Source organism: Buteo buteo, chromosome Z, assembly GCF_964188355.1.
Source record: "Buteo buteo chromosome Z, bButBut1.hap1.1, whole genome shotgun sequence".
NCBI classification, from domain to species: domain Eukaryota; kingdom Metazoa; phylum Chordata; class Aves; order Accipitriformes; family Accipitridae; genus Buteo; species Buteo buteo.
In genome coordinates this window covers 51,442,895-51,731,252 of record NC_134204.1, presented here as the reverse complement: position 1 = coordinate 51,731,252, position 288,358 = coordinate 51,442,895, and the positions used below count along the sequence as shown (strand labels likewise).

The 288,358-nt window shown below is 42.8% G+C and overlaps 3 protein-coding genes across 6 annotated transcripts; 2 read left to right on the top strand and 1 right to left on the bottom strand.

The window, feature by feature from the left end:
• The first annotated feature begins 12,094 nt into the window (after window positions 1-12,094).
• Window positions 12,095-22,949, top strand: LOC142026623 (chondroitin sulfate synthase 3-like). 4 transcript variants are annotated; one of them, XM_075019804.1, is made up of 5 exons: window positions 12,095-13,028; window positions 16,827-16,928; window positions 21,152-21,226; window positions 22,158-22,249; window positions 22,373-22,949. In XM_075019804.1, the coding sequence occupies exons 1-5, from the start codon at window positions 12,314-12,316 to the stop codon at window positions 22,937-22,939; spliced, it is 1,551 nt and encodes a 516-aa protein (XP_074875905.1). In that variant the 5' UTR covers window positions 12,095-12,313; the 3' UTR covers window positions 22,940-22,949. The 4 variants fall into 4 exon arrangements, with proteins under 4 accessions (XP_074875905.1, XP_074875908.1, XP_074875906.1 ...); XM_075019807.1 differs by having other exon boundaries at window positions 21,152-21,470; window positions 22,373-22,640; XM_075019805.1 differs by lacking the exon at window positions 16,827-16,928.
• A 1,682-nt stretch (window positions 22,950-24,631) lies between these two features.
• LOC142026622 (maestro heat-like repeat-containing protein family member 2B) lies at window positions 24,632-92,861 on the bottom strand. Its single transcript, XM_075019803.1, has 33 exons — window positions 92,015-92,861; window positions 89,906-90,189; window positions 41,458-41,623; window positions 40,964-41,062; window positions 40,269-40,420; window positions 39,797-39,940; window positions 39,183-39,275; window positions 38,619-38,688; window positions 38,394-38,507; window positions 37,857-37,930; window positions 37,416-37,532; window positions 36,296-36,403; window positions 35,943-36,102; window positions 35,521-35,561; window positions 35,108-35,249; window positions 34,367-34,419; window positions 33,821-33,928; window positions 33,453-33,572; window positions 33,130-33,252; window positions 32,118-32,279; window positions 31,768-31,890; window positions 31,380-31,447; window positions 30,903-31,038; window positions 30,702-30,797; window positions 29,791-30,244; window positions 28,740-28,846; window positions 28,142-28,294; window positions 26,887-27,032; window positions 26,478-26,640; window positions 25,990-26,183; window positions 25,238-25,375; window positions 24,928-25,039; window positions 24,632-24,753 (listed from the first exon to the last, which is right to left on the bottom strand). Exons 1-33 carry the CDS (start codon window positions 92,727-92,729, stop codon window positions 24,715-24,717), a joined length of 4,974 nt encoding a protein of 1,657 aa, XP_074875904.1. The 5' UTR covers window positions 92,730-92,861; the 3' UTR covers window positions 24,632-24,714.
• Window positions 92,862-113,578: 20,717 nt separating this feature from the next.
• Window positions 113,579-287,027, top strand: CHSY3 (chondroitin sulfate synthase 3). The gene is made up of 3 exons (XM_075019831.1): window positions 113,579-114,436; window positions 116,262-116,545; window positions 283,012-287,027. The coding sequence occupies exons 1-3, from the start codon at window positions 113,722-113,724 to the stop codon at window positions 284,575-284,577; spliced, it is 2,565 nt and encodes an 854-aa protein (XP_074875932.1). The 5' UTR covers window positions 113,579-113,721; the 3' UTR covers window positions 284,578-287,027.
• The last annotated feature ends 1,331 nt before the right edge of the window (window positions 287,028-288,358 follow it).

The following is a 288,358-nucleotide window of genomic DNA, read 5'->3' as shown; positions in this document are numbered from 1 at the left end:
GCCTGCGGTTGCATCGGCACGGAGGAGCCGGGCGCTCGCCTGCAGTCGGCAGGCTTGGCTGCTGAGAAGCTCTGGGTGCAGGAGCCTGCTGGGAGGTGGTGTTGGAGGGCCCCTGCCTCTGTGCGCTGTCAGTCCCCGCAGGCCTGCTTCTGCCAGCCGAGGGCCGGTTGGTGGTGGGCCGCGGGCGCAGGTTGTAGTGCCGCTGCAGGGCCTGGCCGCGGGCCCTCTCCATCGCCATTGTCCTGCGCAGGCAGGCGGGCAAGCCGACCACATACTCCTCGTAGTCATCGTCCCCCCGCACGGAGTGCAGCAGCTGGTCCAGAGGCTGCCTGCAGAGCGGGCACTCAGCTACCCTCCTGGCCCACCGCAGGATGCAGGTGAAGCAGAAGGAGTGGAGGCAGAAGGCCACGTAAGCTGGCTTCTTCATGTCTCCCAGGCAGATGGGGCACCGGGAGACTGCCGGTTCCTCCGCCGGCGCTGCCTGGGGCGGCTGGCTCGTGCCATGCTGCTCTCCGCCATGGAGCCGCTCCCTCTCACCGGCGCTGCAGCAGCTGGTGTCGCGCTAGAAGAGAGAGAGAGGGCAGGGTCACTGTCTGGCCCGGGGAAGGGGTGGAAGAAGTGCCCAGGTCCCTCAAGAAGGAAACCCTCCCAGCTCCCCAGGGTGAGGCGTCCCCCACCAGCTCACCTCTGCAAGTGTAGCTCCTGGGTGCCCCGGCTGCCTGGAGCTGGCAGGGCTGGGGAAAATCCTTCGACGGCTCTGGGCTCGGGCACTGAGAGCTGCAAGGAGCCTTTGATGAGCCCCAGCCTTTCCTCAGGGCCCACAGCTCCATCCTGAGGCTCTCAGCCCTAAAGGTGGAGTTCGTTGCCTGGCAACCTCCACCCAGCAGTCCCTGGGGAGTCAGTGGACCCAGGACAGCCAATCGCATTTGAGGAGGCGGGGTCAAGGCATGTGATCGATAGGTGACCCACCAGTCAAGGTTCGAGGCCTGCAGGAAAGGTGGCAAGAGTGGGACTAGCTGGGCCCCCTGCCGGGGGTGTGTGGGTGGGTGTTGGTTGGAGGCGGGGCATGCCAGCTCCACCAATCACAGCTGGCAAGAGCAAAGCTCAGATGACTGATGAGCCGCCTGACCCATCACTGGATGGGAGGAATCTCATGCAGCCAATCGGAGGAAACATCCCCTCAGGGGAGGGCGGGCAGCACACCGCAGCAGGCGGCCAATCACAGAGAGCATCACCTCAGGTGCACCTGGGCAGCCTGACCCCTGGGGCCAGTCAGAGGCAGCCCTGAGGGAATGGCGGGCCCCAAACCAGGGCACAGTGACAGCTGAGGGGACCAATCCAAGGCAGCACCGCCTCCAGGGAGGAGACTGACAGCCCTCCCCCCCTGTGCTGACCCATGTGAGAAGAAGGTGGGCTCCGCCGGCGACCAGGCCAGTGCTGGGGCCAGGAGTTTCCTTTAGGCACCTGCAATGCCGAGGGCGCCGGCAGTCCTGGGAGCTGAGCGTGCCAGGTGCAGGGCAAGCGTCTGAGCTGGGCGTTCTCCAGCGGCAGGCATTGGTACGAGGGGGGCTCGGAGGGAACCCGTCTTGCCCTACCGCTGCAGGGGGTCGGGTCCGGGCAGGCGTGAGCCCTGGCCCCCTGCACGTCGGGCTTTGCAGTGCCCTCAAATGGCCTGAGCCTCCTCCCAGCCCCACAGAGCTGCTCAGACCTGCTGCTAACTCCTGTTTCCCCGCCGCTGACTTGCTGCTCGCAGGGATCGTGCGCGTTGCTTCAGCTGCATGTCCTGAAAGAAAGCAGAGGACCGAGAAGCCAGAGAGACGGGGAGAGAGGTCGCTGCAGAGTGGAGTCCCTGGAGATAAATGTCTTTGGGGGAGGCTTCTCACGTCAGGCCAGGCCAGGCAAACAGATGAAACTGTGGAATGGGAAGGCTCCTGTACGCAATAGCTCAAAGGGGCTGAGCTCTGCCTGCTAGCTTGTTTTATTAGCTGGGACAACATCAACAGCAACCGCGGCAGCTGCTGAAGACAGGCTATTTAGAGAGCATACTCTCCTCTGAGCAAATACAAGGCTAACTCTTGACACCCTGGTTCCCCCAGCAGCCCCCTCCTGCCCCACTGGTGGGAGAGGAGCAAGCTGTGGGCCAGGTGAGGGGCTGGTGGGAAGCTTGTGACGCTGGTTAGGAGGTGAGGACCAGCTCCCACAGGGGCACAGTGCCCCCAGGAGCCCCAGGCCAGCACGGCCCTACTCCTATGGCCGTGGTCCCCCAGGGCATGGCCAGGCTGCACTGTCCCACTGTGCCAGATGGCTGAACACCTGCCTGCCCACGGGAAGCGGTGAATGAATTCCTTGTTTTGCTTTGCTTGTGCACCTGGCTTTTGTTTTACCTCTTAAACTGTCTTTATCTCAACCCATGAGTTGTCTGTATTTTTAAAATACAGGAACTGTTTCCTTGTAGAAGTTTGCTGAACTGATTTAGTGACTGATATTTCATGCACATACTTTTACTCACACAATCATCATATATTGTAAATCAAAAAAGTTTTTTTTCATATTGCTTTGAAATTTTTTTGCTTCTTGAATGCAATGTAAAATGATGAAACACACAATCTAACTTTTCCCTTAGAAAATTCCCTATGCATTTAGAATATTTGCTTGGTTGGTTGGTTTGTTGTTTTTTCCCCTCAAAATTCTAGATTGTCTGGACAAGACACTTTATATAAATTGGTTGATATTTTTGCTGAAGCTACAATTATTTTGGAAAAACACCTGCTATCAAGAGCTATCTGCTCTTTGCACCACTTATTCCAGCTACATATGGCAGGAAATCAGCAGGTAAAAGATAATGTTTTCAAAACTGTAATGGAATTTTCAGCAAGTAATTCAGAAAGCAAGCAGACAAGCAGCTTCTTCTAAAGGCTTTTCTAATAAAAGGTATAAAATAAAATGGTGTAATGGTAACTTGATCTTGAAGATATTGCGTGATGGTTTGAATGATAATGAAATGCTGCCAGAAACCATCAGACTGCAACCACAGTATTGTTTCACAAGGTGGCACAATTACTCTTCATATTGTGCATCTGTCTTTTTCCTCAACCACCAAGGAAGTGGTTAACATCTAATCAGCCTCCCAGTGTAGCTGTAAAAGAGCCTACCTGTATTCAAACACAGCAAGCGTAAGCAAGGTCTGAGGCATAAGCAAGTCTTCAGGCCCAGTCCAAGGCTTGTTGAAATCAATGGGCAGCTTTGCAGTATCTTTGATGGGAATTTAATAGTTTATCCACAGTGTGTTTAAACTCTCCTGCCCGGCTTTCTAACCCTGTGCATGATTAGCTACAGCAGACAACATACTAAACTTCTCAGGAAAAATAAGCTCATAATGCTTAGTTCTCGTCTGGCTTGTTAGAAATCTTAGTATGATTACTAATAAACTCAGCTAGAAAGAAGAACTAAAAGCTGAATTGACACATCCATAATCCTACCAAATTCAATAAGACTGCTTCCAAGTAAATTCAAAACACTTATGTACTGGAGAATTGGGTTCTAATTAGAATTCTTGATATTTTGCTCTTTTAATTTCAATACAGTTTTTTATATTCTTAATTCAAACTTTGGAAATTCATCTCTAGGATCAGGAAGGAAAAGTAACATAATATAGAAATCAAATCTATTTTTTTCTAGATTTATGTAACAATTGCAAAACAATGTTATTGCAATATTTAATGAAAAGAGTCTTTTAAGCATCATTATTTGTCCTTCATCTGGATATTTCAAGTTGCAGACTAGAAGGACATTTCATTAGGTGACTTCAATGCCAAGTCTGAGGAAAAATAGTATTTGAGTAAAATTCCTAGCAAATTTGGAAAACAAGTTCAGTTTGTAATCAACTTGTTCATATCCTTGTCCTGGTTTCAGCTGGGATAGAGTTAACTGTCTTCCTAGTAGCTGGTGCAGTGCTATGTTTGGAGTTCAGTATGTGAAGATAACACTGATGTTTTCAGCTGTTGCTCAGTAGTGTTTAGACTATAGTCAAGGATTTGTCAGCTTCTCATGCCCAGCCAGGGCACCTGACCCAAACTGGCCAACGGTGTATTCCATACCATGGGACATCCCATCTAGTTTAGGAACTGGGAAGGGGGGGGCAGGGATTCGCCGCTCGGGGACTGGCTGGGTGTCGGTCGGCGGGTGGTGAGCAATTGCCCTGCGCATCATTTGTACATTCCAATCCTTTTATTACTACTGTTGTCATTTTATTAGTGTTATCATTATCATTATTAGTTCCTTCTTTTCTGTTCTATTAAACTGTTCTTATCTCAACCCAGGAGTTTTACTTCTTTTCCCGATTTTCTCCCCCATCCCACTGGATGGGGGGGGAGTGAGTGAGCGGCTGCGTGGTGCTTAGTTGCTGGCTGGGGTTAAACCACGACATCCTCTTCAACAATTCTTAGAAAAGGACTGCATAAAAGAAAATGCAGTAGGACACTCACCAAACCAACGTGTCTAGGATCAGAGAGAGCACTTTAAAAGACTTCTGGGCTCACAGTTCTCTCCTTTTAATTTTTCCTTTTAAGATGTCACATCGTTCAGCAACACTAAATGTTGGAGGATGGTGTGTGTCTGTGTTTATCGTCACTTCTGTTTTGGCTGATTTATAGTAGAAGATAACTATTCAGTTCTTCCCCTGGGAGCAACACCTGCTCGCCTCTGTGGCCATCGTGCTGTTTCCCCTCTGGAGTTTTCTTCTAAGTGTTTGTTGTTTGGGATTTTTTTTTGTTTTTAATTTAGTTTAAATTTTTATTTCCTCTGCCAGGTTTTTCTTTTCAAATGGCTTGAACAACCTTCAGAGTTTTTTGGCATCCGCTTCTCCAGCAGTGCCCTCTGCCTTCGCAAAACACCACAACAAAGTATATGCCACGCACCTTCCTCATGTGTGTTGCTTCAGCCTGCAGATTAACCAGTAAGATGTTTGTGTAAAGAGAATAATGGCTATTGCTATTAGAAATTAATCTTGTATTTTACCTTCTTCTGTTTCCCCCCTCAAAAAAGACTTCTTGTGGCCAGGCTGATCAAACCATGGTGTTACATTTGATACTACAACAATTAGTAAAAGTTTTTACAGCAAGAACTTTTTCTGCCTTATGAACATATTTTAAAATTTTAGAAGATAGGACTACATAGGTTCCTTTTCTACTCTAGATACTGTAGGGGAGTTGAGTTAAGCACGAAAGGTTTTTACTTTCAGTCTTAATCTTTCTCCGTACAGTTAGTTCTCAGAGTACATCGAGAACCAAAAGTTTCTGCTGAGGTCTTTAAAAGAGAGATTTTCTGTTGTGCTCCTTGGAGCTACCTCTTTACCAGGATCGATGTACATGGCTTTCTGGCCATCCTAAGCGCATGTGGAGATGCAGCACATTGCTGACTTTCTTTCAAAGGGCAGAAATTACTCCACCTAATCCTTATATCTGCCACTAGAATAGTAGGCAATAACGTATGACAAAAAGTGTTGATACAGGAAACAACACTGCATTCTCTAGTATCAGTAATGTGCAAGAACCTGTAAGAAACAGACTCCTTCTGCCAACAATTCCCCTGGGATGCAAAGGTTCTCAATTCCCCTGAAACGTTCTCTGGATTCCCCTGCTTGGGATTCTTTAAGGTACATTACCCCAAGCCACTGAGGTAAGGCCAAAGCACACTTCTTGGGACGACAGTTGCAGAACACGCTCCAAATTTGGAAACTTCCAGGTTTTGCAGGATTTTGGAAGATCCTTTCTGTCTACAGCCTCTACCAGTGCATGCATACTGTGGCTCTGTAGAGTGCTTCCCTGCTTCCAGATGAGAGTATCTCTGTTGGCACAAGAGCTGCCCATGCAGCCTGCTGTCTCATCCTGTGGCTTCAAAGGAGAAGGTGCTGTGCCTACGGACTGGAAGGGTGCCACAGTGCTCTCCAGCCACGTGCCTGATCTGGTGTCAGGATCAAAGCCTGTGTGGTGTGTCACGAAACATACCTGCATTACGGGTTAGGAGGCATGAGAGTACGATGGACCCGCGATGCTGGGAATGATGCACCTTTCCTAACTTAGCCGAGTATTTCCTATGGAGGTCAGCCCCTGCGGGGAGAAATTATATGCAATCTCCCAAAGCCATTAAAACCACTTGAGACTATGCCTTCCAGACAAGTTCACAGCTATTGCAGCACCTGAAGAGGAAGAGAGTAAATGCTGCTGTCCACTACATAGGACCATTTAATGTATCCCACAGAAGTGGAAGCTGTGTAGGGATGTCTCCTATTCATAAGAAAGAGTGGTTTACTCTCGTTTATTTGTATTCTACGATGAGAGTTAAAACTACTACAAAATAGAGAAAAAATAAACAGTTTGAAAGAGGAGCAAAATGAAATAGGTTAAATAAGATTTACATATAAACTGCCAATGTAAACGTAAGTATCATAATAACTCTTCATAAATAAATGTCGCAAACATTAAATCTGAAAGGATTGTCATAAATATGGATTTCACAGCCTAGCCTATCACATGTATTATTTCAATTTGGCTTTAATCCAAAAATAAATTACACAAGTATGGAGTTGCACGTTTATCTTTCATTAAATTGCAGATCAAGTACATTTGTTTCACAAGTAAAAGATGGGTCTGGTAATAGCTGATGTTGCAAACTCATCTTGAATCTAAAATTCAAGTTACCGCTGGATTTTCAGAACTACATACAATTCTCAAATATATAAAGGTTTTGCTTTCAGTAATGCCTGTTGCACTTCACTGATCTCAGTCTGGAGCAGGACTGAGTACATGGAGCTTCAGAAATGGCTCTGCGGACAGTAGTGAAGGAGCAGGATACTGCGGTTGAATTGCTCTGCGAGGAAATGGTGGTAAGACCATAAGTGTGTGGATGTGACCGAATATACACAAGGAGCTGATCTCTCTTGAAAGAAAGGGCTATATTTATCCAAGATCTGGCTGGGTCCAGTGCCCAGTAAAATCAACAGAAAAGGCTTTAATCATATTCAGTTGGGTGGCTGTGAGGGTTAACAGATTGGACCTATAATTACTTTCCAAAATCAAAGGTATGTAGAAAGGCAAATGGCTATAGAGTCAGATGGTGCAATAACGCCGGCACCGTGTAACAATACCGAGTTCAGCATAAACAGCCTGGTGTTTTAGAACATAAGACCAAAAATAAAGACAATAAAACTATTTCTTAGTTAATGCACCATTAATGCATATGATTACCCAGATGTATCTGTGAATAAATATATGCTTGTAAAAATGTTAAAGGATAGTTGGCAGTTAAAACTACTGCTCTGTAAGTGATGCGTATATGCCTCCACAATAACACTGAATGCCCAAGGGGAATTTTAAGCTTAATATTTCTCAAAGTTTCCTTTACAAGACAACTGAAATTTCTTTGTCTTTTGCAAATGGCCGTGCTAGCTCTGACGTGAGCCACTTTTGTGGGGTGGGCACATTATGGTATATCACTTAGAGCCAAATGCTATAAATTTTTTGTAACCTTTCACACCTAAAAGGGAGCTTTTCACTGCTTCCTGGTGATATGTTAAAGAACAAAAGTGAAAAAGCAGTGAAAAAAGTTTTGTTTTGGCTTCAAAGACTGAGACCCTACTGCAAAATTTTCAGACCTGTCTGACTAGTGATACGACTAGCTCCAGTCCTTTCCATAACTACTATTTCAGTCTTGAGTTCCTCCTTTCTTGCATCAAGCAGATCCATTTGTCACCATTTTTTAAAGGCTTTTTTTGTTTTGCTTTGAAAATGGCATTAATCACCATTGCTCTTTCTTTGCTTCCTAACAGAGCTTGAGTTGATTGTAGTGGCTGCTACAACATATATTGAAGCCATCCGTCAGGCCGCTTTTTGAATTCACACGGTAGGTTACCTAGATCCTCTTAAAAAGAACACAAAATAGATCCCTGAAATTGTTTTCCATCTCTGAAATTCTCTAAACCTTAGTACCTCAAAATCTAGACAAAAACCCTAATTATACATTACAGTTGATTTTGGTCTGCCTTGGGGGAACCATACATCGTATGACTTCCATACCAACACACATACAAACAAAAGTCATATGGAAAGCTGAGACACTCACCAAACCGACAATCCCAAGCAAACAGTCTCTTAACTGGAATGGCACTAAGCTGCTTTATCAACAAATACCCTAACAGCTACTTGATCTTTGGTATGTATATATTTAATCTTACTGTTCCATAAAGCTCTCTTTAGAGCAAAACTTAGCACAGTTAAGGGTCAGGAGTTCTATCTGAAGTAACAGCTCTAATACAACTGGAGAAATTAATTTCTCCTCACAATTGCACTTCAGTTTTCTTTTACAGCTGACATATTGCATGTTTTAGGAACGGGTTACTAATGCAGAAAAGAAATCCTGCTCTTCTAGCAGACCTATTTGTTTATGTAGGATATCTAGGGTTAAGCAAAATAAAGCTGGAACAAAATTCAGTTCACTGAGCTCCTTTTTGACAGTGGAATTAAATGGGATGCTTTCTCTTCCCTGTTTAGCTCTAATCTGCTCCTGGGCTATGTCTGTTTCAGCTGATCAACCTACATTAAAAAAAAGGTTAAAGCATTGTTTCTTGAGACGCCTGATACAAGACACGGGACCAGCAGCATGAAAGACTGTGCCCAAAGATGGTTTCACAACTTACCCTCAGCCTCACTTAAACTGCAGCTAGCTTTAGCCAGTGCTTTTCACCTACAGCTGCTGCGAAGAGATTGTGAACGGTGTTATGGCTGTCTTTTTGTAGATGCCCTTCACACAATCTATAAACTGCAGCTCAAATCTCAGCATCATATTCAGACATCTCAGGAAGCTAGTTGAGTGAAAACATCCAGGAATGCACTTGAGATTTACCTTCCTTTATTTTCTGCCCAGTGTTGAATTTGAAACCTGCTCATAATTCCTGACAATCTATCACTAGTGGCTTTGGACTTGCACCGGAGAAGAAAAAGTAGTAAGGCTACTACTAAGGCATAGGAGAAAAAGTTTGGGAGGAAACAGCTCTGTTCCTCTCTGACACTGCAGATGTGTTGGCCACCCCTTCATTCTGGGGCTTTGTACCTGTTGAAGACAAAATGACTGGGTTTTGTGTGGCCAGAATGACTTTCGAAAAAGTAAAGTGAGAGTGAGTAGTTTGAACTCTAGCTTCTGCTAGTATCATTGTGTAAGAAAGATTGGCCACTTCTTCTAGAGCTAAAAAAGTATTATTTTAGTATTATTTAGGATTACTAAGGTCAAGGGTACCCCTATGTTTCTGCCGTTCCTTCATCAAAAGGCATGTGTGTAAAGTTTGATTAGAGGCTGTAAGACCAGGGGAATGAAATGGGAGATTGCATTTCCCACCTTCTTTACAAGAGAAAAACCGAAAATGTTAAGACAGGCCCCCGAGGTTATATTTAGAAACACATGACACAGTGGACAGAAGGCAGATTTTCTAATTTCTGAACAAATTTTGTTGCAAAATTATCTTTCAAGTTTTTGAACTTACCACCTGGCCCTGGCCTCGCCCATTCCCTCCAAACACATTGAGTGTGACATTGCTGTAATTTTCTTATCAAATGCCACGTAGACATGAATTCAGGATACCCAGCTTAACAAGTCATTGTATCAAGTACCTTCTGGGTTTCACGCCTTTCCTGAACACAGGTACGGAACTGTCATTATTAACCACTGGGTGCCACTGTTGCTCCTAGAAAAGCAGTCCAGTCTGCGTCTTGGTCTGTCCATAAGAGCCCACAAGCCTTCAACAGATTTCCCCACGGCGTATTGAAACATTGGTACAGCATTGAATAAAAATACAAATGCAGGTGCATACTTGCAATATTTCTGTATTCTGTATTGCAATATTTCAACCATCCTTATACTCAATTCCTTTATAAACTATCTTGATAACACACAAGACATGAAGGTCCATTTTCATCTCGGGAATGTGTAAAAGGCTTGCTGGTCACCTCTCTCATGGGTCTGCCTGCTTTTATTGGGACAAAAATAAGCGCTGTCAGACCTGAGAAGTCGGCACAGCCGACACTGACTGGAGTCATTTCAGCGTACACATAAGCAATGGAAGTAGCTTAGTGTCATACATTGTACCTCTGCAACCCCATAGCAGTAAGCTGTGTGAAAATTTAGGACACAGTGATGATGGGGTTGTGTAGGTGTGAAGGAGCCCTTGCTACTGGAGGTCGTTCTGCGCATGACTCACTGGGACTGAGCAACCCCCAGCTCTTTGCAGGGAGTGGGGGGGGAAGGAGTGGGGGACAGTATTTTTAAGTGGAAGACTCATATGGAAAGCTGAGGCACTCGTAATACTGATAATTCCTAATGCCACAGTAAGGGCTTTCTGAAGGACAGCCTTCCCGCTTAGCTTGTTGCCTGTTAGTAGCTTGGTGAAGACAGACCCCAGGATGTGCCACCTTGCTGCTCGCAGAACATCTTGGGTGGTATTTATGTGCCCGGACACATTGCTCGGGCTGTTGTTTTCAGTGGTGACAGCTGGAGTGAATATGTATGTGTGCCTTGCTGCTTGGCATTATAAATGCTCCAGCCTGTGTGCGTGTAGAGAGGAAATTAATGATGGGCTGCTTTGGAAAGGATGCTCAGCCCTGGGGAAGCTAGAGGGGTATGTGTTTCCTGAGCCTGATGCTCGCACATCTGAAAAACACAAAGAGCACACAGCCTGCTCACTGCATGTGGTGGAGGCACAAGGAAAAACTGAAAATTACTTCAGTTAAGTGACCTCTTCACAGCTAGAAGCTACGCCGAAAGGGCTTTTTTTTTTTTGCTTCGCTAGGTGGGCGCAGTAACTTCTGTCTTTTGGGAAAAAGGCTTGAAAATTTTCTCTCGCTATTCCCTTACTTTTGCTAGCATCACACAATACCAGCTTCCATACTCCTCCTCTCGCCTTGACATATGCGCCTGGCAATTGATAAAAGTCGCGTGAAGTGACAGACAATACCATAGACTTAGCTACAAAAATGGGTGGGTTTGCTGACAAACCACTGAACACATGCTACTGGATCTTCAGTAACTTGGATGCATTTCAGTGAAATGACAAATGGATGTGAGGAACAATTGATGGCTTTTGCTGGAGATGAGCATCTTGCACAATTAACTTAGGGATGCCTATCAATCTGGAGGGTATGAGGGAGATCTTAAACTTCAGAATTGAAGCTGTCCCTGCAGGCACAGCGGCCTGTATGATTAATTCCTGTTGTCGGCCACCCTGGGCTGTGGACGGTGCAGTCACCTTCAGGTCGGCAGGACGAGGAGGCGACGCCCCAGCACCTAACCTAGCAGCTCCTGACAGTAACAATATACCCAGGCTGGCTGCGGGCATACACGCCACAGGAAAAAGAGGCGGTCAGGAGGGGCCGCGCTTCTCGGCCGGCAAGCTGTTAACCGTTCGGGGCCGAGGAGCAGTGGGTAGCGCCGGGGCAGAGCAGACGGCTTCCCTCCTCCTGAAACTACATCCCTTTCCGTGCCCAGCCTTTGGATGAGAGACGAGCGCAGGACGGTGCTACCCGGCGTCCGGTGGCCGCCCTCGGGCGAAGCGAAGCTGCCTGCGGCCGCCGATCAGCCCCCGGCCTCTCCCGACGCGGCGGCGGCGGCGGGAGCGGGGCGCACCGGGGCGCGCCCGGGGGCACCCCCGCCCCACTGCCCGGCTGGCCCCGGCCCCGGCCCCGGTCCCGGCCCCGGCCCCGGCCCCGGCCCCGGCCCCGGTCCCGATCCCGGCGGCCCCGGCGGGCGGAACGGGGCGCCGGGGGGCGGCGGGGCCGCGGCGCGGGGGATCCGCGAGCGGCACCTAAAAAAATCGTTTCCTTCCGGAGCGGCGGCGGCGGCCGGCACTTCCCCGGCGCGGCGCGGGGACTGGCGGCGGCGCCCTCCGGGGTGAGGCGCTCGGAAGCCGCGGAGGAAGCCGGCTGAGCGGCGAGCGCGGCGCGGGGGCCGCCGCCGCCGCCGCCGCCGCCGCCGCCGTGTGGAGGAGGCTGAGCGGTGGGAGGGGCGGGGAGGGACCAGCCGCCGCCGTGACAAGGTGCCAGCGGAGCGGCGGGGCCGCCGCTAGTGCTCCGCCGTCCTCGTCGCCGCCCTCCCGCCCGGAGAAGTTTGACTCGGGAGCAGCGCAGCCGCCCGGGCCGTCGCGGCGAGGCAGGCAGCCGCGCGCCGGGAGTCGCCGCGCCCGGGGCCGCCGCGGGACGGGGGTCGCCTCCTGCGGGAGGCGGCGGGGGGACACCGGCGGCGGCGGCGCTGCGGGAGCCGCCCCGCCCGCGCCATGGCAGCGCGGTCCCGGAGACCCTGGCTGAGCGTGGTGCTGGGGCTGGTGCTGGGCTTCACCGCCGCCTCCTGGCTCATCGCCCCCAAAGTGGCCGAGCTGAGCGACAAGAAGAGGCGCGGCGCCAGCCTCTGCTCCTACTACGGCCGCCCGGCGGGGCCGGGGGCGGCCGCGGGCGCGGCGGCGCCGGGCGGGCAGCAGGCGCCGCCGGAGGCAGCGGCGGTGCTGGGCGGCACGAGTTTCAGGAGCAGCCCCTGGGAGCTGCCGCCGGCGGCGGAGGAGGGCACGGTCTCCAGCCCCGCCGCCGGCGGGGAAGGGGAGCCGGAGGAGGAGGAGGAAGGCGCCGGGAAGCGGCGCGGCCGGCCCGGCGGCAGCCACAACGGGAGCGGGGACTGGGGGGCAGCCCCGGGCTGCGCCAGGCCCCGCAACTTCCTCTACGTGGGGGTGATGACGGCCCAGAAGTACCTGGGCAGCCGGGCGGTGGCGGCGCAGCGGACGTGGGCGCCCTCGGTGCCGGGCCGCGTGGAGTTCTTCTCCAGCCAGGGCTCCGCCGCGCCCCGCGGGCTGCCCCCGCTGCCCGTCGTCGCCCTGCCCGGCGTGGACGACTCCTACCCGCCGCAGAAGAAGTCCTTCATGATGATCAAGTACATGCACGACCACTACCTGGACAAGTACGAGTGGTTCATGCGGGCGGACGACGACGTCTACATTAAAGGTGACCGGGGCGCGCCCCGCCGCCGCCGGCGGCAGGGAGGGAGGGAGGGGAGCGCTGGCCTCGGGGGCCCGGCGGGGTCCCACGGGGGGTAGGGAGAGTCGGCTCCCGCCCGGGGGCGCGGGGAGCGCAAGGGGTGCCTCGACCCACCCCGCGCGCCGGTGGCGGTTTGCTTCCAGCCCCCACGTGCGGGGGGGGCGTGGGGTGCCGTCCCGGCGCTGGTGGGAACCCCGAGGTGCCCCCGCGGGGCGGGGCCGGGCCGGGCCGGGCCGCCCGCGGAGAGTCCGGGGCGCGTCGGAGGGCCGAGGCGGCGGGTTGGACGGCGGCGGGCACGGTGAGCGGTCCCTGCGTGGGCGTGGGATCCCGGTGCGGCGGCCCGCCGGGCGAGGCTCTGCCGTGGGCCGGCGGGGAGGGTCCTGCGGCCGGGCGTGGGCAGGGGAGCGGCGGGGTGGTGCCATGCGTTTCTAAATATAACCTCGGGGGCCTGTCTTAACATTTTCGGTTTTTCTCTTGTAAAGAAGGTGGGAAATGCAATCTCCCATTTCATTCCCCTGGTCTTACAGCCTCTAATCAAACTTTACACACATGCCTTTTGATGAAGGAACGGCAGAAACATAGGGGTACCCTTGACCTTAGTAATCCTAAATAATACTAAAATAATACTTTTTTAGCTCTAGAAGAAGTGGCCAATCTTTCTTACACAATGATACTAGCAGAAGCTAGAGTTCAAACTACTCACTCTCACTTTACTTTTTCGAAAGTCATTCTGGCCACACAAAACCCAGTCATTTTGTCTTCAACAGGTACAAAGCCCCAGAATGAAGGGGTGGCCAACACATCTGCAGTGTCAGAGAGGAACAGAGCTGTTTCCTCCCAAACTTTTTCTCCTATGCCTTAGTAGTAGCCTTACTACTTTTTCTTCTCCGGTGCAAGTCCAAAGCCACCAGTGATAGATTGTCAGGAATTATGAGCAGGTTTCAAATTCAACACTGGGCAGAAAATAAAGGAAGGTAAATCTCAAGTGCATTCCTGGATGTTTTCACTCAACTAGCTTCCTGAGATGTCTGAATATGATGCTGAGATTTGAGCTGCAGTTTATAGATTGTGTGAAGGGCATCTACAAAAAGACAGCCATAACACCGTTCACAATCTCTTCGCAGCAGCTGTAGGTGAAAAGCACTGGCTAAAGCTAGCTGCAGTTTAAGTGAGGCTGAGGGTAAGTTGTGAAACCATCTTTGGGCACAGTCTTTCATGCTGCTGGTCCCGTGTCTTGTATCAGGCGTCTCAAGAAACAATGCTTTAACCTTTTTTTTAATGTAGGTTGATCAGCTGAAACAGACATAGCCCAGGAGCAGATTAGAGCTAAACAGGGAAGAGAAAGCATCCCATTTAATTCCACTGTCAAAAAGGAGCTCAGTGAACTGAATTTTGTTCCAGCTTTATTTTGCTTAACCCTAGATATCCTACATAAACAAATAGGTCTGCTAGAAGAGCAGGATTTCTTTTCTGCATTAGTAACCCGTTCCTAAAACATGCAATATGTCAGCTGTAAAAGAAAACTGAAGTGCAATTGTGAGGAGAAATTAATTTCTCCAGTTGTATTAGAGCTGTTACTTCAGATAGAACTCCTGACCCTTAACTGTGCTAAGTTTTGCTCTAAAGAGAGCTTTATGGAACAGTAAGATTAAATATATACATACCAAAGATCAAGTAGCTGTTAGGGTATTTGTTGATAAAGCAGCTTAGTGCCATTCCAGTTAAGAGACTGTTTGCTTGGGATTGTCGGTTTGGTGAGTGTCTCAGCTTTCCATATGACTTTTGTTTGTATGTGTGTTGGTATGGAAGTCATACGATGTATGGTTCCCCCAAGGCAGACCAAAATCAACTGTAATGTATAATTAGGGTTTTTGTCTAGATTTTGAGGTACTAAGGTTTAGAGAATTTCAGAGATGGAAAACAATTTCAGGGATCTATTTTGTGTTCTTTTTAAGAGGATCTAGGTAACCTACCGTGTGAATTCAAAAAGCGGCCTGACGGATGGCTTCAATATATGTTGTAGCAGCCACTACAATCAACTCAAGCTCTGTTAGGAAGCAAAGAAAGAGCAATGGTGATTAATGCCATTTTCAAAGCAAAACAAAAAAAGCCTTTAAAAAATGGTGACAAATGGATCTGCTTGATGCAAGAAAGGAGGAACTCAAGACTGAAATAGTAGTTATGGAAAGGACTGGAGCTAGTCGTATCACTAGTCAGACAGGTCTGAAAATTTTGCAGTAGGGTCTCAGTCTTTGAAGCCAAAACAAAACTTTTTTCACTGCTTTTTCACTTTTGTTCTTTAACATATCACCAGGAAGCAGTGAAAAGCTCCCTTTTAGGTGTGAAAGGTTACAAAAAATTTATAGCATTTGGCTCTAAGTGATATACCATAATGTGCCCACCCCACAAAAGTGGCTCACGTCAGAGCTAGCATGGCCATTTGCAAAAGACAAAGAAATTTCAGTTGTCTTGTAAAGGAAACTTTGAGAAATATTAAGCTTAAAATTCCCCTTGGGCATTCAGTGTTATTGTGGAGGCATATACGCATCACTTACAGAGCAGTAGTTTTAACTGCCAACTATCCTTTAACATTTTTACAAGCATATATTTATTCACAGATACATCTGGGTAATCATATGCATTAATGGTACATTAACTAAGAAATAGTTTTATTGTCTTTATTTTTGGTCTTATGTTCTAAAACACCAGGCTGTTTATGCTGAACTCGGTATTGTTACACGGTGCCGGCGTTATTGCACCATCTGACTCTATAGCCATTTGCCTTTCTACATACCTTTGATTTTGGAAAGTAATTATAGGTCCAATCTGTTAACCCTCACAGCCACCCAACTGAATATGATTAAAGCCTTTTCTGTTGATTTTACTGGGCACTGGACCCAGCCAGATCTTGGATAAATATAGCCCTTTCTTTCAAGAGAGATCAGCTCCTTGTGTATATTCGGTCACATCCACACACTTATGGTCTTACCACCATTTCCTCGCAGAGCAATTCAACCGCAGTATCCTGCTCCTTCACTACTGTCCGCAGAGCCATTTCTGAAGCTCCATGTACTCAGTCCTGCTCCAGACTGAGATCAGTGAAGTGCAACAGGCATTACTGAAAGCAAAACCTTTATATATTTGAGAATTGTATGTAGTTCTGAAAATCCAGCGGTAACTTGAATTTTAGATTCAAGATGAGTTTGCAACATCAGCTATTACCAGACCCATCTTTTACTTGTGAAACAAATGTACTTGATCTGCAATTTAATGAAAGATAAACGTGCAACTCCATACTTGTGTAATTTATTTTTGGATTAAAGCCAAATTGAAATAATACATGTGATAGGCTAGGCTGTGAAATCCATATTTATGACAATCCTTTCAGATTTAATGTTTGCGACATTTATTTATGAAGAGTTATTATGATACTTACATTTACATTGGCAGTTTATATGTAAATCTTATTTAACCTATTTCATTTTGCTCCTCTTTCAAACTGTTTATTTTTTCTCTATTTTGTAGTAGTTTTAACTCTCATCGTAGAATACAAATAAACGAGAGTAAACCACTCTTTCTTATGAATAGGAGACATCCCTACACAGCTTCCACTTCTGTGGGATACATTAAATGGTCCTATGTAGTGGACAGCAGCATTTACTCTCTTCCTCTTCAGGTGCTGCAATAGCTGTGAACTTGTCTGGAAGGCATAGTCTCAAGTGGTTTTAATGGCTTTGGGAGATTGCATATAATTTCTCCCCGCAGGGGCTGACCTCCATAGGAAATACTCGGCTAAGTTAGGAAAGGTGCATCATTCCCAGCATCGCGGGTCCATCGTACTCTCATGCCTCCTAACCCGTAATGCAGGTATGTTTCGTGACACACCACACAGGCTTTGATCCTGACACCAGATCAGGCACGTGGCTGGAGAGCACTGTGGCACCCTTCCAGTCCGTAGGCACAGCACCTTCTCCTTTGAAGCCACAGGATGAGACAGCAGGCTGCATGGGCAGCTCTTGTGCCAACAGAGATACTCTCATCTGGAAGCAGGGAAGCACTCTACAGAGCCACAGTATGCATGCACTGGTAGAGGCTGTAGACAGAAAGGATCTTCCAAAATCCTGCAAAACCTGGAAGTTTCCAAATTTGGAGCGTGTTCTGCAACTGTCGTCCCAAGAAGTGTGCTTTGGCCTTACCTCAGTGGCTTGGGGTAATGTACCTTAAAGAATCCCAAGCAGGGGAATCCAGAGAACGTTTCAGGGGAATTGAGAACCTTTGCATCCCAGGGGAATTGTTGGCAGAAGGAGTCTGTTTCTTACAGGTTCTTGCACATTACTGATACTAGAGAATGCAGTGTTGTTTCCTGTATCAACACTTTTTGTCATACGTTATTGCCTACTATTCTAGTGGCAGATATAAGGATTAGGTGGAGTAATTTCTGCCCTTTGAAAGAAAGTCAGCAATGTGCTGCATCTCCACATGCGCTTAGGATGGCCAGAAAGCCATGTACATCGATCCTGGTAAAGAGGTAGCTCCAAGGAGCACAACAGAAAATCTCTCTTTTAAAGACCTCAGCAGAAACTTTTGGTTCTCGATGTACTCTGAGAACTAACTGTACGGAGAAAGATTAAGACTGAAAGTAAAAACCTTTCGTGCTTAACTCAACTCCCCTACAGTATCTAGAGTAGAAAAGGAACCTATGTAGTCCTATCTTCTAAAATTTTAAAATATGTTCATAAGGCAGAAAAAGTTCTTGCTGTAAAAACTTTTACTAATTGTTGTAGTATCAAATGTAACACCATGGTTTGATCAGCCTGGCCACAAGAAGTCTTTTTTGAGGGGGGAAACAGAAGAAGGTAAAATACAAGATTAATTTCTAATAGCAATAGCCATTATTCTCTTTACACAAACATCTTACTGGTTAATCTGCAGGCTGAAGCAACACACATGAGGAAGGTGCGTGGCATATACTTTGTTGTGGTGTTTTGCGAAGGCAGAGGGCACTGCTGGAGAAGCGGATGCCAAAAAACTCTGAAGGTTGTTCAAGCCATTTGAAAAGAAAAACCTGGCAGAGGAAATAAAAATTTAAACTAAATTAAAAACAAAAAAAAATCCCAAACAACAAACACTTAGAAGAAAACTCCAGAGGGGAAACAGCACGATGGCCACAGAGGCGAGCAGGTGTTGCTCCCAGGGGAAGAACTGAATAGTTATCTTCTACTATAAATCAGCCAAAACAGAAGTGACGATAAACACAGACACACACCATCCTCCAACATTTAGTGTTGCTGAACGATGTGACATCTTAAAAGGAAAAATTAAAAGGAGAGAACTGTGAGCCCAGAAGTCTTTTAAAGTGCTCTCTCTGATCCTAGACACGTTGGTTTGGTGAGTGTCCTACTGCATTTTCTTTTATGCAGTCCTTTTCTAAGAATTGTTGAAGAGGATGTCGTGGTTTAACCCCAGCCAGCAACTAAGCACCACGCAGCCGCTCACTCACTCCCCCCCCATCCAGTGGGATGGGGGAGAAAATCGGGAAAAGAAGTAAAACTCCTGGGTTGAGATAAGAACAGTTTAATAGAACAGAAAAGAAGGAACTAATAATGATAATGATAACACTAATAAAATGACAACAGTAGTAATAAAAGGATTGGAATGTACAAATGATGCGCAGGGCAATTGCTCACCACCCGCCGACCGACACCCAGCCAGTCCCCGAGCGGCGAATCCCTGCCCCCCCCTTCCCAGTTCCTAAACTAGATGGGATGTCCCATGGTATGGAATACACCGTTGGCCAGTTTGGGTCAGGTGCCCTGGCTGGGCATGAGAAGCTGACAAATCCTTGACTATAGTCTAAACACTACTGAGCAACAGCTGAAAACATCAGTGTTATCTTCACATACTGAACTCCAAACATAGCACTGCACCAGCTACTAGGAAGACAGTTAACTCTATCCCAGCTGAAACCAGGACAAGGATATGAACAAGTTGATTACAAACTGAACTTGTTTTCCAAATTTGCTAGGAATTTTACTCAAATACTATTTTTCCTCAGACTTGGCATTGAAGTCACCTAATGAAATGTCCTTCTAGTCTGCAACTTGAAATATCCAGATGAAGGACAAATAATGATGCTTAAAAGACTCTTTTCATTAAATATTGCAATAACATTGTTTTGCAATTGTTACATAAATCTAGAAAAAAATAGATTTGATTTCTATATTATGTTACTTTTCCTTCCTGATCCTAGAGATGAATTTCCAAAGTTTGAATTAAGAATATAAAAAACTGTATTGAAATTAAAAGAGCAAAATATCAAGAATTCTAATTAGAACCCAATTCTCCAGTACATAAGTGTTTTGAATTTACTTGGAAGCAGTCTTATTGAATTTGGTAGGATTATGGATGTGTCAATTCAGCTTTTAGTTCTTCTTTCTAGCTGAGTTTATTAGTAATCATACTAAGATTTCTAACAAGCCAGACGAGAACTAAGCATTATGAGCTTATTTTTCCTGAGAAGTTTAGTATGTTGTCTGCTGTAGCTAATCATGCACAGGGTTAGAAAGCCGGGCAGGAGAGTTTAAACACACTGTGGATAAACTATTAAATTCCCATCAAAGATACTGCAAAGCTGCCCATTGATTTCAACAAGCCTTGGACTGGGCCTGAAGACTTGCTTATGCCTCAGACCTTGCTTACGCTTGCTGTGTTTGAATACAGGTAGGCTCTTTTACAGCTACACTGGGAGGCTGATTAGATGTTAACCACTTCCTTGGTGGTTGAGGAAAAAGACAGATGCACAATATGAAGAGTAATTGTGCCACCTTGTGAAACAATACTGTGGTTGCAGTCTGATGGTTTCTGGCAGCATTTCATTATCATTCAAACCATCACACAATATCTTCAAGATCAAGTTACCATTACACCATTTTATTTTATACCTTTTATTAGAAAAGCCTTTAGAAGAAGCTGCTTGTCTGCTTGCTTTCTGAATTACTTGCTGAAAATTCCATTACAGTTTTGAAAACATTATCTTTTACCTGCTGATTTCCTGCCATTATGTAGCTGGAATAAGTGGTGCAAAGAGCAGATAGCTCTTGATAGCAGGTGTTTTTCCAAAATAATTGTAGCTTCAGCAAAAATATCAACCAATTTATATAAAGTGTCTTGTCCAGACAATCTAGAATTTTGAGGGGAAAAAACAACAAACCAACCAACCAAGCAAATATTCTAAATGCATAGGGAATTTTCTAAGGGAAAAGTTAGATTGTGTGTTTCATCATTTTACATTGCATTCAAGAAGCAAAAAAATTTCAAAGCAATATGAAAAAAAACTTTTTTGATTTACAATATATGATGATTGTGTGAGTAAAAGTATGTGCATGAAATATCAGTCACTAAATCAGTTCAGCAAACTTCTACAAGGAAACAGTTCCTGTATTTTAAAAATACAGACAACTCATGGGTTGAGATAAAGACAGTTTAAGAGGTAAAACAAAAGCCAGGTGCACAAGCAAAGCAAAACAAGGAATTCATTCACCGCTTCCCGTGGGCAGGCAGGTGTTCAGCCATCTGGCACAGTGGGACAGTGCAGCCTGGCCATGCCCTGGGGGACCACGGCCATAGGAGTAGGGCCGTGCTGGCCTGGGGCTCCTGGGGGCACTGTGCCCCTGTGGGAGCTGGTCCTCACCTCCTGACCAGTGTCACAAGCTTCCCACCAGCCCCTCACCTGGCCCACAGCTTGCTCCTCTCCCACCAGTGGGGCAGGAGGGGGCTGCTGGGGGAACCAGGGTGTCAAGAGTTAGCCTTGTATTTGCTCAGAGGAGAGTATGCTCTCTAAATAGCCTGTCTTCAGCAGCTGCCGCGGTTGCTGTTGATGTTGTCCCAGCTAATAAAACAAGCTAGCAGGCAGAGCTCAGCCCCTTTGAGCTATTGCGTACAGGAGCCTTCCCATTCCACAGTTTCATCTGTTTGCCTGGCCTGGCCTGACGTGAGAAGCCTCCCCCAAAGACATTTATCTCCAGGGACTCCACTCTGCAGCGACCTCTCTCCCCGTCTCTCTGGCTTCTCGGTCCTCTGCTTTCTTTCAGGACATGCAGCTGAAGCAACGCGCACGATCCCTGCGAGCAGCAAGTCAGCGGCGGGGAAACAGGAGTTAGCAGCAGGTCTGAGCAGCTCTGTGGGGCTGGGAGGAGGCTCAGGCCATTTGAGGGCACTGCAAAGCCCGACGTGCAGGGGGCCAGGGCTCACGCCTGCCCGGACCCGACCCCCTGCAGCGGTAGGGCAAGACGGGTTCCCTCCGAGCCCCCCTCGTACCAATGCCTGCCGCTGGAGAACGCCCAGCTCAGACGCTTGCCCTGCACCTGGCACGCTCAGCTCCCAGGACTGCCGGCGCCCTCGGCATTGCAGGTGCCTAAAGGAAACTCCTGGCCCCAGCACTGGCCTGGTCGCCGGCGGAGCCCACCTTCTTCTCACATGGGTCAGCACAGGGGGGGAGGGCTGTCAGTCTCCTCCCTGGAGGCGGTGCTGCCTTGGATTGGTCCCCTCAGCTGTCACTGTGCCCTGGTTTGGGGCCCGCCATTCCCTCAGGGCTGCCTCTGACTGGCCCCAGGGGTCAGGCTGCCCAGGTGCACCTGAGGTGATGCTCTCTGTGATTGGCCGCCTGCTGCGGTGTGCTGCCCGCCCTCCCCTGAGGGGATGTTTCCTCCGATTGGCTGCATGAGATTCCTCCCATCCAGTGATGGGTCAGGCGGCTCATCAGTCATCTGAGCTTTGCTCTTGCCAGCTGTGATTGGTGGAGCTGGCATGCCCCGCCTCCAACCAACACCCACCCACACACCCCCGGCAGGGGGCCCAGCTAGTCCCACTCTTGCCACCTTTCCTGCAGGCCTCGAACCTTGACTGGTGGGTCACCTATCGATCACATGCCTTGACCCCGCCTCCTCAAATGCGATTGGCTGTCCTGGGTCCACTGACTCCCCAGGGACTGCTGGGTGGAGGTTGCCAGGCAACGAACTCCACCTTTAGGGCTGAGAGCCTCAGGATGGAGCTGTGGGCCCTGAGGAAAGGCTGGGGCTCATCAAAGGCTCCTTGCAGCTCTCAGTGCCCGAGCCCAGAGCCGTCGAAGGATTTTCCCCAGCCCTGCCAGCTCCAGGCAGCCGGGGCACCCAGGAGCTACACTTGCAGAGGTGAGCTGGTGGGGGACGCCTCACCCTGGGGAGCTGGGAGGGTTTCCTTCTTGAGGGACCTGGGCACTTCTTCCACCCCTTCCCCGGGCCAGACAGTGACCCTGCCCTCTCTCTCTCTTCTAGCGCGACACCAGCTGCTGCAGCGCCGGTGAGAGGGAGCGGCTCCATGGCGGAGAGCAGCATGGCACGAGCCAGCCGCCCCAGGCAGCGCCGGCGGAGGAACCGGCAGTCTCCCGGTGCCCCATCTGCCTGGGAGACATGAAGAAGCCAGCTTACGTGGCCTTCTGCCTCCACTCCTTCTGCTTCACCTGCATCCTGCGGTGGGCCAGGAGGGTAGCTGAGTGCCCGCTCTGCAGGCAGCCTCTGGACCAGCTGCTGCACTCCGTGCGGGGGGACGATGACTACGAGGAGTATGTGGTCGGCTTGCCCGCCTGCCTGCAGAGGACAATGGCGATGGAGAGGGCCCGCGGCCAGGCCCTGCAGCGGCACTACAACCTGCGCCCGCGGCCCACCACCAACCGGCCCTCGGCTGGCAGAAGCAGGCCTGCGGGGACTGACAGCGCACAGAGGCAGGGGCCCTCCAACACCACCTCCCAGCAGGCTCCTGCACCCAGAGCTTCTCAGCAGCCAAGCCTGCCGACTGCAGGCGAGCGCCCGGCTCCTCCGTGCCGATGCAACCGCAGGCTGTAGCGGCAGCTCCTCAGCATCCGCCTCTTCTTGCTTACAATAAACACCATGATGTTCTCCAGGACGCGTGTGTTTTTCGTGACCAAAGAGCAGCCCACTGCAGGGAATGCTTTCCAACGCTGTCTGGGCAGTGCGGGAAAGCCAAAGGGGAGGAGGGTTTCTCGGGGTGCGCCGCGATGTCATTTCACCCAAGTGCTGCAGCAGGCGACGCGTCCCTCGCGCTCTCCCAGCCTCCCACTCCCAAGCAGCAGGGCAGGGCTGCCCAAGAATCCTTAGCAGGGTCCCCGGGGAATCCGCTTTTGAGGGCTCAGGGGTCAGGACTGCTGGTCAGTCTTGAAGAGCCACCGTTCAAAAGCACAGGAGCAGGCCATCCCATCGTGTCGCAAGGCAAGCAAGCGGGGCCGAAGACCAGCTTGGCTTGGCAGGGAACTCTTCTTGGAACTCCCGAGGAAAGGCTGGGGGTCATCAAAGGCGGGTTTGGGCCCTAAAACCGAGGATTTCGGCCCAAAACATGAGGCTCTGGGCACTACAAAGGATAGGCGTGATGCTACAGATGACGCTGGGGACCCTGCGAAGGAGGGGAACCTCTTGGTTCCTCTGCCCTTTGCCCCAGGGTGCCATGTATGGGGCAGGACTCTGGACTCGGGGAGAGGGAAACTTCCTCTGGCTCATGGGCAAGGCTGTGCCAGCCCAGAGCATGCAGGAGGTTGCCACCTCTGAAGACCGGGACAAAGGAAGACTGGCCAGCTTGGCCCTTGCCGGTGCCCCCGCCACAGCAGGACCCCCCCGCAGCCTGCTGTTCAACCCAGAAAGGGGCTCCATTCCCGCTTACATCCTCACCTTTACCAAGGAGCACCTTTAGGAAGGACTGTGCAAGGCGGAAGCACGTGCTTCGTTTGAGCAAACTTTGCAGAGCGTTCCATTTGGATCACGTGTGTGGTGGGACCCCCAGGACAGGGGGCTGAGGCTCACGTGGGCTCACAGCTGGGCCAGCGTGCACAGCAGCCCAAGGGACAAAACCACATCTCTGCTGGTGGCCTCCCTGTGTGGAGCTGCCCCTGCCCCCTGCAGATGTGCAGAGGCTTGCTGGGGGTGAGGAACAGCACCAGTGGGGCCTGGGTTAACGGGCAGGGGTCCGATGGGCCAGCCAGATGCTACTCTCCGTCCCTCTGCTCGGCCCCTGTGCCATTGCTGACCCTTTAAGGTCCCCCCACCATTCCCCACTCGTCCCCCAGTGCCCCCCTTCCGCCCCCTGCCCACACACCTGTAACCTCCTGTGACCCCCTCGGTTCCCCCCAGTGCCCCCTACTCCCCCCAGTGTGTCACTGGGCAGTGCCGTGGGGGGTCCCAGCGTGATGGGACACTGGGAGGGTGAAGCCTGCTCTGGCGATACGTTCGGGGCTCTCCTGGGCTGTTCCCTGCACCAGCGTGGGCTGGTGCTGGAGGTGGTCATGCCACTGTGGGAGGGGTGGCGAGGGGATCCCCATGGGCAGTGGGAGGGCACGGCAAGGCCCCAGGACCCCACGGGGAGACCCCTGCTCTGGGGTCTGTCCCGGCATGACTCCATTGTCCCCAGCCCGGGAAGATCTGAGAGGGGCCCCACAGCTGGCAGCCCCCAGCCTCAGTGTCACCCACACGTTGTCTCACCAACCGCCGGGGTGCTATTAGGGAAAGAACAGATACACTCCCCTACTTTCGGTGTCTTTTGATGAACTTTAATTAACTCCGTGGTGCTGGCTGGGGCCAGGTATTGCGGAGGGATTCCTCTAGTGCCTGCCTCACTCAGAGGTCCCTGTCGTCCTGCGGTCCCGAGAGATCTGGAACAACAACACAGGCAGTACCGTGGGGACCTGGTCCCGGCCAGGTGCTCCCCTGGCCACCCTGCTCCAGGGACCCGTTCACCAGCGATCTTCCCACAAAAAAAGACATCCCAAGCAGCAGGATCTCAGTAAAAGCCCTCTGACCCCTTCCTTCCCCATCTGCTGCCTTACCTCAGCAAAGCAAGCTGTAGCTGTCACCCGCAGTTTAACTGAGCAGGAATCCAGCCACGGCAAGAGGTTCTTCACCAGACAGGGCGAGACGAGCCCAGCGTGGAGCAGGACGCTGCGCAGGGGTCACAAGCGAGGGACACACAGTTACCCAGGAAGGCCACAGGCCGGGCCTCCAAAATTCACTTGCGCCGATGCAGACACTATTCTTCAGCTCCCAACGGCTTCCCGGGCACGCCGGGAGGGTCCCAGCGGCCATTTCCCTGGGCACAGCCCTGCAGGAGTTGGCCAGATGCATCCCTGGGGCTCTTACCTGCTCAGGAGACGCACCCCCTCAGGGTGAGCCAGGGGGTCTTCCAGGCGAGCCCACACTCCCTGATTCACGAGCAGCCGCGTCCATTTCTGCGCCATGCATTTGCCCAGCACCAACTCTATAGCTGAAAGGAAAATCCTGGCAAAAGAAACAAAATGCAAAATAAACAAACCCAATCAAACAAAACAAGTCCAAATAGCACCACCACCAGAAACCCCAAGAACTCTCAAATTGCAGCAGGTTAGGGGAATACTGATCTGCAGCAGAGCTAATTACCCCTGGAATGATGCTTCACAGCCTTCCAGACTGCAGCTAACGACACTGGCATTTTCTTCATGCCCCAGACCCACCGAAGCAGAAGAAAACCCACGCCTCTAGACTGACTCCACGCTAGGTGTCAACCAAGGCCAACACCTCATACCTCTTCCCACCAGCCTTTGGCCAAGAATGACGCCAGCGCCCGCAAGAGTCACTGCTCCAGCGGGGGTCCGTTGAGGGAGTGCAATGCTATTGTGCACGCAAGGGTATGCAGGAGGCAAGAGGTCGGCCGTCCGCAGTATGAGCTGCGTAAGACCTTCCTGCCTGGGAGCTGGAGTTTCTCCATGAAGGAAGAGAATTAAAACCAACCATGACGACCGCTTTCCACATCTAGGAAGTGGGGCAGGCGAAGCCCTCCCTCAGCCCCACAAAGGCACATGCCTTGGCACGGGGAACTGAAGCGAGCCCCTCCATCTGCCCCTTCGGCTCCTTACCTGCACGGCTTCTCCACATGCATTTGGCACTCGAGGAACAGTTGTCTCCAGCTGCTCATGAGCAAAAGCTGCCTCTCCGCACCCAGCATTTCACTGGCCCACCTGAGGAGGCTGGGAAGGAGGTGGGGAAGCAGTTCCCTGAGCTCCTCCGTGCTCCTCAGGGCAAGCACCACCTCGGAGATGGCACGGGTGATCTGCAGAGAAACATGACCAAGAACCACCTGTTCAGGGAAGGCCTTTTCCCACCAGCCTGGTTCCCCCGCCTGCCCGGGGTGGGGGGTCACTGTCCGCAGTTGTCACTCCTGCGACAGCCTTGTGGCTCAGGAGTACCAAACTGGCCTGGCTCCCCACACTCCTTGAGGCCGGCCCAGCACAGCGCCCTGTGAATCTCCGTGGGCACCTGCAAAGGGCACCTGACTCCCTTGCGCCCAAGTGTGAGTGAGCAAGCAGATGGCAAGCTGCAGAAATGCATCTGCCGTTGAACGTACCGTCAGAGTCTCCCGAGCAGTCTGACAGTTGTGCCGCTCACAAGTGGAGGAGTCCGTCCCCAGGCAGTTGTTTCCTGCTCTGTTTAGTTTCTCCACTAAGCACCTCAGGATCCGAATCCCAAGGATGCTTCTCCCCAGGCTCCTCCACAGCTCCACCGTGTCACTGCAAGGGAAGAGATGTTCACCCCTGAGCCTGTATCCTTGCGGTCCTGCGGTGCCCTCAAACCTCCTCATCTGCAATGGGGCTTACAAAGCCCCACTCACAGCAGAGACACAAGCACGCAGTCTTGTAACACTCCAGACTGCTCGGGCAGAAAAAAAAGACCTGCTTCTCAGCCGGACCCTGCCAGGGCAAGGAAGCTGCAGGGTCCCTGTTTGACTACAGTGCGGAGGTGGGTAGTGCCCGTACCTGTCCATGAGCAGACTCTTCTGGAGGAGACTGCTGATTACAGGCTCCTGGTGAACGTGGGTGAGGAGAAACACTGCACGGAGCAGGAAGGGCCTGTGGGTGCTGTGCTGCATGTAGCTGTAAAGGGTGTTCAGGATTTTTGGCACCTGAATGGAAGAAGAGGAGAAAGAAGGGCTCCTTTACCCCCTCCTGTGGGGCCCAGACACAGTCATTCGGCACATGAGCGATGCCTGCTCCCTTGACACAGAGTCCAGATCCCCCTCAAAACCTCATGCCTTCCACCCTGCCTGACCCTGGCTCACATCTGGAGCCCAGTGTGCTCTTGGCAATCGTGCACCTGCATGCACACACGCACACGCATGCACACGCTCACACGCACAGCCTCGGTCGCTGCACGTGCCTGGGCCCAACCCTATGAGCAGCTGCATGCCCTGTGTGCACACAGAGGACACGGACCCATTTCATGCTCAACGCTTGGCTAGCTCTCTCCATGTGTCCGTAGCTATGCAAGACCATGACCAAACACGCTCTTTGAGATCCCGCAGATGCCTTGCAGGGCCCCTGCAAGGGCACGTGTCTCCTTCCAGAGGAACCCCGTTCTCCAGGGACGCTTTTCCTTGCCTCTGCCCTCCTGAGACTGAGTTAGTCTGCACTGCTTGAGCCACTGGTGGCCCTAGAGCCCAAGTGGAGCGCAGCAGAGCGTGAGCGGAGGAGAACAGGAGCCTTGAAAGGGCAGGCACAGCACGAGGCCAGAGGCTCCCAGGCTACAGATGGGCAGCAACTAGTGGCTAAAGGGCAGGCACCTCACAGGCTGGGTAACACCACAATCGGGGAAAGCAATGAGAGCAATGAACAACTATGCAACCTGTGGAAAACCTAGCATGCCCAGCAAAGCTCAGAGTAGATGGAATTGGGGACCAGTGAAGAAAGAGAAGGGTGAGGTGGGTCCCAGGGCAGGGAGGACTGACAGTGACCCCAGAGGAAGGGGAGGAATGGCAAGGCTGGTGCCTCCCAGTGCCTCACTCATGGGAAGGACCCGGACCAATGGCAGACTTTGGACAAGAAGTGCCCATAGCCTTGTCACCAGCTGGAGCAGGCACCAGCAGCGGGTGCTAATGCACGACCCGGACCATCAGTAGCCCCTTGGCTCGGCACACAGGCGGCGTTTCTTGAGCCCACGCCAACTGCACAGGGTGTAGTGCAACAGCCAACAGGAGAAAAGACAAAGTCTAATGGAAAAAAAGCTCTCCTTTACCTCCTGGACTATCTCCTTTCTGCATTCCACCAGGAAGATGAACACCCACTTTCTCACTGCTCTTGCACGTCGGGGCTTGACATGCAGCAAGCTGTCCAGGATGGCGGTCAGAAAGTCCACAGCCTGTGCTGCAGGGATGCATCTGCAAACAGCCTGGAGAGAAGTCAGGAACAGGAGAGCCCGCATCACAGCTCTGCCCCAGCGATTCCGAAAGGAAAGGAAAGACAACTCGACGGGACTGTTAGTTCAGCAGTCATGGAGGGGCCGGTCTCTTGACCCTCCTGCTGTGCCTACAGTGCTCTTTACATCTGGTGCAGCTAACCGATTTGGAAGTGTCTACCCCCTTGTTGTTTGCTTATACACCAAATTGGTATTCTGACAAGAGCACTCACGCACACACACGTGTGTGCAAACGCACACATCATGGTGTCTGCTCCAGGGTGCCTAAAGGACGGTCTTGCCTCAAAGCCTCCTGCTACTTGCTAACAACAGCTGTCCTGGACAGCCCGCTCTGGAGACAGAGACTCTGGAGGGGAGCAGCGAGACGTGCAGGAGCCCAGGAGCTGGGCCCCCACCCCACTCTTTTGGGGCCACTTACCTTCGTTATTTGGGTACAGGTCTCCGCGAAAGTCTCGGCGTCCGGGCTGTTCAGCTCCTCACAAAGGCACCGGATCTCATCTGCCTGCGGCACCTTCATGCTCTTGGCTGGAACAAACAGCAGGAGAGAAGAGGAGTCACGTCTACAGAAAGCCAACCTCTGGCCCCAGATACCAGTAAAGGAGAATCCCTGTGGTGGCAGGGAAGGCCGCAGGGAAGGCCACAGGGAAAGCCAGGGCCCTCCTGAACTTGGGGCAGCGGGATTTCCTGAGCCCGATAAATGGCTGACAAATCCCGGGCTGCAAAGAGCCCTCTTCCTCCTTGAACATTTGCTGGGGCTTCAGGGTTTCAGCAGCCTCTGCTCCTAGCAGCTGCGTCCCCTATTCCCACACACAGGCCACCATCGTCTCTGGGAGGCAGGAAACCTCCCTGTGACTTCCTCAGCACAGGCAGACCCTGCTGCCTGAAGAGGAAAGGGTGCAAACACAACCCTTTGCAGCACGCTCTGGGCCTGCAGCTCAGATCCCTCCTCCCTGCCCAGTTTGCTCTGGGCAGCAAATTGCTTTCCTCTCTTGTGCTCCACAGGAGATTTCTTCCCTGCCAGGGATGACTTTGGAGACTGCCTGGGTAGCTGCCTGTCTCTCCAGGCTGAAGGCAGGGAGCAAGGGGGAAGGCACCCTCTGAAACGTCGGGGACCTCATCCGAGCGAGTTTTCTGACCACCCTCTGTCTCTCCTGGACCGTGGAGAGGGACAGACGTGGAGGGGGACAGTCCCCAGCATTGGTGACGATGTCCTGCCCTCAGACAGCAGTGAGGGATGGCCCTGACCACCCAACCTCACGCACACCCTGGGGAGGTGGGACTCAGCAACACTCTCTCAGGGATCCTTCCTGAGATGGGCAGGGAGGCAGAGGGCTAACAGGGTGGGGGCACAAAACCAGCCAAGCATGTTGCCTCCCCCTTCCCTCCACGGGACCCCGGTGGCACCAGGCCAGGAAGGGAGGGAGGGAGGATCGGGCTGAGCAAGGCTGGGAAGCGCCTGCTCTCCTCACCTTGTATTTGGAGAAGGTAGCCAAGGCAGACCCATGCCCTCTGGCGGCACGTGGCCAGGCAGTTGCTGGTCAGAGACCCCAGCAGTCCCACCAGGGAGCCGAACTGCTTGGAGGGACATCCTCTCTGCAGGGGACAGCAGCAGGAAAAAGGTTGCAGGCAGCCCCAGCGCCTGCTCGCCTCTACTGCCCAGCCTGCTCCCTGGGCAGCAACCAGGCAGAAGGGCAGGCAGAAGGGCTGCCCCGTAATCCCAGGGGCCCCGAAAGCCAGCACCCAGCCGGGCAGGGCTCCTTTCCAGGGCCACGAATGGTGGGAATGGGACATCAGGGCATGCAGAGGGTCCCTACTCACCATGAGCTCACATCGCTCCTTGCAAGCGCCCAGCACGTGGGTGCAAACCCGCAGGGCTCTCTCCCGCTCCCATTCTTTGGCTGAGGTGAGCCAGCCCTTCAGGACCTGGGGCAGGGGGCATCTCTCTCGCAACAGGAATCTTTCTCTCCCCGAGATCCCTCTCCCTCTCCCTTCTTCTCTGGCCCCTTCCTGGCGCATCCCCCGCCCCACCAAGCACTGGCCCTGCAGCCTTCACCGCCTTGCGCTCTGCAGCCGCCTCTGCCCTGCATCAGGTCTTGCTTCCCTGCTGGCATTTCCCTGCTCCGGCCTTCCCCCCAGGGCTGCTCTCGCCCAGCTCAGGGCTGGCTCTTGGCTTTCCCTCCACCAGGGCCCACTTCGCTGCCTGTCCTGAGGCTGCAGTGGCCGGGCGCTCCTGACTCCCAGCCCCGGCCAGATGCACAGCCCCAGAGCAAGGAGCCAAAGCCCCATTTGTCTGGAGGAAAGGTATCCACCTCCTATCACCCACTAAGGTCTCGATTCTCTGCCCTGGCAACGCTTTCCCTGTTGCCCCGTGGCTACTCACGTGGACCACGTTGCGAAAGCAGGCAGAGGTCTCCTCGGCCTCCAGAAGGGTTTCTATGAGGTGGCCCAGATCTTCCATGGCTCTCCTGTGCAGAAGCTAAAAGCAGCAAAGGAGAGCTGAGGCTATGCATCATGGGGGCTGCCAGGGCATGCTGAGGTGGGATCCTGACCCAGAGGTGGGCAGGCACTGGCCGGTGGGTACCTCCATGTTCACAGCTGCCCTCACACTCTTCCTTCCCCTTTTCATCCACTCCTCAGAAGGATGGGACAAAACACTCTGGCAGCACACTGCCAGCAGGTTGCGATTTTCCTTCCTGCTCAGAGGCGGCCTCAGCTTGCTGGCCAGAGGAAAAAGGGAGACAAAACAGAAAGGGGATTTACTAGCCCTCTCCAGGGTGGTTTAAACCACAACTGAGTCCCTCCTAATCGAGGGCCCCAAATCCAACACCCCCAGCCCATGCCAGCGAGCACCGCCTTCAGCTCCAGCAATGCCTACCTCCTCCCAGGCAGCAGGCAACCCCCCCCACCAGGTTAAGGAACCCCTGGGGCTCCCTTCTTCTGGGAGACACCTGCAATGGGGAACACCCTCCCACTCCACAGCCCCAGCAGCTCCTGGCCCCGTGCTCAAGCTGGGCTGGGGCACACTGGGAGCGCCCAGAGCCTGGGGAACAGACCTCACCTCAACTCCTCCAGGGCCTGAAACACTCCATACACCAGGGAGTCCCAGGGCTCCCTCTTCATCCAGTCCTGCAAGTCCCAGAGACAAGTGCAGAGTTGGCAGCGGGCAGGGACACGGGACAGCCCTCCCGCCGCCCCGGGGACAGGCTCTGCTGCCAGGCCTGGGCAGACGCTGCCCCATCTCCCCCATGGAACCCCAAAGGCACTGCAGGAGGGACCCTGCTCCTCAGCCACAGCCACCCAGTACCAGCACCCAAGGGCCCCACCAGCTCCGGACACAGCTCTAGGAGCTCGCGTGAAGCCGAGAGACCACCGTGCCTCTGGGGAAACCAGGCTGATGCTGCAGCCCAAAACTCCCCCGTGTGACGGCTCCAGCTACGGACACTCACCAGCAGGGTCCGCGTCGCCTCCTGCTTTGAGGGGAGCTCAAAGCTGCCGCAGTCGCCCACAGCCTGGATGGCACAACTGACCTCGGCGATGCTCTGCACCAGGGCGAGCTTGAGCTGCAAGTCCTGAGGCCAAAGAGAGCAAAGCACCCCTTGAACTCTTTGAAGGGCTGCGAGGTGGAAGAGGAGCATGGGCAGGGGGAACCCACGGAGGGCTGGCATCTGGACGTTGAGGACAAACCCCTCCTTGGGAGGTCTTTAGGAAGAGACCGCCCATCTCGGTACACCCCGGCCCCGAGGGGCTGGAGCTAGGGCACCCAGGCATCCCCACCTTACGCGCCCTGTGCTCCTACCCTCTCTTTATCTCTGGAGAGCCTCAGGATATTGCCCATGATTTCTTTATCCACGCAGGTGAGCAGCTGCTCCTTGGGGGCATGCAGTGCAATGCCGCTGTAGGTGCGCATGAGAGCAGCACGAATGGTCTGGGTTCTCTCCATCTTCTGCCGCTGCCGTACCTGTGTCGACAGAGATGCCCTGAGACGTCAGCCCCGGGACTCCTGCGGGCTCCTGCGGCGGGCTCCTGTGGCAGGCCCTGCCCCGCACCCTCGCCAGCTCCTTGTTTCCCCCAGCACCTCCCAGCAGCTCCCCAAGCTGTGAGTGCTGGGGCTGGGAGTTGTTCCCACCCTGCAGCTTGAGTTGTCTCTCTCGGAGAGGGAGGAGGTGCAGCCAGCATCGCACACACTGCTGGCTGTTATACTACTGACTCGAGAGGTCGGGGAGCTGTCTGGAACCTTTCTGCAGACAGGTACCCGACACAGCCTGTCACGGTCCTGCTCAGAGCCGTGCAGCCTGTGTGGGTCAGTGGCGCAGATGAGCCCGGTCTGCTCACCTACCCAGGCCAGGCCGCGCTGCTCTCTCTGCAGGGCCCCACCCTGCCCAGAAAGGCTTCCCCACGGCCCCCAGGTGGGGAGCAGAGCCAACGAGACCTCACCAGGCTCCTGCTCCCAGCCCTCAGCTTTGAGGAAGGGGCAGAGTGTCACACTGTGCCCACCCCCTTGTCACCAGCTCCTGCTGAAGTTAAGTCAGGGCAACGTGGCTGCAAGCAAGCAAGCAAGCAAGCAAGCAAGCGCGCGCTGCAGCTGCCCCAGCTGGGTGGCTCTGATCCACCAGGTGCCAAACCCCATCCTCTCCAAAGACACCTCAGGGGCCCCAAGGCCAGGATGTCCCCTCTGAAACACAGGTCTCGGGTAGCTCTTCCAAGACGGTTAATCTAAAGGCAGCTGCCACAGGGTGGCTGCTGCAGGTGTAGAAGTGGAAAGAAGCCCAAAAAAGGAAAGCCAACCAGCAAGCCCCTCGTTCCTTTACCTTCCAGTCCGTGGAACCCTGGTAGGACCAGTCTCTGGTGAGAGCGGCAGAGAACATAGTCACCGTGTCCAAGGCCAGGTAGAAGTGGCTCTCGGCAGCGTGGGACACAACAGAAATCATTCCCTGCAACCACGGAGAAATGGGGAGTCAGTTCCAGTCCAGGCATTCAGCTGTGGCCAGCGACAGTGGCCAGGCAGGACGTTGCAGCAAGCAGGAAACAGCAGCAACGGGGAAAGCAAGGAGGTCTGGAGCTGGGCCAGGAGCAGCCCTCCCTCTCCCCCAGGAAAATCCAGGGGATGCTCAGGACAGGAGCATCACCTCACCTTGGCCTCAGACAGCTCCACAGGGTTTGTCTCCTGGAGGAACCTCAGCACCTGCCCTTGGACGTGTCTGAGGTCCTGACAAGCTGCCAGCACCGTCCCAAGAGCCTTGTACAGGAAAAGCTGAAAGAGAAGAAGCCGAGCCCGAGATGCAGTCATGGCCCGACCTGTCAGGAGAGGGCTGGCCCTAGATGGACCCCACCACCTCCGGGAGCAGGCAGAACCGGCCACGATGCCAGGCTGTGGCCAGCCGCTGGGGCAGCCCAGGGGAAACGTCTTCTGGGGACGAGGGAAAGGAAAGCAGTGAAATCTGCCTGTGTGGGCAGAGCACCAGCACCAGCTCCAGCTCCAGTGCCGGGCAGGACACACACCTTCTCCCAGGAGCCGGCAGCAGAGCTGCCCAGCCACTGGCTCAGCTCCTGGCTCAGGCCTACAGTCCAGGCCTTGTCGTCCACGGGCTCCAGCGACGCTCGCAGAAACTGGTGTGAACGGGAAAGGAAGCGAGTGTTCCCCTGACTTTGGCCAGGGCCCTTTCCACGCCCACGTGTCCCAGGATGCTGCGGGGGAGAGCTGCCAGGAATGGCAGTCTCTTCCCCCACCCCACCCAACCCTCTTTTCACCAGCTTCCCTCTCCTCCTAACGCCTCATGTGAGACCCCCCAGCAGGCCAGACTTAGAGGAGGAGGCAGTGCTAAGGCGCGTGCCACAGCGTTAGAGGGCATTGGCCATCAGCTGTGGCACGTGTGCAGGCAGCAGTTCCTCTTGAGTGGGCAGGCACCTACTGCCGGGGGAGGCGCAGGGTGCTCAGCAGGTGCCCCCACCTCCTGGTGCCTACACAGGCAGCCCCGAGCTTCCTCCCACAACTTTGCTCCCTCTTCTCCCCCCTCGATTTGTGACACCCCCGCAAGGATGCTGTACCTTAAGCACACGGCGCTCCCACTCTGCAGAGGCCAGGGAGCTCTCAGTTCTGCCTAGGAAGCAAGAGGAAGCAAGAGCTCTCGCAGCTATTTAAGCTCACACCAAAGGCGAGTCCGGCGCTCTCCTCTGCAGTCTGACCTCCCAAAAGTCCCAGGCCATCAGGCTAGAGAGGGCCTACGCGAAAGCCCTTGCGAGGCCAAAGACACAGGAGGGATCCCAGGGGCGGTCGTCAGAGGCATTGACTCAGTCTGGGGAAGGACGCACTGGCCACAGCAGGTCCCCACTGAGTGACTGCAGCTCCCAGAACAACTCCAACCACCCAGTCCCAACACACGTTTTCTCCCGAACCACCCATTGCCTTTTGCCCATTTCCAGCCCTTCTCCCAGGCTACTGCCGAGGACAGCTGCTGCAAACCTCGCCTGGCCTGGGGACTTGGTCCTCCAAAGCCGAGGGCTGCACGCCCTCCAGGAGCACCAGTCCCGTCCCTCTCCCAGACACCATCCTTGGGTGATGCCAAGACCTGCCCTCCAAGGGGACATCAACGGCCCCGTCCATCCCCTGGGCCGAACTGATGCCAGGGGACAGCTGCCCCCAGCCTCAGCACCGGCTCCCTGGAAGGGGAAAGGCAGTAGAGCAAGTGCTGGGGAACTGGGGACAATTCCCTTCCATCGCGCTGGGCAGCTGCGTTTTCCTGCCCCCCTCCCTCCCCTCCAGCCTCTCCCTCCCCACCTGCACTTTACCTTCCAGGTACTGCAGCAGGAGGGGGATCTCGGTCGCCCACGCCGCCTCCAAGCCTCTGTGGATCCTGCCGCGGAGGGCCTGAAGCAGCTGCAAGGCAGCAACTGCGTGTTCGCGGCTCGGGTAAGGAGCTGCCGCCACCACCTAGAGGAGGGCAGGAGAGAAGGGTCGCTCCTGCCACCAGAGCCACAGCTTCTCCCAGGAGGGAGCTCGGTGCCGCTTGGCTGGCAGCAGGCAGCCGATGGCTTCACCCAGGGTGCTGCCAGCCCTGAGAATGGAGCGGGATCCCTGATGGGCTCGGGCATGCTGCCTCCTCATTGGGGGCTCCCGGCACTGGCCTCAACAGCATCTCTACCCCGGGATCTCCCACCACCCCTGGCCAGAAAAGCTCTTTCCCCAGGGCCCCGCTACTCACCAGCAGTCGAGCCAGCAGGGCCTGGGGAGCCGGCAGCCGGGCTGTGGGGAGGCAGAAAGGCTGGGTGAGCCGACGAGCCTCACGCCCCCGATAGCCCCACACAGGGCGGAGGGCTGAGAGCAGCTGCGCTGCAATAGCACTGGCTAGGGGGCTCCCCAGGGCTGCCCAGCAGGAGATGAAGGCAGCTCCAGCATGGCCAGGAGCAAGCCCTGGCTCACCAGGAGAGCGCTGCGAGCAGGAGAGCCAGGCCTCTGCGCCGGGCAAGGGGCCACACAGGGCAGAGCCCCTTGTGCCCAGCAGCAGAGCCTGTCTCTGCCCTTTGCTTTTCCTGGGCTCCCGCTCAGGGCTGGTGGGGCGCAGGGAGACGCGGGCTGGCCTGACCCCTGGCCAAACCCAGCAGCAGCACTCGCTGGGGCTCCTACCTTGCTCCTGGGAGTCCATGGCATCCGGCTCCTCCTCCTCCTCCTCGCACCCCGCTCTCTCCCGTCTCTCAACCAGGGCTCGGAGACAGCGGGAGAGCGGGATCAGCATGCCGCTGTACTGGGCTGGCACCACGTACTGCAGCAGCCTCGGCCACAGGAGCTGCAGAGAAGAACCGGGCAATTCGCCACACTGGCATTTTTGTTCAGCACGAAGACAAAAAGGACGGTCTACGTTTCCCTGAGCCTGGTGCACTTCAGCGCAGGAGGGGACAGGTTCAGGGCATGGGGGAGCACACGGAAAAATGTCCTGAAGGCAAGAAGTGGCCACAGCAGCAGGACAGAGGGCAACTTACTTTGGTCATCCCTCTCAGAGTGATGTCCAGTGAGCCCACGATGTCCATGCACAGGGCTCGAATTGCTCCATCCTCCGGGTTTTCCCAGGCAAAAAGGCCTCCTGCCACCTGTAAGACAGAGTTGGCAAACCCCCAGTTACCCTCAGCTCCCAACTGATGAGGCTCAGGCACGCCTCACCAGTGCTCCTCTTGCTCCTGTGCCTGCCTCCCTCCTGAAGGCCAGACGGACCCAGCTCAAGGACCGGGTCCCAGACCCTGGGAAGGACTGGGAAGTCTGGGAGCAGACAGTGCTGCTGCTTGTCTACTCGGTCCCCTGGGGCCCAAATGCTGCTGTCGTGCCACCAAAGCAGAGGTGAGGAAAGTGCCCTTCAGCAAGGCTGTGCTCAGTGCCAGCCCTGGAGGCAGCACACCCAGCCCGACGGATGTGGAGGAGCACCCAGAAGCCCTTTCCTTTGCCCTGCTCCCAAAGCAGAGCCTCCCCGAGCCTCAGAGCGACACACATGGATCTCCCAGCTAGAGGGAAGGTGCGGCCAGAGGGAACGTCCTTGGCGAGTCAGCGGGAGGCTCGGCCATCCCCAGTTTTCACCTCCTGGGCACCCAGCTGAATGCTGGGAAATGCTCACCACAGGGACTGCCAAACGGCCCGTCCCCTTGCCAGAAGGGATGTGGGGCCCCAGACTGTTACTGGATGGGCAGGGTGTGCTTTGGGGGGCCAGAGCACGAGAACACCACAGAAGGCTCCTCTAGCCAGGCCCACCTGTCTGCACTGGCTGTGTTTTGCTCACCGTCCATCAGCATTTAAGGATGGAAGATGTCCTGTCCCTACAAGACCCTCCCTTTGCAAGGCGGCTTTGCCAAAGGCGCCTGTGGGCACAGCTCGGCACCACAGTGCCGGCTGGCATGCCGAGGTGTAAACCCACATCATTCACTGACATGTCCACCAACACCGGCACAGACACCCACAAGGAACGGCCATTCAGAAGCGGCTCTGATGGCAGTGCCAGTGCCGATGGCTCTGCAGCATGGAGCTCTCCAAGGCCAAGGGCGCCGGCAGGAGCTCTCAGCACGGTCCAGGCGCTGGTCAAAAAAACCAGCCCTGGGTGTCCTGCTCTGCCCTTACCAGTCTGCCCGAGGTCCGGCTGAACTCACTGAAGATGTGCCCCACATCCCATGGCCAGCAGCTCTGGGATCCAGAGCTGAGCAGCTCCCTGATGAACTCCAGAACTGCCCTCCGCACCTGCCAGGGGAGAGTGTGGTTATGACCCTCCTGTTCAAAACCCAAAGGGTTTGTGCCTTTGTGGCTCGCAGAGAGGTGGCAAGGCCACGGCAGAAGCTTTCGCTCCTGGCGTCAGGGCTGGGCTTCAGCACCAGGCTGGACGGGCATTTGCCCCGCAGAGCGCAGAGACCTCCCCGCTCCGCTCTGCCAGGTCTCCCCAGGGACGAGCCATCAGCCGCCACCTGGGCCACGCGCCAGCACTTCCCCAGGCCCCCTGGCTCTGTCCCAAGGGAAAGGGTTTCTCTGCCTCCCCTGGCGGCACCCTCCCTTCCCAAACCAGTTCACCTGGGCACTGGGGTCACTGCACAAGGAGCGCATGGCCTCCACCAGCTGGGGCAGCTTCTCTCTCACCGCAGGTGCTGGAAGAGATACGGAGAGGTGTGCATTGAGGCAGAGCCCCAGTGGCAGAAGGGATCCCCTGAAGCTTCCAATGGGACAGAAGAGCGGGGCCCGATTGGCTTCATGGGAAGCAGTGGTGTAGCCAGAGCAACCCCACTTCCAGAGGCACGGCTATTTTACAGGGACCGAAGGCTATGGCAACACAGAGAACAAGAGAAACAGCACGGGTACGAGCAGCTCCTGTGCAAAGCAGCCCACCTGCCCGCCCACCAGCCTGCCTGTGTTACAGAGCTTGGAGCGTCTTCCCTGGTGTGCCGGCATTTCTAACTGCCGGGGGAGAGCCCTGTTGCGGGACGTCAGCTCGGCTGGGGGACCCGCTCTTCGCAGCTCCCTTTGGGTGCAGGTGCACCACTTTCGGCCCGTTCCTGCTGTCAGCCCAGCAGCCCCAACCCCTGCCTTGCGTCCCTGGTCTGTGGCACTGACCGTCAGCATGGACCAGCACTCCCAGCAGGCCCAGGGCTGCCACGCGACCGGCCTCACTCCCACCGCTCAGCTGGGAGTGCAGAAACATGCCTGTCTCCTCGGGGCGCATTCGTGCTGTGGGGAAGAAATCGCATTCTGCATCAGCAGGCAGCTGTCCCCAACAGCCAAGGACAGGGAGAGAGCTGCCACGGCACGGCGGGCCATCGCCCAGTCTCCTCTCCTTACCCTGCAGCATGATGCAGCGGGACAGCACTGCCTTCTGGGCCGGGCCAGGCTCCTCGGTCACATCAGAGAGCTGTGGGAACAAGGACCATTTTAGAGAAAGTGGCATCAGTGCTGAGAGGGACTGAAAAGAAACGGTGCTCTCCGTTCTCCTCTCCCTGGGCACTCTGGGCATGGGACCCGCAGCCGAAACCCAGCCCACCCCACGGTGGCCCCGGGCACACGCAGAGGTTTGCGGCAGCCCAGGCTGCCCGGGAGCTGAGGCTGAGCAGCGCTGAAAGGCTGCCCTCAGGGTGCTGGCGCTCCAGAGTCCTCCTGCAACTTGGCTGAGAGGGAAATGGCTGTGGGAACCTGGCTGCCCCTCAGGCCCGTTCCAAACAGCCACGATCAGGCCTCCTGCAGCCTTAAGATGGCACCCGGATTGAAGTCCTGGCGTGCTCCGGGCCTGCAGGAAGGTCCCAGTGGAGGAACGCCCTGCTCTGCCCTGCCAGCCGGCAGGTCTCTGCCCTCCGTGGCAATCACGGGTGCAGGCCCCAGGCTTGTGGCAGGGCGCAGGGCTCCCCTTACCTGGCGGTGCACAGCGGTGCTGATGGCAAGAGCCATGCCCTGCGGGATTGGGGTCTGAACTCCCTCCAGCATCTCCAGGACATAGCTGAGGCTCTACAAGAGAACGGGGGGGGAAGAGGAGGCTAAAGTCACCTAAAGGCGCTTGGGAAGGGAGAAACCCAGCACATCTGGGATAAGGGGAGCCCCAAACATCAGCTCCCAGGGAAAAGCCCGATGAGCAGAGCAGCATCAAGAGGGTCTCTTTCCTCAGAACGGAGCCCGGGCTTGACAACTCAGTTTCCCACTCATCAGACCTCGCCAGTCGCCGCATGGGACTGGACATGGCCCTGGGCATTCGGGCAAAGCTCCTCCTGCACACAGAGCCCCAGGGAGCTGGCAATGCCTCCCTTCCTGAGCAGATGAGCCCCAGGGACTCTTGCCTCCCTCCCGCCCCGCCCCGGGTTTCTCCTTTCTTGCCCAAAGAGCCCAGGAAACCTCAGGCCTCCTCTGCTCTTCCTGTTCCTTCTCTAAGGGCTTCCCAGCTCCTCCTGGCACCCCACAGCTCCCCAGTGCCTCTCTTAGCATTCGCACAGACCCACCCCAGCAGCCACGCCGGGCCCTGTGCAACATCTCACCTTGGTGAGCCGGGAGGTGTCTCGGACCTCCTGGTATTGCTGCAGGAGCCAGAGGAGCTGCTCCCAGGTGTGCTCTCGGTGCTGCTCCTCATGCAGAAGGACCCCCAGCATGGCAGCCACTGCCCCGAGGACAGCCTGCTTGTCCTGAAGAGGGAAGGGAGAGGCTCCGCTTGGAGGGCTGAAGGTCTGCCTAGTGCTCAGCATCCCCTGGACACCGGTCTGCCCTTCCCACTGGGAGGGGTTTCCCTTTCCCTTCTGCCCTGCAGAAGAAGGGCTCGCTCCAGAGGAGAGAGAGCACTTCCCCACCCTGCTACCCCAGCCCTCCCTGCAGAAAGGCCCCAAGGCTCGGCTGCTTCCTGTTGGGAAGCCCCCTTCCCCTCGGCCCTCTGCTCGCACCCCACTGGGCACAGATGGACCCAGCGCCACGGACATCCCTGCTGCAGCCCCAGGTGTGGAAAGCAGCACTTCTCACCTCTTCCTCCTTGCAGTCCAGCCAATTTGCCACCACATAGCGGAAGACCGGGTAAATGGCTTCACAGAACTGTGCTACCCCCTTGCGAGGGAAGGGGCATTGCTCCCAGCTGCAGAAGTATGTACTGACTCCTTTCGACCACTGCTCCAGGACTGCACCAGGACAAAGGAAAAGGGAGCATGTGAGAGTCTGCAGCGGGGACGGTACCTTGCATTCACACCCAAGCCTGCTTTAAGGACAGTCCCAGGCTCGGCAGGGCTCAGCCCAGGACTAGGCTCCGGATCTCTGTGCTCTTGAGGTGCCTGGATTCAAACACCCCACCGTTTCTCTCCTCCTCACACCCATCGCACCTTCCCTTCCCTTCCCTTCCCTTCCCTTCCCTTCCCTTCCCTTCCCTTCCCTTCCCTTCCCTTCCCTTCCCTTCCCTTCCCTTCCCTTCCCTTCCCGAGCAGGGAGTTTAATCCCAGAGGGAAGCGGGGGAACAGAAACCATGGGAAGGGAGCCAGGAGTTTCTCCGTGCAGCACTGCCGTGTCCCGCCCACAGAAACCTCCTGGCCTTCCCCCGCGCCTCCTACACACTCGCTGCAGTTTGGGATTGCTGCGGGCTCACACCCACCACGTCCCCTCTGAGATCACATGGAGGCATCGAAGGCCGCCCCTGCCCCTAGGACCCCAGCCAAGGAGCTGACACTCACCACTGCAGACGGCATGCAGGACCTCGCCGCTCCCCACCTGGGTCAGCACGGCACGCAGGGCGAGCAGCGTCATTCCCACAAAGGGGATGCACCGCAGGGCTGCAGAGGAGGCAGGGACAGAGGGACCGAGAGGGTCGGTGAGAGACATGGGAGACTGGGGTCCATCCCTGCCAGGGCTGGGGCTGCTGGGCCACGCAGGACGTGCCGGAGGGCGTGGGACGGGCTGCCTTCCCCAGGGGGGACACAGGGAAGCCCTTTGGGGAAATGGGGAGGACGGTGCGGGGCCAAGACCCCGCAGGTTTGTCTCCAGCACCTTCCTGCCCTTTGGGAACTGGGATCGGGCTGATAAGGCAGAGCTGCCAACTGGCCCTGGCACGGAACAAGGAGGCACGGCAACTCTGTAGCCCCCCAGTTCAACACAGGGCATTTAGGGAGGGGGAGGATCCCTTCTCCTTGTTATCACAGATCTCTACCCAAGGCCCAGGGTGCCATACCATATCTGCGGGCCATTTTGCCCAAGGTGAGGAGCACAATCTCATCAGGGACCTTCCTCATGGCCTTCAGGTGGCTCTGGAGCTCAGACATGACAAAGTGGAAGTGGGAGCGGGCCAGAGCTACCAAGACGTCACTAGCAGCCATCTTCACGTCACCTGTCACACCCTGCAAAAGCGTCACAGGTTAAACACTCCGGAGAAAAAGGCTGGGGCACTAGGGCAGGCTGAATGACCCCATCTCCTCTGCAAGACCCCTCGGGACAGCTGTGCTCGGGGCCGAGCGGTTGCTGCCTCTTGTACCCTGGGATAGGCGAGATGAGGGAGGCTTTTCCCCAGAGCAGCCCTGTGCTGCTGCCCCCTCACCCTCTCCATGCAGATGCCAGGAACAAACTGCCGCAGACTCAAGACCCCCCTGGGACCTCTCCGTGGGGCTGGTGGGTTGCCACGGCTCTTCCTCAAAGCAGGACAAACAGTGTTGAGCTTGAACCCAGCTGTCGCTCAGTTAGAGACAGCCCCGAGTCTGCTTCTCTACACACTTCTCTGCCTCCCTGTGGAGTGATTGCTAGAAGTGACTTACCAGTATGTTCCTTGCACCCCCTTGAGGGAAGGCAAAACCTCCAGGGTGGAATGCAGTGGACACGCAAGGAATTGGTTCCCTAATAATTCTCTGTGCAACGTAACCTGCAACCTTAGATGTTAGCAACACCAAGGGAGTTTGGTGTGCTGACCCTGAGAGAAGTAACACGGAGGGTGGAGTGGGGCGGAGACGCCGCGGCCAGTCTCTGTGCTATTATCACAGGGATAGGGAACTGGAACGATAGGAACGGTAGGTCCCTGCATTGAATCCATGGAAGCAAGGAGGTAAAATCATGGGGGTTCTGTCGACCTACCGCCCTACTTCTGATTTATCTCCTAAGTGCCCTGTCCTGGAGTACTGACATGCAAAATCACATCCTCCGGGTGAACTTTGCTCATTATAATACCAAAACACACCTCCATCCCAAAAGCTACCCGCCTCCAAAGTGCAACCACCCCTCACTGAGCCTGCGCTCTGAATTTTTTTCTAGCATGTCCTTTTAAAAGCAAAGCGAGAGAACTTAATACCAATCAAAGTAAAGGCATGCATGACTAGAGTCACTCGAGCTCCACCTAAATAGGAAAACAGTACAAAAAGGCCCAAAGAGAGGGGGACTGTTAGGGAAGATACCGTCGTGGACAAGTTGGGAGGACATCACTGCCTTCTGGGGTCAGTCGACAGGCTGAACCTCTCTTCCCCCCAGAGGGACACCTCTTGGGTGAGATTCGAACACTCGGCTGTACCGAGTGCTTTCCTGGGAAACTTAGAATTCTTTAGAGCTCTTTCTCTTCCATAATTTAACGCGCTTGTAGTCGACTGTATTATTATTGGCACGTGCCTTGCAGACAGTGTATTTATCATCGGCAATCCAAAAGAACCTGTACTCCTGTTACTTTAATAAACTATTCATTTATTCAATTATACTATTCATTAAAATCTAGCCATCATAGCTCGTTGAATGCAACCAAGCTCCTTAAGTCTGGCTGTGATAGTTCATTGAACGCAACTAAATTGAAAGTACAGTGCGCTATTTGTGCATCCGTAATCGTGATAGTTCAACACATTGAACGCGACCGGACTTAAAGTGCTGAATTGGGCATCACCCAGAATCTAAGCCTAGCCGCCCCCAGCCCCTCTGACATCTAAGGACAAGCTGGAACGCAAGGGGGTTTATTTTCTGCCTAAAGTCTTTACCCTTGAACACAACACTCCCCTCTCCAAATTCCCTGTCATGATGAGTCCCCAGAGCCTCTCCCTTAGGACCTCTACTGGGTCTGAACAACCGAGGAGCACCCCTGCACCACTCTATATTTCCCCCAAAACCAGGGGCAGAGGCAGGCTGCTTGGGTGGCCTTGAAAGAGAACAAGCTCACCTGGGCTGCTCGCATGTCACTCAACGCCTCTGCTATCAGGCGGTTCACAACACCACTCGTCAAACAGCCGTCGCCTCCCCACAAGACGCTCTCCAGCTCCCGGTATGTCTCCACTCGGTCACCCTGGGGACGGACCACAAAGGGGAGTGATGGGACTTGCTTTGCCCTTGTTCCCAGGGAGCCACGACAGAGACCTGCTGCCCCCCAAATCATCTGCATGACACAGGCATGAGGGATGAGTTGCAGGCATCGGTCAGGACAGCCACGGGGAACAGCAGGATCTTCTGTGGCGCCTCTGACACTGGCAGAGAGTCAGACAGGGAGATCGACTCCACCGGGGCAAAAGGCCACGTGGGAGCCTGGGCGGTCACTCCTGAAAACGGGGGATGGCGGAGGTCAGGGGGAAAGTGCCGGACAAGGAAGGGTGTGACTGTTCACTCAACTCCTGTGATTTTGGCTAACCCAGCTCCTGCTAAGGCCTGGTGTATGCTGGGAGCAGCATCATTAGGTCAAAGCGAGAGCACCGCGTAGGCAGGACGGGTGGCCCGAGAGAGCTAAAGGGCCATGATGCAGCCATTAGCAGCTGCGGATGGCTGCCTCCGGCAGCCATTACCTTTTGTCTGGCAGTCTCCTCAGAATCCACTAACGTAAGGAAATGGTATAGACCCAGCCTCCAAGCTGGAGGGTATAAAACATCAGCTTACTCAAAAAGCTTTTGAAGCAGATCCAACAGCAGCGGAACTGCTGAGGCTTTCATGCTTCCCGGTGCGACACAGGGGACGCCCACACCGTGATGGAGGAGGAAGGGTGAGCGCTCTCTCTGTTGGCTCATAGGTTCATAGCAAAAAAAATCTTTTTTTTGCTCATAGGTGCACGATATTAAGAGTTACAGATTCTAAGTTATGAAACCTTATGACTTGACTGGTGAAGGAGTGAATTCACGTGATAGACGAGTCTGGGAAAAGGGAATTGAGCCCCTGTCATGTTTTATTATTGTATTTCTTACTGAGCTCATGAAATAAAGTTGAAATCACAGCGTATGTTGTCCTGTACATTTGAGAGATCCAAATGGACCGTGACAAAGGGGAAGGCATGGGAACGAGACATGCCCCGAGGAGGGGAAGTCGTGAGCACCCTGCGCCTTGGGGCCCAGTGTTGCTCCTCGCACGGGCAGGAGCCCCAGCACTGGGAGCTCCCGGGGAAACGAGTGGGGAACAATGGCATTAGTCCAGCTTGAGCAGCAGGATCAGCGCCTGGGGACAAAGTGCCTGCAGGAGGGCAGAGGTGCTGTCAGGTGAGACGCCCCTCTGCCACGGCACCCGGGGAAGCCAGGGGCACGGAGGGGAGCCCTCAACCCCCACCTCACCTCATGGTCTTGCAGTCGCTTTAGCAGAGAAGTCCCGACGGCCACAAGGGTAGTGACGGCCGCAGGGACAGTCCCCATCCCCCTGCCTCTGTCCTCAGAACGCGCAGGTCTGGACTGGGAACGCACGCATGGGCAGAGAGCTGCAAGAAAAGAAAGAAATGGCTTTGCTGACTGCAGGGCTTCGCACCAGGGAGGGGTGAGGATCTTCCCAGACTGCCCCAGCACTATCAGCCTGTGCTGGGCTGTACTGGCAAGAGGGAAGTCAGTGGGACGAGGGGAGGGAGTCTTCCCCTCACTGCGGCAGTGGGAAGACCACCCTGGGGGACTGGGCCCATCCTGGGCTCCTCAGTGACAGAACGGCAGCAATGCGCTGCAGCGAGTCCAGCACAGGGGCCCTGAGCTGGCCAGGGGATGGACATGGGCTCCGCAAGGAGAGGCCGGCAGGGCTGGGGCTGGGCAGCCCTGACAAGAGCCGGCCAGCCCAAGTCACCTCTGAGCGGTCCCCAGCTGCCTCACGGAGGGCAGGGAGAGGATGGAGCCAGGACCCTCCGGGACGTGCCTGGCAGCAGGATGAGAGGTGATGGGACGCAGCCCCCAGCACCCGGCCGGGACAGACACTGCCTCCAGCACGTATCAGACCCCAGCCTCCCACCAGCCCCTCACCTATGAGTGCTCTCATCCTCCGCATGGGCAGCAGGATCCCCCGGATCGACATACTGCTCCTCCAGGCAAAAGCCATGAGAAACTGGGGCAGCACCAGCCCCAGGAGGAAGATGTAGAGCCCAACCATTGTGACCTCACAGAGGGCTCCGGTGACATGGGGACATGTGGTGGGGACGCAGCAGCACCCTGGGGACCCCCCCAGGCCCAGAAATGCAGGATTTTCCATCACTTGAATTTGCTCATGGTCCTCAAACGGTTTTAGCAAAGACTTTCTCCAGACAGCCCTTCCCAGCTCTGTCCCTGGGAAGACTGGGACTTCTTTCCTCTCTCAGAAGAGAAGACTTTTCCTTCGGCAGGGGACTGATACTGGTGGGGTGTTCCCAGGCCCTTGTGCCTGAAGGCAGGAGTCTGGAGAAGAACAAGCAGCAGTGGATGGGGATCAAGTCAGGTGAAAGGCAGAACATTAAAGCCATTAAGTTTACTAAGAGTAGAGAAATGAGTCTTATGACCATCAAGAAGAAGGAGAAATGTTTTTAGAGCACGCTACTGTTAGTGTCTTTAGTGAATGTAGAACTAAGGCAAATTATGTGGTGGGTTGAGCTCAGGTGGGAGCTAAGCCCTGCTCCCCAAGCTGGGCAGGCAAATCAGAATGAGGAACTGCTGTCAGTTTTCTTTCCTCCCTCTGGCTTTGCTGAGGGGAGTGAAGAGCCTGTGTTTTTTCTAGAGCCATAGGATGCTTTGGGTTGGAAGGGACCTTAAACAAGGTTAGAAGGCTGTGGCATAGGCAGGCAAGAGGGGAGAGCCGTCCCTGGGCGGGCTCAAACCACCAAGCTTTCGGTTAACAGCCGAACGCGCTAACCGATTGCGCCACAGAGACTCCCGAAGTGAGCTCCCTGGGGCTTCCCAACGGCAGGCAGGTGTTTGGCCATTGCCAGGGAAGCAGAGCTTCCTCACGCGTAATGGTGACTTGGGAAGAGAAACACCACAACCCTCAATGCCCACCCTTCACCCTTGTCTCCCTGAACGAGGGACCTCCTCTCCCATGGCATTCCTGCGAGCAGTCCTGTCCCATTCCCTGCCCGCTGCAGACCACCCACCTGCAATTAGCAAAGGTGGGCACCAAATTAACTCCTCCTGGAGTCTTGCACAAGTGCTTAGACCTCAAGAAGCACAAAGGGGCCTCAGGGAGGCAGGGGCCCTCCAACACCACCTCCCAGCAGGCTCCTGCACCCAGAGCTTCTCGGCAGCCAAGCGCGCCGACTGCAGGCGAGCGCCCGGCTCCTCCGCACCGACGCAACCGCAGGCTGTAGCGGCAGCCCCTCAGCATCCGCCTCTTCTGCTTACAATAAACACCATGATGTTCTCCAGGACGCGTGTGTTTTTCGTGACCAAAGAGCAGCCCACTGTTTGGCGGGAAAGCCAAAGGGGAGGAGGGTTTCTCGGGGTGTGCCGCAATGTCATTTCACCCAAGTGCTGCAGCAGGCGACGCGTCCCTCGCGCTCTCCCAGCCTCCCACTCCCAAGCAGCAGGGCAGGGCTGCCCAAGAATCCTTAGCAGGGTCCCCGGGGAATCCGCTTTTGAGGGCTCAGGGGTCAGGACTGCTGGTCAGTCTTGAAGAGCCACCGTTCAAAAGCACAGGAGCAGGCCATCCCATCGTGTTGCAAGGCAAGCAAGCGGGGCCGAAGACCAGCTTGGCTTGGCAGGGAACTCTTCTTGGAACTCCTGAGGAAACAGAGGTTGGAGGATCACTAGAGGCAAGGCCAGGCTTCGCAGGAAGATTACAGAGCTGACCTTCGCATACGCAGGGAGAAAACATGAAAGGCCAAAGCTCAACTAGAGTTGCAACTGGCTATTGTTGTGCCAGACGGCAAGAAAGGACTTTATTAAGCATGTTAATAGCAAGAGGAGGTCCAAGGATTTCATCCCCCTGCGCTGCTTGGAGCAGGGAGGAGGTAGAGAATTCAGGGGGAAAGTTAAGCCTGGGAAGAAGGGAGGTGTGGCAAAGGTGTTTTTAAGATTTAGGCTTTATTTCTCATTATCCTACTCTGATTTAATTAATAATTAATAATTGATTAATAAATGATTTTTTTTTCCCCCAAGTCAAGGCTGTTTTGCCCGCAGTGGTAACTGGCAAGTGATCCCTCCCTGTCCTTATGCTGATGCACAAGCCTTTCGTTGTATTTTCTCGCCCCTGTCCAGCTGAGGAGGGGAGTGGTAGAGCAGCTTTGGTGGGCACCTGGTGTCCAGCCAGGGCCAACCCACCACGGACCCACACTTGAGGAAGACGGTCCCCTGGCAAACAGGGATGCAGAAAAAGCAGAGCCATTCAATGCTTTCTTTTCCTCAGTCTTTAATACTAATAGTAGACCTTGGGCTGTCCAGTCCTCCGATTTGGGAGGACCGCAACTGCAGGAACAGTGACTTTCATTTGCGGACACGGAAATTGTAAGGGGCCGGCGGCATCAGCTGAATGTTCCTAAGTCCACGAGGACTTGCTGGGACGCAGCAGGAGCTAGTGGACGTTATGGCAGGACCCTTCTCAATCATCCACCACAGGTCTTGGGAGCCTGGGGAGGTCCCCGCTGACTGGAAGCTACTCGACATTATTCCAGTTTACAAGAAGGGCACAAGGAAATAGGATAGAAATAGGAAGAGAAGTAGAAATACAAATAGAATAGAACAGAGCAGAAGAGAAGACTAGTTCATTTGGCAGGGACCTCCAACGATCATCCAGTCCAAATGCCTCTTCCACTTTAGGGCTGACCAAAAGTTAAAACTTACGATGAAGGGCATTGTCCAAACGCCTCTTTTTAAGGCAATGGCAGGCACTGGTGTCCTTTCCCACCTGAAGTTTCCCAGGAGTCCATCATTTTCCATCTTCTGTTCCATGCCCCTTTTCCCCCATCCAGCCAGACTTATCCCCTTCCCTCTCTTTGGACCTTCCTAGAGACATCCTCGGATGAGCCTCACATGTTTCCACAACCCCCTGAACAACATCACCCTGCAAAGTTTGGGCATCCTGCAAGGACTCCCCCAGTGCTAGAGGCAGTGACGCTCTTTAGCCTGCAAGGCCCCCTCGCAGTGTTTCTGCGGTTGACCCATCTCAGCTCTGCCGAAAAGGACATGGGAGGCCTGGTGGACCAGTCAGCACTGTGCCCTTGTGGCAAAGGTAGCCAGTGGTGTGCTGGGCTGCAGGGGGAGGAGTCTTTCCAGAGAGCCTTGCAAGCCCACCTCAAACTGAGTCTAAAGGCAACCAGAAGGGCTTCCCTAAATCGGTAAGTGGCAAAGAAGACTAGAGAAGATGGGGGCCCACTGCTCAATGAGGCAGGAGACCTGGTGACACAGCACATGGAAAAGTCTGAGGTACTAAATGCCGTCTTTGTCTCGGTGTTTAAAAGCAGACCATCTGTGAGAAATCCCACCAAACCCCTTCATCACCATCATCAAGCTCTAGACAGTCCAAACACTCCCTAAGATACAGGGCTACCCCACCCTCCCTCCTTCCTTGCCCATTCATTCTGAAGATTTTATAGCCATCCATTGCAGCACTCCCATTGTGTGAGTCATCCCAGCACGCTTCTGTAATTGCAGTTCTGTCATAATTTTCTAGCTGCACAATGGCTTCCAGCTCGTCCTCTTTGTTGCCTATGCTGTGTGCATTGGTGCAGAGGCACTTCAGTTTAAGCTATTGATCCTGCCACCTTTTTTGGGGGAAGCAGCCCTAAGTCTTACTTGACTGTTCTCAGGTGCTTCCATAGTTTCTAACACATCAACAACCCTTGCTTCTTTGCTACCGCATGGATCTCCATCCCCTACCCATCCTGAGTTGGCTAAGGAGCATTCACTGCTGCTCTGGTCAGCTTGGCTTTTTACCCTGTTGCCTGCAACTTCATAAGTGTCACCACTATGGACCCCATCCCCCAGGCTTCTCAATTTAAAGCTTACTTCACTACATTTGCTAGCCTGTTGACAAAGATTCCTTCGCCTTTTCTAGTCAGGTGGATCCCATCTCTCCCTAGCAGGTTCTAGTCATCAAAGAGTGTCCCACGATCATGAAAGCTAAAAGCCTTGCCATAGCACCAGCCACGTAGCCAAGTGTTGACTTGCATGAGGCCTCTGGTCCTGCCTGCACCCTTTCCTCTACTTGGTAAAAGACAGGAAGAGATAACTTGAGCACCAATCCCTTTCAATTGCACCGCCAGAACTTTGTAGTCTTGTTTGATTCTGCCCAGTCTGGGCTTGCTGTGTCATTCGTGACTACATGAAAGAATAACAGGGCATAACAGTCCCTGCTTCCAGACGTTGTGGCATCCTCTCAGTGACATGCCAGGCCATAGCACTGTAAGAGACTGAATTGTTATCTCGAGCCCTTTGCCTCAAAGATCGTTAGGCGCGAGGGACTGGAATGTCATCTCAAGGAAGTGTGAACTGTTTATCTCAAGCCCTTTTCCTCTGAGATGGCCTGTTTAAGCTGGACACTCCTCTGTCCATAAGGACTATTATCAGGCCACTGAGGCATCCAGGGGAGGAAACGGGCTGGAGCTGATAAAATACTGGTTTCTGGTGTCGATCACACGAAAGTCGTGCGATAGATGAAACCTGCAGCGCGTGACATCATCGAAATACGCCCTATAAAAACCGCAGAGACAAGCCGTGGGGGCTTTTCACCACCAAAGAACTTAAAATTGAGGACCAATGGGACGCTGCTGGATCCATGGTGGTGACTATCCTTGCAATCCTATCCTGACTGCTTGCTTGATTTCTGCCTTTTCCTCCATTCTATCCTATCGCCACTATTTTCCACTTTGGATGCTTTTGGTAACAAAAGCTTTTTTGGGTATACGGCATTTGACCTCGTTTGTGTCTTAATCTCGCTGTTGGGATCATATCAAAACCTTCCCCGGCATTGGATCGGGACGAGCACCTGGAAAGCAGCAAACTTTACATGATTCCTTCAGGCCAACAAATGGGTGCCTCAGTGCCCCTTAGCAGAGAGTCTCCCACTACAAGCACTCTCTGTTTCTTCTTGTGGTTTCTAATGTGTGCTGCAGCTACGGTTTCTCCCCGCAGAGCTTGCTCACAGGTGTTTTCACCTGTTAAGACATCCTATCTGTCCCCGGTTGTTACACAGGAGAGTGGAAATGGAAGCGGAGTCCTGCTCATGAGGGTCACCAGGGTCCACAGTGCCTCACTCTGAGTAGCATCAACCATAAGAGACTGGTTTTGAAACCCCTCATCTCTCTCTCCTTCTGCAGCCCCTCTAATACCACAGTCTTCTCCCTGTCTCCTGTCAGTCAGCCACCTGGTGTTACAGACCCTCGGCTTGCTTGCATCTTTCACAGGGACTCGCTTGGGCCTCAGGAGGAAGGCCTGGACACGCACTGCAACCTGAGGGCTGCACCACAAACTCCTTCCCTAGCACTTCTGCCTGGGTGGAAGCACCACACATCTCAGGGCTTCTCCCTGTAAAAAGCCCAGCTTTTGTTCTGAGACGAGCGCCCACCATTCTACTGAGGGGGGGCAGAAGTCGCTGCCCGATACCAGCAAGACAAGGCGGCCCAACCGCCGCGCCGCCCGGCCCGCACGCCCGTTTACCCGCCCAGGCCGCTAGCGCGCACTAGCGCCGCCTTTTATACTGCGGGGCGTGGCCGCGGTTGCTCGGTCCCGCCCACGTCTCCTTTGCCTCCTTTGCTGACGAGCGCTGGCGGCTCCTGGCTCCGCCCTCCGGGCGCTTCGCTGCCTGAGGAAACGGCCCTGCCCGCCGCCATCGGCCGCTGCGCTGCGGAGCGAGCCGGCGGCGGAGCCGATCGCCTCGGCCAGCATAGCCTTAGTTAATTACATTACCTGGGATTACTTTGAATTTGCCATAGAAATCAACAAATAAATCCCTAAAAGATGAGGAGAAAGAGGAAGGTGAAAGCCATGCTTCTACGTGCGTCTGTTTTGGGATTCGTGTCCCCAGTTTGCCTGTCTGTCTGTCGCACCCGTCTCCAAAGGCGCTGAAGGGGTATTAATTAGCTCCTTGGCTCAGCTGAAATACCCATCTGTTTTATACTTCCCACAACGCAAACAGGGCACTTGACGGTATTAAGGAGGAGGAAAGTGAAAACTCTTCTGTTAGAAGTAACAATTTTCACTGTTTGGAGAATCGTCTGTCTTCCTTAGGAAGCCTCCTTCTCAAAGGAGATTCCTCACAAAAACTCTCACCACTTCTACCTCTGATGACTGCAAAAAAAGCTGAAGCATTACCTTTGCTGTTGGTGAAGATCTTCAAAATGCCCAACATGGGAACCAAAAAAACCCTACAATTCTCAGAATAGGGAATGGCACTGTCTCCACATAATTATTAAAAACAGTGATGGCAATTACGCAAATCGATACTCAGATTAAACAGTGATGCACCTACCGAGGAGGATTTGAGTACCATAAAAGTACTGCGACTATGCTGAGATTGTGTAAATCGGACACTACACACAGCTTTGCTGATTCCCATAGTCCAAGCAATAACTGCCAAGTTCAGCTGAATAGTTCAGTTGCAATCCTCTAACTACTTGAGACACTCTTTTCAGGGCAATTTTAACTCAAGGGATATCCAAATTTGTTAGGATTTTTGCCTCCATAAAAAAAAAAAAAAAAAGTATGTCTGAACACACTTTTCCACACATGACAGAAAATGCCAGCAAGTTACTGACTTGCACAGCATTTGACATGAATATTCATCTTCCATAATTCTGCTAAAAATACTGTTTAAAAAAATGAGACACCCAGAAGAACTGAGTGTGAGAATAGTTTGTGGAAAAATGGAAAGAATTCTGCAGTTCTCATCCCAAGAAATAACATATTCAAAAAGTATAGACATGCAAGAGATTCTACAAATGTGACATCAGATAGCATCCTTCCAATTTAATATAACAGTATTTGCCTTGCCAAAAATATAGGTGAGTCAGACTGGTGCTAACAGAAGAACATAATCAGTGTAATGCATTGTTGTCATCTTAGCTTTCTGAAATAACAAGGTGACACAAAGAAAAGTTAGAGGAAACGCCACAGGAAAAAAGTAATTCATCTTCTCTGCAGCAAAGAAGCTGGGATTTTCTTTGTATTTTTTTGCCCACTAACTTGAACGAAATTCCGTAAAAGAAAGACAAACAGTATGAGTGTCTTGACTTCAATGCAGCTAAAAGAGAGACCTAGGACAAGATTCATAGTGGTGATGAGGCATCAACTGACACAGACAAGTAGATAACATTAGGCATACCCTTAGATACCAAAGTTCTCTTAGAAATCAACTCAGTTAAAAAATGTATTCCTGTCCACAAAGTCTAAAACCAAAACTGAAATCCAATATTATAGTATCTGCTTTCAGATCTGGATGTATATTACAAAGAAGTATTTTGTTTATTTTATAGTAGAAGTGCTTGGGAACCCTAATGCAAGATCATTTATTTGCGGTAAGAGCCACCACATATATGAAAAAGGAAAAAAGAAAAAAAAAAAGATGGCTAAATATCTGGTCATAAAAAGCAGTATTTCGTCTATTTAATTTTCCTGCTAAAACTGCTTGGTTTAAGGTTATTTTATGCTTCAGATTTCACAGTCTCTTTTCTTGCTTCCTTCATTTCAAAATGATGGGAAGAATGCGCTAATCACTGAATGGTTGCCTCAGGTTTTGGACATTCCAATTTTCAAACAGACTACACATGAAGTGCCACAAAAATACTCGGATTGTTTTCTCAAGATTGCTCATGCTTACTTTAATCACGCTTCTACCAGGAGATAAGAGACACTGAACTTCACAAGTTCCCATAATTTTTTTTTAATTAAATGTATTTAATTTGAACACCCAGAATAGGCATCTGACAACAGAGAACAATCAAAAGGTAGAGCTGAGCATAAGGCATCATCAGTTACTGCAACTGTCAAAGAATCTAGGCTTCTGTTGTCTTGATTAGTAACACTATGTTAGTAGTAAGTCAACACATTACTTCTACATTTTGATCTAATTAAAAAAAAAATCAATAATCAATGTGGAAATAAACACCTCAAAATCAAAGACTCACACACTCTCATCCTGCTGGGGGACTTGAACCACCCTGACATCTCCTGTAAAAGCAGCATGGCAAGCTGCAGACAATCCAGGAGACTCCTGGAATGCATTGAAGATAACTTGTTAAGCCCAGTAATAGACAGCCCTATCGGAGGGGTGCAATACTGGACCTGTTGGTCACCCAACACAAGTAAGCTAACCAGTGACGTCAAGATTGGAGGCAGCCTGAGCTGCAGCGATCACACACTGGTGGAGTTAGTAGTCCTGAGGGGTATGGGTCAGGCGAAGAGTAGTCTGGACTCTGAATTTTAAGAGAGCAACCTTCCATCTGTTCAAGGAGTTAGTCAATAGGACCCCCTGGGAAACTGCCCTCAGGAACAAGGGAGCAGAACAGAGCTGGCAGATATTGAAGGATGCTTTCTACAGAGTACAAGAGCTCTTGATCCCCAGGTGTAAGAAATCGGGAAAGGAAGGCAAGAGACAGGCACAGATGAGTGGAGACCTGCTGGTCAAACTAAAGGGTAAGAAAGAAATGCACAGGCAGTGGAAGCAGGGACAGGTATCCTGGGAAGAGTACAGGGATGCTGCCCGGTTGTGTAGGGATGGGGCCAGGAAGGCCAAGGAGCAGCTGGAGCTGAACCTGACAAAGGATGCAAAGAATAATAATAATAAGGGCTTCTACAGGTATGTCAGCCAGAAAAGGAAGGTCAAAGAAAGCATACCCCCATGAGGAACACAACTGGTAAACTGGTAACAACGGATGAGGAGAAGGCTGAGGTACACAACAACTTTTTTGCCTCAGTCTCACTGGCAACCTCTCTTCCCACATCTCTCAGTGGATGGACTGCAAGATGGGGACTGGGGAGCAAAGTCCCTCCCACTGTAAGAGAAGATCAGGTTCATGACCACCTGAGGAACCTGAACATACATAAGTCTATGGGACCTGATGAGATGCATCCCAGAGTCCTAAGGGAACTGCCCGGTGTAGTTGGCGAGCCACTCTCAAGCATATTTGAAAAGTCATGGCAATCAGGTGAAGTCCATGCTGACTGGAAAATGGGAAATGTTGCACCCATTTTTAAAAAGGGTAAAAAAGAGGACCTTGGGAACTACTGATTTGTCCACCTTGCCTCTGTGCCTGGGAAGATCACAGAACAGTTCTTCTTAGAAGCTATGCTGAAGCACATGGAGGACAGGGAGGTGATTTGAGACAGCCAACATGGCTTCTTCACCAAGGGCAAGTCCTGCCTGACCAGCCTAGTGGCTTCTATGATGGAGTGACCGTATCAGTGGACAAAGGGAAGAGCTACAGATGTCATCTATCTGGATTTCTGTAAGGCCTTTGACATGGTCCCCCACAACATCCTTCTCTCTAAATTGGAGAGATACAGATTTGATGGGTGTACTGTTCGGTGGATGAGGAATTGGTTGGTTGCATCCAGAGGGTAGTGGTCAATGGCTCAATGTCCAGATGAACATCCATGATGAGTGGTGTCCCTCAGGGGTCTGTATTGGGACCAGTACTGTTTCATATCTTCATCAATGACACAGACAGTGGGATCAAGCGCACCCTCAGCAAGTTTGCAGATGACACCAAGCTGAGTGGTGCTGTTGACGTGCCTGAGGGGACAGGATCCATCCAGAAGGACCTGGACAAGCTCGAGAAGTGGGTCCATGTGAACCTCAAGAGGTTCAACAAGGCCAAGTGCAAGGTCCTGCACCTGGGTTGAGGCAAACCCTGGTTTCAATACAGGCTGGGAGATGAAGGGATTGAGACCAGCCCTGTGGAGAAGGACTTGGGGGTACTGATGGATGAAAAGCTGGATGTGAGCCAGCAATGTGCACTTGCAGTCCAGAAAACCAACCGTATCCTGGGCTGCATCAAAAGGAGTGTGGTCGCCAGGTCAAGGGAGGTGATTCTCCCACTCTACTCTGCTCTTGTGAGACCCTACCTGGAGTTTGCATTCTGCTCTGGAGTCCTCAGCACAGGAAAGACATGGACCTGTTGGATCGGGTCCAGATGAGGGCCACAAAGATGATCGGGGGACAGAACACCTCTCCTATGAAGAAAGGCCGAGAGAGTTGGGGTTTTTCAGCCTGGGTAAGAGAAAGTTCCAGGGAGACCTTGTTGTGGCCTTTTAGTACTTAAAGGGGGCCTCTGAGAAAGTTGGGGACAGACTTTTTATCAGGGCCTTTTGCAATAGGACCAGGGGTAATGGTTTTAAACTAGAAGAGGGTAGATTTAGACTAGCTATAGGGAAGATATTTTTTTACAACAAGGGTGGTGAAACACTGGAACAGCTTGCCCAGAGAGGTGGTAGATGCCCCATCCCTGGAAACATTCAAGGTCAGGTTGGACGGGGCTTTGAGCAACATGATCTAGTTGAAGATGTCCGTGCTCGTTGCAGGGGGTTTGGACTAGATGACCTTTAAAGGTCCCTTCCAACCCAAAGTATTCTATGATTCTATGATAAAGTAGTTTGCTTTTGTGCAAGCAGCCTTAAAAAAAAATGAAATTCTTAACTGTAGCCAAAACAATCCTTTAAAAAGGTGCTCGCTGTGAGACCATGAGGGAAAAAGAATACGTAAAGTAATAAAACAGACATACTACATTCTCACGAGAACATGAAAGTATTCCCAGGATGATGACCACTTACTGGGTTAGTAAACAAAAAATTAGGGGACGGTAATCCTTAAATATGCATGCTTAGACACAGAGATGAATGTCTTAATTATTGTACTGCTAAAACACACAGCTTTAAAATGTATTGATTCCAGTTCAGCATAAAGATTTTTTTTTTAAAAAGGATAAATTATATATTCTGGACTACTTAAAACGATAAAGGCACAGCTGGAAAGATACACAAGCCTTTTCACTCTTAGGCAGTAGTGTTAGCCTGTAAAATTTTCTTAACTCATTTTACTAATGCAGTCCAAAGGCAACCAAAGCAAGTCATTCAGCTGTACTGAAGATGACACCTACTTAAATGAAAGAGCCACACTTAAACTACCATCCAGTAACACAGAAATTTTTAACTTCCCAAATGTACCTTATGGCTGGCTAACTGTTCTGGCTTGTTTTAACGCTGCAACGCATGTTAGATCAGCCAGGTGGAAGAGTCATTGTACAGTCCTCCATAGAAGAGTGTTAATAACAACAATATTCTCCTTTAGCACTGCATTTTTTTAAAGGTTGCTGAGAGTATCTCTTAAAAGGAGGATAAAAAGAAAACTCTAACCTTGCCAACTATCTTTAATTTATCTCACGTGCAAGGAAATGGAAAAATGTATTTTCATCTTGTTGAACTCTTCTGAATAATGCTTCTTTTATAACCTCACTCAAAATGTTTATCATTTTATAGTTCCAGGTTGGACACAGACAGAACTCCGAAATGAAATAAAATAAATTTGTACGTGTGTGAAGATACTGTTTTTGAAGGGATGGTTCCAGCCATTTGAGAATGCTCTACTGTCATAACCAGTATTTATTTTCCTCTAACTTTTAAAGCATTATCTGAAGTGCAACTCAGTAGAACTGAATGCAAACAGAAATGACAAGCAGATTGTAGTCAGATATCTCCGAGATGTAGAGACCTGCAGCACTTCATTTTACACCGCCAGCAAGGACTGCCTGATATACTTCCACAGAAGTAATTTTACATTTATCAACCTGTCAAAGCTATAAAGTTTTTGAAAGTTCAAAGCCAAGAAATACATAATGTGCAGATTCATCACACAGCAAATGAAATGAACAGCAATTAACAGGACACATTTAGATAATACTACACAAATTCTCTATTTTATTCAAAGATGCAGCTGACTATAAAATAACTCATGGTCCACAAAACAGGGCTGATAGGTCTAAATTTCTCCCAATTCAAACATCATGAAAGGCTAGATATAGTGAATAGATGGGAAGTAGGAACACTTTCCTACACAAATGCACTCTTAAATTACCTAGTCAGAAGGCATCAAGCACAAAGCATAATCAGCCAGTACCTACTCATACTCATCCAAAATTTTGGCTGTGTTTACACTGGATCACAATGAGCACTCCTCAGATGACTTTTCTCTACCTATCTCAACATTTTCCTCTGGATAATCAAGTCAGAGGCAACCTGAGCTGCTCAAGCCCACCCAAAGAAGTCACTTCATATTCATCAGTGTGCTCTGTTAAGCTGGCTAGCTAATACTAATCGGAGCAAAGTCTATTTTGTACAAGCTCATGCATGGCCATCTAAAATATCAAACGACACAAAAGACATGGGGCCACATGCCACTTGCCAACTGCACTAGCTACACAAGGAGCTGGGTGATGCCAGCACAGACACATCTCCACATGCTGCACTCGTAACTGTTTTTTTCAAGGTTTCTTATCCTGTGTACTATCTTCTACTCTGGAATTCACTATGCATTCCAACATAGTTCTGTCCAGTTAAGAGATATTACTGCTGTAAAAATTACATTTCGAGTACTTTGTTTTCTCATAAAGTCTTCTTCCAGTGCCGTACCATTTTCTAAAATAATACCCCTTTGGGCCACAGTATCAGTATACAGTACTACATCAACAGTAAGTTTTGAAATAGTGCAGTATCAAACTTCATTATGGCAAATAGTCTCACTAAAATGCCCCATGCCACATTTTGCCTCTCCTTCTATTCCTTTATTCCTTTTATTAAAGTTTCAGTAAAAATAATTCAATAACTTTCAAAATAAATTTTGTGAGAAAGTTTATGTCACAGCATGGTGGGGGAGGTGGAAGAAATGCACTTGCTTATTTAAGTAAAAAACTATGAAACTGTCAAGTATGCTGTCAAATCAGGATGGACCTCTGACCTCAGACATGTGCTGAAACAGAGTACAAGGCTACCTTACCCATTACTTGCTGTCTTGTGTGTAAAATGTAAACCACAGTATGTAGTTATGTTATTAAAGCCTGTTTTTGTAGGCTACAAAACACATTCATAAGGATTAGGAATATGCATTTGAAAGAAGAATTCATTATTCATCATACTACTCCATTTGTAGGATTGTCGTCATTTGTGATGGTATGTATATTAAAGACAAAAGAAATCATGATCTGCCACCTTATTGAGGTCACTACATGCTACTGTACAGCAACGAAAGCTCCACCTGTTTATGATTTTGGAAAAATCCTTTAAAGCGAAAATTTACATTATCCACTGAAAGCACATCTACATGCACGTCTATAATTAGAAATTCTATTTTAACACAAGCAAGACACATTTAAATTGCATCCTGGTGCTTCAAGTTTTAAGTGCTTGAAAAGACACCTTAATGCTTTTAAATAGATGAGTTTTGTTTGATTTGTATATATGCTTTTAATTCACTGCCAAATGGAAAATCATTTTAGAAAGAAAACTAACTGAGTAGCTTCCAGAATCAAGTTTCACAGAACAATTCCAGCAGGATGTCCAATTAAGTACACTCAGTTGTTTCCTTTCACTGTACTGACAGTAATTTAAAAACATACCATGGTAACTGAATCTAGTGTAGAGCTTAAAAAAAACCACCACAGAACAAAACAAAACAAAACACAAGCCTTGTTACACAGATCTGTCCCAAGAGTTGGTAGGCATTTAACATTGCCACCAAGGAGCAAAAAACCATTGTGGAAGTCATCTCTAGACTTTCATCAGCAGGTGATAGAACTATCTAGCCCTGAGAAGGATCATGGTGGTAAGATTTATCACAAATTTAATTATGAATTTCTATTACACTATACTACAGTTTTTTCATGACTCTTCAAGTCACATCACCCTATTACTCTTCTAGACCCATAAAGTGACATAATTGGCTTGCTTAATGGTAAATGGCAGGTTTTTAAACAGGACACTTGAAGATGTATCTCTCCTAAAAAGATTCCAGTTTTCATTATATAATACACAAATGCAAACATAAGCTACACTGAGTTTTGAAACATTTTTACGTTCCTTTTATGTTTTCACATCAGACAACTTTTATTATCAGTCGTATTACTTGACCACCTTGCATTAAATGTTTTTTTTTAATGTAGTTTATGCTGAAGGATTATTTTAATTGATCTATATAGAAGGAAAGGCAATCCATAACAACAAGGGAGAGAAATCTTTTAACTTTTTTACTGTCCTCAGAAGTGTACCTCAGATTCACAGCAGGGTCTCCATTTTATTCTTCTGTCTCACCGCACTCTACAGAGAGGTTACTACTACAGTTACAGTAGTTTGTACAGCTACTGTATTGTCTGCTTTATTTCAAGAGATTACGTATATCCCTGTCATATAGCAGATCTAACAAAAATGGAATCTTCAGTGACTAGACTGCCTTTAGTCAACAGGGGGGTTGTAACAGACTACTACATCCTTTTTGAAACAATTTAAAATATTATTTTATTTGAACATATTTTGCATTTCTGATCCGAAAGTGATCAGAATGGATAGGACAACTTTCAGTAACTTCCAGTTTGCAAGAAGCTTAAAAAAACGTTAAGTAAGTTCCTTCAGTAGAGTCAGCTCTTAAAATGTTTGAGCGTTAAACTTTTCTAAGTTTGAAATATATAGCAGCACTAAGTACAAGAATCACGTCTGCTTCTGTGTGTGTTTACACTTAGGCAAGATTACTTATTGCAAGTTTCATACAGACAGTAATTTGTAATCCATAATACATATACATATCTTTATTTCATTTAAAAAATATAGTCCAGTATTGCCATCCTTTTTTGTTCTGAGGGCATTCAGTTCTGTTCTGCCTTTGCCAGACCAATATTTCTACAAAGGCGTAAGACAAAGATGGTGTGTTCACGCGGCACAGAACCTGGCCAGACCACTGAATGAGGCCCGTCCCAGGGAGCTTTAGGACTTTGGCACCAGCTGATGATGGCCAACATCTCACCACATGGTGGCCTAACGGGTCGGCATCTTTGCTCATACAAGTCCCAGACAGCTAACCAGTCAGCAACGGACAACAGAGGATGATGTGAAGGTTTATAAAACACTACAGCATTTACAAAAGAGAATGTATTACTCAAAGCATTCAGTAACTTTGAAAAATTTCCTATAGTGAAGAAGTTGGATTACCCATCTCTACTTAAAAAAGCAACAGATGGAATTTATGGTATCCACCTGGGGCATATATTGATATCTATAACAGATAAGCAGCTTCAAACAATTTAAGAAGGATTCAGCTCTGAAAAAGATAAACCTGATTTGATGTGCTCCTTTAAGAGGCTTCAAGCATAAGCTTTTGTGGTAATCCAATTCCAACTAATTAATATTTTCTAGCAACATACTAAATACACACAACTCATATTTTCACCAAAACCACTGTTTTCTGTATTTCAAACCCTTCTTAGTCTTTGCTTCCTCAGACTAATTTGTAAAACACATAAATAAATTTAAGTAACACTGAAATTTCCATAAAGAGGCAATCTGACTCATCTACAGAGTCAGCTTTCTTGCATGCTCACCCCTCACAAGGCTTGCGTCTGAAATCAAGCTGTAACAGATTTCGGCTCATACAATATATTATTGCTGTAAATTATGCCTGAAAATTGGCTTCCTGGTTGTTTAGGGGTTTTTTCCCCTCTCCTTCAGAGAGGAAAAACAACTACCTTTGGAGAACCAGAAAAGACAAGTGAGGCTTTTTTGCATATATCATAAAACAAAGCATGCACGGTACTTAGTATTTGGAGATTTTGCTCCTGGAATAAGAAAAATATTTTTCTATTGAACTGTCCATTTCACACATTTTTGTTTGTTCATATTTGCACTAGATACAATTATAAATATGTAGGCATCTTTCTTGAGTCTTTCACTTACATAAGCGACTTTATTATTTCTCTAAGTAGTAAGGTGCAAAGCTTTAATAAAGGTACATGCCGTAGGCGCTTCCCTTATTACAGGAGCCAAGGAAGTATTCATACAGAAATCATGCACTTGGGATCATGTCAACAAAATTTAACAATGTTGCTGGGGGAGAGGTGGGAAGGTGGGGGTGGGGCACAGACACCACCCAAACCCCTACTGAGATCAACTTTAAAAGTGGATTATAATTCTCTTATCAGCTAATATAATTTGCAATTTTGTTTTATACTTAATAGAACTATGAGGTTATCCTTCCTATAAAAGAAGAGGAAAGGAAGAAAGGAAGGATAACTATTTCTATTGTAAAATTGCAAGTTTGGTTTTTTCCTTGTTTTAAATGCAGCCAAGTCTTCTGGCCAACTTTCTTCAACTAACCTCAACTCTGGTGCAGTCAGCAGGAAAGAAAAGCTCACACGTCTTTAAAAAAAAGAGACAAGAGACATTATTCTAATTTGCAATCATCAGTACTACAAGACCACAAATCTTAACTGTCATTACTGAAAGACTTTCATTCTGATGACAACAGTGCATTTTCATATTTTAATACATTAGGGTTTTCTGCATTTATTGACAATTGTTTTTGCTAACTGTACATTATTATACAACATGTTCTGTCTTAATAATCTCATAAATTAAATAAGCCTCTTCTTCACACTATGAGGAAAAAAAGGCTAAAAAAAGGGCAGAAAAGTGACCACAAGTCTCTATGGCTTAAGGCCAATCTGACACAGAAAAGTCCTTGTTCAGCTTCTTAAAGACAGAATATTGCTGCAATTTGAGATTATCAAAAGGTGCAAGTCAAAGAGTTTATACAACTACCACTACCTTCTCCTTAGCAAAAATTAGCACAATTTGAGATACAAATACGAATCAAGGATTCTCAGTGGGGTGTGTGAGCATGGGAAAGGTACTATAATCCTGCTTTCATAAACCAAGTTTATGAAAATTAAAATGAAATGGCCAATCAATACAACCAAAATATGTATTCCATTTAAAACTGTAACGGAAAGTTAAGACATTTTCATATATTTTTTACAAGGCTCCACTCTGATTAACAACGGTATTTAAGCTACTGACATATCATTCTGCCTTTCTCGAACTTAAGTCACATTTATTTTTTCTCTCTACTTTTGGCATATGAATGCCAAAAGCTGAACTTTTCTAAATGCCTTGGGAAATTCTAGTGCCATAACTTTATTGTTATAAGGTGCTAGAAATTATGAAAACAACCCATTTTTTCCCACTATTTTCTCTTAAAGTAAATTCCTGTCTTGGTCCATAGTTACTTGTTGTAAGGGTAGATGTACTTAAGGAGATGTCCCTATTACTGCACAGACATTTGTATAGCATGCTGTAATTGTACAGCAAAGTCATCCAAACTTGCAAAAGATAAAATTGCTGTGATGACGCTTCACTTAATTTATAAATTCGACAGATCTCCCTAGCACTGGACAGCATCGTAGATTAATTACTGGCAAGGGTCAGCATCTTACTGTCCTTTTGCTACAGATCAAATTAGTTCCTACACACAATCTGTTATCCAGTCAACATAATCCCACAAATTCTAAAATAGGAGATTGACATGACATCAAATTAAAAAAACAGTATTCTTGATCATTTAATGGCGAAGAAATGAACACATCGTAGAGCTGACAATGTTCTGCTGAGATGTACAGACTTAACACTACTACTGCCAGTAATATTTAAAAGAAGAGAGAAAAAGAAGGTGTTATATTCATTATTAAAGAATTAAAATTACTAAATAGGATTAGTATCAAATTGTTCAAATTGCATATATAAAATATTTAATTTGCCTTTCCTAAAGGTCTGGTCACAGTAAATAAAACAGACAGATATATATTATTAGGCCAGCAAGTAATCAAGCAGATCACATGTCTTTCCTTTGTCAAAGAACAAAAAGAGCTAGTATCCAGAGACTGTAAACACAAACATCAGTGACCTACAATACTCAGTTCCTACTTTTTACTGGTTAAATAGTAAATACCAAGCCTGCATTTGCAACCCATAGAACAGACCTTTTCCATCTATTTAGTATTTTCTATTAAGAAAAAAAAAAGTACATCTTTTTGCCCACTTTTTCTGCATATAGCTTAACCCAGAGTATTTCAAGTCAAACAGGATTACAATCCAAGCCTCTGCCAGTTTTTTCTTACTATTTTGTTGTTCTCCCCATTCATCTACCTCGGGCACATGGAGCAAGCCTTCTTTCACATACAGCCAAAACTACTTTTTACCAGATTAATTTACTCCCTACAGCCATATCATTACTGCGATACAAGCTGATAAACATAACACATTTTTTTTCCATTTTCAACATTTTGCCTCTGTAGACCAAATAGGCCTGCACAGCCTTCAACAAGCCTCGATCCATTGACTAACCAGAGCAGAATTTTACTGCGATTTTGTGGTCAAGGAAACTAACGGACAGTGCACTGCATCAGTTGCCTTCTGCATACAGACCTGAATTACCATGTTGAAATCAACTGGCAAAACAAATCCATCTTCCTTTAGATATTTGTCAGAGACTGGAAATTGCCATTACAACATCAAAATCATATTTAGCAGAGATTTCAAAAGAAATTTGCTTCCTAGAAATGCAGAGAAACCACATTTCAATGTTCTTTAAACTATAAATTATCATCAGGCTTCCATGTGAACTACATAATCTGCTGTAGCTTGAGTGCTCATGAAGCAGAAGCCCAGCATATTAGTAACACAAAAACATATTCTAAAAATACTTGCAATTAATTAGGCAGTTCAAAACTGCAACCATTTAAGTTTTGTCAAGTACTGACAAAAAAGTCACTTTTGAGAGAGGCTTGAAAAAGAAAAGAATTCTTAGAAACTAAGAGTTATCATGACCTGTTCCCATTCTGTTTCTGTACTTCCACACCTGTTTCTAGGCTGAAGTTTAATTTCACACTGATATTAACAAACAGCATTTTAATACTGAGGAAAAAGCAGTATTAAGATAGGGTTTTATTAAAAAATTAGGTTAGCATTTTCCTAACACACACAGTTCCAAAGAAAAAGAAACCATCTCATTGTACTGATGCACTGAGGCTCTGTATAGGTATTTGGATTAGCTTCTGCTCCAATTTTGCAGATGTATAATGAAGTTGTTATTCTTCTATGTTAGAAGCTGCAAATATAAAAACAAGCCTGCAATTTTCAATGCATCTCATAATCACTCTTCATTAGAGGGTGACTACTTTAGATATTACACAAGCAGAAGTGGCTGAAAGACCACTATGTTCTGCCTCTGAGGAACCTCAAGAGTGTGCTGTGTTACAGACTTGGACCCCAAGTGAGCTTTGCTGAGGTTTCACTATCGTTCAACATGCTGTTTCTTCTTGTTGTGGTTCAACCCCAGCCAGCAACTAAGCACCATGCAACTGCTCGCTCACTTCCCCCCAACCCAGTGGGATGGGGGAGAGAATCAGAAGGAAAAAGGTAAAACGCATGGGTTGAGATAAGAACAGTTTGATAGAACAGAAAGGAAGGAACTAATAATGATAATAAGAACAGTAATAAAATGACAATACTAATAAAAGGATTGGAATATACAAGACAAGTGATGCACAATGCAATTGCTTACCACTCACCAACCAATGCCCAGTTAGTCCCCGAGCAGTGATCCCCCCAGGCCAACTCCCCCCCATATATACTGGGCATGACATCACATGGTATGGAATACCCTGTTGGCCAGCTGGGGTCAGCTGCCCTGGCTGTGTCCCCTCCCAACTCCTTGTGCCCCTCCAGCCTTCTTGCTTGGCTGGGCATGACAGCTCAAAAATCCTTGACTTAGAATAAACACTGAAAACATCAGTGTGTTATCAACATTCTTCTCCTACTAAATCCAAAACACAACACTATACCAGCTACTAGAAAGAAAATTAACTCTATGGCGGCCAAAACCAGGACACTTCCCCATTCTTCAGAGCATCCTCTCTTCACAGACGTGTTGATTTGCAGAGGTCTAGGGGATCACCCACTGCAACCTCTGGCTTGAAGTGCAGCTTCCAAACCTTCCTCCACGGAGACTACACAACCTCCTGGGTAACCTGTCCCACTGCTGCCCTGCCCTCCTCATGGAACAGTTCCTAATGTGCAACATGAACCTCACAAGCACAACCTGTGACAACTGGCACCTTCTTATACTGTCTAGATCTATTGAGAAGAGCTCAGCTCTATCATCTTTGTAACTGCCCTAGTATTTTTAAAAGGCCACTATTACATCTCCCTTAGAATTGAGCATGATCCTTCCAGCAGGGAATAGAGGGTAACATCTTCCCTGTCTACTGACCGTGCTCTTCCTAACGCAGACCAACATGTAGCTTGCTTTATTTGCAATGCGAGCATACTTTTGGCTCAACTTGGCACCCACTGGAAACTTCAAGTCCTTTTCAGCACGTCTGGTCCCCAGCCAGTCCCCTCCCAGACTGTACAGGGCATGGAGCTATTTCACCCCATCTGCAGAACATTTGCAGTATTTCTTGTTTAACTCACAAGGCTTCTGAAGGCCAACTCCTCGGGTGTCTCAAGGCCCCTCCGTACTGCACTTCACCTCTTCTGTCGGTGTCACTCCCCCAGTTTAATGTTTTCTGCAGACTTGCTGAGGATACAGTCTTCCTGTCCGTCTCAGCGACCAGGCTCTTAATAGAGATACTGAACAGTACTGAACAGTACTGCACCCAGAACTCGACCCTGAGGGTGCACCACTTTTCACCAGACACTAACTGGACACTGAACCATCACGTACACCCACTAGCTCCAGCAGTTTGGGCCTTTTTCGGCCTAGCTAGTGCTCTGTTCATCCAGCTTATACTTCTTCAGCTTACAAATAAAAATAACACAGGAGCATCAAAGCCTTCTAAAGTGAAAGTATACTCAGTCCACCACTCTACCCCTATCTGCAAAGCCTCTCATTTCATCACAGAGGCAAGAAGGCTGGTCAAGCATTGCTTGCCTTAATAACATTAACTCTTCTTGATTACCTCCTTTCCCTTTATCTGTTTTTCTTGCTATTTGCCTGTTGTAGGGAAAGTACTGCAGTCATCCCTGAGTATTTGAGCTGAGTAGCGTGCAACATCGGCTCATCCCAACGCAACTGGAGAACTCCTTCCTGCCGTGCACACCTTGCTAAATTCAGTCGTCTCCCTTTTTTAATACCTTTTATATTTAGCACATCTACACCTAGTACATAACTAGAGAGACTACTCAAAGCCACAAAAAAAAATACTTAAGACTAAAGGAAAGGAAAAAGAACTCCTCCAGGGAAGACATTTCAGGCTTACTTTCAAAAAAGGTAATGATTTGCACATAAGACACAGAGTATAAAAATTAAAGATTATTACTGGAATGGTGGTGGCATCTTTCTGAGTGTGTGCTCATTACAATGGCATTTTCATTAGCAAATACCTGAGCATTTAAATGAGGTATGAGCAATTAAAAAATAAATAAGAAAACCAAAATATCGACAAAATTAAATTTGCAAAAGGGACAGATTAATAGAACTACAGAAACATTTTTATTAAAAATGCCTTTTTTTTCACAATTCAAAATGGAAAAGCAGGTTTTGCAGTCTGTATTAGGATTGCCTGAAACTATTTCACCACTGGGAGAAATCATACAATACACAGATTGTTCTTGCTATTGTTTTTGTCATATGGTTTTACTGTATTTCCTGCAGTAAGTAAGAATCATCTCACTTGAAACCAAATATTTAAAGTGTTTTTTTCTGACATATCCTGCTCTTGTGCCATACTAATGGACAGAAGTAAAACTCACTTTGTGTATGCAAATTAATGCAACAAAGATACAATGTTTATAGCCAAGAGCTTAGAAAACATTATTAATAACATGCTTTGAAACCAATTTAAACATTAACTGCCTTTTGGGAAGAAAGAGGGCTTCTGCCCAACTTTGATCTCTTTTTTTTTTTTTCCCTGACGTAGAGAAAGCAAATTATTTGCACTTGTAATTACTTTCTGAACACACAGAATATTGACATAAAGGACACTTTCAGTCTGGAGATTCAGTATTGGAGATTTTCCCAATTTTTTTTAGCATTTTTGAAATTGTAATATAGTATTTCCATCTTCTCCAGTAATAATGTAAACAAACTAAAAATGTATCAAAAGTGCATGTATTTAAGTATTCCTTCACTTAAAAAATACTCATTAAAAAGCAGGTTTCTTTGCACAGCTGTAATGTAACTAATAAGAAGAAGCGGAGTTCATACAACACAAGGGCTTGCAAACAGGGGAACAACATAAGCATCTACATGGACAGCATGTTTAGAAACAGGAACGTAACAAGCTATCAAGAGGGGGAGAAGCTGAGAGTAGATAGAATGATATACAACAAGTTTCTTAAATACGTTTTTACTTTTAATCAGTCTTTTTTATTCAACTGTATTTGATTGTGTAAGTCAAAATAGTAAGACAATAGTTTTGTTTACCAACCTTTTTGGAGAACACCGTCATAACGTCAACTCTTTCAGAGAAGGCAGAGGAAAAAAGGCACCTAGTACTTACTGATTATGAACTGAGTGCACCAGAAACAAACTGATATAATTACAATAGCTAAACCGCTGCCAGTGAATTAATCTGATCATTTATGGAAGTCTGCTAGAAACCAGGAGATACCATCACTGAAGATGTATCATCACAGAAAAAGTCTATCCATCTCTGCTAAGTGTTCGACAGCATTTACTACCAGTTCATCCCCTACATACTAGCCAAAAGACTAGGTTTATTAACTGACAAGATGAATACTTAAGACCATGTGTTTTCTCTCCAGCAAAGCTAAAAAAGTGAATCAATGCATCTTTTGATTACTGTACTAGCTAAGTATTGCTTTTAGTCAACCAATCGCTATATTTATTTTAATCATAAAGTTTATCCTTCATTTCTGACCCAGTTAAAAGATCAACATCCAGCAAAATAAAATCATGATAGAATCCTCAGAATACTTAGTAAAAAGTGAAACCTGATAAATCTTACCTGGTATTCATTCTTGCATAAATTGTTATAATAATAAATTCTAAGAAGTGGAACATTTAGAAATCTTAGGAAGCTGTTGGATAACTATCAAAGCCATTAAGCATAGTGAGAGAACATTTAGAATTTAAGAACCAAAAACACCAGCAGAGGGGAAAAGTTACAAGACTTTATCCCAAAGACCAATGGAAGTTATAAAAAAAAAAAGTATGAAGCAGGAGCAATGTTGTCATTCCACTGTACTACGCCTCATAAAGGCTATGGCTATGAGCTAGAGCAGTTAACACACACTGTTTGTCTTTGAACAAAGTATATTGGTTTAGCTTTTAATAAAAGGTTTAACAATTCCTCTTTCTAAAAGTAGCAGATAACCACATAGTAAAGTTTAATCTATCACCAAAGCTGCTGAAATCAAGACACTACTCATACGGTAACAAACTCTTCAATATAGTCTGTCATCCATACAGATTATTTTTTAATATATCTCACTAACTAAGAGACAAAGTGTTGGACTATGGCTTTTCATGAAGAACAATCTGAAATCTCATGACATTTACTTGCTCAAGACAAAATCTGTGGAAAGGAATTTTGGAACAAAAGGTTGGATGAAGACATGACAGAATGGGTATTCACACATGCAGTCACAGAAGTACTTTTCCATAAATAGTAAATACACACACACAGAGATATATATATTCCTCCTGCACCTGCACAAAATAGAATAGCTGCCATTCCTTGGTAAAGAAATCCTGCATCTTGTAAATGACATTGGCTTACTTGTCAGAGGATCTCAAAGTATGATGCTGACATGGTTACAATTAGTATGGACTTTAAATAAAAGGTGCAAATAAAACCTTGAATGAAACAGTCTTAATGATGTAATCACGAAGCAGAAAAGTGCTCAGAGTATTAAATGTGCAATCACAATTTACGATTGACCAAATAATTGAGGGGGGTTCCCTTCTGTGCTTCTTGGGCAGATTCACACAAAAAAAGTCCAGGGAAGGGAAACATGCATGTTCTGCAATTCAAGAAAAGAAAAGCCTCATTCTTTTGAACTTTGTGGGACAAAAAGGTGCAATGAATGTCTGTAAAAGTATTCCTTCAAAAGTCAACCAGGGACAGAAAGGCCATGTTGTATCATATACTGCCTAGATAATTTAAAATATTCAGAGATTAAAATTTACAATTAAAAAAAAAATCCAAATTCTTACAGAGCTGGCAATTCACATGGCAAACTGCACCATCTCAAACCTGCCTTTTCTTTATGGGACAAATCTTGGGAGTGGCAACTGTCAGAGAATAAAGAAAAATGCTTTCAGAAAAGTGCATATTTTATGATCCTCCCCATTCCCTTCATGCAGGGACACATTATTTTCCTCCTATGTTATGGCAAGTGAAGGACCACCCAGAATGTGAGGACCCTTCCATGCATATGGAGGGTCTTGGAGGACACTGGTAAGTGGGCTGAAGGCAAGGAAGACTACCTGAACTGTATCTCCCGCCTCCCATATACCAGTTCCTGGCGGGTTGCAGCCAGAAAGGCAAAACACGTTCCTGCCCCTCTCTGGCTGCCAAAACGAAGGCTCACGCTTTTTCTTTTGCATTCTGCAGCCAGCTGATGAGGGCAGTATTTCACCATCACCTCTCTGTCTCCCACCAGTTCCTCACCCTAACAAATGCACTGTTGGAGAATTTTCTCACAGGGCTTCCTCACAAAGAGCTTTTTTTGACAGCTGACATCGGTAATGGAAGTGTTGTGGACTATGGCAAAAGAGAAAAATCAGAGCATTCAGAATTCATTCGCCTCCCCTTGGCTTATAGGCTTTATTTTATGTGATGGTCATTTGCTTTCATGTTGGATTCCTAACTTCAGTATAACTCTCTTGAAATGTGTTGGGAGGGAAAACAGACAAATTAACACCATCTGGCTAGCAAACATTTGAAAGAAATCACACTTTGTTACCCATATGCAAAGAAGAATTGCTAAAATTGATCAAGATAAATCACTACACAATTTAAACACTATTTAAAGCTATTATCTTTACACAAGCTACTAAAAACCCTGCAAGTCTGTAAACTGTGCTGAGGCAGGGATCAACTGTGTTGTTAGTAATCTGTTTCTACACAATAGCTGTTCTGAAGTTAGTTTGCTTTTCTACTTCGGTACCACACAGGACACAGCCTGCAAAAACTGACAACTTGCCAAGACAACAGAATGTTACCTTTAGCTCACTGTTGCAGAAGTTGCTCTACACTGCAGCATATTCAAATCTGAGCTGCTTTTCAGTAAGCTTAGTGAAGATAACTGTTGAGAGAAGTGAAGTAAAAGTATACATTTGCAACTGAAAATCTGTATAAAAGGATAGCATGCAGCATAAGACATACACTGCGTTAAAAATAAGATACAGTGTCCCAAAAAGATCACCAAGTAGAATCAAAAATTCTCTGAAGTTTGATAATGAGACTGCCAATGAGGCAAAACAGTAAAATTGACAGAATAAACAGGAACACATTTTCCAGTCCTTTTATTTTTTCTGTTGTAATTTTCCACAGGAAGATAATACATTGGCTGAAAACAAAAAAGTATTTCATGCAAAATGGGAAGCATCCAATGAGTAGAGAGCAAAAAAAGCCCATGAATTTGAAAATCCTGGGTTCAAACCCCATATTGCTCCCCATAGCCTGGGAAGCCTGTTTGAAATGGCAGGAACCAGAGCCTCTGGACAGAGAGATGCTCTTGACTTGGATTGTGCATTTGGACTGTAGAAAAAGAGGTTTGCTTTTATCCAATGCCTGAAAAGCAACAGCTGAAGGAAAACATGAGCCTACCAGGTATTAAATGAGGGCTACACAGCAGAAATTCTATCCAGAAATGGTTGCCGTAAGTTGATCAGGAGTCACTAAAGCTGCAATTTTATACTTGTTTTTTCCCCCTGCTGCCCATTTAGACTGGACCCACACCATGAATTTTTACAGAAGAAAAAATTCAGTTCCTAGCCAGAGGCAGACCGAGTAGAACAGACACCCTCAGTCGTGTCTGACCTACCTGGTGCAGCAACCAGGTGCTACAACTGGGTGTTTCAATCCAGCACGCAACAAGTAAACAAGATACACGTGCATTCTGGAAGTGAAGAAGATGAACGACATCATCAGCCTGCTGCACAGACTCTGATGTGACTTCTTCTTGTTAATAGTGAAAAGCTGGGGATTTATAGTCCAAGAAATTACACACCAAGAATGCCTGAGTGACAACAGTAATACATTAAACTGGAAAAAAAGAAAAAGAACAACAAAAACCAAAACAGCAATAGTGGCAAACCCCTATAAAACATACCTTTACACATTTAAACTTACTCCCACACTTGACTTTCATTCACGGATCATTGCTTTTTTGTACAGCTTTATTCATTTTGTATTGATTTGGGTGCCTACCACCTCTGCTGTAAAAATTAAAAAAGAATCTAAACTAACCTGGAGAGCTATAAAGAAATTTCCAGTTGTTAAAGCTACTCAGGGAGAGGATTTTTTGTTATTAAAACTACAGTCAACTAAACTCTTCATTCAAGTTTCATTTATGTTAGGTATAAACCCTTAATAAACTGGCTCTTTTAAAGAATAAGCGACAGCACATTAGCTGCTTCAGCCACACATATATCATGTCTTAACTAGTGAAACTTTAATTTTGCTCAGAACATCCCATCACCATCACCATTACCATTATGTTTTAACCTGACTGCCTTTTGACATTATTAGCATTTAGTAGTTCTTCCAATTTATCCTTTCTTCAAGAGCCCCACATGGATCTCCTTTGCTGAAAACAACCCATGCACAGTCACAGGAAGCCTCCCTGTTTCCAACTCTAACTGCATTTGCTTACAAGTCCTCAACTTCAAGGCCCTGCCCCAAAGCTATACATGTCATCCTAGACTAGACATAATTATTTTTATCCCTTCCTAGACAACCATACTTTTTCCTTACTCTCTGCTTTCCTCTTTCACACTCTGTCCCATCATTCTCCCCCTACACGGGAGAAAATGGTGACGCTGTTGCATGAACTTCTCCTTTTTGTCTCTCACGAGCTCGTAGAAAACTTTTCAAGTGAGCATCTGCTCAGGTATCCTCATTCTGCCTACTAACAACATCTCACAATCTTGCCTTCCATCTTCTCACCTTCTGTCTTTGGGGCTGATCATGCAGACGTACAACCTGCGCATGTGATGCTCCCACACCCCCCAGCTTCTCATTGCTGCAGGGCTTCGCTAGCACCGAGTCACCCCCTGGGTCAGCACCTTGTCTTGTGAGCTCTTTGGAAACAACAGCATTCCTTGCATCTTAGCTACGATGCAATTTTTCAACAGCATAGATAATTAACCTCTACTAGTGGTAAATACACATGCAAAGACAGTTTTTGGTCTGAAGACTAATTCCTGTACGAGCTTCTAAATCACCCAAATGACAGTGCCCATCAGTTTAATGACTATTTCAAAACCTATCGATTTGGTGAAATCGATTATTATTTAATTACAGATTGCATAGGATTTAGCAGAAAAGTTTACATATTCTTTTTCTCAAGTTGAGTTTATTTGTGTATGTATACATACACATATATTAACTTACACTATCTTTATTCAAAGGCAATTAATTGGGTTTGTTCATCCCTCCAGAGTGTATATCCTCTCAAAGCTTTAAAATAAAGGTTTTAATGTTGGGGGTTTTTTTCTGTAATTACATTTCAGGAACATTTCACAATACTGTTACAGAAACTCTGTGGCCAACCCAGTGGCATGCACTAGCAGTTCACAAACCAAACAACCTGTTCAGCTTTGCGTACCATCGATTACTTAAACTGAGCACTCTTGAGTGCTTAAGTGAGCTCACTGAGACACACGTAATATAAGAAAACTCACCTGCATGAAGGTCGTAAACCATTTGAACATGAAAGATTTTGTAATTACTTGTATTGGATAGAAGTCCAAGGAGTTCAGCTCTTCTACAGGGCAAGAATTCATCTAGCCTAAAAAAAGAACATTAGTGAGCTGTCCAAAAACACGTGGCAATACTGTAACATTTTGCAAAGAGATTTATGTAGGCTGACCATAAAACAGCAGAAGTTAGACAAAGGTTGTCGAGCAGATTAAGATAGGATCTCTTTGGGTCATTAGTTGCCAGGACCACAAGTTGTTATCTTTTATAGAGATGGCGTCTCAACAAGGACTACCCCAAGAGCTCCACTCTTCACTACAGTATGGAGGTATTCACTGAGTGTGGATTCAGGAAAGTGAGAACTGCAGCAGGTATTGCCAAGATAATTTCTTTCAAACACCTAAGACCTTCCATAAGCCTCCCACCCAAATGATGTTGAGAACTAACCACATTTAACTGATTAAATCTGAAGGATTTAGAACACAGAACATGACTGCAGGCATTCAAGAAGAAACTCTAAGAAAACACACATTACCGTGTTGGAAGCATTTTTATTGCTGGGTGATTTCATCACCTAGAGAACATTAAGGTATTAATGTATATGAAATTGTTAAACATTAAAAATGCTTTCTAAAAGCTATTCCCTCCCCCAGTTTAGGAAAAACCTTGAAGACCTATGCCCCATGATGATCACATTCTTCAGTTTTTGGAAATTTGTGACAAAGAATGCTATGTATCATGAATATTTAATAGCTGAAGAACTTTTAATAATGACTGAACAGAAAGGGTGTGTATAAACAATGCGGCCTCATGAGTTCAGCAGCAGCTTGTATGACTTTGTGCAATAGAACAACTATACGGAAGATAAACTAATAATAAAAATATACTCAAGACATAGAGGTGTACAGAAAGCCCGAAGAAAACTGCATTTATCTTAAAATACGTCTGGTGTCAAAGCAACACTCCAGGCAACGGCACTCAGCGGCTCGGCACTGCAGGGTAACACAGAAGGAAGAAGAGCGAGCACTATCTTCGATGCCTTCACCACTGTGTGAGAAACACAAATGTGGTGACTCACACTCTTCCACTGCAGGATGGACTGCACCACAGATCAACACAACAGTAACCTATTCCCCACCCAACCTCAGAGAATTACATCCCAGTTGTCACCTTCCCACAACAGAAAAACTAAATACCCTATAAAAAAATTTTAACACTTTCTCTGGAAACATAAGACTATAGAAGCCATATTCTTAGGAAAATGTGCATATTGATTAAAAAAAAGCTTTTGCAACTGAAGATTTGATGAAGAGAAAGTAGTTGAGAAATGTCTATGCACATATTTATTTAAGCAAGCAGAGGAAAGTAGAGCTACTTTTCTGGGACTTCAGAAAAAAAAGTTCAAAAATTACTAGAAAAAATGTACTTCCTCCTCAACAACCTCCAAAAGTTATTAAAGTTTCACGCACTGAGAACTACATCTCCCCTTTCTAGGTATGTTCAAACCACTGAATGCAACTTCAACAGCCCACATCATTCCTTTAGTACCTTTGCCTTGCACATCTATTTCATTAACAAGAATTTCTTCTTTTTATAGACACATTGTAGCTTTTATCGAAACAGTTTCATTCCCACAGTAACACAGTGCAATTCTTTATGGTTCTATAGGCTTTCATGTCCCTTCAAAAGCAGAGACAAGAGCCAAAGAACAAATTTTACTGCAAACGAGACAAGGTGGCAAAAGAATGTGAAGGGCAAAGCCACAGAAAGGGACAGAGGATGGAGGGAGTGTGAGCCCTGAGCAAGGAGACAATTTTATGGCAGAAAATAAGTCACTATATTCAGTATGTGACATACATTTAATTGAACTCTAAATTGAAAAAACTTCCCACAAAGTAGGCTAAAGAGATCAGATGTAGGAATGAACACTGTTCTCTCCCTGTATACTGACAGCAAGTGGAGTAAGATAGGAGAGGAGATAAACTTTCCCTGGGTGAGGACTCACTCCACTTAACCAAACACTTTGGTGAAGTTTCCTGCTACCAGACAGTTTGGTGTTAGCCAAAAGCAAAACACAAAAAAGCTGCTACAGCCTATGACAAACTCAAGGGCTGCATCTCTTCTACAAGCCACAGTTTTCCTGTGACAGCTATAAAAAAGGATGTAAAAAGACAAGGATTTTGATCAGAGCAAAGAGAGAAGGTGGACTGATTCCACCTCAGCTCACACCACTTGTCGTGGACAGTAGCTTTAACACCTGCATATACTATGGCAACCTACAGCTTCCTCAAGAGTTTTATGGCTCTTCTCATCATTTGAATGCCAAAAGGACACCAAAACCAGATCTTTTCATACCTAAGGATGTAGCCACATGTAACACAGGTCACTGCGGGGACATTCCAGAGGCAGTTTTAGGTCTACAACTTGCATTCATTAATTTACTTAGGAAAAGTTGAGTTCTGCAAAAGTTGGCATCTCTCTTCCAAGAAAGCTCCCAGAGCTGGCAGGAGCAGACTGCTTTGTCCGCTGTGAAGACTGAGCTGTTTGTTTCATATTAGTTGCAGGACTGATGCCAACCTCAAGACACAGGCATGATCTAAACTGCCTAAGGAGTATAGGTACACATGAGATTTAACACACAGGTATTTACTACGTATTACTGAAGTTGAAAAGCTCTGAAGAAGCATTAATGCTGGAAATAATCCTTGCATTTATGCAAGCCTTGTTTCTATGGGAACATATTTTCCAACCTATCCAAAAATGTCTTTTAAAAGTCTGTATTTTATTGCAGATATTTCAAGGAAATTGCCCCAAGCTGTCACATTAAAAAGCACTGGCATGCTCTCATAGCATTTTATATATATATATATATATATATATATATATATACACACACACACACACATACATACGTGTGTGTGTGTGTGCACACATACACATATACACTTCTTCAAGCTTTAGTTCCTTAAACAATTAATTGGAGTCTTCCACTTCAATTCATGAATTAAAGCATTCACAAACAGTACACACAGGATTATTTTTTTTCAAATTAGGTATGAAGTCATAGCATGAAAAGATCTGCACTACACAGTCAACATTCTTCAACCAGAAACATCAACTCTACCAGCAGACTCAAGTATTCATTCAGTATTTGTCCTGGCTACGAAGGCTGTAGAGCAAAACTGGGAACTACTACATGTTTGTCTTCCACAGGTATTTAGCACTGAAATCAAGTAACTGACTTGAAAAAGAAAGTCCAGTGTTCAGGGACAGTCCTTTGAGCTCCTTCAGTGGTTTCTGATAATTTACATGTTTATTTGCAGTAATTTCACAATGAACAACATCAAAAAAAGAAAACGGCAAATCAGAGGATAAGTGAAAAGACCAAAAGGCAACTTTCCTCTAAGTTGCACTGAATTGCTTCCTTTAGTTGGAATGAAAGCCCTCAACAATTAACATCATGTGTGATTAAGCTCTTTGTGAGATGAAATCTTTCTTATTCGCTAATCATTTGCCTGCTAGGAGGTACAAGTAGACTTGGAACAACAGCTAGCATTCTCCGCATGGGATGTGATCATGCAATACAGCACATTCCCTCTCCTACTACCCACAGCATCTGCCCTTGCTGTGAGGGTCACTAAGCTAACCAGGAACATTTCATTTACACAGGAAAAAGCAATTTTTATCTGATACTGCAACATCATGTTTAGGACAGTACAGTTTTCCAACAGCAACAGGATTAAACATGCGACTACTATACTAGTAAATCTAAGCACAAGTGAAATATTCTGCCAGTCAGAAGCTCAATAAGTGAAGATGGCCGAAGACAACACTGACCTAGTAGTACTAACCAACTGCAAAATGGTGATGAATTTACAGTGTGATGAAGCCTTAAAAATGGTAAATGTAATCCTGAGCTGCACTGTAGAAGTCACAGATGAGTTCCCATACATAATGCCATAGGCAATCCTGACCACACATTTAATTAAAAGAAGGAAAAAAAAAAAAAAAAGAAAAGAAACTGAGGCAAATTAAAGGAAGGGTGATTAAGAGAAAAAGAGGAACAGAAAGCATGGATTCTTGTAGCTCATTAAATAAAAGCTCTGTAGCATTTATCAATATTGATGGGTAAGTACAAAGGATGAACCAAGAGCTTTCTAAAGTAAATAACAACTTATAGAAGAACAAATGGCTGCATATTTGCCTCAAACAAGTTAAAAGCATAAGTAAAGAAGCTACTTATTACAGCAATTGCATTTTTATAACAGTATTCCAGTGGCACAGCACAGGTAAAATGGACACCCCATTATTTTAGATGGAGCTCAGTAAGTTTATATAAAGGAATGATGCAAGTATGGAAAGTATCTTAAGTACCTTCTTAGAGTGTGTGAATGAATGCAAGTATCAGCCTGTTAAATACAAAAGTGTTGCTGTTTTGTTATCTGTACTGATGAACAGAAGCCAAAAACTCTGCTGGACATCTCTCATTACTATGTATTTATTCCCAGTGAACAAAGAATAATAGTTATACTATAAAACACATAAAAATTTTCTTGAAAATGTTTAAAAAATAACAGAGTAGCACTGTATGATTCTATCCTTGTACTAGTCATTAAAGCTTCTCTTCCCTTATAACTGAAATACTTAATCCAGCAACTATTTTTGTTACCTACCTACATGATCATAATGGATGTGATAAGGACGAAAAGTTACTTCACTTGTACAAGGTAGTATCTAGTCTGCAGAGGAAGACTTATTTTGACCAAGCTGATTAATATAATTATGCTAAACAGAAACAACTAAATAAAAATCAACAAGAAAAGCACAAATCCCTTCCTCCCCCAACCCAGGCATTGCATTTTAGTTTCTTTCAAGTTTGAAAGAACACAGAGTGTACCTACATTGAAGGTAACATGGATATTAAAACTCATAAAACCATTAGCTAGTTTGTTTTCAATGGCCACTCCACAGATTTATGGCAGAATCTCCAAATAAATCTTTTCAAAGGCCATTTCCAAGGAAAACAGTAGTTCTCCAAATGACATTTAGCAATGGAAAACTAACAATGAAGATATTTACTAAAATTTTAGTATTAAACTAAACATTCTATTAACAACAGCAAAGTTCTTTTAAACTGAGATGAGCGGGAAGCTCCTGCTTCTAGCGTTATGTGCAGCTAAAATGATAAAGCCACTGCTGTTCAAAACATTTTTCCAGTGATGAGTTAGGAAGCTCAGGCCGGGCTGGGATTGTTGATAAGCATACTGAAGAAAGAATACCAGCCCTTACTCATTCAAGGCTCTCTGTCCTGTAAAGACCATACATCTCTTACACCTCTCGCCCATGACAGAGTTGTCACCTTCAAGCATACATGTCAACAGCACAGCGTGGATAGGAATTTAAGAACAGAGTAGGTTTATTCTTGGATTTAGTACAATAAAAACTAAGGCTAACAAGTTTGGAAGAGGGAAGTGAGCGCCAGCTTACCATGGCCAGGGTGGAGGAATGCCAAATGCATAGTTTCGTTACAGAATTCTTTATTGAAAGTACAAACAAGAATCAATTTTTTCAAAGATGTAGAAGACATGCTCTGCAACCCTAAGCAAACTTCAAGCATCAAATGCCACTAAAGAAATATATATACACTCACATGACCCTCTTGGATGCACTAATACTACATTTCCCAAAATTACTATAGCCAAATATTAAGAAAAAATACTTTTTACTGTTTGACTATATTTTCTGTTACAGTCAACTACCCTCAGTTAGGTGCAATTACTTCCCTCTACCACGTGAAGAAAAATATCTTCAATCACAAAAATTTAGAGTAGAAGAAAAGAAGAATCCAAAATACCAGCACTTGCTTTCGTTGGTTCTAGCAGGACAGATTTATACCTAACAAATTATTTTAATACAACAGTTAAAAATATCAGTAGCACGTAACAAAACTGTTTCATTTGCCGAGTTAAGCACTTTTTATGAAAGCTTTGTCATGAGCTACACCTGTTCTAGTTAAATTCCCTGACTCTTGGAACTGATACTCATGCACTTCAGAAAATTTTGCCCCAAATTGGTAAAAAGTGACAGAAAAAGTCACTGTTTTATCATGACCAACAATAGGAAGCCATGCAATTCTGGCAGGATAAGAGCTGGTCCATAAGGTAGTAGTACCCTTTGGTGATGAAAACTTATTATGATAACAGGTGTGCTACAGTCTGTAGCTGGAAAGAAAAAGCTTTCAATGAAAACAGAAAGCTGAAAAGGTTAGTCAAATTCAAGCTGGAAACGAAAATACATGTACATACAGAACAGAAGGATACAGATATAACTAAGAAGAGAAATGAAAAACTGAAAATGAAAAGCTGAAAGCCAAATTCTTAAGCTTTACAGTAGAGAGACTGCAATAAATACCTAGAAGCACAGCTTAAAAGCTCCAAAGGACCTTCACTTATGCCCCTGGTTATCAACTAGACACAAGATTATTATGACCTTGGTTATCAACTAGACACAAGATTTAAATATATGCACATGTACATACAAATGCATGTTTCTGTGCATATGGATTTACAGTCTACGCCTCATGAAGTCGTTAAGGCCACATACACTTCCACTGCATTGCAGCCACGTATACAACTTAAGAAATGCTGCATTTCTTTAGTGCATCTGCTTCCATGCCATAAGGAGCTCGTTCACACATGCCACACTCAGAAAGGGCCCCATGAACAAACACCTCCCTGATACCAGGAAATACAGAGTCAAAAGGAGCATTGTCCCTGGTGATCAAATTATCATCCTTCAAATGTTAATTTGCCCTTGAATGGTTGTAAAAAAAAAAAAAAAAAGAAAAAGAAACAAAAATCAAAATCAAAAAAGGTTGAGGGACTCAAATGCACTTTAAAGCAATCTTGAAAAGATAAAACACTTCAAAGTATCAAGTGCACAAAAAACAAGGTAAAAAATGACAATCCTATTTGAAAATTATTAAAAGGAATACTTCCAAGTTGCTAAATCAAATATTTTATCGCAAACCAAAAACTAAAAAAAAAAACAACCTAAAACAAACAAACAAACAATCTGCCCAGTCAGTACCTTGGGTTTAATCTTCAGTATTCTAACTGCCTGGTTAAACCAGCACATTCCAGAAGAGAGTTATTTTAGTTTGGGTTTGGTTTTTTTTTTCCATTTCTGAATGTTCACAAAGGTTAGTTTACTAAAGGTAAAACTTCAGCCAATGTGGAAAATGACTGTGGAAAACGTGTCTCAAAAGCACTAAATACAAAGTAAATGAAAAGATAACCTTCCCTTTCCTAGGTTCATTTCAAGACTAACTCATACATAAAACAGCATTCAAGAAGACTATCAGTTACCAGGCTGCTTAACCTCCTCCAGAATTTCCTAAAATTATACCTCTAGTTCAAGAAGTTCTTTGTTTCCTAAAGTATACGCATGCTTTAAAACAATTCTTAAAAACAGGCCAAAAATCCTTTCGTAGTGTGATACCCAGGAAGCCAAAATTACTGCACCTGGGGTGGAAGTACACATTTACTTACTGCCCCATTCCAAATATGTACCAAAGAGTAACCAACCTGTGCGCTCATCTTGAGCTAAAATCATTAGCCAGCACTAGACAGATGGAATAAACTACTCATAGTGTAGCAGTTCCTGCTACGCTTTAAATAATATATGTATCCTTTGAATAGTTCATGGTAAATGATGAGATCGACTAACTAAATAAAAGTGAATTTTAGAGAATGTGTTACCAACAGCAAATACTGACAATGACTTAATACACACCTTCTCACATAAGAACTGAAAATAGGTGGAAATCAGTTTGGTAATGAGAACCACAGAATAAATAAAGTCCGAAGACCCAAACCGATCCAGCTACACTTTATACCTGTTTGTCTACTTGCAGAAAACTCCCAAGAAACATACAGAACTGGAACAGTAGCTTGAAAGCTTATTCTTCTAAAAAAAGAAACATATCCTATTTTTGATACCTAATGAAATACCACAGTAAATATAAGTACATTTAATTAGCACTTATTTCAAATAATTCCTGTAACTCTCCTTGTTTACAACTTCCAGCTTCTCTCTTTGTGAGCATTTTCTACTTCAGCAGAAGTGCATCTTTTGATCTCATCAAAAGATGTGAGGTTGGAAAGTGAAAGTCAGGAAAAAGTTATGTCTAGGAGATTTTCTAAGTCAGGATAAGAGGAGGTACAAAGACCAGCCCAGAAGAAGTAACAAACCCCATCAACTCAGAGGGTTGGGAGGGAGTAGGAGGAAGCAACCTGTGAACTCTCAGTGTCTTTGAGAAGACTATATACACTTTGAGCAACGGTATACTATTTGATTTACCTGGTAACGTGCAACAAACTCTTCATCTTCAAAAAGGCTCAAGCAGGACTGTTTAACAAAACTGTCAAAGTATGACCAATAACCATAACCAAATCTGTATGCATGAAAGGGAAATTTGCTTCAGAACACCTAGGAAAGGCAAAATTTTGAAAATAAAAATAATTCTGGGAATATCTATAGAAACTAATGCTTCTCATGGTTTGGTTTACTTGATTTTAAGGCAAAGGTAAAATAGAAAACTATTTCAAGGCAAAAAATAAAAACATCAGGGTTTCATTGTGCTTTGTTTCATGGATTCACTTAAAGCACTGTTGACCCTAAAGCAGTTAAGTACTTCATCTGCAAGTCTCTTTAAAAATCAAGCTTATTCCTTGTATAATGTGACAGGCACTGTCAAGAGTGATGATGTGATGGGTTTAAATGAGATTACTCTTACAATAGTTGTGCCACAATTGCGTCATCTCATGTCAAACTATTTTTAAACACACTGGAACAGCTAGCCTTCTGCACTAGACTTCTACATCTATGGAAATACCACCTCCAATACACCAATTGCACAAAAGTCTTGAGAAAACATTTCCAATAAAATGAGAGCAAACGTGAGAAAAAAGTTGACCATGTTTAGGTTTAATTTTCCGTATATATTGAGAGATGGCTCCGGATACCCATATGCAGAACTAAAGACATATTTTTAATCATTTAAGAACCTTTCCTAATGTTTTTCTTTTGCTTGTCTGTGGGATGCTTTGGTAGTTCAAATAAGAGCTTATTCTTAAACAGGAAAACCTTTGAAATACTTGCTTTAAGAATGCACAAACATTCAAAATGGACAGGAAAGCTGTTAGCTAGCCCAAATAGTCCTGCACGTAAATAGCTGCTGGCATCACAGAAGAAAACAGACTAAAAGGAAGGTGTATCCATGATTTCTTCACATCGTGGACATGAAAACACACCCCCAGAGTCCTCCAGCACCTTGGCAATTCAGCACCAGGAGTCTGAATTACACAGCTGTCATACTCCGAAAAGGCACGAGCAGTATTTCCTCTTGGGGCACAGCAGGAAAGACAGAACACCCAATCTGCAAACAAGCCAGGAACCTAAGAGAAGCTAACTCTCAACAAGGCTGAGAAACAGACCCCTTAGCTCTTGGCTCCACAGCTAAGATGCTGTCGTACAGTGGACCACAGCCGTGGGCTTGCGTGTGCTGGCACACACCTCCACAGTAGCTGTGGGAATACCATCTGAATCCTTCTCCATAAAGACCCCCGAAAAAGGTATCTCCAACTCTTGCAGTCCTGCCGAGCCACGTGGGGAAATGCTTAAGACCCTTAATAACATGCAAGTACCAGGGACGACTGTTTTTTCACTGTGAACTTCCTCACCTCACAGCCAAGCTGATTTTGCAGGATCAAGAAGGGCCAAGATGACAGGGAGTCCCCAGGGTGAACGCAAGGGAGGCAGCACCCCCAGGCAGTCTCCCCAAATTCCCCAGGTAAAAGAGCAAATGAACGACAGGAGGTTACTTAAAAAGCCAGAGAAAGAGCAGGGAGTCTCCACAGCACAACAGGCGCAGGCAGCTCAGATGAGGACCAGACAGAGCCACACAGGGCAAGAGTAATGACCCAATTTTAGCACCACGGTTATAGCAACAGGATATGCATTTAATGATTTGCATTTTATTCAGTATCATGTACACACAGAAACACTATACTACAACGGCATGGAAATATAAGTCACTTTTCTAACCAGGTGAGAATCACATTAAAGTAAAAAAGTTTGACAACTACCTTTAACATTACTGTAATCAGAGAGCTATTAATAACAAATGGTTAAGAGAGCACATATGCAATCCTGTATCAGTAATTGGCCATTTATGCAAATAGTTCTGAGCCTCTGTGATCATCTCATTCCTCTCCACATACCCTCAGAGACCCCTGCTACAGTCTTAATTATGCACTCTTCCATGCATTTCTATTCTAGGACACTGACAGCTCTCTCTGTGCTTTTTAAAAATGATGCTACATGTATGTAACTACCCAACGAAGCTGCCCAAAACCAATAGCTTAAGTGGGGGTGGGTACTGCTGCTTCAAGATCGATCATTCCAGAATCCAAATGAGCAAAATACCATCTTATCATCATCAAAGGCAAATACACCTCTCATGCTTCTGTTTGGTGTAGTGTTCAACCCAAAGCTGAGTTGTGACCCACCAACACCTTCACCAAAGAGAGAGCCAAAGCCTTGAATGAAAAATTAAAATATATCTGGAAGGAAAACTGACATTAGAAAGGAGAAGATAAGGTATTTTTTTAGAGGAAGCCAGAAGATGGCTTACAAAAGGTTCCAGCACCTCAGGAGACAGTCACAATACCAGTGCACTGCAAAGGGAAGCTTTTTGAGCATGCAGTTTGATCCAAATAGGCAATTTCGCAGGATATTTACTGTAACATTTACTGTTACTACTGGGAATCAACAACAAATAGGATATTAGAGATCTGCATTATTAAAAAAATGTTATAGTAATGAGACTGTATACTATGGTCATCATAGAACTTTGTAAAAGGAAAAAAACAATAGGAAAACAATCATTAATGTGGACTGCTTGTATGTACAAAGTACAGTATTTTCTTTCGAAATCAATGTACACATTACCAAAAGATCAAAAGTATATGGGGTGGTTTGTATTAAGGTAGTTTTTTGTATGAACGTAGTTTTTAAGTTTAAAATTAATGTAGAGGGCATTGGAGTTGATACTTAATGGTTCCCTTTTAACTTGAGATATTCTATGATATTTTCTCCCACAGAAGGGGAAAAAAAAGGCTACAAAAATAAAAGCTTTACAAACTCAACATTAGAATATATGTTCCAAATACACTGACAAATGATCTAGAAATCTTTTTATGCTGCATTTGTCATTTTTCATCTTCTGAAGAAAAACATTCTCTGATTGTCAGTATTTATACCCTGACAATGTTTGATTTCTGCTTGAATTGTTACAGCCACTTAATTCATGCAGTGCATTTTATTTTGTTCTTTTGTTGAACTACACTATTTGATCTGTTATAAACTTAGGTTACAAATTACAAAATGGTCTCCTGAAATCAGAAACATTAAAAAAAAAAAGGGGGGGGGGGCAGGGAGGATAAAGCAATCAGCCTCTTTTTCCAAATGGTCCTCTATAGTCAAGTCCCTCCTAAACAGCAAAGAGAGGAATAACACAGCATCGCAGTTTTTTAACTACATTTTTGTTTTCAAAGAATAAAACCTGTATGAGTCACTAAAATCAAGCTAATCTTTTCATTCATTTAAAGAAAAACATTTCAAGGCTTCAAAATTAGTGGAAGAGAGAGTGCTAGCTTGAAATATGGATTCTGAAAGCACAAAAGCAAAACGCCCTTTTTAACCTCTACTGTTACTGATTTGGGGAAGCAGAAGGTGCTAACACCTAACAAACCAAAAGGCCTTTTACAGCAATATTTTAGACAAATTTGCCAGGTTTATTACAGCTTGATCATTACAGCATCATCAAACCTGCAGGATAAATTAAGATATAGTTGAAAAACATATCAGAACAAGGATGGATCTTCTGTAGAAAATGACCCATCCAAAATACAACACTTCCAGCAGATAATTCCTCATGTAGCAAAGAAATGTACTAGATTTAGGCTGCAGTTCAACCATTGCTTCCAGCCAACCTGAATGTAAGGTGCTGCCAAGAAGGGCAGTTTGACACTTTCCTGCCCCTTCATTCCTGGCTGAACGTGACCACTTCTTTCTTCTGATGCTCATGCTCAGCAAAGCTTTGCCTTAAGTACTGATTCAGCTGAAGAAAACATTTTTGGTCAGGTTCAGGTTTCAAGTGGATCCTGCCACATCTCCAGCTCACCACAGGGCTGCACGAGTCCTGCAAAACAGGACAGCAACCAAAAAGAGTAACCACTCTTCAAGTATTTATGTCGGCTTAGGGCAACTGTCAAATTGCAGCCTGTGGGCATGTTTTTGTCTCCTCCACTCTGCACAAGTGCCCTGAAAACCCTGTTATTAGATTCACTCTCTCAGCAATCTGATGACTAACTCTTTATTTAAAGTGGAGGCGCTCCATCAGGAGAGAAGGAGACTCATCACCTCAGACATAAGTCATTTGCTAAGTGGGAGACCCAGCCTCTAGCCCTGGCTTCAAATCTCGCAGAACAAGAATTAAACTCTAGCAAGCTCCAAAAATAAGAGTGGCTCATCGCAGCCTTGTGCACCTCTTCTTTTCTTATTCATTCTGACAAAAAAAAAAAAAAAAAAAAATACTGCCAAAAAAAAGTCAACGTTGCAAACCTCTCCTTGCCAGCAAGCATATTATGTACGTAAGCTCTCATAGTTTACTAGGTAACTCTACATGGCAGCAGAATAAAACCTGACAGGCAGCCAGTCCTAGCTACACCAGTTGAGCCACCCAGCTGTCATGGTTTAACCCCGGCCAGCACCACCAAAGCCTATCTATCACTCCCCCTCCTCAGCTGGACAAGGGAGAGAAAATACAACAAAAGGCTCATGGGTCGAGATAAGGTCAGGGAGAAATCATTCACCAATTACCATCACGGGCAAAACAGACTCAACTTGGGGAAAATTAGCGCAATTTATTGCCAATCAAACCAGAGCAGAGTAATGAGAAATAAAACCAAATCTTAAAACACCTTCCCCCTACCCCTCCTTCTTCCCAGGCACAACTTCACTCCCGAATTCTCTACCTAACTCCCTGCAGTGGCACAGGGGGACAGGGAATGGGGGTTACAGTCAGTTCATCACACGTTATCTCCGCCACTTCATCCTCCTCAGGGGCAGGACTCATCACACTCTTCCCGTGCTCCAGCATGGGGTCCCTCCCACTGGAGACAGCTCTCCACGAACTTCTCCAACGTGGGTCCTTCCCACGGGCTGCAGTTCTTCACAAACTGCTCCAGCATGGGTCCCTTCCACGGGTTGCAGTCCTTCAGGTACAGACTGCTCCAGCGTGGGTCCCCCGTGGGGTCACAAGTGCTGCCAGAAAACCTGCTCCAGCGTGGGCTTCTCTCTCCACGGGTCCACATGTCCTGCCAGGAGCCTGCTCCAGCGCGGGGTTCCCGCAGGGTCACAGCCTCCTTTGGGCACCCACCTGCTCCGGCGTGGGGTCCTCCACAGGCTGCAGGTGGAGATCTGCTCCACCGTGGACCTCCCTGGGCTGCAGGGGGACAGCCTGCCTCACCATGGTCTTCCCCACGGGCTGCAGGGGAATCTCTGCTCCGGCGCCTGGAGCAGCTCCTCCCCCTCCTTCTGCCCTGACCTTGGTGTCTGCAGGGCTGTTTGTCTTACATGTTCTCACTCATCTCTCTCCTGACTGCTGCTGAGGTTACACAGGGGTTTTTTCCCCCTTCTTAAATCTGTTCTCCCAGAGGCACTACCACCGGCGCTGATGGGCTCGGCCCTGGCCAGTGGCAGGTCCGACTTGGAGCTGGCTGGCCTTGGCTCTGTCAGACATAGCGGAAGCTTCTAGCAGCTTCTCATAGAAGCCACCCTTGTAGTCCCCCACCTACCAAAACCTTGCCACACAAACCCAATACACTAGCAAAGATCAAGCATTTCAGGTTTTCTCTTGAAGTCTTTGACTTCTTTCATCCTCACCAAAAAGAGACCTTCCCATCCAGTTCTTAGAAAATAAATCTAGTAAAAAAATGATGCAACAGTGATTCAACTCTTCTACAGCTTTTCTGCTTCTATGAATTTTAACGGAATTGTTTCCAGTTTATATTAGTCTTCAGCAACACATACAAAATACAAATTATGCATCTTCCCAAAAGCTACAAAGTTCAAAAAAATCCTGCAGCTCAGCAGCACTCAGTTTAAAATTTATATACAACAAGAGCACTTCATGACAAAAGTGCAACTGGCTATGCAGAAAGTCCTGGCCCCAATCTTACATTTTGCACAAGTGTATCTGAGGGAATAATTCCCCTTCTAGCACACAAAGAGTGTTGCTGATCTAAGGCAGGAATGAAAAAGCATAGAGCAACACTTTCAGTGCCCTGGTGACAAAGGTGACTTTTTTCCCAACTAATTTACCAACCCGCAACACGCCAATCTGTTCAGGTGCAGTATCAGACTGCTTGAAACAACCAGCTACACAACACAAACTATGCCAAAGCACAAATGCAACTCCACTCTCTCCAGACACCCTATTTCGCTTCTTCCCTTCCACACAGATTTAACAGTGGGATAGCACCCTAAGCAGCTTTGTCTTAATCATCTGCATCTTCTGGAGCATCTCCTGTACCAGCAACAGGGTCAAAGATTCTTCTAACTAATGGAAAATACTGGTCAGAAATGAGCAGCTGCTATTGCAGTGCCTAACAGAGTTTTTTCTTTTTCCATTCTTTACTATACAGACCTAGGGCATTCAAGAGCAACTCACAGTCAAGAATGGTGTCACTCTATTCCAGATCCCATAAACACACATGATTTTTCCAAGAAGTTTATGTTTTCAGGCCCCAATCCTACCGTGAAAAGCTGTGCTTCTGGGCAGTCACATAACTCAGTCTCCAAAACTGAGGAAAGTAAACATATTTTTTTGCTCTATCCCACTTACGCTCAGTGCCTGGAGCCAAAATCTCCCGACATTCAACATCAAAATAAATTATAACCATAGTGATAATGTTATCTGTTATCAGTTTTCTTTCCTTCCCCAGATTTCTTCCCAAGAAGACAAACTAGAAAAACAAAACCAAAACCCCTTCCAAGATACGACTGTCAAGACAGAATCATAATTCTGCTATCTGATACAGATCAGCAGGCATCACATGCCCATAAGGATTTGCAAACAACCTTGTACAGACACAGCCCAAACACAACAGAGTGTAAGATTAAGCTGCCAACATAGTGTGCAGTTTGGAAGTCTGATTAAGAACCACTAGTCCTACATCGATATCCATCTGCACAGTAAGTGCCTTCCCTGCTCTACCAGTGCAATGGCTGTATTATTTTACATTGGCATTTACAACATTCATTGAAATAGTCTCTAAAAGCACCCTTCCATTCTGAAATAAAGGATAAGATTTCCACATCTAAGATTTCTACCTAATTAGTATCAACTAGTCAATATTTATTTTCGTTCACCTGTTTACACGCACTGTAGCCTACCAAACCCATTTTTAAAATGGCCACCTTTCCCTGGGCCACTCAGAAAAACACAAATCCACAAAATTAATTATTTTTCCTGTCTTTTTGCCGTTAATAGCACATCACCTCTTTCAGTGACCCATTTAAATGATTTTTCCTGCTTAACAAGGGAGTGCCACAAGGGCAAGCATATATTAATATTAAAGAACTGCTCAAAATAACGGAAATCACATTCATCATATTAACTATCACCCTTCGCCCGTTCTGGCAGTTGCCTGCTTAGTCTATTTTTATCTACAAAGATAGTCTTGCCACTAACCACAGTATTTCCAGAGAAATAGGCCTGAATTTTAGTTACGGCACTGCAAATGAACTTTTGGGGTATTGCAACACATCTTTGTTACTTTAAAAAATGCTACTCCTGAATTAAGTCATTTGCTCCTAAAATGACTTCAGCATAGGAAGATTTGTTACATTGCATGTGTCCTTAATAGATTTTAACAGTGTTTTACACTAAGAAAAACACTGTCAAAAGCATATGGTAGCCAAAGGCAGTGTAACAAATTTCATTTCTGTACAAGAACAAAAAAAAACACAATTCCCATTTCTGCTTTTGCCAGTAACGAATTCCATTAAAATACATCTGAGTAATTAAGAAAATACAGGCAATTCTTCTTCAAATACCACAACATATTTTAAGAAACTGCAATGCAGAACAAACAGATATGTCACACACTTATCCAAAAATAAGTTCTTAAAAAGACCCAACCTGAACAGCATACGTCCAATACAGCAGCATCCTGTCACGGATTATATGTAGAAAGCCTCAAGGTAATGCTTTAGCAACTTACAGCATAGCAATACTTACAACATGGCTGCAGTAATTGTCACCAATGAAAATTGAAAGACACAAGTGGAAATAAACATGCTTGCAGCAACATGCCATGAACGTTTTCCTCTCTTTTTTCATTACGGTCTGCGGTTTACATTCTGATGCATGCGTTAAAACATAATCATGGTGGAAAGAGATTGCAGATACAGCTACTTAAGTTGCAAGATGTAAAACTCTGTAAACAAACAGCACATTGCAATTTACACCGTCACTTACCTCATATGACCAAACACACTGAGTTCCTCCAAACCTTCGGACACACCTGCCCACCTCCACGTCCTCATGAGTGGTGTACATTTCTCGAAGGCATTCACCTATATGTGGCACCATCCTCCTGAGAACCTCCCGGCTGAAGATCATTCCTGGCCCACCCATGCAGAAATTCTCTCCAGGCTCCAGCCCAAGTTTTCCGAGTTCTTCAATATTACCCAGACCAGTCTGTCCCAAATACAGAGGCTTACTGCTGTTCAGTGAGCGAAGAAACTCCTCCAATTTTTCACCTGAAAAAGAGAAAAGATTACCGTTATTTCTCTGCCTAGTCTGCCAGCCATCTCTTTTTCTGTACCTCGAGCTTTTTTAAAAATATAACACGCACCTGAGACTGTCACAGGAAATCACTTCCAAAGCAGTGTCCTACACCCAACTGAAAATATCCTTGGACAAGTTTACTTTTCACAGACAACTGTTTTTATTATTATTAATTAACATTACAATGACATTTTCATGCAGCCAAAAGCCAGAATATGACCAAAACTTAATTTTACCAGTAAACCTTGTTCTGTTCAACCAATACTGATGGAAAGCACTCCCTTGCTAGTGTAAGACTCTCTCTAAAGTAGGACAATTTACCAATACAGTTCCAAGCTGGGGAGGGAGAGGAGGAGAAGGGAAATCCCATGTATTATTCTAATAGGATTAATTTTTTAAAAGACCGGAGCAAATCTAAACTAACCAAGATAAATACGTTTGATTACAAAGTAATTGTTGGAACAAGGTAAAACTCCGGCTCCTTCCAAAGTATTTCCAGTGCTACAACGTCTACACACTTTTCCTTCAAACCCCGTACCTATTTCTTTTAAGAAATTGTGATTTCATATTGACTTGAAATGAAAAGTTTCTGGATAGCTTTAACTCGGAAGCTTAGAACCCGTTGAAGACCGGTTCATTACCACTCCAAAATGAGCCCAAAGAAAACAACTTTCACGCCCGCAGCCAAATATATAAACCTATATGCATGCGTACGTGCGCGAGTATTTCACAGATGAGTGACAGGTGACAAGCAGCCCATTAAACGACTCCAACAAAATCGAGTGACAAATAGGGCAGCACACAGTTACCTCCAGTTAACTCTCAACAGTGCGTTCAACTGCGTAAGCACCCAGGACCGCAACCGGGGCCTACGCTTACAACTTCAGCCTCTCTTTCTTTCCCACGAGCAGGACACTGCACGAGTAAGTCACAGCAGCAACAAGCGCAGAGCAAAAGGAAGCGGGTTGCAGAACAGCATCTTCTAACGGTGCTGCAAAACTCGCTCGGAAACAGGGCTAGTACTCTGCAGAGAGACACGCTGCGACGGACAACAGCGGCTTTACAAGGAGCCTTCAGAGGCGGCGTGCGCTCAGCCCAAGTGCCAGTGAGCCAGCGGAGAACTTTTACTGGTGCTGAAAGCACCATTCCCGAGGAGGACCGAATCGAAGCCGCCGCCGCCGCCGCCGCCGCCGCCGCCGCCGCCGCGGGGGCTGCCCGGCCGGAGCGGGACGCGGCCGGCGCCGCTCCCCCCCGTCAACCCCCCGCCGCCTGCCCACGGGCGGCGGGTCGAGGCGGGACCGCCACCCTTAGGCTGCCCGGCCGAGCCCAGCGGGACGCGGGGCCGGCACCACCCCGCCGCTCCCCTGCCCACGCCCGGCCGCAGGACCCTCCCCGCCGGCCCACGGCAGAGCCTCGCCCGGCGGGCCGCCGCACCGGGATCCCACGCCCACGCAGGGACCGCTCACCGTGCCCGCCGCCGTCCAACCCGCCGCCTCGGCCCTCCGACGCGCCCCGGACTCTCCGCGGGCGGCCCGGCCCGGCCCGGCCCCGCCCCGCGGGGGCACCTCGGGGTTCCCACCAGCGCCGGGACGGCACCCCACGCCCCCCCCGCACGTGGGGGCTGGAAGCAAACCGCCACCGGCGCGCGGGGTGGGTCGAGGCACCCCTTGCGCTCCCCGCGCCCCCGGGCGGGAGCCGACTCTCCCTACCCCCCGTGGGACCCCGCCGGGCCCCCGAGGCCAGCGCTCCCCTCCCTCCCTCCCTGCCGCCGGCGGCGGCGGGGCGCGCCCCGGTCACCTTTAATGTAGACGTCGTCGTCCGCCCGCATGAACCACTCGTACTTGTCCAGGTAGTGGTCGTGCATGTACTTGATCATCATGAAGGACTTCTTCTGCGGCGGGTAGGAGTCGTCCACGCCGGGCAGGGCGACGACGGGCAGCGGGGGCAGCCCGCGGGGCGCGGCGGAGCCCTGGCTGGAGAAGAACTCCACGCGGCCCGGCACCGAGGGCGCCCACGTCCGCTGCGCCGCCACCGCCCGGCTGCCCAGGTACTTCTGGGCCGTCATCACCCCCACGTAGAGGAAGTTGCGGGGCCTGGCGCAGCCCGGGGCTGCCCCCCAGTCCCCGCTCCCGTTGTGGCTGCCGCCGGGCCGGCCGCGCCGCTTCCCGGCGCCTTCCTCCTCCTCCTCCGGCTCCCCTTCCCCGCCGGCGGCGGGGCTGGAGACCGTGCCCTCCTCCGCCGCCGGCGGCAGCTCCCAGGGGCTGCTCCTGAAACTCGTGCCGCCCAGCACCGCCGCTGCCTCCGGCGGCGCCTGCTGCCCGCCCGGCGCCGCCGCGCCCGCGGCCGCCCCCGGCCCCGCCGGGCGGCCGTAGTAGGAGCAGAGGCTGGCGCCGCGCCTCTTCTTGTCGCTCAGCTCGGCCACTTTGGGGGCGATGAGCCAGGAGGCGGCGGTGAAGCCCAGCACCAGCCCCAGCACCACGCTCAGCCAGGGTCTCCGGGACCGCGCTGCCATGGCGCGGGCGGGGCGGCTCCCGCAGCGCCGCCGCCGCCGGTGTCCCCCCGCCGCCTCCCGCAGGAGGCGACCCCCGTCCCGCGGCGGCCCCGGGCGCGGCGACTCCCGGCGCGCGGCTGCCTGCCTCGCCGCGACGGCCCGGGCGGCTGCGCTGCTCCCGAGTCAAACTTCTCCGGGCGGGAGGGCGGCGACGAGGACGGCGGAGCACTAGCGGCGGCCCCGCCGCTCCGCTGGCACCTTGTCACGGCGGCGGCTGGTCCCTCCCCGCCCCTCCCACCGCTCAGCCTCCTCCACACGGCGGCGGCGGCGGCGGCGGCGGCGGCGGCCCCCGCGCCGCGCTCGCCGCTCAGCCGGCTTCCTCCGCGGCTTCCGAGCGCCTCACCCCGGAGGGCGCCGCCGCCAGTCCCCGCGCCGCGCCGGGGAAGTGCCGGCCGCCGCCGCCGCTCCGGAAGGAAACGATTTTTTTAGGTGCCGCTCGCGGATCCCCCGCGCCGCGGCCCCGCCGCCCCCCGGCGCCCCGTTCCGCCCGCCGGGGCCGCCGGGATCGGGACCGGGGCCGGGGCCGGGGCCGGGGCCGGGGCCGGGGCCAGCCGGGCAGTGGGGCGGGGGTGCCCCCGGGCGCGCCCCGGTGCGCCCCGCTCCCGCCGCCGCCGCCGCGTCGGGAGAGGCCGGGGGCTGATCGGCGGCCGCAGGCAGCTTCGCTTCGCCCGAGGGCGGCCACCGGACGCCGGGTAGCACCGTCCTGCGCTCGTCTCTCATCCAAAGGCTGGGCACGGAAAGGGATGTAGTTTCAGGAGGAGGGAAGCCGTCTGCTCTGCCCCGGCGCTACCCACTGCTCCTCGGCCCCGAACGGTTAACAGCTTGCCGGCCGAGAAGCGCGGCCCCTCCTGACCGCCTCTTTTTCCTGTGGCGTGTATGCCCGCAGCCAGCCTGGGTATATTGTTACTGTCAGGAGCTGCTAGGTTAGGTGCTGGGGCGTCGCCTCCTCGTCCTGCCGACCTGAAGGTGACTGCACCGTCCACAGCCCAGGGTGGCCGACAACAGGAATTAATCATACAGGCCGCTGTGCCTGCAGGGACAGCTTCAATTCTGAAGTTTAAGATCTCCCTCATACCCTCCAGATTGATAGGCATCCCTAAGTTAATTGTGCAAGATGCTCATCTCCAGCAAAAGCCATCAATTGTTCCTCACATCCATTTGTCATTTCACTGAAATGCATCCAAGTTACTGAAGATCCAGTAGCATGTGTTCAGTGGTTTGTCAGCAAACCCACCCATTTTTGTAGCTAAGTCTATGGTATTGTCTGTCACTTCACGCGACTTTTATCAATTGCCAGGCGCATATGTCAAGGCGAGAGGAGGAGTATGGAAGCTGGTATTGTGTGATGCTAGCAAAAGTAAGGGAATAGCGAGAGAAAATTTTCAAGCCTTTTTCCCAAAAGACAGAAGTTACTGCGCCCACCTAGCGAAGCAAAAAAAAAAAAGCCCTTTCGGCGTAGCTTCTAGCTGTGAAGAGGTCACTTAACTGAAGTAGTTTTCAGTTTTTCCTTGTGCCTCCACCACATGCAGTGAGCAGGCTGTGTGCTCTTTGTGTTTTTCAGATGTGCGAGCATCAGGCTCAGGAAACACATACCCCTCTAGCTTCCCCAGGGCTGAGCATCCTTTCCAAAGCAGCCCATCGTTAATTTCCTCTCTACACGCACACAGGCTGGAGCATTTATAATGCCAAGCAGCAAGGCACACATACATATTCACTCCAGCTGTCACCACTGAAAACAACAGCCCGAGCAATGTGTCCGGGCACATAAATACCACCCAAGATGTTCTGCGAGCAGCAAGGTGGCACATCCTGGGGTCTGTCTTCACCAAGCTACTAACAGGCAACAAGCTAAGCGGGAAGGCTGTCCTTCAGAAAGCCCTTACTGTGGCATTAGGAATTATCAGTATTACGAGTGCCTCAGCTTTCCATATGAGTCTTCCACTTAAAAATACTGTCCCCCACTCCTTCCCCCCCCACTCCCTGCAAAGAGCTGGGGGTTGCTCAGTCCCAGTGAGTCATGCGCAGAACGACCTCCAGTAGCAAGGGCTCCTTCACACCTACACAACCCCATCATCACTGTGTCCTAAATTTTCACACAGCTTACTGCTATGGGGTTGCAGAGGTACAATGTATGACACTAAGCTACTTCCATTGCTTATGCGTACGCTGAAATGACTCCAGTCAGTGTCGGCTGTGCCGACTTCTCAGGTCTGACAGCGCTTATTTTTGTCCCAATAAAAGCAGGCAGACCCATGAGAGAGGTGACCAGCAAGCCTTTTACACATCCCCGAGATGAAAATGGACCTTCATGTCTTGTGTGTTATCAAGATAGTTTATAAAGGAATTGAGTATAAGGATGGTTGAAATATTGCAATACAGAATACAGAAATATTGCAAGTATGCACCTGCATTTGTATTTTTATTCAATGCTGTACCAATGTTTCAATACGCCGTGGGGAAATCTGTTGAAGGCTTGTGGGCTCTTATGGACAGACCAAGACGCAGACTGGACTGCTTTTCTAGGAGCAACAGTGGCACCCAGTGGTTAATAATGACAGTTCCGTACCTGTGTTCAGGAAAGGCGTGAAACCCAGAAGGTACTTGATACAATGACTTGTTAAGCTGGGTATCCTGAATTCATGTCTACGTGGCATTTGATAAGAAAATTACAGCAATGTCACACTGAATGTGTTTGGAGGGAATGGGCGAGGCCAGGGCCAGGTGGTAAGTTCAAAAACTTGAAAGATAATTTTGCAACAAAATTTGTTCAGAAATTAGAAAATCTGCCTTCTGTCCACTGTGTCATGTGTTTCTAAATATAACCTCGGGGGCCTGTCTTAACATTTTCGGTTTTTCTCTTGTAAAGAAGGTGGGAAATGCAATCTCCCATTTCATTCCCCTGGTCTTACAGCCTCTAATCAAACTTTACACACATGCCTTTTGATGAAGGAACGGCAGAAACATAGGGGTACCCTTGACCTTAGTAATCCTAAATAATACTAAAATAATACTTTTTTAGCTCTAGAAGAAGTGGCCAATCTTTCTTACACAATGATACTAGCAGAAGCTAGAGTTCAAACTACTCACTCTCACTTTACTTTTTCGAAAGTCATTCTGGCCACACAAAACCCAGTCATTTTGTCTTCAACAGGTACAAAGCCCCAGAATGAAGGGGTGGCCAACACATCTGCAGTGTCAGAGAGGAACAGAGCTGTTTCCTCCCAAACTTTTTCTCCTATGCCTTAGTAGTAGCCTTACTACTTTTTCTTCTCCGGTGCAAGTCCAAAGCCACCAGTGATAGATTGTCAGGAATTATGAGCAGGTTTCAAATTCAACACTGGGCAGAAAATAAAGGAAGGTAAATCTCAAGTGCATTCCTGGATGTTTTCACTCAACTAGCTTCCTGAGATGTCTGAATATGATGCTGAGATTTGAGCTGCAGTTTATAGATTGTGTGAAGGGCATCTACAAAAAGACAGCCATAACACCGTTCACAATCTCTTCGCAGCAGCTGTAGGTGAAAAGCACTGGCTAAAGCTAGCTGCAGTTTAAGTGAGGCTGAGGGTAAGTTGTGAAACCATCTTTGGGCACAGTCTTTCATGCTGCTGGTCCCGTGTCTTGTATCAGGCGTCTCAAGAAACAATGCTTTAACCTTTTTTTTAATGTAGGTTGATCAGCTGAAACAGACATAGCCCAGGAGCAGATTAGAGCTAAACAGGGAAGAGAAAGCATCCCATTTAATTCCACTGTCAAAAAGGAGCTCAGTGAACTGAATTTTGTTCCAGCTTTATTTTGCTTAACCCTAGATATCCTACATAAACAAATAGGTCTGCTAGAAGAGCAGGATTTCTTTTCTGCATTAGTAACCCGTTCCTAAAACATGCAATATGTCAGCTGTAAAAGAAAACTGAAGTGCAATTGTGAGGAGAAATTAATTTCTCCAGTTGTATTAGAGCTGTTACTTCAGATAGAACTCCTGACCCTTAACTGTGCTAAGTTTTGCTCTAAAGAGAGCTTTATGGAACAGTAAGATTAAATATATACATACCAAAGATCAAGTAGCTGTTAGGGTATTTGTTGATAAAGCAGCTTAGTGCCATTCCAGTTAAGAGACTGTTTGCTTGGGATTGTCGGTTTGGTGAGTGTCTCAGCTTTCCATATGACTTTTGTTTGTATGTGTGTTGGTATGGAAGTCATACGATGTATGGTTCCCCCAAGGCAGACCAAAATCAACTGTAATGTATAATTAGGGTTTTTGTCTAGATTTTGAGGTACTAAGGTTTAGAGAATTTCAGAGATGGAAAACAATTTCAGGGATCTATTTTGTGTTCTTTTTAAGAGGATCTAGGTAACCTACCGTGTGAATTCAAAAAGCGGCCTGACGGATGGCTTCAATATATGTTGTAGCAGCCACTACAATCAACTCAAGCTCTGTTAGGAAGCAAAGAAAGAGCAATGGTGATTAATGCCATTTTCAAAGCAAAACAAAAAAAGCCTTTAAAAAATGGTGACAAATGGATCTGCTTGATGCAAGAAAGGAGGAACTCAAGACTGAAATAGTAGTTATGGAAAGGACTGGAGCTAGTCGTATCACTAGTCAGACAGGTCTGAAAATTTTGCAGTAGGGTCTCAGTCTTTGAAGCCAAAACAAAACTTTTTTCACTGCTTTTTCACTTTTGTTCTTTAACATATCACCAGGAAGCAGTGAAAAGCTCCCTTTTAGGTGTGAAAGGTTACAAAAAATTTATAGCATTTGGCTCTAAGTGATATACCATAATGTGCCCACCCCACAAAAGTGGCTCACGTCAGAGCTAGCATGGCCATTTGCAAAAGACAAAGAAATTTCAGTTGTCTTGTAAAGGAAACTTTGAGAAATATTAAGCTTAAAATTCCCCTTGGGCATTCAGTGTTATTGTGGAGGCATATACGCATCACTTACAGAGCAGTAGTTTTAACTGCCAACTATCCTTTAACATTTTTACAAGCATATATTTATTCACAGATACATCTGGGTAATCATATGCATTAATGGTACATTAACTAAGAAATAGTTTTATTGTCTTTATTTTTGGTCTTATGTTCTAAAACACCAGGCTGTTTATGCTGAACTCGGTATTGTTACACGGTGCCGGCGTTATTGCACCATCTGACTCTATAGCCATTTGCCTTTCTACATACCTTTGATTTTGGAAAGTAATTATAGGTCCAATCTGTTAACCCTCACAGCCACCCAACTGAATATGATTAAAGCCTTTTCTGTTGATTTTACTGGGCACTGGACCCAGCCAGATCTTGGATAAATATAGCCCTTTCTTTCAAGAGAGATCAGCTCCTTGTGTATATTCGGTCACATCCACACACTTATGGTCTTACCACCATTTCCTCGCAGAGCAATTCAACCGCAGTATCCTGCTCCTTCACTACTGTCCGCAGAGCCATTTCTGAAGCTCCATGTACTCAGTCCTGCTCCAGACTGAGATCAGTGAAGTGCAACAGGCATTACTGAAAGCAAAACCTTTATATATTTGAGAATTGTATGTAGTTCTGAAAATCCAGCGGTAACTTGAATTTTAGATTCAAGATGAGTTTGCAACATCAGCTATTACCAGACCCATCTTTTACTTGTGAAACAAATGTACTTGATCTGCAATTTAATGAAAGATAAACGTGCAACTCCATACTTGTGTAATTTATTTTTGGATTAAAGCCAAATTGAAATAATACATGTGATAGGCTAGGCTGTGAAATCCATATTTATGACAATCCTTTCAGATTTAATGTTTGCGACATTTATTTATGAAGAGTTATTATGATACTTACATTTACATTGGCAGTTTATATGTAAATCTTATTTAACCTATTTCATTTTGCTCCTCTTTCAAACTGTTTATTTTTTCTCTATTTTGTAGTAGTTTTAACTCTCATCGTAGAATACAAATAAACGAGAGTAAACCACTCTTTCTTATGAATAGGAGACATCCCTACACAGCTTCCACTTCTGTGGGATACATTAAATGGTCCTATGTAGTGGACAGCAGCATTTACTCTCTTCCTCTTCAGGTGCTGCAATAGCTGTGAACTTGTCTGGAAGGCATAGTCTCAAGTGGTTTTAATGGCTTTGGGAGATTGCATATAATTTCTCCCCGCAGGGGCTGACCTCCATAGGAAATACTCGGCTAAGTTAGGAAAGGTGCATCATTCCCAGCATCGCGGGTCCATCGTACTCTCATGCCTCCTAACCCGTAATGCAGGTATGTTTCGTGACACACCACACAGGCTTTGATCCTGACACCAGATCAGGCACGTGGCTGGAGAGCACTGTGGCACCCTTCCAGTCCGTAGGCACAGCACCTTCTCCTTTGAAGCCACAGGATGAGACAGCAGGCTGCATGGGCAGCTCTTGTGCCAACAGAGATACTCTCATCTGGAAGCAGGGAAGCACTCTACAGAGCCACAGTATGCATGCACTGGTAGAGGCTGTAGACAGAAAGGATCTTCCAAAATCCTGCAAAACCTGGAAGTTTCCAAATTTGGAGCGTGTTCTGCAACTGTCGTCCCAAGAAGTGTGCTTTGGCCTTACCTCAGTGGCTTGGGGTAATGTACCTTAAAGAATCCCAAGCAGGGGAATCCAGAGAACGTTTCAGGGGAATTGAGAACCTTTGCATCCCAGGGGAATTGTTGGCAGAAGGAGTCTGTTTCTTACAGGTTCTTGCACATTACTGATACTAGAGAATGCAGTGTTGTTTCCTGTATCAACACTTTTTGTCATACGTTATTGCCTACTATTCTAGTGGCAGATATAAGGATTAGGTGGAGTAATTTCTGCCCTTTGAAAGAAAGTCAGCAATGTGCTGCATCTCCACATGCGCTTAGGATGGCCAGAAAGCCATGTACATCGATCCTGGTAAAGAGGTAGCTCCAAGGAGCACAACAGAAAATCTCTCTTTTAAAGACCTCAGCAGAAACTTTTGGTTCTCGATGTACTCTGAGAACTAACTGTACGGAGAAAGATTAAGACTGAAAGTAAAAACCCTTCGTGCTTAACTCAACTCCCCTACAGTATCTAGAGTAGAAAAGGAACCTATGTAGTCCTATCTTCTAAAATTTTAAAATATGTTCATAAGGCAGAAAAAGTTCTTGCTGTAAAAACTTTTACTAATTGTTGTAGTATCAAATGTAACACCATGGTTTGATCAGCCTGGCCACAAGAAGTCTTTTTTGAGGGGGGAAACAAAAGAAGGTAAAATACAAGATTAATTTCTAATAGCAATAGCCATTATTCTCTTTACACAAACATCTTACTGGTTAATCTGCAGGCTGAAGCAACACACATGAGGAAGGTGCGTGGCATATACTTTGTTGTGGTGTTTTGCGAAGGCAGAGGGCACTGCTGGAGAAGCGGATGCCAAAAAACTCTGAAGGTTGTTCAAGCCATTTGAAAAGAAAAACCTGGCAGAGGAAATAAAAATTTAAACTAAATTAAAAACAAAAAAAAATCCCAAACAACAAACACTTAGAAGAAAACTCCAGAGGGGAAACAGCACGATGGCCACAGAGGCGAGCAGGTGTTGCTCCCAGGGGAAGAACTGAATAGTTATCTTCTACTATAAATCAGCCAAAACAGAAGTGACGATAAACACAGACACACACCATCCTCCAACATTTAGTGTTGCTGAACGATGTGACATCTTAAAAGGAAAAATTAAAAGGAGAGAACTGTGAGCCCAGAAGTCTTTTAAAGTGCTCTCTCTGATCCTAGACACGTTGGTTTGGTGAGTGTCCTACTGCGTTTTCTTTTATGCAGTCCTTTTCTAAGAATTGTTGAAGAGGATGTCGTGGTTTAACCCCAGCCAGCAACTAAGCACCACGCAGCCGCTCACTCACTCCCCCGCCATCCAGTGGGATGGGGGAGAAAATCGGGAAAAGAAGTAAAACTCCTGGGTTGAGATAAGAACAGTTTAATAGAACAGAAAAGAAGAAACTAATAATGATAATGATAACACTAATAAAATGACAACAGTAGTAATAAAAGGATTGGAATGTACAAATGATGCGCAGGGCAATTGCTCACCACCCGCCGACCGACACCCAGCCAGTCCCCGAGCGGCGAATCCCTGCCTGTAGTGCCCAGAGCCTCATGTTTTGGGCCGAAATCCTCGGTTTTAGGGTCCAAACCCGCCTTTGATGACCCCCAGCCTTTCCTCGGGAGTTCCAAGAAGAGTTCCCTGCCAAGCCAAGCTGGTCTTCGGCCCTGCTTGCTTGCCTTGCGACACGATGGGATGGCCTGCTCCTGTGCTTTTGAACGGTGGCTCTTCAAGACTGACCAGCAGTCCTGACCCCTGAGCCCTCAAAAGCGGATTCCCCGGGGACCCTGCTAAGGATTCTTGGGCAGCCCTGCCCTGCTGCTTGGGAGTGGGAGGCTGGGAGAGCGCGAGGGACGCGTCGCCTGCTGCAGCACTTGGGTGAAATGACATCGCGGCGCACCCCGAGAAACCCTCCTCCCCTTTGGCTTTCCCGCACTGCCCAGACAGCGTTGGAAAGCATTCCCTGCAGTGGGCTGCTCTTTGGTCACGAAAAACACACGCGTCCTGGAGAACATCATGGTGTTTATTGTAAGCAAGAAGAGGCGGATGCTGAGGGGCTGCCGCTACAGCCTGCGGTTGCATCGGCACGGAGGAGCCGGGCGCTCGCCTGCAGTCGGCAGGCTTGGCTGCTGAGAAGCTCTGGGTGCAGGAGCCTGCTGGGAGGTGGTGTTGGAGGGCCCCTGCCTCTGTGCGCTGTCAGTCCCCGCAGGCCTGCTTCTGCCAGCCGAGGGCCGGTTGGTGGTGGGCCGCGGGCGCAGGTTGTAGTGCCGCTGCAGGGCCTGGCCGCGGGCCCTCTCCATCGCCATTGTCCTGCGCAGGCAGGCGGGCAAGCCGACCACATACTCCTCGTAGTCATCGTCCCCCCGCACGGAGTGCAGCAGCTGGTCCAGAGGCTGCCTGCAGAGCGGGCACTCAGCTACCCTCCTGGCCCACCGCAGGATGCAGGTGAAGCAGAAGGAGTGGAGGCAGAAGGCCACGTAAGCTGGCTTCTTCATGTCTCCCAGGCAGATGGGGCACCGGGAGACTGCCGGTTCCTCCGCCGGCGCTGCCTGGGGCGGCTGGCTCGTGCCATGCTGCTCTCCGCCATGGAGCCGCTCCCTCTCACCGGCGCTGCAGCAGCTGGTGTCGCGCTAGAAGAGAGAGAGAGGGCAGGGTCACTGTCTGGCCCGGGGAAGGGGTGGAAGAAGTGCCCAGGTCCCTCAAGAAGGAAACCCTCCCAGCTCCCCAGGGTGAGGCGTCCCCCACCAGCTCACCTCTGCAAGTGTAGCTCCTGGGTGCCCCGGCTGCCTGGAGCTGGCAGGGCTGGGGAAAATCCTTCGACGGCTCTGGGCTCGGGCACTGAGAGCTGCAAGGAGCCTTTGATGAGCCCCAGCCTTTCCTCAGGGCCCACAGCTCCATCCTGAGGCTCTCAGCCCTAAAGGTGGAGTTCGTTGCCTGGCAACCTCCACCCAGCAGTCCCTGGGGAGTCAGTGGACCCAGGACAGCCAATCGCATTTGAGGAGGCGGGGTCAAGGCATGTGATCGATAGGTGACCCACCAGTCAAGGTTCGAGGCCTGCAGGAAAGGTGGCAAGAGTGGGACTAGCTGGGCCCCCTGCCGGGGCTGTGTGGGTGGGTGTTGGTTGGAGGCGGGGCATGCCAGCTCCACCAATCACAGCTGGCAAGAGCAAAGCTCAGATGACTGATGAGCCGCCTGACCCATCACTGGATGGGAGGAATCTCATGCAGCCAATCGGAGGAAACATCCCCTCAGGGGAGGGCGGGCAGCACACCGCAGCAGGCGGCCAATCACAGAGAGCATCACCTCAGGTGCACCTGGGCAGCCTGACCCCTGGGGCCAGTCAGAGGCAGCCCTGAGGGAATGGCGGGCCCCAAACCAGGGCACAGTGACAGCTGAGGGGACCAATCCAAGGCAGCACCGCCTCCAGGGAGGAGACTGACAGCCCTCCCCCCCTGTGCTGACCCATGTGAGAAGAAGGTGGGCTCCGCCGGCGACCAGGCCAGTGCTGGGGCCAGGAGTTTCCTTTAGGCACCTGCAATGCCGAGGGCGCCGGCAGTCCTGGGAGCTGAGCGTGCCAGGTGCAGGGCAAGCGTCTGAGCTGGGCGTTCTCCAGCGGCAGGCATTGGTACGAGGGGGGCTCGGAGGGAACCCGTCTTGCCCTACCGCTGCAGGGGGTCGGGTCCGGGCAGGCGTGAGCCCTGGCCCCCTGCACGTCGGGCTTTGCAGTGCCCTCAAATGGCCTGAGCCTCCTCCCAGCCCCACAGAGCTGCTCAGACCTGCTGCTAACTCCTGTTTCCCCGCCGCTGACTTGCTGCTCGCAGGGATCGTGCGCGTTGCTTCAGCTGCATGTCCTGAAAGAAAGCAGAGGACCGAGAAGCCAGAGAGACGGGGAGAGAGGTCGCTGCAGAGTGGAGTCCCTGGAGATAAATGTCTTTGGGGGAGGCTTCTCACGTCAGGCCAGGCCAGGCAAACAGATGAAACTGTGGAATGGGAAGGCTCCTGTACGCAATAGCTCAAAGGGGCTGAGCTCTGCCTGCTAGCTTGTTTTATTAGCTGGGACAACATCAACAGCAACCGCGGCAGCTGCTGAAGACAGGCTATTTAGAGAGCATACTCTCCTCTGAGCAAATACAAGGCTAACTCTTGACACCCTGGTTCCCCCAGCAGCCCCCTCCTGCCCCACTGGTGGGAGAGGAGCAAGCTGTGGGCCAGGTGAGGGGCTGGTGGGAAGCCTGTGACACTGGTCAGGAGGTGAGGACCAGCTCCCACAGGGGCACAGTGCCCCCAGGAGCCCCAGGCCAGCACGGCCCTACTCCTATGGCCGTGGTCCCCCAGGGCATGGCCAGGCTGCACTGTCCCACTGTGCCAGATGGCTGAACACCTGCCTGCCCACGGGAAGCGGTGAATGAATTCCTTGTTTTGCTTTGCTTGTGCACCTGGCTTTTGTTTTACCTCTTAAACTGTCTTTATCTCAACCCATGAGTTGTCTGTATTTTTAAAATACAGGAACTGTTTCCTTGTAGAAGTTTGCTGAACTGATTTAGTGACTGATATTTCATGCACATACTTTTACTCACACAATCATCATATATTGTAAATCAAAAAAGTTTTTTTTCATATTGCTTTGAAATTTTTTTGCTTCTTGAATGCAATGTAAAATGATGAAACACACAATCTAACTTTTCCCTTAGAAAATTCCCTATGCATTTAGAATATTTGCTTGGTTGGTTGGTTTGTTGTTTTTTCCCCTCAAAATTCTAGATTGTCTGGACAAGACACTTTATATAAATTGGTTGATATTTTTGCTGAAGCTACAATTATTTTGGAAAAACACCTGCTATCAAGAGCTATCTGCTCTTTGCACCACTTATTCCAGCTACATATGGCAGGAAATCAGCAGGTAAAAGATAATGTTTTCAAAACTGTAATGGAATTTTCAGCAAGTAATTCAGAAAGCAAGCAGACAAGCAGCTTCTTCTAAAGGCTTTTCTAATAAAAGGTATAAAATAAAATGGTGTAATGGTAACTTGATCTTGAAGATATTGCGTGATGGTTTGAATGATAATGAAATGCTGCCAGAAACCATCAGACTGCAACCACAGTATTGTTTCACAAGGTGGCACAATTACTCTTCATATTGTGCATCTGTCTTTTTCCTCAACCACCAAGGAAGTGGTTAACATCTAATCAGCCTCCCAGTGTAGCTGTAAAAGAGCCTACCTGTATTCAAACACAGCAAGCGTAAGCAAGGTCTGAGGCATAAGCAAGTCTTCAGGCCCAGTCCAAGGCTTGTTGAAATCAATGGGCAGCTTTGCAGTATCTTTGATGGGAATTTAATAGTTTATCCACAGTGTGTTTAAACTCTCCTGCCCGGCTTTCTAACCCTGTGCATGATTAGCTACAGCAGACAACATACTAAACTTCTCAGGAAAAATAAGCTCATAATGCTTAGTTCTCGTCTGGCTTGTTAGAAATCTTAGTATGATTACTAATAAACTCAGCTAGAAAGAAGAACTAAAAGCTGAATTGACACATCCATAATCCTACCAAATTCAATAAGACTGCTTCCAAGTAAATTCAAAACACTTATGTACTGGAGAATTGGGTTCTAATTAGAATTCTTGATATTTTGCTCTTTTAATTTCAATACAGTTTTTTATATTCTTAATTCAAACTTTGGAAATTCATCTCTAGGATCAGGAAGGAAAAGTAACATAATATAGAAATCAAATCTATTTTTTTCTAGATTTATGTAACAATTGCAAAACAATGTTATTGCAATATTTAATGAAAAGAGTCTTTTAAGCATCATTATTTGTCCTTCATCTGGATATTTCAAGTTGCAGACTAGAAGGACATTTCATTAGGTGACTTCAATGCCAAGTCTGAGGAAAAATAGTATTTGAGTAAAATTCCTAGCAAATTTGGAAAACAAGTTCAGTTTGTAATCAACTTGTTCATATCCTTGTCCTGGTTTCAGCTGGGATAGAGTTAACTGTCTTCCTAGTAGCTGGTGCAGTGCTATGTTTGGAGTTCAGTATGTGAAGATAACACTGATGTTTTCAGCTGTTGCTCAGTAGTGTTTAGACTATAGTCAAGGATTTGTCAGCTTCTCATGCCCAGCCAGGGCACCTGACCCAAACTGGCCAACGGTGTATTCCATACCATGGGACATCCCATCTAGTTTAGGAACTGGGAAGGGGGGGGCAGGGATTCGCCGCTCGGGGACTGGCTGGGTGTCGGTCGGCGGGTGGTGAGCAATTGCCCTGCGCATCATTTGTACATTCCAATCCTTTTATTACTACTGTTGTCATTTTATTAGTGTTATCATTATCATTATTAGTTCCTTCTTTTCTGTTCTATTAAACTGTTCTTATCTCAACCCAGGAGTTTTACTTCTTTTCCCGATTTTCTCCCCCATCCCACTGGATGGGGGGGGAGTGAGTGAGCGGCTGCGTGGTGCTTAGTTGCTGGCTGGGGTTAAACCACGACATCCTCTTCAACAATTCTTAGAAAAGGACTGCATAAAAGAAAACGCAGTAGGACACTCACCAAACCAACGTGTCTAGGATCAGAGAGAGCACTTTAAAAGACTTCTGGGCTCACAGTTCTCTCCTTTTAATTTTTCCTTTTAAGATGTCACATCGTTCAGCAACACTAAATGTTGGAGGATGGTGTGTGTCTGTGTTTATCGTCACTTCTGTTTTGGCTGATTTATAGTAGAAGATAACTATTCAGTTCTTCCCCTGGGAGCAACACCTGCTCGCCTCTGTGGCCATCGTGCTGTTTCCCCTCTGGAGTTTTCTTCTAAGTGTTTGTTGTTTGGGATTTTTTTTTGTTTTTAATTTAGTTTAAATTTTTATTTCCTCTGCCAGGTTTTTCTTTTCAAATGGCTTGAACAACCTTCAGAGTTTTTTGGCATCCGCTTCTCCAGCAGTGCCCTCTGCCTTCGCAAAACACCACAACAAAGTATATGCCACGCACCTTCCTCATGTGTGTTGCTTCAGCCTGCAGATTAACCAGTAAGATGTTTGTGTAAAGAGAATAATGGCTATTGCTATTAGAAATTAATCTTGTATTTTACCTTCTTCTGTTTCCCCCCTCAAAAAAGACTTCTTGTGGCCAGGCTGATCAAACCATGGTGTTACATTTGATACTACAACAATTAGTAAAAGTTTTTACAGCAAGAACTTTTTCTGCCTTATGAACATATTTTAAAATTTTAGAAGATAGGACTACATAGGTTCCTTTTCTACTCTAGATACTGTAGGGGAGTTGAGTTAAGCACGAAAGGTTTTTACTTTCAGTCTTAATCTTTCTCCGTACAGTTAGTTCTCAGAGTACATCGAGAACCAAAAGTTTCTGCTGAGGTCTTTAAAAGAGAGATTTTCTGTTGTGCTCCTTGGAGCTACCTCTTTACCAGGATCGATGTACATGGCTTTCTGGCCATCCTAAGCGCATGTGGAGATGCAGCACATTGCTGACTTTCTTTCAAAGGGCAGAAATTACTCCACCTAATCCTTATATCTGCCACTAGAATAGTAGGCAATAACGTATGACAAAAAGTGTTGATACAGGAAACAACACTGCATTCTCTAGTATCAGTAATGTGCAAGAACCTGTAAGAAACAGACTCCTTCTGCCAACAATTCCCCTGGGATGCAAAGGTTCTCAATTCCCCTGAAACGTTCTCTGGATTCCCCTGCTTGGGATTCTTTAAGGTACATTACCCCAAGCCACTGAGGTAAGGCCAAAGCACACTTCTTGGGACGACAGTTGCAGAACACGCTCCAAATTTGGAAACTTCCAGGTTTTGCAGGATTTTGGAAGATCCTTTCTGTCTACAGCCTCTACCAGTGCATGCATACTGTGGCTCTGTAGAGTGCTTCCCTGCTTCCAGATGAGAGTATCTCTGTTGGCACAAGAGCTGCCCATGCAGCCTGCTGTCTCATCCTGTGGCTTCAAAGGAGAAGGTGCTGTGCCTACGGACTGGAAGGGTGCCACAGTGCTCTCCAGCCACGTGCCTGATCTGGTGTCAGGATCAAAGCCTGTGTGGTGTGTCACGAAACATACCTGCATTACGGGTTAGGAGGCATGAGAGTACGATGGACCCGCGATGCTGGGAATGATGCACCTTTCCTAACTTAGCCGAGTATTTCCTATGGAGGTCAGCCCCTGCGGGGAGAAATTATATGCAATCTCCCAAAGCCATTAAAACCACTTGAGACTATGCCTTCCAGACAAGTTCACAGCTATTGCAGCACCTGAAGAGGAAGAGAGTAAATGCTGCTGTCCACTACATAGGACCATTTAATGTATCCCACAGAAGTGGAAGCTGTGTAGGGATGTCTCCTATTCATAAGAAAGAGTGGTTTACTCTCGTTTATTTGTATTCTACGATGAGAGTTAAAACTACTACAAAATAGAGAAAAAATAAACAGTTTGAAAGAGGAGCAAAATGAAATAGGTTAAATAAGATTTACATATAAACTGCCAATGTAAATGTAAGTATCATAATAACTCTTCATAAATAAATGTCGCAAACATTAAATCTGAAAGGATTGTCATAAATATGGATTTCACAGCCTAGCCTATCACATGTATTATTTCAATTTGGCTTTAATCCAAAAATAAATTACACAAGTATGGAGTTGCACGTTTATCTTTCATTAAATTGCAGATCAAGTACATTTGTTTCACAAGTAAAAGATGGGTCTGGTAATAGCTGATGTTGCAAACTCATCTTGAATCTAAAATTCAAGTTACCGCTGGATTTTCAGAACTACATACAATTCTCAAATATATAAAGGTTTTGCTTTCAGTAATGCCTGTTGCACTTCACTGATCTCAGTCTGGAGCAGGACTGAGTACATGGAGCTTCAGAAATGGCTCTGCGGACAGTAGTGAAGGAGCAGGATACTGCGGTTGAATTGCTCTGCGAGGAAATGGTGGTAAGACCATAAGTGTGTGGATGTGACCGAATATACACAAGGAGCTGATCTCTCTTGAAAGAAAGGGCTATATTTATCCAAGATCTGGCTGGGTCCAGTGCCCAGTAAAATCAACAGAAAAGGCTTTAATCATATTCAGTTGGGTGGCTGTGAGGGTTAACAGATTGGACCTATAATTACTTTCCAAAATCAAAGGTATGTAGAAAGGCAAATGGCTATAGAGTCAGATGGTGCAATAACGCCGGCACCGTGTAACAATACCGAGTTCAGCATAAACAGCCTGGTGTTTTAGAACATAAGACCAAAAATAAAGACAATAAAACTATTTCTTAGTTAATGTACCATTAATGCATATGATTACCCAGATGTATCTGTGAATAAATATATGCTTGTAAAAATGTTAAAGGATAGTTGGCAGTTAAAACTACTGCTCTGTAAGTGATGCGTATATGCCTCCACAATAACACTGAATGCCCAAGGGGAATTTTAAGCTTAATATTTCTCAAAGTTTCCTTTACAAGACAACTGAAATTTCTTTGTCTTTTGCAAATGGCCATGCTAGCTCTGACGTGAGCCACTTTTGTGGGGTGGGCACATTATGGTATATCACTTAGAGCCAAATGCTATAAATTTTTTGTAACCTTTCACACCTAAAAGGGAGCTTTTCACTGCTTCCTGGTGATATGTTAAAGAACAAAAGTGAAAAAGCAGTGAAAAAAGTTTTGTTTTGGCTTCAAAGACTGAGACCCTACTGCAAAATTTTCAGACCTGTCTGACTAGTGATACGACTAGCTCCAGTCCTTTCCATAACTACTATTTCAGTCTTGAGTTCCTCCTTTCTTGCATCAAGCAGATCCATTTGTCACCATTTTTTAAAGGCTTTTTTTGTTTTGCTTTGAAAATGGCATTAATCACCATTGCTCTTTCTTTGCTTCCTAACAGAGCTTGAGTTGATTGTAGTGGCTGCTACAACATATATTGAAGCCATCCGTCAGGCCGCTTTTTGAATTCACACGGTAGGTTACCTAGATCCTCTTAAAAAGAACACAAAATAGATCCCTGAAATTGTTTTCCATCTCTGAAATTCTCTAAACCTTAGTACCTCAAAATCTAGACAAAAACCCTAATTATACATTACAGTTGATTTTGGTCTGCCTTGGGGGAACCATACATCGTATGACTTCCATACCAACACACATACAAACAAAAGTCATATGGAAAGCTGAGACACTCACCAAACCGACAATCCCAAGCAAACAGTCTCTTAACTGGAATGGCACTAAGCTGCTTTATCAACAAATACCCTAACAGCTACTTGATCTTTGGTATGTATATATTTAATCTTACTGTTCCATAAAGCTCTCTTTAGAGCAAAACTTAGCACAGTTAAGGGTCAGGAGTTCTATCTGAAGTAACAGCTCTAATACAACTGGAGAAATTAATTTCTCCTCACAATTGCACTTCAGTTTTCTTTTACAGCTGACATATTGCATGTTTTAGGAACGGGTTACTAATGCAGAAAAGAAATCCTGCTCTTCTAGCAGACCTATTTGTTTATGTAGGATATCTAGGGTTAAGCAAAATAAAGCTGGAACAAAATTCAGTTCACTGAGCTCCTTTTTGACAGTGGAATTAAATGGGATGCTTTCTCTTCCCTGTTTAGCTCTAATCTGCTCCTGGGCTATGTCTGTTTCAGCTGATCAACCTACATTAAAAAAAAGGTTAAAGCATTGTTTCTTGAGACGCCTGATACAAGACACGGGACCAGCAGCATGAAAGACTGTGCCCAAAGATGGTTTCACAACTTACCCTCAGCCTCACTTAAACTGCAGCTAGCTTTAGCCAGTGCTTTTCACCTACAGCTGCTGCGAAGAGATTGTGAACGGTGTTATGGCTGTCTTTTTGTAGATGCCCTTCACACAATCTATAAACTGCAGCTCAAATCTCAGCATCATATTCAGACATCTCAGGAAGCTAGTTGAGTGAAAACATCCAGGAATGCACTTGAGATTTACCTTCCTTTATTTTCTGCCCAGTGTTGAATTTGAAACCTGCTCATAATTCCTGACAATCTATCACTGGTGGCTTTGGACTTGCACCGGAGAAGAAAAAGTAGTAAGGCTACTACTAAGGCATAGGAGAAAAAGTTTGGGAGGAAACAGCTCTGTTCCTCTCTGACACTGCAGATGTGTTGGCCACCCCTTCATTCTGGGGCTTTGTACCTGTTGAAGACAAAATGACTGGGTTTTGTGTGGCCAGAATGACTTTCGAAAAAGTAAAGTGAGAGTGAGTAGTTTGAACTCTAGCTTCTGCTAGTATCATTGTGTAAGAAAGATTGGCCACTTCTTCTAGAGCTAAAAAAGTATTATTTTAGTATTATTTAGGATTACTAAGGTCAAGGGTACCCCTATGTTTCTGCCGTTCCTTCATCAAAAGGCATGTGTGTAAAGTTTGATTAGAGGCTGTAAGACCAGGGGAATGAAATGGGAGATTGCATTTCCCACCTTCTTTACAAGAGAAAAACCGAAAATGTTAAGACAGGCCCCCGAGGTTATATTTAGAAACACATGACACAGTGGACAGAAGGCAGATTTTCTAATTTCTGAACAAATTTTGTTGCAAAATTATCTTTCAAGTTTTTGAACTTACCACCTGGCCCTGGCCTCGCCCATTCCCTCCAAACACATTCAGTGTGACATTGCTGTAATTTTCTTATCAAATGCCACGTAGACATGAATTCAGGATACCCAGCTTAACAAGTCATTGTATCAAGTACCTTCTGGGTTTCACGCCTTTCCTGAACACAGGTACGGAACTGTCATTATTAACCACTGGGTGCCACTGTTGCTCCTAGAAAAGCAGTCCAGTCTGCGTCTTGGTCTGTCCATAAGAGCCCACAAGCCTTCAACAGATTTCCCCACGGCGTATTGAAACATTGGTACAGCATTGAATAAAAATACAAATGCAGGTGCATACTTGCAATATTTCTGTATTCTGTATTGCAATATTTCAACCATCCTTATACTCAATTCCTTTATAAACTATCTTGATAACACACAAGACATGAAGGTCCATTTTCATCTCGGGGATGTGTAAAAGGCTTGCTGGTCACCTCTCTCATGGGTCTGCCTGCTTTTATTGGGACAAAAATAAGCGCTGTCAGACCTGAGAAGTCGGCACAGCCGACACTGACTGGAGTCATTTCAGCGTACGCATAAGCAATGGAAGTAGCTTAGTGTCATACATTGTACCTCTGCAACCCCATAGCAGTAAGCTGTGTGAAAATTTAGGACACAGTGATGATGGGGTTGTGTAGGTGTGAAGGAGCCCTTGCTACTGGAGGTCGTTCTGCGCATGACTCACTGGGACTGAGCAACCCCCAGCTCTTTGCAGGGAGTGGGGGGGGAAGGAGTGGGGGACAGTATTTTTAAGTGGAAGACTCATATGGAAAGCTGAGGCACTCGTAATACTGATAATTCCTAATGCCACAGTAAGGGCTTTCTGAAGGACAGCCTTCCCGCTTAGCTTGTTGCCTGTTAGTAGCTTGGTGAAGACAGACCCCAGGATGTGCCACCTTGCTGCTCGCAGAACATCTTGGGTGGTATTTATGTGCCCGGACACATTGCTCGGGCTGTTGTTTTCAGTGGTGACAGCTGGAGTGAATATGTATGTGTGCCTTGCTGCTTGGCATTATAAATGCTCCAGCCTGTGTGCGTGTAGAGAGGAAATTAACGATGGGCTGCTTTGGAAAGGATGCTCAGCCCTGGGGAAGCTAGAGGGGTATGTGTTTCCTGAGCCTGATGCTCGCACATCTGAAAAACACAAAGAGCACACAGCCTGCTCACTGCATGTGGTGGAGGCACAAGGAAAAACTGAAAACTACTTCAGTTAAGTGACCTCTTCACAGCTAGAAGCTACGCCGAAAGGGCTTTTTTTTTTTTGCTTCGCTAGGTGGGCGCAGTAACTTCTGTCTTTTGGGAAAAAGGCTTGAAAATTTTCTCTCGCTATTCCCTTACTTTTGCTAGCATCACACAATACCAGCTTCCATACTCCTCCTCTCGCCTTGACATATGCGCCTGGCAATTGATAAAAGTCGCGTGAAGTGACAGACAATACCATAGACTTAGCTACAAAAATGGGTGGGTTTGCTGACAAACCACTGAACACATGCTACTGGATCTTCAGTAACTTGGATGCATTTCAGTGAAATGACAAATGGATGTGAGGAACAATTGATGGCTTTTGCTGGAGATGAGCATCTTGCACAATTAACTTAGGGATGCCTATCAATCTGGAGGGTATGAGGGAGATCTTAAACTTCAGAATTGAAGCTGTCCCTGCAGGCACAGCGGCCTGTATGATTAATTCCTGTTGTCGGCCACCCTGGGCTGTGGACGGTGCAGTCACCTTCAGGTCGGCAGGACGAGGAGGCGACGCCCCAGCACCTAACCTAGCAGCTCCTGACAGTAACAATATACCCAGGCTGGCTGCGGGCATACACGCCACAGGAAAAAGAGGCGGTCAGGAGGGGCCGCGCTTCTCGGCCGGCAAGCTGTTAACCGTTCGGGGCCGAGGAGCAGTGGGTAGCGCCGGGGCAGAGCAGACGGCTTCCCTCCTCCTGAAACTACATCCCTTTCCGTGCCCAGCCTTTGGATGAGAGACCAGCGCAGGACGGTGCTACCCGGCGTCCGGTGGCCGCCCTCGGGCGAAGCGAAGCTGCCTGCGGCCGCCGATCAGCCCCCGGCCTCTCCCGACGCGGCGGCGGCGGCGGGAGCGGGGCGCACCGGGGCGCGCCCGGGGGCACCCCCGCCCCACTGCCCGGCTGGCCCCGGCCCCGGCCCCGGCCCCGGCCCCGGCCCCGGCCCCGGTCCCGATCCCGGCGGCCCCGGCGGGCGGAACGGGGCGCCGGGGGGCGGCGGGGCCGCGGCGCGGGGGATCCGCGAGCGGCACCTAAAAAAATCGTTTCCTTCCGGAGCGGCGGCGGCGGCCGGCACTTCCCCGGCGCGGCGCGGGGACTGGCGGCGGCGCCCTCCGGGGTGAGGCGCTCGGAAGCCGCGGAGGAAGCCGGCTGAGCGGCGAGCGCGGCGCGGGGGCCGCCGCCGCCGCCGCCGCCGCCGCCGCCGTGTGGAGGAGGCTGAGCGGTGGGAGGGGCGGGGAGGGACCAGCCGCCGCGGTGACAAGGTGCCAGCGGAGCGGCGGGGCCGCCGCTAGTGCTCCGCCGTCCTCGTCGCCGCCCTCCCGCCCGGAGAAGTTTGACTCGGGAGCAGCGCAGCCGCCCGGGCCGTCGCGGCGAGGCAGGCAGCCGCGCGCCGGGAGTCGCCGCGCCCGGGGCCGCCGCGGGACGGGGGTCGCCTCCTGCGGGAGGCGGCGGGGGGACACCGGCGGCGGCGGCGCTGCGGGAGCCGCCCCGCCCGCGCCATGGCAGCGCGGTCCCGGAGACCCTGGCTGAGCGTGGTGCTGGGGCTGGTGCTGGGCTTCACCGCCGCCTCCTGGCTCATCGCCCCCAAAGTGGCCGAGCTGAGCGACAAGAAGAGGCGCGGCGCCAGCCTCTGCTCCTACTACGGCCGCCCGGCGGGGCCGGGGGCGGCCGCGGGCGCGGCGGCGCCGGGCGGGCAGCAGGCGCCGCCGGAGGCAGCGGCGGTGCTGGGCGGCACGAGTTTCAGGAGCAGCCCCTGGGAGCTGCCGCCGGCGGCGGAGGAGGGCACGGTCTCCAGCCCCGCCGCCGGCGGGGAAGGGGAGCCGGAGGAGGAGGAGGAAGGCGCCGGGAAGCGGCGCGGCCGGCCCGGCGGCAGCCACAACGGGAGCGGGGACTGGGGGGCAGCCCCGGGCTGCGCCAGGCCCCGCAACTTCCTCTACGTGGGGGTGATGACGGCCCAGAAGTACCTGGGCAGCCGGGCGGTGGCGGCGCAGCGGACGTGGGCGCCCTCGGTGCCGGGCCGCGTGGAGTTCTTCTCCAGCCAGGGCTCCGCCGCGCCCCGCGGGCTGCCCCCGCTGCCCGTCGTCGCCCTGCCCGGCGTGGACGACTCCTACCCGCCGCAGAAGAAGTCCTTCATGATGATCAAGTACATGCACGACCACTACCTGGACAAGTACGAGTGGTTCATGCGGGCGGACGACGACGTCTACATTAAAGGTGACCGGGGCGCGCCCCGCCGCCGCCGGCGGCAGGGAGGGAGGGAGGGGAGCGCTGGCCTCGGGGGCCCGGCGGGGTCCCACGGGGGGTAGGGAGAGTCGGCTCCCGCCCGGGGGCGCGGGGAGCGCAAGGGGTGCCTCGACCCACCCCGCGCGCCGGTGGCGGTTTGCTTCCAGCCCCCACGTGCGGGGGGGGCGTGGGGTGCCGTCCCGGCGCTGGTGGGAACCCCGAGGTGCCCCCGCGGGGCGGGGCCGGGCCGGGCCGGGCCGCCCGCGGAGAGTCCGGGGCGCGTCGGAGGGCCGAGGCGGCGGGTTGGACGGCGGCGGGCACGGTGAGCGGTCCCTGCGTGGGCGTGGGATCCCGGTGCGGCGGCCCGCCGGGCGAGGCTCTGCCGTGGGCCGGCGGGGAGGGTCCTGCGGCCGGGCGTGGGCAGGGGAGCGGCGGGGTGGTGCCGGCCCCGCGTCCCGCTGGGCTCGGCCGGGCAGCCTAAGGGTGGCGGTCCCGCCTCGACCCGCCGCCCGTGGGCAGGCGGCGGGGGGTTGACGGGGGGGAGCGGCGCCGGCCGCGTCCCGCTCCGGCCGGGCAGCCCCCGCGGCGGCGGCGGCGGCGGCGGCGGCGGCGGCGGCGGCTTCGATTCGGTCCTCCTCGGGAATGGTGCTTTCAGCACCAGTAAAAGTTCTCCGCTGGCTCACTGGCACTTGGGCTGAGCGCACGCCGCCTCTGAAGGCTCCTTGTAAAGCCGCTGTTGTCCGTCGCAGCGTGTCTCTCTGCAGAGTACTAGCCCTGTTTCCGAGCGAGTTTTGCAGCACCGTTAGAAGATGCTGTTCTGCAACCCGCTTCCTTTTGCTCTGCGCTTGTTGCTGCTGTGACTTACTCGTGCAGTGTCCTGCTCGTGGGAAAGAAAGAGAGGCTGAAGTTGTAAGCGTAGGCCCCGGTTGCGGTCCTGGGTGCTTACGCAGTTGAACGCACTGTTGAGAGTTAACTGGAGGTAACTGTGTGCTGCCCTATTTGTCACTCGATTTTGTTGGAGTCGTTTAATGGGCTGCTTGTCACCTGTCACTCATCTGTGAAATACTCGCGCACGTACGCATGCATATAGGTTTATATATTTGGCTGCGGGCGTGAAAGTTGTTTTCTTTGGGCTCATTTTGGAGTGGTAATGAACCGGTCTTCAACGGGTTCTAAGCTTCCGAGTTAAAGCTATCCAGAAACTTTTCATTTCAAGTCAATATGAAATCACAATTTCTTAAAAGAAATAGGTACGGGGTTTGAAGGAAAAGTGTGTAGACGTTGTAGCACTGGAAATACTTTGGAAGGAGCCGGAGTTTTACCTTGTTCCAACAATTACTTTGTAATCAAACGTATTTATCTTGGTTAGTTTAGATTTGCTCCGGTCTTTTAAAAAATTAATCCTATTAGAATAATACATGGGATTTCCCTTCTCCTCCTCTCCCTCCCCAGCTTGGAACTGTATTGGTAAATTGTCCTACTTTAGAGAGAGTCTTACACTAGCAAGGGAGTGCTTTCCATCAGTATTGGTTGAACAGAACAAGGTTTACTGGTAAAATTAAGTTTTGGTCATATTCTGGCTTTTGGCTGCATGAAAATGTCATTGTAATGTTAATTAATAATAATAAAAACAGTTGTCTGTGAAAAGTAAACTTGTCCAAGGATATTTTCAGTTGGGTGTAGGACACTGCTTTGGAAGTGATTTCCTGTGACAGTCTCAGGTGCGTGTTATATTTTTAAAAAAGCTCGAGGTACAGAAAAAGAGATGGCTGGCAGACTAGGCAGAGAAATAACGGTAATCTTTTCTCTTTTTCAGGTGAAAAATTGGAGGAGTTTCTTCGCTCACTGAACAGCAGTAAGCCTCTGTATTTGGGACAGACTGGTCTGGGTAATATTGAAGAACTCGGAAAACTTGGGCTGGAGCCTGGAGAGAATTTCTGCATGGGTGGGCCAGGAATGATCTTCAGCCGGGAGGTTCTCAGGAGGATGGTGCCACATATAGGTGAATGCCTTCGAGAAATGTACACCACTCATGAGGACGTGGAGGTGGGCAGGTGTGTCCGAAGGTTTGGAGGAACTCAGTGTGTTTGGTCATATGAGGTAAGTGACGGTGTAAATTGCAATGTGCTGTTTGTTTACAGAGTTTTACATCTTGCAACTTAAGTAGCTGTATCTGCAATCTCTTTCCACCATGATTATGTTTTAACGCATGCATCAGAATGTAAACCGCAGACCGTAATGAAAAAAGAGAGGAAAACGTTCATGGCATGTTGCTGCAAGCATGTTTATTTCCACTTGTGTCTTTCAATTTTCATTGGTGACAATTACTGCAGCCATGTTGTAAGTATTGCTATGCTGTAAGTTGCTAAAGCATTACCTTGAGGCTTTCTACATATAATCCGTGACAGGATGCTGCTGTATTGGACGTATGCTGTTCAGGTTGGGTCTTTTTAAGAACTTATTTTTGGATAAGTGTGTGACATATCTGTTTGTTCTGCATTGCAGTTTCTTAAAATATGTTGTGGTATTTGAAGAAGAATTGCCTGTATTTTCTTAATTACTCAGATGTATTTTAATGGAATTCGTTACTGGCAAAAGCAGAAATGGGAATTGTGTTTTTTTTTGTTCTTGTACAGAAATGAAATTTGTTACACTGCCTTTGGCTACCATATGCTTTTGACAGTGTTTTTCTTAGTGTAAAACACTGTTAAAATCTATTAAGGACACATGCAATGTAACAAATCTTCCTATGCTGAAGTCATTTTAGGAGCAAATGACTTAATTCAGGAGTAGCATTTTTTAAAGTAACAAAGATGTGTTGCAATACCCCAAAAGTTCATTTGCAGTGCCGTAACTAAAATTCAGGCCTATTTCTCTGGAAATACTGTGGTTAGTGGCAAGACTATCTTTGTAGATAAAAATAGACTAAGCAGGCAACTGCCAGAACGGGCGAAGGGTGATAGTTAATATGATGAATGTGATTTCCGTTATTTTGAGCAGTTCTTTAATATTAATATATGCTTGCCCTTGTGGCACTCCCTTGTTAAGCAGGAAAAATCATTTAAATGGGTCACTGAAAGAGGTGATGTGCTATTAACGGCAAAAAGACAGGAAAAATAATTAATTTTGTGGATTTGTGTTTTTCTGAGTGGCCCAGGGAAAGGTGGCCATTTTAAAAATGGGTTTGGTAGGCTACAGTGCGTGTAAACAGGTGAACGAAAATAAATATTGACTAGTTGATACTAATTAGGTAGAAATCTTAGATGTGGAAATCTTATCCTTTATTTCAGAATGGAAGGGTGCTTTTAGAGACTATTTCAACGAATGTTGTAAATGCCAATGTAAAATAATACAGCCATTGCACTGGTAGAGCAGGGAAGGCACTTACTGTGCAGATGGATATCGATGTAGGACTAGTGGTTCTTAATCAGACTTCCAAACTGCACACTATGTTGGCAGCTTAATCTTACACTCTGTTGTGTTTGGGCTGTGTCTGTACAAGGTTGTTTGCAAATCCTTATGGGCATGTGATGCCTGCTGATCTGTATCAGATAGCAGAATTATGATTCTGTCTTGACAGTCGTATCTTGGAAGGGGTTTTGGTTTTGTTTTTCTAGTTTGTCTTCTTGGGAAGAAATCTGGGGAAGGAAAGAAAACTGATAACAGATAACATTATCACTATGGTTATAATTTATTTTGATGTTGAATGTCGGGAGATTTTGGCTCCAGGCACTGAGCGTAAGTGGGATAGAGCAAAAAAATATGTTTACTTTCCTCAGTTTTGGAGACTGAGTTATGTGACTGCCCAGAAGCACAGCTTTTCACGGTAGGATTGGGGCCTGAAAACATAAACTTCTTGGAAAAATCATGTGTGTTTATGGGATCTGGAATAGAGTGACACCATTCTTGACTGTGAGTTGCTCTTGAATGCCCTAGGTCTGTATAGTAAAGAATGGAAAAAGAAAAAACTCTGTTAGGCACTGCAATAGCAGCTGCTCATTTCTGACCAGTATTTTCCATTAGTTAGAAGAATCTTTGACCCTGTTGCTGGTACAGGAGATGCTCCAGAAGATGCAGATGATTAAGACAAAGCTGCTTAGGGTGCTATCCCACTGTTAAATCTGTGTGGAAGGGAAGAAGCGAAATAGGGTGTCTGGAGAGAGTGGAGTTGCATTTGTGCTTTGGCATAGTTTGTGTTGTGTAGCTGGTTGTTTCAAGCAGTCTGATACTGCACCTGAACAGATTGGCGTGTTGCGGGTTGGTAAATTAGTTGGTGACAAAGGTGACTTTTTTCCCAGGGCACTGAAAGTGTTGCTCTATGCTTTTTCATTCCTGCCTTAGATCAGCAACACTCTTTGTGTGCTAGAAGGGGAATTATTCCCTCAGATACACTTGTGCAAAATGTAAGATTGGGGCCAGGACTTTCTGCATAGCCAGTTGCACTTTTGTCATGAAGTGCTCTTGTTGTATATAAATTTTAAACTGAGTGCTGCTGAGCTGCAGGATTTTTTTGAACTTTGTAGCTTTTGGGAAGATGCATAATTTGTATTTTGTATGTGTTGCTGAAGACTAATATAAACTGGAAACAATTCCGTTAAAATTCATAGAAGCAGAAAAGCTGTAGAAGAGTTGAATCACTGTTGCATCATTTTTTTACTAGATTTATTTTCTAAGAACTGGATGGGAAGGTCTCTTTTTGGTGAGGATGAAAGAAGTCAAAGACTTCAAGAGAAAACCTGAAATGCTTGATCTTTGCTAGTGTATTGGGTTTGTGTGGCAAGGTTTTGGTAGGTGGGGGACTACAAGGGTGGCTTCTATGAGAAGCTGCTAGAAGCTTCCGCTATGTCTGACAGAGCCAAGGCCAGCCAGCTCCAAGTCGGACCTGCCACTGGCCAGGGCCGAGCCCATCAGCGCCGGTGGTAGTGCCTCTGGGAGAACAGATTTAAGAAGGGGGAAAAAACCCCTGTGTAACCTCAGCAGCAGTCAGGAGAGAGATGAGTGAGAACATGTAAGACAAACAGCCCTGCAGACACCAAGGTCAGGGCAGAAGGAGGGGGAGGAGCTGCTCCAGGCGCCGGAGCAGAGATTCCCCTGCAGCCCGTGGGGAAGACCATGGTGAGGCAGGCTGTCCCCCTGCAGCCCAGGGAGGTCCACGGTGGAGCAGATCTCCACCTGCAGCCTGTGGAGGACCCCACGCCGGAGCAGGTGGGTGCCCAAAGGAGGCTGTGACCCTGCGGGAACCCCGCGCTGGAGCAGGCTCCTGGCAGGACATGTGGACCCGTGGAGAGAGAAGCCCACGCTGGAGCAGGTTTTCTGGCAGCACTTGTGACCCCACGGGGGACCCACGCTGGAGCAGTCTGTACCTGAAGGACTGCAACCCGTGGAAGGGACCCATGCTGGAGCAGTTTGTGAAGAACTGCAGCCCGTGGGAAGGACCCACGTTGGAGAAGTTCGTGGAGAGCTGTCTCCAGTGGGAGGGACCCCATGCTGGAGCACGGGAAGAGTGTGATGAGTCCTGCCCCTGAGGAGGATGAAGTGGCGGAGATAACGTGTGATGAACTGACTGTAACCCCCATTCCCTGTCCCCCTGTGCCACTGCAGGGAGTTAGGTAGAGAATTCGGGAGTGAAGTTGTGCCTGGGAAGAAGGAGGGGTAGGGGGAAGGTGTTTTAAGATTTGGTTTTATTTCTCATTACTCTGCTCTGGTTTGATTGGCAATAAATTGCGCTAATTTTCCCCAAGTTGAGTCTGTTTTGCCCGTGATGGTAATTGGTGAATGATTTCTCCCTGACCTTATCTCGACCCATGAGCCTTTTGTTGTATTTTCTCTCCCTTGTCCAGCTGAGGAGGGGGAGTGATAGATAGGCTTTGGTGGTGCTGGCCGGGGTTAAACCATGACAGCTGGGTGGCTCAACTGGTGTAGCTAGGACTGGCTGCCTGTCAGGTTTTATTCTGCTGCCATGTAGAGTTACCTAGTAAACTATGAGAGCTTACATACATAATATGCTTGCTGGCAAGGAGAGGTTTGCAACGTTGACTTTTTTTTGGCAGTATTTTTTTTTTTTTTTTTTTTTGTCAGAATGAATAAGAAAAGAAGAGGTGCACAAGGCTGCGATGAGCCACTCTTATTTTTGGAGCTTGCTAGAGTTTAATTCTTGTTCTGCGAGATTTGAAGCCAGGGCTAGAGGCTGGGTCTCCCACTTAGCAAATGACTTATGTCTGAGGTGATGAGTCTCCTTCTCTCCTGATGGAGCGCCTCCACTTTAAATAAAGAGTTAGTCATCAGATTGCTGAGAGAGTGAATCTAATAACAGGGTTTTCAGGGCACTTGTGCAGAGTGGAGGAGACAAAAACATGCCCACAGGCTGCAATTTGACAGTTGCCCTAAGCCGACATAAATACTTGAAGAGTGGTTACTCTTTTTGGTTGCTGTCCTGTTTTGCAGGACTCGTGCAGCCCTGTGGTGAGCTGGAGATGTGGCAGGATCCACTTGAAACCTGAACCTGACCAAAAATGTTTTCTTCAGCTGAATCAGTACTTAAGGCAAAGCTTTGCTGAGCATGAGCATCAGAAGAAAGAAGTGGTCACGTTCAGCCAGGAATGAAGGGGCAGGAAAGTGTCAAACTGCCCTTCTTGGCAGCACCTTACATTCAGGTTGGCTGGAAGCAATGGTTGAACTGCAGCCTAAATCTAGTACATTTCTTTGCTACATGAGGAATTATCTGCTGGAAGTGTTGTATTTTGGATGGGTCATTTTCTACAGAAGATCCATCCTTGTTCTGATATGTTTTTCAACTATATCTTAATTTATCCTGCAGGTTTGATGATGCTGTAATGATCAAGCTGTAATAAACCTGGCAAATTTGTCTAAAATATTGCTGTAAAAGGCCTTTTGGTTTGTTAGGTGTTAGCACCTTCTGCTTCCCCAAATCAGTAACAGTAGAGGTTAAAAAGGGCGTTTTGCTTTTGTGCTTTCAGAATCCATATTTCAAGCTAGCACTCTCTCTTCCACTAATTTTGAAGCCTTGAAATGTTTTTCTTTAAATGAATGAAAAGATTAGCTTGATTTTAGTGACTCATACAGGTTTTATTCTTTGAAAACAAAAATGTAGTTAAAAAACTGCGATGCTGTGTTATTCCTCTCTTTGCTGTTTAGGAGGGACTTGACTATAGAGGACCATTTGGAAAAAGAGGCTGATTGCTTTATCCTCCCTGCCCCCCCCCCCTTTTTTTTTTTAATGTTTCTGATTTCAGGAGACCATTTTGTAATTTGTAACCTAAGTTTATAACAGATCAAATAGTGTAGTTCAACAAAAGAACAAAATAAAATGCACTGCATGAATTAAGTGGCTGTAACAATTCAAGCAGAAATCAAACATTGTCAGGGTATAAATACTGACAATCAGAGAATGTTTTTCTTCAGAAGATGAAAAATGACAAATGCAGCATAAAAAGATTTCTAGATCATTTGTCAGTGTATTTGGAACATATATTCTAATGTTGAGTTTGTAAAGCTTTTATTTTTGTAGCCTTTTTTTTCCCCTTCTGTGGGAGAAAATATCATAGAATATCTCAAGTTAAAAGGGAACCATTAAGTATCAACTCCAATGCCCTCTACATTAATTTTAAACTTAAAAACTACGTTCATACAAAAAACTACCTTAATACAAACCACCCCATATACTTTTGATCTTTTGGTAATGTGTACATTGATTTCGAAAGAAAATACTGTACTTTGTACATACAAGCAGTCCACATTAATGATTGTTTTCCTATTGTTTTTTTCCTTTTACAAAGTTCTATGATGACCATAGTATACAGTCTCATTACTATAACATTTTTTTAATAATGCAGATCTCTAATATCCTATTTGTTGTTGATTCCCAGTAGTAACAGTAAATGTTACAGTAAATATCCTGCGAAATTGCCTATTTGGATCAAACTGCATGCTCAAAAAGCTTCCCTTTGCAGTGCACTGGTATTGTGACTGTCTCCTGAGGTGCTGGAACCTTTTGTAAGCCATCTTCTGGCTTCCTCTAAAAAAATACCTTATCTTCTCCTTTCTAATGTCAGTTTTCCTTCCAGATATATTTTAATTTTTCATTCAAGGCTTTGGCTCTCTCTTTGGTGAAGGTGTTGGTGGGTCACAACTCAGCTTTGGGTTGAACACTACACCAAACAGAAGCATGAGAGGTGTATTTGCCTTTGATGATGATAAGATGGTATTTTGCTCATTTGGATTCTGGAATGATCGATCTTGAAGCAGCAGTACCCACCCCCACTTAAGCTATTGGTTTTGGGCAGCTTCGTTGGGTAGTTACATACATGTAGCATCATTTTTAAAAAGCACAGAGAGAGCTGTCAGTGTCCTAGAATAGAAATGCATGGAAGAGTGCATAATTAAGACTGTAGCAGGGGTCTCTGAGGGTATGTGGAGAGGAATGAGATGATCACAGAGGCTCAGAACTATTTGCATAAATGGCCAATTACTGATACAGGATTGCATATGTGCTCTCTTAACCATTTGTTATTAATAGCTCTCTGATTACAGTAATGTTAAAGGTAGTTGTCAAACTTTTTTACTTTAATGTGATTCTCACCTGGTTAGAAAAGTGACTTATATTTCCATGCCGTTGTAGTATAGTGTTTCTGTGTGTACATGATACTGAATAAAATGCAAATCATTAAATGCATATCCTGTTGCTATAACCGTGGTGCTAAAATTGGGTCATTACTCTTGCCCTGTGTGGCTCTGTCTGGTCCTCATCTGAGCTGCCTGCGCCTGTTGTGCTGTGGAGACTCCCTGCTCTTTCTCTGGCTTTTTAAGTAACCTCCTGTCGTTCATTTGCTCTTTTACCTGGGGAATTTGGGGAGACTGCCTGGGGGTGCTGCCTCCCTTGCGTTCACCCTGGGGACTCCCTGTCATCTTGGCCCTTCTTGATCCTGCAAAATCAGCTTGGCTGTGAGGTGAGGAAGTTCACAGTGAAAAAACAGTCGTCCCTGGTACTTGCATGTTATTAAGGGTCTTAAGCATTTCCCCACGTGGCTCGGCAGGACTGCAAGAGTTGGAGATACCTTTTTCGGGGGTCTTTATGGAGAAGGATTCAGATGGTATTCCCACAGCTACTGTGGAGGTGTGTGCCAGCACACGCAAGCCCACGGCTGTGGTCCACTGTACGACAGCATCTTAGCTGTGGAGCCAAGAGCTAAGGGGTCTGTTTCTCAGCCTTGTTGAGAGTTAGCTTCTCTTAGGTTCCTGGCTTGTTTGCAGATTGGGTGTTCTGTCTTTCCTGCTGTGCCCCAAGAGGAAATACTGCTCGTGCCTTTTCGGAGTATGACAGCTGTGTAATTCAGACTCCTGGTGCTGAATTGCCAAGGTGCTGGAGGACTCTGGGGGTGTGTTTTCATGTCCACGATGTGAAGAAATCATGGATACACCTTCCTTTTAGTCTGTTTTCTTCTGTGATGCCAGCAGCTATTTACGTGCAGGACTATTTGGGCTAGCTAACAGCTTTCCTGTCCATTTTGAATGTTTGTGCATTCTTAAAGCAAGTATTTCAAAGGTTTTCCTGTTTAAGAATAAGCTCTTATTTGAACTACCAAAGCATCCCACAGACAAGCAAAAGAAAAACATTAGGAAAGGTTCTTAAATGATTAAAAATATGTCTTTAGTTCTGCATATGGGTATCCGGAGCCATCTCTCAATATATACGGAAAATTAAACCTAAACATGGTCAACTTTTTTCTCACGTTTGCTCTCATTTTATTGGAAATGTTTTCTCAAGACTTTTGTGCAATTGGTGTATTGGAGGTGGTATTTCCATAGATGTAGAAGTCTAGTGCAGAAGGCTAGCTGTTCCAGTGTGTTTAAAAATAGTTTGACATGAGATGACGCAATTGTGGCACAACTATTGTAAGAGTAATCTCATTTAAACCCATCACATCATCACTCTTGACAGTGCCTGTCACATTATACAAGGAATAAGCTTGATTTTTAAAGAGACTTGCAGATGAAGTACTTAACTGCTTTAGGGTCAACAGTGCTTTAAGTGAATCCATGAAACAAAGCACAATGAAACCCTGATGTTTTTATTTTTTGCCTTGAAATAGTTTTCTATTTTACCTTTGCCTTAAAATCAAGTAAACCAAACCATGAGAAGCATTAGTTTCTATAGATATTCCCAGAATTATTTTTATTTTCAAAATTTTGCCTTTCCTAGGTGTTCTGAAGCAAATTTCCCTTTCATGCATACAGATTTGGTTATGGTTATTGGTCATACTTTGACAGTTTTGTTAAACAGTCCTGCTTGAGCCTTTTTGAAGATGAAGAGTTTGTTGCACGTTACCAGGTAAATCAAATAGTATACCGTTGCTCAAAGTGTATATAGTCTTCTCAAAGACACTGAGAGTTCACAGGTTGCTTCCTCCTACTCCCTCCCAACCCTCTGAGTTGATGGGGTTTGTTACTTCTTCTGGGCTGGTCTTTGTACCTCCTCTTATCCTGACTTAGAAAATCTCCTAGACATAACTTTTTCCTGACTTTCACTTTCCAACCTCACATCTTTTGATGAGATCAAAAGATGCACTTCTGCTGAAGTAGAAAATGCTCACAAAGAGAGAAGCTGGAAGTTGTAAACAAGGAGAGTTACAGGAATTATTTGAAATAAGTGCTAATTAAATGTACTTATATTTACTGTGGTATTTCATTAGGTATCAAAAATAGGATATGTTTCTTTTTTTAGAAGAATAAGCTTTCAAGCTACTGTTCCAGTTCTGTATGTTTCTTGGGAGTTTTCTGCAAGTAGACAAACAGGTATAAAGTGTAGCTGGATCGGTTTGGGTCTTCGGACTTTATTTATTCTGTGGTTCTCATTACCAAACTGATTTCCACCTATTTTCAGTTCTTATGTGAGAAGGTGTGTATTAAGTCATTGTCAGTATTTGCTGTTGGTAACACATTCTCTAAAATTCACTTTTATTTAGTTAGTCGATCTCATCATTTACCATGAACTATTCAAAGGATACATATATTATTTAAAGCGTAGCAGGAACTGCTACACTATGAGTAGTTTATTCCATCTGTCTAGTGCTGGCTAATGATTTTAGCTCAAGATGAGCGCACAGGTTGGTTACTCTTTGGTACATATTTGGAATGGGGCAGTAAGTAAATGTGTACTTCCACCCCAGGTGCAGTAATTTTGGCTTCCTGGGTATCACACTACGAAAGGATTTTTGGCCTGTTTTTAAGAATTGTTTTAAAGCATGCGTATACTTTAGGAAACAAAGAACTTCTTGAACTAGAGGTATAATTTTAGGAAATTCTGGAGGAGGTTAAGCAGCCTGGTAACTGATAGTCTTCTTGAATGCTGTTTTATGTATGAGTTAGTCTTGAAATGAACCTAGGAAAGGGAAGGTTATCTTTTCATTTACTTTGTATTTAGTGCTTTTGAGACACGTTTTCCACAGTCATTTTCCACATTGGCTGAAGTTTTACCTTTAGTAAACTAACCTTTGTGAACATTCAGAAATGGAAAAAAAAAACCAAACCCAAACTAAAATAACTCTCTTCTGGAATGTGCTGGTTTAACCAGGCAGTTAGAATACTGAAGATTAAACCCAAGGTACTGACTGGGCAGATTGTTTGTTTGTTTGTTTTAGGTTGTTTTTTTTTTTAGTTTTTGGTTTGCGATAAAATATTTGATTTAGCAACTTGGAAGTATTCCTTTTAATAATTTTCAAATAGGATTGTCATTTTTTACCTTGTTTTTTGTGCACTTGATACTTTGAAGTGTTTTATCTTTTCAAGATTGCTTTAAAGTGCATTTGAGTCCCTCAACCTTTTTTGATTTTGATTTTTGTTTCTTTTTCTTTTTTTTTTTTTTTTTACAACCATTCAAGGGCAAATTAACATCTGAAGGATGATAATTTGATCACCAGGGACAATGCTCCTTTTGACTCTGTATTTCCTGGTATCAGGGAGGTGTTTGTTCATGGGGCCCTTTCTGAGTGTGGCATGTGTGAACGAGCTCCTTATGGCATGGAAGCAGATGCACTAAAGAAATGCAGCATTTCTTAAGTTGTATACGTGGCTGCAATGCAGTGGAAGTGTATGTGGCCTTAACGACTTCATGAGGCGTAGACTGTAAATCCATATGCACAGAAACATGCATTTGTATGTACATGTGCATATATTTAAATCTTGTGTCTAGTTGATAACCAAGGTCATAATAATCTTGTGTCTAGTTGATAACCAGGGGCATAAGTGAAGGTCCTTTGGAGCTTTTAAGCTGTGCTTCTAGGTATTTATTGCAGTCTCTCTACTGTAAAGCTTAAGAATTTGGCTTTCAGCTTTTCATTTTCAGTTTTTCATTTCTCTTCTTAGTTATATCTGTATCCTTCTGTTCTGTATGTACATGTATTTTCGTTTCCAGCTTGAATTTGACTAACCTTTTCAGCTTTCTGTTTTCATTGAAAGCTTTTTCTTTCCAGCTACAGACTGTAGCACACCTGTTATCATAATAAGTTTTCATCACCAAAGGGTACTACTACCTTATGGACCAGCTCTTATCCTGCCAGAATTGCATGGCTTCCTATTGTTGGTCATGATAAAACAGTGACTTTTTCTGTCACTTTTTACCAATTTGGGGCAAAATTTTCTGAAGTGCATGAGTATCAGTTCCAAGAGTCAGGGAATTTAACTAGAACAGGTGTAGCTCATGACAAAGCTTTCATAAAAAGTGCTTAACTCGGCAAATGAAACAGTTTTGTTACGTGCTACTGATATTTTTAACTGTTGTATTAAAATAATTTGTTAGGTATAAATCTGTCCTGCTAGAACCAACGAAAGCAAGTGCTGGTATTTTGGATTCTTCTTTTCTTCTACTCTAAATTTTTGTGATTGAAGATATTTTTCTTCACGTGGTAGAGGGAAGTAATTGCACCTAACTGAGGGTAGTTGACTGTAACAGAAAATATAGTCAAACAGTAAAAAGTATTTTTTCTTAATATTTGGCTATAGTAATTTTGGGAAATGTAGTATTAGTGCATCCAAGAGGGTCATGTGAGTGTATATATATTTCTTTAGTGGCATTTGATGCTTGAAGTTTGCTTAGGGTTGCAGAGCATGTCTTCTACATCTTTGAAAAAATTGATTCTTGTTTGTACTTTCAATAAAGAATTCTGTAACGAAACTATGCATTTGGCATTCCTCCACCCTGGCCATGGTAAGCTGGCGCTCACTTCCCTCTTCCAAACTTGTTAGCCTTAGTTTTTATTGTACTAAATCCAAGAATAAACCTACTCTGTTCTTAAATTCCTATCCACGCTGTGCTGTTGACATGTATGCTTGAAGGTGACAACTCTGTCATGGGCGAGAGGTGTAAGAGATGTATGGTCTTTACAGGACAGAGAGCCTTGAATGAGTAAGGGCTGGTATTCTTTCTTCAGTATGCTTATCAACAATCCCAGCCCGGCCTGAGCTTCCTAACTCATCACTGGAAAAATGTTTTGAACAGCAGTGGCTTTATCATTTTAGCTGCATATAACGCTAGAAGCAGGAGCTTCCCGCTCATCTCAGTTTAAAAGAACTTTGCTGTTGTTAATAGAATGTTTAGTTTAATACTAAAATTTTAGTAAATATCTTCATTGTTAGTTTTCCATTGCTAAATGTCATTTGGAGAACTACTGTTTTCCTTGGAAATGGCCTTTGAAAAGATTTATTTGGAGATTCTGCCATAAATCTGTGGAGTGGCCATTGAAAACAAACTAGCTAATGGTTTTATGAGTTTTAATATCCATGTTACCTTCAATGTAGGTACACTCTGTGTTCTTTCAAACTTGAAAGAAACTAAAATGCAATGCCTGGGTTGGGGGAGGAAGGGATTTGTGCTTTTCTTGTTGATTTTTATTTAGTTGTTTCTGTTTAGCATAATTATATTAATCAGCTTGGTCAAAATAAGTCTTCCTCTGCAGACTAGATACTACCTTGTACAAGTGAAGTAACTTTTCGTCCTTATCACATCCATTATGATCATGTAGGTAGGTAACAAAAATAGTTGCTGGATTAAGTATTTCAGTTATAAGGGAAGAGAAGCTTTAATGACTAGTACAAGGATAGAATCATACAGTGCTACTCTGTTATTTTTTAAACATTTTCAAGAAAATTTTTATGTGTTTTATAGTATAACTATTATTCTTTGTTCACTGGGAATAAATACATAGTAATGAGAGATGTCCAGCAGAGTTTTTGGCTTCTGTTCATCAGTACAGATAACAAAACAGCAACACTTTTGTATTTAACAGGCTGATACTTGCATTCATTCACACACTCTAAGAAGGTACTTAAGATACTTTCCATACTTGCATCATTCCTTTATATAAACTTACTGAGCTCCATCTAAAATAATGGGGTGTCCATTTTACCTGTGCTGTGCCACTGGAATACTGTTATAAAAATGCAATTGCTGTAATAAGTAGCTTCTTTACTTATGCTTTTAACTTGTTTGAGGCAAATATGCAGCCATTTGTTCTTCTATAAGTTGTTATTTACTTTAGAAAGCTCTTGGTTCATCCTTTGTACTTACCCATCAATATTGATAAATGCTACAGAGCTTTTATTTAATGAGCTACAAGAATCCATGCTTTCTGTTCCTCTTTTTCTCTTAATCTCCCTTCCTTTAGTTTGCCTCAGTTTCTTTTCTTTTTTTTTTTTTTTTCCTTCTTTTAATTAAATGTGTGGTCAGGATTGCCTATGGCATTATGTATGGGAACTCATCTGTGACTTCTACAGTGCAGCTCAGGATTACATTTACCATTTTTAAGGCTTCATCACACTGTAAATTCATCACCATTTTGCAGTTGGTTAGTACTACTAGGTCAGTGTTGTCTTCGGCCATCTTCACTTATTGAGCTTCTGACTGGCAGAATATTTCACTTGTGTTTAGATTTACTAGTATAGTAGTCGCATGTTTAATCCTGTTGCTGTTGGAAAACTGTACTGTCCTAAACATGATGTTGCAGTATCAGATAAAAATTGCTTTTTCCTGTGTAAATGAAATGTTCCTGGTTAGCTTAGTGACCCTCACAGCAAGGGCAGATGCTGTGGGTAGTAGGAGAGGGAATGTGCTGTATTGCATGATCACATCCCATGCGGAGAATGCTAGCTGTTGTTCCAAGTCTACTTGTACCTCCTAGCAGGCAAATGATTAGCGAATAAGAAAGATTTCATCTCACAAAGAGCTTAATCACACATGATGTTAATTGTTGAGGGCTTTCATTCCAACTAAAGGAAGCAATTCAGTGCAACTTAGAGGAAAGTTGCCTTTTGGTCTTTTCACTTATCCTCTGATTTGCCGTTTTCTTTTTTTGATGTTGTTCATTGTGAAATTACTGCAAATAAACATGTAAATTATCAGAAACCACTGAAGGAGCTCAAAGGACTGTCCCTGAACACTGGACTTTCTTTTTCAAGTCAGTTACTTGATTTCAGTGCTAAATACCTGTGGAAGACAAACATGTAGTAGTTCCCAGTTTTGCTCTACAGCCTTCGTAGCCAGGACAAATACTGAATGAATACTTGAGTCTGCTGGTAGAGTTGATGTTTCTGGTTGAAGAATGTTGACTGTGTAGTGCAGATCTTTTCATGCTATGACTTCATACCTAATTTGAAAAAAAATAATCCTGTGTGTACTGTTTGTGAATGCTTTAATTCATGAATTGAAGTGGAAGACTCCAATTAATTGTTTAAGGAACTAAAGCTTGAAGAAGTGTATATGTGTATGTGTGCACACACACACACGTATGTATGTGTGTGTGTGTGTGTATATATATATATATATAAAATGCTATGAGAGCATGCCAGTGCTTTTTAATGTGACAGCTTGGGGCAATTTCCTTGAAATATCTGCAATAAAATACAGACTTTTAAAAGACATTTTTGGATAGGTTGGAAAATATGTTCCCATAGAAACAAGGCTTGCATAAATGCAAGGATTATTTCCAGCATTAATGCTTCTTCAGAGCTTTTCAACTTCAGTAATACGTAGTAAATACCTGTGTGTTAAATCTCATGTGTACCTATACTCCTTAGGCAGTTTAGATCATGCCTGTGTCTTGAGGTTGGCATCAGTCCTGCAACTAATATGAAACAAACAGCTCAGTCTTCACAGCGGACAAAGCAGTCTGCTCCTGCCAGCTCTGGGAGCTTTCTTGGAAGAGAGATGCCAACTTTTGCAGAACTCAACTTTTCCTAAGTAAATTAATGAATGCAAGTTGTAGACCTAAAACTGCCTCTGGAATGTCCCCGCAGTGACCTGTGTTACATGTGGCTACATCCTTAGGTATGAAAAGATCTGGTTTTGGTGTCCTTTTGGCATTCAAATGATGAGAAGAGCCATAAAACTCTTGAGGAAGCTGTAGGTTGCCATAGTATATGCAGGTGTTAAAGCTACTGTCCACGACAAGTGGTGTGAGCTGAGGTGGAATCAGTCCACCTTCTCTCTTTGCTCTGATCAAAATCCTTGTCTTTTTACATCCTTTTTTATAGCTGTCACAGGAAAACTGTGGCTTGTAGAAGAGATGCAGCCCTTGAGTTTGTCATAGGCTGTAGCAGCTTTTTTGTGTTTTGCTTTTGGCTAACACCAAACTGTCTGGTAGCAGGAAACTTCACCAAAGTGTTTGGTTAAGTGGAGTGAGTCCTCACCCAGGGAAAGTTTATCTCCTCTCCTATCTTACTCCACTTGCTGTCAGTATACAGGGAGAGAACAGTGTTCATTCCTACATCTGATCTCTTTAGCCTACTTTGTGGGAAGTTTTTTCAATTTAGAGTTCAATTAAATGTATGTCACATACTGAATATAGTGACTTATTTTCTGCCATAAAATTGTCTCCTTGCTCAGGGCTCACACTCCCTCCATCCTCTGTCCCTTTCTGTGGCTTTGCCCTTCACATTCTTTTGCCACCTTGTCTCGTTTGCAGTAAAATTTGTTCTTTGGCTCTTGTCTCTGCTTTTGAAGGGACATGAAAGCCTATAGAACCATAAAGAATTGCACTGTGTTACTGTGGGAATGAAACTGTTTCGATAAAAGCTACAATGTGTCTATAAAAAGAAGAAATTCTTGTTAATGAAATAGATGTGCAAGGCAAAGGTACTAAAGGAATGATGTGGGCTGTTGAAGTTGCATTCAGTGGTTTGAACATACCTAGAAAGGGGAGATGTAGTTCTCAGTGCGTGAAACTTTAATAACTTTTGGAGGTTGTTGAGGAGGAAGTACATTTTTTCTAGTAATTTTTGAACTTTTTTTTCTGAAGTCCCAGAAAAGTAGCTCTACTTTCCTCTGCTTGCTTAAATAAATATGTGCATAGACATTTCTCAACTACTTTCTCTTCATCAAATCTTCAGTTGCAAAAGCTTTTTTTTAATCAATATGCACATTTTCCTAAGAATATGGCTTCTATAGTCTTATGTTTCCAGAGAAAGTGTTAAAATTTTTTTATAGGGTATTTAGTTTTTCTGTTGTGGGAAGGTGACAACTGGGATGTAATTCTCTGAGGTTGGGTGGGGAATAGGTTACTGTTGTGTTGATCTGTGGTGCAGTCCATCCTGCAGTGGAAGAGTGTGAGTCACCACATTTGTGTTTCTCACACAGTGGTGAAGGCATCGAAGATAGTGCTCGCTCTTCTTCCTTCTGTGTTACCCTGCAGTGCCGAGCCGCTGAGTGCCGTTGCCTGGAGTGTTGCTTTGACACCAGACGTATTTTAAGATAAATGCAGTTTTCTTCGGGCTTTCTGTACACCTCTATGTCTTGAGTATATTTTTATTATTAGTTTATCTTCCGTATAGTTGTTCTATTGCACAAAGTCATACAAACTGCTGCTGAACTCATGAGGCCGCATTGTTTATACACACCCTTTCTGTTCAGTCATTATTAAAAGTTCTTCAGCTATTAAATATTCATGATACATAGCATTCTTTGTCACAAATTTCCAAAAACTGAAGAATGTGATCATCATGGGGCATAGGTCTTCAAGGTTTTTCCTAAACTGGGGGAGGGAATAGCTTTTAGAAAGCATTTTTAATGTTTAACAATTTCATATACATTAATACCTTAATGTTCTCTAGGTGATGAAATCACCCAGCAATAAAAATGCTTCCAACACGGTAATGTGTGTTTTCTTAGAGTTTCTTCTTGAATGCCTGCAGTCATGTTCTGTGTTCTAAATCCTTCAGATTTAATCAGTTAAATGTGGTTAGTTCTCAACATCATTTGGGTGGGAGGCTTATGGAAGGTCTTAGGTGTTTGAAAGAAATTATCTTGGCAATACCTGCTGCAGTTCTCACTTTCCTGAATCCACACTCAGTGAATACCTCCATACTGTAGTGAAGAGTGGAGCTCTTGGGGTAGTCCTCGTTGAGACGCCATCTCTATAAAAGATAACAACTTGTGGTCCTGGCAACTAATGACCCAAAGAGATCCTATCTTAATCTGCTCGACAACCTTTGTCTAACTTCTGCTGTTTTATGGTCAGCCTACATAAATCTCTTTGCAAAATGTTACAGTATTGCCACGTGTTTTTGGACAGCTCACTAATGTTCTTTTTTTAGGCTAGATGAATTCTTGCCCTGTAGAAGAGCTGAACTCCTTGGACTTCTATCCAATACAAGTAATTACAAAATCTTTCATGTTCAAATGGTTTACGACCTTCATGCAGGTGAGTTTTCTTATATTACGTGTGTCTCAGTGAGCTCACTTAAGCACTCAAGAGTGCTCAGTTTAAGTAATCGATGGTACGCAAAGCTGAACAGGTTGTTTGGTTTGTGAACTGCTAGTGCATGCCACTGGGTTGGCCACAGAGTTTCTGTAACAGTATTGTGAAATGTTCCTGAAATGTAATTACAGAAAAAAACCCCCAACATTAAAACCTTTATTTTAAAGCTTTGAGAGGATATACACTCTGGAGGGATGAACAAACCCAATTAATTGCCTTTGAATAAAGATAGTGTAAGTTAATATATGTGTATGTATACATACACAAATAAACTCAACTTGAGAAAAAGAATATGTAAACTTTTCTGCTAAATCCTATGCAATCTGTAATTAAATAATAATCGATTTCACCAAATCGATAGGTTTTGAAATAGTCATTAAACTGATGGGCACTGTCATTTGGGTGATTTAGAAGCTCGTACAGGAATTAGTCTTCAGACCAAAAACTGTCTTTGCATGTGTATTTACCACTAGTAGAGGTTAATTATCTATGCTGTTGAAAAATTGCATCGTAGCTAAGATGCAAGGAATGCTGTTGTTTCCAAAGAGCTCACAAGACAAGGTGCTGACCCAGGGGGTGACTCGGTGCTAGCGAAGCCCTGCAGCAATGAGAAGCTGGGGGGTGTGGGAGCATCACATGCGCAGGTTGTACGTCTGCATGATCAGCCCCAAAGACAGAAGGTGAGAAGATGGAAGGCAAGATTGTGAGATGTTGTTAGTAGGCAGAATGAGGATACCTGAGCAGATGCTCACTTGAAAAGTTTTCTACGAGCTCGTGAGAGACAAAAAGGAGAAGTTCATGCAACAGCGTCACCATTTTCTCCCGTGTAGGGGGAGAATGATGGGACAGAGTGTGAAAGAGGAAAGCAGAGAGTAAGGAAAAAGTATGGTTGTCTAGGAAGGGATAAAAATAATTATGTCTAGTCTAGGATGACATGTATAGCTTTGGGGCAGGGCCTTGAAGTTGAGGACTTGTAAGCAAATGCAGTTAGAGTTGGAAACAGGGAGGCTTCCTGTGACTGTGCATGGGTTGTTTTCAGCAAAGGAGATCCATGTGGGGCTCTTGAAGAAAGGATAAATTGGAAGAACTACTAAATGCTAATAATGTCAAAAGGCAGTCAGGTTAAAACATAATGGTAATGGTGATGGTGATGGGATGTTCTGAGCAAAATTAAAGTTTCACTAGTTAAGACATGATATATGTGTGGCTGAAGCAGCTAATGTGCTGTCGCTTATTCTTTAAAAGAGCCAGTTTATTAAGGGTTTATACCTAACATAAATGAAACTTGAATGAAGAGTTTAGTTGACTGTAGTTTTAATAACAAAAAATCCTCTCCCTGAGTAGCTTTAACAACTGGAAATTTCTTTATAGCTCTCCAGGTTAGTTTAGATTCTTTTTTAATTTTTACAGCAGAGGTGGTAGGCACCCAAATCAATACAAAATGAATAAAGCTGTACAAAAAAGCAATGATCCGTGAATGAAAGTCAAGTGTGGGAGTAAGTTTAAATGTGTAAAGGTATGTTTTATAGGGGTTTGCCACTATTGCTGTTTTGGTTTTTGTTGTTCTTTTTCTTTTTTTCCAGTTTAATGTATTACTGTTGTCACTCAGGCATTCTTGGTGTGTAATTTCTTGGACTATAAATCCCCAGCTTTTCACTATTAACAAGAAGAAGTCACATCAGAGTCTGTGCAGCAGGCTGATGATGTCGTTCATCTTCTTCACTTCCAGAATGCACGTGTATCTTGTTTACTTGTTGCGTGCTGGATTGAAACACCCAGTTGTAGCACCTGGTTGCTGCACCAGGTAGGTCAGACACGACTGAGGGTGTCTGTTCTACTCGGTCTGCCTCTGGCTAGGAACTGAATTTTTTCTTCTGTAAAAATTCATGGTGTGGGTCCAGTCTAAATGGGCAGCAGGGGGAAAAAACAAGTATAAAATTGCAGCTTTAGTGACTCCTGATCAACTTACGGCAACCATTTCTGGATAGAATTTCTGCTGTGTAGCCCTCATTTAATACCTGGTAGGCTCATGTTTTCCTTCAGCTGTTGCTTTTCAGGCATTGGATAAAAGCAAACCTCTTTTTCTACAGTCCAAATGCACAATCCAAGTCAAGAGCATCTCTCTGTCCAGAGGCTCTGGTTCCTGCCATTTCAAACAGGCTTCCCAGGCTATGGGGAGCAATATGGGGTTTGAACCCAGGATTTTCAAATTCATGGGGTTTTTTTGCTCTCTACTCATTGGATGCTTCCCATTTTGCATGAAATACTTTTTTGTCTTCAGCCAATGTATTATCTTCCTGTGGAAAATTACAACAGAAAAAATAAAAGGACTGGAAAATGTGTTCCTGTTTATTCTGTCAATTTTACTGTTTTGCCTCATTGGCAGTCTCATTATCAAACTTCAGAGAATTTTTGATTCTACTTGGTGATCTTTTTGGGACACTGTATCTTATTTTTAACGCAGTGTATGTCTTATGCTGCATGCTATCCTTTTATACAGATTTTCAGTTGCAAATGTATACTTTTACTTCACTTCTCTCAACAGTTATCTTCACTAAGCTTACTGAAAAGCAGCTCAGATTTGAATATGCTGCAGTGTAGAGCAACTTCTGCAACAGTGAGCTAAAGGTAACATTCTGTTGTCTTGGCAAGTTGTCAGTTTTTGCAGGCTGTGTCCTGTGTGGTACCGAAGTAGAAAAGCAAACTAACTTCAGAACAGCTATTGTGTAGAAACAGATTACTAACAACACAGTTGATCCCTGCCTCAGCACAGTTTACAGACTTGCAGGGTTTTTAGTAGCTTGTGTAAAGATAATAGCTTTAAATAGTGTTTAAATTGTGTAGTGATTTATCTTGATCAATTTTAGCAATTCTTCTTTGCATATGGGTAACAAAGTGTGATTTCTTTCAAATGTTTGCTAGCCAGATGGTGTTAATTTGTCTGTTTTCCCTCCCAACACATTTCAAGAGAGTTATACTGAAGTTAGGAATCCAACATGAAAGCAAATGACCATCACATAAAATAAAGCCTATAAGCCAAGGGGAGGCGAATGAATTCTGAATGCTCTGATTTTTCTCTTTTGCCATAGTCCACAACACTTCCATTACCGATGTCAGCTGTCAAAAAAAGCTCTTTGTGAGGAAGCCCTGTGAGAAAATTCTCCAACAGTGCATTTGTTAGGGTGAGGAACTGGTGGGAGACAGAGAGGTGATGGTGAAATACTGCCCTCATCAGCTGGCTGCAGAATGCAAAAGAAAAAGCGTGAGCCTTCGTTTTGGCAGCCAGAGAGGGGCAGGAACGTGTTTTGCCTTTCTGGCTGCAACCCGCCAGGAACTGGTATATGGGAGGCGGGAGATACAGTTCAGGTAGTCTTCCTTGCCTTCAGCCCACTTACCAGTGTCCTCCAAGACCCTCCATATGCATGGAAGGGTCCTCACATTCTGGGTGGTCCTTCACTTGCCATAACATAGGAGGAAAATAATGTGTCCCTGCGTGAAGGGAATGGGGAGGATCATAAAATATGCACTTTTCTGAAAGCATTTTTCTTTATTCTCTGACAGTTGCCACTCCCAAGATTTGTCCCATAAAGAAAAGGCAGGTTTGAGATGGTGCAGTTTGCCATGTGAATTGCCAGCTCTGTAAGAATTAGGATTTTTTTTTTTAATTGTAAATTTTAATCTCTGAATATTTTAAATTATCTAGGCAGTATATGATACAACATGGCCTTTCTGTCCCTGGTTGACTTTTGAAGGAATACTTTTACAGACATTCATTGCACCTTTTTGTCCCACAAAGTTCAAAAGAATGAGGCTTTTCTTTTCTTGAATTGCAGAACATGCATGTTTCCCTTCCCTGGACTTTTTTTGTGTGAATCTGCCCAAGAAGCACAGAAGGGAACCCCCCTCAATTATTTGGTCAATCGTAAATTGTGATTGCACATTTAATACTCTGAGCACTTTTCTGCTTCGTGATTACATCATTAAGACTGTTTCATTCAAGGTTTTATTTGCACCTTTTATTTAAAGTCCATACTAATTGTAACCATGTCAGCATCATACTTTGAGATCCTCTGACAAGTAAGCCAATGTCATTTACAAGATGCAGGATTTCTTTACCAAGGAATGGCAGCTATTCTATTTTGTGCAGGTGCAGGAGGAATATATATATCTCTGTGTGTGTGTATTTACTATTTATGGAAAAGTACTTCTGTGACTGCATGTGTGAATACCCATTCTGTCATGTCTTCATCCAACCTTTTGTTCCAAAATTCCTTTCCACAGATTTTGTCTTGAGCAAGTAAATGTCATGAGATTTCAGATTGTTCTTCATGAAAAGCCATAGTCCAACACTTTGTCTCTTAGTGAGATATATTAAAAAATAATCTGTATGGATGACAGACTATATTGAAGAGTTTGTTACCGTATGAGTAGTGTCTTGATTTCAGCAGCTTTGGTGATAGATTAAACTTTACTATGTGGTTATCTGCTACTTTTAGAAAGAGGAATTGTTAAACCTTTTATTAAAAGCTAAACCAATATACTTTGTTCAAAGACAAACAGTGTGTGTTAACTGCTCTAGCTCATAGCCATAGCCTTTATGAGGCGTAGTACAGTGGAATGACAACATTGCTCCTGCTTCATACTTTTTTTTTTTATAACTTCCATTGGTCTTTGGGATAAAGTCTTGTAACTTTTCCCCTCTGCTGGTGTTTTTGGTTCTTAAATTCTAAATGTTCTCTCACTATGCTTAATGGCTTTGATAGTTATCCAACAGCTTCCTAAGATTTCTAAATGTTCCACTTCTTAGAATTTATTATTATAACAATTTATGCAAGAATGAATACCAGGTAAGATTTATCAGGTTTCACTTTTTACTAAGTATTCTGAGGATTCTATCATGATTTTATTTTGCTGGATGTTGATCTTTTAACTGGGTCAGAAATGAAGGATAAACTTTATGATTAAAATAAATATAGCGATTGGTTGACTAAAAGCAATACTTAGCTAGTACAGTAATCAAAAGATGCATTGATTCACTTTTTTAGCTTTGCTGGAGAGAAAACACATGGTCTTAAGTATTCATCTTGTCAGTTAATAAACCTAGTCTTTTGGCTAGTATGTAGGGGATGAACTGGTAGTAAATGCTGTCGAACACTTAGCAGAGATGGATAGACTTTTTCTGTGATGATACATCTTCAGTGATGGTATCTCCTGGTTTCTAGCAGACTTCCATAAATGATCAGATTAATTCACTGGCAGCGGTTTAGCTATTGTAATTATATCAGTTTGTTTCTGGTGCACTCAGTTCATAATCAGTAAGTACTAGGTGCCTTTTTTCCTCTGCCTTCTCTGAAAGAGTTGACGTTATGACGGTGTTCTCCAAAAAGGTTGGTAAACAAAACTATTGTCTTACTATTTTGACTTACACAATCAAATACAGTTGAATAAAAAAGACTGATTAAAAGTAAAAACGTATTTAAGAAACTTGTTGTATATCATTCTATCTACTCTCAGCTTCTCCCCCTCTTGATAGCTTGTTACGTTCCTGTTTCTAAACATGCTGTCCATGTAGATGCTTATGTTGTTCCCCTGTTTGCAAGCCCTTGTGTTGTATGAACTCCGCTTCTTCTTATTAGTTACATTACAGCTGTGCAAAGAAACCTGCTTTTTAATGAGTATTTTTTAAGTGAAGGAATACTTAAATACATGCACTTTTGATACATTTTTAGTTTGTTTACATTATTACTGGAGAAGATGGAAATACTATATTACAATTTCAAAAATGCTAAAAAAAATTGGGAAAATCTCCAATACTGAATCTCCAGACTGAAAGTGTCCTTTATGTCAATATTCTGTGTGTTCAGAAAGAAATTACAAGTGCAAATAATTTGCTTTCTCTACGTCAGGGAAAAAAAAAAAAAGAGATCAAAGTTGGGCAGAAGCCCTCTTTCTTCCCAAAAGGCAGTTAATGTTTAAATTGGTTTCAAAGCATGTTATTAATAATGTTTTCTAAGCTCTTGGCTATAAACATTGTATCTTTGTTGCATTAATTTGCATACACAAAGTGAGTTTTACTTCTGTCCATTAGTATGGCACAAGAGCAGGATATGTCAGAAAAAAACACTTTAAATATTTGGTTTCAAGTGAGATGATTCTTACTTACTGCAGGAAATACAGTAAAACCATATGACAAAAACAATAGCAAGAACAATCTGTGTATTGTATGATTTCTCCCAGTGGTGAAATAGTTTCAGGCAATCCTAATACAGACTGCAAAACCTGCTTTTCCATTTTGAATTGTGAAAAAAAAGGCATTTTTAATAAAAATGTTTCTGTAGTTCTATTAATCTGTCCCTTTTGCAAATTTAATTTTGTCGATATTTTGGTTTTCTTATTTATTTTTTAATTGCTCATACCTCATTTAAATGCTCAGGTATTTGCTAATGAAAATGCCATTGTAATGAGCACACACTCAGAAAGATGCCACCACCATTCCAGTAATAATCTTTAATTTTTATACTCTGTGTCTTATGTGCAAATCATTACCTTTTTTGAAAGTAAGCCTGAAATGTCTTCCCTGGAGGAGTTCTTTTTCCTTTCCTTTAGTCTTAAGTATTTTTTTTTGTGGCTTTGAGTAGTCTCTCTAGTTATGTACTAGGTGTAGATGTGCTAAATATAAAAGGTATTAAAAAAGGGAGACGACTGAATTTAGCAAGGTGTGCACGGCAGGAAGGAGTTCTCCAGTTGCGTTGGGATGAGCCGATGTTGCACGCTACTCAGCTCAAATACTCAGGGATGACTGCAGTACTTTCCCTACAACAGGCAAATAGCAAGAAAAACAGATAAAGGGAAAGGAGGTAATCAAGAAGAGTTAATGTTATTAAGGCAAGCAATGCTTGACCAGCCTTCTTGCCTCTGTGATGAAATGAGAGGCTTTGCAGATAGGGGTAGAGTGGTGGACTGAGTATACTTTCACTTTAGAAGGCTTTGATGCTCCTGTGTTATTTTTATTTGTAAGCTGAAGAAGTATAAGCTGGATGAACAGAGCACTAGCTAGGCCGAAAAAGGCCCAAACTGCTGGAGCTAGTGGGTGTACGTGATGGTTCAGTGTCCAGTTAGTGTCTGGTGAAAAGTGGTGCACCCTCAGGGTCGAGTTCTGGGTGCAGTACTGTTCAGTACTGTTCAGTATCTCTATTAAGAGCCTGGTCGCTGAGACGGACAGGAAGACTGTATCCTCAGCAAGTCTGCAGAAAACATTAAACTGGGGGAGTGACACCGACAGAAGAGGTGAAGTGCAGTACGGAGGGGCCTTGAGACACCCGAGGAGTTGGCCTTCAGAAGCCTTGTGAGTTAAACAAGAAATACTGCAAATGTTCTGCAGATGGGGTGAAATAGCTCCATGCCCTGTACAGTCTGGGAGGGGACTGGCTGGGGACCAGACGTGCTGAAAAGGACTTGAAGTTTCCAGTGGGTGCCAAGTTGAGCCAAAAGTATGCTCGCATTGCAAATAAAGCAAGCTACATGTTGGTCTGCGTTAGGAAGAGCACGGTCAGTAGACAGGGAAGATGTTACCCTCTATTCCCTGCTGGAAGGATCATGCTCAATTCTAAGGGAGATGTAATAGTGGCCTTTTAAAAATACTAGGGCAGTTACAAAGATGATAGAGCTGAGCTCTTCTCAATAGATCTAGACAGTATAAGAAGGTGCCAGTTGTCACAGGTTGTGCTTGTGAGGTTCATGTTGCACATTAGGAACTGTTCCATGAGGAGGGCAGGGCAGCAGTGGGACAGGTTACCCAGGAGGTTGTGTAGTCTCCGTGGAGGAAGGTTTGGAAGCTGCACTTCAAGCCAGAGGTTGCAGTGGGTGATCCCCTAGACCTCTGCAAATCAACACGTCTGTGAAGAGAGGATGCTCTGAAGAATGGGGAAGTGTCCTGGTTTTGGCCGCCATAGAGTTAATTTTCTTTCTAGTAGCTGGTATAGTGTTGTGTTTTGGATTTAGTAGGAGAAGAATGTTGATAACACACTGATGTTTTCAGTGTTTATTCTAAGTCAAGGATTTTTGAGCTGTCATGCCCAGCCAAGCAAGAAGGCTGGAGGGGCACAAGGAGTTGGGAGGGGACACAGCCAGGGCAGCTGACCCCAGCTGGCCAACAGGGTATTCCATACCATGTGATGTCATGCCCAGTATATATGGGGGGGAGTTGGCCTGGGGGGATCACTGCTCGGGGACTAACTGGGCATTGGTTGGTGAGTGGTAAGCAATTGCATTGTGCATCACTTGTCTTGTATATTCCAATCCTTTTATTAGTATTGTCATTTTATTACTGTTCTTATTATCATTATTAGTTCCTTCCTTTCTGTTCTATCAAACTGTTCTTATCTCAACCCATGCGTTTTACCTTTTTCCTTCTGATTCTCTCCCCCATCCCACTGGGTTGGGGGGAAGTGAGCGAGCAGTTGCATGGTGCTTAGTTGCTGGCTGGGGTTGAACCACAACAAGAAGAAACAGCATGTTGAACGATAGTGAAACCTCAGCAAAGCTCACTTGGGGTCCAAGTCTGTAACACAGCACACTCTTGAGGTTCCTCAGAGGCAGAACATAGTGGTCTTTCAGCCACTTCTGCTTGTGTAATATCTAAAGTAGTCACCCTCTAATGAAGAGTGATTATGAGATGCATTGAAAATTGCAGGCTTGTTTTTATATTTGCAGCTTCTAACATAGAAGAATAACAACTTCATTATACATCTGCAAAATTGGAGCAGAAGCTAATCCAAATACCTATACAGAGCCTCAGTGCATCAGTACAATGAGATGGTTTCTTTTTCTTTGGAACTGTGTGTGTTAGGAAAATGCTAACCTAATTTTTTAATAAAACCCTATCTTAATACTGCTTTTTCCTCAGTATTAAAATGCTGTTTGTTAATATCAGTGTGAAATTAAACTTCAGCCTAGAAACAGGTGTGGAAGTACAGAAACAGAATGGGAACAGGTCATGATAACTCTTAGTTTCTAAGAATTCTTTTCTTTTTCAAGCCTCTCTCAAAAGTGACTTTTTTGTCAGTACTTGACAAAACTTAAATGGTTGCAGTTTTGAACTGCCTAATTAATTGCAAGTATTTTTAGAATATGTTTTTGTGTTACTAATATGCTGGGCTTCTGCTTCATGAGCACTCAAGCTACAGCAGATTATGTAGTTCACATGGAAGCCTGATGATAATTTATAGTTTAAAGAACATTGAAATGTGGTTTCTCTGCATTTCTAGGAAGCAAATTTCTTTTGAAATCTCTGCTAAATATGATTTTGATGTTGTAATGGCAATTTCCAGTCTCTGACAAATATCTAAAGGAAGATGGATTTGTTTTGCCAGTTGATTTCAACATGGTAATTCAGGTCTGTATGCAGAAGGCAACTGATGCAGTGCACTGTCCGTTAGTTTCCTTGACCACAAAATCGCAGTAAAATTCTGCTCTGGTTAGTCAATGGATCGAGGCTTGTTGAAGGCTGTGCAGGCCTATTTGGTCTACAGAGGCAAAATGTTGAAAATGGAAAAAAAATGTGTTATGTTTATCAGCTTGTATCGCAGTAATGATATGGCTGTAGGGAGTAAATTAATCTGGTAAAAAGTAGTTTTGGCTGTATGTGAAAGAAGGCTTGCTCCATGTGCCCGAGGTAGATGAATGGGGAGAACAACAAAATAGTAAGAAAAAACTGGCAGAGGCTTGGATTGTAATCCTGTTTGACTTGAAATACTCTGGGTTAAGCTATATGCAGAAAAAGTGGGCAAAAAGATGTACTTTTTTTTTTCTTAATAGAAAATACTAAATAGATGGAAAAGGTCTGTTCTATGGGTTGCAAATGCAGGCTTGGTATTTACTATTTAACCAGTAAAAAGTAGGAACTGAGTATTGTAGGTCACTGATGTTTGTGTTTACAGTCTCTGGATACTAGCTCTTTTTATTCTTTGACAAAGGAAAGACATGTGATCTGCTTGATTACTTGCTGGCCTAATAATATATATCTGTCTGTTTTATTTACTGTGACCAGACCTTTAGGAAAGGCAAATTAAATATTTTATATATGCAATTTGAACAATTTGATACTAATCCTATTTAGTAATTTTAATTCTTTAATAATGAATATAACACCTTCTTTTTCTCTCTTCTTTTAAATATTACTGGCAGTAGTAGTGTTAAGTCTGTACATCTCAGCAGAACATTGTCAGCTCTACGATGTGTTCATTTCTTCGCCATTAAATGATCAAGAATACTGTTTTTTTAATTTGATGTCATGTCAATCTCCTATTTTAGAATTTGTGGGATTATGTTGACTGGATAACAGATTGTGTGTAGGAACTAATTTGATCTGTAGCAAAAGGACAGTAAGATGCTGACCCTTGCCAGTAATTAATCTACGATGCTGTCCAGTGCTAGGGAGATCTGTCGAATTTATAAATTAAGTGAAGCGTCATCACAGCAATTTTATCTTTTGCAAGTTTGGATGACTTTGCTGTACAATTACAGCATGCTATACAAATGTCTGTGCAGTAATAGGGACATCTCCTTAAGTACATCTACCCTTACAACAAGTAACTATGGACCAAGACAGGAATTTACTTTAAGAGAAAATAGTGGGAAAAAATGGGTTGTTTTCATAATTTCTAGCACCTTATAACATTAAAGTTATGGCACTAGAATTTCCCAAGGCATTTAGAAAAGTTCAGCTTTTGGCATTCATATGCCAAAAGTAGAGAGAAAAAATAAATGTGACTTAAGTTCGAGAAAGGCAGAATGATATGTCAGTAGCTTAAATACCGTTGTTAATCAGAGTGGAGCCTTGTAAAAAATATATGAAAATGTCTTAACTTTCCGTTACAGTTTTAAATGGAATACATATTTTGGTTGTATTGATTGGCCATTTCATTTTAATTTTCATAAACTTGGTTTATGAAAGCAGGATTATAGTACCTTTCCCATGCTCACACACCCCACTGAGAATCCTTGATTCGTATTTGTATCTCAAATTGTGCTAATTTTTGCTAAGGAGAAGGTAGTGGTAGTTGTATAAACTCTTTGACTTGCACCTTTTGATAATCTCAAATTGCAGCAATATTCTGTCTTTAAGAAGCTGAACAAGGACTTTTCTGTGTCAGATTGGCCTTAAGCCATAGAGACTTGTGGTCACTTTTCTGCCCTTTTTTTAGCCTTTTTTTCCTCATAGTGTGAAGAAGAGGCTTATTTAATTTATGAGATTATTAAGACAGAACATGTTGTATAATAATGTACAGTTAGCAAAAACAATTGTCAATAAATGCAGAAAACCCTAATGTATTAAAATATGAAAATGCACTGTTGTCATCAGAATGAAAGTCTTTCAGTAATGACAGTTAAGATTTGTGGTCTTGTAGTACTGATGATTGCAAATTAGAATAATGTCTCTTGTCTCTTTTTTTTAAAGACGTGTGAGCTTTTCTTTCCTGCTGACTGCACCAGAGTTGAGGTTAGTTGAAGAAAATTGGCCAGAAGACTTGGCTGCATTTAAAACAAGGAAAAAACCAAACTTGCAATTTTACAATAGAAATAGTTATCCTTCCTTTCTTCCTTTCCTCTTCTTTTATAGGAAGGATAACCTCATAGTTCTATTAAGTATAAAACAAAATTGCAAATTATATTAGCTGATAAGAGAATTATAATCCACTTTTAAAGCTGATCTCAGTAGGGGTTTGGGTGGTGTCTGTGCCCCACCCCCACCTTCCCACCTCTCCCCCAGCAACATTGTTAAATTTTGTTGACATGATCCCAAGTGCATGATTTCTGTATGAATACTTCCTTGGCTCCTGTAATAAGGGAAGCGCCTACAGCATGTACCTTTATTAAAGCTTTGCACCTTACTACTTAGAGAAATAATAAAGTCGCTTATGTAAGTGAAAGACTCAAGAAAGATGCCTACATATTTATAATTGTATCTAGTGCAAATATGAACAAACAAAAATGTGTGAAATGGACAGTTCAATAGAAAAATATTTTTCTTATTCCAGGAGCAAAATCTCCAAATACTAAGTACCGTGCATGCTTTGTTTTATGATATATGCAAAAAAGCCTCACTTGTCTTTTCTGGTTCTCCAAAGGTAGTTGTTTTTCCTCTCTGAAGGAGAGGGGAAAAAACCCCTAAACAACCAGGAAGCCAATTTTCAGGCATAATTTACAGCAATAATATATTGTATGAGCCGAAATCTGTTACAGCTTGATTTCAGACGCAAGCCTTGTGAGGGGTGAGCATGCAAGAAAGCTGACTCTGTAGATGAGTCAGATTGCCTCTTTATGGAAATTTCAGTGTTACTTAAATTTATTTATGTGTTTTACAAATTAGTCTGAGGAAGCAAAGACTAAGAAGGGTTTGAAATACAGAAAACAGTAGTTTTGGTGAAAATATGAGTTGTGTGTATTTAGTATGTTGCTAGAAAATATTAATTAGTTGGAATTGGATTACCACAAAAGCTTATGCTTGAAGCCTCTTAAAGGAGCACATCAAATCAGGTTTATCTTTTTCAGAGCTGAATCCTTCTTAAATTGTTTGAAGCTGCTTATCTGTTATAGATATCAATATATGCCCCAGGTGGATACCATAAATTCCATCTGTTGCTTTTTTAAGTAGAGATGGGTAATCCAACTTCTTCACCATAGGAAATTTTTCAAAGTTACTGAATGCTTTGAGTAATACATTCTCTTTTGTAAATGCTGTAGTGTTTTATAAACCTTCACATCATCCTCTGTTGTCCGTTGCTGACTGGTTAGCTGTCTGGGACTTGTATGAGCAAAGATGCCGACCCGTTAGGCCACCATGTGGTGAGATGTTGGCCATCATCAGCTGGTGCCAAAGTCCTAAAGCTCCCTGGGACGGGCCTCATTCAGTGGTCTGGCCAGGTTCTGTGCCGCGTGAACACACCATCTTTGTCTTACGCCTTTGTAGAAATATTGGTCTGGCAAAGGCAGAACAGAACTGAATGCCCTCAGAACAAAAAAGGATGGCAATACTGGACTATATTTTTTAAATGAAATAAAGATATGTATATGTATTATGGATTACAAATTACTGTCTGTATGAAACTTGCAATAAGTAATCTTGCCTAAGTGTAAACACACACAGAAGCAGACGTGATTCTTGTACTTAGTGCTGCTATATATTTCAAACTTAGAAAAGTTTAACGCTCAAACATTTTAAGAGCTGACTCTACTGAAGGAACTTACTTAACGTTTTTTTAAGCTTCTTGCAAACTGGAAGTTACTGAAAGTTGTCCTATCCATTCTGATCACTTTCGGATCAGAAATGCAAAATATGTTCAAATAAAATAATATTTTAAATTGTTTCAAAAAGGATGTAGTAGTCTGTTACAACCCCCCTGTTGACTAAAGGCAGTCTAGTCACTGAAGATTCCATTTTTGTTAGATCTGCTATATGACAGGGGTATACGTAATCTCTTGAAATAAAGCAGACAATACAGTAGCTGTACAAACTACTGTAACTGTAGTAGTAACCTCTCTGTAGAGTGCGGTGAGACAGAAGAATAAAATGGAGACCCTGCTGTGAATCTGAGGTACACTTCTGAGGACAGTAAAAAAGTTAAAAGATTTCTCTCCCTTGTTGTTATGGATTGCCTTTCCTTCTATATAGATCAATTAAAATAATCCTTCAGCATAAACTACATTAAAAAAAAACATTTAATGCAAGGTGGTCAAGTAATACGACTTATAATAAAAGTTGTCTGATGTGAAAACATGAAAGGAACGTAAAAATGTTTCAAAACTCAGTGTAGCTTATGTTTGCATTTGTGTATTATATAATGAAAACTGGAATCTTTTTAGGAGAGATACATCTTCAAGTGTCCTGTTTAAAAACCTGCCATTTACCATTAAGCAAGCCAATTATGTCACTTTATGGGTCTAGAAGAGTAATAGGGTGATGTGACTTGAAGAGTCATGAAAAAACTGTAGTATAGTGTAATAGAAATTCATAATTAAATTTGTGATAAATCTTACCACCATGATCCTTCTCAGGGCTAGATAGTTCTATCACCTGCTGATGAAAGTCTAGAGATGACTTCCACAATGGTTTTTTGCTCCTTGGTGGCAATGTTAAATGCCTACCAACTCTTGGGACAGATCTGTGTAACAAGGCTTGTGTTTTGTTTTGTTTTGTTCTGTGGTGGTTTTTTTTAAGCTCTACACTAGATTCAGTTACCATGGTATGTTTTTAAATTACTGTCAGTACAGTGAAAGGAAACAACTGAGTGTACTTAATTGGACATCCTGCTGGAATTGTTCTGTGAAACTTGATTCTGGAAGCTACTCAGTTAGTTTTCTTTCTAAAATGATTTTCCATTTGGCAGTGAATTAAAAGCATATATACAAATCAAACAAAACTCATCTATTTAAAAGCATTAAGGTGTCTTTTCAAGCACTTAAAACTTGAAGCACCAGGATGCAATTTAAATGTGTCTTGCTTGTGTTAAAATAGAATTTCTAATTATAGACGTGCATGTAGATGTGCTTTCAGTGGATAATGTAAATTTTCGCTTTAAAGGATTTTTCCAAAATCATAAACAGGTGGAGCTTTCGTTGCTGTACAGTAGCATGTAGTGACCTCAATAAGGTGGCAGATCATGATTTCTTTTGTCTTTAATATACATACCATCACAAATGACGACAATCCTACAAATGGAGTAGTATGATGAATAATGAATTCTTCTTTCAAATGCATATTCCTAATCCTTATGAATGTGTTTTGTAGCCTACAAAAACAGGCTTTAATAACATAACTACATACTGTGGTTTACATTTTACACACAAGACAGCAAGTAATGGGTAAGGTAGCCTTGTACTCTGTTTCAGCACATGTCTGAGGTCAGAGGTCCATCCTGATTTGACAGCATACTTGACAGTTTCATAGTTTTTTACTTAAATAAGCAAGTGCATTTCTTCCACCTCCCCCACCATGCTGTGACATAAACTTTCTCACAAAATTTATTTTGAAAGTTATTGAATTATTTTTACTGAAACTTTAATAAAAGGAATAAAGGAATAGAAGGAGAGGCAAAATGTGGCATGGGGCATTTTAGTGAGACTATTTGCCATAATGAAGTTTGATACTGCACTATTTCAAAACTTACTGTTGATGTAGTACTGTATACTGATACTGTGGCCCAAAGGGGTATTATTTTAGAAAATGGTACGGCACTGGAAGAAGACTTTATGAGAAAACAAAGTACTCGAAATGTAATTTTTACAGCAGTAATATCTCTTAACTGGACAGAACTATGTTGGAATGCATAGTGAATTCCAGAGTAGAAGATAGTACACAGGATAAGAAACCTTGAAAAAAACAGTTACGAGTGCAGCATGTGGAGATGTGTCTGTGCTGGCATCACCCAGCTCCTTGTGTAGCTAGTGCAGTTGGCAAGTGGCATGTGGCCCCATGTCTTTTGTGTCGTTTGATATTTTAGATGGCCATGCATGAGCTTGTACAAAATAGACTTTGCTCCGATTAGTATTAGCTAGCCAGCTTAACAGAGCACACTGATGAATATGAAGTGACTTCTTTGGGTGGGCTTGAGCAGCTCAGGTTGCCTCTGACTTGATTATCCAGAGGAAAATGTTGAGATAGGTAGAGAAAAGTCATCTGAGGAGTGCTCATTGTGATCCAGTGTAAACACAGCCAAAATTTTGGATGAGTATGAGTAGGTACTGGCTGATTATGCTTTGTGCTTGATGCCTTCTGACTAGGTAATTTAAGAGTGCATTTGTGTAGGAAAGTGTTCCTACTTCCCATCTATTCACTATATCTAGCCTTTCATGATGTTTGAATTGGGAGAAATTTAGACCTATCAGCCCTGTTTTGTGGACCATGAGTTATTTTATAGTCAGCTGCATCTTTGAATAAAATAGAGAATTTGTGTAGTATTATCTAAATGTGTCCTGTTAATTGCTGTTCATTTCATTTGCTGTGTGATGAATCTGCACATTATGTATTTCTTGGCTTTGAACTTTCAAAAACTTTATAGCTTTGACAGGTTGATAAATGTAAAATTACTTCTGTGGAAGTATATCAGGCAGTCCTTGCTGGCGGTGTAAAATGAAGTGCTGCAGGTCTCTACATCTCGGAGATATCTGACTACAATCTGCTTGTCATTTCTGTTTGCATTCAGTTCTACTGAGTTGCACTTCAGATAATGCTTTAAAAGTTAGAGGAAAATAAATACTGGTTATGACAGTAGAGCATTCTCAAATGGCTGGAACCATCCCTTCAAAAACAGTATCTTCACACACGTACAAATTTATTTTATTTCATTTCGGAGTTCTGTCTGTGTCCAACCTGGAACTATAAAATGATAAACATTTTGAGTGAGGTTATAAAAGAAGCATTATTCAGAAGAGTTCAACAAGATGAAAATACATTTTTCCATTTCCTTGCACGTGAGATAAATTAAAGATAGTTGGCAAGGTTAGAGTTTTCTTTTTATCCTCCTTTTAAGAGATACTCTCAGCAACCTTTAAAAAAATGCAGTGCTAAAGGAGAATATTGTTGTTATTAACACTCTTCTATGGAGGACTGTACAATGACTCTTCCACCTGGCTGATCTAACATGCGTTGCAGCGTTAAAACAAGCCAGAACAGTTAGCCAGCCATAAGGTACATTTGGGAAGTTAAAAATTTCTGTGTTACTGGATGGTAGTTTAAGTGTGGCTCTTTCATTTAAGTAGGTGTCATCTTCAGTACAGCTGAATGACTTGCTTTGGTTGCCTTTGGACTGCATTAGTAAAATGAGTTAAGAAAATTTTACAGGCTAACACTACTGCCTAAGAGTGAAAAGGCTTGTGTATCTTTCCAGCTGTGCCTTTATCGTTTTAAGTAGTCCAGAATATATAATTTATCCTTTTTAAAAAAAAAATCTTTATGCTGAACTGGAATCAATACATTTTAAAGCTGTGTGTTTTAGCAGTACAATAATTAAGACATTCATCTCTGTGTCTAAGCATGCATATTTAAGGATTACCGTCCCCTAATTTTTTGTTTACTAACCCAGTAAGTGGTCATCATCCTGGGAATACTTTCATGTTCTCGTGAGAATGTAGTATGTCTGTTTTATTACTTTACGTATTCTTTTTCCCTCATGGTCTCACAGCGAGCACCTTTTTAAAGGATTGTTTTGGCTACAGTTAAGAATTTCATTTTTTTTTAAGGCTGCTTGCACAAAAGCAAACTACTTTATCATAGAATCATAGAATACTTTGGGTTGGAAGGGACCTTTAAAGGTCATCTAGTCCAAACCCCCTGCAACGAGCGCGGACATCTTCAACTAGATCATGTTGCTCAAAGCCCCGTCCAACCTGACCTTGAATGTTTCCAGGGATGGGGTATCTACCACCTCTCTGGGCAACCTGTTCCAGTGTTTCACCACCCTTGTTGTAAAAAAATATCTTCCCTATAGCTAGTCTAAATCTACCCTCTTCTAGTTTAAAACCATTACCCCTGGTCCTATTGCAAAAGGCCCTGATAAAAAGTCTGTCCCCAACTTTCTCAGAAGCCCCCTTTAAGTACTAAAAGGCCACAACAAGGTCTCCCTGGAACTTTCTCTTACCCAGGCTGAAAACCCCCAACTCTCTCGGCCTTTCTTCATAGGAGAGGTGTTCTGTCCCCCGATCATCTTTGTGGCCCTCATCTGGACCCGATCCAACAGGTCCATGTCTTTCCTGTGCTGAGGACTCCAGAGCAGAATGCAAACTCCAGGTAGGGTCTCACAAGAGCAGAGTAGAGTGGGAGAATCACCTCCCTTGACCTGGCGACCACACTCCTTTTGATGCAGCCCAGGATACGGTTGGTTTTCTGGACTGCAAGTGCACATTGCTGGCTCACATCCAGCTTTTCATCCATCAGTACCCCCAAGTCCTTCTCCACAGGGCTGGTCTCAATCCCTTCATCTCCCAGCCTGTATTGAAACCAGGGTTTGCCTCAACCCAGGTGCAGGACCTTGCACTTGGCCTTGTTGAACCTCCTGAGGTTCACATGGACCCACTTCTCGAGCTTGTCCAGGTCCTTCTGGATGGATCCTGTCCCCTCAGGCACGTCAACAGCACCACTCAGCTTGGTGTCATCTGCAAACTTGCTGAGGGTGCGCTTGATCCCACTGTCTGTGTCATTGATGAAGATATGAAACAGTACTGGTCCCAATACAGACCCCTGAGGGACACCACTCATCATGGATGTCCATCTGGACATTGAGCCATTGACCACTACCCTCTGGATGCAACCAACCAATTCCTCATCCACCGAACAGTACACCCATCAAATCTGTATCTCTCCAATTTAGAGAGAAGGATGTTGTGGGGGACCATGTCAAAGGCCTTACAGAAATCCAGATAGATGACATCTGTAGCTCTTCCCTTTGTCCACTGATACGGTCACTCCATCATAGAAGCCACTAGGCTGGTCAGGCAGGACTTGCCCTTGGTGAAGAAGCCATGTTGGCTGTCTCAAATCACCTCCCTGTCCTCCATGTGCTTCAGCATAGCTTCTAAGAAGAACTGTTCTGTGATCTTCCCAGGCACAGAGGCAAGGTGGACAAATCAGTAGTTCCCAAGGTCCTCTTTTCTACCCTTTTTAAAAATGGGTGCAACATTTCCCATTTTCCAGTCAGCATGGACTTCACCTGATTGCCATGACTTTTCAAATATGCTTGAGAGTGGCTTGCCAACTACACCGGGCAGTTCCCTTAGGACTCTGGGATGCATCTCATCAGGTCCCATAGACTTATGTATGTTCAGGTTCCTCAGGTGGTCATGAACCTGATCTTCTCTTACAGTGGGAGGGACTTTGCTCCCCAGTCCCCATCTTGCAGTCCATCCACTGAGAGATGTGGGAAGAGAGGTTGCCAGTGAGACTGAGGCAAAAAAGTTGTTGTGTACCTCAGCCTTCTCCTCATCCGTTGTTACCAGTTTACCAGTTGTGTTCCTCATGGGGGTATGCTTTCTTTGACCTTCCTTTTCTGGCTGACATACCTGTAGAAGCCCTTATTATTATTATTCTTTGCATCCTTTGTCAGGTTCAGCTCCAGCTGCTCCTTGGCCTTCCTGGCCCCATCCCTACACAACCGGGCAGCATCCCTGTACTCTTCCCAGGATACCTGTCCCTGCTTCCACTGCCTGTGCATTTCTTTCTTACCCTTTAGTTTGACCAGCAGGTCTCCACTCATCTGTGCCTGTCTCTTGCCTTCCTTTCCCGATTTCTTACACCTGGGGATCAAGAGCTCTTGTACTCTGTAGAAAGCATCCTTCAATATCTGCCAGCTCTGTTCTGCTCCCTTGTTCCTGAGGGCAGTTTCCCAGGGGGTCCTATTGACTAACTCCTTGAACAGATGGAAGGTTGCTCTCTTAAAATTCAGAGTCCAGACTACTCTTCGCCTGACCCATACCCCTCAGGACTACTAACTCCACCAGTGTGTGATCGCTGCAGCTCAGGCTGCCTCCAATCTTGACGTCACTGGTTAGCTTACTTGTGTTGGGTGACCAACAGGTCCAGTATTGCACCCCTCCGATAGGGCTGTCTATTACTGGGCTTAACAAGTTATCCTCAATGCATTCCAGGAGTCTCCTGGATTGTCTGCAGCTTGCCATGCTGCTTTTACAGGAGATGTCAGGGTGGTTCAAGTCCCCCAGCAGGATGAGAGTGTGTGAGTCTTTGATTTTGAGGTGTTTATTTCCACATTGATTATTGATTTTTTTTTAATTAGATCAAAATGTAGAAGTAATGTGTTGACTTACTACTAACATAGTGTTACTAATCAAGACAACAGAAGCCTAGATTCTTTGACAGTTGCAGTAACTGATGATGCCTTATGCTCAGCTCTACCTTTTGATTGTTCTCTGTTGTCAGATGCCTATTCTGGGTGTTCAAATTAAATACATTTAATTAAAAAAAAATTATGGGAACTTGTGAAGTTCAGTGTCTCTTATCTCCTGGTAGAAGCGTGATTAAAGTAAGCATGTGCAATCTTGAGAAAACAATCCGAGTATTTTTGTGGCACTTCATGTGTAGTCTGTTTGAAAATTGGAATGTCCAAAACCTGAGGCAACCATTCAGTGATTAGCGCATTCTTCCCATCATTTTGAAATGAAGGAAGCAAGAAAAGAGACTGTGAAATCTGAAGCATAAAATAACCTTAAACCAAGCAGTTTTAGCAGGAAAATTAAATAGACGAAATACTGCTTTTTATGACCAGATATTTAGCCATCTTTTTTTTTTTCTTTTTTCCTTTTTCATATATGTGGTGGCTCTTACCGCAAATAAATGATCTTGCATTAGGGTTCCCAAGCACTTCTACTATAAAATAAACAAAATACTTCTTTGTAATATACATCCAGATCTGAAAGCAGATACTATAATATTGGATTTCAATTTTGGTTTTAGACTTTGTGGACAGGAATACATTTTTTAACTGAGTTGATTTCTAAGAGAACTTTGGTATCTAAGGGTATGCCTAATGTTATCTACTTGTCTGTGTCAGTTGATGCCTCATCACCACTATGAATCTTGTCCTAGGTCTCTCTTTTAGCTGCATTGAAGTCAAGACACTCATACTGTTTGTCTTTCTTTTACGGAATTTCGTTCAAGTTAGTGGGCAAAAAAATACAAAGAAAATCCCAGCTTCTTTGCTGCAGAGAAGATGAATTACTTTTTTCCTGTGGCGTTTCCTCTAACTTTTCTTTGTGTCACCTTGTTATTTCAGAAAGCTAAGATGACAACAATGCATTACACTGATTATGTTCTTCTGTTAGCACCAGTCTGACTCACCTATATTTTTGGCAAGGCAAATACTGTTATATTAAATTGGAAGGATGCTATCTGATGTCACATTTGTAGAATCTCTTGCATGTCTATACTTTTTGAATATGTTATTTCTTGGGATGAGAACTGCAGAATTCTTTCCATTTTTCCACAAACTATTCTCACACTCAGTTCTTCTGGGTGTCTCATTTTTTTAAACAGTATTTTTAGCAGAATTATGGAAGATGAATATTCATGTCAAATGCTGTGCAAGTCAGTAACTTGCTGGCATTTTCTGTCATGTGTGGAAAAGTGTGTTCAGACATACTTTTTTTTTTTTTTTTTATGGAGGCAAAAATCCTAACAAATTTGGATATCCCTTGAGTTAAAATTGCCCTGAAAAGAGTGTCTCAAGTAGTTAGAGGATTGCAACTGAACTATTCAGCTGAACTTGGCAGTTATTGCTTGGACTATGGGAATCAGCAAAGCTGTGTGTAGTGTCCGATTTACACAATCTCAGCATAGTCGCAGTACTTTTATGGTACTCAAATCCTCCTCGGTAGGTGCATCACTGTTTAATCTGAGTATCGATTTGCGTAATTGCCATCACTGTTTTTAATAATTATGTGGAGACAGTGCCATTCCCTATTCTGAGAATTGTAGGGTTTTTTTGGTTCCCATGTTGGGCATTTTGAAGATCTTCACCAACAGCAAAGGTAATGCTTCAGCTTTTTTTGCAGTCATCAGAGGTAGAAGTGGTGAGAGTTTTTGTGAGGAATCTCCTTTGAGAAGGAGGCTTCCTAAGGAAGACAGACGATTCTCCAAACAGTGAAAATTGTTACTTCTAACAGAAGAGTTTTCACTTTCCTCCTCCTTAATACCGTCAAGTGCCCTGTTTGCGTTGTGGGAAGTATAAAACAGATGGGTATTTCAGCTGAGCCAAGGAGCTAATTAATACCCCTTCAGCGCCTTTGGAGACGGGTGCGACAGACAGACAGGCAAACTGGGGACACGAATCCCAAAACAGACGCACGTAGAAGCATGGCTTTCACCTTCCTCTTTCTCCTCATCTTTAAGGGATTTATTTGTTGATTTCTATGGCAAATTCAAAGTAATCCCAGGTAATGTAATTAACTAAGGCTATGCTGGCCGAGGCGATCGGCTCCGCCGCCGGCTCGCTCCGCAGCGCAGCGGCCGATGGCGGCGGGCAGGGCCGTTTCCTCAGGCAGCGAAGCGCCCGGAGGGCGGAGCCAGGAGCCGCCAGCGCTCGTCAGCAAAGGAGGCAAAGGAGACGTGGGCGGGACCGAGCAACCGCGGCCACGCCCCGCAGTATAAAAGGCGGCGCTAGTGCGCGCTAGCGGCCTGGGCGGGTAAACGGGCGTGCGGGCCGGGCGGCGCGGCGGTTGGGCCGCCTTGTCTTGCTGGTATCGGGCAGCGACTTCTGCCCCCCCTCAGTAGAATGGTGGGCGCTCGTCTCAGAACAAAAGCTGGGCTTTTTACAGGGAGAAGCCCTGAGATGTGTGGTGCTTCCACCCAGGCAGAAGTGCTAGGGAAGGAGTTTGTGGTGCAGCCCTCAGGTTGCAGTGCGTGTCCAGGCCTTCCTCCTGAGGCCCAAGCGAGTCCCTGTGAAAGATGCAAGCAAGCCGAGGGTCTGTAACACCAGGTGGCTGACTGACAGGAGACAGGGAGAAGACTGTGGTATTAGAGGGGCTGCAGAAGGAGAGAGAGATGAGGGGTTTCAAAACCAGTCTCTTATGGTTGATGCTACTCAGAGTGAGGCACTGTGGACCCTGGTGACCCTCATGAGCAGGACTCCGCTTCCATTTCCACTCTCCTGTGTAACAACCGGGGACAGATAGGATGTCTTAACAGGTGAAAACACCTGTGAGCAAGCTCTGCGGGGAGAAACCGTAGCTGCAGCACACATTAGAAACCACAAGAAGAAACAGAGAGTGCTTGTAGTGGGAGACTCTCTGCTAAGGGGCACTGAGGCACCCATTTGTTGGCCTGAAGGAATCATGTAAAGTTTGCTGCTTTCCAGGTGCTCGTCCCGATCCAATGCCGGGGAAGGTTTTGATATGATCCCAACAGCGAGATTAAGACACAAACGAGGTCAAATGCCGTATACCCAAAAAAGCTTTTGTTACCAAAAGCATCCAAAGTGGAAAATAGTGGCGATAGGATAGAATGGAGGAAAAGGCAGAAATCAAGCAAGCAGTCAGGATAGGATTGCAAGGATAGTCACCACCATGGATCCAGCAGCGTCCCATTGGTCCTCAATTTTAAGTTCTTTGGTGGTGAAAAGCCCCCACGGCTTGTCTCTGCGGTTTTTATAGGGCGTATTTCGATGATGTCACGCGCTGCAGGTTTCATCTATCGCACGACTTTCGTGTGATCGACACCAGAAACCAGTATTTTATCAGCTCCAGCCCGTTTCCTCCCCTGGATGCCTCAGTGGCCTGATAATAGTCCTTATGGACAGAGGAGTGTCCAGCTTAAACAGGCCATCTCAGAGGAAAAGGGCTTGAGATAAACAGTTCACACTTCCTTGAGATGACATTCCAGTCCCTCGCGCCTAACGATCTTTGAGGCAAAGGGCTCGAGATAACAATTCAGTCTCTTACAGTGCTATGGCCTGGCATGTCACTGAGAGGATGCCACAACGTCTGGAAGCAGGGACTGTTATGCCCTGTTATTCTTTCATGTAGTCACGAATGACACAGCAAGCCCAGACTGGGCAGAATCAAACAAGACTACAAAGTTCTGGCGGTGCAATTGAAAGGGATTGGTGCTCAAGTTATCTCTTCCTGTCTTTTACCAAGTAGAGGAAAGGGTGCAGGCAGGACCAGAGGCCTCATGCAAGTCAACACTTGGCTACGTGGCTGGTGCTATGGCAAGGCTTTTAGCTTTCATGATCGTGGGACACTCTTTGATGACTAGAACCTGCTAGGGAGAGATGGGATCCACCTGACTAGAAAAGGCGAAGGAATCTTTGTCAACAGGCTAGCAAATGTAGTGAAGTAAGCTTTAAATTGAGAAGCCTGGGGGATGGGGTCCATAGTGGTGACACTTATGAAGTTGCAGGCAACAGGGTAAAAAGCCAAGCTGACCAGAGCAGCAGTGAATGCTCCTTAGCCAACTCAGGATGGGTAGGGGATGGAGATCCATGCGGTAGCAAAGAAGCAAGGGTTGTTGATGTGTTAGAAACTATGGAAGCACCTGAGAACAGTCAAGTAAGACTTAGGGCTGCTTCCCCCAAAAAAGGTGGCAGGATCAATAGCTTAAACTGAAGTGCCTCTGCACCAATGCACACAGCATAGGCAACAAAGAGGACGAGCTGGAAGCCATTGTGCAGCTAGAAAATTATGACAGAACTGCAATTACAGAAGCGTGCTGGGATGACTCACACAATGGGAGTGCTGCAATGGATGGCTATAAAATCTTCAGAATGAATGGGCAAGGAAGGAGGGAGGGTGGGGTAGCCCTGTATCTTAGGGAGTGTTTGGACTGTCTAGAGCTTGATGATGGTGATGAAGGGGTTTGGTGGGATTTCTCACAGATGGTCTGCTTTTAAACACCGAGACAAAGACGGCATTTAGTACCTCAGACTTTTCCATGTGCTGTGTCACCAGGTCTCCTGCCTCATTGAGCAGTGGGCCCCCATCTTCTCTAGTCTTCTTTGCCACTTACCGATTTAGGGAAGCCCTTCTGGTTGCCTTTAGACTCAGTTTGAGGTGGGCTTGCAAGGCTCTCTGGAAAGACTCCTCCCCCTGCAGCCCAGCACACCACTGGCTACCTTTGCCACAAGGGCACAGTGCTGACTGGTCCACCAGGCCTCCCATGTCCTTTTCGGCAGAGCTGAGATGGGTCAACCGCAGAAACACTGCGAGGGGGCCTTGCAGGCTAAAGAGCGTCACTGCCTCTAGCACTGGGGGAGTCCTTGCAGGATGCCCAAACTTTGCAGGGTGATGTTGTTCAGGGGGTTGTGGAAACATGTGAGGCTCATCCGAGGATGTCTCTAGGAAGGTCCAAAGAGAGGGAAGGGGATAAGTCTGGCTGGATGGGGGAAAAGGGGCATGGAACAGAAGATGGAAAATGATGGACTCCTGGGAAACTTCAGGTGGGAAAGGACACCAGTGCCTGCCATTGCCTTAAAAAGAGGCGTTTGGACAATGCCCTTCATCGTAAGTTTTAACTTTTGGTCAGCCCTAAAGTGGAAGAGGCATTTGGACTGGATGATCGTTGGAGGTCCCTGCCAAATGAACTAGTCTTCTCTTCTGCTCTGTTCTATTCTATTTGTATTTCTACTTCTCTTCCTATTTCTATCCTATTTCCTTGTGCCCTTCTTGTAAACTGGAATAATGTCGAGTAGCTTCCAGTCAGCGGGGACCTCCCCAGGCTCCCAAGACCTGTGGTGGATGATTGAGAAGGGTCCTGCCATAACGTCCACTAGCTCCTGCTGCGTCCCAGCAAGTCCTCGTGGACTTAGGAACATTCAGCTGATGCCGCCGGCCCCTTACAATTTCCGTGTCCGCAAATGAAAGTCACTGTTCCTGCAGTCGCGGTCCTCCCAAATCGGAGGACTGGCCAGCCCAAGGTCTACTATTAGTATTAAAGACTGAGGAAAAGAAAGCATTGAATGGCTCTGCTTTTTCTGCATCCCTGTTTGCCAGGGGACCGTCTTCCTCAAGTGTGGGTCCGTGGTGGGTTGGCCCTGGCTGGACACCAGGTGCCCACCAAAGCTGCTCTACCACTCCCCTCCTCAGCTGGACAGGGGCGAGAAAATACAACGAAAGGCTTGTGCATCAGCATAAGGACAGGGAGGGATCACTTGCCAGTTACCACTGCGGGCAAAACAGCCTTGACTTGGGGGAAAAAAAAATCATTTATTAATCAATTATTAATTATTAATTAAATCAGAGTAGGATAATGAGAAATAAAGCCTAAATCTTAAAAACACCTTTGCCACACCTCCCTTCTTCCCAGGCTTAACTTTCCCCCTGAATTCTCTACCTCCTCCCTGCTCCAAGCAGCGCAGGGGGATGAAATCCTTGGACCTCCTCTTGCTATTAACATGCTCAATAAAGTCCTTTCTTGCCGTCTGGCACAACAATAGCCAGTTGCAACTCTAGTTGAGCTTTGGCCTTTCGTGTTTTCTCCCTGCGTATGCGAAGGTCAGCTCTGTAATCTTCCTGCGAAGCCCGGCCTTGCCTCTAGTGATCCTCCAACCTCTGTTTCCTCAGGAGTTCCAAGAAGAGTTCCCTGCCAAGCCAAGCTGGTCTTCGGCCCCGCTTGCTTGCCTTGCAACACGATGGGATGGCCTGCTCCTGTGCTTTTGAACGGTGGCTCTTCAAGACTGACCAGCGGTCCTGACCCCTGAGCCCTCAAAAGCGGATTCCCCGGGGACCCTGCTAAGGATTCTTGGGCAGCCCTGCCCTGCTGCTTGGGAGTGGGAGGCTGGGAGAGCGCGAGGGACGCGTCGCCTGCTGCAGCACTTGGGTGAAATGACATCGCGGCACACCCCGAGAAACCCTCCTCCCCTTTGGCTTTCCCGCACTGCCCAGACAACATTGGAAAGCATTCCCTGCAGTGGGCTGCTCTTTGGTCACAAAAAACACACGCGTCCTGGAGAACATCATGGTGTTTATTGTAAGCAAGAAGAGGCGGATGCTGAGGGGCTGCCGCTACAGCCTGCGGTTGCATCGGCACGGAGGAGCCGGGCGCTCGCCTGCAGTCGGCAGGCTTGGCTGCCGAGAAGCTCTGGGTGCAGGAGCCTGCTGGGAGGTGGTGTCGGAGGGCCCCTGCCTCCGTGCGCTCTCAGTCCCCGCAGGCCTGCTTCTGCCAGCCGAGGGCTGGTTGGTGGTGGGCCGCGGGCGCAGGTTGTAGTGCTGCTGCGGGGCCTGGCCGCAGGCCCTCTCCATCGCCATTCTCCTGTGCAGGCAGGCGGGCAAGCCGACCACATACTCCCCGTAATCATCGTCCCCCCGCACGGAGTGCAGCAGCTGGTCCAGAGTCTGCCTGCAGAGCGGGCACTCAGCTACCCTCCTGGCCCACCGCAGGATGCAGGTGAAGCAGAAGGAGTGGAGGCAGAAGGCCACGTAAGCTGGCTTCTTCACGTTTCCCAGGCAGATGGGGCACCGGGAGACTGCCAGTTCCTCTGTCGGCGCTGCCTGGGGTGGCTGGCTCGTGCCGCCGTCCCTTGCAGCAGAGCTGCTCTCCGTCATGGAGCCGCTCCCTCTCACCGGCGCTGCAGCAGCTGGTGTCGCGCTAGAAGAGAGAGAGAGGGCAGGGTCACTGTCTGGCCCGGGGAAGGGGTGGAAGAAGTGCCCAGGTCCCTCAAGAAGGAAACCCTCCCAGCTCCCCAGGGTGAGGCGTCCCCCACCAGCTCACCTCTGCTGCTGCGAGCGTAGCTCCTGGGTGCCCCGGCTGCCTGGAGCTGGCAGGGCCGGGGAAAATCCTTCGACGGCTCTGGGCTCGGGCACTGAGAGCTGCAAGGAGCAACTCCCCGAGCACGACACCAGCGCCAAGGCCTCGCTCAACACTCCAGACCTCGCTATCTGCTCAGCTGGAGTGCGGGCACGAGCCGACTGGGGGGAGCCTCAGCGCCCGAATATAAGCAGTGAGGGTCGCGTGGTCACAATCCATTGCTCGGGGGTGTCACAATCCATTGCTGGGTGACATTACGACGGGCCATCCTCACCCACGGCGCTCGCCCCAGCAGCGCTGCGGCCCCAGCGCACGCGTCTGGGGTCACCGCAGCACCACTGCCCGCTCCATCCCTCCCTCTCTCGTCTTGTGCTCGGCACCGGTGTTCCACACCAGTCACGGAGGTCTCGGCCGTGTCCTCCCAGGGCCCCGTCAGGTCCCTCTGTCCAGGGCAGACGCCTCCAGGCACATAGGGCAAGAGGGTTCATTTGGGAACAACACATCGTGCCTCCCTTGGAGGCTGCAGGACAAAGTCCCACAGGCTTTGCCCACACCCCAGCGCTGCTGGCCAGCCCTCTGGGCTCCTCTGCTTCCTCCCCCGGAGCGTCGAAGGCAGCACTTGGCTCCTGTCTTTCTGCCCTAGTCAGAGGGGGGAGATGACCGGAGATGAGGGGAGAGCAGTGGATATTGTCTACGTGGACTTAAGTAAGTCTTTTGAGACTGTCCTCCCACAGAGAGATCCCCACGGAGATCCCCCTAGAGAAGCTGATGAAGGACGGGCTGAATGAGCAGACAGGGAGGGAGACTGAAAACTGGCTGGATGTCTGGGCTCAGAGGGTGGTGCTTAGTGACGCAAAGTCTAGTTGGAGGCCAGTAACTAGCAGCGTACCCCAGGGATCACTACTGGGTCCAATCCTGTTCAGCATCTTCATTAATGGTCTTGATGATGGGGCAGAGTGTACCCACAGCAAGTTTGCCAAAAATACAATATTGAGAGGGGTGGCTAATAGCACAGAGCGTTGTTGTGCCATCCAGAGGGACCTCAACAGGCTGGAGACATGGGCTGGTGGGAACCTCATGAAGTTTCAGTAGGGAGAAGTGCAAAGTCCTCCCCCTGAGCAGGAACTACCTACCCGATGTACCAATACATGCTGGGGGCCAACAGGCTGGAAGGCAGCTCTGCAGAAAAGGACATGGGGGTCCTGGCGGACACCAAGTTGAACACGATCCAGAAACGTACCCTTGTAGCAAAGGCGGCTACTGGTATCCTGGACTGCATTAGAAAAGTGTTGCCAGCAGATTGAGGGAGGTGACTCTTGCCCTCTACTCAGCCCTGCTGCTGAGGCCACGCCTGGAGTACTTTGTGCAGTTTTAGAGTCTCCAGTAGAAGACAGAGAAGGAGCTGGTGCAGAGGGTCCAGCTGAGGGCTCGACTAAGATGGCGAAGGGACGGGAGCATCTCCCATCGGAGGAAAGGTGGAAAGAGCTCACACTGTTGAGCCTGGAGAAGAGAAGGCTCAGGGCAGATCTCATAAAGCTGTAGAGGTATGTGAGGGGAGAGTGCGCAGGCAACGGAGCCCGGCCGTTTCCAGGGACAGGGCCAGTGTGCAGAAACTGAAACACGAGAGGGAGGTTCCTCCTCAGCATCAGGCAAGACTTGTTTGCTGTGAGGGTGATCGAGCGCTGGCACAGGTTGCCTAGAGAGCTGGTGGAGTCTCCATTCCTGGAGGTCTTCAAAAGCGCCAGCTGGACATGGTCCCGGGCAATGTGCTCTACGTGAGCCTGCCTGAGCGGGCACATTGGACCAGATGACCTCCATAGGTCCCCTCCAATCTCAGCCGCTCTGTCGTCTCGGGGGCTTTCCCTCCGGCAACAAGGGGTGCGTTCTTCTCCCCTGACGGCCCTCGCAGGAACCAAGTTGGGGCGCTCCGTTGGCACCGAGGGGCTCACCAGGGCTCCCCCCCTTCACTGCAGGGCTGCCCATTGTTGGGCCTTTGTGCTTGGGGCACCAGCCTCTTGTCACACGACCCAAGAGGCCTGAGCTTAAAACCCACCCGCCAGGCCACGAGAAGGTGGCAAGTGTCCGGTGGAGCAGGCTCTCCCCCTTTGGGGCGTCTGCCTTCCCTGGCTGCACGGCCGTCAGCCCCCGACACCCCTGTAATGTCAGCGGGAAAGAGCCGTGACAGCCCCCAACCTCGCTGCTTTTCAGCCGCCACAGCTTCTGTGCGCACAATTTTTGTCCGGGGCTCCCGTTGGCACACACACAAGGTGTGCGGGCCCCATCAGGACCTTCACCTTGCTCTACCAGCTTTGGCATGGGGCAGGAAAGCGGGTCTGGACACTGCACCAAGGCAGCCCCTTCCAGCGCTCCTCTCCCCTCTGCCCTGCTGCGTGGTGCTGCAGGTCCCATTGGCGCCTGTCGCAGGACCTCGGACACAAGGAGAGTGCTGCGGGTGTCGGCAGCGGCGAAGACTCCTGGCAAGTTTCTACGTCTTCCCGGGCCACCTCCTGCAGCTGAGGACTCCGGGTTTGTCCAGTTTGGAGAAAAGGAGGCTGAGGGGCAACCTCATTGCTCTCTGTGGCTTCCTGAGGAGCCCTGGAGAGGAAGGTGCTGACCTCCCTGGGATCCAGTGACAGGATGCGTGGGAATGGCTCAAAGCTGCATCAGGGGAGGTCCAGACTTGATATTAGGAAGCATTTCTTTACCAAGACGGTGGTCAGGCACTGGAACGGGCTTCCTAGAGAGGTGGTCGATGCCCCATGCCTGCCATTGCCTTAAAAAGAGGCGTTTGGACAATGCCCTTCATCGTAAGTTTTAACTTTTGGTCAGCCCTAAAGTGGAAGAAGCATTTGGATGATAGTTGTGTTTTCCTGCTAAGTAGAACTATTCCGTTCTATTCAATGCTATCCTATCCTATCCTATCCTATCCTATCCTATCCTATCCTATCCTATCCTATCCTATCCTATCCTATCCTAAATATATGTTTCTGAAAGCTGTTGAACCAAAGAAATCCAGAAAGTCAAATCTTCCTGGAATTTGTTGCAGTTTTGGAAACTTTTGCTGCATTTGCACTTGGAATGCTTTCTCTTGCAGGACCTTAGCAAGCATCCCTTCACGGGCTTGTGACTGTTGTGCTCTGGGTTGTGGCCACTCAGGTCTTGAAGATCTCCAGGCTCAGGGATCCCACAGCCTCTTTGGGCAATGCACTCTAGGGCTTTATGATCCTCACAGGGATTTTGTTTTTTCTCTCTTGTCTCCAGCCTGAACCTCTCTAGTTTCAGGAGGTGCCACTGCCTCTCAGCTGCCCACCAGGCATTGCTCGGAAGAGCCTGCCTTCATCTCCTTGATGCCTTCCCCGTGGGCACTGGGGTGTGCTGTCAGGTGCCCCAACACCTTCTCTGTTCCATGCTGAAGCAGCCCCAGCCTCACAGAACCTTCTTGCCTCCCCTGAGCCCCTCTGGTTTATCAGCCTGTCTCTGGGACCCCAAAGGAAATGTGCCTGGGTGAGGCCTGATGGGTGCTGAGCAGAGGGGAATAGCATTTGTTTTCCTTGAGTTCTCAAGCATCTCTCCCTATTACCATGATTATTCAATGATTATCAAGAGTGACTTCACAATGACATCATCAGCTGCTGAGTTGTCTTAGGCTCATCCTTAAAGGTACGAGAAAGTCACTTCTTTAAAGAGATTAAGTTAATTTTTCCTTAGAAAATGCAGGAAAACTATATTCTTTTCTGTTTTCAACTAGAATTGGGTTGAACCCGTGAAAAACAGTCTTGTCCTTTATACAATTACAGACCAAGTGTGTGGTTGCACATTTGCACAGCTTGAGTTGAGTGGTCAACCCTCTCTCACCATAACAGGACAGCAGTCCCATCCCCTCCTCCTGGTCCAGCTTATGTTCCCCTGAGTCAGAAGCTGCTTCTGCTCACTGAAGCAGTGAAGTAATGACTGAAACATGAATATTTTGAGGTGGCTTAGTGGAGTTCAGTTGGCTTACCTTCTGCTTGGAAGGACATCAGAATTAGGCCAAGGTAAGCAGTAGGTGCACGCAATCAAGAGGTGAGAGTGAGTCGTGGAGGGGAAAGGAAAGAGCCCTTATGTTTGATGGCAGAAAACTGTTAATTCAGTTCAGTAGTACGGAGAAACTGTTCTATAATAAATGAGACTGAACAGTGACAGGATCAAAGAAGTTAAATATAGAAAGGAAGAAGAATATGTAATGATTTAGAGAAGAAACACAAGTTTTAAAATCAGTAAGATAATTACAGTGACAGTTCATTGAATATCTTTTAAGTGATTTGTGTCTTAATAAAATACAAGGCAAGTATGTGAGTATTTGAGCATACTAATAGCAACAATTTCAGGTACATTTCAGTTAGTTTTGCTGGTAAGACTGTATTTAATTTTATTTTGACAGTGTTTAAGCATTGCTGAGATATGTTACGATGGTATACTTTACTATTTAATGAAGGTTAAATAACTAAGGGTTTTTTTTTAATATTAAGCTAGTTTTCAGGATTACTGCTTTAAAAGCAGCTGCTTATTCACCCTGTACGCAGTGCAACATAAATTACTACCACATTCTGGATATGCAGATCTTTATGGCTGTGCTTGGATTTGCATCAGAATTTGAAGTAGCAGCTCTCTTGCAAGTATTCCAGTTTTGTATTGAGGTATTGGTTCACTTTGTTGTAGGTCAGTTTTACAGAGTATTGCTTTGTTCATACAGCAGTTTAGTCTCTTGCCTGCCAAGAAGATCCTGATGAGTTCCAGTTTTCCTTCTGAAGGAGAGAAGCACTTGAACACTGAAAAAAAACATGCTTTCAAAATGATTACCACTAACTGCTGGCAGGGTGTCTGTCTTGCTTTGTCCATTTCACTGCAAAATAGAGTGTGTTCATACAGAAGGCTTTCTATGGTAACTTAGTTAATACCAAAGATGCAGGTAATGTTTAATAAATGACTTCACCATTTCACCACACCTGTGAACCTCTGTTTTGAAGAGAGGAGTGGTAATTTCTATCAGAGACTGTCACCTCAGACAGCATTTCAGTCAAATTCTGCAGCTCACAGAGCACATATATAGTACTGAAGATTCTCAGTTCTAACAATCCAAAATCATTGTATTGGTTGGTAGTCATGAAAATTCCATACCTCTTGTGTTGTAGTGTTGCTGGAGAGGACTTCGTAGAACACAAGATTACATAACAAGATAAATCTACTGTGCAACTTTACATTTTGGCAATTGCAAGACAATGTAGCATTTGTATTATTGCTTTACCACATAGTGGGGTTTTATATAAATGAGCAGTAAAGACAGAACTTGGTGTTATTAAAGGTGACTGAGTCTGTGCAAGCATTGGGCTAATAAATGTAAAAGTTGGTGTAACATTAGTTTAAATGAACCTTATTTTCCAGTCCCTTAGGTTATTTGAGCAAGCACACTTGCTTGCTTAGTTGTGTGTTTTGCAATAGCATTTGATTTATGAAGGGTTTTAATGTTTTGATTATATTAGGCACACTGGGATTCTTTTGTGGGTATATTGTCAAAAGGAACTAGCACTGGATAAGAAAATAGGGAGACAGAACAAACTAAAATTATAAAAACAATGGTGGGGGTTTTTTTCTACTTCTCTGAACTAAAACTGTAGGGAATTTTTAACATCAGGTTATGGTGGCTTTCTTGACCAGGGCTTCCAACTGTTGCTTTAGAAAGGAGTGTGTGAACTACTTCAGTCTCACAGTACATTCATCACTAACACAGGGAGCTGTTCTCCATGATATCACACACAAATATGGCTCTATTCCCAAAGGCAACACTGTATTTTGAAAACAACAAGATATTTGTGTATTCCCTTGGAGAAAAATGCAGTTGTGTATGAAATAATTATGGCAATTGCATTGCAGTTCATTCTCAGCATCAAGTTTCTTGGTAATGCTGTTTCCCACATCATCTGTAGAAGCATATATTATGCCTTTAATTTCAAGACCATGGGATGTCACGTGCCACAAGAAAAAAAAAAGCAAACTTTTTAGTTTATCTAAGTAATTTCTATTGTGTTTTGTTCTTAAAAATGGTATTTAAAAATAGCCGTATTCTTAGACACAGAATTATGGTGGTTTTGTGGTTTCATAATTCTGAGATTATAGGTGCCTGCTATTTATTTGAAATGGTAGGTGATCTAATTCAATTGATAATGCTTCTCTTTTGAACCTATGCTTATATTCTTTTTTGTGCATTATGTTTATTTCAATCTGCTCATTTATTAACATTTCCATCTAAGAGACAGGCCATCACTTTTGTTTCTGTAGCATATGTGCCCTATTCATCCATTCTGTCATGTAAGCTAAGTGTGTTTCTCTTATGTAATAACATTTTCTAACCCTTTCCTTTTTGTGTTCAGCTGCAGTATAATTACTATGTCCATGCTGACATCCGATACGATTCTCCTCTGTTTTAACATATATGGAGGTCTCTTAAGGTCCTCCATGTATCCTCCTTTACATTCTAGTTCTGTGGGTTGCTTTGGGACTTTATAGTCCTCCGCGTTTTCACTCTCAGTGTTGTTCATCAAGTCATACTTCCTATCCACCTCTAAATTATCCTTATTGTTTACATCATTGCTTTACAATGATGGATTGTTTTTATCCATCATTGCTTTCTCTTATGTAAAAATGTAACCTTTTTTTTTTTCTTTTTTCATTTGGAGAAAAGAATCCTTTTCCTGGACTTTCTTCTTTTGAAGGTGATTCTTTACTGCAATCTCAAGTGCATTTAGTATTGCATTTGTCACACTATATTGTTTTTATCAGAGATTGATGTCTGAGAAGAGCTGTTGAAAGTAATTTTTCAGGTGTGCTTTCTCCAGCCACTTTCATATTTTTATTAGGCATTACCTTCTGTATTATTCTGTGTTTATTCTTACCTTTCACTACTATTTTTTCTGTAATTTTGTTTTTCTTATTCTTTCATAGTTCTGTCAGTCTTTGTTAAAACCTCATCACTATTCAGTGTCTTCTGATTTCTCCTCTCTTTATCCTGTGTTTTGGTACATTTTCTTTCTTTTGAGTTAAAAAAATTTGCCATTTTATATTATGGTATTGTTTCTGGTGATCTACATCAGCATACATTCTGTTCAGTTTACATTCTAGAAGGTGTCAGTCTTCTCTGATGGTGTCCGTACATACACTTCCAATTCTGAACTGGGGAGCAAAAATTAAAGAAAAATCTGTTCATCCCTGATCTTTTCCCTTTCTTTTTTTCCTCTATTTCATAAAAGGGGAAGAAGTTTTTCTATAATTATTTAACACATTTCTCATTCTGTATACTGACTGAGACTAACTATGTTCTTAGGCTATTTTTTCTTCCATGTTTTACTAAATCCTGTGTACTCTCAACAGTCTTCTTTCCATTCATTTCATATTATTTGTTAAGATCTATTCTAATTGCAATTTTTTTAATCCTTCTATCAAGGTCCTTATTTCTACCTGTGATTACTCTCATTGATGAAGTCATCAAATCAGGGGCTATTTTGTCTTCTATCTGTTATGTCCAGCAAAGTGTGTGTTTCTTTTTGACAACTGTCTTTTAATATGTAATTTAAGTGCTTTTTTGAGTTACTATCTCTAGAAAGACTTTTTTTTTTTTCCCCCCTCTGGGAGAATAACTTTTCAACTAAGTCTGCTTCTGTGTTTTGTCCACTCTACTAGTATTCCTTCCATAAAGTTAATGGGATCGGGAAGCAATTGTAGATTTTTCACACCTCTCTTGTGAATCTCGAATACTTTATGTATTGTGTAACACTGACTGAGATTTGGTAACATGTTTAAACCAAAAATCTAATCACTTGTTTATTGACATTCTTGTTCCGACAGGAACTGGAATTTCAGTTAAGGGTCTGTAGTAGGTTGTTGCAGGGCTGCTTCTTTTGGGGTTTTGCTCTTGTTTTGGTTTTTTTTTTTTAGCTGTGCTTCATACATAATAGTAATTCCAAGTATTGAATGTTTTTATGTTTCCTGCCTCACTTGTGGTCATTATCACTGTTGGTCACAAACACAATCTTACCATGTGTAAAATGTTTGTTTGCACAAAAGTGTAAATTACAATGACTTTGATTTAAAAAAAAAATAAATCCCTACAGTTCACACTGTAGCTATTTAGGTGTTTTGAGTTGGTGTGGTGTTTTTTTCTTTTTAAATCTTAGCTCTGACTCATTAGAAGAATATTGTCTGGCTGGCTGTTTCTTTGAAAATGTAGCCATGAGACTATTCATAGGACTGTGCTATGTGAGACACAGAGTGATTTGGTTTTTAGGCTGCCTCATTAAGCATTCCATTCCACCCCTTCCTCTGAGTTGTCCCTTTAATCAAGTCTGGCAAACTGCTACTTATGGGAACTGAATCACAAAAATGTTGGCAGTTTTTCTTCCAGTGGCTTAATCAGGGTCATGTTCTTCCCAACTAGGTGATGTCAAAGCAACTAGACAAGAAATTTAATAAAGATCAGGCTCAAAGCTGGTTGCCCAGATGCGTATCAAACAGGACTGTTCCTGAGGATTTTAAAGGAGCTCTGAAGAAGCTCATCAGTCTGAGCAACGCACAACAGGAAAGTCATGATTTTTTAAGTGTAGTTTCTAAATGCTCAAATAAGTTGTTGACAGTGATTCTACAGATTCTTAACACAGTCTTCTATCATACATGTTCTAGTTTATTACCCTATGCAAGATAATGTAATTATACAAAAATTCTGTGACTAGTCATAGGGAAAAATATAAATATGTAAGTATAAAAATTAAATACATTGCTAATAATATGTGTTTTATTGAGAACTGTAGGAAATCAGAACTGCTTAAAACTTTGTGGATGTGAGCAAAAAGCAAAAGTTTCCTACTGTTTCCTCTCCTATTCTCTGCAGCAAATTTGGATTGCTGAAATATTGTGATACTTAACGCAGTGCACAATATAGTATTATTGCTCAGGTATTGTTTAAGTAGAAAGAAGAATCAAAATTATAATGCTATACTTGAAATCTCTTTAATTAAAAAAGTATTAAAAACTTGCATGTTCCACTGAAACGTTTTGAATTTGATTTAACATAATTTAGTGAAAGCTATATTATAAAAGGTTTTTTAAACAATTTTTTGAAGTTTTTTTTAAACAGTTTTTTTTAAACTGTTTTTTTAAATTGCCAATAGCCTCATGTTTTAGCAGCGAAGTGCTTTATATTGAGGCTTTTATTGAATGGAAAAAAGTCTCATAGAATGTATTTCAGGGAAGAATTATTTTAAAACTTACGTTGTACATGGGTTTTACACAAATGTAACTTTGAATACTGTGTTGAGTTGAAGTCAGATTTTTACTTAATTTTCATTGCTGAATATTAAGATACAGCTAGATTATTTTTTTTCTTCCCACTATATTTGGTTGTTTGGTTATCTTATATGATTATTGTAGAGTAGCTTAGTTGGCAGCTGTGAGGTGTGAGATGGCAGGCATGAGGGTCAGCACTAAAACAAGCACCATGTTGTTCAGGTAGGTACACACCGTCAATGGAGATGCCTGCTCAGAATTTTCCTTGAACAGTGTGTAATTCACTTCATGGGCTTGTGAGAGCGAGCCTCTAAGCTAGGTTGAGGTGGTGTTGAACAGCTGCAGTTAGTCATCTAATATGGTTCTAAATCTTAAGAAAGGTTATGCTTAAGGTAAAGTTAAGGCACTGTTTCCACTGAAGAGTCTCCTGAAAAATACATGACAATGTTTGTATGTGTACCTAGTCTAAATTTTGTGGTGCTTGAAGTTTCTGTGCTTCCTTTTTCAACTATCAGAGCAGAAGGGAAACTGCAATTACTCTTTGATCATGGCAAACATCTAGTCTTTAGGACTGAATTTTAATATATGCTTATACCTTGAACAAACAAAGAAATGGTGAGAAGTACACTACCCCTGCTTCTTTTTTTTTTCTTCTTCTTTATTTTGTTCTTTTTAATTTTCACTGTATCTTTTAAATCATGGGGCAGGAAGAAGAAACAGAGGAGTAGAAAGTGTTTTACAACAAATGAAGTATCTGTTTGAATCCAGAAGAAGTAGTTTTGAATGTTAATGTTCTGCTTAAAATTGGCAAGTTGCAGAAAAAAATAATTTCTCACTTTGTTGGAAACATTGAAACAGAGGTGGTTTTGTTGGTTTTGATAAAATTTGAAAAAATCCTGATGAACTCAGAAATTGATTTACCATAGGTTTTCTTATTTTTAATTCCTGAAATAGTTTTAGTTGGAAATTTTATGCAATTCTACTGAAAGTCAAAAGCTCTTCCTCGGTTTACATTTCTTGGCTGGGAGCTTTCTTGAAAGCACATGCACATTTTTGAGACATGTATTGAAATGTCCTCTAATAGTTGTCTTGTTCACGTGGACTCCAGTATTACTTCTGAAATAGTTCTATTTTCTAAAGATTTTTAATTTCTCACACTTTTTTTGATAAATTATTGCAGGATTTTTGGAAGTTTTTTTCTCAAGTACTTGTTATTTATTACTAAAGATGAATTGAATCTTCCTGTTTAGCCTGATATATTCTGAGAACCAGCTTGGCTCTTTACATGGGTTGCAACATTACGAAGTTGAAGTCTGGGCTCTGTTCCGTATCTCCTTTTGTCTAGTGTATTGCATTAGTCAGATCATGTAATTTCTTCTAATTAAGGTATTTCCTCTCTGGAGAATTATGTTTCATTGTAAATGATTTCAAATTTTCTCCCTATATAAAACATTTGAAGTATGACTATTTTTACCATTTACTCTTTCTTCCCTCTTTGCTTGATCTGTGTATATTTTTGGCAGAGAGAAGATTTAACTATCCTTTTTCTCCTCACTACCAGTTTTGCTACAAGATATGACAACTCAGTTTTGCAGCTCTCTCTTTTGCATTCTTCAAGTATTTTTATTTTTGAACCTGGGACTAAATGGAGTGGGGTTTCATTCATTGTTTGTTTATTCTGAAAGGCAGTCTGTAGGTTGAGTCATTTATTCAATACATGTCAACCCCCATTGAATTTAAAGGAAAATTTCCTATGGCTTGTTTTGGCATTTGGTTAATATCTTAAAAAATATTTATAAAACACTTCAGATTTTTACATCTTGTTTAAGACTGTATTAACACACAGAAGGTACACCTGAGATTTTATGGCAGCTATAGGCAAAATTACTGTAACACTCTCCTGATAAAAAGAATATGCAAGCAGCACAGTTAAATGAGCTGGCTGGAGGAGAATGATTTATTCATCTGACTGTTGGATTGAGTTTTACAATGAAGTGAAGAACTTAATGTTTTCATTTTGAGGCTTTTTCAGTCTAACTTCAGCTTTCCTAAATGTATGTCCTTAGGGTACCCATTTGCCTTCATACCTCTCTAATTTTTGTTGGTTTTTTTTTTTTTTCCCTCTTATGAAAAAAACCCCAAACTTGTAAATATTGTCCCTGAAAGACAAAAAAGTTTTCTTAGTTATTAGCTGAAATGGAATAATATTTTTGTATTTTGCTTTATAATTTGTTTTTCCAGGTGTTGTGGTTGAAGAATTTCAGAAGAATCATTTTTTATTACTTTTCAGTGGAACTACTGATGAGAAAGAGTGCTATTGCCAGTGCTATTGCCCTTCATTTATGGCAACACCGAATGATCACATATTAAACTTCTATTAGTCTTCACTTTACCTGTCATTTTACTATAATATTCAAATATCTGAGATTGAAAAGTGATTTTACATAGGAGTGAATATTCAAATGTCTTGCAGCAAAACCAAAAATAACGTATGTACTATGTACTGTAAGCTTTATGTCTTTGGGGCATTCTGCTTGATCTTTAAATTTTGATTTAATTTTTATGGTATTTAATAATTTTTATTTCCTTTGCATCTTAAGACAGTATTTTAGTTCCAAAACACATAGGGCTTGGAAGTGTAGCTTTGCAGGAAGTGTGCATTTTTGGATCACAGTTCCTGGAATGTATGTAATGTTACCAATAAGAAAATACTGAAACTTGAAACTTAATATGCTATTGCTAATATTTGGTATTACATACTTACCCCAGTTCTGTTGTATTGACAGAAAATACCAACTGGGGTGAGACTTCTTATATGGTTGAATGATAAGCTTTGAATAAGAATATGGTTGTGCAACTCAAGTCTTTGATAACAGAGCTGAGAAGCCAGAGCCTGTGTTGTTGGCAGCAGTCAGTGTTAAATAGAAGTGCTCACTGTACTGCATGATGGAAAGCTGAATATGGACTTCATTATTTGGGATAATTCTCTATCAATAGGCAATCTGCTTCAAATACTAATACTGATATCAATCAATCAGTTTCTGATACTGGACCTTGTTCTGTGCAGTCAGTCATACAAAACCAAGACTAACCAAGCAAAAACTAGTTTATTATTGATCTATGAAAACAATGACAAAATCTTTAAATCAAATATGTGATGTAATAAAGGTTATCTCCACAGAGATTACTGAAAAAGATGCATTTTGCCAAATCATTTATTTCACTGTTGCCAATGAACTGTACCCTGCATAGATTCACTAACAATTTGCATTTCATAGCTTTTCATCGCATACTACAGCATGGATTTCTTTGTTGATGGTTAGCTATAGAACTGTTTCTGCTTTGTATTAGTGTTTCAAAATGACATATATTTAATTATTTAGAATTAGTTTGGAGAAATTAACTCCTCTTCTGGAAATCAAGAGTTTTCTAACAGTTGAATGACTGTGAAGGCTATTAAAAAACTGTCTTGTTTTGTGTCTGTATTCATTTAAGGTATAAAATAAGCAGCTAGTGCTACCGCTGTTATTTTGGTGTTCTCTCTGGGGATGCAATGTTTAGTGCATGGGCCATTGGTTAACTATGACAGGCTGCACAGATATTTAAAGTTTCTGCTATTCCTAATTTCCATACCAGCAGTATAAACAAGAACATATGCACAGAATCAATTTAAAGACAAAATATTCACAGGCAAATCCAAAATCCAACAAAGTGGCTAAAATACATTGACGTCCTTTTGGTCAGATCCAAAATTAGCAATATTAGAAAATAAGGAAATGCCTTCACAATACTTCTTTTTCATACTGTCTGTTAGTTTGTCTAGTATGTTAAATAAAAAGCAATTTATAAAGCACTCAAATCTCTTGGCTTTGCTTGGTTCTGGTCTTTTGAGGAAAATAGGCACAGGTACATGAATTTGATTCAAGGCAACTGAAGAAGTCTGCTAATTGTTGGTTCATGCTTTGAAAAAGTTCTGAAGCTTCAATGTAAATAGGCTTTTTAGAAAAAATAAGGAAAAGTTATTTCTTTGCTATTAATTGATACAATTTATATTTTTACATTTTTTTCAAGCTATTAACTATCCAGATAAAACATTTTCCCATTCTGTCTCCTATCAGACAGTTTATTTTTGTCACAGTCAATTTCCCTCCAGTTTCCACTGTCACTTCTGCTGGTTTTGGCATGTGGTGAAATCTGAAATCCTTGATTATGTGAAATTAATTTTTAAATTTGTATTTGTATTAAGATTTCCGAATTATTTTTCAAATGCAGGCCACTAGTTTGGTCAAACAATTATTTTAATTGAGATGACAAGCTTGTGACCTGATTCACTGTGACACTGAGGAAACCTTATTGAATAGCAAGTCAGTGACCCTGAGAAGCTTAATTTTAGCTTCATATTGCTTCTTTCCACAGGAAGTGTCTTCAGCAAACAGGTGTTTTTTCTGTCTTTATTGTAATCAGAATTAAGTTATTAACTTAAAAATAGGTGCTTGGTTTTGCAGAGGTAAAACTGATTTAATTTATTGAACAGTTCTGTTTAGGCTGGGAGGGAGCAAAAATCTGTTAAACATACACCGCCTCTCTGTCCCTTGCTGTACTGTTAACGAGAAATGAACTCTGACTTGGAAAAATCTAACTTCATATCATGGATGTCAATAAATAGGAAGTTTCTACATGCAAGGCTCTCTAATTATTGTCTTACTATCCATAAAAAACCAGTATGTATGAAAACCATTTGACCATATCTCTTACAACACAAAGCTCCTATTCAGTGGTACTTGTAGTGTAATTTTGTTTCAGGTTGTGGTAGTTTAGTCCTTCATGTTAACTGCGTGGAATATACAGTAAAGTAAGAATTTGCATTTTCACTTTCTCCAAAGAAAATGTGTGAATTTCATAGATGGGAGTTGGAACTCTGGACACAGTTTGGGTGGAAAGGGGAAGGGGCAGCTGCTAGCTACTAACTGCTTGAGCAGGTGTGTAGCCTCAGGCTTTAAGAGCCACTTTATTCTGATTGTCTTCAAATAATGTGTCCAGAAATGTATACCAGAAGTGTTCTACAATGTTATAGTTTTTTTACTTGCCTGGAATTTTTTTTTTTCCTTGAAAATTGTAGTTGACCTCCTGAGCTCTTGCGCTGCAGAACAGTCCATATCAACTTGGCAGACTCTTTACACTGACCAAGTTGCATAAGCTGCGTAGTTGCATTTATTGAATGATATTATGCCTTCCAAATGTTTCTGGTTTTTTTGGGGGGTGTGGGGGTTGTTGAGTTTGGGTATGGTTTTTTTTTTTAGTGTGAGTGGAATTTCAGAACATTATCTCTGAAATAGTTTAATTAAGTTCCATTAAGAGTTGGACTGCACATTTTGCATTTGAATTGTGCTTGAACTGTTTATTCTGCCGAATATTGAGCTTAAGTTTAAACAGTTCCTATGCATAATACTCTGACGATTTTGCCAGTTTAATTTGGAAACAAATTTATGACTCCTAGTTGACAGCATTTGTAAAAACCTTAAAAATGATGGAAGACAGTGCATCTGCTAATGAAATCTTAGAAAGGCAACACAATAAGAGATGAGCATAATTAGAATCAGATGACGAGGACAATACTAGTACTAGAGTAGGTGCATAGAAATACATTGTATATTAACCCACCTTGAATTTCGCTAGCTATTCGTACTCTTACCTGCTTCCAGTTTAGGAAAAATGTAGTATGTCATTAAAAAAATTAGCTCTGGTTGTTTTAGAATTGGGCATGGCCACACCAATGGCAATATTTTCTACTGAACTTTCCCACACCAATGACAATATTTTCTACTGAACTTCCTATAAATAAAAAGCTAAAAAGGAAACTCTGAACAATTAAATTAAATTTATTTTATATATTTTAGTTTTTTCTTTGATACAGTACTAGTTTAGAAGATTTGCTGATGTGTACTTAGTGGTCCCTCAGGCCAACAGTTAATAAACCTTAAACTTAATAATACTGACTTGGATTTGACAGAGTTCCAGATAAATGCAAATCAACAATTTCACTTTTAACAGAAGAAAAGAAGCTCCTTTTCCCTGACTCATACTGCTGAAACTAAACACCAGGTTTTCCTACCTATTTCTGACCTTGTTCAAAATTTCAGAGCTGGACTTCATCCTGCTTATCAAAAATATGTGTGGAAGAATGGTGAGTTAGGTAATGCTGATAATATCAATCTGTCTTTGGGAAAAGAATGTGGATATACATTGTCCCTGTATATGGCAAGTGTACAGGGTTGTTCTGAGGAGAGGGGGACCTGGTGGTGGGGGCAGCTAACCACCCTTTTTTTTTTTCTTGGTGTGCATGGAATTTCTGACTACTGAGACTTTGAGCAACACATTATCTCTGAAACTGTTCAAACCTCCTGTACGCACCACACCCTCTTGCAGTGGCAAGGGCAAGCCCCAGCACAGTAAGCAGAAGGATGGGTGAACCATCCCGAGATGTCCTGACTCTGCTGGGCCCTGGTTTCCTCCCTCAGCCACCTTGCAGAAGAGTGCAGGATATCAGTAGTCCACCACTGTTCTTGTTCTTGAGATCTTAAGGGAATATAACTCCATTTTGAGAAAGAAAAAGCCTAAGTAATTAACATTATTCCCCAGCAAAAAATTGGTTCTTGCAGCAAGGTAGCGGAAAGAAATGGGTGAGCGAGAAGATACTGTAAAATAAAATAATTTATGACTCTTAGCCCTTTTGAATTACACAGATTCATTTATATGGTTGAGGCTTCCTCCCCCACATACACAGCATTGTCCCCATGCACAAAATAACATTAAAAATTAAATTATTTCTCCCATAGGCCAAATGAGAGAAAAAAATGTTCTGTGTGTTCAATATTACTAGGTGCCTTTGTAGATGCACAGGGGGCATACAGGTATATTGGTTCACAGTTCTTGCAATGTCTACACTGTGTGCTATTTAAGGGATAAGCTGTTTTTTAAACATTGTCTATTTTCAATGTCTTTCTATTTCTTACAGGAAAAAAAAATATTTCCATTCCTATTTGTATTATATTTTTAATATTAAAGCCAGTAATTTTTATTCAAACCATATTTTGTTTTTAAGAATGGGCTGCATTTTTTCAATAATCTGGTCTGTTCACACTTTTTTTCCCACAGACTAGCTGAATGTGGAGACTAAATGGAATCTCCTTAAAAAATATTCATAGCTCTGTGGAATTGAGTGGAAAAATTGAAGGGAATCATAGAAAGAGAAAAAGAAAAGGAACCAAAAGGAATCAAAACATTAAGATACTAGGGGAAAAAATGAAAGTGAAGAAAAGAAAGAAAAGCCACACCCAAACCCAGTATTCAACTGAGGAGGATTAAATTATTTCTTATGATCAATTTTGATGGTAAAAACCAAAATAGTGCTAAGGAAAAAAATCGGAATTTACAGTACTTTATTCTAAAGGGTTAACTGAGTATTAAGTTCAGTAGCCCTTGTCATATTCAAATCAATAGGAAATCTTTTTGACAATTACACATCAGCTACAGATATTGTCATCAGATGATTTATTCATAATAGCTTTGATAGTTACTAATATATATTTCTCAGTATATAGCTTATTTGAGGAGAAAAATGCGCTTTTTTAAAAGTATTTTTTGTTTCAGTTTGATTGACTTGAGTAACTTAGCTACCTCAGGACAAGTGAAAATCTGAAAGAAAGTTTGTCCTGTGAAGGAGGCTTTAGGAGTCAGCAACAAGCTGAAGGAAGGCTTTGATTCTGTCAAACAATCTGGAGGATGTTGCTCAGGACTACTTTGGGGAAGGAGTTGGGATCCAGCGTTTGGCAGGAAAGGAATAAAAACCTTGACAGCAACCCTTCAAATGCTACTCCTACAGAGAAAGCAAATTTTTCTTTTTTTTTTTTTTTTTTTTTTGATCTTGACCTTTTATCTTTTCCAGGAAGTGTGTTTTGCGGTTTCTACCTTAATTTATTGGCCAACATGCATGGAGTCAAATGGTACGGCAGGTTCTTTCTGCTTCTTTCTGTCATTGTAACTGTCACAAAGTTCTCACTTCTACTGAACTATAAAGGCTTTAAAATATCAGTGTAGGAGTATGTCATAAATAGGATGTTTAAATAGTTTTTACAAACCATGTCTCTAAGTACTGATGGTCATTGCCAGTCCATATGTTGAGACCTGGTAGAAAAATGGAATTTTATTTCCAAATTTACACTTCTTTATTAATGTTTTGTTCTGCAGTTTTTAATTGGAGAACCTTAAAAAAACCAATTATAATATTCAAACATAGGGGTTTTTTTTTCTAATAATGGATTTAAAAAGACACTTAGCAGATATTTCTGGTTTAATGCTGGAATAAAAAATCAGATTCTATGTTTTCTTATTGCCAGTCACAATCTGTTCTGCATGAAAGGTGTTATAATATGGAGCAGAGTCACAATTAAAAAAGTATAGCAATACAGTAAAAGTGTATGCACTGTATTCTGATCCGTGATATCTTGAAATGTTAGTCTACCTCTCTTCAGAACTTAGGTTTGGGGATCAGGTAGCTTTTGCAGCTTTGACAAGTCCCTCCTTTTATTTTCCAGCTCAGAAACATTGAAATTTTATTTGCAACTTTATAAATATTTGTATTTGAAATACTCTACAATGCCAGTTTCTAGGATCTGTTCAGTTCCTAGATTACCTTATTATGTAATACTCTACAATTTGGAAGCAAGCTTGTGAAGATTATAAAGATGTACTTAATTTTCATCTGATGACCTGCTTACAATAATTAAAAGGTGCAAGTGCCTTGGTTTTGCACCTACACGATTTTTACTTTTTTCTTGTTTTTGAGGAATCCAGCTGAATATTTGCCAATAAAGGTGTATTTTTATGAAGAGACTTAACAATAACTGTGAAAAAACCATCACAACTTCCATTGTGTTTGGACAGTGCCTAATTCAGTGGGGTTCCAATCTTGGAAGAGATCTCTAGGTGTTACCAAAATTATGCAGTCACAGGTCTAGCTTCAAAGTATATGGGGGTGCTTTGCAGAACTGCTGGCTGCAGCCAAGTTTCAATGAGTGTGGGTGGTAATAAAAAGGGAGGAGGGGGGCATCTGTTAGCTGCATACATTTTAAGAAGTGTGATGCCTCAATAGAGGTAAGGAAGTCCTTATATAATTGTATAATCTTATTCTGGAGATTCTGGTTAGCTGCAAAATGAACAACACTCCTTTGTCTTAACTATCAACAGCCTTTCGATTGCACTCTTCCTTCAGGGATTGTTAAAAGTAAGATGGTAAGGATTTTGGTACAACGAGAATTATTAGTCAGATGTGAAAGAAACCAAGGGACTTCTTAAAGTTCAGGAAGAGAGATCTGTCAGGCAAAGGCAGAAACCACATTTAGATGTGACAGTAAGTCAGAATAATAAAGTTATAGAAAGTAACAATCAAACCTGAAGGTTTTGATCATGCCATGTTGTATTATTACTGTTCATTCAGCAGACTACCAATTTCAGTTTTCCAGGATATAGCGTCACAAAATATTTTCCATCCTAACTTACTTGCTTGACTGTTCAAACAAAAATGTGCATTATATTGACCTCAGCTGTCAGTATACAAGACTTAATTTGTCTTTTATTATGCTTTAGTCTCTCTCAAATTTATCCCTAGAAGTTAATATTTTTTCCTTCTTATTTTCAGGAATGCTGTTGCTAATTAACATTTTAAAATCTTTATTTTCTGATTTATGATAAAAGTTTTAATTTTATTTTTGGCTCCAGACTGATTCAGTGAACAAATTGTAAGGAATGTATTCATATATATATTCTGCATACATGTATATAAGTATACTAGCTTCCCAGATTCTAGAATGAAGTTGGTTGTTAGTGTACCACACAGATATTTAAGACAGGATATAGAAAAACAACTTTTCAGTTAAAAGGGAAAGGCTATCTGATGCTGCAGCATGTGTTGATTCAACTTGGAGTTGGAATTGGAGTACTGAGTTTGTTAGATTTAAAAGGGGAGGGCATGAAAAGAGATAATATGCCTTTAAATTAAATCTGCTGTGTAGCTGGATTAGACACACTGTAGATACACAGACATACACAATGTAGAAATTGAATGTTAGAATTTAATCTAAACACAATCTCGAAGGATGCTTACTGCTGATACAATTTAGTCAGGCTTTAGTGGTGTACTTGATCCTTAATTCCTGACTTTGATATCTGTTTATAGATGATACGTGATTTCAACATTTTTCCATTGTAGCCAATTTTTGCCACACGAGCATTAACTGAAGGAGGTTTGAGGGTGAGAAGGAATCCTTACATTGTAGATGCATGTATGTCCTTATCCTCCTACTAAAAATGCTTTGAAGTTTCATGCAGAGGAAGTGAGATTTTCAAGATTCAGATTCAGGTTCATGGTTAGTAATGCAATAAGAGAAACAGTGAAGAAGTAATGCAAGAAGAGAAGCAGAGTTCTCTCAAGAACATCTGTGTGTACATCTGTATGTATATGTACACATATAATTAAAACACATAACAATTTTTTATAACATATCCAAGCCAATTCATGCATCTTAAAACTGATTCTTGGATTCCTTGTTGCATACTTGTTTATTGTTTAAAAAAAAGAAATAAGTATTCAATTTTTACCTTTTAATATCATCTGTAGGTGAAGATACGATGCTTAGATATGAAATATCTAGCACTGAAATGACAAGCGTTTACTGATATGGAATGAGCATAGGGAACAACTGATTACAAAAACAAGAACCTAAGTTCAATGAAGCTATATCACAGGCTTCACCATTTTTGAAAGAAGAACCCAAAGTAGATTTTTGTCTTTCAAATACGTATGCAGTGTATGTCAATGAGAAAGGATCATTAGCACAGAAAATTCAACAGTTAGAATGTTGTTTGTAAAGGTAGATTGAAGATTCTTCCAGGTGTACCTGTTGCACAGCCCCACAGAGCTGACTGTGAAACTGACCTTGCATGTCAGGCGTACAGGATACTGGGCAATTTCTGTAAAGCTCAGATGCCTCAAGCAACACAGTAGTAGCATTCTTTTCCATAGCTTCTGTTGAGCCATTCTGTAGAGATTCATGCAAAGTATAGATACTTTTGTTAAATTCGATGGGTGTTTACAGAACTGTGTGGAAACATTGCAGTGTTCCATTAAATTGAATGTGAATATTGTGTAAGCAAAAGCAGTTTGCATAAAATGTGGGCTTGAGTTAACTGTGCATCTTAGAGAGTAATCTGCCAGAGTTTTTCTCTGAGGGCCAGTGCACAGGGCTGTGAGTGTGTCAAATCAGCACTGGTTACATGTTAGCTTGTGACAAAAAATATCTGGCAGTCTGCTGTAAAATACTAAAACTTTTGCTGCTTTGCTGGCCTTTTGAAGAACTGTGGTTGGTCTCTGCTGTTTTTTCCAGAAAAGCAAGTGCCTGTCTGTGCCCCCCACTATAGTTAAAGCCCTGTGAGTTGCTCCCCATGAAATGCAGAGCTGGGTCAGTGCTGCTGGTCCCTCAGCGGTGCAAGGGAGCTATGGAAACCCTCTGCTGCACCAAGTGAGGCTTGCAGCCCTGGCAGCAGCCGTGTCTGCCCCTGGCTTCAAGAAGTGGTACCAAAGTAAGCACGAAACCACCTCCTTCAGATAAGTGGTAGCATTTCTTCTATATATCAACAGTATCCCATTTTTTTATTAAATAGGACCCGTTTCAGCAACCCTGCCGCATAAGCCCCTTCGATGCTTTGTTGTCTGAGGGTGGGTGCGTTGCCCCAGAGATGACTGAAAGAACCTGTCTGCTACCCTAGGCATCATATAGAAATAGCTGCCACAGGAGTATTGCTGATTCTCCAGGTCATCCTTGAAATGCTGAAACATGGTGTGCCCGTGTTGCTAATATGGTGACTGAGGAATTTCAGAGGGAAGTGATAGAAAATTTCTGGGTATTTTCTGCATAGAGAAGTGTGAAATGAAAGAATGTGTCCATGTTTTAAGTCTGAAGAAACCATTATTGAAATCTAGTCAAATCTTGGTCAAGAATCAGTTCCAGAGTCTGTGTTAAGCCGATAATTTGTGATTGAGCTAAACTGAATTGTTTGTTTCAGTTGTTCATTATATTTTCTGAATCACTTTTTATGAATGCACTTAATGAGATTGCATGGCTGTAATTTATTAATTACATTTATTTATAACTTTGGAGTAGCCTGCATATTCTCAATAGAGATGACTGTATTTGATGGTGTGTTAGGAGGATTAGAATTCATTTCATGGTGACTGTCAAGCCTTTGAAATTTGGGATTGTTCTGCAGATAGAAGTAAATATCTAAGAATGTTTTAGAAAAACAAATTGTTTGGAGGTTTGACTGTATCTGCATTACGTCAAGTACTTAGTGACTATTTTGCTGCCTAGTACCTGCATCTTCTTCCACTAGTGTTTATAAATGTCTGTAGAGGTAAGCCTGATTAAACTTTTGCATGGGGGCATCCCCACCCATGGGCATGTAAGCAACAGAGTAGAAGAGAGGGAATATAAAATCCCTGGCCATTGATTTGAACTCGGCACCATATGAGTTTGTGGTGTTAATTTTGTATTTAGATTCTTTACATAGTCATCTGTCTGATTGTATTGTTATAGTACCATTACATTTCAAGTATCTGTGGTTACTACGTTCTGTGATGTTTCATTGTAGACCAGCAAATTGTCAGTATCTCAGATGCTGGAGTTTTGGTAAATACTTGTAAATGGTATCTTTTATATAAGTTGCTTTCTACCTAGCTGCCTGGTGTAGCTCATGTGATGCTTTGGATCGGGATAAGACCCTTCACTAGATTTAGCACCTGCTCTAAACTTCATTTGCAAAAATTTAATTAACACCTGCTATGGTAATCTCATGATAGTTTTTTGTGGTTTATTTTGTATTTGTGTAGTAATGACATTTTGTGAAAATTTCCAAGAGAATTCTGAAAATGCCTCCTCCACTTGTACTTGGTCTCCTCCTGCAAAATCCTACTTAAGGCAGGAGATGATATGGTCAATGAGATTACTAGTGAGTGGGTAGTAGAGAGGTACATCTTCATCTTTGAAAATATTTGTAGTAAAGGGAAACAGCATGGGGAGGTCTTTCGTCCTCATTGTTTCCCACTTACCATTATGTTAAGAAGACACAGGACAGGTTTTGACTGCATTTGAAAAGCATCATCTCCATATTTTTGTTTTGACTGCTTTATCAATTTCCAGTTATGATGGAATTAGGTCTGGATTATTAGAGACATAAGGACAAAAAAAAAATAATTCTTTAAATGAGGTTGAGAGTGGCCTTGCAGACTGAAGCATCTTCATTTTGAGGAAATAGTTTGTTAAAATTTTATATACCACTTGATTATATGCTTAAGATAACTGGCCCAAAACAGTGGACAAAACAGATGTGTGCTATATGCTGGCCAGAGACTGGCCCACATGCCAGCACTGTTTATTATAGCATTAAGAAACATATTTGGGTTTTTAGAAAGTTGCACTATTTCATTAAAGAGAATTGAAATATCACTTGTTCCATATCTGCAGGAAAACTGAACACTCTGTAAATATCTTTTCAGAGACAAAAAGAAGGATATAGATTTATTTAGCAACTTAACTGGTGTCAAAGAAATTAAAAGTTATCTCTCATAAAATTCAGTTTACCTAATTTGTAAGTTTAAAAAGAATGGAGTACTATAGGTAGCTTTTAATGTAGCCATGGAAACTGAATGTGCACCCTGGTTCAACAGCAAATACATACCTTCTGTTCAGAGTAAGGGAAGCCTCTGAGATTGGGGCAGCTAGAGGAGGAATAACTTGCACAGCTGCTGATGGAGGGGGGATGGGACATGTGGGCCGGCTAAAACAGCCTGGACTCAAGCCAGCCTAAAATGGAAAGGCACTGCAACCCGCAGTGTGTTGCAGCCAGTGAGGAATGCATTTACATGGGCTTCTTAATGTTTCACCTATTTTATCACTCCGCCACTTCACACTTTTCAGTTCTTAATTATCATATGGACTTATCACTGTAGCAACTTAGCTGTGAATAGGTCAAAGTACTAGGAGGGGCATTTGTTGTTTTGTGTTGGTTTTTCTATTATAGTTAACTAATAGAGCTCAACATCCTGTATTTTGCAGAGGCAAATGTACATCGGCACTAATAGCTTGAACAATCAGCTTCACGTCATGCTTAAAACTCTACATTGTTTTAATGTAGAGTGTAGTTTTTTTAAAATGTAATCAGAGCACATGCCTAAAATCCTTATCTGGAATTGTAGGAGAGGAATTCTGGTCCAGCTGTGGAGCTGAGAGCAAAACTTCAGCTTACTCCAAGGCAGAATTTAATTGTAAATACCAAAGACATCCATTCAGCAGGCTTTTAAATGCTCTTGGGCATGACCATGTGAACACTGCTGGCAGGTCTGTTCACATGCTTGAATTTGGATGTTTTAGTTATTTGAAGGCTTTGATGATTTTTAGGAGGACAGAAAGAAACATTATGGAGGGTTAACATTTGAACTGTGTTTTGGTGTCAACCACTATTGTGTGTCCAATAATAATCAGTGATATTAAGTACAATGATACCGTTTGCAACTTTTTCTATTTTTTTTTAGTGTATGTAAAAATTTTCTTCATTGAAATACACCAAATTATTTAATAACTTCCTCCCAAAACTTAACCATAGTCACATATTTCTGAGATATCACCCCTATGGTCAGACTAATAAAGAAGAGGAACAGGTCCTTTGGCAAGACTTGCTTTAAAGCTGGTCTTGCCATATTACTCAATTCCCCACCTCTTCTTAAGTGAGAACCAGTCTAAGCATCAAATATTGATGAATTAAGCTAAAAGTTCTCGTTATAATTCAGCTTTACTATTATACCCAGAAACAAAATATGACCTGATTTATACTAAGAAATTTTAAGCAGTGTGGAAGTGCACAAGGCAATGAAGTAGAATCAGTGTAGTGTAGCCTACACTACACTTTGAATTTGAGTGACACTGTATAAAACTGTTCCATTTAATCTGTTCAGTTATTCCTCTTCAGCCTAATTAATCAATCTCTGATTAACAGAGGGATGTGAGATTCAGTATTCTTCAGTATACAACCTCTTATTTAAGTGTTTTCTTGACATGTTAATCGATGCATGAAAGGAACTTTGTCTGAGTGGTTTAGCGATTTTGTAATCCAGAGTATTAGCTTGCTGAATTATCCAATTAAAAGCACACTTGGTTTTTCGAGGTTAGGATTACAGCAAGGGCCATTTTGAGACGAGGAGGCTATGCTATTTAGATAACTGCCGTAGGGGAGCTGTCCCCTTATTTATGAACCATAAATAAGGAGGTGAACTGCATATGTCAGCACTGCATCTGAATGAAGTTACTTTGTTCTAGTCAAAGTCTAAACAAGCCAAACAGTAATTTAGTTCATGGTTATCTTGAATTAGGTCATAAATTGCCATTTTAAAACTTCTCTTTAGGCTTTTCAAGACCTTACTGGACTGTTACCTTTGTGCTGAGATGTGTTGCTATCTTGGAAATCCTGCTCTTTTGTTTCATTTCTGTGCACATCCTAGCTTCACCGCAGTGAGTACAATTCATTGACCCAGAAAGCTTTTGATGGCAGCTACTGGGCACTTGAAGCAAACTGACTGGCTCCACTGGTTAAAGCTGTGCTGCATCAAAGATGAGAGAGAAAAGCCTGACAGTATGGTGTTCATGCAAAGATAAAGGATAAAAGATAGGACTGTGTTGCTTTCTGTATTAAGGGCTTCCTTCCTGCCTCTTTTTTTCCACAGCTTTTTTTACTAATGTGTTTGACTTAGGCTATTAACATAATACAAACAAGCACTTTTTAATATAAGGAACTACTTGATGCAACAAAATAATAGTATTAATCATCAGAGAAAAGCTTATCTGCTGTCTTTTTGCTTGTGGAAATTAATCTTAACCATATCAGTATTAGAAACCTGAGCTCCCCTTTCTTGGAAACCCCATCTCTCAGACACCTGGAGTCATATTTTTCTAATTATTGTATTGTGTCTTAATTATGAACTGCTAAATGCTTGATTCCATCACTGTAAGTACTCTGTGGAAAAGCATACTCTCCAATACTTTCATCTGAACTAAGCACAGGTTTGTGGAATGCACTTCTACTTTACACTTAGATTTCAGCTTCTCAGTGTTTACTTACCTTATTTATAATACTTATTTTTTTATCAAGTACCCACAATTATTATAAAATATAAATAAAAGTGATGATGTAGCAGAAACTTTACACTGCCATACCACAGCTTCAGCCCTTGACTGCATGGTATTGAAGCTTTTGGGGTTGTTATACTTGCCCATGTGCATCTTCTCTGAGATTGGAATAGTTCTCTGTGCAGCTTCTCTGAGATTGGAATATACTGGTTTTAAAAGGAAAGTTGAGATTTTTATAAATATGCAGGCTGAAGGCCATCCCTTCGTATTGCCACTGTCATTCCAGGGAACGTCACTTCTCTCTGCGACTGTTGTCCCTGAAATTGCACTGTGTCCTGTTTTAATCAAAATTAACTGGATTCATTTAAACATTAGTTTAACTTAAGTAGCCTGACTAATAAATGAAGGGGTCAGAAGTCTCAGGCAGTGATGGGCACACTGAAGTGGTATTGCTGTCACGTCAGCTGGAATAGCTACCCCTAAAGGAAGTCTGTGGTCCAACAGTGAGCTGGCTGTTAGCTTTGCCAGTCACCAGATACTTGACATAAAAAACACAAGAAATGGATACATTTACTTATGCTGTTTTACAGGATGAAACTGTTGAGCATATACTTATTTTCCTTTCACTGGAGAGTGTATAAGCATTAAAAATTTGTGCTTCCTAGAAGCCAGTAATATCGTGGCTGCTAATTTCTTCATGTTAGAGCAGATGAAGAGATTCTGAGACTCTCTTAAAGCTCATTTAGCGTATAAACACTTTTGTGGACTGTAGAATTGAATAATCTTTGTGGGGAGATATTACATGTAACTTGAGCTCTCTCGTTTAGAAGCTGGTCTCTACAAAAGCTGGCCTATTGGGGCTAGCTAGCTGAACATTTTAAATGTAGAAGCAACTGTAGTCTTCTTCCTTAGCCAGGAGCTCTAAGACAACTTGAAAAATAAACATGGAAAGTTAGCAATAACAAGCAGAATACTTGATATGTTAAGTCCCTACTTGCAATGAAGCCAGTTTTCTGTGAGTAGTAGGTAGGCACACAGTTCTTTATGCCATAGATATAGATTAGTATTTATGTGTTAATATTACAAAGACTCATAAGCATCTCCTTGTTTAGTTCTCAAATAATTTATTTAAAATCTCTGTGTAATTTCATCATTAACAACTATCAGCTTGGATGTAGTCCAATACATTACTTATGATAAAAAATATTGTTGGGAATTACACAGTCTTGTATTTGACTATTAGTTTGAATGGTAATTATGATCATGAATGTCTGTGGATTCTGATACATGGATGTAAAATATGCTTCCATAGCTTGTCCGTGCGGAGGAAATCCCTTAATTAAGTCCTACTGTTTGTGTGTGTCTGTATTTATTTTGCACTGCTTTAATCCAAAGTATTTCAGCTGGAATGAGGGCACTATTCATATATATATATATATATATATATATATATGTACACACATAAATATATACCCACGTGTGTATAATTATATAAATGTTAAGTTAGAACAGCTCTTAGTTTTTAAATCCCATTTGATTCAATAGATTTGTGTAGGCAGGCTTCTATATATGATATACTGTCCTAAACTGGGAATTACTTCTTCACTGAACAGGATCTGGTCAATATGAGCAATATCCCATTTTTATTAATTATTTGGCTTTATAGTATGGCATTTATAAGAAGTGCAAAAACATTTTTATCTTTTATGTTATTCTTCTTCTGCTTTGTTTGGAATATCATATATTGCTTTTATCCCCAAACAGAAAAACCCTGGAGCAAGTTTTGAAGGTGGTTTATAAAATTACAATTATGGAAAAAGTAGATCTCAAAAGGTAGTATTTTTCTGTTATCGCCTTCCTCTGTTCTTTGGCAAACAACGTGAAGATGCTTCGCAAGTATATTTTATTTTTACATTCTAGGTCTTACCAGCAGCGTAATTCAGTAAAAATCCATGGCTGCTTCGGTACAGAGCTATAGTTATTCTGGCAGATAGTGCTCTGGTGAGGTGGTTCACTTTTAGGAAATGGCTTTACAAATTGAGTTCTTTTTATAAATGTTTTCATAGTCACCATCAGTTCTAAGAGAAATTAAAGAAGCTGAGTTAATTTTAATAAAAACAATTAGAAAAAGGCTGTTTATGTTTAACAGTGGTATTACAAAGGCTCTAGAGATTCAATATGGAAGTTTATATAATGAAACAGCTGTTTAATTTAAAAGTAATAGGCATTTAAAGAAATTTAAATAAATTGTAACCAATGTCTTCACGAACCACTTGGTTACTACTGTCTTCATAAGTATGATACCCATGCTATTTTTTTAAACTTGGAATGTAACATAATTAACCAAAACGCTGACAGAAAACAGTGTTTATCATCTCTACTGTAACAGCTAGTTTATCCTCTTGATGTGTAAACTGCACATGTGGAATATAAAGAGCAGAAGCTGAGTAGATTGACCTCTCTGGGTGAATGAAGAGGATGATTAATCTTAAATATTCTTAGAACATCCTAACATAATTAATTTCTATTTTTGATACATAGTTCATCACTGTGGCCCCAGTAATCTTGCAGCATTAAATTAAGGTTGTATTTTTATACTCTTTTGAGAAGAATTGCTGGAATCGAATGCATTTCCCATCAGGATAGATATGCAAGTTTGGGATATCTTTTTTCTACTTAGACCTTCTTCCTCAAAGACTTATGAAATAGTTAACTACACACAAAATAAAAATCTGATTTTGATTGTAAAATCTGTACTTTTTTTTCCTTTTTTTTTCTTTTTTATTAGGAAGTATTAAAAAGTAGCACCTTTGCTCCATTAAGACCTGTCAGTTTTTTCCTCTGCCTTTATGAAAATATTCATGGTAATGATAAGCTATTGTAAAGATAATACTCCTTGTTTTTCCAGCATTTTGGATAGTTCTGAGTCATTTTTACAATAGAGAGGAAAGGGGAGTGAAAAAGATGAGGGTCAGACACACCACGGCTTTTTTTTTTTTTTTTCTTCTGTAGTGTTAGTGTGAAAAAGACAGTAAAAGCACCAGGGCTGCAATTGTTTACCTTTTTGTTTTAAGATTCTTATGAGTTAAATTGAAAAGTGCCAATTAAACTCTTAGGAAAAATCTTGATTGTCATTCAGAGGGTTTTGATTTTAATTTCATGGTGACTCTCGTATAATGGAAATATACTGAAATGTGTTCTAGGGATGAAATGAATATAAATGCCTGTGTTTTTACTATGCAGACTGGCAAGTGGTTTTGCAACAATAATGGCTTTTTTTGAAGTTTTGCTTATTTACAGACCTGACAGGCTAAGGAGTTGTAGGCAGCAGAAGATACTTTATTAGCTGATGGTGTCAACAGGGATGTGTATACCTTGAATTTTTTATAAACCAGGGAATATTGGACAGACATGTTATGCAAGGTTTTTCTTCTTTGAATGATTTTCTTTCTGTGTTGTAAATGTAACTTGACTTGTGTAACTTTTTTTGGTTAGCACAGATTCAGTATTTGGCTGAAATAAATATATGTGCATTCCTCAGAATAAATGTGTTCTTCCTTGCACAATTTTTTTTTTTTTTGCATTAAGCATATTAAAATTAGTATTATTTGTTTATGAACCACAAGCTATTCTATTATTGGCTAAACAGCCTAAGAAAGGTGTTTAGATTATATCTGCTATGTTCTTTGTAAAATTCTTTTATTTTGAATCTTGGAATTCTACTTACAAAGATAAATTACTAATAGTAAATGATGCACACAATTGTTTGGGAGGGCACCATAGTAAATGAAAAAAAATCATGAAAACAATGACTTAAAATTGAGCAATGAAAGATGTTCCATGCATCCATTTTTTTCTCTCACCTTGGTATGTATGTAGTTGAAGTTACTGGAAAAATATTTTATTTGAATCCAGAGTGGGTTAAGTCTTCCACCTGTTTTCTGTATATATAAGGAAGGTTAATTATATTTGCCAGTTTCAGAGCCATTCATTCCAGTCATTGTTCCCTGAAACATTTTGTCCTTAGACTTAAAACATGATGTGCGTTGCCTAAACTTTACATCCCAGCCATGTCACATCCCGACACATGGGATTATTTTGCTTCAGATGTCAGATTGAGGTGTCATTGCCTCTAACCTTCACATCACAATTCTTTCTTGCTTAGTTGCTTTCCTTTTTGTTGCAGAGTTCATTTTTGTAAGATATGATTGTTTATAAAATTACTAGAAAAGAATATCTCATTTACATCACTGTTTATTAAGGGACATTAATATTACTGATGTTGATACAATTTCCATTGTATTGTTACTCCATGGAAAGACTGACTAAATTTTGACTTCTAGAAGTGAATGTTGTGAGGTTTGACTATTGAGTAATCTAAAATTCTTTGCCAAAATTTCTGTGGTAATATTATGTCACCTTTTTTTTACATGCATTCTACTAAATTTTAGCTTGATGATAGTTAGGTAAGTAGAGTGTTAAAGAAAACACATGAACCTAGGGGAGGGATTAAAAAAAGCTAAGAAACAGCACATTACACAGAATTAAAGAAACAATCCTGGAATAGTATTTTGACTTGGGTAGTGTACTCTTTCTGTAGGATGGTACCTTTAAACATTAGGGTCCTACTACACTTTTTAACATTGTGCACAAACAGATCATTGCACAGAAAAGCTTCCAGCAAGTATAGCAAAAAATGGCCACATTTTACAGGTAATTTGCTGTCTGTGATACCCCTTCAGCTGAGCTTCATCTTCTTACTCTATATTTAGAGCAGTCCAATTAATATGTGCCATTAATAAGACTTCAGCATGCTTTAATTTGGAAAGGGAAACAGGTAATTTAAAATTAAACAAAGGATAAGACTTAATTAATGGACAACTAGAATGTTCTTGTAAGAACTTGGTTTATTGATTTTGAGCTAGTTGTTTTTCAGCTATCATATACATCCAGGTTATCTGAACTTCTCATTACATAAAACCAGACAAAGCAGTTGGGTATTGTATAAAAGGTGTCAGCATGTCTTCTGATATGTTTTCACTTGCTTCTTGAAGTTGTTTTGTATTAGTGGGGAACTTTTTTGTGGTTTGTTCTCCTTCCCCCTCCTCATCAATCTTAAAGACCATATAATATTATTTACATTATAGTAGCAGTTCTCAGTTGGGACATGGAGAGTACTTGTGTTGCTACATCACTTCTTTTCTTCCTTTGAACTTTTGAGCATCACTACAAGTAACCATATCTTTTATGAAGCGTCATGGAGGCTAAGGAGATACAACGTATGGCTAGTAACTTCTAAAGTCAAAACAGTGACAGGAAGAGACAGCTGGGAAGAGTAAGGATAAGGTACTACCAAAGCCAACAGCAGGTTAGAGCAGACACTTCAGAGCCATAAAACTTCCAATGGTATGATGCAGCTACTGCTAGGAAAGAAAGGCCTGCAAGTGAAATTGCAAACATCTGGTTTTATTGATAATGGTGTGTTACAATTTTGCCAAGTCATATAGCTCTGTAAGAGCCTTCAGTAGGTAGGAACTGTTAGAAGCATTGTGTCTGGGGTGTTGGGAGGGGAAACTTACATGACAGTTTTTTTCAGAGATGGTGAAAGTGGTAGCGATTTATATATATGAAACATGGCTTTCAGTTGTTCTGGACTAGTTAATTGTACAGAAATAGAGAGTTCAGATAATTGTCTGCTTTACGATCAGATTTGTCTGTACAGGCAAAGCTCTCCAGCAGCTGTCATATTTTAGGCAGCAAATACAACCCCTCAAGTCTGTTCTCTTTGCAGCTTTGAATGATGACTGTTTCTTGTGGGACAGGGCCAGGCACTGGGAGCTTCTTGTTCTTAAGATGGAGATAAAAGTAATGAAGTTAACAGTATGACACAGAGAATACATCAGATATTACTGAAGAGAAGTTTTTTGAGGCTTACTGATAAATAGTATAAACCCGTAGCATTTTGTACACTACAAATTATCCTTAATATATTCACATTTGAGAAGAGTATACTTTCTCTAAAGAACATCATCTTTCTGGTGGGTTTCTTAAATGGAAGCTGTAAATTCTGTTAGTAAGAAGAATTCTTACTTACGAGTCTTACTTAGAAGTAATGAAAAATAATGAACAGTAGTAACTACTACAAGAAAGAAGTTGCACATGGGTTTTGGAAAAAAGTGTGAGACCTTAGTGCACATCTGGTAAAAACCAGCATGATTAAGTACAGGGACAACATGTTTGCACTTGCACATGCTCTACTTCAGCTCCGTGGTGATCTAGTACATAGAGTTGTAGCCCCACACCGAGGAGATCTGGGTATTGGGCTGTTAAGCACTTCTGTAGAATAGAGAATGGCAGTAAGTCCTGTTGCTGGCTTCTTTTATCAATAAATATCAGTTTATCCCTTCTCACTGACAATGTTTGTTCAATGAGAGAAGACATTGAATTAGCAAGATGACTTGAAAGTAAATCTTTTGATTACTGTTAAAGCTTTAAAAAAGATTGTATTTTCCCTAAATAGGTTTTTAAACAATTCAACACACTTAATTTGACCAGGGGAAATTGTTGCATTTGAAAAGGAATAACTTTGCCTACCTGGTTCTGCTTAAAAATAGACATATGCATGTATAAAGCCTATTGTTAGCCTTGTGAGCTCACCTGTAAGCCCTTAAAGAAATGCATTTGTGAACCCAGCTGCTCTGTGTTAACTTAAAAGCATTCCTTCATTCAAGTCAACTTGAACACCACATATCTTGCCAGCCTTTGGTATCTGCTGTGTTGGGAGGAAAAAAATCCTTTCATAAAATCAGATGAAAGGTTGTACTGTATCAGTTGTTACTTTAAGGGTTTATCTGTAGCCTTTCAGAGTCCATGGCAGGGAAATACGTGGAATACTGGCCATTCCAATCTTGTTGAGAGAATTTTGCCACTCTGCTTTTCTGTGCAAGTCTGTCAACATTTGGTCTTAAAATGCCCTGTAAAAAGAAAGCAGAGAAGCATGATTCTTCCTATTTTTTGGTGTTTGGTATGTCAAATAAAAAGAAAAAATATATCTGTAGGATAAGTCAGTTATTTTGTCTCCTTTTGTGCTGTTTTTGAATTGACATGATTGAAAGCTGTTGGAAGGAGACAGTTTCTTCAGCATGGTGGCTGTTCATGAAAATGCTTAATGCCTAGAATTGTTAACATCAGAAGTATGTTGTGGAAAAAGGATGGCATTGCTTTGTTTTTCAGTCTTATCACTGGTTAAGAAACCTGAAATGTTAGTTTAAACATACTGGGTTTGTCTTCTTGTCTGGGTGAGGTAAAAGGATGTAATAGTGAGAGTTCATTTTAGTTTTTGCTTATGGGAAATATATCTTTATTTGCCAATAATTTCAGGGAAACTGTGGAAGTATTAAAATAGGATGTCGTCAGATTCTGAAATTTGCCAATATAAGGAGAAAGAACATTTTAAGACTATTTTTAAAAAGGGATTATGTTGACTCCCTGTTTAACCTTAGTTCTTTTTAAAATTTGCCATTGTGCTTGAGTGCACTCTTAACATGAAGTATTTTGAATAGTATAACTGTACCTTTTGATTTCCTTAATGTTAGGTAATATGTTCAGTGTGCCTTCGGTAGCTGGGTTTGAGAGGCCTTTTGTTAAGGGTGTTTCTGAAAAGAACTGGATGAAATTATCCTTAATGCTTTTCTATTCCAGATGATTCTGTATTTTTATTGTAAAATGCAAATACACCTAACAGAAGAAAGTCTTTCAGCATATTTTTTACCACTGCTCGAAATGTCAAATATCTTTCCTTCTCCACTACATCTGTAAAGGAAACAGTCAGGAGGAGATTGGTTTATAATTACATTAGAGATAGTTATTGTTGAACTGTATTGGCAGGGTTTTTCATCTATAACCAATGTAAATATATAATATTTTAGAAAGTAGAATTGCTTTTCTTCCATCTTGCACTATTTTGTTTATAAAATGGAGAACTTTATTGAAGCTCTTTCTGAATGCTGAGCTGTTGTACGGTGTCTCTGTAATTTTCTTATTGTATCTTCTTTTGAATACTTTCGTTTGGCTTTTTAAATTTTAAAAATGGCTATCTGGAAAAAAATACTCTGTGTGATACACCTGTGGGAAGAAGTTTTCTGGTTTTAAGGTGCTTGTATGCTTCATGTTCTGTTAAGGGTTCTGTTTCCTTATCTAAGGAGAATTACTTATGGTGCTACAGGTTTGTGTTGCTCAAAATCCAGCTGTAATGAACTGACATTTAAAAGGATGCTGAATATATGTTAATTCTTATACTACAATTAATTATCAGGAATTACAATAGCTCATGTTATTCCTTCTGAAGCAGAATTGTATGCGATTGTCCCTATATGATAGAATTCATCTATGTTTCCACTGTAATGTCTGTCTTAAATGAGTTCCTAAACAGTTAACTGTGATTTCCTAAATGTAATACTGTATTTGTGCAGACAGTATAGGCTGATCTGTTCTCAAAGTCATCCATTTGTATGCTTTCAGCATTACTGTAGGGGCCTCTGCAGTGCAGAGTGTAATTGGGCCAGATAAAAAGACTGTAGGAATTTTGACAGTAAGAGTTGGGTAGAATAAAAACAGCAGAGTTCAGGAGAGGTATCCAATAAAATTCTGTGAAAGGCTGTAATACACCTCAAACTGTTAACAGAAATTTTCAAAAGCTTTTAAACTTGTTCAGAGTCCTACTGTGTCTTCACTAACCTGTATTCATAAGATGCATCTCATCTAAAGCTGTTTGAAATGCAGAAACCAGTTTTATGTAAATAGAACAGAGAAAATACTGATTGTGTTGCATTTTGAGCTGAAGGGGCTTTCAGGCTTACCTTTACATGGACACTGAACTTTACACTGCAATATGTGCTTAAGACCATACAACAGGTAGGGGTTTTGGCAAATCCCTTTTTTGGGTATTGGGCTTGGTATGCCATTGATTGGACCATTGGCTTTTCTAAATCCTCATCTAGTATGTACCTCTGTCCCATCTGATGTTCAAGGAACCACAACTGTGTAACATTACTTACGTCATGGAGCCTACTTCTGGAATGGGTCTTGTAGCCATCTCCATGTACAGCGTCCTGGTGTCTTAAGTTCAGTTGGAGAGCTTGATTCAGCATGAAGAATAAATACAAATGTATTGATAATTTTGGGTGCTATTATCTAAAAACTTGAGATTTTAAACCACTAAATAGTACACTGAAGTTGAAAAACTGTACAGCTAGACAGCTGTATTTTTACATACACTATAAAAGTCTTTCCTAATCCTTCCAGTACTATGTTAAAATCAGTGGAAAAGTGGAGATAGCAGTGCAGATAAAAAAAAGTTCGTATGTCAAAACATTAAACACAACAAATATATGATCATTAGGATTAGATATCCACCTTTCATGAATTCAACTGGAGACCATTTGCCAGATTTTTTTCAAAGCTACCTAGTAAAATTGTTTGTATTGGCTGTTAAGATATATGTTTGTGGTAACCACATGTGAAACTGTCTTCTTTTTCTCCTTCAGGGAGACTCTGTGGTTTCATTCATGTAAGTAATTTCTTTCTGCTCCCAGTTGGTCTACAGGAATAGTGAAAGAACTTTATTTTGAACATGCTGTACTAGAGCACCGTAACTTCTTGCTTCATAGAATAACTATATCTTTCTGTCTTCACAATAAGACTCAACAGACAATTTAATTGCTCTATCATTTGCTGTTTTATTCTGAAATGTTTTATTTAACTTTCAAATTGGATAAAATAAACATTGAGACCTCTACAAAATAGAAGTCTATGAGGTTGAATAACACTTCCTGATTTTCCTACTGTAATTGTGGGCTTTTATCAATGTAGAGTTAAGCTTGTCATCCACAGGGACTATTTGGTCATGTAGTTGTGAAGATAAGGAAGCCATAATGTTAGTTTTGGAATTGTGATGTTAACCTGATGATTAATTTCAGAAAGTTTTTGGTTCTTTAGAATACTATATTCCTTTGAGTAAATCTTCCCTCGTGTATATCTGCATATTTTCTTTATTGATTTCACCTAGCTTAATTTTGTATTGTTGACAAATTGAAAACAAAGCTTTTCAGTAAACTTTAAGATTTACTGAAATGGATGCCTGGGAAGGCCCACTGTTTTGAGTGAATGCTGGCAGCCTTAAAAAACAAAACAAAACAAAGCAAAAATCTACCTTAGCTTTCAGCTGCAAATCCACTGCACAGCCCAATGATGTTTGTAGTTGCAAATGGAACTAGTTGTGAACATGAAAGGAGATTCACTTCTGGTGTCCTTACAGTTGCTAGAATAGCACTTTAAATTTTCGCCTTCCCTCCTCTTTGAATTAATTATTCACAACCTGCCAGTATTATCGCTGTAGGAGAACATGATCTTATGAAGCTGCTACTATAGGCTAAAGGATGAAAAATAAGGAAGCTGGAGAAACTGACCATTCCAAACTTTGGCCTTAGCTTATGCCATTTATGACTGAATATTGTTCTAACTCCTCTAATCTTTTATATGAATTCCTCACGCTGTGTAGAAGAGCAGACAAAGAAACATTTCCACTATGTAAAGCTGCAGAAGCTTGTTTTGCTGAATTCAACAGTAATCATTGGGATTCAAGTGGAATCTGCTCTAGTGAAAAAATGTTCCCTGGTCTATTTCTTTTTTCCTCTTTGAAATATAAACCAGCAAGAAGATAAGACATTCAGCAGTAATTATCATATAATGACATTTTCTTTTCACTGTTGCTCATCCAACATTTTTGCTACAAGCATATCCTACTTCAGTTCATACTAACCGGTAGTATATATAGATAGTAACCAAGTACATATAGATAGACTTGGATGTAGAATGAGTACTGTTTCCTAATGCGGAATGTTGACTCCTTTTTACTTTAAATCTGCACTTAATAGAATTTTTCATTCTTATGAAGAGAGTGAAAAATGAGCAGGAAAATATGAAGGCAACTAGGTTTGTCTTCACCAAGTTCAATGTTCTATGGTTTGAAGTGGCGAATACACTTACATACATGTGCACATATATATCTTTATCTACCAATAATATAGGTGAAATATTGGAAATACGAAGCAGATAGTAACTGTGAGCTCCACTTAGTAAAGAAAATGAGATTTAGTAGAACTTACTGAAAGAACAGTCTCCCATTCTTAGGTTGTTAAACGTAAGTGAAGATGATCTTCTCTAACACATACTGCAAATCAGAAATCTGTATTAAGTTTTTAATTGTTTGTTGGTTGTTCTTTTTGTTCTTGTGGTTGCAACAAGGAACAGGCATATTGTTTTAAAGGCATGTTCAAATCTTCTTCCAATACTATTTGTTGCCAACACAGCAAAGTAGAAAAATTATTTAGTCCCTCAGGAAACATTTTGATAATGAAAAACTGTATAGATTGTAATGAATCTTAGCTATCTAAGAAACTATTGGAAACAGGACAGATGGAAAGGAATTGGACTTGTAGAAGTTGGCTATGCAGTAGCTAGAGGATATTGTTATTTTTAAAATTGGTTAAATCCAGTGCATGTTTTGTGTGTTACTGAATACACAGGTATATTCTGGATTCTGTGTTACTTCTAGTTTTCTTGTTTGTGATTGAGTTGCCATGTGTATGCTGCAGCTGTGCTGCATTTATGATAGCAGTCCTGGCTATTACTACAGACACTGGAGTGCAGGGGATGCACAAGAAATGCAGGCTGTGCTTGTCAGTGATGACCACCTTCTGCTGAAAGGGCAGTGATGAATTCTTATATTTGCAAGGTATCTGAATTTTATAATGGGACTAGGGGAATAAAAATTGTGGTTTGTTTTTTTTTAATTTTGTGCTTCTGCAGCAATACCTATTTTTGCCGGGGGGGGGGGGGGGGGGCGCGCGTTTTGTGTGTGTGTGTGTAAGCTTCACTCCTGCTAATGTGGTATTGCATTACCAAGTAATTTTCTGAGATATTGGAGAATCTGTTCCTTGGGTTGTACAAGAAAATAATACTTACTGCATAATTGAGGCTGTTAATCTTCCAGGTAATTTGTGGCTAACTTTGTGCATGTGCACACACACACTGTGATGGGTTAACCTTGGCTGGCTACCAGATGCCCACCCAGCTGCTCTTTCACTGCCCCTCCTCAACAGGATGGGGGAGAAAATAAGACAGAGAAGCTTATGGGTTGAAATAGACAGGGGGATCTTATGTGACTTACCATTTAGGGTCACGGGCAAAACAGACTCATCTTGGGAAAAATTAATGTTTATTGCCAATTAAAAATACAGTAGGAAGGAGTGAAGCAAAGGCAAAACTAAAAACACCTTTTCCCTAGTCCCCTTTCTTCCCAGGCTCAACTTCGGTCCTCTGTTCCTGACCCTTCTGTCTCCCCCTTCCCCCAGAGCACCCTGTAGATAGCAGAAGCATTTATGTTTTGGCTATTGGGATTATGTTGGCTGCAAATTTTCTTCTCATTTCGAAGTAGACTCTCTTGCGTTGTTTGATGTGTTTTATTACTGTGCTGGTCACTATCAGCCTTTACCATCTGCAACAAGTACATATATTAGTCACATTGTGTGCAGAATAAATTATACATGTTTTCTCTACCATTTCCGGTGGGTGTGCTTTGTTATTTTTAAATTACCATTGCTGTTTCTCACAGTGGGAGATTTTCCAGTGGCTGTTAAGTGAATGATTTATTAAACTTTTCAGGTGTGATATTGACGAACAAATTGTCACATAAATTTAATTCTTTCTACTGCCAAGTTTTAAACATAATTGTTTCAGTGATACTGTAAAATAACCATCTAAAAATCCATCATGTTCTATTTACTGCCCAAAGCAGCAACATAAAATTGAAATCATTCTATCATCTCTGTAATAGAGCTAGTTACACGGGGCCTAGGTTTATTCTAAGTGATAATAAAACCTAGAATTTGCCTACTAGTTTAAAGAAAATTGCAATGTAATATTTAAATATTTTTCACTCATGTAATATGAAGCATTCAATGGGGAGGGGGCATTTGTTCCTTCAACTGTTACACTAGGAAAACTTTTAATGTGTACCTTCATCAGATGGCAAAGATGTTTTTTTGTTTGACTAGCAATGCTTCTTTTCTGGCTCTAAGTTATTCTTTGATGTTAATTTAGAGTAGGTTAGTCCAGGATAGCAATCTTTTCTCAACAAGTATTAGCACATATAAAAACCACTAAAAAGATAAAGTAAAATTTCACAAGTGTACATGTGACTTTGTCTCATAATTTGGTAGAATAAGATTAGTATTGCCCTTGAAAATATTCATAACTGTGTTCTTCAGAACTTGGTACTGAATTTTACTGAGTTGGAAGTTATGCTTTAGACTTTACCTGCTGCAAATAGAGTATTAAAAAAAAAGATGAAGTTATTTATTTGACTATGTAGATACTATATTCAAAGGGGAGGTGCTCCAGCCCCCTGATCATTTTTGTGGCCCTCCTCTGGACCCACTCAAGCAGGTCCATGTTATTCTTATGTTGGAGGCCTCTGAACTGAATGCAGTGGTCCAGGTGGGGTCTCACAAGAGCAGAGTAGAGGGGGAGAATCACCTCCCTAGGCTGCTGGCCACAATTCTTTTGATGTAGCCCAGAATGCGATTGGCTTTCTGGGCTGCGAGCGCATGTTGCTGGCTCATATTCAGATTCTCATCCACTAATAACCCCAAGTCCTTCTCCTTAGGGAGAGGACTGCTCTGAAACCAGTCATTGCTTAGCCTGTATTTGTGCTTGGGATTGCCCTGACCCATGTGCAGGACCTTGCACGTGGCCTTGATGAACTTCTTGAAGTTCTCACGGGCCCACCTCTCAAGCCTGTCAAGGTGCCTCTGGAAGGCATCCCTTCCCTCCAGCGTGTCGACCACACCACACAGCTTGGTGTCCTTGGCAAACTTGCTGAGGGTGCACTCAATCCCACTGTCCATGTCACCAAAAAAGATGTTAAACAACACTGGTCCCAATACCAGCCCCTGAGGAATACCAGTCGCCACTAGTCGCCACTTGACATGGAGCTGTTGACTGCAACCCTTTGAGTGCGACCATCCAGCCAATTCCTAATCCACTGGGTGGTACATCTGTCAAATCCATGTCTCTCCAATTTAGAGACAAGGATGTCATGTGGGACAATATCAGATGCTTTGCACAAGTCCAGGTAGATGACGTCCATTGCTCTTCCCTTACCCACCGACACTGTAATGCCATCACAGAAGGCCACCAAAATTGTCAGGCACAATTTGCCCTTAGTGAAGCTATGTCAGCTGTCACCAATCACCTCCTTATTTTCCATGTGCCCTAGCATAGTTTCCAGGAGGATCTGCTCCCTGATCTTGCCAGGCACAGAGGTGAGACTGACTGGCCTATAGTTCCCTGGGTGTTCCTTTTTTCCCTTTCTAAAAATGGGGTTTATATTTCCCCTTTTCCAGTCAGTGGGAACTTCCCTGGACTGGCACAACTTCTCAAATATGATGGATAGTGCTTAGCCACTTCATCCGCCAGGTCCCTCAGGACCCGTGGATGCATCTCATTAGGTCCCATGGACTTGTGCACTTTCAGGTACCTTTGATGGTCTTGAACCCGATCTTCACCTACAGTGGGTGGTACTTCATTCTCCCAGTCCCTACCTTTGCCTTCTGTGACTTGGGTGCTGTGACTGGAGCACTTGTTGGTGAAGACTGAGGCAAAAAAGCCATTGAGTACCTCAGCCTTCTCCATGTCCCAGGTAACCAGGTGTCCTGTTTCCTTCCAGAGAGGGCCCACATTTTCCCTACTCTTCCTCTTATCCCTGACGTATCTATAGAAGCTTTTCTTGTTGCCCTTGATGTCCCTGGTCAGATTTAATTCTATCAGGACTTGAGATTTCCTAACCAGATCCCTGGCTGCTTGGACAATTTCTCTGTTTATTCCTCCCAGGCTACCTGTCTTTGCTTCCACCCTATGGAGGCTTCCTTTTTGAGCTTGAGTTTGTCCAGGAGCTCCTTGTTTTTCCACGCAGACCTCCTGGCATTTTTTCCTGACTTCCTCTTTGCTGGGATGCATCGCTCCGGAGCTTGGAGGAGGTGATCCTTGAATACTAACCAGGTTTCTTGGGCCCCTCTTCCCTCCAGGGCTTTATCCCATGGTACTCTACCAAGCAGATCCCTGAAGAGGCCAAAGTCTGCTCTCCTGAAGTCCAGGGTGGTGAGCCTGCTGTGTGCCCTCCTCCCTGCCCTAAGGATCTTGAGCTTCACCATTTCGTGGTCACTGCAGCCAAGGCTGCCCTTGAGCTTCACATTCCCCACCAGCCCCTCCTTGTTGGTGAGAACAGGGTCCAGGACAGCACCTCTCCTCATTGGCTTCTCCATTACTTGGAGAAGGAAGTTGTCATCAATGCATTCCAGGAACCTCCTGGATTGCTTACGCCCTGCCGTGTTGTCCCTCTAACAGTTATCGGGGTGGTTGAAGTCCCCCATGAGGACCAGGGTTTGTGAACATGAGGCTGCTTCTGTCTGTCTACAGAGGGCCTCATCTGCTTGGTCTTCCTGGTCGGGTGGCCTGTAGCAGACCCCCAGTATAAGTAATGTCACCTGTCCCTGCCCTTCCTTTAATCCTGACCCATAAGCTCTCAGTCAGCTCCTCATCTATCCCCAGACAGAGCTCCATACACTCCAGCTGGTCACTGACATAGAGGGTGACACCCCATCCTCCTCTCCCCTGCCTGTCCTTCCTAGAGAGCCTGTAGCCTTCCACTCCAGGTTGATAAATAGGGTTTGAAAGAAGTAATTTTAATGGTGTACCAAATAAATATATATGATTATAAGTATCCGTTTCCATGTTGATAAGCAATATGAACTTCTATCCTCTGACTCATCACTCACATCTGAGTCAGCCTGAATCCCTCCAACAGTGGTATTGCCTTGCCAAGGAACCAGATTCCTTTTATCTTCAGTTTTCTCCTTTGTACATAAAGATATATATCATCCCCTCTTCTTCTGCAAACACCTCCCCTTTCTTCCCTCTGTTTTACTAATAGCAAATTACTTGGTATTTCAAGCCAGGCAATAGAGCTGCAAAGCCTCGGAGGAAACTGAGATGAGTGGATGCGAGGGGGGAAGGAAATATGGGGGCTTGAGCAGGTGGTGAAAAAAAAGGAAGGACTGTCCATGTAGGAGCTGCAGGAGCTACATAGAACAGGGAATATATTTGGGAAGCTAGAGCTGTTGTTGCATGTGCTCAGCCACCTGTGGGGAGAGGAATATATTTGTCACAGATTTGCTTGCAGTGTGAACTATGACTTGGGAGTGTCTTTAGAGATCCTTTATGACCTACACTGGGACAATAACCTCCACTGTTTTTTTTCCTCTGGTTTTATTGTTTGCTTTTTCTTCAAAAGCTAGCTATTATTTGATATGTGTGAAACATGATAAAACGTGCATTTCCTTTCTGTTGTGTGTACAGTAGTGTAAGTAGACCCGGAATGTAGCTGTGAGTACTCTAGCAGTATACATATTCTTCTGTAAGATGACCCTCAGTGTGTAAAATGCCCCTCAGCATGTAAAGTGCCCCTCAGAGTGTAAAATGCGTGAACATTACTGATGTATTTTAAAGCATGGCAGCCCCACTTTCCAGATTATCAACACTGGAGTGCAGTTGGCAATCTTACTATGAAATATTTGTAATTGATTTTTTTTTTTTACCAGAAGATAAATTTTAATGAGTGTGAGTGAGTGTCCTGGGTTCAGCTGGGATAGAGTTAATTTTCACAGGAACCTGGGAGTGGGCACAGCTGGCCAGCTGACCTGAACTAGCCCAGGAGCTATTCCATACCATGTGACATCATGCTCAGTATATAAATGGGGAGTGGGCTGGGGGGAGCTCTCTCAACTTTCTTTTGGTGGGGGAAGTGGCGGAGCGTCGGGTTCCGGGTGATGAGCAGTTGCACTGTGCATCACTCCTTTTGTATATTCTTTCATTAGTACCGTTGTTGTAACCTTTTTTTCTGTGTTGTCCCAGTAAACTGCCTCTATCTCAACCCTTGAGGTTCCAGGTTTTTTTCTTTTCTCTCCTCCGTCTCCTCCCCATCCCACGGGAGGCGGGCGGGAGGAGTGAGCGAGCGGCTGCATGGTCCTTTGTTACCGGCTGGGCTGAAACCATGACCGTCCTTTTTGGCACCCAACGTGGGGCATGAAGGGTTGAGATAACGACAGATCTGGCCAGAGCGTGTTGAAACAAATTTGTCATACGCATTCCTTATACTAGATAAATAGGTGTTAGTCACAATGTTGGTTCATTTGTTTACATGGTGGCGTTTTATAAGTTCTTATATGCTCTACGTATTGCCTGTAGTTAATGTTTCTCACTTCTGGGAGAGTGATTGGGATTATCATTTTGCTGTACTGGGCAATGTCGACTTGTGAAATGATTACATCACTGGTCATGAGGTTAAGCTGGTATCTGTATGAGGCAGTGATATCATTTCCATACTTCAGGCACCTTCTATCAGATTTTATTGGTAATTACACCCAATCCATGGGGAAGTCGGGGGGGATACTTCCCCCCGTCCGTTTGCCTCCCTTCTCTCCTTCCAACTAATTACAACAGCTTTTAAGAATTTTGAATAACCATGGGATGTGCAAGCCAGTGTGCTGTTAGTGGTATGCCTCCTGAATATGTTTCAGGTCTTGTTTAGGGCTACAAAAAGGCTCTTTAAGAGTACCACCCAGAGATCTGCCCCAAAGCTGGATATTCATGGGTGGCACGGCATGTGGGAGGATATGGGCAGGTATGTAGAGAACTTCTCACCTCCAGTGGCTTGGAAGTTCACTCCTGAACAACTACAGAACCCTCATGAAGTGGTAGAATATTTGAAAGGAAAATGCTGTGGCTATTCCAGAGATGCACAACTCACTGCACTGTGCTGGGCCCTGGCCAGTATCTACCAAACACTGCTTGATATTAGGCAGCACCCTCAGGGGGAAAAGGGGTAAAAGATGGAAAACAGGGCAACAGGCACCGTGGCTTCCTCACCCTGACAACAGGCACCATGGCTACCCCTACGCTGGCAACAGGCAGCGTGGCTGCCCCAACCCTGGTGACAGATACTGCAGCTAAACCAGAGAACCAACCTGTTCCAGTATCAGTCGTCCCTGTACAGAAAAAGAAACACACAAAGAAATCAGTTCGCTTAGTGAGAGATGAAAATGAACCAGAGTCATCACGAGAACAGGAGGAAGAGGCAGAACCTGAAATAATTACCCGATCTCTATCCCTGAGTGAGTTGCGTGACATGCAAAAAGATTTTAGCCGCCACCCAGGTGAGCACATTGTTACCTGGCTGCTCCGGTGCTGGGATAAGGGGGCCAGTATTGTAGAATTAGAGGGTAAGGAAGCCAAGCAGTTGGGAACTCTGTCTAGAGAAGGGGGCATCGACAAGGCGATTGGGAGAAAAACACAAGTCCTCAGCCTCTGGAGGCGACTTCTATTAGGTGTAAAGGAAAGATACCCCTTCAAGGATGAAGTTACATGTCACCAAGGCAGGTGGACCACCATGGAGAGAGGTATCCAGTACCTGATTTATAATGATCCAGAAAATGCGCAGTCACCCACAGATCCAGATGAAGTCCAATGCACACTGATGTGGCGGAAGTTTCTACGAAGTGCACCACCAACCTATGCCAACTCATTGGCAGTAATGTCCTGGAAAGAAGGCTATGGACAAACAGTGGATGAATTGGCTGTCGAACTCTGGCAATACGAAGGAAGTCTCTCTTCCTCCCTACAGGCCTGTGTCTCGGCTGTAGAGGAATTGTCCCGAGAGTTCCAGCAATTCAAAGTGGATATGTCCTCCTCCTCACCTGTACAGGCCCGCCTCGCAGCTATTGGGAGTAAGCATTCCTCTGCCCAAGAGGAGGGAGAAAGTACACACGATGGGCTAACCTGTGGCTTTACCTGCGTGACCATGGAGAGGACATGAGGAAATGGGATGGAAAACCTACCTCAGTCCTGGATGCACGGGTACAGGAGTTGCGAGAAAAAGCCACCAGAAAAGAGGATTCTTCTTGGAAAACTGCTGCTCCAGTTTCCCATGAGCAGTCCCCCAGATGCAGTAGATGGGCTGATCTCATTTCTGATCCTCTTGAAGGGACTTCTGATTCACGTGTGCAAAAAGTGAGTAAAGGATGCTCTAACCAGGATTAGAGGGGCCCTGCCTCCAGCCAGGTGGAGGAGAGGGACAACCAACTCTACTGGACAGGGTGGATTTGATGGCCTGGCACATGAGACCCACAGGAATATAAGGCTCTAGTAGGCACTGGTGCACAATGCACCCTAATGCCATCAAGTTATAAAGGGGCAGAACCCATCTGTATCTCTGGTGTGACAGGGGGATCCCAAGAGCTAACTGTATTGGAAGCTGAAATGAGTCTAACCGGGAGTGAGTGGCATAAACACCCCATTGCAACTGGCCCAGAGGCCCCGTGCATCCTTGGTATAGATTATCTCAGAAGGGGGTATTTCAAGGACCCAGAAAGGTACCGTTGGGCCTTTGGTATAGCTGCATTGGAGTCGGAGGAGATTGAACAGCTGTCTACCCTGCCTGGTCTCTCCCAAGACCCTTCGGTTGTGGGGTTGCTGAAGGTTGAAGAACAACAGGTGCCAATTGTTACCACGACGGTGCACCGGCGGCAATATCGCACCAACTGAGACTCCCTGATCCCCATCCATAAACTGATTTGCCAATTGGAGAGCCAAGGAGTGATCAGCAAGACTCACTCACCCTTTAACAGTCCCATATGGCCCATGCGGAAATCTAATGAGGAATGGAGACTGACAGTAGATTATCGTGGGCTGAATGAAGTCACGCCACCGCTGAGCGCTGCTGTGCCAGATATGTTAGAGCTTCAGTATGAACTGGAATCAAAGGCAGCTAAGTGCTGTGCCACAATTGACATTGCTAATGCATTTTTCTGCATTCCTTTGGCAGCGGAGTGCAGGCCACAGTTTGCTTTCTCTTGGAGGGGTGTCCAGTATACCTGGAATCGACTGCCCCAGGGGTGGAAACACAGCCCCACCATTTGCCATGGACTGATCCAGGCTGCACTGGAAAAAGGTGAAGCTCCAGAACACCTGCAGTACATTGATGACATCATTGTATGGGGCAACATGGCAGAAGAAGTTTTTGAGAAAGGGAAGAAAATAGTCCAGATCCTTTTGAAAGCTGGTTTTGCCATAAAAGAAAGTAAGGTCAAGGGACCTGCGCAGGAGATCCCGTTCTTAGGAGTAAAATGGCAAGATGGGCATTGTCAGATCTCTATGGATGTGATTAACAAAATAGCAGCTATGTCTCCACCGACTAATTAAAAGGAAACACAGGCTTTCTTAGGTCTTGTGGGCTTTTGGAAAATGCATATTCCAAATTACAGTCAAATTGTAAATCCTCTCTACCCAGTTACCCAGAAGAGGAACAAGTTTAAATGGGGGCCTTAGCAACGACAAGCCTTTGAACAAATTAAGCGGGAGATTGTTCATGCAGTAGCTCTTGGGCCAGTCCGGACAGGACAAGATGTTAAAAATGTGCTCTACACTGCAGAGGGGGAGAATGGCCCTACCTGGAGCCTTTGGCAGAAAGCACCTGGAGGGACCTGAGGCCGACCCCTGGGCTTTTGGAGTTGGGGATACGGAGGATCCGAGGCTCGCTATACTGCAACTGAAAAAGAGATATTGGCAGCATATGAAGGAGTTTGATCTGCCTCAGAAGTGGCTGGTACTGAGACACAGCTCCTCTTAGCACCCCGACTGCCAGTGCTGGGCTGGATGTTCAAAGGGAGGGTCTCCTCTACACATCACGCGACTGATGCCCCGTGGAGTAAGTGGGCTGCACTGATCACACAACGAGCTTGCATAGGAAACCCCAGTCACCCAGGAATTTTAGAAGTGATCACAGACTGGCCAGAAGGCAAAGATTTTGGAATGTTGCCAGAGGAGGAGGTGGCACGTGCTGAAGAAGCCCCGCTGTATAATAAACTGCCAGAAAATGAGAGGCAATATGCCCTGTTCACTGATGGGTCCTGTCGCTTTGTGGGAAAACATCAGAGATGGAAGGCTGCTGTATGGAGTCCTACACGACTAGTTGCAGAAACTGCTGGAGGAGAAGGTGAATCGAGTCAGTTTGCAGAGGTGAAAGCCATCCAGCTAGCATTAGACATTGCTGAAAGAGAGAAGTGGCCAGTGCTCTATCTCTATACTGACTCATGGATGGTGGCAAATGCCCTGTGGGGGTGGCTACAGCAATGGAAGAAGAGCAACTGGCAGCGCAGAGGTAAACCCATCTGGGCTGCCGCACTGTGGCAAGATATTGCTGTTCAGATAGAGAAGCTAGTGGTAAAAGTACGTCATGTAGATGCTCATGTACGCAAGAGTCGGGCCACTGAAGAACATCAAAACAACCAGCAGGCAGATCAGGCCGCCAAGATTAAAGTGTCTCAGGTAGATCTGGACTGGCAACATAAGGGTGAGCTATTTATGGCTCGGTGGGCCGATGATACTTTAGACCATCAGGGAAGAGATGCAACATATAGATGGGCTCGTGATTGAGGGGTGGACTTGACCATGGACACTATCGTGCAGGTTATCCACGAATGTGAAACATGTGCTGCAATTAAGCAAGCCAAGCAGCTAAACCCCCTGTCGTATGGAGGGCAATGGCTGAAATATAAACAGTGGGAGGCCTGGCAGATTGACTATATCACACTCCCATGAACCCGCCAAGGCAAGTGCCATGTGCTTGCAATGGTGGAAACAACCACTGGATGGCTGGAAACATATCCTGTGTCCCACGCCACTGCCCGGAACACTATCCTGGGCCTTGAAGAGAAAGTTTTATGGCGACACGGCACCCCAGAAAGAATTGAGTTGGACAATGGGACTCACTTCTGAAACAACCTCATAGACACCTGGGCCAAAGAACATGGCATTGAGTGGGTATATCACATCCCTTATCACGCACCAGCCTCCAGAAAAATCAAACGATACAATGGACTGCTGAAAACTACATTGAGAGGAGCGGGGGGGCGGGGTGGAACTTTCAAACATTGGGATACACATTAACACCTGGTTAGTTAATACTAGAGGATCTGCCAATCGGGCTGGTGCTGCCCAGCCAAGACTTCCACATACTGTAGAAGGAGATAGAGTCCCTGTAATGCGCATGAGAAATATGTTAGGGAAGACAGTCTGGGTTAGTCCTCCCTCAAGCAGAGGCAAACCCATCCAAGGGACTGCTTTTGCTCAAGGACCTGGGTACACTTGGTGGGTAATGCAGAAGGATGGGGAAGTTCAATGTGTACCTCAAGGAGATTTGATTTTGGTAGAGAATAGTCAGTGAATTAGGCTGTATGATGTTAACTGCTAAATAACCTGCCAATGTATGTCATTGTATCTATAGTGTCTATATGCCATATCAAGGGTATTACAGTAAGAATTACCAAAACAACTGAAGGATGGACTTTGAAACTGAGCCAAGTACAACAGCGGTAGAACTTGAACTGGCGCCCAGTGACTTCCTCAAGATTAACATCTTCGACCTGCAGACCAAGGGCGTGGGTTGCACCAAATGTACCAGCCACAAGTTCCAGAGGCAGCATACAACAACCTAACACCCCACACCATCTCTCTTATCCTGAAGAACTGTTACAACAGATAGAGCCCCAAAGTCATGGACAAAATAAAATTGATGGACACATTAGAGGGATAGCCCATCGACTAAGGGAATACTATTTGGGGGGGGACTGACAGGGGATGGGGGTCCATATACTTATATATAAGACAAGGAAAGTGGTAGTGGTTGATTGGAAAATGTAAGATCTAGGCATGATGTAGATGGTATAGAATAAGGGGTGGATAATGTTCTGAGTTCAGCTGGGATAGAGTTAATTTTTACAGGAACCTGGAAGGGGGGCACAGCCGGGGCAGCTGACCTGAACTAGCCAAGGAGCTATTCCATACCATGTGCTATCATGCTCAGTATATGAATGGGGAGTGGGCTTGGGGGTGCTCTCGACTTTTGGTGGGGAAGTGGTGGAGCGTCGGGTTCCGAGTGTGAGCAGGTGCACTGTGCATCACTCGTTTTGTATACTCTTTCATTAGTACCATTGTTGTTGCTGTAACCTTTTTTTTTTTTGTGTTGTCCCAGTAAACTGCCCTTATCTCAACCCTCGAGGTTCCAGGTTTTTTTCTTTTCTCTCCTCCGTCTCCTCCCCATCCCACGGGAGGCGGGCGGGAGGAGTGAGCGAGCGGCTGCATGGTCCTTTGTTACTGGCTGGGCTGAAACCACGACAGTGAGGAACACAGCCAGGAAGTGAGTGGTGGGGTTTTGGTTTGGGTTTTTTTGTGAGTGTGAGGGAAGGTTTGTCGAAGGGAGTTTTGTTGGGTTTAGGCGGTTGGGCTTTGGGTTTGTCTTCATGGAAAACTTTCTTGTTCTGTTTAATTACACAGCCATTATTTGTTTTATCTTACCTCACTTTCTCTGATTCCACTTCTGATACATAGTTATTTTGAGCTTTCAGTTTTGTAGAAATAGTGATAGTTTATTAAAAGAGAAAAATTAGCAGATAGTGTTGCAAAGGGAGAGGTTCAAAAGAACGTCCGACTGAATTTTACTTTAGCTGTCCTGTAATGGTGTCTTGATCATGAGATATGAGATAGTTGTATCAGTAGCTGAGATAGTGAAAATATTTCTTTAAGGTCTGCCTCTCTGTACGAGATGAGAATATTCTCTAAGGCCTCTCCTGTTGTTTGAAGAGGAAAATAGTAATTATATTCCTGAGAAGTTGTGTAATTTTATTCACAGAAGTATTTGAGTTCTGCATTCCAGAAGTCATTACTACAGATCTGACATATGTGCTATATGTGAGTTTTAACAAAAAGGTGAATTTTGCACATATTATTCCCCAAAGTTCTATAAGCCCTTTTTATTAAGATATTTTTAGTCTTGGGAGTGAGCATAATGCAAAATAGTCATCTGATTCATAACTCAAACCTGCTTTTTTCTTCATCCTTTCCTATCTAGAAATAGTTTTCTTGGGTTTCACTTTTTGATGGCTAGGCTTGAATTTTGTGCTAATATGTTTATGCTAGGCTGATGTTTCACTGAATTTTCCATAACCTGCAGCCTAATGATGTGATTTTTAAAAGTTGAGGTACAATAGGGAAATACACAAATTGAGAAGAAGAAATACAACATGTAGTAGGCATCAGAATTTATGTTATGGAGGATCCCAAGTGGTTTTGGGCAAATAAATTTTTTATGGCATATATAAATTACATGAGAAAAATAATAGCCGGCTTCTTCCCAAGTATGTTGTTAGGCTAAAAGCTAGTGTTTGTAAAGTGGTTTGAGATCCTCAAATAGAATTAGCAGCTTACATGTAAATAACTTTAAAAGCGGTGTCTGATTTAGTTCTAATGTAATTAGTGTAGTAAGATTGTTGGTAAGTGCTGTCTCTGGTGTCAGTAATTGTCAGTGTCCTGCTAAAGTAATGTAATACTTTTCATCAGCATATCATGAGAATACTCAAGTGCAGAAATTCTGAATAAATGCACTTCAAAAATTCTGCGTACATATTATCTTTACATACGGAGCTAGATGTTAGAGACCAAGAAGAGAACTATGCTTTATTAGTTGAAGAGTTGTGCTCTTGGCCTAGGAATTACAGAAACATGCTCTTACTTCTTTTATCAAGACAAAGCAGTATTTGCTATTTCGACACTCAGTTGCCAACACTTTCGCTTGAAAAGAAGTAGAGTTCATCCAAGCCGAAAAGAAGTAGAGTTCACGCGAAGCCCTAGCGTGGGTTGTAGATATCTTACGAAAGTAAACCTTATAGTGCAGTTTTGTTAACATGCTTACATTTTCATTAACAGTGTTTTTACTTTAATCTAGATAGTCACTTGTTGCCATTTTGAAAATATGCAGTTAGTTGTTTAACTATTTTTAAACACTGTTAAATAAAGCCTGTAGATAATCTCTAGAGACCAACCTTTTGTTTGGGGTGATTCCTTATTTCCATTTTATGAACTGCAGGGATATAATGTAATGTAATGTAATAAGAACATTGTGATATATCCTATTTTGTTACCTTGCAAATGAAACCATCCTATGAAGTGCAAAGTACTATTTGAGTGTACATTATCGTATATATCATGACTTTGTATGTGCTGAGAATAGTGAAAGATCTTGCATGATGAGACCACAAAAAATTGCTTTATAGTTTTAAGATATTTATATAATTAAGGAGTGAAGTTAACTAGAAGAATGTTAAGTGAAATTAGAAAGTCACATGCATTAGCAATTGTAGCCAAAGAAAATTCATGTTAAACCCAGATAATAATCAAATATCATATGAGATCTAGGTACCTTGGCCAGGTAATTCTCTAGGAAGAGGCAGCCTTTGCAATTCTCTAGTCAGGGTTATGTATCTTTTCTCAGGATTTCGTGTCACTTTCAGTCTGCAGTAATAGACTTTGTTTGCAGTCCATCTTCTTTCTGTTTTCATTTCTCTCTCTCCTCATACCTCTGTTTCTGCTCCATTTGTTTCCTCTGTTATTGTATTTGCTTTTTCTCACTGCCATCCCAAGCTCTGGTAAATGCAGTCTTCGTAACGGTAGATGCTGATCTTGACCAGCTAACATTTTTTTACATTTATTCAAATAGTTGATCTGTAGACTTATTTTCCCAGCATGCCAGAAACTCAGATTAGTCTCATTCCCTTTCTGCTTTCTATTGTTGTGGAATTAAAAAGCAGGTTTTATATGGTATTCTCTGTTTCTTAATTATCACAATTTGTAACCTCTCTTCAGTTACTTCCCTGTGAACTCTTTCCTTTGCTCTTCTATCCTCTGATAGTGGAGTTAATCTCACATTTTACTACTTATCTTATTATAGGGATTATGTTATTAATTTGGCTATATTCTGTGGGCTATGTTGTCTTGAACATTACATCAGTAAGCATCAACTGGAGGCAGGGAATGATTACAGCTGGGGCTGAAAATTCAGTATTTATCCAGTACCTGATATCTTACTCTACTTTATTCAGAAGTAGGAACTGTCTCATCAAACTTATTGCAATACATTTTGAAATTATATATATCAATAAATGTCAAATTATATATGAATGTAACTAATTATATAAAATTATTGATATGTATTATTCAAATTATTTATTAATTAAATGCTATATTAAATGTCTCCAGACAGGAGACTATTTCTTTGGGAAGGGAGGTAGACAGTGATATGCCGTGCAGATCCTTGCTGCCAGATGTGAAGGAAGAAACATGTCTCCAAGGCTAGTCAGATCCATTAGCTTTCATGTTGACTTTACACAACTACCTAAGAACCTAGATTTCATATAATGTATAGATTTTTCTGTTCCAATTTTAGTGCATAAATTTAATTTCATTTTGTATTTCCCAAATTATTTGAATGCATACAGCCCACGGGCATTATATTTTTATTAGCTGTCTCTCATTAGTATTGTCTCTTTTTTTGCATGTTGTGACTAAATGGTATTTTCCTGTATGTGCCTTTTATGGTATTATCTTCAGTGTTAAACTTAGCCAAACAGTAGAGCTCATAGAATCATTTAGGTTGGAAGAGACCTTCAAGATCATTGAGTCCAACCATCATCCATGCCTACATGTTATGGAGTACCTTGTCTACGTGCTTTTTGAATACCTCCAGGGATGGTGACTCAACCACTTCCCTGGGCAGCCTGTCCCAATGTGACAACCCTTTCAGTAAAGAAATTTTTCCTAATATCTAACCTGAATCTCCCTTGCTGCACCTTGAGGCCATTTCCTCTTGTCCTATCTCCAGCCACCTGACAGAAGAGACCAGCACCCCCCTCACTACAACCTCCTTTCAGGTAGTTGTAGAGAGCGATAAGGTCTCGCCTCAGCCTCCTCTTCTCCAGGCTAAACAGACCCCATTCCCTCAGCCGCTCCTCATAAGACTTGTGCTCGAGCCCCCTCACCAGCTTGGTTGCCCTTCTCTGAACACGCTCCAGCACCTCAATGTCTTTCCTGTAGTGAGGGGCCCAAAACTGAACACAGTACTCAAGGTGCAGCCTCGCCAGTGCCCAGTACAGGGGAACAACCACCTCCCTGCTCCTGCTGGCCACACTATTTCTGATACAGGCCAGGATGCCGTTGGCCACCTTGGCCACCTGGGCACACTGCTGGCTCATATTCAGCCAGATGTCAACCAACACCCCCAGGTCCTTTCTCTGCCAGGCAGCTTTCCAGCCACTCTTCCCCAAGCCTGTAGCGCTGCATGGGGTTGTTGTGACCCAAGTGCAGGACCCGGCACTTGGCCTTGTGGAACTTCATACAATTGGCCTCAGCCCATTGATCCAGCCTGTCCAGATCCCTCTGTGGAGCCTTCCTACCCTTGAGCAGATCGACCCTGCCTCCCAACTTGGTGTCATCTGCAAACTTGCTGAGGGTGCACTCAATCCCCTCATCCAAATCATCGATAAAGATATTAAACAGAACATGGCCCAACACCGAGCCCTGGGGAACACCACTTGTGACCTGCCGCCAACTGGATTTCACCCCATTCACCACAACCCTCTGGGCTCGTCCATCCAGCCAGTTTTTCACCCAGTGAAGAGTACCCTTGTCCAAACCATGAGCCGTCAGCTTCTCAAGGAGTATGTTGTGAGAGACACTGTCAAAGGCCTTGCTGGAGTCCAGGTAGACAACATTCACAGCCTTCTCCTCATCCACTAGGTGGGTCACCTGGTCATAGGAGATCAGGTTGGTCAAGCAGGACCTGCCTTTTGTAAACCCATGCTGACTGGGCCTGATGCCCTGCTTGTCCTGGACTTGCCATGTGAGTGCTCTCAAGACAAACCGTTCCATAATCATCTTCACACCCTTCTGTATTGGAGAAACTTTAAAAAAACACAAACAAACAAACAAAACACACCTGCCTGTGTGCTGTTGGAAACAATTCTGAGTAGCTACATGAGAAAGGAATGCAAAGACAGAGAAAGTTGGATGCAAAAGGTTAAGATAAGCTGAACTTTGGAAAACTTCTAAGGTCAGGTATGAAAGGGAATGGGTTTAAGTGGTCTGACTGTCTTCCTATATGTTTGCTTTACAATACTATGGGGTAAGTGGGTTAGGAGGGAAGGGGGTTGTGGGCTTTCTAAAAAAGAGGGTTCTTGCTTTGTTTTTGAATCTGCACTGTGTACTACGTCCATGCCTGTGATGGGCATATCAGGATGTGGAGAGCTCCGACTCTCTTTTTAGAGCTCAAGTGTTGGAAGAAAAGTTGTTTCAGAAATTCTTACATAAGTGTCTTTCCACATCTTAGATAATATGAATGATGTTCTGACTTGGAACAGTAGGAAAGCCATTAATAATGTGGGAACCTCTTCTAAGAGACAATTAATATATTTTGTTTTATAAGTACTAATAGGATTAGCTGATAATTTCAGATCAGTGGACGTCCAGTTTTCATCTTGTGTAATTTCTGTATGCTCACTGCTATAATTTATTGTTACTTCAGATCTTTTTTCTAAGACAGATTTGGAACCAATTATCTTTGCCCTTCTGTGCAATTAATTTGCAGTGGTATTGTGTTTTGCTTTCTAAATCTACCTTTGGGTTACAATTGCTTGGCTTATCTGTGCCTTTGATGAAGAGAGAGGAAAAAAAACAACTATAGTAAGTGCAGGAGCACTAACTCAACTCTAGCAAAAGGGGAAAGGATAAATAATGTTTTCCTTTGATTCACAGTAGAAAAAAATAGATTTTATACATTAAAGGCCTGTACAATGCCTTTACATTATGCTTAGACTGTAAGATTTGAATAGATTACATTGATTATAATAAGGACTTCTAACACATCTGTGTTTGATGTTTAAAATTATTTTCTCAGTCTATGGGAATGATATTTTCCACAGCAAGTAGTTAATCAAATTTATCTGCCCAAGTAAATCACAGTCTTTGCACACAGGAAAAGAAGCAGTTCATATATGACATTATAAGTGAGGTGCTAATTTGCAGAAGGCATAGTGGCATTGTAAGAAAATACCAAACTGCAAACCTGCACTACTTTGGTATTAACCAAATACTACATTTGCTGTAACTTACCACTACCAGAATATTTATGGAAATAAATCAAGGAAAGCTTTGGGTTTTTTTTCTCTTTTTTTCTTTGAATGAAAAATTTACCCATTGCAATTAAATTTATTAAATAATATATTTAATAATTATTAAATAATTATAAATTTAAATTATTTTCAAAATGTGGTGAAACAAAGATTAAATATCAGTGCTATCTAGCTATTCAATAAATATGTTGCATCAAAATTTGTCTTTTTCTGGCAAAGATTTATTGCCATGGACTCTCCTGAAGGAGGTTCAGTTGCCACCAAAGCAGTGTAGCTTTATGTTTGAACACATCTATTCTGATGGGATTTTTATCTTTTATTATGCTAATTATGTTATTAGAATGAATAAACATGATCACTTTGAGGGGTTCGTCACCACTTGGCAGCATTGTATCACATGGCAAGTCATAGACATAAGGAGTGAATATTCTGTTAAAGTTATTCAGCTTCACATAAGATTTGATTCTTACGTTTCTCATGACAGCTAATTTAATCACAGGACTCTCTGCTCTTTTAAAAATACTAACTGAATTCACCAATATTAAAAAAAGGTACTAGCAGTTCTCACTCTGGTTGAAGAACTTCGTGAAAGGCATTTGCTGTCAGGTGAACTTACACATGTGGATATGCCTGAAGAATTGCAGTGCAATAGGAAACTTCTGCCTTTATAATGCAAACTGATTGCATCCAGCAACAAAAGTCTTTTTCCCGAAGGTGCTAGGGATACCACATCATACTCTTCTAGTGTAGTTCATATACACATCTTACAGATTTTTGAACAATTTTAGAAAACTGTAAGCACTTTTTTGACATGAATTTGTCTTTGTTTCATCTATCCATTTTGAAAGGTTCATTGGGGAACAAATGACCCCAAACACATGCTTTAAACTCTAAAAGTGATTGAAATAGATTTTCTCTCTGAATAAAGATTCTTTGCTTTTCAAGATATGACTTCGTTTTTATTTTCCTGTGACTGCTTTAAAAAAAGAAACAAGCATTGAAAAAAAAAAAAAAAGGTACATTCTTTCCATCAGCAGGTGTTTTGCAGTTAACTTCATCTGGATAATTGGAAAAGTGAAATACATATAATCATACGGGAAAGGTATTTTTTTTTTTCAAGTTGTAAGTAAACATGGCATGTTTTACTGCAAGCAAATCCCATTAATTCATTTCCAGGGATAGTGATGAGTACTGCTTCTGCAACCAAAAATTGCACCTGCCAATATGCTTTATGCAATTATATGCATATATAACTTTCTCCTGCTGCAGTCCTGTGGTGTTTGATTTTTTAAATTTAATTTTTAGTATAGAATAATGCTTTCATCAGTTGATTATTTGAAAAGCCCTCATGCTAGCTGAAATAAAATGGTAGAAGTCAGTGAATTTGAAACAGTGCTATAAGTTTTTGAAGATTTGGTGTCTATCCAAAGCTGCCAGATGGATTTAAAAGTTTAAAAGTCTAATCTAACTAGGAACTTGTCCTAAAAGAGTTGAGCTAAATTGTGTGACTATGGATATTTGAGATTTACAATAAGTTATGATAACAGAAATATAATTATATCCAAATTCTATACTAAACCTTATTTGTGTTGTGTTCAAATCAGTTATTATAAATTCACAGTTGCTTTGCTTTCATTGTAACTGAATGTTTTGTTTCTCCCTAAGTAATGCCTTACCTCACCAGTTGATTGCTTAAAGTGCTTGTTTTGTTTAAAGCCATGATTATGCCATTACAGACACTTCTGGCATCTTAATTGTAGTGCAATGTTGTCTTGCAGTTGTTATATTTTACTGAATTTTACTGGAGTAGTCTTTGGAGAACTTGTCTTAATGTAGTACAGCATACTAAAGTCATTGAGGTAGACTGAAGTATCTTCTCCAGTTTTATATTAATTTGTAAAGTTTCCAAAACCTTTTCAAAGAATACATTCTCAAGTGTATTTTACATGCTAAAAACATAGTGTACATTACAGCCAGAACAAAATGGATTGTACTGTTACTATCTAATAAATACAGCCTTTGAAACATTAAGAGGAACAATACTATTAGTGTTATACCCAATATCTGTATATATGGGCAGATAGTACACTGAAGGTTTGCTTACTACAGCTTTTAAGGCTGGCTTTTTCTGTCTGTTATTAATACATGGTTTTACCATTCACCAGAGACTGAACCTTGTGTATAAGGGCTTCTAACATAATGCTTAAAACTAAATAGGAATTAATCTGGACACTGTTCTCTTTTTAAGTAAACACAAACCCTGATGCTAGAAGAACAATGATGTTTATACTTCAGTATTGTAATCCATCCCTACAACTCTCTCATACGTTCCCCAGTTTCCAGGAGTATAGTGATATTTTACTCTTTGATACATTTTGCTCACTTGTAATAGCTCTAAGACACCTGTAAATTGTGTATCAATTAAAGAAGAAAAAAATCTTTCAAGCTTTTAAATCCTACTTGCAGTCCAAAAATAAGTTCTCTTCAAACTCATTTTTTTCTTTAGTTTTTATCTTACTTTCTCTGTGTGACTTTCTTCTGCACAAGTTCTGTACAAGTAGACATGTAAGTATACTTGTACCAACTTTATGTCCTATGACAGTGCTCTGTATCATTGGCTTACACTTAACTTCATTTTGGACAGTTCTAACATCTGTGTGTTTAGTGGTTTCATGCTAGAACAATATGCACATTTATGCTACAAATCTACCAGGTTGAGATAATGTACACTTCTGATAACAAAATATATGAGAATTTGACTTTAACACTTGATGGTAGAAGACTTGGAAAGAACTTGTCTTTTTTTCTGTCTTTTCTATGTTGTTTGATGGTTATTTTTTGTTTGGTGAAGTATTGCAGAAAAAGTAGTCAAGAAATTTATAGATGAAACCATACATCTGGGAAACGCAAGTCAAGGTTTGCTGTATTACATGGCCACAGACATGAAGGGTTACATATGACTTTAACTTTGACTCGACTGATTACTAAAATGTGACAGCTAATTAGAAACACTTTTACACATTTTTTAAACTTAATAGAATAAATTATGATCTCTATGTATTTTAGTTGTTTTAGGGCTTCAGATGAAACCCAACCCAACCAACAAATAACCCAGCTAACCCTAAATCTAAGTGTTAGACTTTCTCAATTGCTTTTGAATTGATTGTGCTTTTCCTGCTTGCCCAGGACAGTCAACAATGTGTTGCTTTAGTCAAACCTTGCTGCAGTGTTTGTATGGGTAAAAAGTTGAACAGGTTGTTATTAGTAACTGAGAATCAGGGATTTTGTCATTGTTGCTTCTATTCTAATGTAGGTCTAGTTTAGGCAGTGATGGACTTATGTGTGTGTTTAAGATTTCTGAGTTTTGTTGCATTCAAAATTACATTTTTCAGTAAACAGTCTATATGATTTTAGATAGCTTGATTTATGGGGTCATCAACCAGTAAAGCAGAACATACAGTGAAATAAAACTTCCAAAATATACAGGTTTTTTAAATCCTTGTAAAATCCTTGTACGATCTCAGGCAAGCAAGTAGAATAACCCTTAAGGAATCCTTTTTTACACTTCCATGTTATGTATAAGAGTCACAACAGTAATAAGGGGGTTTCTATTTATTATTTCTGAATGCTGCTGAAGAAGTCTAATATGATTGCCTTTTATGTTGAAAACATTTTATGAAAGAAGATTGACTGTAAATAAATTTTAACAAACTTTAAAAATCAGTCTCAGTCTATAGGAATATGGAACTGTTGATTAAAAATAATACAAGGCAAATATCTCTTGTATGGAATTTAAAAAACACTTTCGGGGGCAGAAATACCAAATGTCAAATCTGAATAGAGAAATAGAGAATTTTGCTGTGGGTACTGTGAACAATGTCGTTGGCTTAATACAACCTACATTTATGAATGAAGGTTTATTTTCTCTTCCTTCACGAAAAGAGAAGTTGTTAAATTTGGGGGATTTACAACAGCTATAGTGATGCTTGAAGCCACTGTGCTGGACAAAATACACAGTGGCCCAGCACATCATGAAAGGGGTGGGGATCACACAAACAATGAAGAATTCTGGTTTAGGAGTGACTGCAGACAATGCTGCATGCAATAGCTGCGTTTGCAGATTTTCAGACTTGTGATAGGAACTGGTGTGATATCGTCAATCTAACATACAATTTCTTCAGTATAACACTCACACCAAACCATATGCTCTCACAGTTTCATGGCTACAATTCCTTTCAATGCAATATTCTGGCCTATGATTGGTGGGGATGCGTGAGGACATGACTGGTGTTTTCAGTAACACTTTCAAATTGAAGCACTCTTTCCTTTTTTATCTTTTTTTTCCCCTGGTATTTCCATTTTAATTATATCTGTACTGTTAACAGTAAAGGAAAATATGGAGTCTGCATATAAAGGATCAAAAAGGTGAATGAGTAGAAATAAATGGAGGAAAAAATGGTTTGTCAGGGACTTGTTCTCATAGGGGAAAATCTGGTAAAATAAGTATCAGAGATAGAATCCCTCCAGGTAGAAATAACAGTGAAAGCAATCAAGGGTGAGCAGAACAAGCAGCAATCTGAAACAAGAAATTTGAAAGGCAGAGAGTAGCCTCAGGATAGGAAAGGCAACTGATGAGAATAGAGAGAATCCAGTTAAATGAGAGCACATCTCATGAATATAATAGGACTAGTGCAGGATGAAAATACAATTAAATACTGAAGTAGCTATCTTTAGATGGATTTATAAAGAAATCATTATGGTGAAATACACAGTTTCATTCCTATATGTAAACCTTTGCTGATACATAGATTTACTGCTGACAGATATGTTGTCTGTCTGTCAACATAAACATGCCAATCCAGTAAGTCCATATTTATTATCAAGTAACTAGGTTCCTATTTATACCATTTGTCCTTTCACTTTCATGTGAGAGGATTTTATAGCTGTCATAGACTGAATACTGCAATATTTACTGTTGTTTTAGCTCAAACAATAGTCAAGCTCTCCAGCATAAGGTGGGGGGTTAGGGGTTATTTTTTAAAATCAGTGTAATCTGTATTTTCTGAAGACAATGAAGTATTTTTCTTCTAAATTATATTAGTTACACCTAGAGCTGCCACTGTTTGATAGCTGAAGTGTTTGTCTGCACTATGCGTTGACATTCAAGTAGTGATGGATATGAATCTGATTATAGTGTTTAGCACCATTTACTTACAGATTGCCCAGCATACTCTTACAAACTCTTCAGCTACTTTACACAGATTTGTCTGACAAATCAGAATTTTAAACTGGCAATTTCAAACTACATCAGCCCAAATGACCTTCATAGAGCTGGAGCATGTCTATGGGTGATTTTGAGGTGAGGACACTTGGGCAGGAGAATATCAATGGGAAGATTGTTCTGTAAATTTTTTAGGTTTTATGTGGTTACTTTGGTATTAAATTTTATTTGATCAAAAATTATTGATGGCATATGTTTGTTGCAACCTCACAGGGCAGTGAAGTGCGCTTTGACTATAACAGTGCAAGGCTCTTACCTTAGGTATAGGAGAGTCCATCCACAGCAGAACTTTACACAACTTGCTAAAATAATTAATTTTTATTCTGCTTTAGTGGTGACATGCAGTGACAGCATGGTGCAGTGGAGGTTTAAGAGAGCACTGTTACACAAAAAAAGGGTGGTGTAAGTTATTCAGCATCAAAAAAATACTAACAAGATGGAAATAGCTGTTTTGTGTTTGAGAACAGAAAAATCGATTGATTCTGTGTAAAGCGCTTTGTGGCTGTCTCCTGCATGGCTCTTTTGGGGTTTAGCCAGAGCTGACACAGCCCATATCTGCAAGCTTGGGGTTGGCAAAGTTCTCACTGAAAACTACCTCTCAGGTGCAGTGGTGTTTGCTGTGAAAACACATCCTAGTCTATGGAAAGGACAACCGAGCTTGTCTATAGGAATTATGTTACATAGGTTTTTAAAATTTACTTATCTGGGCACCATGCAACACAGAGAAGTCATGATAATGACTAACCTGCGTTCTCGTCTGCTGCCAATGTATGCCTCTGCATGTGGACAGGCACCCACACATACACCAGCTACAAAACTTCCACCTGAGCTCTCCACCACTGGAAAAGCATAGGCCCCCATGGCATCAAATTAGCTTTCTGTGCATGGAAATTAAGGCCAGGTTTTCCTCTCAGTATGTTCTGCGACTTGTTGCAACTAGCAATTCAGGATACTCCTTTGGTTGGCATTTCCTTGAGGGATCTCTTCTGTCTCAAGTAGATGTTCAGTTTTATTCTTCAGTGAGCTACACACATGAGAAACTTGCTATTTTTAATGCCTCATTTTAGAGCAATTCCTGATGAATGATTTTCAATAATTTCATATTTTAGCACAACAAAGTGGGATGAATTTCAGATAGGCAACTTCAGTAACAGAATAGTAGAGATTCTGTTATATATTTAGCTATAAATAATGTGTTATATCAATATATTATTAGTTATAATAATAAACAGACAAAATTCAGTAATTTGATTCAGACCCAATTCCTTTGTTGTCCAGTTTCTGTTCCCATAAAGAAAAGCAGGCTGGTAGGAATTTCCTGGGATGCATTTTTCTGTATTTGGATACATTAAAATGAAAAAGTTGAGATGCTGTAAAACTGAAAATGTTGATATGGTACCAATATTTACATCTTTTACTGCTAGTTAAAGCTAATGAGGAGATTACAGTTTTCTGGGATTGGCAGTGAGATACTTACATAAGAAACAAATTAAAAAATTAAGTGGTTACTGTGGAAGTCTAATGCAGTTTCCACTGAAAACAACAGACTCTTTTAAATGCAATATGTAACCCATAATGCTTTTGAGCTATTAATTCTACAGAAGGCAGTGGTGATAATTTAATGATTATATCAGAACTGCAAGAAAATAAGCAAAAGTAACTGATTACATTGTAAATATTTACTAATGTAGTTTATTTTTTCCCTTTTCAAGGGAACCCTTGGCTTTATTGCATTTAGAGATTTTAAAGTAATTCCTCCAAACTTTCAGAAACTTTCATATTTTTATTTAGTAGTACTGAACTACTATAACAAGAAAGTTATAGTTAAAGAGATCTAGATTTCTTTAATATCTGTAATAGTTATAGAAGTCACTGCGACTTAAATACATGTTTTGGTCTGTGGGACAAGCCTTGAGGACCTACGTTAAGCCTAAAACTGTGGGAAAAGTCTTCCTGTGGTCACAGATCTTGATTACATGTCTATGATTAATAGCAAAACACTGATTGTTAGCATTTATAACACACACCTCCATTCCCTTGCAGTTAGCATTTTAAGTGTGGGAAGGGTGTGCTTTTAAAGTGAATCTTCCAGTCATGACCACTTACTGCATCATCACTCTTCTGACTGAATAGGTTTTCACTTTGGCCTCTAAATCTATTTATGATTTGTGTTTCATAAAGGAGATGTTTTTATATGAATATTTAGCTTCTAAATATCTGACACATATAACACAGTTTTTCCCCACTGTGCAGTTTAGTGATTACTGCCTTTGCTCATTAGTCATCCTTACAGAAGTTGCAGGTACAAACTTTTGCCTGCAAATGCTGTCACCCTGAGGTGACAGTGTGAACTTTTGAGCTAGCTCAGCATGAACGTACTTTTCTTATTATTTTTCTGAAGGCACTTTAATTACCAGGCCAAATCATAGCATATTATTTTTTCGGTCTGACAAGCCTGTAAATCTAATATATTGTCCTATAGCACATCACCAATACAGAGCTTTATGTTGAATAATTTTCAGCTGGATAGCTCTGTGCCATTGCTACAAGCTTTCCCATTGACTGGAAGCTTGAAAAAAAGGAGAGTTAAGTTATGCTTAGTGGTTCCATAGTGTGAGTTTGCCTGCTAAGACACCTCTTTGGATTTTAGACGCTGTAATGCTGCAGCCAGAAGCAAAGCACAGAGGCAGTGGCAGGCGGGTGTAGCTGTGGTGCAGAATCATAGAGCTGGCAGCAGAGCAGCTTCAGTGGCTTGAGCACAGCACTAAGCCTGCTCTTAGACGCTTCTCAGCTGACGAAAGCCTGCAGCAGACCAGGGAAGTGTGACTGCTTTCCGTGCCTACCTCAGTATCTATAGACACAAGAGTGTGGCTCTTTGAGTAATGGGATTGTCCACAAGTTGGAAATGGAATTTGGTTTATTAGAGCGCTGTGTGTCATCCTTCTGAATAAGTCCTCTTGATCCGTGCAACAAATAGTACAGTTTTACAGATCTGTAGATTCAAAAGAGTTAATTTTTACTGTGGGGAAATGAGAGTATAACTAACATGTCTAGTTAAAATATCAGCACTAAACATTAAACTACAAGATTATACTGTTCTGTGAATCTTCATCCACAAAACGATATTTCTGCTTTTCTAAAAATACTGATGTAATTTAGAAGGTGATCATCCACAGAATGCATAGGGACCTTGTATTCTTGACCTAGAATATTTTTTTTTTAACTGGTTAATTGCTTTTATTTCTTTTTTTTTTCCCTCTATAATCTTCTGATACCAAACTGCTGAATTCTGGTGACATATCAACCAGAAGATATAGCATCCACTGTTTGTTTCAAAGAAATAAGTTAGACTTTCTTTCATAAAAAGAAAAGATTCTGAAACATCTTTGTCCTCCAGAAGGAAGACATGAAAAGTTTTGAAATGAAATGCCAAAGTCTTGGAAGCACCTCACTGCAAGACACCCAGCAGGGAAAAAAAAACCCAACAGTTTATCAGCAGGATAGTAGGACACAAGTTGTTTGCTTCCATCTGCCTGTTTTCTCCCTAAAATGAAGCTTCTCTGCAGTGCAGTCCTCAGCATATCAGAAAGCAGAAAATGGGTTATGTTTTTTATGTTCACTGTGCATGTAGGTCTCCTTTGGCAAGTTCTTGCATACATATCGTTGCGGATACCTGTTTCTGGCTGGATTAGAGAGATTTGAATGCTGAACAGAATAAAAATAGATGGAACTATCTCCTCAGTCTTCACTGTTAGTCCACACAGAGGAGTACTGTTCTCTGAGGAGCAAGCAATTCTGTTGCAGGTTAAAAAAGAACAGGTTTCTATAACCAAGTAGCATATTCAGAGTTTGCCCAGCTCTCACCCTTACCAAAGCTGAACACCTTTCCTAAAATTTTTTGCTGAATGAGCTTTTTGTCCACTAGCCCTAATGGGAGCTGTTGGTGCTTAAAATGAATTCTCATCCGTGTGTGAAGTTAGTGCTGACACAAGAGGGGTGGTCACTGATTTCATTTTAGCTTTGTTTGATCCTAAATGTGGAAAGCAGGACCTGCTGTTTTTACGCTCAGGTCAAGCAAGTGTCTGCAGCTCATGGTAACACATGAAGGATGGCAGAGCTAGCAAGTGGAGGTCAGAGGATTTCCTATCACTTAGAAATATCATTTTGAAGTCATTCCTCTAGAAGTTCAGGCAGCAATTGCTTGGGAAATGATTCTAAGACGACACAGTTGTAACAGCCTTACCTAAATTGCTGCAGGTAAAAGCTACATTTCCCACTTAGTGTGTTTGGGTGGAACTCTTAAAGATTCACTGCTAGTTTATTAATAGCATCTTTAAGTGTTTTGCTGTAATGGCTGGGAGAGTAGGGGGGAAGCCTGAAAATATGTGCTGGGATGAGTTTCAAATGGCTTTAGGAACTATAAATTGTTACAATATATAGTGCAAAGTCCATTTCTTCTTCAACAGAATGTACTGAAGTCAGATTGGTTTACAACAGCTTTTCCTTGAAAAACATTTTACATAATAAAATACTCAATTTTTAAAAGAAACCTAAAGCTTTCAGTTTTTTGGTGGTGTAAGTTGCATGGTGAGATCCACGCAGAGGAGTGAGAACTCTTTTATTAGTGATGCAAAGTGGAAGACAGCAAAAAATTACTCTTTTAAAATGATGTTTATTTTATCCAATTGGTTCTCAGTGTTATCTTACTCATTGGCAAGTTTAATCTTCTGTTTTCTCTAAACCACAAAACTGTTCCTAGGACACACAAAATCCGGTGTCCTAACTGCTCTCTGCAATATTTTCTCCTGTACCAACTTCCTAATCTGTCTCACCGAAGCAGTACATCTGTTCTTTTTTTATACCCTTTCATAAAACTTGCTTTTCCCGGGGCACCTACTTGCAACTGATTAATTAGTAAAATATGCTGATATCATGAAAGGCCTGCATCTTTTCTATTATTATTACTATTTTTTTTGTTGTTTATTTATTAATTACTTTTTAATGAAAGAAAAAGAGTTTCCTTTTGAGCCAGAAGGGTAATAACAACAGGAACTGCAGCTGGATATTATGCTAGAGGAGAAGGAAGAATCTATTGAATTTAGCATTAAATATATTTAACTAGAAATCTGTGTATAATACCTTATCCAATCTTCATTGCTTGTAAGTTAAATCCTTCAGATGCTTTATAGCTGGGCAGAGACATACTTTGGAGTATAGGTAACACTTTAAAATTTTACTACAATCGGACACTGGTATTTGTGTGTGAACACTTCCAGATTAATTTTCAGTGTCTTCACATGTGATCTTGTGAATCTAATCTTCATTAATAGTTTTCCATTCCTACTAATGTTTGTATCAATTATTTAATTGCTTTCAATATTTGAGGTCTTCATGGTAGCTTATTTCCTGTCAAGATATGACATTTAAGTATAGTATCTTTAAATATTACATGCAAGCTACCTATTAGTATCCAGATATTTGTTGCTGATTTTTTATGTGTATCTTCCTTAGCTGTGAAGTTTAAAAGTGAGTTGATACTGGAGGCCTAATAGGTCAGGATGATGAATGGTGTGATGCAAGTTTTAAGTCATGTGATCTTTCAGGTGAGCACTTTAAAACAATGGCTGGTGTTCCTTTTGTTCTTTTAAAAGTGCAGGAGGATAGGCTTAATAGGCAAAGAATAACACCTTTGAAGATGGAAAGGTACAGATGGGAATTCTGTGGTCACATCCTTGTGAGTCTACATACCAGCTTACTGCATATCAGCTTCATCAGCTTATCTTCTTGGACTCTTTCCGCACTGAGTGGAAGAAGATGCCTCCATCTTTTTTAAGGTGATTCAGGAAGGGAGACTAAATTAGGTGCTTCGTTTAGACAATTCAAATGCTTGTCTTGAGAGCCAGATGCTTTTTTCCCATCCTTCCACTCCTGTTCTACCCATTGTTTAAGTTATAATCTGTCCTGATATCTGTCCAGTCAAGAATGACAAAGAATTAGATGCTGGTGGCATGTCACTGACTGTGACAGACCCATACTGTCCATTCTAACTGCTTCTGGGTCTGCCACCTCCCATTTCAGCCTAGGGGCTTCGCACAGACAAGCTTTGCTGTACTGACATCCCTCCCACTTCTGTGGGGCCTCTTAAGGCTCTTGCATTATGTTATCATGTAGACAACCTTACAATAGATTTTTGAAATATCTAATTAAGAGGAATCATGGTTTTCTGAAAATATTTGGAGAATGCGCACATAAAGGGTTATACTCATAAATGGGATCTATACAGATTTAGGTAACTTGATCCACAAACTCACAGTACAAAGATGGCAAACTGCCATTTAACTGGTTTGCAAACCATACTGCGTTAGACAAAAATGGCAATACTGGCAAAATTTTTTAATGCTGTTTCACAAAGCTTCTCCTAGACCTAAAGAAAGGCAAGGTCTGGCATCTTTGGAGAAAGTGCCCCTTTCCTGTAACTGTCACTCTTACTTGCATGGTGCTGAGCTGAATTGCTGCCAAAGTTCAGTGTTTGTATACATTCAGAAAGTGCTGAAATCACAAGAGGGTAAGAAATCTGAGGCCTGTTGGTGTTTGTAGTTAAAGTGATTTAAGTTGGTTAAACCAATTTAAGTTAAGCTAATGGAAGTTCCTTTACAAATGTTTAATTTGGTTGCAGTGCAGTTCAGTTTCATTTAGCCTCTGTTAATAAGGAATTTATTTGGGCAGGCTGAATTTCTCTTAGCAATTTTTTCTCTTTAAAGTTCCACTTTTAGCCAAACTGTTAAAATTGACTTTTATGGACAGCATCTGTGCTTTTAAAAAGTGGAATGTGTATAATGCAGTCTGAACCCATTCCCATGTCAGGTGAATGAGCCAAGGAGATGTGTCCTCTGACATTAACCATGCCAGCGAAAAAAATATATTAGTTATGTATAAATCCAGATTCTACCTACAGGGCTGTAGGTCACATTAACCATGGAAGTGTGCATATATATTGTTAAAAATTAACAAGACAAAGAAACCTCTGAGACAGGACCTTTCTTAGCCCACTTGAACAATAAATCTCTGTATTGCAGAGTATCAATATAGTGATATTGCTCCCTGCTACGTATTTCACCCCACCAAGGTACCAAGAAACAAGCTTACCTGCTTGTAGAGTTTGCAGCACATATATGAAGTTCTGCGTTCAATACAAAAATATTAGTTAAAAAGCATAGTCAAGAATTTGTGCTCAAAACCAACTCTGCGAACACACATGATAAATGTTGTCCTGTCAGACTCTCCCTGCAGCCCATCTTCTGGGCTAGTGTGCTGCACACCCACATGCTAGCTTGGTGCGTGCTGTGCCTTTAGATCCAGGCAGCAGGGGCTTTAGATGAGTAGTTCTTCAGATGAGTAGTCAACACCACAACTGATTTTATTCAAAATTGCAGTTGCTGATGTGATCGAAACTTAATGGCCAAGCCCAGACTGATGACAAACATTAACTGAACTGTGCATAAACTTTTACATAAGGGGGAAGCTCTTATTACTTAATCTATTAGCTGACAAATAATCAAGTGGAAGATACTCAATATTTCAACTTAAACATTGTATTTCTTACCTCTCCTGATTGATTGCTTTGTTAACTTTCATATGTCGAATGGCATGCTACTCCTGTATGTACTGTGAGAAGGGAATGATGATTTGGGTTTGGGAAAAAAGGTAGTGAGTCAGCAAATACAGTTCTGAGCTGGAAGAAAGGTAGAAAAGATGAGAGTGAGAAAAACAGTTTGCAATGAGAAAGAAACAGAAGAGTGACCAAACTTACATTCCAAAAAAGAGAACAGGACTAGTAAGAAGGAATAGTGTAAAAGCAGTAACTTCAACATTGTTTACTTAATTTTATATGAAATTAGAGTGAATAATAAGTGATCAAAAAGCTTACACAAATACAAGGAATAATGAATAATTTTACTTCACATTTTTTTAAACAGCTGTCCTCTTCTATTCCAATAGTCTTAGTCTTCAGTAAATATGCTAGTCATTATATAAGAATAATGTCACTGAGCATTTTTTTCCTGTGTTTTATTTTTAATTAGTATTTAAAACCTACATTCTTATTTATAATCATGGATTTTCATTTCACTTTGCTCATGATCATGGAAGGTTTGGCTTTGCCTAGCTGAGTTTTCATAAAGATACTATAATATCCTTGGCTTTGTGATCCATCTTCTTCTAGGTACCTTATGCCATATGTATTTTAGTTATGAACAGCAGAACCTTCTGCTAGTATTTCCTATGGGTTTTTTTTTTCCTTTTTCCATGTTTTCTTCATTCACATTCCTTAGAACTACTTTTCTCATTCATCTCCTCCCTTCCTACCTCTTATTTATGTGTCCACTTCCCTTCTGTTCTGCTATCTCCTTTTCTAAATTTATAACTAGAGGAAGGCTAGAAGAGGACTCACTGATTAGGATAGTGATAGTTTCTACTTTCTCTATCCTTGTCCTTTTAGTTCCTAAAATTCTGTCTGTTGTGTTTGACCACAACCTAGTACTGAGCTGAAATTGTAAGAGTGCCTGTTAAAATGCCAAGATCTTGTTTGTAGTTGTTGGTCACTGATTTGGAACACACCAATGCACATGAAGGCTCTTTTCAGTATGATTTGAATGTTGCATGTTCCATGGTTAGAGAGAGTCACATTATGACATTTTCACATCACCCTGAAGATGTGGATAAAATGGCTGAAACTTTTATTCATTGACAATCATTTTATCAAAGAACTGAGTGGAAGAAAGTCACAACAGTGTGTTGTTATGAACCCTGAGTTAGAGTGACAGTGACACTGGAGAAGAGTGGAAAAACTAATGAAATGGGGAGATTGTAGTGCTGACTTCACAAGTGGGATTTCCAGGTATGCTGGTTCAAGTGGACGTGTTTTTCCCCACCCAAGTTGAACTTAACAGTACCTCTCTGAACTTGACCTGCAAAGAGCTCTGACAGGGTGTAATCTCAGTCCCTGGAAGGTTGCTGCTTGTCCTTGATACTGTATTGATTCTGTTCTGACCTCTGGCGTCTTACCAGCAGAAATGTGTTGGAAGCTATGGCTGCTGCCCACCTGCTGGAAAGCTTGAGCTCTTTTAGGCCATGTAGTGTTACAGCCTTTTTGCCATTTGATTATGAGTGAGTTGCCACATGTCTATCCTTGGGAGCTTTTTAAAAAGAAGACTTTGGATTTCTCCTCTTTACAAAAATCAGTCAGTAAACAGGACCAAAAAAACAATGAGAGTTATAAAATAAACTTTAGTGCCTCATAGCAAGAGTTTTGTAGTTGTCTTCAGGAGGACAAATTTAAGGGAGAGAGACTTTGTTTTGCCTGACATGTCTAAAAGCTTTGATAATTTCAAGAGTAGATACAGCACTTCTCAGTTAGTACATGAAAGGCATTCCTCTGAGGAAACGATGAAAGTTTTGACCTATCTTTGTATTTTAGAGTCAAACAAAGTATAGCCTTTGAGTTAGAATGAGTTTTTTATTGCTGAGTATTGGGTTTGAGCAGTTTAGAAAACTTCAAGGTTACTGGAAGTCCTCCAGCAAGAATATGGTATTCCAGATACTTACGGTCTTACCCACATCTTATACCAATCATTCACAGGTTTGGAGGTTTTTGTTTTGGTTTTGGTTTTTAATTATTGTTGAAACTATTTAAAATTCAGAAGTTTTTATAAAACTGTATCTGTATAAAAGTAGATGTTTCTGTGTATAAATTATTATTTCATGAATCCTCAGATATTTTTACAACGGATCATTTTTTAACCTAGTTCACTGTTAAAATACATTTAATTTTAGATTTGTTCCTTCTGATATGGGTACATAAATTTTTAATGGCTGAATTTAACATGTGGGTCTAAATTTTTCAGGGATATTTAGACACACAGAAATACTAACTGCATGAAGGTCATCTGACCTCAACTGATTCAGTTCACTGAGGCCTGTTTAAGTCTACTTATATCACCCCTTATATAAATTTAAGAACATAGAAATATGTTCTTAAAAGTCTCCGAGGTAGGACACTCTAACATAACCTATTTAATGCTGTCATATAGTTTTTCCACTGTATGTATAGCTAAAAGGCCTGTTTCTAATGTGCAAGCAAAATAACCTTGCTGCAAATTAAATCCTGTTCTTCATATCCTTTCCTTGCAGGCCCAATAGGCATGAGGAAAAGTTCATAACCACATTCTTGATAGTGATTTTTTTGAATATTGGAAGGTTGGTACCTTATTTTTGCTCATTCTTCTCTTTGTAGTTCTGTTTTCTACAGCTAGATCATGTTTCCAGCATGAGCTGGTTTTGTGCTTTCCCCAACCTCTGCAGATTGTTGATATTTTCATTAAAAAATTATGCCTAAAACTGAAGATAATATTCAAAGTAAGGTGTCACCATACAGAATATGTTTCAAAATGGGTTTTTTTAGATCCCTTTAGCTTCACTTAAACATGACAGCATACGACATGTGGTCTGTCCTCGGAAAGCTGTATTTGTAAAAACAACAGCATCTTAGGCTATGAATGGGCTAAATTATAAACATTTTGATTTTTCTTTTGTCCTTTTCTTAAATAAGCAGCAAGGCTTCTACCTGTGTATTATCACTTCTTCCATGAGAGATGATCATCACCTGTATTCACTGCTACTGACCTTGATAGATGAAGCACTTATTAAGAACTCTTGGAAAAATCAGGCTTGTGCAGACCTCACAAGATCACTTAGTTCATGCTTGCAGGATCAATTCCTATGTTTTTTGAGATAAATTTTTGCTTAAGTTCTTTTTAGAAACCTCCCATGAGGGATATCCCATAACATCATTAGGAAGTCTATTTCAGTATTAACCAAGGTTCCTTTTACTACCTTTTTTCTCCCTTCCTCTCTCATGCAGCAGTTTAATATTAACACTTTCCCAAACCACTATGGATGCAAGGAACATCTCTTTGCATCAAACAGCATGTTTCTCCTCAGTCTTTTCTAAAGTAGTGAAAAAGGCTTAAATTTAAAGATTGTGTCTCAACTATGATTGCTGATGGTGTTTTCTATAGAATATATTTTCTACTTTTTCTCATTTAGGCTTTTGAAAGATTTGTTGGAAACTATTATCGGAAGAAGTAGATGATTGCACCTGGATCTCCAAATTGTTTGTTGCTTTCTTCTTCCCTTTCCAGTCTATGAAAAGATTAGACACTGGGTTTTAGTAGTGAGAAAGAGGAATGATGATGCAACCTCATGTTATATATTGACATTTCTTCTTCTTTTGATACCATGTATGTGCAACCTATTCTGTTTCTCCATCCTCTGCTCTGGTGGATGTCTACTACTCTTCTCATTTGCATCCATTGTTACAACTTTCAGTTTTCAACAAACACAAAGGACCTTGTCATCATTCTGTTCTTACTAGCCTAAGTGACTGATGTACGTTGACTATAGCATCTTGAGAAGAAAGATAAGACCTGATTTTTGGACATAGCTGTTTTCTGCCATAGGCTCATATTAAAAAAAAAAAGGTGTTAAAAATGAAGAAACTGTGTACCCCTCACTGCTCCCAAACTCTGCATTTCTTCCTGATATTTTCACATACTCTGTAATCAGATTAGCTCCAGGTTGCATACAGCTATCCTGTGTTGGAAAGGAAAGAGTAGGGTATGTTTCTAGGGTGGTTTGTTGTTGGGTTTTTTTCTAAATTTTTTGATGGCCATTATTTAACGGTTGTTTTATTACATCTAGAGCACTGAATGCATATAACCATTAGAGGATTTTTCTTTTCTACTGTTTTGGAGATGATAAAATACCCATACTGCTGAAGCTTGCTGAGTGAAAAGCTGTTTTCTAAAAGAATTAAGGAAAAACTCTTAGGTTTTTATCTGTCACTTTGTGTCACTGAATTCTGTCTCTGAAGAATACTCTATAGTTTTGCATATTTTCAAGATGAGAAGGTCAGCCATCACTCAAAAAGCATACTGAAGAAGATGTAGACTGAATATATCAGTTACATTTTTTACTAACTTAGATCAAATTTATTTTTTCATCCTAAAACTAGTGTTGCATTATTATTTGTCCACTAAGCATATTGTATCAGCCAGGTACTCAGTGGGTTGTACTTTGTTTAAGTTACATTGGGAGAAATTTAAATCTGTGTTCAGATATGGCTATTGATCATGGTCTTACATACCTTAGTAAACCTCGGGTATATTCAGAACGAGTTTTGTGCTGGTGCAGCCTGGAATTCTGGATTCAAGCTTGCTTTCAGCTCACTGGCTCAGTGTTCTTGGCAATGTGTATCCTGGCAGCTCTCTACAGACAAAATTAGAAAATCAGGTCATGAACAGGTCTTGTGATGGAATATATTGTTGTGTCTGGAATGTAGAAGCTTTTCAGGCAAAAAACGTGTTTGGACGCCACTGGTCTGGTAGTTGCCCTTGTAAAATTGGAAGCTGCTCATTAAGCATTTGACCCAGTGTGGTGGGTAAGCCTTGGCTAAGGACCAAACTCCCACCCAGCTGCTTGCTCACTCCCCTGCCTCAGTGGGTGGGGAGAGAAAAGGCCAAGATAGGGAGATCACTTACCAATTGCCATCATGGGTAGAGCAGATTCAGCTTGGGGAAAATTAATTTAATTTATTGCCAATTAAAACGGCACTTCTTTATCTTCCTTCTCTGACCTTGTTCTCTCTGCTGCTTCTCAGTCTTTTTGTTCCCTCTTCCTCTCTCCGTCCAGTGCTTGTTACCTTTTCTTAAACATGCTTTTGCAGAGGCACCACCAACATGGCTGATGGGCTTGGCTGTGTTGTGCAGTGGGTCCGCTGGAGATGGTCGGAACCACTTGTAACTGGCATGACGGGCACATGGCACTGCACAGCCCCCTCCCACCAACACTGGGACAGGGACACCCCCCACACCCAGAACACAGAGTCTACTAAGTTGTGTAAAATCCCAGCTTTGCAGGAGCTAGAAGACACCTCTTGATAGAACCTAACCTCTTGATACAACACTCCAAATTTAAATATTACCTCCTCACTGCAAATAACATTTTACTTCTTCGCTTGGTGGATTCAAAGGTAGCAAATAACTGGCTAGCCTACTGGCCTGAGCATGTAGAAATGGTAGTATTTTCACCCTGTGAGTTTATGGTGGAAAGAAGACTGCACACTGGGTGGAATTTCCTTTTAGGTTTTTTTAACAACACAATATAAGTTTGTGCAGCTTTTATGTGGGGGAGAGGGAAACCTGTTCTGTTTATGAAGGTATGCTTGATTCTGTGCCTAAAAACTGAGCAGTAATAAACTCTTGTTTTTCCTCAACATACAAGTTATAAATTGATCTGGAGGGTTTCATGCTTTCTTCATGTAAATCTATTTGCAGTTGTGGGTGTACTACTAGCAGTGGGATGGGTATTACTGGGATTTTCTCCACCAATATCATTGCTAATAATCCTATTAGGGCTCATTACAATCTATAAGGCACTCTGTAAGCCTGTTTTTTTAAGATTCTTTTAAAGTGTTTTTAGTAGCTTAAGGTAATTGTTGTTAGTAAGTGCAACCTGATTTATCGAGCTCTCTGTTCTCAATGAGTTAGACCTCTATTTTGCACTGAAAGGCCTTTGCCTCTTCTGGAAGGCAGAGCGAGACCTCATTTTGTCTCATTTGTTATTTGACTTCATTTAAATAATTGAAACTTCCATACCCTGACTGGATTTTTTTGGCTAAGAAGCCTGTAGAGAGCACACTGAAATAAGCAGCGCTTCCACCTCCAGCATGTTTTGTTAGAGCATGTTGTTGTCTACTGCCAGGATCTGGAGACACAGCAGCTGCCGGTCATTCCTCCTGAGCTGCCTGCCAAGATGAATGAAGTGGCGAGGGAGGAGAGCTGTGAGTGGCAGATGCTTGAAAAAGCAGAGTAACAGTAGCATTATGGGAGCTTAACTAAGTGGGTCCTATCCTGTGACATACAGTTGGCAGATGTGTTGTCATAGATTTATAGTGCGTAGGCTGGGAGGATGTTACGTGATTTTTAAGCCACTTCAGTGATTCATGAGAATTTGCGCTCCTTGCTCTGAAACCAACTACTTTGTACCTGAGAGCAGAGAAATGAAAAAATCTGGGATAAGCTGCTCCTTATCTGTTGCGTAAGGAATTATCTAAAGGAGCTGTATACACCAAGAATGTTGTGTGGTTTCTGTGTTTGTGAAAATTCTGTTTGCTTAGATCATGTACATGTAAAATAATTGATTTTTTGCGTAAGTGATGGGTATCATGCTCATCATGTGTATTAAACAGCAAAGCAGATGTGATTATCCATGGATTTGAGATTGGGTAAAAAAAAAAAGAACACATAGAATCAAACTGGTTCCTCTTACAGTAATGCTATATATAATGTGTTGTAATTTTATGGCTAAAGTACTGTAATTGCAAAGCTCCTATATGTATATTTATACATTTAGGATTCTGGGAGCTCTTGTTTCTGGAAAAGGAGCAATGTAAAAGAGGGAGATGTGTATTTTTTTTCCCTTTGAGATTTGAATCTCTGGTGCTTAATGATACTACCATAAAATCAGCAGCTCTTTCTCTGTGCTTGCTTACCACATTAGTTATATTGTTATAGTCAAACACTTTTAGTAGACTTGGATTGTGTGGTAAAATGAAAAGCTTAGGAAGGTGAAAAGGTTAGGATATAACCTTGTGCTTTAGAGTCTGAAATCTAACCAACACAGAAAAGCGTCCAATTATATAACGATTAGATCCCTTGAAACTAATCTGGATGAAACAGTCAAACTAATGACTGTTTTTAATGGGACTGAAAAGTAATCAGTGCAGAAAACTAAAATAAGCATTGGAGAGGGAAAACAGCATTTATTTATTTGTTGCCATGGTCTCTGAAAAAGAAATAAAGTATTTTGAAATTTGTGTTAGAGTACATTTATACTTTTGTCCTTGTTGCATACTAACACCACTGAAAGTTAGATGCAGAGATCAGTTCTCTTAATTTTTAAACCCAAGGAGATTTATTCACAAATTGTAGCTGGAGAGAACATTTGGTGGTAAATTCAGGCAGATGTTGCCTTAAATAGTCTTGTTCTGTTTATGAATAGGGTAAGCCAAGAATGATGGATTTGCCTTCAATCTTGAAAACTCTCTTGGAAATGGAAATAAGTTCAATAATATGACAGTGTTTTCACCCCTTTCCAGAATATACTTTTAGTGAGCCTGTTTATTTTACTGTGCTTGTTTTTTCTGAAGACTGTTGTACACAAGCTTAAGACCTTAATATCTTCTTAACTGTAACATGTATGGCTGTCTGTTATTCAGAGATGTTTACATAATGTGCAGGTAATGTTAATCTGGCTAAGCAGTATTGTATCTTCCTGATGCCTTTTTCTTAATGCTATATTCCTTTGTCCTTGACTCTTTTTTCTTTAATGTCCTTACTTGTTCAGTACCTCCAATCTTTTCTCATTTTAAATTCTCAGAATCTGAAGTGTCCTCCACCTCGATTTTTAAGAGTCAAGTCAAAGCCAAAAAAATTCTAAAATATACTTTGTAGATGAATCAGTTGTATACTCTTAAACATGTAGACACAAATAGCCCCATATTAGGCTCAGTTTCCTGAATTCATTTAGTTGTGATCCCTGTGTTATAGCCACTGGTGACAGTTTATGGTATGTTTAATTTTTGTGACTTTCAGTGAATGCTGTATGTAGTGTATCTATCAACAGAAATTATTCCTTTGATATAACATGATTTGCACAAACACTTACTCAAAAACCTTTTTAGAGGGCTGCTAGTATGTTAGAGTCTGTTCTTGTGATCACTTTGTGTGAACCCTGGCAGACTGCTTGTATAATGACTAAAGGTTATCTTTTGAGTCACGCTTTCCTTATAAGGTATTATCTGATGAATGTATTCCATGCATTTGATAAATATATTCCTGTTTTGTTGTAATTATAGTACAATTTATTTTAAAGAAAGTAGTTGGCTTTTCTGTCTTCTCCCAGCTAATATATGCAGCAAGCACTAGCTGTATTTAAACCACTTATAGTGGTTTGTTTCTTTTTATTTTCTAGGTAGCATATATCTGACTCTAGTACTTCATTTTCTGAATGAAAAATAAGCTTTGATATGATTGTAGTTTACTATTTTATAGTAGTCTCTGCATTTAATGATGGACTGTAAAACACAGGATAAGGTTTCAGGACATACCTTAGCTAGACTTTTTGACAGTATGCTCACAATAGTAGATTTCAGCCAGGAGTTTCCATTAGCTAAAAAATATGATGTCATCTGGTAATAGGATCTACAAATGTGAAATTATGTAATTTACTGTAAAAGCGCAGTTAGACTATTTGGTTATTTTGGCTGCTGGCCTCAGCCAGTTGTATTCAAACAGAAGAAGCTTTGTTCACTTCAGAGGTTTCACTGCTGCAGTCCACAAAATGCATATTATCTTTTCTCACGTTGTGACCATTCTGGGGTTTTTTTGTCTTTATAATTCCCTGACCTGGATATTTTGTGATAGTTCTTCAGCAAAAAGTAAGGGATTACTATACTTGAGACCAGCTCAACGTTCTCAGTATTTCCTGTAATCTTGTAGGTGTATCCTGTACTTAAGGGGGATAAGGAGAGGGAGAAGCTTTGGCTGAGACAACGAAGAGTGATTTTCATTTCAATTTTTTTATCAGGACTTTCATGTCTTTCTCTTTAAAAAAAAAAAAAAAAGAAGATGCCATTAGGTATGCCATTGAAATAGTGGTGTTGTAAGACCTTATTTTTTTTAATTAATAACTTTATGAAATATTTTACTGGATTAGATCATATCATGTCTGTCATAGACTGGGACAGCTGTTTTGCAGTTGCCAGATAACTTTCTTTTATGTTGCTAGTGACTTCCTCTCTGCACGTCCATAGAAAGATTGTCTTGCTTTGTCCTTGTGTTGTGGGATGACACTAGGAAATCCTGTGCCCTGTGGCCTTTTCAGATCAAACTAATTTCAAAGTTTGGTAACATAAAAGCAATGGCTTGAACTAGCTTGTTTTGTACTCTTGTTCAGAGGGATTCTTCAAGCCAATGTATTGGTGGCTCTAAGTCCCTGTTTGCTCCTTCATCATGGATTGTCCTTCTTCCATAACTTGTTTCTGTAAATTCATTCTGAAAACAGATTAACATCTTTAAGTTCAGTAGTCTACTATTAATTATAATTTTTGGAAGAAAAATGAATTAGAGTTAAAAGTGAAGAATGTAGTTAATGTTCATCAGAACTGTTACATGTTAGCCACATTCAGTTGCATCCCTTGATGAGATTCAGGTTTGCTTAATAAAGGTAAATTGTGTAGAACTAATGGTTTTTGTTAACTGCTTAATACTGGTTGGCATAATTTTTCATAATAGCATTGTATGCTATGAAGGGAGTACATGTTAAAGCCATTAAGATACAATTAACAACATGTCAGATCTCTTAAAATATTTGTTGACTGGGAGAGATCATCAGCAGTTGTTTCTAGGAATTGCATTTTCTGCTAGATCTGACACAGATGGTGAAAGGCACAATTGAAAGATAGGTTAAAAGAGAGGAAAGTGATGGTAAATTTGACCAGCATATGATTTTAACCAAGGCAAGTGAAGAGTGAGTGCTTCAGGAACAAGGAAAGGAAACATCCTATAAAATGCGATGGGGGGCTTTTTGTCCCTGAAAGCAGCTCCATACAGGATTCCAGGGTCAGAGCAGAAAACACTGAACCTGAGCTCACAGTGTGGCTGTCACAGCTAGCAAAATCCTTGAAAATGAGGAAGAAGTAAATAGAAAGAAGGTGGGTTTATTTCTACCAAGAAAATCTGTGAATGTCACCTGAGGGTCTATAGCATTTGCATTTTGAAAAATGAGAATAAGTCAAAAGAGAACCAGAAAACTGTCCAGGAGTTAGAGAAAATGTCAGTGGGGGTGAACAAAGGAATTCAGTGGTTTAGCTTATAGGAAAGAGGTGTAGACATGACTGGGTTACTTGAACACAGAAGTGAAAAAATTACTGGTACTAAATGGTTCTTTTTCTTATTGAAATAAACAAAACAAAAATAAAGGGCTGAAAGGTGCAAGCAGATTAAACTGAAAATTTGACAATGTTAAAGGGAATGTGATTAATTCCTTGATCAACAGCTGAGGCACACAGCAGATACTGTTCCCTTTGATGCCTTCAAATCAGGGCATGCCTTTTGGAAAGCTACTTTTTTGCCAAAGATAATATATAGAATTTAATACTGGGCTTAACTAGAAGTTATGTAAGCACCTGTGGTTTGTAAGGTTGACTGTGTACTCTAATGGATGTTCTGGTCTATTAGTCTGTCTATTAGTCCATGAAAATGGATGATCCTCTTTGGCTTACCTGCTGCCAGGTTGCTCTTTGATGTGTTACCTAGTTAAATTGCATTTCTGATACTCTTCTGCAGTGAAATGAAGAAAATGGCAAGGGCACAATGCTTCCAAAAACGATGGCAGGCGAGACAGAAGGAAAGCATGCATGATACTGTAGAAAATGAGAATATAATGCTGGCACTAAGATGGAGTCAATTGGATCGGAGGGTGGGGCTAAGGAAGTTGGGTGCAGTGGTGGGGAGGTTGGTCACCTTATAAAGGAAAGAACTTTAAGAACTAAACTGAGTTCTCAGGAGTGGTGATTAAAAGAATGCAGAGATAGCTACCAATATTTTTGCTAATAGAAATAAGCAGGGTAATAATTTTAACAACTGAAGGAGCATATTAAACAATTCAGCTGTGTTACTGTAACTTCCTGGTGGGCTAAAATAATAACATAAGGTAATTAAAATCAAACAAAAGTTGAAAACTGTCAGCACAGAGGGGAAAAAAATTAACAGATTGGCACTTGAAACTCAAGATAACTGTTGTTTGATCAGAGTAAAGCAAATATGGCATGGAGAGATCTGAGACTTTGGGAATGACAGTCAAACAGATGAGGCAACATGTAAGAGAAAAACTACAGCAAGATCTGTCCTTTGGGTCCTATCTGTGGCGGTGATCACCCAAATGGGCAGCAGCAACACAGTGGCCAGTTCTTCAGTTGCAGCAGTAAATCTGATTTTGTACCGGTACCTTCCTTAAATGTGTTGCCATGGGTTTATGGACATCAGCTGACATCCATGCTATGCTGTCCACTGTTCCCACTCTGAGCTCCAAAGTGCTTAGAAGAGGGAATGTGAAGGTGCAGTGAGCAACAAGGTTAAAAGGCAGTCAAAAAAAAAAAAAGAAAAATTGAATAGACACAGTAGAGTTCAGTCTTTCTGTTCTAGGTACAGTCAGGAACTCCTCAAAGCTAGTGCACTCACAGGAATATGAGAGGCATCCCATAAGTGATAAAAATAGATCCTGACTAGCAATAATGCTTTCAGTCATTAAAAAAACCAACCCAAAACAAACAAACAAACAGACAAAACTAAACCTTTAGTTTTTTAAGAGCACATTGTTCCAAATCAGAATAAGTGCATGACCATTTGAATTCATGAGATTGCTTCATTTATCATGGCATCTTTTTTTGGTTGAAAAGCATTTTACCAATCTGAGGTCCAAATGATCTACAATACAGTTCACAAAACATACAATAGATGATCCCAGACTAATAAGAAGTTAGTATATTCATTAAGCTACGTAAAGACTACTGTTATTCCTTTGTCAAAACCAGTGCAGAAAATAGGAAAGTCATCCCTCCCTAACTGCCAGATTTTCATACTGACTTAATTTCTTCTCAGGAGTTCTTCACTGGTTTCTGTACCACATGAAGAGAAAAACATGTCAGTTTAAATACATCTGAAAGTGAGAATCTCTGGGGTTTGCTTATCTGTGCAGGTAGCAGATTTGCAAGGAAGTTGGTGGTCACCATTGTATGTGCATTTTACTTAAGCAGTCTTACATTTAATGTTATTTTGGAGCATTGACACTGTAGTTGGGTTTGTAAGGAAATTCAAATTACTGGAGATATTCTTTCACTAACCATGGTAAGAACTTTTATGTATTATATATTACATATAAACTATGTTACATATTATATATACAATTTTATATAGTAAGACAATAGATCTTTAAAACATACACAAAATACTTTATTAATTCTTTCATTTGCTTCTGTTTCCACCCTGCAATATAAAAAACCTCTCTCTTTTTCCCATTCTGTGCATTAAAAGTTATGTCTTTTGTGTGGCTTTTCCTTTAAAGGCAGGGCCATGTAATTTGTTATCTTTTGAATTAAGGAACAAACAGGTGATGGAGAAAAGGAAGCAGGTTTAGTTCAAGATGTCTAAAGCTGTATTTTGTTTTAACACCTGCTGATCTCAATTACAGTTTAAAAAGATGAAAGAAATTATGTATTTACTAAAGATTCAAAATATCCAAGTGTCTCCAGTTAAAGGCAGAAAACACAGAACTGTCTTGCTGTGCCAATCCAGTCATTCTAAAGACAAAATACCAAGAAGATACAGTTTGATTTTCCTGTTATTTTTATGACTGAGAATCCAGAAAAATCTCTTTCAGAACAACAACTCAAACCTTCCTAACCTTTTCTTCATGAAATTGAGGCAACAAGGAGTAAAACTATTCTTTTATTTCAGTGGTAAAATACCTAACTATAATCAGGCTCACAGATGCTGGCAATTCAGATTTTGACATCTTTCGACGCTGAAGGTGCTATATGTGAAAAGGGACTAAATTGTATGGACTACTAAAATAAAATATCAATTCTGTGTTTATGCTAGTTGAGAATAAAAAGTGTTTACTTTTTAGGTATCAGTGCTGAACCCTATTCCACGTTATTAGAATGATTTCCAAATTTGGTAATCTTGAGGTTTTATGGCCTTTAAATTCCTAAAGAGGAAATCCCTAAAGAGACTAATGATCAAAAACCACTAGTTATTTAAAATACTTTCAGATTGTTTTATTTCTTCCAGTATTGTCTTGGCAACAAAAAATAACCAAAACTGTAAGTATCTTAAAGTTTTCTGTAATCTAGTTATTTCTCTGTAAATTGCATTTTTTTATTCTGGCCTGTAGTGCTGTGCAATAATATTCACTGATTGTCTTATTCTATGAATCTTAAGATGCTAAGAATGTAGAAGAAAAACTAATTTTTTTCTGTGAAAGAATAGGACAATAGTCAGTTCATGTTTCTTATACCAGCATCTTAGAGAGAAATATAGAGGAGCTATTTGAAAGAAAGTTATTCTAACAGCTTAAATATACTTTTTTTTTTATATACGGAGATTATATTGCTGCTATGTTTAGAATTTCTGTACTGCCTATACACTGAGAAAATCTAAAAATACGGCATTTTGCTTCTCATATTTGAAATGAAAAGTTTAAAAAGAAATAGATATCAGGCCCAGCTATATTCTGAAAACAAAACACCTGTCACCTTATCTAGCAAAACCGATGAGATTTTTCATTTTTTTTACAGCTTACTCTATTTTCTGGGAGCAGGTTCATGAATTCTTCTGAATGCCTTGAAGCATGTTTCCAGCTTCATCCATTGCTGTTGTCCTCCTGCATTTCTTTCCCCTTCTCTTGAGCCTAATTCTTCTGCTCAGCTGGCAATAGCAAACATTTAACTGTTTTTTCTATTTCTGTTCCAGATGTCTATCTTTGATTTCTTCCTTTCCTCCCTCCTTCCTTTCTTTCTCTCTTTCCTTCTCTGTTTCTCTCTCTTTTTTTTTTCCCCCCCCTTTGTGTGGAATGCTGCCTGTGCCCTTCTTGTTGACGTTGCCTTTCTTCAGATTGCTGCCAGGTACCCAGTCTTGTGTGTTGCCTGGCAAAACTCAGGCAAATAATGCTAATTTGAGAAGCCAGTGATAGAACATGGTTATATTCTGTCATTTGGGCACCATTGGTTAACCTAGATTTGAGGTCTGAGACAGTATTTTGTATACATCTTTGATGTTTAGCAATGTATAGTGTCTGACTGAAGATTTCATGAGACCCAGGAACAGTTGTGCGTTTTTCATAGTGATCTAAATTTATTCTTTTTTCTGGTTTGAAAACATGGAGGCTTGTTTCCTTATATTACTTCAGAAGATGGTAAAACACTGAAGACCAAAATATTCACTGAATCAACAGTCAACCTTGGTCTTTGATAAAATTAAAAACGTGTTGCACTTCTTCCAAGTAATCCCTCTGCAGGTTTGATTGGTTCTGAGCCCTCTTTAAAGCTGTATTAGTAAGTTCCTGGAACATTAGAGTCAGACTGATTTTCTGCCTTTCAAATTACTGCTGTAGAGTAAAAAAGGCAGACAAAAGGAGCAGTTAAATGATAATGTATTCCCAGGTCTCCTGTAAATACTGTGAATTGTATACTCATGAGAGAGAGAGAATTAGAAATACATAAGCCACATGTATGAACAGTGAAATAGAAAGTCGAACACTTCTGGTATAGAGAAGAAATTCTTCTCCCTTCCTTTACCTACACGCTTGTCTTCCTTCCCACTTTCAGAATGTCCAGCGGTATTCAGTTGTTTCAAGTACATATAAATAATTTGCTAAAAGACACAAATGTTTAAGTCATTCTGGGTGGAAGCACTGAAATTCTGCAAAACTAACACCATCTTACATTCCCTAGGCATTCCTAATCCCTTTTCATACTGTAAATTTTACACAGGTAGGATGTTTTGGTTTCATGGACACTTACCAATCCCAAAGGCTTCAAAAGATACAGAAGCAAACAAAAGTTTAAACAAGACAAATTTAGACAGGAAGCAAGGCACAATGCTTAGTAATTAAGGCAATTAACTTTTGAAACAATTGATGAGTAGGTATGTGAGCTTTTTCTCTCCAGACCTTTTAAGATTGACAGTCTTTTCAAAAGATGTGACTTAATCAGAATTTATAGGGTTGTTTCAGGAATTTCAGCATAAAGTGTTGTAGAATATGTAATATAGAAAGTCAAGGTAAATTATCATAATGGTGCTTGCTGGCCTCAATATCTGTGAACCTGTTGGACAAGGGGATGGGGAGTTGCTGCTGAAGACTCTCCTATTATGCTATTCAAGATACCATCCTAACAAATTTCAGAAAAGTGGTTCCTGGATCCATTTCTACAATTGATTGTGGTATATATTCTCATGCCTTTCCTTTGAGGTGCCCTGTGGCTGCATCTCAAAGTTCTTCAGCATCTGATTTGAAAACCTGTGGCATTGCCTCATTCTCACTCCACTCCCAAGACTGCTGGCAGCGATCATGATTACATGATGGCCAGGGAGATCGTTAGAGCTGGCTTCAGAACTGCGAATTAAAGCACAGGGAGAGCTACCTAGGAGGGCCCATAAGAAAATGTCAAATCTACTGTTCCAAAAAAAGGCTGTTTTGTTAAGTATTGACAGACAAACTGACCTAGAAAGAATATATGAGTTTGGCTTATGCCAACTGCTGCAAATGTACGTGAAATCATGTCCAAGTGTTTAGTACACTTCAAACCATTGGCTTGTAGAGCGTTCTACCACATTAGAAAAGTCTCATTAATTTCTGGTGATAAATGACAGATTTTCTGTGCTTTTAAACAAGTCTTTCCTTAATACACTGCAAGTGTCTAATTAATTATTCTAAGTATATTAATTCTGGTAGACTAAATGAGCTCAGAAATTCAACTGTGTTAGTATGATCCTCTCACTGAGAAATACTAAGCAGTCATACAGAGTTTGGGATTTCAGATATAGAGACTTGCTACTTAAACCTTTTAAACACTTCATTAAAGTACAGAAAGGAGGGAAACCATTAGAGCATTTGAAGCACGTTTTAAGGAAGGTTTCAGTTTTTTGTGGTCTCCTTTATTTTCTTTTTCTTTAACTGCAGAGAGTTGTTTTGTTTTGTTTTTAATGAGAAAGACTGCTTTTAGAATTCTTTTGCAAAGTTTTGGAGGTGGAGGTGGGTGGAACTTCATTAAATTGAACTGGTTTAGCCTTAGCTCTGTGAATATCCCTTTCCCCTCCGTTCCAGAGAAGAGGCCAGAAAGAAAAAGAGCCCTGCACGATGGGGAAGAGAAGAACAAGGAAAGACAGGAAAAGGATACAAAAACAGAGTTCTTACATTCCTGGAGGTAGTTTGGATTTAGCAGAAACCCTTGCATAAGCTTGAGCTCATCAGATCTTTGGGGGTCAGTCCAGTGACACCCAAACAGTGTCATGGTGCATCTAGAGGTGTATCCATATTTGCAGTTAGTGCCTGTTGTTGCTGATGTTATTTAGCCAATTTACTGAGTACCTTTTTGCAGTCGGCACTGCTCTATGCAAGCAGAAGGCTGGGATGACTACCTGCAAGTATTGCCTTGGGTATATGTAAACATTAGCATAAGCTTTAAAAATAATTTCAATGAGACTTTGGATTCTAAGTGCACAAGTCTCTGTTCAGTGCCTTCTTTCTGGTGTCCTTTAGTGTTTTGATCATGACTCAAAGTGACTCGACTCAAGTGTCACCGGTAGATTTGTGGTGACTTAAGGAACTGAATACGAGTTCCTCAGACTGCAGTGGCTGAATCACAGAACTGTCATTTCTTTCATTTTTATTAACCTACTCTTACTCTTGTTGTTTAAATGAACATTTGAGGTACAGTAAAGAAGAAGATTGCTATTTTTACAAGTATATTGTCAGTCCATTTCTGGGATGAATACATCTAATTTTCAAAATTATGAAGACACTCTTTTATCCCATTTAGTTTAAAAAAAAAAGGACAACGCTGTATGCACCCATTAAGTAACCTATAGTAATTGATCTTTCAGTAATACATTTCTGTGGACCCCAAAAGATTTTGCCATCATCAGGTCTGCTACCTAAAGCACATGAAATATGTGACTGACTCTCTTTATGAAAGAAGGAGGGGACCAGTAGGGAGTATGATAAAATGTGTTAACATAGCAGCAAGGTTTCATATTTTGGCAAGCATTTTGCAGCTATAAGGTATTCCATAATCAAAACTTGAGGTTAATAATTCTTAAGCAAATTTGGCACACAAGTCAGACGTGCTGGAGAGATGTAGATGTCTTGTGTTAAAAAGTCAGCAGAGAAAAACTGAAGTATTCTCTTCCCAGTCAAAAACTTCTTACTTCTAAGCTCAGTGTGATGGGTTTTTTTTTCCGTTGCAGCATCATTGAAGCCCTTTTTCTGTATATGTTTTTGGAAAGTCAGAGTTGGAGTTGGTGTTATACAATTAGTTATTTTTCAGAATTTCCTTTGTGACACCCAGTGTTAGGGTCCTGTGGGTTGAAAAGGCAGAAGGTAGATGATTATAAGCATTTTGGGGGGTACAGATTGTTTATATGTCTCTTCCTGCTGGAAATGTTACTGGAAATAAAGGTTTATTTACAGTACTGAAATAGTGAAACGGTATGTGGCTATCTGTGATAGAAACAAATTTGCACGTGAATTCTAAAGGACATTTGAGAAACTCTGTGCACAAATGCTTTGTGTTCTACTCTGTGTTGAAAAAACACTTGTGAACTGTAATAGAGTATGACAGCTAAAATAAATACCCTCATGGTGGGTATGGTTTTATGTATTCTGCATTTTTAATTGTAAAAGAGCCATCTTCAGTTCAGCAACCATAATGGACAGCCATCACCCCCTTACCTTACTTAAGGATGGGAGTCCATTAAAATACACTAGCAGCTGGGGAGAGCTAGTATTTATAAAGAATTATTCAACACATTTTGAGGGAAGAGTGATAACAGGAACTGTTCTAAACAGTATTTCTGCAGTTTGAACACTGGAAATAGATTTTGAATCATATTGAAAAATATATTTGCCCATTGTTAGTTTACTTTAGTGCCACTTCTTGATGGTATATGTAGTTAGAGAACAGAGTTACTGCAGCAAACTAACCAGAAAAAACTGAACAAGCTCCCTCTCCAACAAAAATGTAACTTTGAATTGGCAGTGGACAGAAACAGCAATCCTTGGGTTTTTTTCCCCAATTCCTTTTTTTTTTTTTTTTTTTTTTAAAATGGATTCTCCTCTAACTAGTGATATTTATAAGTTGTTTTTGTCTTGAAAACTGGAGTTTGAATTTCAAAAGACAAGTCATAAACCTTTTGATTCCTTTCTTTTAGTCAGATGATGTAAGAAGTATTGAAGTAATCCCGAAAAGTAATAAAAAGCGTTACTCCTTCTACCACATATGTGGAGGTCACTCTAATTAAAGTGCAGCGAGTGTACTACTATAGTTTCATGATGAAAGCAGATGGTGCGATAGGAGGTAATGGGACCCAGTTTCCTGTATGCCTGGTTGCTCACATATAACTGGGACCTTTTTGCTGCAGAAAGGATGTGTATGTGTTCATGGGCTCTCTGCAGAATCCTTTTGCTACATTGCTGCTCAGTGCTTCAGTTGGGCTATGATTTCATCCCTAATGCTTCTGCTGGAGAAAGTCAGCCTATTTGCCAGAGGAAAATACAGTGTTTGGCCATGAAGACATAAGACCAGATTTATTTTTTTTTTTTTTTTTTTTTGTGGCTCTTGGATGATTTTATGATTTGAGAGAAACAAGCCCACAGCATGTTTCCTTCTGAGATTTTGTGAATATCCGTAACCAACTGTCCATGGTTAGGTTGTTAAAACCAAATGTTTGTTATGACATTTTATTTTTTTAGGCTAGAAGAATAATTTATCTGTTAGATTTAATACCTCCATGAGCTATATCTGAATATTGGAATAAAGGGTGAGGTACTCTTCTGTACAAGTCTAGAAATTTGAGAACATGTAAGATCTTCAAACCAGAAACTGGCAGTTTCTACCTAAATAATCCTTATCCTTTAGCTAAGTTAGCAAACTCTAACTCTTACTGCAGATATTGTAATGAGATATTAATTTTTAGTATACTCCTTACATCAGTTTTTCAATATAGCATATGAATTCCAGTCTTGTGTCACCATTACAATTTTTTTTATTAACACTGGAAATAGTTGGGAAATAAATGTAACAGCAATTGTATTTATTTTTTGCTTAAGCATGACAACAAGCATTTTCTGTGGAGCATAGTATGGGTGAAGCAAAAGGCTACAGAACACAAGGAAAACAGTTTTGCAAAATAAATTATGTTACTTTGTGCTTGCAGATAAGGGTATTACAGAACAATTGGGTTGTGAATACAATCTACAGGATTGCAGTATTTCAATTTACATTTGTGATATAATAATAATGATTGCTATATTGTTATAGCACTATTAGTTGCTCTCAACCATCTTTTAGCTGAAAAGAAAATGCAGTCTGCAGAAAACTTTTTTTTCTTACAGTATTTTGCATGTGAGAAACCTACAACACAAGCTGGGGAAAAGCATAAAGAGGTGGAAAAATGTGATGATAAAATCATATTTTGATCAGATTAGGGAAACACCACTGGATATCAGCTCCCACAGAATTATTGCAAAAAAGTTTCATAATAAACCATGTTTGTCAGTAACAGCAGTGGTTGTAATCATAACAAGGGAACTAAGTGAAATACAACACAGTGTTTTAACCATAATATCTAAAGATATCTGAAGATGTCTGACTCAACTGGCTGACTTTGTTTTGGTTCAAATTTGACTGTTTTCATCAAAGTCTTTTTGTGCCTTTGTGTGTGTGTGTGCACGCGTGCGCTTTTATGCAAATTGATATGATCAGTGTTCATATTAAGCCTATCCCCTAAGTGCAGGAATGCTTAGTTTTCTAAGTTTATCCATCCAACTTTATAATAAATGTAATCAGTAACTAAGGCTCTCTGCAGTGTTTATTTTGAGAGGTTCCTTCAAGGACTCAGTAGGTTAGGGAGAGATTTATAAACAATGATGTGTGTGACCCTGAGCTTAACCATGTGTTACAGCATTGTCAGTTGTTTATATTGTATGTTGAACATACCATTCCAGCAGATTACCACCTCTGGTTTTAGGGCTCAATGTTACCAGAGTCTACTTAATAACCCCAAATAATTCTGTTGTTGTCCACAACAATGCCCCCTCTTCAGTTTTAATGATGTGTTAAATTGCAATTTTCTTTTAAAGATTTTTGACAGATGAAAGAAGAAAAGGCTGTCTAAAAGGCAGCCATCCCAAGTCAAGGCAAGGGGGGGAAGTAGTGGTCAAGAGAAGTGAAGACCTGTGGTGAGACTCATAACTAGATGGTATTTCCAGTTGTAATATTAAAGCTTTATCTTAATCAGATCTCATCATATTTATCTTCTACTCTGACTGGAACACTTTCAGATTCTTTGAATTATTTTGTTTCCTGGCACAAAATACTAATCTTGGATAATTAAAACGAACAAACAGACAAACAAAAAAACCCCAAAACCCAACAAAATACCCCAACCAAAACCTGGCTACAATTGATTCCCTCTCTCTGTGTTTAGGGTTTCATTTCATCATTTTATGCATACTTGCATGCTCCTCCCTGTTTCTAATTTTATCTCTTGAAAGTTTTACCTTTGATCAAGCTACAGTAATTACAGATTCTTCAAGAAGTTATTTATGGTTCTGTCTTGACGAATGTAGAAAAAAAAAGGAGAGAAATGCATGGTTCTATGTAATAGTCTGTGAAACTGTCAGATTAGCTACAGGCTATGGGACATTAGCTTAAAAAATTGGCTGCTGGTATAAACTTAATGTATGTCTTGGTAGTATCATTTTAATTTCAGCTGCATTATTTGGAAATCTAGTCCCACATTTAGCTGAAAATAAGTCCAGGTAAGTCTCAGGTGATTCTCTGTGTGGGTTATACAGTGCATATTTGTTTATCTCTTTTAGGTGGGAAAAAGAGTGTTGAACTTTTGGTTTACCAGGATATCATTATAGCAGTAGTGTTTCTTTGTGACTAGTTACTGAAACAGTCTCAACAAAATCTGGATTAATTGTATTCAATCACCTGCTGAGACTCCTGTTTTTTCAGAACTTTGTCTCAGATACTCCTCACCATTGTACATTGTCCTGTCTCTGTGATGAGACATGCCAAGGATGTTGTTATTCTGCAGCAGTGGTCATAGGTGATGTTTACATCTGGATGTTTCTTAAATCTTGGGCTCTGAGAATAATCAACTGAACTATTCCAGCTTATTATTTTGAGACTTAAGAAATCCTTAAGTTACAAATTCTCAAGTTATAAATGCTCTCCTTTGTTTTTTCATGCTGGAATTTACTATGTTTGTTTGTCTGTTTTCAGTGAATCCTGTTTTATTGAATGTCTTTATAGGTGTTAGTTTTCTGCAGAGTACTAGACTTTGTTATGTATTTGTCTTGTCTTGCTGTTATCTTGCTTTCTTTTCTTTTTTGACTTGAGTATTGAGGTTTCTAAAGAATCTTACAGAAAAGGAATCTGGTTTACCTCTATTTAAATAAGGAGGGCTATGATATCCTTATCTAGGGAAAGAAGAACTTTAGTATCCTTTTCACTAGCTAACACAGGAAATCCAACCATATAGCTTTAATCAGCTAAAATACCTAGAAAAAAATCAAAACATAAGCCTTAAACAACTAAAATTAATAGAATACAAATAAGAACTTCTGGGGAGGCAGTATCATTAAAAAAGTTAGGCATGATGGAAAACCTAGTTAGCATTATACTGTCCATCTTTTTCTGTTGTATTTTTTTGAAACTTACATTGTTTTCTTGGATCAAATGCTATTTATGTTCTCCTTGGAGCAGGGGAATGGCACAAGGGTGATTATCATGCACTCTTTGAAAGTAGTATCTGGTTTTCTCAAAGGTTTAGCTGATTTAAGATTCCTTACAGGCTAAGCAGAATCCTCATTTTTAAGTAAAGCATCGTATACAAGGCACTGACCTCGTCAGTTAAGGTACACATAGAAGGAAGTGTTTTCTATACATACCAGTAGCCTGATTTTTTGTTTGGGGGGCACCCTTCTAGATCATAGGAATTCATCAGTATGTTGATGCTGTGAGTATGTAGTCACAAAAAATTAATGTGCTTTTGGCAGAGACATGCAATAGTGAAACTAGTCAAAAAGTTTGCCCCTGTGAGATAGCGTTGGACTATAGTGCTTATCATTCTCACTTCCTATACATATGTACATGCCTTTGTATGTAAAGTAAGAAATGTTTAAAAGCCATTTGCAAACTCTGTGGAAATTGCAGTAGACACACCTACTTGTAAGAACGTGAATAATCATCTCTCCAGTTGTCACACCAGAAAGATCAGAGAGACCACTTGTACTTTGCAGCTGGTGGATTTTGTCATTTGCATTCCTCAGGCAGCAATGAACAAAGAACACATCTGCAAGTTTTAATATACACATAAAAGCACCTTTAGACTTGAGTTAGTGGTCTACCTACAGTCCTTCAGAAATCAGATTTAAAATGGTCACTGTAATAAATGGGGCTTCTGCAAGCAACAGGAGACTCCATGGCTGCAGTTCAAAGTCCCGAGTGATAGGTAGTGCAGCTTGCTTAGAGGTCATCTTCTCTGTGCTCCCAGCTCTCTTGCAGGGTTCTTTCTTGAATTATTGAAGGCTGGATTATTTGATCTGCAAATTGAGTGGGTCATATACAGGCACACAGAGCTGGTCCTGTGCCAAGCTGGTTGTATTTGCTCCAGTGCCTTCTTCACAGATACAGCCCTGTGGCTCCCAGGTGGAGAAGTGGTACAGCTGCTTCAGGGCAATGCGGTACTTGGGCTGATAAACCCACAGCAGGCAGCATGTAGGTCCATGCAGAAGCATACCTACACTGGCAGTCCATTTCCACTGCTGTCTAATACTGTGTGATCTGTTTTATTCCACCGTCACAGGAATCCTCTTTCTCCTTTCGCCCTATTACTCAGAAAACAAAGGTGGACTATCATTGGTCTTGCCTTTTACCCATTTTCTGTACAAACATCTTCCGTTGAGTTAAGTGGTGATTTAAGCTAACATCAGGTAGCCCAGGTCACAGCATGGAAGGCAGCCCTAAAACCTGCACGATGCTGACAATTGAACAGTAATTTAAGGCAGCTGTGGAAGCTGGAGTTACAGAAGTGCTTGAGATTGCAACCAATCATGCTGGCTTCAGCATTGATTCATAGGTTGACTGCTTTCACTTGGGCTAAAGTAAGGAGAGAAATTGAGGTATAATAACTTGAGCTAACGTCTCCAATAAAGCCCACACCCTTACTTAACAGGACCAAATGAGGTTAAATTTGCTTGATAAATGATTTCTATTTGGAAGACTTCCTAATGCTATATGATAAGTTGTATGAAAGCATCATCTTAATCTAAAATTAAGATCAAGCTCAACAAACTATAGTTCTGAAGTTTTTCCTTGGTAATGATTACAATGAAAGTGATAATAATTCAGTTAACATAAACTATTGACCTTCTTGGTCAGTGATGCACTTTGACACATGCAATCTGTCAGTTCCTAGGGAATGATCTTCTCAGTTGTTTCTCTTTCTAATAAAACACTTCAGCTGTCATAAGGTGCTTAGCAAGTTATTATATTTCACAGCACCTCTGATATAAATTAAATGCAGTTGCTGTTTACAAAGAATGGTAGCGTATAGTTTTTGCTTTCTTCCATTATTATTATTATATTACTGTGACTATTGCTAAATCAAATGTAAAAGATGCCTTTTGGGGGATACAGTTTGACCCCATCTGTATCAACCTTTTGAAAAGTTACATGCATTCTTAAAAGACTTTCAGAGTTTGGATACTAATTAGCCTCTAGCAGTATTACTGTCTTTCTGCAGGCTTTGTACATCATTTTGCTTATACTAGAATGTCACCATTGAAATGTAGTTATTTCTTGGCAATTGCTCATGGAGACGAATAATTTATGAGCTGTAGTGGTAAATGCTTATGATGTTTTACACTCCATTTGGTTGGAAACATCTCATGTGTGGAAAAGCCAGGCTTAAAAAAAAAGTACCAGAAAATATTTTATCTGTTAAAGCAACCATGCTAGTTTTACTAATCTGGGTGATCAGTTCTAAGGAGTTAACTACACCATTTTCCTAAATTTTATATATTCCTATACGTAACCTCCCAACTGTGGATAGTGAACTGAATCAATCATACTATTTCTTTACTGTTGCTGTGTTTCCTTATGACTGTTTAAGCACCTGTGCCATTTAGATAGGGTTGTGTTAAAATCTTGAGAATGTTCATAACAGGACCCACATTAGTTTTTATGGCTTTACAAAAAAAAAAGACACATTCTCAAGGGGAGTGCTGCCAGTTTAACTATATGTGCAGAATTACATCAAAATTAGAATGAGTCTGTTGAAGTTTGACCGGGGAGTGATCCTAACTGTATCTTAGTGTTTACATTAAAAAGTGGCAGACTTTTTCAGACACCCTGAGATAGGGTTTGTGTATTTGCAGAGACAATTGTAATACACTTCTGGGCAAGTTTTATGCAAAGTGAGGTGGAATTGGACATTGAATTAGTATATATATTATTTTGTCTCTTCAAGGAAAAGCTGGGTTTTACAATTAGCTGATAAAATATAGGGGCTAGTAAAGGGAACTACAGTTACAGTTCTTACTCTCTGCAGTTTAGTTATTTGTGATGTTTGTTTAGTTATTTGTGATGACATGTCCTATCTGTGCTGTCTTTAAAAGATGCATCATCACTTTCATAAGGAAAATGAAGTTATTTGCATTCCTCACTAGAGACAGTAATTAAATATACAGAGATGGATATCTTACTAAAAAGGGAAATAAATCAGTAATTAAACTGCACAGATGGAATAGAGATAATTAAAATACAAATAAAAATTGGCTTTACAAGCCATAAAAAGAAGCCCATCTGTTTTAAAAGAAAATATAACCAAGTATAAAATCAGCTTGTCTTGCAGTTTTTTTCATAGCTCTTGAACATCTGTGCAAAGCACTTCACTAGTGTAAGTGATGGTGGGTTTGCTTTTATCAGCAAGGATTTCATTCATACCAGTAGAAGGCTATAAATACAATACACACACTGCTGAGCCCGCAAGCATAAGTTGGACTGCTTCCATCAAAGGTTTGTCACAGGGGTGCTGCAGTTCTGCCTTGAGGATTTTATTAGCACAGGCTCCTGTCTCCATGTCGCATCCTGCTGGAAGGTCATAGAAACAGTCATGGTCTGCATGATCATGCCTTCCGAAGGAAATAGTATGTAGGAATTCATTCTGTGAAAGAATTTATTGCATTATTTTCCCTTCCAAATTTTGGATATATTCACACAGCAGCACTATATTGCACATTGCCTTTCTTACTTTTATTTTTTGACCTTTCAGAACTTAAATTTATCTGGTCCATAATCTGAAGAAGTCCCTTTCTATGTCTTTTTTACTTAATTGTTAGATTAGGGGATTTTCTTCTACATTTTCAGCATAGTTCAAATCTGCAGTAATGCCTTGCAAGAAAAAATCTCTGAACTTCAATTACTATTTAGTGCCTGCAGTACCCCATATTCACAATTCTGAAGTACCCAATGCACCTTTGACTACTAGGAACTAAACTGGAACCCAAAATGGCTTTTCTCAAAAAACGCCTGGCCAAAACTGAGGAGACCTAAATTTTATAGTTAACTATTATCTGCAGTGCCATGTCCAAATAGTTCTTTGGGGATAGAAAGAATACTGAAGAGCCTTGGGTAAAATACAGTGTTTTCTGTAACTGGAGACCTGAAGGAGCAGTTGCAAATATCAAACTTCAAATTTTTTTACTAGATAGAAATATAAAAAGTATTGGCTAATCTCATCCAAACATACAGCAGCAGTTTCCTTCAAAATTAATTAACTCTTCTAATAGAGGGTAATAAATGATGTGTTTTCCTATCAAAATTTTAAAAATCCCTGATGTGAAATGAACATTAAATTGATCTAAATTTTGGTTAATGCCAGGGCATATTATTTCTCTTGATGGGGAGAAAAAAATCTCCTATGATTGTGGTTAAAGGGTGATAGAAAATAAAAGAGAGAAATAAATTTAAGTAAAATGAAGAAAAAAAGGAGCAAAAATTACAATACTTTAAATCTTAAGCAATATATTTAAAAACTTTACGCAATTAAATTAGCAAACAGTTACAAGTCTAGCCACAAACCCTGAGGAGGTAAACTCATTTATCAAGCACAATATAGTAATAGAAGTGATGGGACACTTCGGATAAATCAGAATGCATCATGTAAACATGCCTGGACTTTTGACCAAAGACATTTCTTTGTCTTTTGCTTTAGTGAGCATAAGGAAAACTTAATTCTGTATAAGAAGCTCAAGGTTGCCCTTGTTCTTCTACAGAACATATGCTATTATTTAGCATAGCCTGGGCTAATTGTGCTGCTGTGAATTACAGGCTATATAAAACTTCCTAGAAAAGAGCATTATTTTCTTTGCATATAATTGTGCCAGATTTGAACCATTTGATCTGAAATTTTCTTTGCCACGAACAGACTTGTTTAAATTTTGTGAAAAATTTTGCTGTCCTTTGAAGAAAAAGATTAGGGAAAATATATTGCTGATCTGTACTAAGGAAAACAGAAATGCCTTCTTACTGATAAATTGCTTCATGTTCATACTTGGGGGTGGCTACTTGAAAGTTAACAAGCTGGTGACCAAGGTGGAGATGTGTACTTACCATCATTGTGAAAATTTACTTCCAAACTGACAGTGGTTCTGTAGTCAAGACAAAGACAATGATGCTCTCCAAGGATACCATCTATTGGAACAATGTTTTGCCATCTGACAGTTCCTGCCTGCCAAAAAGACTAGTTACTCATTATCCCACCAAAGCATATCAATGCAGTGACTTGAGGGGGTGAAAGAGAAACAATCCTTCTGTGGCAGGGAGGAGTGGGGAGGGACACAAAATTGCACTGCAGTGTGGATAGGAAAGGAATGGGGGAGTGGAGACTGCAACTGGCAGAGGAGTGCTGGCCATGACCAAGGCTTCAAGGAGAAAATACACTGGGAATGATCACAGGTACTGACAGGGACAGAGACAGAAGAACCTGTAGGTTTTAGAGCATGCACCTTTTGGAAGTGACAGCAGGAGTTCTCGTTTCTACACTCCATTTTGTTCAGCAGTAGCTAAAAGCAGCCTGGAATTTTTTTTCTACTTAGCCTTCATTAATTCAAAGGATGAAGCCTGTGCTGAGGATCTAAGAGACCAAACATTTAATAGTAGCAGCCAGGAGTCAAAATGGCCCTATCTTGCTATTTCTGGCCCAGGCCTGAACCTTTGTGCTTTGAAGTCTCTAACCTTCCAGCCCTAGGCTGCCATGTCCCATACCTTTGATCCTGAACTTTCTTGTGAAATCCGCAATTGGACAAGAGCAATTATTTATGTAGTATGGATGGGATAGCAAGTACTTGTTTTTAATTTTTGTTTCTTGGCAAGGAACAGGAAAAATGCATCCAGAATTTAGTAAAGAATAGAAGCATTGAAATCTCGTACACTCAGCAACTGGGGAAGGTCGGGCTTAATTCTTTCCTTGCATCAATGCTTTTGCATTTTCATAAGAGGAAAGGGGTGTAGGGAGACATAAAGCTGTTTATTAGATCTACTTCATAGAGGTGGAAGAATAGAATTTGGACATACAAGCCCTCTTCAAGTTTGCAATACAGCATTAATATCCAATTACAGACAACTTGAAAAGAATTTTTTGGCACTTCGTTATAAGAAATCATTTAATCTGAGGAAAAACTGCAGCGAGTGGGAGGAGGTGTTGACAGGGTTGGAAAGGTAGTGAAGTCATTTATTCGGATAGGATGCTATGCTATGGGTGATCTTTTTATTTGCAGAATATGGGAAGTGAATTATGTTTTAATCCTTTTAAGATACACTCACTTAATATTTTTCTAAAGGGCCCTGTGTTTCCTAAATTCTGAATCTTAATTTGCAAACTTAAAATTATTGTAAATTTGGGTTGTAATTTGTGTAATGTTTCTGGGAAATACATATTTTAGCTACTTGTATTTCCAAATACTATATGGAGGTTTTCATTCTTTTCAACTTTGTTCTCTTGGGGATATTGGGCTTATTGAATTTATAATCCATCTCTGGAAGGTAAATGTGTAGGTAATGGAGAGGGGTTTGAGGGTATTGACATGCTTACTGTAATTCTCAAGCGGCTGTCAGCTTTAGAAAAATAGTGTTGGTATAATGAGATTTGATGTTAAGTGTTCTGAAAATCTATTTGATGATGGTGAACAGCCTTTAGTGTAGTGTCTTCACTGATATGTTTCATAGCCTTTGTAAAAAGAAGGTATAGTGCTTATTTGAAATAAGAACAATAAACATCTATGTTTTGTATACACCTAGATAGAGTAGAACTGGTAAGCAGGTGTGTTGCCTGTACATACAATGCAATAAGCATGTAGAAAATATTTTCAAAGACTAATGAAGATGTTACATTAACAATTCTGTATGTTACTTCTCGTCTCCTGTATTTATATATACAGTCAGGAATAAAGCTGTCTGGCAGTCAGTGCCAGTTAAACTAGTCATGTTACTAGCCAATGTGGAGATGGAAGGTGATAAATAGAAAAGGAATCAAGTATGAAAACAGTTCAATTTGTATCTTAAAATACAAATCTTCCTTTAGCATACATTCTGGCCTGTTTACAGGACCTTTGTGGATTCTGCCACCTTAGTTTTGGTGGATATGACTGGTGTCCAAGACAAAGGTAGCATTTGTTTCAACTCAGAAATGCTGATCCACTGTTTCTCTGAACTTACTACATAAAAGTTGTCTTATTTTGGGATGTTTGCTAAGTTGTTATACTTAATCTTTTTAAAACTGAAAGTTTTTACAGATGCTAAGTGAAGACTTCAGAGGCCAGCAAAAGCAGGGGCCTGTGGCTCTCCTAGGCTAACAAATGTCAGTTAAAGTAAATTAAAAAAAGCTAGTGGGCCAGCTTCCTGGGAAGTATCAAATAAGATACTTCAGCTCCTTGAAGGCAGAGTTACATGCCTATGTTTGTATGCATTTGAAGGCATTATAAAACTGCTATTCAAGGATCTCCAGAAACAGTCTTTAATAAGAAGCAGTGGGTTTGGATAATTTCATATTTTAAGTGGTTCTGTTCTTTTCCTCTCATACTTTTAATCTAAGTCAACTGTATGAAATTAATAGATCAGACTGCACAAAAAATATACCTCCTGTACCAGAAATTGCCCATGTTAAAGCAGTGATTAAGTGCAATTGTCTGTGGGTGCTCCTTGCTGTGTGTGCTGCATCCAGGTTTTGCTTTCTCTTCCAAGTCTTGCATGGGAAAGACTTTTGGGAATGAAATTGATGAAAATTCAGTGATTATGATTCTGAATTTATTTATACAAAAATAGATTTAATGTCACTATGTGTTAAGGCTTCTAACATGGGCATTTTAAAATTAGGGGTTGTTAAGGAATTACCTTGTAGACACCTGTCTTGGAAAGAGAAATGAGGACCAGTTCATATGCCTACAGTTTCTTAAGCTGAATGAGAGAAAGAATAAAATTGTAAAATGGGAAAAGAGGTTTTTCAATTTGATTCAAGTATAGAAATGAGTTGATGTAACTTACATGCTTCATAATTATATAAATACAGAAAGATCCTTTTGGCTAGATGGGGTTTTTTTCATTGTTGTGGTGTTGAGCTGTTTTGTGTCACCAGTGGAACTGTAATTCAGACTGGTAGTGATTGCAATACATTAACATATAGAAGCTGTTGCATGGGTAGGCTGAGTAAGTATGAAAAAGCTTAAATCTGAGTTACTAACAGCACTATATTTCCCTTTACAAATAGATTAAACACAACATGCCTATTTGGTGAAAAAGGTCACTGCATTTCCAAATGGTGCCATATCTGTATATTTAGACCTTCTTGAAACAAAGTCCTGTTGGTGGTATCTATAAGGAAAACATGTTGACAGATGTTTTAAATGTTAAAGAACCCAGCTGACACTAAAGAGAAAAGACCAAAACTAATTTCCAAAGTGAAGATAGCTGAATGTTCTGCTTGCATGCTGAAATCTTTCAGCAAACAATTGATCAGTTCAGCATATTTGTAATAGTGGTAGGATCAATAACCAATTATGTCTCTAATTCCTAGTCTTAGTATGGTTTATCTTATTAGCAGGAAGTTCCAATACATTATTTTTTCTTCCTTTTTGATAAGATTTCTGCAATCCATATATTCCTGAGGTAATTTGCACATTATAGTATATAGTTTTTCTCAGAAGGCAAAGTCCACCTAGTTTTGGGCCAGATACAGTGACATTTCAACCCATCCTCCTAAACCGTCTCTCAGTGTGACTTGAGTGTCAATACCCTTTGTGCCTTACTGCTTGAATACCAACATTCCACATCTGTCTGCAGTCGCAGTATAGGAAAAATAATTTTATTGCCACATTTTTGAATGAAATTATTCCTATTATCATCTCTCTCTAAAGCTCTTTGTTGTTTTCCCCATTTTGTTCAGTATTTTAAGCAAACATTGTCTGGTTTTACTCTTTATAGGAATTGGTAGGCATGGTTGTAACAGAAGTAACAGCTCCCTGTAGGCATACATCCAAGAAAACAAATGTAATAATCCTGTTAGATGGGTTTCAAACAGCTCTGTAATGTTTTTTCAAGCTGATCATAAAATGAAATTGTGTGAGAAAGAGTTTATCTTACTATATGGTGTCGACATCATTACAAAATAGAACTATTGGCCACCTTGACTGAGGAGTCATTTTCTTAATATTCATCCTATTAAAAATAAACGTAATGTTATCCTACAGAAATAGCCCCAGGTCTCTGTAGTACAGTGAGACAGGAGAAAATTAAAATTAACTATTGCCCTTTGTTTTGACTTTTACCCTCCTTTCTCTGTTCCCTTACGCCTTACATCCTCCTTTCAAAACACAAATCAAGCCAACCAACAATTTGATAAAAACAAGGGCCAACTCATTTCTGAATGATTTAGGTCCATGGTATTGGTAAAATCCGAAGTCCTTAATTTTTTTTCTGAATTGTTTTCACCAGGAATTTGCTTCTCTTGAGTATTTCTCCAAAGTTATCAATCCTGGCCATTTGCTGTACCCCCTTGCACTTCCCCATTTGTAATCTTTTTTGTTTTGTTCTGTTTTGTTCCAAAATCTTTATGGTAAGCATTTTTAGAACTGCTTTCTGTGTATTTGATTATGCTGTAACAAATTTGGTATAAAATAGAATGATGTCATATGATATACAAGACACCGGGCATGTACATTATGAATTCCTTAATGAGTTAATCGCCAAGCTCGATGTACTTTTGTGATTTGTAAGAAAATTGCTAGTGTTTATTACTGAAGAACCAAGGAATGTGCAGATCTTTTACTACCTGAAAAAAAAACAGTTTGAATTCTATGACTTGAATTAGAAATTGTCATTACAAGGGTAATTCCACTTTTTTCATAATATAAATCTTCAAATGTGTATTAAAAACAGTAACATTTTTCAGCCATAAAGACATATGAGCAGTATAAAATGGGTTTTAAATTACCACTCTGTAGCTGGAAGACTTTTTCTTTTTACTAATCAGCAGCACTTCCCAATTCAGAAATCCAACAATGAATTATCTTGTTAAGGATATTTTATCATACTGGGAGGATGAAGAGTCACTGTTCAATGCAACATCTCCAGTCCCCATGAAGCATATAACTCAGTAGGCTTGCTTGTTGTTTATTTTTAGTGTAAGACTAGTTCTCAGTGATGTTGTAAGAATGCATTCATATTAATTAATGCTATATTTTCATCCCATCCAGTCAGAAAACACAGCTATGCCTGTGGAAAAGTATAATGGCAATATAATTAGGGTTTCTTCTAAGAAAAACATTGTAACAGACATCCTACCATGCGTATGCTATTTTAATTGGATGTTTAGCTCAAGGGTGGTTCATAATTTATCATAAACTTTAATGTTAATAAAATCAGCTGGAAGGAAGCTATACTTAATCTCCTTGATTACACCATAAGAAGTAAAATCTTAATTTGAACATCCTTTTTTTTTTTTTTTCAATTCTTTTACTGACAAAGCAAGAAGGGCAAACTAGGTTGACAAGGAGATCATGTTGTTCCTTCCTCAGCTGAGTAATGACTCAATGTAGTACGAGTGTAAGAAAATTAAATCAAAAAGAGATTAAATCTGGCCTATCATGCAGGAAATCAGTATGCAGACTGCTGACCAGCTTTTATGTCAAGGGAATGGAGAAGTATGACAGAAATTCTTACCCTACTGATTTTGCCTGTTGTTTCTTTGGGACGTTTCTAACTTTTAGGGAGCTATAGTTAGGTCTTTCATTCTCCATTGGTAACCTCTGGGAAACCACTTTTAGGTCTACCAGCTACCAGAAACAGGTTTCAGTCATTCCCAAATTTTGTAGAGGTTGCTATAAATTTTATGTTTAACTTTATTATAAGAAGGGAGTATTTAATCAGCAGAGGTAGAATAGAGAGTGTTGGTCCATACTAGGTAGGTCTGCTGATGCTTCTGTTTTCTTAACATGAGAGTTGAAAATGGGACTTTGCAATACATTTGTGTTACTGAGATGTGTTTATCAAGTTAAAAAAAAGAGAAAAGTTCTTTTTTCATTAGTCCACGTTTATTGTTTCGTTGTCCAAAGGTATTGAAAATTATGTTTTCAGTATGTTAATGTTATGTGATGTATGTGAAAGTGGTCAAATTCTCATTTTTTACTAAATACATTTCTCTGGGAAAAGTTATTAATATTGCATTCTGTAGGCTTGATGTCTGCAGTGAGCTCATGCTGACACCTTGCAATGGGCCATTATTGAGCTACCAAATTGCTTTTGCCCTCGAGCAGCAAGGTTTTTCACTGCTCTTGTCCCTTATAATGTTGTCTTGGATGTTCTTATTATCTGTATGTTTAATCCCTTTAGCTTCATGCTAAGTTCTGAGCTTCAGTAATATTAAGAAGCCCTGGCTCCCTTAGGTACTTTATCACACACAGACTTTCCTTTTCTCCATTTTACATCTGCTGATTTTCTATTTTCTTTGTCCCACTGTAAAAAACATGTCTGATTTCCATTATCTATTATTTGTAAATTATTCCTGTGTTATTGTAGCTGCATAACTGTATATTTCCTCTGTAAATTTAATATTCCTAGCATTAGAAAAATCTGGCTGGAGGCAGGTTTTAGTTCCCATTATCTTCAGAGCTCTGCTCCCAGTGCCAAAATTAGTCACCTGCCCCTGCCTGGGAAGGATAGACCCTGCACCCAGGCAGGCAAGACCTCTGCATAATAGAAATACAAAGCCCCACCACTAGTTGAGTGAGCAAAGAGGGCTCTGTAAATCTCCTTTCTCTTGGCGATAAGGCCAGATGCTGTTTGGTTTGTTGCTGTTTGATGTTGTTGGTTTGGTTTTTGGTTTTTTTTCCCTGGATGCTGTCTTTAGGACTCCTCTGCTCCAGCATGTTCATAACTGAACACCTACTTCCACCCAAGAGCTTTTGCAAGATGCCAGATTTTGAGAGCAGTTTGAATAAACACACAGGCTTCAAAGCAATCAAATAAATTTAATGCCCTTAGAGTTTTAAACAGAAAGTCAGTGTTCTGCTACAAGTGCTGATTTTTATGAGAATGCCTGTTTTTATATTAACAGTATGTTCTTCTTCATAAGTCTTAGGTACACACTAGCCCAGATCTGTTTCTCTTTTTAGTTTGCCAATTTCCATCATCCTTTATCCCTTTTGATACCTCAGATTTTGTCAATATGTTGCATTTATTTCCAGAAAACAGAAATCCAAACATTACAGCCTGAGCTTGAAGCAAGGAAACTAGTCAGCTATCTAAGATGTCCAAAAGGCTTCCAGGCAGCTTTTTAGGTCTCTTAAAGTTTTATTCCCATAGAAGCATGTTTATATTGTCCTTTTATGTTAGTCAGTTTTAAAATCATATATTGCCTCTATCTCACATTCTTGCCTCTGGCCTTAGACCAGCACTGCATGAAAGATTGCAGTGAGTTTTTATCTGATGCTGCCTGGCTGAGTGTAATTTAAAATGGCTGCTGCAGGTTGAATTCTTATTCTCCATCTTTAAAGATATAACCAAGTATCTCTCCTATGCTAAGCTTTTAAGTTTTTCGGTTACATATGTCTCTTTATAATGCTTGTCCTTTCTTTATTTTGTGTGAAAATCTATCCAAATGAGGCTAACAGACTAGGCAATTGAAATACTTAAACTAATTTTTTGCGAAGTATTGCTAATTGTGAATAAACAAAGACATTTGAGGCTAAGTGTTTTCCTACACTGGTGTCGTGGTTTAACCCCAGCCACCAACTAAGCACCACGCAGCCGCTCACTCACTCCCCCCCACACCCAGTGGGATGGGGGAGAAAATCAGGGAAAAAGAAGTAAAACTCACAGGTTGAGATAAGAATGGTTTAATAGAACAGAAAAGAAGAAACTAATAATGATAATGAAAACACTAATAAAATGACAACAGTAGTAATAAAAGGATTGGAATGTACAAAAGATGCGCAGGGCAATTGCTCACCACGCGCCGACCGACACCCAGCCAGTCCCTGAGCAGCGATTCCCCCGCCCTCCCTTCCCAGTTCCTATACTGGATGGGACGCCCCATGGTATGGAATACACCGTTGGCCAGTTTGGGTCAGCTGCCCTGGCTGTGTCCTGTGCCAACTTCTTGTGCCCTGGCTGGGCATGAGAAGCTGAAAAATCCTTGACTTTAGTCTAAACACTACTGAGCAACAACTGAAAACACCAGTGTTATCAACATTCTTCACATACTGAACTCAAAACATAGCACTGTACCAGCTACTAGGAAGACAGTTAACTCTATCCCAGCTGAAACTAGGACAACTGGTTTTGTTGTAAGTGTTTAGGCATTAATGTAAACAAATTTCTAATATATTCAGATAGTTGATTTGTTTGATTGATGAAGTATTTCAACACAGAATTCATGGTGGTACTTAATGGAAGTTATGCATGCTGTTCTTCATACATCATTTCAACAATATCTGATAGTACTGGAATATAAACCTGTACTTAATTGGTTATGCGAGCATCTATTGACTTTTCTTCTAATAATAAAAGGCTTCAAAAGCTTCTTTAAAGGGTAAAACCAGCAGTTTTCTGAAGCGTATTTGCAGTAGAATGGTAACTTCTTAATATAAGAAAGAAGAAAATTGTAGTTGGTGAACAGTAGAGAAGAAAACAAGCTTTGTGCCTGTGCCACAAGAGAAATAAGATTTTAGATGCATAATTATGGATTGTATTGAAATACAGATAGAGTTACGGGATTTTTTTCCAGCCAATTTCATTTTCTTCCTGAGGACCTCAATGACTTTTTAAACAATTTTTCTCATTTAAGTGCTTAAGTTATTTTTTTATTACTAATCTGATTTGCTTTTACGAGTTATGAAAACACTTCTTTTCAGATGTGCCTATACTGAGGAGAAAATATCTATAGAAATAAGCAGACAGGCAACAGCGAAGGCAAAGGCAGCGTTCTGTTACATTTCCTCTTTTGCAGATCTGTTCATATCAGAGATCTGAATAAAGTCTGTGTTGAGAAACTCACCAAACTCCCTCCTGTTTCGTTCCAAGCCGCAGGAGATAGCGAACTTTAAACTCCTGGTATTTCAGCCACGGACCAGCACTGTTCTGGCTGGCAGTCCCAAGCCCCTTTGGGATTGATCTTCTGTATAGCAACACTTCAGTATTAGAAAAGCTGCCTTTTTCATTAATCTAGTGCATATTTCTCATGGTCTCCTGTAGCTAAATCACCTAATTCCAGTGTGTGAGCATTCCTGGTACAGCTTAATTTCCCCGTGGGAGTAGATGGGTGTAGGCAAGACTGACACTGCAGCGGTCTTAGGAGCACACTATTAGTATTCACTTGTTGACAAAGAATACACGGTTTCTGACAAAGCAAGCCCCATGTACAGTTCCCTGCCTTGTTGTCTTTACCGTTCCAAAGCATTTTATTAGCAGAGATCTTCTGATGAACTGCTTTCCTCTATATGGGGCAAAGTATGTTTTCAGATTGAGAAATTCCCTCCAGCATATCTGACCTTTCCGGCTCTTACTTGGCTGTGTAAGTGAATTGGTCCTCACTACTCCCCAGGATAGGTGGCATCCCATCTTTGTCCTCTTGTGATGCTTTCTGGTTTGACTTTTGGGTTTGACATTTAAAAATATCTCCTTCTTACTAACTTCTGTTCTCACCTTCATAGGCTTTTCAGAGAACCATAGCAAACTGATTTTTCTGCTCAGGCAGTACTTTAACAGCTCTACTTTGACCAAGAAATAAGTATCGAGTAGTGAGTATTCAGTAGTAAGCTGAGTATTCTCAATTGCAATTTATCTGGTACATGGGCATACAGTCTTGTTAGCAAAAAAAAAAGAATCATATTCTTCACAATACATTATACAGCACTCTCCATGGCATCAACTGCATACTACTAAAATATCAGCCAGGTTTTTTAAGTTGCTTGGAAGTTCAGCTGATGAAATTGCCATTAGTGTAATTTTGTTTAACTGGCCAGGTACCACAGTTTTTGTTGAGAATATGTATTTCATCGTCAGGAATGTTGTGGTACTTTTCTTATAGGGGTCCTAATACATAATTCCAGGCCAATATAAACCATTTAGTTTTAGACCTACTGGGGGTGGGGGGCTGGGGGGATGGGGAGAGAGAACAAAAAAAGACTTAGATATCTGATTAAATGGAAGCGTGTCAACTAAGCAGAGGAGAATGATTATTTTTTGCTGTATCTAAGTACTTTCCAGAAGGCTCCAGAAGAGAAAGACACTCCCAAGAAAAGAGATAGGTGAAAAAACTAACTGTAAGATAAAGGGAAAAAAGGATAAATGAACAGAGGAAGTAGCATCTCTTTAAGACTGAGTTACTCCAAACAGTTTTGAATCATGCTATATGTTCGCCTCTGCATATATGCTGTATAACACAGGCCACGTATTAATAAGTTAAGAATACTCTGAATTGTCGATGTCAGTTTATATTTTTGGGAAGGACTTTTGGAGGATGCCAGGTACAGATTCCCTAATACTGATAGTACAGTAGAAATTTCTGCCACATGTTCCTCTTCAAATTATGTTTCATAGTATCAGAATACTTATTAATACAGAATTGCAGGGTCATAGAATAATTTAAGTTGGAGACCTTGGAGATCATCTGTTCCAGTCCCTTGCTCTTCAAGCAAGATCAGCTTCAAGGTTGACGGTCGAAGTTGCACTGGATTAACATTACTTCACAAGTTCTCAAAACTCAAGTTTTTGCAGAATAGAAGTGTTTGGGGGTAACAGAATGTCGTGGTTTAACCCCAGCCAGCAACTAAGCACCACGCAGCCGCTCACTCACTCCCCCCCCATCCAGTGGGATGGGGGAGAAAATCAGGAAAAGAAGTAAAACTCCTGGGTTGAGATAAGAACGGTTTAATAGAACAGAAAAGAAGAAACTAATAATGATAATGATAACACTAATAAAATGACAACAGTAAGTAATAAAAGGATTGAAATGTACAAATGATGCACAGGGCAATTGCTCACCACCCGCCGACCGACACCCAGCCAGTCCCCAAGCGGCCAAAATCACTGCCCCCCCCCTTCCCAGTTCCTAAACTAGATGGGACGTCACATGGTATGGAATACACCGTTGGCCAGTTTGGGTCAGGTGCCCTGGCTGGGCATGAGAAGCTGAAAAATCCCCGACCATAGTCTAAACACTACTGAGCAACAACTGAAAACATCAGTGTTATCAACATTCTTCACATACTGAACTCAAAACATAGCACTGTACCAGCTACTAGGAAGACAGTTAACTCCATCCCGGCTGAAACCAGGACAGTATCCACCCCTTATTCTATACCATTGACGTCATGCTCAGTTCCCATACCTTTAGTTACATTCTGATCAATCATCACCACCTTTCCATCCCTTTGAGACATATGAACAATGATATATATATATATAAAAAAGTATATACACACAGAGATATCAGTTCTTTAGTTCATGGGTTACGTTCATAAAATGTTTGTTGAGTTCATTTAGTTTCCGACTCTGGGCTCCATCTGTCATACCAGTCTGTCTGGGCAGGAGGGATGGTGCAAAGTCCTCTCAGTCGGTAGAGCAGAATTGGGCTTCTGTGCGGTGTGAGGAGCAGATGACATTTGATGCAGCAGGAGGATGGTGTGCACCGTTGGATTGTTGTATGCTGGAGTCAGTTCTGGTTCCACCTCTACGGCGCTTTGCTCAGTTTTATCACAGTTCTTTCTTGCTTGATCCAAGTGATTCTTACTATAGTACTATGGATATAGCATATAACAATTATAGTAATGATAACATACAGTAGCAGGGTTATATAGCAACTAATATCATACAGTTTAATTCTGGCTATTTTCACCTAAAATCAAATCCCCTTAAGGCACACATCGGACTTCCCCATCTTTTCGCATCACCCACCAAGTGCACCCAGGCCCTTGAGCAAAAGCAATCCCACGAATGGGTTTACCTTTGCCTGAGGCAGGAGTAACCCAGACTGTTTTCCCTAACATGTTTTTCATGTGCACTACAGGGACTTTATCCCCTTCTACAGTATGTAAAAATTCTGATTGGGCAGGGCCACTCCGATTGGCAGATCCTCTGGTGTTGACTAACCAGGTGGCTTTTGCTAAATGTGTATCCCAATGTTTGAAGGTTCCATCCCCCATTGCTCTCAATGTAGTCTTTAACAGTCCATTGTATCGCTCAATTTTCCCAGAGGCTGGTGCATGATAGGGGATATGATACACCCACTCAATGCCATGCTCTTTGGCCCAGGTGTCTATGAGGTTGTTTCGGAAATGAGTCCCATTGTCTGACTCAATTCTTTCTGGGGTGCCATGTCGCCACAAGACCTGCTTCTCAAGGCCCAGGATAGTGTTCCGGGCAGTGGCATGGGGTACAGAATATGTTTCCAGCCATCCGGTGGTTGCTTCCACCATTGTAAGCACATAGCGCTTGCCTTGGCGAGTTTGTGGGAGTGTGATATAGTCAATCTGCCAGGCTTCCCCAAATTTATATTTCAGCCATCGCCCTCCATACCACAGGGGCTTTAACCGCTTGGCTTGCTTAATTGCAGCACATGTTTCACATTCATGGATAACCTGTGCGATAGTGTCCATGGTCAGGTCCACCCCTCGGTCTCGAGCCCATCTATATGTTGCATCTCTTCCCTGATGGCCTGAAGTATCATGGGCCCACCGAGCCATAAATAGCTCACCCTTATGTTGCCAGTCCAGGTCCACCTGAGCCACTTCAATCTTGGCAGCCTGATCCACCTGTTCGTTGTTCCGATGTTCTTCAGTGGCCCGACCCTTGGGTACATGAGCATCTACATGACGTACTTTTACAACCAGATTCTCTAACCGGGACGCAATATCTTGCCACAGTGCAGCAGCCCAAATGGGTTTACCTCTGCGCTGCCAGTTGCTCTGCTTCCATTGCTGTAACCACCCCCACAGGGCATTTGCCACCATCCATGAGTCAGTATAGAGATAGAGCACTGGCCACTTTTCTCTTTCAGCAATATCTAATGCTAGCTGGATGGCTTTCACCTCTGCAAACTGACTCGATTCACCCTCTCCTTCAGCGGTTTCTGCAACTTGTCGTGTGGGACTCCATACAGCAGCCTTCCGCCTCCGATGCTTTCCCACGATGCGGCAGGACCCATCAGTGAACAGGGCATATTGCCTCTCATTTTCTGGCAGTTTTTTATACAGCGGGGCCTCTTCAGCCCGTGTCACCTCCTCCTCTGGCGACATTCCAAAATCTTTGCCTTCTGGCCAGTCCGTGATCAATTCTAAAATTCCTGGGCGACTGGGGTTTCCTATGCGAGCTCGTTGTGTGATCAATGCGATCCACTTACTCCACGTGGCGTCAGTCGCGTGATGTGTAGAGGAGACCCTCCCTTTGAACATCCAGCCCAGCACTGGCAGTCGGGGTGCTAAGAGGAGCTGTGTCTCAGTACCAACCACTTCTGAGGCAGCTCGAACTCCTTCATACGCTGCCAATATCTCTTTTTCAGTTGGGGTATAGCGAGCCTCGGGTCCTCGATATCCTCGACTCCAGAACCCCAGGGGTCGGCCTCGGGTCTCCCCAGGTGCTTTCTGCCAGAGGCTCCAGGTAGGGCCATTCTCCCCAGCTGCAGTATAGAGCACATTTTTAACATCTTGTCCTGTCCGGACTGGTCCAAGGGCTATGGCATGAACAAACTCCCGTTTAATTTGTTCAAAGGCTTGTTGTTGTTCAGGGCCCCATTTAAAATCATTCTTCTTCCGGGTCACTTGATAGAGAGGGCTTACAATCAAACTGTAATTTGGAATATGCATTCTCCAAAACCCCACGACACCTAGGAAGGCCTGTGTGTCCTTTTTATTAGTCGGTGGAGACATAGCTGCTATTTTATTAATCACATCCATAGGGATCTGACGACGTCCATCTTGCCATTTTATTCCCAAAAACTGGATCTCCTTTGCAGGTCCCTTGACCTTACTTTCTTTTATGGCAAAACCGGCTTCCAGAAGGATTTGGATTATTTTCTTCCCTTTCTCAAAAACTTCTTCTGCCGTGTTGCCCCATATGATGATGTCATCAATGTATTGCAGGTGTTCCGGAGCTTCACCCTTTTCCGGTGCAGTCTGGATTAGTCCATGGCAAATGGTGGGGCTGTGTTTCCACCCCTGGGGCAATCGATTCCAAGTGTACTGGACACCCCTCCAAGTAAAGGCAAATTGTGGACGACACTCTGCTGCCAGAGGGATTGAGAAAAACGCATTAGCAATGTCAATTGTGGCATACCACTTGGCTGCCTTTGACTCTAGTTCGTATTGAAGTTCTAGCATATCTGGAACGGCAGCACTCAGCGGTGGCGTAACTTCATTCAGGCCGCGATAGTCGACTGTTAGTCTCCACTCCCCATTAGACTTCCGCACTGGCCATATGGGACTATTAAAGGGTGAGCGAGTTTTGCTGATCACTCCTTGGCTCTCCAGTTGGCGAATCAACTTGTGGATGGGAATCAGAGAGTCTTGGTTGGTGCGATATTGCCGCCGGTGCACCGTCGTAGTAGCAATTGGCACTTGTTGTTCTTCAACCTTGAGCAACCCCACAATCGAAGGGTCTTGAGAGAGACCAGGCAGGGTAGACAGCTGTTCAATGCCCTCCGTCTCCAAGGCAGCTATACCAAAAGCCCATCGATACCCCTTTGGGTCCTTAAAATACCCCCTCCTGAGGTAATCTATGCCAAGGATACACGGAGCCTCTGGACCAGTCACAATGGGGTGTTTCTGCCATTCCTTTCCAGTTAGGCTTACTTCAGCTTCCAATACAGTTAACTCTTGGGATCCCCCTGTCACACCAGAAATACAAATGGATTCTGTCCCTTTATAACTTGATGGCATTAGAGTGCACTGTGCGCCGGTGTCTACTAGAGCCTTATACTCCTGTGGGTCTGACGTGCCAGGCCATCGAATCCACACAGTCCAATAGACCCGGTTATCCCTTTCCTCCACCTGGCTGGAGGCAGGGCCCCTCTAATTCCGGTCAGAGTATTCAGTATTCACTTCTCGTAAAATTGGCTCAGAAGTCCCTTCAAGAGGATCGGAAATAAAATCAGCCCTTCTACTCTGTTTGGAAACTGGAGCGGCATTTTTCCTGGTAGAATCCCCTTTTGTGGTGGCTTTTCCTCGCAGTTCACGTACCTGTGCATTTAGGACCGAGGTAGGTTTTCCGTCCCATTTCCTCATGTCCTCTCCCTGATCACATAGGTAAAACCACAGGGCACCTCGCGGTGTGTACCCTCTATATTCTCTCTCTTGGGCAGAGGAACGCTCACTCCTAATAGCTGAAACATTGGTCCTTACACGTGTGGAGTAGGACATATCCTCTTTGAATTGCTGGAAATCCTCAGACAGCTTCTCCACAGCCGCAATGCAAGCTTGTAGGGAGGAGGAGAGATTTTCTTCGTATTGATGGAGTTGGCGAGCCACTTCCTCCACTGTCGGTGCCTCTTCATCCTTCCAGGCCATTATTGCCAATGCGTTGGCATAGGACGATGGTGCGCTCCGTACAAACTTCCGCCACATGGGTCGTGTGCATTGGACTTCGTCTGGATCTTTGGGTAATTGTGGGTTGTCCGGGTCATGATGAACCGTCTCTAGCACAGCTAATTCCCTCAGATATTGAATACCTTTTTCCATGGTGGTCCACTTGCTTGATTGACATATAACATTTTCCTTAAAGGGGTACCTTTCCTTCACACTTGACAGGAGTCGCCTCCAAAGGCTGATGGCTTGTGTCCCTCTTCCAATTGCCTTGTCAATGCCACCTTCCCTGGCAAGCGATCCCAGTTGCTTGGCTTCCCTACCTTCTAATTCCAAGCTATTAGCCCCATTGTCCCAGCATCGGAGGAGCCAGGTGATAATATGCTCACCTATACGGCGGCCAAAGTCTTTTCGCAAATCCCGCAGCTCACTCAAGGATAGGGACCGGGTTATTACCTCTGGTTCTGCCTCCTCCTCCGGTTCCCGTGATGACCCTGGTTCCTCTTCATCCTTCGCTAAGCGAACTGATTTTTTTGTATATTTCTTTTTCTGTACGGGGGCAACTGATGCTGGTGCAGGTTGGTCCGCTGGTTCAGTTGCAGTATCGCTAGCCAGGTTTTGGATAACCGCAGTGTCTGTTGACGAGGTTTGGGTAGCAGCAGTGCTCGTCGCTGGGGCTGGAGGGACCGCAGTGCCCGTCGCCGAGGTTTGGGTAGCTGCTGTGCTCCTTGCCGGGGCTGGAGGGGCTGCAGTGCCTGTTGCTGAGGTTTGGGTAGCCCGAGTTCTCATCGCCGGGGCTGGAGGGGTCACGGTGCCCGTCGCCAAGGTCTGGGTGCCTGCAATGCTCCTTGTCGGGGCTGGAGGGGCCGCAGCGCCTGTTGCCAAGGTTTGAGTGGCCGCGGTGCTCATAATTTTGTTGTTAGGTCCAGAGACTTTCTCTTCCCCTTGAGGGTACTGAATGGTGTCGAACAGGGCTCGATAGGCATGGGCCAGGCCCCAGCACGTTGCAGTGATTTGTATCTCTCTGGAGCTGCCGGGGTGACAGCATACCTTTTCCAAATATTTTACTAGTTCTTCTGGATCCTGCACTTGTTCAGGGGTGAATTTCCAAAACATTGGAGGTGCCCACTTTTCTAGGTACCTGCCCATACTACCCCACACACCCTGCCACTCATAATTATCCAGCCTTGGGGCACACCTCTGGGTGATCTTCTTAAATAGCTGTTTAACCTTAAACAAGAGCTGAACCACATTCAGAAGTATGCTAATTCCTAGCAGTAGGGCTAGGACCGTGCTAGTCCCAACACTCCAGGAGTATTCAAATTTCTCAAAATTCTCAAACACCATTGTAACTGGACTGAAGGAGAAAGGAGAGGGGAAGAAAGGTACCCCACCCATAGACTGGTTTTCCATGGAGGAAAGGTAAATGGTATAATTATTAATAGTTTCCCACAAACGGCTCCCACAGTATAAAGGTGACAATGCTAAGTGCAAATACCGGATTAATCCCACAGCTGATGACTTTATCATACCATAAACCAGAGTTATACCATACATCAAAGCGAAAACCTTAATCCACCTCCCACGGATGATAAGCAGTAGAAGAGGAACTACATACAGCAAGCGAGGAGATACATAACAGAGCCTTAAAAACCAGAGCAACAACTCTAATACATAAATCAACATAATGAATGCTTAGAACAAATCTGTTTTAATGGGCTCTGGTCAGGTTTGTCGTTATCTCAACCCTTCGTGCCCCATGTTGGGCGCCAAAAGGACTGTCGTGGTTTAACCCCAGCCAGCAACTAAGCACCACGCAGCCGCTCACTCACTCCCCCCCCATCCAGTGGGATGGGGGAGAAAATCAGGAAAAGAAGTAAAACTCCTGGGTTGAGATAAGAACGGTTTAATAGAACAGAAAAGAAGAAACTAATAATATAATGATAACACTAATAAAATGACAACAGTAAGTAATAAAAGGATTGAAATGTACAAATGATGCACAGGGCAATTGCTCACCACCCGCTGACCGACACCCAGCCAGTCCCCGAGCGGCCAAAATCACTGCCCCCCCCCCTTCCCAGTTCCTAAACTAGATGGGACGTCACATGGTATGGAATAGACCGTTGGCCAGTTTGGGTCAGGTGCCCTGGCTGGGCATGAGAAGCTGAAAAATCCCCAACCATAGTCTAAACACTACTGAGCAACAACTGAAAACATCAGTGTTATCAACATTCTTCACATACTGAACTCAAAACATAGCACTGTACCAGCTACTAGGAAGACAGTTAACTCCATCCCGGCTGAAACCAGGACACAGAATGATGTGGTAGAATGCCTATCGCTGTGCAGAACAAATCATTGTGATGCTAAGCCTAAAAGGAGAACTTTTTTGGTACATGACTTGTATAGATAAATCCTCTAGTTACAGCAAAGGTATTCCTATTATTTCTTTTAATATTTATGCAAAGTGAAGTGCTGTTTCCAAATAACTGTAGACTTTGGGGAGCATAGGGCTGATCATTTTTGCTGTCTTTTGTATCAAAACAGATTCTGCAGAACATTAGGTAAAACTGAGGGTAAAAAGTAATAAAAACAGCTTGAAAAAAAATATTTTTTGCTTTCATTTTAGCCTCAAAGTTTAGCCTCAAACAGTAATACTTATTAAAGACTCCTAAAACCCAATCAAACTAGATGAGGAAAAACGTTTTGTGTCCCAATAATTGACTGCACTGATGCATAATACCTCAGAGTGTTTCCCTTTTGTAGGCTATAATGATAAATATACTGTGAATATTAAATGCAAATAATTGCTTTCACTTAGAACTTTTCATTTAGCCAGAAATGTGACCAACTAGTGAGGCAGAGAAGCATTTCTACTTTGAAGCAATTTACCTCAGCACTTAGATCTCAGAGTTTGTAGCCCTGAAGCTTTATTTTTTAATATTTTTTTTCGGATGAATCAGAAATGGTAATGGCTTTTTCACAACGTTTTCTTCAACGTTTGAATTGCTGAATTACTTCAAAAGTAAGGATACTTATGACTGAATCAGTTAAGGAAGACCTTTTGAGCTCCTGCAGAGCAACGTAAGATGCACATTTTCTGTAGGGGTAACAGGTTAATTAAGGTACAAGCATGCAGATTCTTCAGTTAGATTTATTTTCCAAGGGAAGTCATAAATACCAGAGAACCCTTTGTGTCAGACCATTGTAGTTTGCAGAGATGCTCATCTCCCAGTAAGGAGGATTGTGCCGTGTAAAATATCACTACTGTATAAGGATTTTTCATGGGAACAGAGCCTCACACTGTTTATAGCTAGTGTTGTTACTGGGGCGGTGGCATGTGGGGGGCTGCTTTCTCTTGCTGTATAAAATTTTTTCTCCCACTGTACTAAGATTACCCACTCAGAGTAATTGAAGCATAAAGGCTATAGAAACACTAAATTTTTATATTGCACTGTAAAATTGAGGCACAGAAGAAAATCTCCCCATTCTTCATTCAGCAGTAGAGTTTTCATGCACTGCACGTGGCAGGGCTGCGTGCGGAGGGAGGTACTTCCCCACGTCAGGCGATGTGACAGGAGTGTAGATCATGTGCTGAGCCTCTGTCCTTGTATCAGCTTGTATGATAGAAGTGAAGTCATGACGTGAAGCACAGCCAGACAGCACAGCCTCGGGCCCATTACAGGATGTTAATTCCCTGGCCCCAACCGTGGTTCGTTACCATGAAACGGGGCCGGATGGACTATGTGTTCTCAAACACATAGTATGAGAAGATTGGTCTCTACAAGGGAAGAACAGAAAGGATGCATTACGGCTATTTTATTAGGAATAGCTGTAGCCAAGTATCTGAAATACTGTCCTGTGCACCCTTGTACAATCATAGAACAAACTACTCGCTGGTGTAACACTGTGGAGAGCTTCAGCCTTCTTACTGTGCTGAGTACATCCATGCTAAACAATGCTGAGTGTGCTAACTGTCAAGATTTGGATGGTTTCTTTGGAAGGTTTTTTTGTGGGAGGGAGGTCTGTTGGGATGAGCTGAATATAAATATAGGAGCACTGCTGGGAACATGAGAATGGAAAGACAATATGCATTCATTGTAGAATATTAGCAATGATTATAGGCAAACATGTATTAGTTGCTTGATGCACAAGGGTCCAGAAGACATCCATGCCATATGTCACAAGTCACAAAATGTTCTCTAATCCTCTGTAATAAAACACAGGATCAGAAAATCAGAAGCTTGAAAAACCCAATTTGTCATGAAAATAATGGACTTGCCCATGATCTTTGTCTATGTAACAAAAGGGAAATTGTTCAGTAAAAATTCCTTCTGGATTGATCCTGAAAAGTGGGATGTGTTGCTACTCCAAGCATGATACTACCCCTATAGCACAAAAAAAAAAAATCAAGTTTCCAGTTTCTATATAATTTTTATATGTGGAATCAGCTTTTGTGCTATTAATGCACTTAGAAGAATAATTACAGTGTTCAGATCTTTGATCAGATACACAGATGCACAACTCCATGTTTTAATAAAGTTTATCATTAAACAAATATACTAGCTCATTTCACAAGAGACACTGAAACAATTCAGAAAGGATAATCGGTCATTGAATCACCATTTCATCTTTTTTCCGTAATCCAAGGGATAGAATTCAATATTTCTGACTAAATACATGACCTTTAAAGACTTTCTCCATTTTTTTTCTGATGCAAGTGTTGGAGGCTAATAATTTAACAGATTTTAATGTTTTTGCCCGTGTGTGGATAAATCTGTCACACAGTGAGAAAGGGCAGTTTAAGAAGTAAAAATACTTAGACATTTCAAAATACATGTATTATGAAAAAGAGTTAATTGTAACTTTGACTTATTTTAATAAATAATTCCATATTCACAATAAAACTTTAATTATTATTATTTTTGCTAACAGAAAAACTTGGGGTTTAATTTTATGACTCAGTGGTGGTTGTAAAATACCTTCAGAAACAGTCTATGCTTAAGGGTAAGATGTTGGCAAAGTATCTTTACTCTTTTTTTGCTCCTTGAAGTTAACAACTAAGCATTTTCTCAACTGCATATTAAAAAAGTGTACGTTTTGTAGGTAGAAATATTTTTAATTGCTCTACTGAAGTGTGGTGTGTGAACCTTTGGGAATTTTTAGTGACTTACACTGAAGATGAATTTTTCTTTTCCTGTAAGTGATTATGGATCACTTCTGTGATCAAATTTTGTAATTTTTTTTAATATAATATGAATTCTGTAAATAATAATGCAAGTACATAAAAAAGCAAGTGTTTCTTGTAGAGTGTAGTTGATACAGATTACAGGTAACTAGTGGACCATCAGAATGAAATTAAGCATGCTATTTTAGTGATGAAATATTTTAAGGACTTGATACAAATGCTGAAAGAGTATTGTTTCTAAAATGCTGCATGAAAGTTATGAAATATATCTTAAACTTTGTGAAATACTGCTTGCTAACCAGCTCTGCAGCTGTCTCCTACTGTACATCTAAAAGAGAAATCACTGAAATCTAGGTCTTAATATTTGGAATAAAAATTTATTTTCTTCACTTTGATCACAGCAAATCATTTAAGGGTTCAGCATGAGAGCATTTTACTGTACTACTTGTTGATCCTAGAACAATTGTCATAGCATTTACAGTCTGAAAATAGAATTTCAGTATGTAAAGAATTGTATTTTCTGAATTATTTATATAGATACTACTGTAGGATGTTACACAGCTTCAAGTTCTCTGAGCTGTATAGAAAGCTATTAAAAGGACATCTTGGTTTTAGGAAAACTCCAACCAAAAAGAATTGATTGGGAATAAACGTTAACTGTCAGCAAGCTCAGACAAGAAAAAAACAGTTAGTCAAAGTCAACACCTTTGGCACAGTTCTTCCAGATCTGAATTTTTTTTAGGGCTCACTGACAAGTAGCGAACAGCTGTCAGCATTCCTTTCTCCCAGAGGTGGAACAGTTTACTCAAAAACCAAGGCAGCAATCTGTTAAATCTCCCAACTGGGTACTGGCTATCAAATGCTGGACATCTTCCTTTATTGCAGAAGTAAAGTCAGAATCCCTGTTTCTGGGAGAACTTCCAGACAAAGTACCTGAGGCTTGACTAACATGAGAAAGGAGGTGAGGGGAAAATGGTCCAAAAGGGTTCCCTCTGAACCTTTATTTATTAATCTCATTAAGGTGAGGGCCAGCAGAAGAGTTATAAATAATCAATGCACAGTTCTACTTTTAAAAAGTCTAAAAAAATTAGCTTTTTTTATTTTGATCACTACTTATCATACCTAGCTAATCTGCAAATAAGAAGTTAGATCCCTTTCTATTAAGTGAATAGTCCTAATGCTGAAGAAATTATTAATTGAACTTGTGGTGTGCACTTGTAATTTTTCTGCTTACTAACACCTACATACAAGAGCTGGCATTGATACATCAAGTTTTGTTCATCCTGGGGATGATGACAGCAGGAAGACTGTTGATTCTGGTGCTTAAGGTACTTAATGTGTCTGTTAATGATGTGTGAAACAGAATAGTATCCAGTACTTTCTTTTGTGGCTGTGTTGGCTCAAACTTACTTCTCTAGGAAGAATTAGCGGATATGCCTTTCAATATGCAGCAAGATGTAACTCTTGTATCCATGGCATTTTACTATCACTTATGGATTATAATCACACTCCAGTTCTCCCTGTTGTTTCTGGGTGCATCATACAGTAAAGTGATGGGCATAACATACAGATAGCAGCAGGCTTTAATCCCTTACAATAATTTGATAGTGAAACATGAATCATTGTTCTGTTTTTGTAGCAAAATGCTTCACAAAATTGTTACTTAGATGGTTTATAAACTACAAACAAATGGTTGTGTTATAAAGCTATTACATTACCAGTCATCATTTTTACAGATATAAAGCTGGTTTGTTATGTGTTGCACTAAGTGGAAACATAAAGAACTACTGTTGGCTGAGGACTGTGAGTAGAAAGAGGATGTTACGTATTTTTAGTGTAATGTCTGTTTGTAGGAAATTTGGCTGTTGCTGATTAATAATACGTAATTAATTCTTACTAAAACCCAAACACAGTATCATTAGGAAAAACTGAATGGACTTCTCAAGTCATTGATTCCCCTAGTCACAAGCAATCTAGTTTTTTAAACCTGATTAAATTGCATGCATTACTTGTATTGAAAATCTGATCTAAATTCTTCTTCTCACAGCTAGAAATTTTCCTTCAACTTCCTGCCCAGGTAAACCTAAGGCTAGTTTGCTTTCGTTATCTCTCTCTTATTTACTTAATGTATTTAGAGACAATATTATTCTTATCCTTCATTTTGTAAGGTTAAACAAGCCAAATAACATTAACCTCTTCTCATAGGTTAGCTTCTGGTCCTGGCAAATCTCTTTTGCATTGATTGGTCTCATGCATTTGATAAAGATGCAGGTTCAGAATTGTGTGAAATTGTCTGCTGTGTCTTGCAGAAATATTCTGAGTGATGAACACAAAATCTTGTTTTCCTTTTCTGTGGAGGATTCACACTGATGTTTCATAATCTCTCCATGTCACCTTACTGTCTGCTAATATTCTTATATTCCCCTTATTTGTCAGTTATCTCCAGTTTAAAAAGTCATTTTGTTCTAAGATGTTTAGTCACCTACCTCTTAAATCCATGGGTGTAGGATTATGTGTTTTGTATTATTATAACAACTGAATTTCTGCATTGTTGCTTCTCCAAGTTCACTGGCTCTTCTTGTGGAGTGTCTTCTCCTCTTGTCTATTCATGATGTCCTTGACTTTGTGTCATGAGCAGTGTCCCAGACTTTGTGCCAGTGTCACTAGGTATGATATTTTTCCTCAGAAACTTCTGTGATGACTTCCCTCCAAACTGAGAGTTCCCCATTTAAACATAGCTGGCTATTGCTTCTCCGTTATCCTGTTCACATGCATTTCATAATTCCAGTCTTAAACTTTATCTTCTCCAGGCTGACAGTTTTTCTCATAGCACCATATAAAATGACTTGCTGAAATCTGTTTTCTTGTCCAGAAACTTATGATCACCCTTAGGTTAGTGTTGCATTTTATTATAGTACACATTATTGAGAATATCCTAATGTGCCTGTAGTTACCTGAAATTTTTAAATTTTTAATTCATCCTTCAATTAAGGTACTCAGCTCATTGCTGTTCAGCCAAACAGTATCATCTCAAACACAGCAGATTTTACGTGTGTTCTTCATATGGATGAAATGCCCCTTGAAGTCACTGGAAATGAATATGAATAAATCTTCATCTTTAGGAGAGCTAAACACTAAAGAGCAGGGTGAAGAAAGACCAGGAATAGTTCCTGTTCATCTTATTTCTAAATTTATTAAAAGTCCAGTTTAGATAAAATGGTCAACAGTTTAGTACTACTGTAGATTTAGGAAGAGCTGGACTGGATGAAGGATTAAGTTCCATGTCTTCTCTGTTAAATGAGAGAAATTGTTCTTAAACAATGCTCATAGAAAAATCGTGTTAATTTAAAAAACACCATTTGCATTCAATCTTTTAATATGTGATAGTCTTGCAATAATAAAGTAGGTTGGTTTGGGCTTTTGTGTATACATAATAACTTTCCTTTTTTATTACTTCAGTAAATCACAGAGATTACAATGATTTCAGAGCTTGCAATGCAAATTACATTGTACTTACATATTAGCTATTGTATTTCTCTGCCACGATAATAAAGCATTGCCTTTATTCTAATTTGTTTCTTCTCATTTTTTTTTATTCCTGCTTGCAGTTCAGAGTTCCTCAGAGCACAATTAGATTATTCACATTTCTTGCCAACTTCTAGTTTCAGCTGGCGTGAAAAGAGGCAAGCAGGAGTCCTTGCCAACTCTTGTGTTAGTTGTGCTGTAAGAATTGTTCAGAAGACAGCAAACTTTTCAGGAAAGTAACAGAGTCATGCAGTATGAAAAAATAAAATGTTGTGCCTCCATGTATTATATTGAATTGAAGACAACTTCTCTTATTCACTGCTTTTAGTGAACGTAAAGTGTTATGTCAGACTAAATTTTCATTTGACAAAATATCCTCTCTCTGCAGTAGCCAGTAGAAGAAACCGAGGCGGGGGTGTAAGGCAATAAAGACATTGTGATATAGCCTCAGCTGTGGCTCCAGGAGCCTGCAGTACAGCAATATTGTGGAGAAAGTGTACCTTTATGTTTAACATAACAATGACTGAAGCTTCCCACTAAGCTGTTGGCTCACTCTTTGAAGCCATGCAAAATTTTACCATCAGCAGCTTACTGTGCCAGTAAATTCTGTGGTTGAGCTATGTATTTCCTTTTTTGTTTTTGATTCTTGGGAGCATCATTGTATATGTCATAGTTCTTTATGTGAGAAGAGACAGTCAATATTCCTATCCATTTCCCTTATGGTGCTACTGACTTTATAGATCTCGGGGTTGGCCCTCTTTGGATTACTCCCTTTTGCCTTAGTCATCTATTCATCTAATGATCCACAAGTGCAATCATCTGGTGGCCTTGGTTAGTACCTTTCTACTCATATTTTATTGTTTTCAGATAGGACATCATGATATTGACAAGGTACCTGCCCACAGCCTTCAAGATTCAGGTGCACTATGGCCACAACCATATAATGATGTTTCTCACTCACTCGAGACTTGTCCTCATGCTGTTTGCTTTTCCTTTCATCACTACTGAACATCAACGTGACATTTGCATAAAATTGCCTACTGTGTGACTAGGTTCTCTTTCCAGAGCGCTAACAGCTTGCACACAATCTGACATTCTTAAGGTATATTAGGATTGCCTTCTTCACATGTGTTTTGCATCTATCTACACAGAATTTAATCTGCCATTTTATTACCTAGCCATTCAAAATCACAAGAACTTTTGCAAGCAGGTTTACTTTTGCCATGCAGAATAATTTTAATTTATATTCAATTTATATCCTTTTCCAGATCACTTATGACTGTATTGACCAATTCAGGCCCTTGAACAGATCCATTCTCCAGGAAACTTAATCATCTTTCCCTCCTAAGCTTGACTACCTTGCTTAGAAATTTCAAAGCAAAGTTAGGAACACATTGAATTGCTTTCATCCAGATGTTAATAATTTCAGTTGTAAAAAGACATTTTTGTCCTGCAGTATCAAAAACAAATTTTAGTGTGGCACCAAGATTAAAACCTGCTATCTTCAGGAAAATTTTATGATTTCAGTGTTGTATTTGTTCTGAACTGTTTTCTCTGTGTTGAGATCTATTAAAAGTGTTCAGTAACATCATTTAAAATGGGTTAGTACAGTTCTGTATATGTGTGATAATATTGTATTACTGAGTTGATTCAAATTTTTTTTCATTGCTGCTGTTAATCTGTTGTTGATTATCAAAAGCAAAATCATTAGTATAATGGAGTACATCCTCTCACTATGATTTCGGTGGAGCATATCTAATAAACTAAGGCATCTGAAGTTGGAATGTAATAAAAATGCAGTATTTATGTTAATAGAATATTCCTGTTAAATGAGTACTGCTAATGAATCTGCTGTGAAGCTGAGCTTGTAATAAGTCAAGGGTTACAGAAGAATTTGCACAATAAGAGGACACCATTTAGTTTTACAGCAATAGTTTGTCATCTGTTAAGAATCTTTTGGATAAAATACATTATACTACTTTAAATAAAACTTACTGTGAAAATTCAGGTACCATAAGACAAGCAGAATACCCACCTCCAAAGACAGAACAAATGTGCTCTGACAGCTTTAGGTAGGAGTTCTGTGAATAAGGAGTATGTGAGTCATTTTGTAACAATGTATGTTTTTTCATGCTCACCCTCGCTTTAATATAACGGACATATCTGTTTTATTAAAGGCCAATTTAAGATAGCTTAAGGTAGTTCTCAGAATTAGGCTGTTGCTTTTCTCCATGTTATATGACTGTAGCCTCAAAAATGCTGACCTGACTGATGGTAGTAGCTATGTTTGCTCAAGCAGAGTCATTTGGGATCTGAATGGAGCGGGAGGGACATTCTTGAAATTTTGTATTAAAATTCTGTTTTTCTAAATATGGCAATGTGTATTTCTTGTACATGCTAATGGATTTTCAATAGTTGTTGTGGTTCTTAGCTCTGTTAGGAGTTGTTTTACATTTATTGCCCTATGCTTAATATTACTTCCGGTAGCAAAACCTCTGTTGTGAAAAGAATTGCAGTAAAATGAGCTAAATGTTTTGAGTTTGAGACATTGTGTCATCAGACCTCACCTCTCTTGATTTCCTCATTGTGTAAAAGATAAACTTCAATACTCATCTCAAAATCTGGTTATAGCTCAAGCTTACAACACATCCTTGAACGTTTTGTAATTAGCATATTTTCCTTATGTATTAATTACAGACCAGTCTGCAGATGAAAAAAGCAGCCTCTTCTTTATCTGCTACTCATGGGAAATAATTCTGTTTCTCTGGAGTTAGTAGGTGTTAGCTTAGCAAAGAGCAGTGGGTCTTAAATGTATTTATGATGTTAATATTTTACTCCTCCATATTCTTTCCCATTTAAGAATAAATACTCATCACATTAAATTAATAATGAGCTAAGTTTTCTTTTAGGGAGAAAACTGAGTCAGAGAAAGTTTTATGATTTGCTCATAATTTAGCTGTTAGCACAGAAAGGTATCAAGGCCAGATACTTTAAATGCTAGACCTGGGCTTCAGCCATAAAATGTATCTCTTCACTATTTAGAAGATATTACAATTACTGATTTGACAGAAGTAGAATACCTTTTCTTGCTACAGAAATACATTGGAAATTACTCAGGGTGAGTTACTAGCATGATCTATAGCTTAATTGATGTATTCTATTACATGTATCCCTGCCAACGCACATATTCCAATGGCTATATTTAAATCATTGAATTCTTTGTCCACATGAGGAAAAAAATAGTTTTGTTGAAATTATGTCCATTCAGTTTTTGAATGTTAAGTAGCACAAACTATTTGCATATGTCCATAGAAAATACAAGCAGCTTTGTGCTGCATAGACATAAATCCAGGATCCTCTTGAAAAACATCACCAGTGTTGGTAACCTTTCAGTAAAGATCTGTGCTAATAAAGGTTTAGATGTAGGTGAAGACTTAGTGTTTCATGCATAGCAGCATTCAGCCTGCACCTGGGAACTTGGAAATATTACCTACAGACCTTTGGTTAAGTGTTTCATTTAGTTTTTCAGTTAGATGAAGTAAAGATAAACCCAACATATCTGCCTTTCTGTTTAGTTAGAGGACAATATTTGCTTACTGGGGACAGTACTTAGACTGAGACCAAAACAGTGTAAATAATTCATACTGAATACTTTAAAGTTCTGTGCCTAAAAATAGCCATGATCTGTAAGAATTGGTAATGAACCACAGTACCAATGTGGCTCCTTTTGTGGGTAGAAGCACTTCCACTTAGTCTTCCCTTTTTTTCTCTCTCTTTCTTTCTAGATGCAGCAATTGTTCCATGAAAACTATGAACACAACCGCAAGGGTTACATTCAAGATCTTCACAACAGCAAGATTCACACAGCCATAACACTTCATCCAAACAAAAGACCAGCCTACCAATACAGGCTGCACAATTACATACTGAGTCGCAAAATTTCCGAACTGCGCTATCGGACCATCCAGCTCCATAGAGAAAGTGCCCTGATGAGCAAGCTCAGTAACAGTGAAGTAAATAAGGAAGATCAGCAATTGGGAGTGATGCCATCTTTCAATCATTTCCAGCCACGTGAAAGGGATGAAGTCATTGAGTGGGAGTTCCTGACAGGAAAATTTCTTTACTCAATGGTGGAGAACCAGCCACCCCGGCAGAGCCTGAGCAGCATCCTGCGGGCTGCACTGGATGACACTGTGATGCAAGTCATGGAAATGATAAATGAGAACTCCAGGTCTAGAGGAAGGCTTATTGATTTCAAGGAAATACAGTATGGCTACCGCAGGGTGGACCCTCTGCATGGAGTGGAGTACATCCTGGATTTACTGCTGTTGTACAAAAGGCACAAAGGAAGGAAAGTTACGGTTCCGGTGAGACGCCACGCTTACCTTCAGCAGTTGTTTAGCAAACCTTTTTTCAAAGAAGCAGAGGAGCTGGATGTAAGAAGCTTGCTGGAGGATACCAACACTGACACTCAATCTTTCTCTTTTCTTTCAAATTCTTTGAAGATTTTTTCCTCATCGTTCCAAGGCACCAAAGACATTGTGGGACGCAGTGACAAGAAAATACATATTCTTGTCCCTCTCACAGGAAGATTTGACATTTTCTCAAGATTTATGGGTAACTTTGAGAAGACTTGTCTGATTCCCAAGCAGAATGTAAAGTTGGCAATAATTCTCTTCAGTTCTGAGTCAGGCCAAGACTCCAGTAGGCACATAGAACTAATGAAAGAATACAGCATTAAGTATCCTAAGGCAGATATGACCCTGATTCCAATGGCAGGAAAGTTTTCTAGAGGTTTAGGTCTTGAAATGGCCTCATCTCGATTTGACAATGGCACTTTGCTGCTGTTCTGTGATGTTGATCTGGTATTCACACCAGACTTCCTCCAGCGGTGCAGAGAGAACACTATTCAGGGAGAACAGGTTTACTACCCTATCATCTTTAGCCAATATGATCCAAAAGTAATATATGGAGGCAACCCTCCAGCTGACAATAGTTTTGTTTTCACAAAAAGAACTGGATTTTGGAGGGAGTATGGATTTGGAATTACCTGTATTTACAAAAGTGATCTACTTACTGCTGGTGGATTTGATACCTCAATTCAAGGCTGGGGACTTGAGGATGTAGACCTCTTTACTAAAGTGATAACATCTGGCTTGAAGGCTTTCAGAAGTCAGGAAGTAGGAGTCGTCCATATTTTTCATCCAGTTCAGTGTGACCCCAATTTGGATCCGAAACAATATAAAATGTGCTTAGGGTCCAAAGCAAGTACGTTTGCCTCCACCATGCAGCTCGCTGAACTCTGGCTACAGAAACATTTGGGGGTCAGGTACAATCTAACTCTCTCCTGACATCTCAGCCTATTTGGCCTTTTTAGGGGAGTTTACCTCATTCTCGTTGTTATTATTTGATTTTGCTGTCATAGTTTTAAACTCCCTCCTCGTTGTCTTCCAAAGACCTTTGACCTCAAATGGGATGAGTCTGCTGTTCGCTGATGTTTCTTATACCTACTGAACTGGTGAGGTGAATTCCTTCATATTTCCTTTATTTGAAATTCAGTCAAGTCATGGCAATCATATGATCCCATGGAGCATATCCATCACAATAGACTGCATCAGAAGAATGTTCTCTTGGCTTTGGGATGCAGTATCATCTTTGTTGCATTTCTCAGATTTGGTGCGATACAAATATTTACTGATGAAGGTACCACAAAAGTGCTTTATGCTTCTTCTGGGGATGGAACTCTATAAGATAAACTTGAGTTTTATAATTTATATGAGGACTTATATGTATAAACGCTACTTTTCGTCATCTTTAGAATTTTTAAAGTAAATGAATAACTATGATTGTACCTTTATTTTTAAAAAAAAAAAAGAAAACCTGAGGAGCTACTTGCAAATACAACTGGTACTGGCTACCAAGGTCCTTAAATGTCTTATTATAATAACAAACTTCTCATTGTTGTTCACTCTAAGTGTAAATGAACTTTAATTTCAAAAGGAACAGAATTTAATCAAATGCTTATGTACAGTTTAGAAGATTTGTGAACCAACATCCTTCATTTGCAGGCAAGAAGAAACTATGACTTAACATGGTCATTTACGATAAAGTGCAGGCATACAATATTCTTTTTTTGAAACACATACTGTAAGTTGCTGTTTCTCTTTTTAGAATGAGCATCTTAATACATAATTTTCTTTTACATTCCTTTCATAAAGCCGCACTTGATACAGCATTAGAACTTAAAGCTATATCTTTTCTTTTACATTTTCCATGAATATTGGTACTCAGTAGCAATTTGTTATTAAAAATAAAATAATTGTAGCATAATTATTTAAGTTACAAAATTTACTATTGCTGGTCAAAGTTCCTTGCCAATATATTTATATTAGTGGAGGTTATAAGACTGTGTTAAGATTTATCTCTCTGGACAGCCTGAAGTTGTCATATTGTGGATTTATGGAGTAAAGTATTTAAAATGATACCAACATAAGAAATAATAAAATCAATTTTGGTATTTTAGAGAAATGTTTATATAGGGTGTGTGTGGGTGTGTGTATCCCTATATATAGATAGATATAGAGACAGAGTCATTTCAAAATATGTTCCTCTTTTCAGTTCAGGCAGCCATTTGTTACAATCATTGTTATTTTTACCACATGCTTGGAACATTTCATGTTATGCTGTGCTAAGCACTCAAAGGCATCCAAGAAACCATCAGAATTCAACCAAACTTAAATGAATGCAGTGGGTACATCTAATAACCTCAGTACCCTTGATTTCAGACTATATCTGAAATAGAGCTGGGCAGGAAAAAGTAAGCAATTATTGAATTTAAGTTTGTAAGTTTTTCAGGTGTAACTGACTCCTTCTGTGTTTCCTTTCAAAAAACAACTAAGAGATTGGAATTCACTGGTACATCTCTGTTCAGGATTTACTGTGCAAGGAAAAAGGAATCCCTGAAAAGGAGTGAATAAACTCAGAACTGAAGGGCTGGTCATAGCTTTTTGTATGCTTTAAAAAAGGCCATCCCCATTGCCTTGGAGAAGGTATTAATTGTGGTAGATGAGAACAGATAGAAGGTAATTTGTGCTTGTCTGCCCTCCCCAAGGAGAGCTCCTGGCTTGTTATTCTTCTTGAGGCACTTGCCTTCCTAGCCCAGTATTGTTAGCTCAAATGTCTGGAGAGAGTAAAATTCCCTATTACTTTTGAAATAGTTCTTGGAAACTGCTCTTTAAATTGAGTGCAAAGATCATGCTTTGTTCAATAAGAGAGCCAAGAACAAGGAACATACAATTTACTTGATCAATCTTGTCTAACTGATGCAACTCAGACTGTAAATATCAAAAACTGAATGCCTGTTGATAAATGTTTGTGATGATTTCATAAACAGGAAAAAAATAATGATTTACAAAGACATCTAAGGAAATAATTGTCTGCTGGAATGTATTCCAGTGCTTGTTTCAATTACTTTCCTTAGTGGCCAGAAAGTATTTGCTCAGCTCAAAGTAAAATAGTAGTTTAGAACAAGAAATTAAACCAGTCATTCAGTGGGGATAAAGATGTATACAGAGGGCTTGCAGGATCAGGTCCTACATGATATAAGCAAAATGCTAGTATTTACCAGTACAAATATTTATTTAGTGTCTGATTCATTTATTTATATGATGAATTACTTTGTTAAAAATCTGATTATGATTATAAATGTTTATTATAAAATATTGCATTGTCTTTTGAAATAACTATCCTGAGATAACTTGAGAACTTGTGTTAGTTTGTTTAAGGAATAATATGCCTTCTAAGGAGATCATATTAAAAGAAAAAAAAAAAAGCACAAAAGTGTTAGAGTAATGTTATGGATGTATAGATTAAGATGGGAATGTCTGTGCTAATCAACTGTTTGCTTTTGTCTAGTCTGAATCATAACCCTGATTGTAAAATGGAATTTCTATGTGTATGATGTCCCTTTGTAAATGCGTAACTAATGAATTCATAGGAACATAAGGACCAATTTTTCCCAAAACCTCCTTACCCTGGGAAGAGGTTCCCTGGTTCCATTGCTGGGAAGTGGGTTGCGAACTGCTTGCACTTTGGCTTTTCAGACACTGCCTTTGTTAAATCTCAGCAATCACCACAGAGAAACCTCAGAAATCCCCACACCACCCCCATCCTGGCATTTTCCCATTCACAGTACTCGATTTAACAGAGCATTTGCATCTTCTGGGTGAAGGAAACACATCAGGTTGGGCTTCCTAAGACTTGCTGAGTATACTCTGCATCAGGGTACTGGTTCTCAAGCTGGAGAAAGGCAGAAGGCCAGGGGGAGGCATGAGGATTAACCTGTCAACAGGCAGTAGTGCAAGCCAGCACAGAAGAGCTGCGCTTGCTGCCACCAGCTGCTTTTGGGAAGTGGAAGGTCCGTTTTAATAAGGGTTTGGGAGGAGTGAAAGGAGGACACTGAACTGAGGTTTCATTGGGTTGGGGCAGCCGGGTATCTTGTGCAGATCCTGTGTCTCCCTGTCCCAGGTGGAAAGGGAGGTCCCACACCTCCCCTGTTTCCTTTCAAGCGGCATTGTGAAGGAAGGGACAAAACCAGCAGTCCTTCCACTCAGTGGGGCTAGTGGGCCTGGACCATGCACTTGGAGTACTACCATAGCATGGGACATGTCGGGGAAAGGGTGCCAAACAGTCTTCCCAAAAAGCAGTACAGAGAGAAGCACCTTCTGCACTCACCAAACACCAGAAGGATGTGCGCAGAAATGCCTTTTGGAGCCTTTGTACCAGTGCTTAACAGTGCCTCAAGACTCTTAGAAAAATTATAATGCTGATAAAATGGCTCACAGGAGTGTGAGCCTCAGTGGATCCTGAGGAAATGTGGAGACTTCCAAGAAGAATGGGTTAACAACCACTTTCTTTAAATAGAGCAAATAAGCAATTTGAACTTCTTTTGTTTTTTTAAGAAGTAATTCTAGTGATTAGTCAAGACGTAGTTTGCCACACAGAAGATTTTGCTCCAAAGAGCAGTGCTAGTTTTAAGATATAAACAAAACACATGTGCAGTCTACATCTGCTTTTCCTGCAACTTGAAAATGGTTAAAATTTTTGGAAAAAAATATGTACTAAGAATTGGTG

Excerpts from the sequence above, each read along its gene's own strand:
- CHSY3 (XM_075019831.1), top strand. The coding sequence starts at position 113,722 with ATGGCAGCGCGGTCCCGGAGACCCTGGCTGAGCGTGGTGCTGGGGCTG. Across the intron at positions 114,437-116,261 it reads CGACGACGTCTACATTAAAG|GTGAAAAATTGGAGGAGTTT; the intron begins GTGACCGGGGCG and ends TCTCTTTTTCAG. Across the intron at positions 116,546-283,011 it reads AGTGTGTTTGGTCATATGAG|ATGCAGCAATTGTTCCATGA; the intron begins GTAAGTGACGGT and ends CTTTCTTTCTAG.
- LOC142026623 (XM_075019804.1), top strand. The coding sequence starts at position 12,314 with ATGGCAGCGCGGTCCCGGAGACCCTGGCTGAGCGTGGTGCTGGGGCTG. Across the intron at positions 13,029-16,826 it reads CGACGACGTCTACATTAAAG|GGGCTGACCTCCATAGGAAA; the intron begins GTGACCGGGGCG and ends TTCTCCCCGCAG. Across the intron at positions 22,250-22,372 it reads CAGGAGCTACACTTGCAGAG|CGCGACACCAGCTGCTGCAG; the intron begins GTGAGCTGGTGG and ends TCTCTCTTCTAG.
- LOC142026622 (XM_075019803.1), bottom strand. The coding sequence starts at position 92,729 with ATGGCAGCGCGGTCCCGGAGACCCTGGCTGAGCGTGGTGCTGGGGCTG. Across the intron at positions 90,190-92,014 it reads CGACGACGTCTACATTAAAG|GTGAAAAATTGGAGGAGTTT; the intron begins GTGACCGGGGCG and ends TCTCTTTTTCAG. Across the intron at positions 31,448-31,767 it reads AGGCGACGCGGACCCTGCTG|GACTGGATGAAGAGGGAGCC; the intron begins GTGAGTGTCCGT and ends TGGGACTTGCAG.